Source organism: Ziziphus jujuba, chromosome 9, assembly GCF_031755915.1.
Source record: "Ziziphus jujuba cultivar Dongzao chromosome 9, ASM3175591v1".
Classification (NCBI taxonomy): domain Eukaryota; kingdom Viridiplantae; phylum Streptophyta; class Magnoliopsida; order Rosales; family Rhamnaceae; genus Ziziphus; species Ziziphus jujuba.
In genome coordinates, this window is record NC_083387.1 from 4,957,597 (window position 1) to 5,163,444 (window position 205,848).

Genomic DNA, 205,848 nt, shown 5'->3' on the forward strand with positions numbered 1-205,848 from the left:
ATATGACTCTATGTTATAATAAACAAATTTAGAAAGATAATTAAACTCAAATTAGACATAAGTTGATATCACACAAACTTTTGGGAATATGGGTTTGGGAAAGCAGGAGGTTCCGATTCAATAGTCATAGTTTTTATCAGGATTTATCAGCGCGCATCTCATCTTGATGAAGGTTTGATGTTTTAGAGGTTCAGCCATTCACTAAAGACTGCCACACTTTGGATCATCCATTAACCTTTTTCAATCATATTTATTTTTCAATCTGCAAAATAAATTGTTCATATGTAATTAATTGAGAAGTTTGTTTAGTCACTTAATTAAAGAAAATCTTAACTGAAATAGTTCTATCACCTATTAAGTAATGGTGTCAGCAATGTCATTGTGGCTAAATCTATATAACTACAAAATGGTCCAACATAATCAAATTTATAAAATCATTATTGGCGCGCAAGTTGTGCATATATATATATATATATATATATAGTGTGTGTGTGTGTGTGTGTGTGTTTTAATATCTTTTTTATGCATGCCAATTCATCTTCCCTACCAAAAAAATGTTAAAAGTGGAGATAGATTAGCTAGGTTGAGCTAGGCTTTTAGTTTGTACAGATTGTTATTTACCATTAACCGATCACCATCATTATCATGCAAAGCTATACATAAAAAGTGAGGTAGCCGACAATAACTTCTAGAAAGGACACGTTTTTGAAGGGATTGTAACCAAACGAATCTTTTTGAATGACAGGAAGATTGATAATCTTCTGGTCAATATCAGACCAATTTACCAATAATGAAATCATTGGCTTCTGTTAATATTTAGTGAATTCAATTGCGTGTCCACCAATATTATGCATATAAAAGTTCACAATTACCTGTCTCCATGAGGAACCTATTGTGATTTACCAAAATAAAAAGGGAACGTATTGTGGTTTTTACCACAAAAATAAAATAAAGGAACCTAATGTGGTGCTTGAAATGATGGGTAAAAAGTGTAGAGACAAATATGATGAACAAGACTCTCCAATGACGTCCGTTGTGTCTGTTTGTTTCTAAAGCAAAGTCCAATAAATTAAATCTAAATATGTAGTGATATATTATTAATTTTTTTTTTTTGTCATTTACTAGTAAACCAATAAAGCTAAACTTATTTGATAAATGTATATATGAATTTGATGTAAGGATTTTATATGAAACTTATAGAGGAAGAATTCTATGTGGCAATCCATTTCAACTAAATAATAACATATGATTTTTAAACTTTTTTAAAAATAAAGCCTAAATATTCCAAGAATAAAGCCTATATGGGGCTCCACAAATTCCTCATGATGTCCTTATTACGATACTAAAATTTTGTATATAATTCCAAATATGACCATGTGCACGGAAAGAAAGATAATAAATTAGATAAAAGCAACCTATGAGGTTTATGCATGCCATCAATCTTAAAGAAGCTTCGCACAAGAAAATTAGCGAAAGAGATCATATTTCAGGATTATTTTTGTTACAAAAGGAGTTATATATATGTTTGTAAAAAAGAAAAAAGAAAAGAAGTTATATATATGGAAAATAAGGTACATTAACTAAGCGTCTTCATGTTTATTACCTTACTTTTATGTAATAAAATTACTACCGCCTTAATTTTGCGTATATTAAAGTAGTGATCGAACACAGTCAATGGTTTTCTCAAATTTCATCAACTAATTACATATGATGAACATAAATTTTGAACAATCGAAAACTGACCTTTCCACTGTATAATTAACCATGCTAAATCTTTATATTGATGCAGCAAGTCTTGTCATATATTATTTGGGGTGGTAGGACCAAGCTGCAAAAATCAATCTGTTTCCTTATTGGTTACTTGTTGGAATATTTCCAGATATCAATTTCACAAATGTCATAATTCCCTACGGGCCCCTCCCTCCATCTCTAAACCATCCCAGCTGTCAAAACAGCAAAGCACTATGTATAGCCATGAAATCAAACAAAATTATATACATAGGCCTGCAAATTAATCATAACTGAAATAAACATTTTTTACAATATTAATGCATACACACACATACGTACCTAATATTATGTAAATATATATGTTATATGAACCCCTTTATGTGCACGAATTCTTCCATACAAAAAAATCTTGACGATCTACAACTTATTTTTAACCAAAATCTTTTTTTTATTTTTATTTTTTTGGTGTGTGTGTGTTAACAACAGGTCAGAAAAAAAAAATTGGGGGGGGGGGGGGGGGGGGGGAGGGGGAAGAAAAAAACATGTATGTACTTGTTGCTTTTAAACTACGCTGCAGCGTCTTAAAAAAGAAAAAAACAAAATTACATGAACCAATTTTAAAATGAAATTTCATTGTCAATATCTGCTATTGGATGCAGTCAACGAGAAGAGCAATTAATAACACTAGGATAACAAAAAGTAGAAATAAATAAATTGATCATGTACAGAGGCGTAAAGGTGAGCTAATCATCTCTGTTCTGTTTAATTATTAATTTTATGGCTTTGTTGTAAAAAGAAAAAAATTCCATCAAAATTTCCCATCCCCATTATTCTGTGGCTTCTTCTTGTTTTTTTTTTTACCTGTTATGTGACTGTGCAGTATTAGAGAGCAGTGGGAACAGAACAAATCGGGCAAAAGAAGCCAAAACTGGCAGTAAGACTGCACAAGATTTACCTTCCCAATAAGTGCATGATTTAAGCCTCTGCCTGCAATTTCTCTGCTGAAAAGCTTCCCTCTTACTCCTTACCACTTCTTACTCTTCCCCATTCCACCGCTCTTTTTCCCACGTTGTCTACAGTACTACTTCTTCTTAAAGCTGTATAAATTCCTCACCTCCACCTTCCCAAAAATTCTTCAGCCACATTCACCAAAAATAATTCATCAACCACACAAATTTAATTAATCGAAAGTAATTAATTTTTTTAAAATTGTATATTATTTGCTTTACTTTAATAGTTTATGAATATTAATTTATGATTCTTAGGCATCTTTATTGGTTATAAATATATTAAAAAAATTATTTAAAATTATAATTGTTTTTAATTTTTAATTTTTAATTATTTATAACTATTAAAAATACACGTTAACAAATCATTGAAATAAATAAATTATGCATAATTTTAAAAAAATAAAAAGATAAAATTGTTAACAAGGCTTAAAATTCACATCCCTCCTATAATGGGTGTTCTCCATTATGGTAGGAGTCCCCACTTAAATATAATTTATAAAAATATTACATGTACTTTACATTTGGAATTTTATTTTCATGGTAATATTTTACTCTTGAATTATATATATTTGGGTGTTTATTCTCGCCATAATATAGACATAGTAGCAAAATTTTATTCATACATATAATATGTATATATAGGCTTTTAATTATTCTTTAAATTCTTTCTCTTGGTGCTATTCTTTTATTCATATATTAAAACATTTAAATTATGATAATATACTTTTTTTTCTTTTCTCTCTCTCTCTCTCTCTCTTGTTTTTTTAATCTTCATATTGGGGTTCAAACTCAACTTTAAAATAAATAAAAAAAAAACAGCTAATATGAGGTGGCCATCATGACAACCTATAATGCATACTCAAAAATTAAAATAAAGAAATTCTATTGAAAAAAAAAAAGAAAAAAAGGGAAAAGATAAATTGGAAGGATAGAAGTTGGCATGCCCTATCAACTCCTGAATGGTGAATCGATCTACATCTACCCAGTCAATTTCTTTACATATTTTTCTAAAGTTGCACATGTATAATTGTATTTCCATTAATCCAGGCGATGGTGAGAAAAGGAAGAAATTGAAAAAATATTAAGAAAGACGCAATTTTTAACAAAAAAAATCTCTATATATATATATATATATATATGCAAATGAAGGAATGTAGAGGATCTGGTAACGAATAATAAAATAATAGCCAATTGCCAAACACGGTGACGTACAACACAGAGACCAGGAAGGAAGTGGAAGCCTTGCGGAGTAGTTTGATACGTAAAAGATCGTACAAGAATCCCGCATTCTACGGTCAATTCGACGAGACGTTCGATTTTTTGACGAAAATTTTTGAAAACGATCACTCCCTCCCCAGTCCCCACCCAACCTGGGCCCCATCCTCCAATCCCCACGTGCAACTCTGTCACCCATGTCGGCTACAGTCTCTTCCACCACTCTATCTTTATCCTTCCCTCCCCTTTCATCCTGCCACGTGTCTTCTTTCTTTCGCTCTATTTTGGGAATACGATGGCTTGTTCACTGTGATAACCCGTACACCATTCTTGTCGCGTCCCTATCCAAACACACCCCCCCTTATATATATATATATATATATATTTTATTATTTTTTTTTTTGTACTCCTCCTCCGTAATCAATTTTTTTTTTTTATATAATTTGTTTTTTGTATTATTCGGATTTGGAATTCAGAATGTAAAATTCGAACCGTCGGATGACTCGGCTCTCCACCAACACAACTCTTTAACGTTGGGGGTCTGTAGGTCCCACATATTCTCTCTTTTAGCGGTTCGATTAGACATTTCTCCGTACATACACTCATCGTCTTGGATCCAAGAGGAATTTTCTTATATTTTAAATTTTAAATTTTGTGAATTCTAAAGTTAAGAAAAATAAATAAATAATAATCAGGAGTGACATGTCATGTCGCCTTGAAATAACTGCAGTCTTGTAGAAAGGGCAGAGAGAGAGAGATTCTGTTATGGGTCCCATCATCCAGGTAAATTTCGTATGTCTGACCTTAGCTATATGGTAACTCACAACATGGTGATCTAAGATCAAGCAATCGCAGCCCTTGACTCTTAAAAAGTACGGCTTCCAAGACATCGCAGCCCTCGATACCACAACAGTGGTTTTATTATTTTAGTGACGTTAAAGGGACCCAAAAACAAAAAAGAAAAAAAAAAGAAAAAGAGCAATTAAAATGTCCCTTAAAGTAATATCACATCTAAATTAGCCAAAAACGGAAATCAATACAAAGGAATCGCATTCACAACTGTATTTTTGCTTCTCCAGCTTTGGCGTGTTGATGTTTATGATAATCCTCACGAACCTTGCCATAAATAAATCAATCTCCCACTTCATTTGGTTAAAAGCTAATAATATTTTGATGTTTTTATAAATTAAAAATAAATTACGTATTCCATGGTCAATGTCTCTGGGTTTTTATTTATTTATTTTTAAAAATAACATGCTTATTCCGCTTCTTGCAATGTATTTCTGATCTTTATATATGTTACTTTCCCCACACACACACACACACACTATACATATATATATATATTTTTTTAAAAAAATTATTGAACTAAGAATTGATGAGGTAATAAAGTGAGAGAAAGAAAAAAAATATTGAGCTTATAATTATTGAGGACCATTAATGTACCAATATTTCGGACAAATTGTTTTAGCTATGGGAATTATATAAATGCGTTGATGTGTAGGTATAGAAGGTTAACACCTATATTTTTTACATCTTGGATGAGATCATTTCAATGGTTAGGACACTTTGTCAAAATTTTTGGTAAAAATCGTCGTTGTTTATTTATTTATTTTTTTTAAAGAAAGGTAACCCAAAAAAATAAAATAAAAAATAACGTTGTTATATATATAAAACACCTTACATAATTATTTTTGCTTTATTACAACGAGTTTGGCTTTTTTTAAGGCAGCTGGACCTTTTTTTTTTCTTTTTTTTTTTTGAATCACATGCAGCTGGACTTGATTTATAAATTAATGTCACATGCACGCTGCCCGCATACATAATTTATAATAAGGCAAAATATTATGCAAATTAAATAACTAAATATTCATGATGTATGCAAATCCAAAAGGCATATATATGAATATATACGAAATGCCTAAAAATCAATCATTTGCATCCAAAAGTTTAGGAAAAGTCAGGAGGATTATATTTTATTCGACTTGAAACAGCATTAATTTTCTCCTCAATAATTCATCGTGAGTTATTCATATTTTTATTCTGTTACATAATATTAATTTCCACGTTGGGTGGGGTCTATTAATTTATTGCTAGAAAATCCTGAAAAATAGACTTCACTGCGAACCTAATGCATAAACTTGTTCGATATATTGGTGTAGACTGTAAGATATATATGCGTGGAAAACGAATATTTTGTGAAAAAAACAAATAGAGAAGAAACGACATTTAAGTATTGAATGTATGAATCTGTCGTTATGTATTTATTTTTGGGATTGGAATTCAATGTTTTTGAGTGACAGGCTAAAAACAAGGGCAAGAAGTAGGGGCCTCCCCTACTACCAATTCCTTTTTAATAAAAATTCTTGCAGCAGTTTCTCAATATGCGTGATTGTCTATATATGAAACTCAAAATGGCGGGGGCCGACCAAAGCTTCTCTAGCCACGTGTTGATCTAGTACGGAAATTATTTTGGCCGTACCCTGAAGTCATTTAATTACCTCACATGTAAAAAAAAAAAAAAAAAAACTAAGATTATTCGTCTAATTAAAAAAATATAAATAATTATTATTAAAAAGTTAAATTTTAAAATAAATAATAAAAAAATAAATAATTTACTATATAAAATATGGAGGATCAATGACGATAAATAACAAAATTGAAAAAAAAATAAAATTGCAAGCTATCTTCCGTTTTGACCCTTTCTGTTGCAAAATTAAAGGAGACGATTTCGTTTTTTCATATTGAACACTACTTTGTAGAGCTAAATATATTAGAATGATTTTGAAATGATTTACATTATTTTTAAAAGATGAAAATGTATTCTTAATTTCTTTTATAAGAGTGTTGATATTTGTCACCCCAATATATTCATTATTCATTGGGTCATTTATTTTTAAAAAATTTTTAATTGATATTAAAAAATAATTTTTTTGAATAAAAATTGTATATCACATGTAGAATTTACTAATACTCCATTAGTAATAGAGATAAATAACATTCTTTTTTTTTTTTTCAAAAGAATATGAAATCGATTTTTTTTTTATTTGTTTGTAAATATCATCTATTTAGATACTTTATAAGTAAAACATTAATTAGGTGATTCTTTGAAAATAAAATTTTAGAAAAGAAGTGATTTTTCTGAAATTATTCACAAATGGACTCTTACTACTCCCACAGCCTTACCTGAAAAGGAAAAAAAAAAAAAAAATCAAAAACCCAAATTTCAGTTCTTTTTTTTTTTTTTCAAAAAAAAAAATTTCTAAAAGTTGGCAGATTTTGAAGTAAAATTAGGTACACATGAACTATAAATACTTGTAAAATTAGGTACATTAATTCAATGTAGTTGCCTCCTACCAAACGATAAACGCGGCTGTATTGTATGGCTACGTAGAAAGTGGGGCATTAGACTGAACTCTGAAAAGCTCTCGCACTGAATTTATCATTATATCATGAAAGCAACGTAGTACACATTACCAATTTATAAATCGTAGCTTTTCCACCATCTACTGTTTGACAAAGACTTTTCTGGGGATAACTTAATGTAGTACTGTGTACTATATTTTATGTTTGTAATTTTGAAACCAATTTTGACTACTTTTAACTGGATTGTCTTCAACTCTGTCTTCGTTGGTAACTTTCGTTTCTTCCAAATTGAACATACCAAATTTCAATCCGTTTACCTAGCTTGTTGGCCTTAATCCCATTCTGTCTGAATTGGGAAAAAAAGGAACCCCGGCCTTTCTCTATTTTCATTCAACTTGTCATTGTTGTTTAAAATAAAATTCAATTGAACTCTTTAATATAGAATTCTGTTGAGACAATCAAATGGCAAATTTACTGTTTTTTTGGATAAGGACCATAAGGTTAAGATTTTGAGCATACCTCTAATATTAAAAAAATAAAAATAAAAAATTGTATTTTAGTATAGACATGAGAATAAAGAGAATGATAATTATGTAAGAAAACATTGAAGAAGACAAATATTCTAATTTCCGCCAACATAAATATGCTGAGCTCCCGACCTCTGAACTTCAATGAGGGAGACCCTGCATAAGGTGTGTCAGAAACTCCCCCCCAAAAAAAAGAAAAAGGGGCTGAGACATGGGCCTCCATATGAATAATGACAGGCCGAAAAAGTGGGCAAAACTGTAAAACCAGATCCACATGAAGTGAAAGATTCCATATCAAAACATAATTGGGCCACTGAAATTCCTTTTACCAAGTAGGCCTTAACGCTTCGTCCAAAGGGGTCCCAAAAAAAAAAGTATTGCTTTAAATATTAAAATGTTGATAAAATTTATTTATTAAGTAATATATATATATATATTATTAATCGATATATTTATATAATTTAAATAGAATAATATTTAAATGGATAAATAAATAAATTAAATATTATTACTTTATCAAATTATTTAATAAATAAATTTGTTAAATATTTTAATTATTTTAGTATTATTGAAATAAAAATAATAATTTCTTTAACCAACAAAAGATGCCAATTTTCTCTCTCTTAAAAAAGAGAAAAAAGAAACCCGGTTCTTTTTGTATCTGATGCTTTTTTTTTTTGAAGAATGTTTTGTTTTTTGAAAATTTTACGTATACGTATCATTTTACTTGGCAAAAAACAAAACAAAGTATTTTAATTTTTTTAATTGAAGGATCAATATTATATTTTTCAAATCAATGATTGCACAAATATTATATGTATACTTAAGAATGATTAATATGAGGCTAAATGACGTATCAAGATCAACTAATATTCATAAACTAAACAACCAGACAAATAACAAATAGCAACATTAGTAATATTAAATAAAATAATCAGTAGGCGCCACTATGTTCCTAACATCACTCAAAGTCCGGCTTGAAATCAAAAATTTTTCTTGAAAACAATTTTTTTTAATTTCTAAATTTTTTATTCATTATTGTTAAAACCAATCATAAAAAAGTAAATTTTTTTAGCTGTTTACTTTATAATTTTGTTAATATTTTAAATTGGAGTGATATCATGTGAATAAAGGATATTAATATTAATTATAAGTGGAGACATTTAACAGTTTATTTTACCATGTTCATAAAGGTAGCAATTAGTTTTTTTTTTTTTAATAAATTACATAAATACAAATTATTCATTTTCTCTACTTTTCATATAATTTAAATTCGTATTTTTATACACACAAATATGTATGCTCTAGTATTAGAATTAATCTATTTTGTAAAGATAGCAATTAGTTTGAACATTTTTAATTTGAACATTTTTATTTATGTTTAGAAAAACATAAATTCGAATAATAAGAATACAAAAATTAGTATAAATTTGTAATATTAAAAATATAAAAAAAGGTAACCATTAGTATGTCAATATATTTATCAAAATAATATAAAATAGTGATATATTTTTATTTTGTTAATTAAATTTTAATATAAATAAATAAAAAATTTTAAAAATAAATATAATTAAATATAAGCTAATAATAAAATAATTCTTATTATTTTTGTGAAGCTTTGTCTGTCATTCTGCCACCCAAGAAAGTTTACTCGACCTATTCTCCAGTTTCCAACACTGCTAAAAAAACGTGTGCATGAGGAACCTCCTTCCCTTCTGCCTACTCTTTGTTCACAGGGTTCTAAAAAACCAAGGAGAAAGGGTGGGCAACAGGTACCAACATCTATGGTGAATTTTTAATAAATTAGTTGATACCTATAACACCAAGCAAAATTGTAAAGCATATTTGATTAGCCATAAAAACAGGAATCAAATTATGTCATAAATTTGTTCTACTACTAAACATAGTCTTCGTGGATTATCATGATTTTCATAAGGAAAAAAAGAAAAAGAAAAGGGGTTTCCAATTCAGGTGTAGATTTATTTATTTATTTTTATTTTTCCAATTGGCAAAGAATCACCGACACTACTTCGAAAGGGACTAATAATATTTTCTTTTTTGACAACAATACCAATCAAACAGCTCAGAAAAAGAAACACTGCGATGATAATTTAATAACAAAAAGAAAAAAGAAAAAAAAAAAAGTAATACCGCCAAAGACAACGGCAATTAGACCCCGCGTTTTTTCCCCAAACTTGAAACTTGGAAATTATAATATATATATATATATATATATTCACCACCGTTTCAGAAGGCGAACGAGTAGAGAAAAAGTAGATCTTCAATCTCTCTCTGTTTTCCCTGTTTTGTCTTCGTGAATCTGATTCTGAAAAGCAGTCAAAACGACGAACGACAATGGGGTCTCTGCCACCATCCTCATCGCCGCTCCTTTTTCCGCATTCTCCTCCAAAACAATCTCCAATCCAATCCTCCTTCATTGACGAAAATACCCTCCTCGATCTCTTCAAGGCCCAGCAAAACCACCTCAACTTCTTCTTCCAGCACCTCGACCTTTCCCAAACCCTAGCCTTCACCACCACCCTCCTCCACTCCTCCGGCACCATTTTCTTCACCGGAGTCGGCAAGTCCGGCTTCGTCGCCCGCAAAATCTCTCAGACTCTCGTTTCCCTCGGCATCCAATCCGGTTTCCTATCTCCCGTCGACGCTCTCCATGGCGATATTGGCATTCTCACCAAGCGCGATATATTGGTCCTTTTTAGCAAGTCTGGGAATACCGAAGAGCTTCTCAAGCTCGTTCCTTGCGCGAAGGCCAAAGGGGCTTATCTCATCGCGGTTACCTCCGTGGAGAACAATGCTCTGGCTGGGGTTTGCGATATGAATGTGCATTTGCCATTGGAGAGGGAGCTCTGTCCCTTCGATTTGGCGCCCGTGACATCGACCGCCATCCAGATGGTTTTTGGGGACACGGTTGCGATCGCGCTCATGAGCGCCAGGAATTTGACCAGAGAAGAGTATGCCACTAATCATCCCGCTGGACGAATCGGAAAGAGTCTCATTTTCAAGGTATTATTTTCTCCTCCCATTTTTTCTCCGCTGGACGAAATGTAGATTCAGAGTTTTGATAATTTCGTGAATTTCGTGTGTTTTAATTTTAATTATGATTAGAATTTTGGTTTTCTCTGTATTTCGTCTAATGCTGTTTTTAAATTATTTGTATCAATATAAGTGTTTGTTTTTTTTTTTTTTTTTTTTTTTTTTTTTTTTTGGGTCAGAAACGAAGGGGAATGGAATTATTTATTTTGATGAATGCAGTTTACAATTGGCTAGACTAGGTTTTGGTGTCCTTGAACTGTTGTCTAGACTCACAAACCTGCTATCTGTTGTATGTGCTTTTTTGAACTAATTGTTCTTATCAAGATGATTTTTTTTTTTCCCCCTCGAAATTCTGTTTAATTGTTGATTCCGATTGAAATGTCGCTGTGGGATAATCTAGTCACATTTAAAATGCTGGTTTATACTCATTTATTTATTTAATTCATTATGTTTCTGAGTTTGGGATTGGAATCCCTATATATTCTTCCAAAACTTTCATCTTGGTTAAATAGTTTAGTATTTTTTTTTTTCTTTTTCCATTTTTATGGTCAATAATAAATGGTTTAGTTTGCTGGATCCAAAACGTGAAAATAATGGTATCGGCAGATAGACAATGAGTGTTTTTGTGGTTTGCGTTAGCATTTTAGGGGGACCTGGTAGGAATCAGGTTACTGATACAGCCGACGAGTTGGCCTCCAATTATTTCTACTAAGATTCCTATAAAAATGGATTTTGCTTATCTGTTATTTGTTTTGTTGCAAAACCAAGTGTCATTTTGTCTGTTTGCGTAGATCAGAGAAAATTGGCTTCAACTGGAAATGAGGAAATAAGAATTTGCAGATTAATGGGTATTTGACATACATAAATGACTTGCAGGTTAAAGATGTAATGAAGAAGCAAGAAGAGCTACCGGTTTGCAGGGAAAATGATTTGATAATGGATCAGCTGGTGGAGTTAACAAGTAAAGGATGTGGGTGCCTGCTTGTTATAGATGAAGAGTTTCACCTGGTTGGCACATTCACTGATGGTGATCTGCGCCGTACACTCAAGGCTAGTGAGGAAGGCATCTTTAAGCTTACCGTGGGGGAAATGTGCAACAGGTAACAGAAATCAAAGAAATTTTCTTGAATCAGCTAGAAATTTATCAACTTTTGTTTTTCTTTCTCCTTATTAGTACTCATTTGACAGCATGTTGGCTTTACTTTTTTAAAATCCAAGGAAGATTGAATTATAAGATTTCTAGGGCCCATGTAAAGTTATATAATATTGATGTGGTTACCAACTTCCGAAAAATGGCTGGCTTAAAATTCCTGTGGAATCTAAAATATTATGTAACTTTCCAAATCACCACTTTACAAAACATTTGGAATCTCAAATAATTCATTTCCTCTGCAAGAAGGAACTAGATACTGAGCAAATTTTTTATTTTATTTTATTTTATTTTTGGGTAAAAAGAAGAGAAAAGCACTGCTGTATGCCAGCACACAAACACATGTTCCGAGAAATGTGACTGATTGTGGTGATTAGCTAGCAAGTGACTAACAGCCATTATTTTATTTTATATATATATATTTTTTTATATTAAGGAAACCAAGAACCATTGGCCCAGATGCTATGGCGGTAGAGGCCATGAAAAAGATGGAAGCACCTCCGTCGCCTGTACAATTCTTGCCGGTTATTGATCATCAAAGCGTATTGATTGGCATTGTTACGTTGCATGGATTAGTTTCAGCTGGGCTTTAGTTTTTTTGCATAAATATGTTCATTTTTATTTTTTGATGAATATAAATGTGTTAATTTTGTTGTATTCATTTGATGATATTTTTTGTGCCCTGGTATTAGGAATAGTCCCATAAGGCAGGGTTGTCATTTCATTTGTACTACTATTATTCTGGTGTGATGAATATGTTTGTTTACAGTTGTAAATATATGACCGTCCCTTTCGAGTTTACTTGCTCTTCGCATTCGGTGAAACCATCGAGTATGGCCCCCAAAAAAAAAAAAAAAAATCGAAAAATCTGAATTTGGATTTTTTTCATTTGATTGGTCATTGCTATAAAACAAACGTGGGAATTTTGGATTTATCTAGAGGGTAAATGTCAAGGAAGAAGATGGATATTCATCCATTGGAAAAACTAGAACTATATGCATTAATAGAGGTCCTTCAATTCCTCGTTTTATTCTTTTTTATGTACTTTTTATTCTTGTTACTATTTGTCATTTTCTGTATTCAACGGTGGAACTAAATTTTCTCTTTTTTTCTTGATCGTGTAGCAATCGGTCAGTCACATTCATAGCCATGTGGTGCCTAAGAAACTAATTACTTGTGGACCTTATTACCAAAAAAATAATTAATTACTTGTGGACCTGCAGTGTCCCATGCCTATACTGTTTCTTATCAAACTATCAACAAAAATCATTTTCGGGTCCACCAGTTTATCCTTCGACACCCTTTCCAATGGGCAAAGTATCTAACACGAAAAGCAAAATTCCTCAAATCGAGAAAATAATTCATGGGAAAGTGGGCCATACAAGGCCTTGACGACTAATGAATTGGACGAAATCCTGTTGATAGGTTGCCGGGGAAATGTGACCTTAACTCGAAAAGAAAGAACAGAAAAAGAAAACCACTAAAGGTTGAAAATTTTCTCTTGGATTTTGTAGCAAGTAATATACCAGGGAAGAGAAAAGGTAATTAAAATTTTTAATTTTCATTTTTCATCTAGAAGAAACAAATTTAGTTGTTACTATATAACTCGAGCTTGAACATCTATGATCTACATGTCTCACCTTGAACATTAAGATTGGGTTGGCAGTATGATTCTTATAATCAGAACTATCTGGAGAATTTATCACCCATTTTTTTGTTTTTTTTGGTCATCGGTAAGGAGTGGAATATTGAATGCTCTACGATTGCTGCTTTAGGAGACGAATTAGAGCAGTAGGCTTTACTCAATTCATGCTCAGTGGACAACATCTGCTTCTGCTTAATCCTCAGATTCTGAGGAGCTGGTTTCACTTGAACTTGCAGAAACTTCAGATATAAGCTCCATTGGTAGAACAGATTTGCCCTTGGCTGTGCTAGAGATATCTTTAGGTTCTACTGTGTTCACTTTTGCTTTCAGGTCGTTCAAGATTGGTAATTGAGGGATACGTGCTTTCATTTCTTCTCTGAAGCCAGAAGTGGAACTCCTACCGATAGCACTGCATGTAGCAGCAGCAGCGGATTCCTTTGCATTATCTTTTGCTTTCTTCGAGATCGTCGTTTTGAGTAAACGAGCCTTTATTTCTGCCTTGTATTGAGAGACTGACCTACTGCTTTTGGGTCTTGCTGTATGTTCAAAGCCATACACTTCCTTTTCTGATTTATCTTCACGAGAGGTTGGATTAACTGTATTCCTGGTTGGTTGTAAACTGTTTTTAGAGACATGGGAGCTCACAGCCAGTCCCAGATACTCTTTGGCCCATTTGTAGACACAACTTAGTTTTCCTTCCAGAGCTTCAACAAGAATATTCAAGTCGCTAATTTCATAACGGAAGAGGAAAAACTTTTCAGTCCAAGCACAAGAGCAGAGCTGCTTTGCATGATTTAGACATGAATATCTGTCTGAAGAACAAGGACAGCCTGCTGCAGCCATATGAAGATCAAAGAAACAAATGCAGCATTCCCTTTTTATGGTTGCATCAAAACTTAAATCCATCTTCATCAACTGCGATGAGCTACATAGATATTCTCTCCTGAGGCTTTCACTCTTGACACGTGACTACACAAGAAAGATACAACCATATAAAAGCATTATAGATCAGGTCATTTGCTTTGACCAATATAAATTGCAGAACTAATCGATGCTACATGCAAGATGGCAGAGGAAGGGACAAAGAAATTTTCAAAATACTATTACTATCTGTTCATTAGTGTTCTCAGGGCTCACGGTTTCCAATCCATGGAAAATGGCAATTAGCATCTGGAGTTCAATACGATACAAGACCCGTGGGATTTATACCATTACCTTAAACGCCTTTGTCAAGATTCCTTCCTTTCCGCAGGCATCTTTCCAACGTAGATTATCTAAGGTGTTCTTCCTACACAGCAGTGAGAGTTCCCACTGTGCCCTGACAGCTTCCTGAGCTGCTCCAAGCAACAGTTTATCGTGGGATATAGATGTCTTCCTCTCCAGCATTTGATAATTTTCTACAGCAAGCTGTCCATGAGGCAACCAGTCAAGGGGAGCAAACTTTGCTGCCTCAGAATGATTAAAGCCACAATCAAATCCTGAATGATATGCTCCTGGGAGAACAAGTACAAACTCCCCAGGATTCTGAACGCAACGAAAAACAGGTATTCCCTCTGACTTCAATATGGAGGGGGAGAATTGTTTGGCCTGCATGAGAAATTCATTACCTGAAAGATGAGTATAAGATGATAAACTACAAATGACGTTTATCCTAGAAAATCTTGATTTCCAACCAAAAGTTAGAAACTTTCTTTTGCTGGAAAGTAATAAGATCTCAGAATAGATTCTTTATATCTGATGTACAAGATTTTGGAAGACCAATAGTGTAATTATTATAAAACAAACTATCAACTTAAAAGAAGCAATGATAAGCATAAAGATGAAGTTTTCAGGCATATATCCTAAATAGCACAATATTAGAAACCGAGGATAATAGGTGGATTCAGAAAAAAACAAAAAGGTAACCACCTATTTAACCCAGAATACAAGATGTTTCATACAAACAAGTACATGAACAAAAACTAAAGCTATATTTATCCCATGCCAGTATTTTTGAAGCAACTACATGATAAGAATACTAGGACTCACCAGCCTATAACGTAACTCTGGCTCTGATATATTTGCAACGAAATTCTTCATAGTCTCCTCAAACTTAATACTGCATTTCCCAGGAACAGAATACCATATTCTAGGAGCGCCCATATGCATGTAACATAGTGAGTATAATCTATGTTCTTCAACTCTCTGTTTCCATAGAAGGGAAAGAATTCAAAAAACTTAAAATGCAGATGAGAGAAGCAAACCAAGCCAACCATGTACATCGGTGAAAAGCATAAGGAATTAAATTTCGCAGTGATAGACATGTAAAGAACTCAACATCCAGGCGATGCAAGAGGGCAAACATGGACAACTATCAAGAAACAGACAATTGATTCCCACATAAAAATAGTCCTCAAATCTTACCCAATGAAGAGACGAAAAGCACATTCCTATTCGAGCACGAGGCATTAAAATAGGACAAGTGTAATGGCTTTCAAAAGAAAGAAGAGAACCAGGTAGTCTAGGTAAATTATTCAAGTTCCATCCAGAATTTACGTTTTCAGGATAACCTGATGCATCTAAAGGATCGGTTACTGCTGGGTATTCACCACCAAAAACATTAGGATCCAAATTGTCACCACAAAGCACCTAAAATACGTAGTAAAATAACATTATAATCAATCCGAAAAAACAGATATTAAGATAAGTCAATCAATTGCTCATTACTTTGAAACAACAAACCTCAATTTCTTCAGTTGGGTTAACAACAATACGGTTATATTCACCTTCAATATTCTCTACTGATGGCTCCCATTGCTTTTGAAATGCAGTTGAACATACGTCTGAATTTCTAACTTTACTTTTGCAGAAATACTGACCCTTGAAATCATCTGCATACTTCTTAAAAGTTTTGAAAGTGAATTCTGGGCCAGGCTTTAGAGCAACTTCACCAAGATATGTGGCATGTCCATTAACAACTTCCAAATCCATTTTCAAGCTTCTTTTCCTCTTATGTTTCTGGCCTTCAACAGGACTAGATATTTTGTTCTCCAAATATGGAGTTTTAACCCCATCAATCCGCTGAATATGGGTAACAAACATATTATTTTCACATATTTTATTTTCTGGATGTTTCCAGGAAGAAGGTGGAACAATACGGCACATTCCATAAGCCTCAACTGTTGAACGAATCTTTGCAATATACTGAACAATGTCTTTGAATTCCTGCAGAAACGCCTAACTTTTAACAAATTATCCTCTGAAATGGAGAAATGTTATTTACGGAGTCACAAAAGTAGACACCTCTCCTGTTGGATGGAAAACAGGAGCCTCTTCAAGGACATTAGCTATTGCATCAACAGGACGCCACCTAGCTGTTACCTATTTGAAGGATTCAATTAGAAAGCAGAAACTTCAAAAAAAAGGAAACCTGAAATGTTAATGCTATTAAAAGTTTCAAGACCAATGGAAATCAGAGAACCAAATTAATTGAATCTATATAGTGAAATTTAAAGGAAGGGAAAAAAAAGAAAAGAAAAAAAAAAGCAATCTGGACATCCACAGGAAGGCAAATTCTTTAAGGAAAATCCTGCAACATGATAAAAAATAATATATGGCAATAAGTTTTCCACTTGTAAATCCTATGGTAACTCTCAACAGAGAGGCAACAAAGAAAGTGCTGCCCAAATAAATAAAATAAAAAATAAAAAATAAAATCCAGAGAAGTGGATGTTTGTGAATGTCTAACAACAAATGTTTTCACTACAACTTCTAAAGATAATAATAGAAGTATGTTGACCATGCCTTCAATGACAAAAACGATACAGATGAGCTGTAACAACAACCCTGCCACCCTCACGCACACAGATGTACAAAGAAAATGCAAACACTCAGACGAGGAGAGAAGAAAGCCCCGAAAACTCCAATGCCCTCAAATTTTCATTTTTGATACGTTGGTTGCCCAAATTCCATTTAGTAAGTTGGCCAACTTAATAAAGGAGGTGCACATGAAGAATTCCCTATAATAAAACCCATGAACCGATGAAAGAATTAACAAGAGTACAAGTTTCGTTTACATCCTTGCTAGATTCTAAACTATTGAATCATCAACTCAATCCTACCTAAGAACATTAGTTAAAAATTTTCCGTTACTTCCATCTATGTCAATAGTAACAAAATCTTGTTAATGATAATATCAATTTTATTTCCAATGGCCAAATTAACTGCACCAGCTTCCTCTCAGCATTTCCTTGCTAATGTATTCATCCTATATATCAACTCATACATCCTCTTACACTATGACTTGGTTATACAACAAAGAAATATTGGCATGCAGTCTACAATTCCATCTCATTCATCATCCTCAACAAATCTTAAACTGGCAGATATATAAAAAGGCTGAGAATAAACACCATGTAGCAAACCTAGCAGACTAGTCCATATTGCAATAGTGGTATTTTGGCAGTGGAAAATAAATAATGCTGCATCCTAAATAAAATATTAGGCATTAACAAGAGAATGACCATATGACAATGTTCAGAGTCGGATACCTCTGAGTTGTGATTCGCTGGGTCAATGATAATCCTTGGTATTTGCCTAAGAGTCTTTTTCAGCATAGCATTGTCATTCACACCAGACATGCTGTCCAAATAGGTTGGCTTTCGTGTAGATGAATCCAGAAATTCCTTGGAATTATTGGCTTCTTCAATCTTTCCTACCCTCTTCAGGATGAAAGACGTAAGAGACACAAAACCTGGAGGAGCTGAAAGATCGTCCATATTCTCATTATTGAGATGAGATGTTTGGTGTTTTTTGCTCATTGTTTACTGCAAGGGTAAAGAGTGAAAAAGAAAAGAAAATATAAAATTAGAAAAACCACAACGGTGCAATTGATGGGTAGATTAATTGAACAGTCTTAAGTAGCACATATAGAAGATAAAGATTGTGTTCAATGACCAACTTCACAGCTGAAATTTGCTTAACAGTTCACACAAGTCCACTTCTGAAAGTAGAGGGCATAAATTAATTGTCTTCAGAAAGCATTGAATGCTCACATACTTCCCTCTCTTCTCTTCACCTTCGCAGCAAGAACAAATCCCTCATATAGGTAAAATACTAAAAGCTCAACTTCCACTGAGTAAACAGGAAAAAGAAAAACATGGAGAACTAGAACTTTCCCATAATGTTGGCTGCATCAAATGCAAGTGTAATAAAAAGTCATTCATTATTTCCATTTAAAAGAGAGAGAAAAAGAGAGATAGAGGAAGCAAGGTGATAAAATCACAGCATTAAGAAAATTGAAAAAGGGCAACACAAAAGGAGTGCATATTTCAGTAATTAACATAGAAGAGCGGTATGACACAGCGCAACAAAGGAAGGAGCTTGCAAAACTAAGCAAGGGATGCCATTAAGCACGAAAGAAAGGGGCAGGACCAGCAAGTAAGAATCCTACCAAGACCGTGCATACCCATAAGTCAATGTAATAAGAAGTCCCAACCCAGTTAACCAATCAGCGCGTCAAGACATGGGTTTTCTCCCAATTCGATCACAAACACCAAAAAGACTAAGAAACCACTAACGTAAAAAACCAACTTCGCTCAACGACTCCATGAAGTAGAAGCTTTCCAAATATGTTTTCAAAATAAAAAATAAAAATTCCAACTTTATAAAGGAAACGAAATTCGTGGTGGCTAAAATCACGTACCCGAAATGTAATCCGAGAAAAGAAGCGTTTGCAAAAGCTTGAACGAAGATCCACAGTATCAAAAGCCATGGCCACTAACTCCACGAACAGCAGTTTTCGGACAAAGTAAGAATACAAACGAAGGAAAAACAGAAAGGCTAAAGACGAAAACCCATCAGTATTTTGAACAAAGAAGATTCACCATTTCCAAGACAAATAATAATAATAATAATAATTAAAAACCGAAAAAACAAAATCAAATAATTGGAAATTACATTGGGGTTTTCATCCTCGCACTGTGTCTAATCCTCGATTTGCCGCTTGTTCCCCTTCCCTCCAATTTTACACATTTTTGTTTTTGCCTTTTTAAGTTGATAACTATGAAAAAGTATATATTTAACAAAAACTATGAAAAAGTATATTCTTAAAATATTTCTTAAAACTAAAAGAAATTTCTCTTTTTATTAACTTTATGAAAGAAAGGTTGTAGTTGAACAGCGTTAACTTACACTACATAATATTGGGCTGATTTCGGGACAAAAAATATATTGGGCTGATTTTGGAAAGTTTTTATTAATTATTTTTTGTTTCTGTTTACATTTCAAATTTATTTTTTTTTTTTCATAAAACCAATTCAAATCACCAGCGCTAGGAAGGACAAGGGTGAGTCTGGAAGTTTCAAAATGCTTATCAATAGAAAAAATAATAATAATAATAATAATAACTTTATTTTTGGGTATATGTGTGTGTGTGTGTTTGTATGTATCATTTAATGCGGTGTATATAATAATCAAGCAAAGCGCATGTAGGCATGGATTGGGCTTTAGACCCATACACGGGTCACCGGACGTCCGGGTTCTAAAATAAGATTCTACAAAATTTCATCTATTTATATCATGAACATTATCTTTGTAACTTTTATTATCAAAAAGATTATCTTTGTTTCTTGTTTTGTTTTTGTTTTTATTTTTATTTTTGGTAAATATATGCCGTATCTTTGTTGTAAGCATATAAGATAATCATCAAGACTCAGGAATTGTATATTCCGAAAGAATTGTATTAATAGTCCAATTTTTTAAAACCATTATTATCTCGTGTACAAGATAAGAATATATTTATTTTATATTTTGCATTAAAAAAGATGAAATACTATCAAAAGTACTCTTTTGTAATTATATGTTTTGATGCATATGAGTATATTTTTTTTATTTCCTTATTATATGTTTTATTTTATTGTTTATCCAGATGATAATTATAAAGCATTATTTATTTATTTATTTTTGCTTCAATAATTGCGATCTTAATTTATTCTCTTGAATCATGTTCTTTTGACAAAAACCAGATTCGTTAAATTAAACAAATGATCCAATAATTTAAAGTACACTCATCATATATCCATAGAATTCTTGTCATTAGTTTTCCATATTTTTTTAATTTTATATTTTTATATAAAATTTAGTATTTATATATATTTTTTAAAAAATTTGTTTTAATTATAAGTGTCCCCTCCTCGGCTGATATTAAAGGCACACTTCTCCATATCTGGATGGTGCATTTTTTAAGAGGTGTATTCAATTTAAAGTTTAATGGATTTAAAATAAGTTATAAACTTTGAAAGATTTGATTGCTTGTTATGGAATTTCATATATTCTATAAATAATTCAGAAGAATCGAACAAAATCTTTAAGATTAAGGTTGGATTTCATATTAACAATTTTTTTGACAATTTTACTTTTAAAATCCTTTTAAATTCATTAAAATCCATTATTTTTTAAAATCTTTTAAAATCAATGATTTTTTGAATACCTGTAGATTTTAAAAGAATTTTACAAAATTCTAATTGAATACAACTGAATTTTAATAGATTTTTATAAAATTTATTAAAATCTGAATTGAATATTATCGAACTTTTATGGACTTCTTTAAAATCTAAATTGAATACTTCTAAATTTCTATATACTTTAAAATCTTTCAAATTCTAAATTGAATACATCCTCTTAAAGTTTTATAAAAAAAGAACTATGGTCAAGAAGGAAAGCGAACATCTCCCCTTACCTGATCGAGCCTTTTGTAGAGATGTATACAATTATAACTAGTCTAATAAAATCAATGAATTTTATCCAGTTTAATTTTATTGGATGGTTCCAATTACATTTTGAATTGAAAAACTTTAAATATAAATGGATTGAGTTGGTTATCGGATTAGATATTTTAAAATAATTAATTCAAAATCGATACAATTCAAAGAAGTATATAAAATATTAAATATCCGTCAACTGGATGAGCTTTTTTTTTTTTTTTTTTTTTTTGGAAGCTTGAATTTAATTATTGGTTATCTATGTTTTAACCCAGTTGGACCTTTTTTTAATTTATTTTCATATTATTACTTTCTATTTTCAGCTTTGGTATTGTAGCATGTGTTTGCTATTTGATTATACATTGACTTAGAAAGTAATATAATCTTTTTTTTATGCATATCGTTGATATATTATTTAATTAGTAGTTCTTTTTAATCATTTATAAAAATTAAAATATAGGTTTATGTCTAATAAAGTTTTTGTATAAAATTTGTTTCAGTTAAACATTTGAAAATTAAATTGGATCGGATAAAAATTAAATCCGATCGAATATGAGAGAAATAACGAATCCAATTGGATTGGATCTTTTTTCATTTGTCTAGTACTTGAGCAATCCAAAAATCAATCTACATTGGATCAGTTTGAATATTGGCTAAATTCATTGATTGAAATGGATGTAATAAATATTTTAAACTAAAGGATAGAGATTTTATCCATATCTAGTAGTTGAATTAGAATCTGAACGTACTTTTGCCATTTGGCCAAACTTACAAATTTTATATCATATATGTAATGGGAAAATAATAATAATAAGGAAAAATAATAATAATAAAGAAAAAAAAATTCGATGAAGCAGCTGCAAGCGATCCATCATAGGTTGATGCTTGTAGCCAGTGTGAATGCTTGCATGTGATTGAAAAAAGCAACAAAGATAGTATGCCACAATTCACAATGTAAAGAATTTACATAGTATATATATTCATTCCAATGCCAAATTGTATACAAAAAATAAATAAATAAAAGTTGAAAAAAAAAAAGACCTAAAACATAGACTAACCACAACCTTTTTGACTAATTTCCAATCAAATTGCACAAGTTGACCCTAGAATCCAAATATACAACACAAAAGGCATCGCAAATTAAGCGCAAAGAAATTTTTCAGTTTTTGTGTCTTGACATCTGAACCATGTAACAACAATATTTTTGCAGAAATAATATTCAGAGGAAAACCATACTATTATCATCCATTTCGAATCTCATTTCCTCCAAATCCGAAGCCACTTCATTTTCCATGTTATTTTCATGGAAAGTCATGTCCCATAGAAACCCATATTCATCATGATGATCATTTCTTGAGCTAATCTCGGTTACGGTGGGATTGGTACCGTCTTTTTCATGGGAAAATTGAAGGAGATTGAGCAGAGAATTAGCATTGCTACGATTGTGGCCCTGATGAGGTGGGGCTGAGGAGGAAAATGAAGTGACCTGGTTATACCCACAAGCCAAATTGGATTGGTAATCAGTTGGAGGTGATATTGGAGCTAAATTTAGAGAAGGTGCACATGATGTGGTCTCCAACATGTGTTGTGGACTAAGTTTGTTGGTGTCATCTGCTTTGCTTTTGTGAAACACTCTACATAAAACCCAGTCCTCCTGTCATAAACCAATATTGTATAGCTTTAACTTGGTTAGCCAAAAAAAATAAAATAAAATAAAATGAATATTTTAAAGTTTCAAAAAGTAAATTTAACATGATGCTAAAGTTGTGAAAGCATCAATTCTCACCTCCCGCCTTCTTTACTTTTTTTTTTTAAAGTGAAAAGAAAAATGAGTGATAATAAATGTGTAACAAAGTCAATGCACAATACTTTGCACAATACTTTATTGGTTCCATTTTCACTATATGCTTTCACTGAAATGATGGCTAGTTTCTAGGATTAAATAAAGAAACTCTAATTTTAATTATTTGGTTAATAAAGATGGTTAATATTGATACAAATCAATGTTTTTCTCGAATAATAATTTTGAGTTCGAATATGAACGTGTGGTGATGTGGATTGTAAATAATCATTAATGGATAATAATTAGAGCTGAAAATAGTGCCACTAAAAATCAAAATAATTAATGAGTACCTTAGGAGGCATATGTGGGGTCTCCAAACGAAATTCATGCATGATCCAACCAGTTTTGATTCCATTAGGAGCTCTGTTCCGATAAAACACCAAAGTCTTTCTCATGCCTATGATTTCCCTTGTTACTGGGTCAAGCACCGTGCGATCTTTCCCTGTGGCTTTCCAGTAACCAGTTGTCGTGGCACGATTGGTTCGGTAGCCTGTGGCGTATTTGCGGTCTCTGAAGCTGAAGAAGTACCACTCGCTCGCGTTCAGCTTTGCAACCTCTTCAATCCCCCAAAAAAAGGAAAAAAAAAACAAAAAATGTATGACTTGGCAAAGTTAATTAGAAATAACTAGATTAAAAGAACTAATTTTTCTCTAAAAAATAAATCACATAATTAAGCCATGCATGGTCTAAGATGTAAAATATCTATATATATATATATATATATATATATCAAGAGGCTGACACTCTAACTAGGTCATCAAAAGTTAAAAGGAAATCATGTAATTATTTATTTGCTTTCGTTGTAATTAATGTGAGTCCAATCATTCTTCCTTATGTTACTTGAATTACAAGAAAGTTGACAGGTCAAATCAGTAATACCCTATATGTATATTTACATGAGTAATGTGTAAGGAAAATAAGAGTGGGTTTAAGGAAACACTAATAAAAATTGATAAGATCGACTTTGAATAATTGTATTTTCCTTCACTTTCCTTCTTCTATTTTCTGCTTGGAAAAAAAAATAGCTTCTTGCTTTTGTATAAGTTAGTTGTTAGATGTTTGTAAGTCTGACTCTAAATCGTATAATTCAAAAATAATTACTGTTTAATAAACTTTGGGTCTTTGAACTTAAAGGAAATACGTCATATCCTTCATATTCAGGGAACCTAATTACCACCCAATAATATATCAATTCTATCAACATCTTTTTACCATCAATATCAAAAGAGGAGGGCAAAAAAGTCAAACCAAAATAAGCAAAAAATAAATAATTTGCCAATACGTACAAAGTACAAATATATATATATTAACAGAGCAAACGTATGGGTGAATTTAGGATCATTGCTATATTGTGTTAACAAAACCAGCAATATAGTTTTATTACACGGTGGGGAAAGTTTGGACTGTTTGTAGATAACTTGTCCAGTTCAAACTACAATCTAGCTAGGTAATTATATATCAAGCAATAAATTAAAAAGAAAAAAGAAAAAGAAAACCTTGGTTGCTGATAAGGGATTTAAATATTTATAAATATCATCTTCTAGACCATTTGGTCCCATTAATGAATATTATTCACACACGGTTTTGACGTGGTGAAAAAATTCTGTATGTCAGTGCACAGTGACTGTTATGGCGCATGACAGGGAGCAGTAATATATATATATATATATATAGACGATCAAATAATGTCAAGCTGACTATATAAATACAGCTCACACACAGAGAGAAAAAGAGAGATAAAGAGGAATATTTTGAAAGACATGGAACTTACGTATGAGCAGAATTTTGGCAATCAAAATTTATATATGTAAGTCCAAATATTAATTGATTATTTAATCAATTAATTGAAAGAAAAGGAAGCTTAATTAATATTTTCGGTTAATTAATTAAGTTTTTACTATTGGAATTCGGAAGTCATATACTTCCTTTATAAAGTAGCTTCCAATTAAAATAAAAGTTTCGCTGAGAGATAATATATGTATAAAATATATTTACGCGTAAACATTAACAATGTGAAAGGATAAATTAGAGAATTATATGTGTTAAGTCTCTGTTAGCTTGTCTATGAGAATGTCTTTCTTTATAAAGATTTTATACAATATTTGCTCCACAAAGCCATGAATAATCTAAGTATATATGTAAGAATGAAGAAATTAATTAAGTAGAAAAAATACTTTGAGACACCGAGGGGATAGATAATCCTGCTTTTTTTTTTTTCATTTTAATTACAAAAAAACTATATACATGTTTTTTCAAAAATGAGAAAAGAAAAAAAGAAGAAGAAAACTATATATGTATATGTTAGTAGGGATTTTACCATTAAAGAAGTCGGCAGCGACTACCATTCAAAGAATTGAATAAAATAACTAAAAATAGCCTGAAACAGGTTTGATTCTCTCTCTCTTTCTCAATGGGAACATGTTTGAGTTTGTCTCCTCTTTCACATAGCTCTTATAACAAACATGTCTGCTTGCTTCTGAACCCAAAAAACTCAATCAATTTTTGCAAATACCCTACCAGCTAGACCAGTTCGCTCAAACTTCCAATCACAAAACTTTCCTGTCTTTGTTTCCGATGTTAAAATTGTACGTGAAAAAACAAGAACAATCTTCATCATGAAAGATATACAAACAAAAGATCAATTAAGATCAGGAAAAATCAAGGAAAAAAAAAAAAAGACAAGGGATTTAACAACCCAAAAAAAGAAAGAAAAAAAAATGAAAGGAAAGAAAGTAAATTAAGTAAATATTTTATGGAGAGGAAAGAAGACTACGATATGAAAGACCTACCAGGAAGCTGCCATGGCTCGCATGTATGCAAGTCAATTTCAACCAAAGTACCCTTAAGAACCTCCTCATTGGTGATCTTTTTGTATAGATAATGGCAGACCAATTCCTCATCACTTGGATAAAACCTAAACCCAGGAGGCAGTGTGGCTCCAATGTCTCTCAGACCCATATGTTCTTTTTTATTTTTTGCTGTTCTACCGAGAAAACAAAGAAGGGTTTTGGTCGGCACAAAAAGAAAAAGAAAATAAAAAGATTATTTTCTTTCAAAGATTTTGTTTTGGAAGTGAAATATAAGATTAATATGGCAGGAGATGATATCGGATGGAATGTGGGTATGATTTAAAAAAAAAAAAAAAAAAAGCTTTGGTTTCGTTTGTTTTGGGATTTTGAAATATTGTATAGAGGGAATAAACTGGTTGGTATTATATATATTTATATATATATCTGTGTGTGTATATATAATACACACATATATATATATATAGTTAGGATGTGTGATAAAGGCCTATCTATGCCAGTTAGAATTTCTTACAATATTCTATCAAGGGCCATGCTTGTGTAACTAGTTAGTTATTAGTAGGAAGTTTCAAGAAAAACCAAATTTACAAGAAACCCTCTCAAAGGGAGGTCTATGTAGTAGATGCATGATATATGGACAAAATGCCAAACGATTTTATAGAGAAAACCTCCAAAATACCCCTTTTTATTTTATTATTTAATTGTATTTACATTAATTTACATTTTATCCATCCCCAAATTATTTTTTAAGTATCTTTTTACCGCTAATACATAAAACAAAGTTTAAAAAGTATATACATACATATATCTATATATTTATGTATATATGTATCAATATTATGGAAGAATCACGTGCCGTACACATAATATATAAACAAGTAGTTAATCATACCAATTATATCTATAAATGACTCATGCTTCTCAGTTTCTTTTCTTTACCGATCTTTCTATTTTTACATTCACAAAGTACTTCAAGAACAATATTATAGTGAGATAGAATATATATATATATATATACATATATTATTAAAATAATATAGGGTAATCTATAATTGATCGTTTAACTTTATCATATTGTGGTAAAGTTGAGAGGATTCAATGGATCCTACTAAATATTAATTCAATAAATCATTAACCCACAGTCAACAGGGAAAAGAAAAGATTCGAATATAAAGTTCTCACAAGGATGATTCGGAGGATGCTTAATTATTCTATAGCTTAAAAATGTTTACTTTATGTTAATTAAAGTACTGTATGTTTTTCTTTCCTCTTTGCATTATATTATGCAGCCAATTATATGTTTAACAATTATATGAAGCTAATTTATTATCCAAAAAAAAAAATTATATGAAGCTAATCGAACATAGTTTGAATTTAATTCTATTTTCAATAATAAGATCATTTATTATTAAACTTAAGATTTCTAATACGGGTATAATAAGTAATTGGTCAGACAACTCTGTCAGTGGGACATCCATCCTTATGATGAAAAAAAAAAAGAAGAAGAAAAACCCAAAATCAGATTATCCAAAATCACGTGAACCGTTTGATCAATTGGGCCTGGAACATGGACAGCTAAATAAATAAATAAATAAATGGGACAAATAATTACTTAAAATAGCTGGAAAATTAGAAAAAATAAATGTTGATCATAAACTTAGAAGAGTCCCATCTGTTCAAATTTGGATCACAGAAGAATATTTGGATGGATGTGATTGTGGGCCAGTAGGGATTGTCTTTGATATGGGGTCCACTAATGATCGACGAAGGACGTGTAGCCCATCATACATACTGTACACTTATCTAAATTAATTTTTTGATATTTGTTTTTGGGTGAGTTATGTTTGAAGGGCAATAATAATAGAAATGAAGACAAAATGAAATTTGTCACAACATGTATCATCCTACTAATAATTATTTGGGCATGTCAATTGTAGCTAGCCAGATGATGACTGGATTGGGGTCACCTACCATAGTTTAGCACAAAACATACGGAAAATTTTTTGAATTATTATTAGTAATGTAACTAATCAATGTCTCACTTTTTTCTTTTTTTTTGGTGTAATTTAGAGAAAATTATAGTTCAGTCTAAATCGGTGAGATTTTATTTTTCAAAGTTAGACAACATTTTTTTTACCACCTAAAATATATATAACAAAAAGAAATTTAAAAAAAAAAAATAGTTAGACATGATCCTACATTTAAGATACCAAATAATGTACCACAAAATTATCCAACTAATGAAACTGTGAATCTTTATATATAATTTAATATTTATCTGACTATGAAACAAATATCTAATTGAGAATTTATGGTATCGAAAAAGGACATTTATACCCTGTGAGTACCAAAAACAGGATTACTTCAGCAATTGGGACCCCTAAAGATGATAGGTCACATTCACCCTTTGTGGCATGCAAGAATCACAAAGAGATGTTGACCTTTACCAAAGGGATAGAGAGTTTATTGTGAATCCTGTCGGAGTAAACAGTAATTAAACCAAAACTGCGAGGGCATAGCAGGATAAAATTTAAATTTTTTATTAATTAATTAATTTATTTGAAGTGACAATTAAAACAAAAGGCTTACCATAAATAATTACAGCAAAAATGAGATTGGTATTGAAAAATAATTAATAATTAAAAATAAACATCTAGAAAGAAAGAAAAAGAGGGGGGGGGGGGGGGGGGGGGGGTCCTTCATTGATAATGGCCTTGGGTCAATATAGGTTATTGACAAGTTGTGCAGACTAATTAATCAATTAACTAAATCCAACACTGAATTAGAAAATTGACTCAGAGCTTTATATATATAATTGTGATTAAATTTCATTAACTTTGATAAAACAAACTTATCACAAAACCCTAAATTTAAGGAATCCAACGCGCAGCGAAAGATATGCAAAACCATAGAGCAAGGTACACGTCAAAAGGGATGGATGACGTGTAAGATTATTCTAAATAATATGATGAGCATGGTAGCTAAGGAAAGAAAAATACAAATGATTGTGAATTCTAGGGTTAGGGTTTTTTTCCAATGAGGGAATTTTTGTTAGGTGGGGAATGAAGATGATGTTGGAGAATGAGTGACGGCTTCATATTCCTCTCTCTCTAAACCAATAATTTTCTGGCCCCTCTCTCTCTCTCTCTCTCTCTCTCTCTCTCTCTTTCTCTCTCTCTCCCCCTCCCCCTTTCAAACTGTCCTTTTACTCAAATTCACTTCCATAAGTTATGTTATATATTTTTATATATTCATTTGGTATTAATTAAACACATAATACGTATTTTTATATAAATTTATATATTATTCATCCATCATCCTCTTCTGTAAGTGACCTCTAAATTCTGAATTTATTTGTATTTTTTTTTCTTTTTGTCTTGAAAATAAATCTTTGGTGTTATGAGTATTTAACAGTTCCAATCACATCCTACCAGATCAGCATCCAGTGTGTTGATGCACACGTGGTTTTTGTAATAATGATATTTATTAATACAAATAAATGTCAATTTGGCCTACGATAATAATTAAACTATATATTAATACTCGTACGCATACAAATTATATCATCTCAATGATTATCCTAAGTTTTGCAATCCAATCAAAATTAAAAAAATAACTATTTAATTATATTTGATGTAATGTATATTATCATTCATTCTTTCCCCAACTGTACTACAATACATGCAATAATATTATGACTACTAAGAATAATTTCTCTCTCTGTCTCTCTTGACGATCCTTTCATATCTCTCTTTTATAATTTGAAATATTATCCGAGATTGAATTTGAATCCCCATATACCCAAAAATTAAAAAAGAAAAGGAAAACTAAATTCTTGACCACTTGTAAATTTTTGTGGAAACCTAGTTGTTAAAGAGCAGCCTTGGAAAACATAATTGATTTTCTATTTCAGAGAATAAAGAAAAGGAGAAAGAGAGATAATAATAATAATATCTTTTGATGTTCTTGAGCTGCAGCTTCCATGTAAAGTTGGTATAGTGTATTGAGAATCTTTTTTTACTTAAATCCAAAATAATCCAGGGTTTTTTTTTTGAAAAATCTGATCTAACGACAAAGCTTCTTTCCTTTAATAAAAATTTCGACAACTTTTTATACTTTACATCCAAAACCACCTTTTAGAAAAGATAAGTTTCCCATACACTTTATACACTTTTTTGAAAAATCGAAACATGGATGAGATCACAATCTTATATAGTACTATAAACCAAATTTATTTTTCATCAGTTTTAAAAATTTATTTATCGTGAAATTATTTTGCTTTTTGAAATATTATATATATATATATATATATATTTTAATTTTTAAAGTTAAATTACAAGAAAAGGACTTCACTATCTTTGATATATGCTTTTTGAAACATATTTCTTGAACCAACGGTATAGCAGTTATTTCTGTTTGCAATATATATGATATATATTTATATATTAAAGTGCTTTTGATATAGATATATATTTATATAATCATGGTTACTTTCTATATATCGAAAGGGGTCCTCAACTAAAATTATCAATCTAAAGCAGAATGTCCACGATTTACAGCGTAGAAACGACTTTCTATGGATGTTTATCTATATTTGCTCAGTGTTTTATACCATTCAGAAACACTTTTGCTAACAATATTGAAGGCGAAAAAAAAAAAAAAAAACTTGTGCATTTCAAATCCCAAAAGCTATTTGTCTTAGCCATTATTATAAAAAAAGTTGCTTTCCAAGAGCTTTCGTAAGGAATTGCTCCTTTAACTAAAAATATATATACCATAGCCCTGCAGCAGCAGCTTTAATACTAAGCTTGAAGCACAAGGTTTTTCGGCAGTAGTACACACTGAAAGAAAGAAGGAACAACTAGACTAGATCGATACCTCTTTGTCAATAAAGCTGACACATATACACCTTACTGTTTGATCTAAATGATAATAAATATTGTTGGCAAAGTAATCATAAGAAAAAAAATTTTGAACACTGTTTCTATGCAATCGATCTCAAGGGTTTTTGAAGCTCATCGTCTCTGGAAACTTTCAAAGGATATACTATTGGTCAGATACGTCTATTTAAAACTTTAAGTCTTTTTCAAAAGACAATTTGTTTGTTGAAAAAAAAATTAGTGAAAATGATATTAATTTAACTCCATCAAAAAAGATTCGGATGATAGCTTGAAAACGCGGGAAGTTGTTTTCTACAAGTATAAGCATCGTTGATCACGCAGGCTCTTGGATGTGATCGATTTTAGAACCATGTATGGAGATATAAAGAAAGTGGGAACCCCCAGCAATTTTATTTATATATGTAATTAATTACCAAACATAGATAACAATAGTAGCTGATACATGTTTTCATAGCATCTCTTCACTTGTAAAATTTATATAAACAACAAGAAAAATATGTTTGATTTTTGTGAATATATCCTATTAATTATGGCCAGTTTTCAATCTAAGATGAGAACGTACATGTGTTAAATATTAAAGGTATTATTTTAATTGATGAAATGATAATTTTTGATATTTATCATATTATTAATTATCCAATATAAATAAAAATTATCATATAGGATAATAGATTAATTAGTGGAATGAAATTAATCAATTATCACAATTGCGAATTCAGAAATTGTGGTTCGAATTTTTCCATATGAAATCCCCTATTATTGACTCAAAAGATCTTATGTTGCGATACCGGATGACACAAGGCCTTTGGCGTGAGTTTATTATACTACCATCAATATGATATTGGTTAACATCAACGCAATGTGAATATTAATGTAAATATATAAGAAATACAGTAGATATTATATATATGAACTGTCCCTTCTTCATGTGACCATTAGTGTTGATTAACACTCAACATTCCATGAAAATGGCTTCAATTAATATGAAAATATGGAGGTAACAAAAACAAACGTCGGCGATGGGAGAAGCTGACAACACAACACTGAAACAAAAGGGTAGTCTTAAAATCATAATTATTAGTAAATATGGAAATAAAATTAAGTAATTTAGAAAGAAGAGAGAAAATAAATGTGGGGAGGAGGAGACACAACAATAATTTTGGTTTGCTTGGATGTGATGTGAAGCCTGTATCTAGCACGCGTCTTGTAACAGGTGGCAAAGATTGGTTTTGTTAGACAATGAGTTTTTATTTTATTTTATTTTATTTTTTTTGCGATGAGAGAAAGCGTGTATTGGGAGGTTCAGGAGGTAAGGGTTTTACATGTCGCTTGTTGATTTGCGCCGCAAATGCAAACTCAGACCCACAAAGACACAGACAGAAAGACACAGAACATAAAGAAGAAGAAAAAGAAAAAGAAAAAGAAGAAGCAGAAGAAGAGAAGAAAAGTGAGGAAATATAATATAAAAATAACATATATTTCACAAAATCCATGCATAACTATCACATGAGGGATTTGTGATTAGAGAAAAATTAATTGAAATTATTTTTAAAGAAGATAGAGAGAGGACCCACATCTCCTGTCAATGACAATATCAAAAATCAAAACCATACCACACATTTTGGCTTTTCTCTTATGAATAAATGTAAATATAATTTTATATTATATATATATATATATATGTACGTGGATGCTGATAGCTCCATGCATATAATTTTTTACTTATTTATTATTATTTTTTTTTTGGGGTTTTGGGGGAATCAGGATTTTTAGTTGCCGCTTGTTTCAAACCCTAATTAAAAGCTTATTTAGAGGGTATAGGGTGGGGGGCCTTTAGTACTACCTACTAGCGTTTGAAAGCTGTATTTCAACTACACTTTCATAAACTTAGCCAAAAATTATACTTTTTCATTTAGACATGCACTTCTTCAATTTGCTTTCTGCCTCTAGTTATTTATACCATGTTAATTCTAAACATTTTTGTACCTTTTTCATTTTCAGCTTTCAATAATGGAGAGAGTGACCAATTAATCCGTGACTTCTAAGCTAATGTCTGATACTTAAATAATCAAGTACTAATGTCTGACCAATTAGTCCACCTTTCAATAATCAATACTAATGTCTTTTAATTCATTATTCTATTCATTTTATATACAAATTAATTAAATTCATTTTATAACCATTAATTAAGTTTTGAGACATTCAGAACTTAAAATGATGATGATAATTAACAGTGTAAGAGATACACATCCCATACATATAAATAGATAATAGAAAAAAAGGAAAAATTTGATCCTGCAGCACATTTAACAGACAATAAAATGTTTAAAGAGAGACAATTATGTTTTGGTGATTACATGTCATGAGACAGAAGGACGCGTGTAGGACAGTGTTTGGGTCGAGCAAAAATTAATGTTGACAAAAGAACAACTTATCAGAGAGGCTATTAATTGGTTATCAACATCCACCTTCCTCTCTATCAATCTAAGATTCTAAATTTTAGTGGTCCACCACCCCCATCGCTAACATAATAATTTAACCCCGCCATATAATTTGGCTCCTAGGCACCCACACTCTGATTGGTTTTTTGAATTGGCTTTGGGATCCATATGCCCTAGATAATAAGCTTCATCAAACCTTCTTAGTTGTTGCTATTTCCAAACAAGTTTTTGTGGGGGGTAGTATTAGGATCATCTTTGCCTCTATCCAATATTCCATCTTCACATGACTTACAATACATTTTTTTTTTCAATAAAAAATAATAAGATATAAAGATCTTAAATCAGAATTATTGACTGAGAAAATAATAATAATATTACTAGATTGTTTTCAAAATGCACTGAAATAACCTCATTCATATATATATATATATAACCAATATCTTAGAAATTATTTTTCATTTTATTTTGAAAAATATTGACATGACATTTGTTATATTGATCATATTTAAACTAGAAACTTAATTTTCTAATTGAGATATATATATATATATATATATATATATATTGTATCCTATTCCAAGGAATCTTTTTTATTGTTTATCTTTTCCCTTTTGTCATATCAAATAGGTTAATGAAGTGGCGATTGAAAGATGAATTGGATCAGTACTTCAAAAAAGCAAAAACCAATATATCTAGGATGGTCCCCTCCATGGCCATGAAACTTGAGAGCATGGATTGGATGGCAACTTAAAACTGACCCTAGCAGCAGTTACCATGTTTGATTGATCGCAGTTATTTAGTATAAAACATTGGCAGTTTTAATTAATTTCAACGTAACAATCCAATATCTACATGAAGAAGGCAGCTTTTGCTGAGCTTGACACTATATATATATATACACCAACAAAATAATAGCTGTTGCAACATCAAACAAAACAAAAATCTCTGGCTGACTAGTTTTTCATGAAAATATCCAAAAAGAAACAGAGATAAAAAATAACTAAACCCATATATAGATCTCCTTCTAAAAAGAAAGAAAAAGTTTGTACTACCTCAAATAATGCTATATATAAAATCCCCCATTCCATGCCACCAACTTCATGGTACTGGGAAAACATGAAAACAAAAACAAAAATTTTAAAGTTAACTATCTTGGTCAGTTATTTCAGATCATCATCTAGTTCGGTGCCTTGTCCATGTGGATAAAGTTAATTTGTCTTTTGATGTGCAAGGCATTTTTATGAAAACAACTCAAGTGGGGTAGTCCATGGCCCTTTTTTTTATTTTTTTATTTTTATTTTTGTTGCTAACTCCATCAACTTGTCGTTGAATAATCAGCAGCTATACGGAAAACCTATAAACCCCACACCATCATAATTAATCAAAAAAGTGATTATGTAATTAATTTAATTTTAATTAGTCTTAAATGCCTAACCTAAATATAAGTTAGCACATAACTTTCAAGAAAAGGTTTGGATAACACTAATAAATCAAGTTTTTCTATGGACAATTCTCTTTCTGTATATTTTGTTGACCGCTAATTTTGTCTATAAAATCGGTATAAAATTATATAAGGTAATTTTAAGATTTGCTAATGTTAATAAAGTTCTCCTCGGAAAAATAAACATAATGTGTTTTAATTAGGCATATTCGGTTTGCCCCTATGAAAGGTGCATATGCCGGCTTTTAACTTATAGTCCATTAATTTTTAGCTACTGTATTATTATCAAAAATCAACATCAGCATCAAATATTGATCCAAAATTACCGTCTAAATATATAATTAGCAAAAAGGAAGCAAAAAAAAAAGTTACAATCTAATTAAGTAAATCTAAAGTAATTTTAATTAGAGTATTTTCTAATTATTTTTTATATATATTTTTCGGTTTAAAATAAAACAATCTATTTTTTATTTTAACTTTTTAAAATAAAAAATGGATTGACTCTTAAAATGTAGAGAACTAAATTCACTTTGTATATTGAATATTATATAAATTAATTTAATATTGAAATAAATTTCTAAGCCATTTTCATGCTTTAATTATTAATTATTATTTTTTATCTTTTAATTATTAATAATTGATAGAAAATTCAAGCAAACAATGAGGGATGTAAACACAAAAATAAATGTTTATACCAAAAATAAAAATAAAGAGCATCATATGAAAAGCATTATCAGAAGAGTTTTTAAAATTCTACTATTTATGTTAAAAAAATATTTTTTATTATTAAAAAAATACTCTTTATTTTAAAGATCCCCTTTGAATATGCTCCTAAAATATTAATTCACTGAGTATTCGTGATTCATTAATTAGACTCAAATCTTCACTTTTCCTATAACACAATTTTTTGCAATTGTAATTTTAATGTAGAATGTTAGCATGTTCATATTTAAGTAGTTATAACCCAACTCAACCAAATAGATACATTTTTAATTTACTAGGACACAGCACCCATTTTATATTAGAAATTTAATAATGTAATAAGGGTTAAATATCGCATTTTGTGAAATAAAAAATTTAATATTAAATTATTAATTAATGCAACACCTTTAGCATTTGATATATTAATATGTTTCCGCTCAATAGATCATATTATTATACATGTATATATATATATATATATATATATATACATGTTGGATAACTTTCTAAATTACCAAAGTTGAAGACCAAGATCCTAGAGGATATCAGTAAAGTACAAACGCTAAAAACAATAATAATATTACCAATACCAACCATATATCCTTGTGAAGGTTGCAGACAGAAGCCAAAACTTAATGACAGTTATAGTGTATTATATTCCTACATAATTAAATGAAGTATTATATATTTTTCCCTTTCGTTTAAGAAAAAGGGTCATCCAAACAATGGTTTCTTCGTTTTGTCCTCAGTTTACAAATTACAATTATATAAAACATCAGATAATAATAAAATACACGAATCACACATATGTTTACAGTATTCTTAATCTACAAGAAATCTAAAATATAACTAATAGATGTCACTAACAAGTCAAAGATCTTCCATAAGATAAAGTATCCCATCGGATTTTTTCTTATATATTAAAAAACAAATTGAGAAAGTTTTACTTGCATGTATGACTAGATTTTCAATTAAATAAAATAGAATGAGATTTAGAGACAGAATCAAGATTACATGGGCATGCCTACGACACACTATATAAACACCATGCCAAAAAGATAGCTAGCGAAATTGCTGTTACAATGAATTTATCACAAATTCTGATTGATAAAGAGACAAATATTTCAGATAATTATTTTTGTTATTATATATATATTTTAAAGTACCCCTTATGTTCTGAATTTGCCAATTTGACACTGATTTCAAGGCTTTATTTTTCTCTTTTTCTTTTTAATTTCGTTTCATGTTTTCTTATTAGTTGTCTCTAATTTGAGAGAAAAAAGGTTCCCGGGTCCTGTCACTGGCATATTCCTCTATGCTTTGTTGAAATATCCATAGAAAAGATTCCTTTCTAACACCTATTTTCAGATAGTTTTGGCTTTAAGAAAAAGCATAAACTATTTTTCCCCAAAGGACATATGTGTTGGTGCTTAGAAAGTCTACAGACTTTCACATGACTAACATTAGCTTGAGTTATATTCTTATAAACTAACATCTTTGCAGTTTAATCTAATAATTAATAAATTAATTTTCTTTTGAATGGTTTACAGAAAAGAGCCCCAAGTCCCCACTAGATGATACGCAAGTTTATTTTAATTCATCAGAGATCCTAGACACGCCATCTATATTATCTATATCATTAAAGAAAACCATATATAAAACTTCATTTTCACCATCCAAAATTTTCTACTACGTGTGCTTATTTGGAAGTTTGGTATATATGGGACTTGGTTTATGTGGAAAGAAAGAAAAAGAAAAGCTATACACCTGCAAACGAAATACATCAACCTGTTGTATGGACATGAAGTATCATGAGGAACTTTCACGTCATCCATGTAATAATTTCTATAATGGAACGAGTCTGGAACAGGGATTGTTCATAATGTACCTAAATAAAATCTAAAAACATCATCTTCTTTCTATATTTTTTCTTTTTGTACCTAAAAAAATTATAAAAATTATGCAACATATGTAACACAGCATTGAGATCCGCATATTTATTAAAATTTCAACAAGAATGTACATGTTACAAAATTTAAGAGGACAACAACTCAATTCATCACGATTAAGCATTTAAAAAATGTCCATCAATTCTGACAGATTAAGGCCTAAACCTTTTAATCTCTATGCTTATTCTAAAACTGTTTAAGCAAGGACCTTAAAGCAGAGTGTACTACCCATGTCATGCTCACTGCGCCAGCTAATCAATCAATTGTGCACCAAAACTATTCATCTCAATTTTAAACCCCACTGAGTGTTTGATTTTTAACCCTGAGTTATTTCTTTGATAGCAACTAAGAGAATTGTACAGGGGATCAAGAGGAATATCAAACCCTCTCCTCACTGGCCGTCTGTATTTTGAACGAGCACTAGCCAAATGTTAGGTAATGCCTATTTTCTATGTAGATGTCATCAGATAGTACGTTCCCATCTTATATTATTCCCAACATAACATAACTTTGTGTGTGTATATATATCCTCTCAATTATGGCTATAGAATATCTGTGGTTGAAGGCAAAGCAGTAAGCAATCAAAAATCCTATATAAAAAGATGGATTACTAACAATAATACCATACATGGCTATGTCGCCATCAGCATTGGAACACGGAGGCCAACCTTTCTTTCGCCAACATTAGGAGAGATTGGTCCAGTTCCTGCAAAGTGTCCAATCAAATTCCATCTTGGTCAGGTATTTGGGCCATCATTTTGGATGTATGAAGAATTTTAATGTGCTAACAAACACGTAAAATAATTAACTAGAATAAGTACAAAACAAATATCTATCACTTAATAAATAATTTGACAAGCTTCTCTCTCTCTCTCTCTCTCTCTCTCCAAACAAAGCTCCCCATCACAGTTCAACTTCACCTTCTGTTCCCCCATGTTTTTCATGAGCATTCAACATCAATGTTCCTGCATTTTTTTTAGGGCAAAATAAATTATACAGGACACAGATTTCAGAAATGGATGTTTGGTCTCACTATCTTATAGGGTGCCAATAGGAGCCTGGGGCAGCAACAAACACAACCTAGCACTGTTGTGAGGGATAATTCAATGCAGAATGAGAATCAAAGGTGACATCTGCAAAAAAAAATAATGGTGTCCACAATGCATAAAAATAATTGAGACATAAACCAACAAGATCCAAAAATCATAAAAATCCCAATCATGAAATGAAAAGGTAATTTTGAAATGGACCAGCTCCTCTTGTTTAGTTTCTAGCCATAGGGGTGTAATAACTATATACCAATCACAACTTTGAAAAACAATCATTATGACTCAGAGTTAACTTGAAGATTCCCCTGCTCCCCATCTCAACCTATCAAAGCCGTAAATCAAGTATTTTACTCATCAAGATATTCCCAAGTAGTCCAGTTTGGCAAGTCATGTAATTTAACACAATGAAATCAATGATGATATAAAACTTTGGAATCACGGACCCAGCCTATAGAAAAATTTGGGCCAATGGATGGATTAGTAGGGCCAGTGGGGTCAAGATAGTCCTGATTTGTAAGTTCAAGATCTTTCTTTAAACGTGTCAACCAGTCTTCCCATTTCTTCAAGAAAATAAAGGAAAATCAAAGCCATCAGTGTTCTCTTTCACAGTCACGGCTTCCCATTTGATCTTCCTCACTGTTATTGCACAGTTTTGAGTCTCTTTTAGCCACCCAATAATTTCATCCTAGCTACTCAAAATGCAGCATTTGTCTCTGCTACATCCTCTATGTATTATTATTACTATTTTTTTTCTCAAAAAACTTCAAAGAATCAAAAGAGATAAATAAGTTCAGAAGAATTTGAGATTCCTATCTCTCTCAACTATTTTTAAAAAAAAAAGAAAAAAAAGAAAAAAGAAAAAAGAAACTCAGATAGAAAATCAGTTTGTAGACCCCGGGCCAATGAGTATAGTGATATCATAATACAAATCAATTTATAATTTGACAACGCTGATTTCAATAACATCAACCAATATTCTGGCGTCCTCTAATTCGTGAATTAAATACCAATCATGTGTTTTATACTCAAAGTTCCAGTAAATATCCAATATTGCTCATCAGTGCAATCATACAGTCTTCATTGCACATGCATCAACAAGTCTTGTCATTTCTCATGTACTCAATGATTTTACCTTCTCAAAAATAAATTTGCTTTGCTAATCTTATTATATATTTTTCTTCACCAACCTCATCGCTTCCAGTCACGCAAATTCGTTTCCTATGTCGGCCATACTGCCACGCTTCACAATGATTTTTGTCTTAATATTCTTCGGCAACTTGGATTTTAACATATTAAATTATGAATTTCACTCGTGTTAATTTCCACATTAATTAATTCTATGTCGACAGCTCACAATAACAGTGGACGACCAACAATCCCCTTGCATTTCAATTTAGTTAGGACTCCGAGCACGGGCAGTTTGAATTGTATGAAAGTTATTATTACCACCATAAAACCCACTGCTAGAAAATGTAAGACAGATTTAAAAGTTTAACGTCTAGAAAATTAGGCTTTAGCCTATATCTTTAGCAAATAACTTTGACACCAAGGTCTTCAATACATCAAAAAGAGGCCAACTGTAATTCATTTTAGCATACACATCAATCAGACATCATATATATATAAGTATTATAATTCTAGGAAGACACAGAAAATAAATGAGAAATGGAAAACCCAGATAGAAATTCTAGGACGCATAAAAGCCTGATGAATGCAATTAATTTGAAAAAAAGTTCAGCTGTATCTCACAATAATTATACAGTAAAAAATTTTAAAAAATCAAGAAGAAAATTTCTATCAGAAAACCTAGAAGCGAATGCTCACATCATCTTGCATTAATTTAAGAGGAGGCACAGGATCAGCTGATATCTTTGTTTCATTCCCAGCCTGAAGAAGAGCGCTATGTAATTTGTTGGGGGAAAATTTGGCCATCACCAAAGGATCAGCTACCGCTACTATTACCTATTCTGAACGTGCAACTAAGTGGTGTAATGTTATCATTGAATGGATCCGTTGGGAGATGGCAACCTCCCTAGATTTCAATCTTTTGATACCCGAACAACTAAACCAGTTGGTGTCTGGATAGTTTTGAGGTGGCCTGAGCCAATCAGATCACGAAGATGGAATCTCATATCAAGTGGTGAAAACCGAAGACGCTTCTTCTCCAAAGGAGCAAGCATCATTTCTTTGTATCTCCTGCGGTTCAGAAGAGAAAGAATTTCCTTTCTTCCCTGAACAAGAAGCAAATAAAAATTGCTCATCTACAAATGTTAAGATTCAAAACTTCGATATTTAATCTGTTGAAAATTTTGAGTACGTGCGACGCTATTGAGTTTCTTTATTAGTTATATTCCAATAGGATATAGGTATGGTAAGAAAAATAAAATAAACTTAGTTAATAAGCTAATTACCACCACCTGCCATGAGAAGAGAAGAAAAAGAAATTTCCATGAATTCACTCAGATAGATTTTAACATAATTTAAAGAAACAATATTACTGGGGGGAGAGAGAGAGAGAGAGAGTGATTTGCACTTTAAATGTCAAATTGCTAAGTTCACGGACTGTCTACTAAAATGTCTGAACACCAATCCATTTTCCCCTGCTTAAATAAGAGGAATCTAAGCACGATGAATTCCAATACCCATGTCTAGCCCTAGAACCATAAAAGTTTAAAGCATTGACCTTGTGTTAGTTTAAGCACCTAACAGTCAGATAATTGGCTTCTGCCATTCGTACAAAAGTATCAAATGAAGAAAGTACACTTAGACTTTCACAATCTGGACAGACCATATACCTGATAGAGGCCCTTGAGTACTGAACCAATATTTGGAATTGCAAACCAGTACATGTTTGGATCGATAAGCTGCCGAGTCTGGTAGTAATGTCAGTGTAAGCAAAATTAAAGGAAAACAATCACAAAGAAAAGAATAGAATATATTGACATTCAAAACAATCATGAGGACTGAAAAGGCTGACACATGACTAATGAATCATGATGTCTTGAGTTCACTTACAAGAAGGCCAGCATTGATTAAGAGGGAGACATGTTCATCCTTCACCTTTCCTCCAAGTGATAAGAGTGCACACTGCAGTAAATATACCTTTCAGAAAAACTCTCTTGCCAAACTCCAATAAATCGCAAAGAATAAAAAGATGATAGAAGTACATTGATGTTTAAAATTTTGAATTACTCATGTTCAAGATGTTAAAAGCTAGGTTCTATCTTAAAATTAATGACATGTAATAAATCACTAACAACTTCAAAATTGTGCCATTTATAGTAATATTTTAGTAGGTAAAAGCATACTAGCGATTATATAGGTATCAAAAGACATCATAACAGTAAATAGACTATACAAGCAGATTGATACTTGAAATTTCAATTCACTCACCAGCTCTTGATGTTCAATGCTTGGTTCCAACTTGATACCAATTACGTGTGTTTTAAACCACTCAAAAACTTCCAGATTGCCCTGTTTCTTTTCTTCCAATCTTTTCACAACACGTTCCATCTACACATAAGTATTTGTAGAAGGGTTAGTGAATATATTGTTGTGGACCTTAAAAAAGTCCATATTGCATCAGTTTATAGCCATATGAAGAAACAAAGCATACTGTACTCGTACAAGGGTTACTTTTGACTGAACCTTAAATATCAAACTAGTTTTCCTTTTGAAAACAAATCTAGTAATTCATCCAATCATCCCTCTAAATGGGCACAAAAAAAAAATACAGGAAACCTGATTTAGATAGTCGTCTGAAAACATTATTGCATGATCATCCTGTCCGGTATTTAACTTGAAAATCCTCAGTACTTTCTCCCTTCTCATAGACTGCATGAAAAAAAATACTATAGCCTATGTAAACGAGAATATTCCAGAAGATTAAATTGAACAAAAAGAGGGAAAAAAAAAAAAAAAAGCACATACAAATTATAAAAATCAACTTAAAGTATCTCAACACATAAAATCAAACAGAAACCTTCGTCTACCTTCCTGAGGTCAGCTGCAGGAATCATTTCTCATTATTATCCATCACAGACCATATCTTGCAAAAAAGTGTAATAATTAAAAATAATCAATACACAGACCCAAAAAAAAAAAAAAAAAGGTTTTAAGATAAAAAGTGAATATAATGCAATAATGCATGCAAAGTACATTTATTTTGTCTTTTTCTTGATCAACAAAAATAGAATAGAATGTACCCTGCTCTTTCAAAGGACATGTACAAGTCTCAAACAAGTTCTGTACAAAATCAGTCATTCATAATATGATTAACTCATAAGATCTAGTTCTATCAACACACTGTCAAGCAAGCACTGAACTTCTGAAGTAAAGCTGGTGGTGTTGCTCGGAAAAAATAAAAAGTATGAAATAAGCGTATTCTTATTTCTCTTTTCTTTGCCCTGAGTCACCAAGTCCAAATGAAATCACACAAAGTAATATATATATATATATATATATATAGAAATGCCTTCATTTTGGATTGCATGAGAATATGCACTGCCTCACTCCAAAGCCAAGAAATCTGCATGCACTTTTTCTTTTTCCTCCTTCAAATGAATATCCATCAAGTATGCTATAACCTATAATATCTTCAATACCTATACATCACTATGTCAAAGGGCTGAAAGTAGGAGATAAAAAAACACACAGACCTCTAATTCCCTATCCACTTGCGTTCTGTCCTTTACACTGCTATATAATTGCGACCGCAGAATAAAAGGCTGAATGGAAACCTGGAAACATGCATAACATGCATCAACAAACTATAATTATAAGAAAGAAAGAACTTCACTATTTTTTTTTTCAAAAAAAAAAAAAAAAACACAATATGGCCATTCAAGGAAGTGCACAGCTTTTGCAGGTTGAATAAGAAGCCTGCATAACTTGTTGACTAATTTAGCCAATCTGAAATGGAACTAAGGGACCAGGTTCATCGCTCAGCTCCAACAAAGCCAAGCTTTACAAACACCAGCTCCACAAGGCAATGCAAAAAACATAATCTTTTCTACAAATTGATTTCTAATTTAATTGGGAAAAAAAAAAAAAATCCTCCTGACCTTGTCAATGTGGGGAAACTGAGCACGCATTATTTGAAGCGCCACCATTGTATCGCTGAAAGTAAGATTGTGCTCTGCATTTGCAATAAATTACGACAATCGATATAAACACTCACATAATGATATTAACGATAAAATATGTATGCATATATATATATATATATATATATTTTCTAAAACAAAGAAAAGGTCAGGGAAATAACAGAGAGAATATACCTAGGGATAGAATCTGATCGATATCGCTGCTTTCAGCTACAGAGTCTGCCTCTCGCTGGCGTTTTTTCCCTTTCGAAGATTCTGAGCTGCTCTTCTCCATCTTTTTCAATATAATTATGAATTTCTGCAACAGCTAAATAGCGTATCGAGTTAAGATTCAACATATTTGAGTTTCGCAAATTCAGGAAATAAAATAAAATACCGAACCTCTTTGTGCTTAACGAGGCAAAAGTAAAACTGAAAATTTTCCTCCTCACTCTCAGAGCAATTTCTGGCTTTTCGCCAAACGCGAACCTCTCTTTAAACTCTCTAGTCGCTTACCCTAACCAACAGATTTCTTTGCAAAAACCCCATCCTTTCGAAAACGACAGGTCAGAGTTCCAAACAACGTGTCCCTTACTCACTCTCCGAAAAACGACAGGTCGTAAGAAGATCGATTAGCGGGCTGGCGAAGTTCTTCGTTAACCATGGCAAATGTCGTTTTCCAAATTCTTCTTCCCACAGCAGATTGACAAATTACAGGCTTACATGCATAAACACATGACGACATGCCGTTTAGTAGCTAAGCTGGTCAACGGACAACACAAAAGTCAACACCCACGAGTCTCCATTGCCGTATTTATATGAGAATGAGAAAGAAAGAAAGAAACCGACGGATTTTGTGTAAGTAGGCGAATACGCATTTTTTTCCAGTTTTCCCGACCAGAATGAATCAGACGAAGACTTAATAAAAATTAAATAAACAAATAAGAATTCTGGTACAAATGCAATTAACGAGGAGACTATATAGTGCGACGTTCGGTAGCATTGCATTCCGATTCTGAATCCCAAAAAACAACAACAAAAACGACAACTGTAATTTGTCGTGTTGTCTGTGGAATGCATATGTGACAGTCACAGACGAAGGCATGGAATTGGAATGTGGAATGAAAGTGAAAGAGGTGAGCTTCCACTATAACAAAAACTCTCTAACTAATTTTATGAGGTAGATTTTGTCGTACTATATATATATATATATATATAGAGTATAGTTTTTTCCTACGAATTCTCTGCTCACCGCATTTACTCTTTCTTTTTCTATCTCTCCCCTTCAAAATTCTCTCTCATCCACCCAGGTATATACGCTTCAGATCCATTGCCATTTTTGATTTCTTTGAAATTCGCCTCATCAAGTTAAAGTGCAAAACTTGTTGATGGGTCTCCGATAAAGTTTTGAAATTTTCACTGTCAGTGTCATGCTGGGAATAACCCAAGTTTTCATATTTCTGAGAGTTCACATTGCCGACGTTCTTTTTTTTCTTTTTCTTTTTTGTTTTTTTGGAATTCAGGAGCTGAGTCTAATCAATCTCTTTCATTCTAGTTTGTGAAAAGTGTTATATTTATAGCTGGCAAAAATTGGCGATTGTCGGTGATCTCCGCGTATTAACTTTTTGTTGTTTCCCTTTTATGCCCTCGTTCACTCTCATTCTTGCGCTTTCATAATTTACGCTCCTTAGTAGTTAGTGGTGCAGTTAATACTTATTCAGAGTTTCAGACATTTATGGTTATTTTGTAACCTCGGGTACTTTTCAGATTGGATCTTGTTTCAATGGATTTGGGTTAGATTTGATTTGTTTTGACGCTGGTATGGTTGAATTTTTTATGTTGTCCTAATTGTTTGTTTGTTAGATAGGGCGTTGTCTTTTACGTTAATAAGATCCTTTTCGTTTTCTGGTTTCTACTTGTTAGAAATTAATTGAGGATAGTTAATTGCATCTTACTGGTCTAGCAATGAGAAATCTTGTTTTCTTTTTTCAATTATAAGAGATCTATATTTTGTCTTTTCTCTATTCTCTTAGTGATTCTAAATCAGCTTGTTATGCCTGAATTCTTCAAAGGAAGTTACAGTAGGATGGGATAGAATAAACTTTCATTGTTCTGATTTCACCAGACTAGTTATTTACCATGCATGATTATATCTTTTGGGTTTATATAGGGAAAAACAATGTGATTATGTATTAAATTTTGTTGGTTGGCTTGTTTCAGTATCGTGGATCATTCATTTATCTCTACTGACATTACACAAACAACGGATCCGAATTTGATAAGTTGGAACTAGTTCAAGCTTGTGATGGTGAAAAGACTCAGGAAATTCTGAATCAAACTAGTGGCTTAAGCTTGACAACTTTAAGTCAATCATTTTTTTTTTTTTTTTTTTGGTTGCTGTATAAATTTTATTTTTGAACTCTGCATGCTGAAGTCAGAGTAGAAGAGTAATTGTCAGTTACAAAAATGTCAAGAGGAAGACCTGATGGGAGCCAAAAGAAAAAGGTGCTCACCTCAGTTTTAGTTTTGATGCTCATCTTTGGCTGTGTATACCTATATTCTCGGAAAAGTGGTTCATCTCCTCTGGAGTATGGCAGTAAATCATTAAGAAAGTTTGGTTCGTATTTGGGTTCGGATGAAGATACCGATGAGCCTTCTTCCAAACTTGATGAAGATGGAGATGACGGTATTGTATTAAAGAGTTTCCCTGTGAGTGAGCCTTTGCTGAGCTAACTTAGACCTCTTTCCCCCAACCTTGTTTCTGTTTTCACAAGATAGCATTTTTTTTTTTTTTTTTTTAAATCTCTATATGCTTGTCCGTATTTTTGGTCTAAAATATGATTGTGTCTGTTTCCTTTGAAGGTTTGTGATGATCGTCTTTCAGAACTTATTCCATGCCTAGACAGAAACCTTATTTACCAGACAAGGTTGAAGCTGGATCTGTCTTTGATGGAGCATTATGAGAGACATTGCCCACTTGCTGAAAGGCGATATAATTGTTTGATTCCTCCTCCACCAGGATATAAGGTAAGTCCTATTTCATGGAAGAATGGAAACTTATACTGCGCTTCAATTTTTTAGTATTTATTACTAGTTTCTCTTCTGTTTGAATGGAAACAGATCCCAGTCAAGTGGCCTAAAAGCAGAGATGAGGTATGGAAAGCTAATATTCCACATACCCACCTTGCAACTGAGAAATCTGACCAGAACTGGATGGTTGTCAAAGGTGAAAAGATTGTATTCCCTGGAGGAGGAACTCACTTCCATTATGGAGCTGATAAGTACATTGCATCAATTGCGAAAGTAAGTAAAAACAGCCATTTCATAATGAGTTTAAATAGAAGATTAACAGTGTAAATTCTTAATTCTTTTTTTGGATAAAGCCATTGATATTCATGGTTTGAACGGGCAGATGCTTGACTTTCCAAACAGTATTATAAATAATGGAGGCAAGCTCCGGACCGTACTTGATGTTGGTTGTGGAGTTGCTAGTTTTGGAGCTTACCTGCTTTCTTCAGATGTTATTGCAATGTCCTTAGCACCCAATGATGTTCATCAAAACCAGATCCAGTTTGCCTTAGAGCGAGGAATTCCAGCATATCTTGGTGTTCTAGGGACAAAAAGACTCCCCTACCCAAGTAGGTCTTTTGAACTAGCACATTGTTCTCGCTGTAGGATTGACTGGCTTCAAAGGGATGGGATCCTTCTTCTTGAGCTTGATAGGTTACTCAGACCAGGAGGCTATTTTGCCTACTCATCACCTGAAGCCTATGCACAGGATGAAGAAGATCTGAGAATATGGAGAGAAATGAGTGCCCTTGTAGAACGAATGTGTTGGAAAATAGCTTCTAAAAGGAACCAGACTGTTATTTGGGTTAAGCCCTTGACTAATGATTGTTACATGGAAAGAGAGCCTGGTACACTTCCTCCCTTATGCAAATCTGATGATGATCCAGATGCTGTTGCAGGTGTGAATATGGAGATTTGCATCACACCATACTCTGACCGTGAGTAACATTACCCTTCAATTTCAAATTTTCCGTCGAGTTTAAAATTTGACTAATAGAGGCACAATCTAAGATTTTACCCAAATTAATTTCATAACAAATATAAAGTTTAAAGGTTAAAAGATCTTATAAGAAGAGGATTTCAATGTAATTTTTACCATAAACATTAGAGATCTTGTATAACACTAAATATAGGTTTTAAATTTAATGGTGGGATATTTATGTTTAATAGGGAAGGAAGATTTATTGAGGGTAAATAGAATATTCTGTTTTGAAAATCTAAGTATATTCTACTGAATATGCTCCATCCAGTGCACAAGTTTTTAGAAATTGGACTACAACCTTGTAGGTTATGTTTGGCATTTGTATATCAATTATCATGATTAATCTTCCAGTACTGAATGGCCCTAACGAGGTTTAAAGGTGTCTAATGTGACCATGATTGTGGTGAAGCAATTCCTATCAAAGCCACAATTGTAATGTTTAATTGTTCTTCTATCATGTTGCGATGCATTCTTAAACAAGCTATGACTAAAGACCAAATATTTCGCTTATTTTCTTTTTCAGAAAATCATAAAGCAAGGGGAAGTGGTTTGGCTCCTTGGCCTGCTCGATTAACTACTCCACCTCCCCGTCTAGCTGACTTTGGCTATTCTAATGAAATGTTTGAAAGGGACACGGTAATCCCTCACAAAACTCCATCTGTTTACGTGTCCAAATGCTCAACTTGTCTGGGTAAATATGCATGTGAAACTATATAAAACACTAGAATTTGGTTTGTGATGGATGTATATGGTGCAGGATGTCTGGCAGCAAAGGGTTGAGAACTATTGGAATCTGTTGAACCCGCACATGAAATCTGATTCATTGAGGAACTTGATGGACATGAAGGCGAACATGGGTTCTTTTGCAGCTGCTTTGAAGGACAGAGATGTTTGGGTTATGAATGTGGTTCCAGAGGATGGACCCAACACCCTAAAGATTATATATGATAGAGGTCTCATAGGCACAGTTCACAACTGGTATGTTTTACAACCTTGTTAAAGAGAAATCATAGACTTGGTGAGTTTGAGAAAATGGGACCTTTTTTCTTTTTTCTTCCCTATAATGGTACAATTTTGCAAAATGGTGGAATAAGATGAACAGATAACAAACTTAATAAATCATGGAACCATTAATGCATTGATAAATCATGTGGGGATATACAGAAGGAAAATACATTTATATATATATATATATATATTTGTAAATATATGTATGCAAGTGTGTGTGTGTGTGTTTGTAATGATGCAGAAACTACCATCACATACACTGATGCCATCATTTCTGCCAAATATGAGAACTGGTTTTCAGGCTTCTGTTTATTGAGCCTCTCATTTCTTACTATTGGGAAGTGAAAAACCTTTTTGTGGACACATAACATGCTAAACATGATAACTAGTTTCTTGCTTTTTGACAGATTATTTAATATTGATTGCTCAGTCATCTTTTTGCGTGCATTTTTGGTAGGTGTGAAGCGTTCTCAACCTATCCACGAACTTACGATTTGATTCATGCCTGGACCGTGTTCTCTGATATTGAAAAGAAAAGATGTAGTGCTGTGGATCTGTTGCTTGAGATGGACCGCATTCTGAGGCCTAAAGGTTTCATTATTATTCGTGACAAGCGGTCAGTTGTTGAGTTCGTAAAGAAATATTTGCAAGCATTACACTGGGAGGGAGTGGCTACGGCTGATGCATCTCAAGACTCGGAACAAGACGAGGATGATACAGTGTTCATCATCCAAAAGAAGATGTGGCTTACAAGCGAGAGCTTCAGGGACTCGGAATAATAATAAAAAAAATTAATAATAACCCTATTCTTCAAGGTTCATGCACTTCATATGATGCTGGCATTGCTAAAGCTGAAGGTGGCTTAGGCGATGCTGGTTATTTATATAATTTTGTAGCATTTGGATTTGTTTTCTTATTTTAGTTTTCTTGCTCCTGAGTTAACACAGAAAGCATACCCGCATATTATTGATTTTGGAAACTGTAAGAAAAACATTTCCTAGCGCTGAAATGGCAAAAGTCTTGAGGCTGCTGAAGAAATAAGGATTTTGATATTAATTAAAATGGGTTGACCGGTTTGCCTTATAACTGTGTTTATTTGCCTTTTTTCAATGTTATTTCTCCCACCTGGGGAGCTGATCTGCTCCTAAGTCGTGCATGTCAAGTGGATTGTACTCGTCACTCGTATATTTTATGTTTCATATACATATGGTACTTGAGCTTAACAAAATTTGATGTTTCACTAGGTCTTGCGAGTAGCATGGAAATTCATGTTCCGGACTAATTGAAGGACATTGTAGCTGTATGTTTTTCATGCACAATTAGCGGATCTAGAAAAGCATATCATAACATGCTTTGAGCTTGTTTACTCTCTGTACTGTCATAGATTAAATTTTGAAAACTTATTTAGCCCATAAAACAGTAATTTGTGGTTAATTTAAATGCAAACAAAAGCTACCAGATAGAGGAAACCAATTTAACTAATAGTAATATGATTCCTTCCATTTCCAAAATCCAATTTACATTCAGGTGCTTTGCACCTTCGAATCAGCAAATGGCATTAATATAAACGCCTTAAAAACTGTTGAGGAACTGCAAAACCATTCATTCATTTGTTTGCCCAACGAACAATTTTAGGAGCCTTTACGCTCAACAAAAAAATTCAGACCACGAGAGATGTAAGCAGAGAGTTTTTCAGCTTTTAAACATGTCAGCTTTATCAAAAATATGGAAAGATTGTTTTGCAAAAATAATCTATGTATAATAAAACTCTATAAGTAACAGGTATAACATAATTAGTCCTACAAAATTGGTAAAAACATAAGAAGTCCCCTCATCGTTCCTTTAGGAAATAAGAGTACTTAACAATCTCTAAGCAGATTTCAACTTGGCTGATGCAGAGGCTAAGTGGGAAAGAATTCTATGTCCCACAAAGAGCAAGAAAGTTCCCAATAAACCAAGTGCTTTCAAAGTTGTAAACAGATCCAACTGCAACCAAAAAAAGCATAAGCAAGTGAGATATAAGCCCTTTGGGAGACAAATCAAATGAAATAGTCTGAAAAGGATAAACTGGGATTACAACTTTATACCTTACTTCAATTAAGGTACTAGAGAACTGCCTTAATTATCTAACCACACAAGGAGATGCATAAATTCGGCTATGTATTTGGTTGGAATTTGAACTTTATTGGAAAATGTTGCTGCTATAGGACTTGATATATATGTAAATGTACACCCTTATATAATTATAATTTAAGATTTTGTTACTAAAAGGAATCACTTAAAAGTTATACTTATGATTTGACAAAATCTTCCAAGCTATATTTTATTGCATTCTAATTATTTTTTCAGGGGCCTACTATTTTGAAAATGTCCCACCTAGAACAGGGATTATTCTGATCACAGTGCATTAAAAAAAAAAAAAAAAAAAAAAAAAGGGAAAGTGACCTGACTGGAAGTTCCAATTTATTGAAAGCCGAGTATGTGGCATACCTTCACCCAGAAGAGCACATAAAGCAAGAGAACCGCTGCAATGCCAAGGTGGAAAAGGAAGGCAAATGTGGCTGGTATTGTAGAGGAAGGGAAGTTCTTGAGATTTACCCCTAAGCGTAATAGCTGCCAAAGAAATACAAGGTTGATAAATATCTAGAAAGAAATTATATAATTCTGTATTTATTGGACTCATTGTGACAGAAAATAAACATTATCAGGAAACGAGAAAAGTATCATTTGATGCACTTGAGATGTCAGTACATAAAAATACAGCAGTTACACTAACTTTCCAGCCTAACAGAAGCCTAAAAATTTACCAAGAGCCCAAACATCAACTTTGTACAAATAAAGTGTGGGAAGCTTTCATCTTGAAAGAATAAAAGCCCTTACACCTGAAGAACAGAGGTAACAAGCAGTTTTAATCTAGAGTGCTTAAGCCTTTTTTCAAATCTTTAGGTAGAGGGAGGAGAGTAACAGAATTGACGAATAACTTTTGGAGTTACAACCAAACTATCCACCAAGGGACAGCTTGAGTAGTTAATTAGTTCTCTAAATAACTGACAGATAATACAGGAAGAAGTTCTAATTATGGCCTTTGGCATCCAACAACCCAATTCTACTTTATTACTCTTAATACCAACTTAGAAGAACAAGCAGATGAGCATGGAAAATAGTTATTTTCTAGGTCAATTAAAAACAGGCAATACCACAGGTTAAACGAGACTCACCCCGACCAAAAATCCAATGAATGGTACAACAGTAAGACCCAAGAAAGTAAGAGAGAGCTCCTTAGGTGGCAGTTTTTCTGGAGCTCTGAAGATGTGGCTTATCTCTGCCTTGGGCCCATATTTTGAGTAAGGATCAATGGGCTGCAGAGGGGGGCGTGCAGCCTTTTCAGGTGCTTCTGGTAGATCCAAGTCAATAAGGCCAATGGCCTTCAAGAAAGAGTTCTCCTGGAAGAGAAATAATAAATTTGTTCAGGCACCAATAATATAAATACTGTTAGGAAAGCTGGAGTCAAAATGATGCTTACCATTACAGAATCACCAACAGTTAACTGAATGTCATAACTACCTGAAAGATAGTAAAGCTTCTCAACAAGCCCAAGAAAATCCTACAAGAAAAACCAGAAAATATGAGAAATCTATATGTGCATATAATAACTTATTGCATAGGATTCAATTAAAACAAGCTTCAAATAAATAGAAATAAGAATTGAATTGAAGAAACTTAACTAGAACTATCTCAAACTTGCCGGAGTTCCCCACCACAAAGATATGTTCAACCTTGGTCTCATGTCTCAATTTAAGAAATGCCTGCAGCCCAACAAACTTCTCAACCAACCAAACAGAGAAAAGGTATTCATACAGAAGTAGAAAGAAAGAACTACAAACCTGATGCGGCTTAAAAACCTGCCCAAGAGGAGTAGTCAATTGAAAGGATAGCCGCAACTTTTGGAGGTGGTTTGCTGACAGAGAAACAACATTGTGTCCAGCTAAATCTAACCTGGTAGTTCCATGATGAAGAATGAAGAAAGATTAAAGTTATATGCTTAAAAATGTTTTAGAATAGAATAAAGTAATAAGTACACATCCTAGCACACAAAGAAAAGTGTTTATATCAACTAGCATCCAACTACTTGGTAATTAATAGCATAAAAGATGCAACACATTTTAGAGCAAAAAGCCAATAAAAATTTGGATAAAAGATGTAAATGCTAACTTTTTTTGGGTTTCTTGGCCAATAAAACTTTGGATAAAAGATGTAAATGCTAACTTTTTTTGGGTTTCTATACTCCCAAGGTCACTATCAAGTATGGCAATTTCTGTGTTGTCAATTTTGATAACTCCTGTGACAAATATCGGTACTTGAGTTCGCCCTCCAGTAGCGTAAACTTTCTCATGTTCAGAGTCATGAAAGACCACCTATAAGTAATTTAAGAATTACAGGTGGAAATTTAGACATATGTAATTCCAAAATCAAATTATTTAATATATTAAAAAGAAGATAATATACCTCAAAAACAAACAAATATTTTCCAACATCAACAGTCTTAGGCAAAACATCCAAGAAATGAGATGCACTTTCTTTGTCAAACTTGAGATCCTATAATTGCACAAATAAGAGGGAATTCAACAAAAATAAAATTGACCAAATCACAAGTTAGAAGAGGATATAAAAAACAAAGAAGGGATAAAAGAATGACTACTCCATTAGAAAAGAATGGTAAAAACAAGTGACCAACTAACCAGGTTCTCAATGGAAACATCCTTTGAACCAGAGACAGAAGCTCGCACCAACTTCACTGTCAGCGGAGGTGCATCCGAACCAAGCACAGTATTTACTTTAACCTGTTCACAATCATAAAGCACAAAAGATCATAATTAAATTTGAAAAATGAACTCCTCAGATTCAGTAACTCTGACATCTGTTGAACCAATACTTAATGATAAAGGGGACAACAGAAACAAACTCCACTGCCAAGTCAACCAGATAAATGTAAAACGATAAATTCATCATCATCCAGAACATACAAGAAAGGAAAAGCACACCAAAAATTCCAAGTATATTTTGTAACCAAATTAAGGATTAAAAGAACGCCTTATTTTCCATTGTGTACAAAGGTTGGTTAAAGACAAACCTTAAGTTGATCTTTCTTTGTCAAGGAAAGCACAGTAGCAGGAAGTGATAAAATCAATGGGACAGAAATCCTGGGCAGCAGAAAAAACCACAAAGTCAAACTACTAATTCAGCAAGTAATACCACATACCCCAATCGAAAAGGAGAAGAGGAGGGGGGGACCCTTTAAATGGTTAAATCATAGCAATTCAACTCCAAAAGCTTCATCACATGATTGAAAAAGGTAATAATGTTCAAATGAAGGAATATGCAAAAAGTACTTGCCTATTGTTTTCCAAACAAGCTAAAGAGTCTATTTGATTAAAGAAATCTTTGGCATCACCAGGGATGCCTATGCCAAGAAAGAATTTAGCCAAACCCAATATCTTGTCCCCAGGAAGCTGTAAACTCAAAACCAAAAAAATCAGAAAACATTTGTAAAAAGGTACAAAAACATCTCCTACAACATTAAGTAAGCTTCAGCTCACATTTAAGTTTCCGGAAGTCACAGATGCAAAGGCTGTGAGTCCTCGAACAACAGAAGAGGTAGTTGAAAGAGGACCATGATGCTGACGTGCACCAACAACTTTTTCATCAAAATAAAAGGCCCCATCATCTATGGCATATAATTAACTAAGTTAGCTACAATCTACATCAGATTATGTAATATCAGCTTCAAATGCAACTCAAATCAACATGATCTTCATTGACCACTGACAGCACCAGCAATTTTATACCAGAGCAGTGGTAAAAACTTAAAAGGATGAAGTTTTCAATCACTATTGTGAAAAGGAAGTGATAAATCAAAACATAATATATTAGGCAATTATAATTTGAAGATGCAGATCCTGAAAGACACCTAAAACATCAAAAGTCGAACGCATACCATATTTCTCAATACTGTCAAAAAGCTTTAATATATCACTTTTTAATGTACCAATCTGCACCAGAAAACAATTGTCCAATAGGGAATATTAATATAGCTGAAAAAAAAACAAACTATATAGAACCAGAAACAAGCAAATACACTAATACAGTTAATATATAAGATCCGATAACACATAGCAATACATGGATATTCCCACTAAAGACAACAGGACACAGAAAATTAGACGCAGATGCTTTGCACAAACTTCGTTTCTCATTTGAAGATACTCTTATTATAGTTAATTAGGTACTGCAGTAGCAGGGCAAAAAAAAGATAAAAATTAAAAAATTAAAAAAAAAAAAGAAAAAGAAATAGGGCATAACTTTGATTCATTCCACTGCACACCATCAATAATTTGTAGTGCAATAAAAGCAACATAGCATAACTACTTATGAGCATAAATTCACATTACCGCCGATTGATCAATTTCAGAAGATGCCAATGACACAACTCCAGCAAGTGCTTCAAGTGCCAACCCTGCAAAGGGCATGAAAAAGTATCAAGTGGTGAATATAAGTGGATTTAAATTAATAGTAAGCTATAATGTTGTATCTAGGACATGTCTATGAGTTATCAAAAAACATAAATAAATATCCCCATGACCTATGCCACCTATACCCCTTCGATAAGAAAGAGCTCTTTTGGGAAGGAAAGAATAGGACTGCCCCATGGTCTATCAAGTATATCATACTCAATGAAAAAATAAGATTTCAACAGGCATAGGCACAAAGGCACATAAATTATTACCAGCTGCATAGGTACTAGATTCAGGATTGTTAGAACTATAGCGCCACCTTCCATCACTCTGGCTCAAAGCCTACACAATGTATTGGAGTCAACTTACTCAACAAAGCAACTTTATAGTAAGCAGGAAAGAAAGTTGAAATGAAAAACGTGAAAAGAAATGAAAGAATAAGAGTAAGGATATTCTCTGGCACTCAGAATATAATAACAGAATCTATTCCTAATTCAGAATTACCAGTAACTGCTATGGATACCAACCTTGATAGAATGAAAAATTCCATCAGCATCGTCAAGAAGTAGATCAGCATCAGAACTCTGTTCCTGTGCCACAAAAAATAAAAAAATATTAAGCTAAAGAATCTTATAAAATATAAACATTACTCTACCACTAACAAGGGGCAATTTAAAGGTTATGTAAGCTCCAAAATTATAATTTGTCCACTCAACACCATTACAACAATAAAAGAATGTCATAAACATAAATATTATTTCCAATTCATAAGGAGTTCGAAGAGAGAATTATTTGATTCTACCTCCTAAATGAAATATGCAGAAACTGCAAATCTAGAATTATAAAGTAAATATAAATCTAAATTGAGTGGGGAATCAAGAACATATTTGCAATGTTACCTTAATGAGTACCAAGCTTCCAACTGAGTAGTAAAAATCAAGCAATGAACTAGCATCATTGACTGCAGCTTTAAGCATTGAAACAATACCCTGTACAATGGTAAGAAAAATAAGCATCAAAGAGTAAAGGCCAGATATTGCCATCGTTAGAAATTGTTTTGAAGCTGTAGACAAGACATCAGTGCAAGGGCTCAACAATACCTTAAAATTTTCCTCATTAACCTTGCATTTCAATATTCTGTTAACCCTTAAAGCATATAATAAATCCTTTGGAGTAGAGGATGATGACCCGACAGTTTCCTCAACAGAATGACACGTAGTGCTGCTTCCGTCAGGTTTTTTATCAATTCCAAGAATCTCAAACGTTCTTAGGGCTTCATATGTCTCTTCTAAACTGGCAAGAGATTATATCAAATCAAATGGTTAATCTTCTCTACAACTAAATCGTAAAAAATAAAAGAGATTTTTTTTTTTTTTCTTTTTCAAGATACATTGCAGCACAACTTTCAATTATAGACCATCAAATAAAAGAAGCATATAAAAGTATCATGTTTACTGGGGAAAAAAAAAATGTTAAACATTGTCACTGCAACCATAAGCAAATAAATTATCAAACAGATATTGAAGCTACTCTATTCTTAAACTCGATATATCCATGTTGCCGTTTCAACACATTTTGAAAATGAAATAAGATAAATGATTAGCAAAATCTGTAAGAAATTATCGGAATTTCAGAAACCTGTCAAAGTCAATGAGATCTCTAAAACAACATGATTAGCTCAGAAACCAGACGGGGCCAGACATCCAAATCATAAAAATAATAAAAATATAAACCAAAGTCAACTGCAATAGAACATTTCTTAACAAATGCATGAAAATTAAGATTTCTCGATATTTCTGGAAAATAAACACCCAGCATAATACAGAATCAAAATAATGCCGTTTTCTCTAGAATCAAACAGACAACGAAAAGAAATGGAAAGGAACCCGTTATATATCTATCATGAAAGGGGGTTTAATCAGGGTTTTAATTCACCTCCCGAAAGATCCACTAACTGGAGCGAAAAGCTCTAAAGCCGCGGATAGGTGAGAATCCGAGATCGGCTGAAACACCGACGCAGCTTCGCAGATCGTAAACGCAAGAACCAGCACCAGAAATCCTCCTAGGTTTCTGGTAGCCATTCCTGCAACAATACCGCCAAAATCAACAGCCTTAGATACACATACACAAACACAAACACAATTTTCCCCCCATATATATATATATACGCATATATGAAAGATGTAATAGAATTACGAATCGCGGACAAATCTAGGGCTTCAGATCGAGGATCGTACGGAAAATGTGACACAGAGTTGGTCAGTGCTGTGAAGTCTCTTAGGACGCGACGACTACTGAGGGGAGTGTGAAGAAGACTGCTGCGAACTAAAGATAGGAGGACTGAGACTTTAAATTTGGAATTCCTAAAATGTACACGCTATTTTTATGAAATACCGATCATATCCGATTTCTCCAGCAGGTTTTAACATCTCGGGCCCGTTAACGTTTCAATTTGGGCCTGTATCATTTGAATGGGCCACGTTCACAAAATGTGAATAAATTAAATAATTAATTTAAGAAAAATTAAAGCAACCTTAAACATAAACATTTTTTTTTTTTTTTTGGCAATAGGACGAGCATAGAAAGCTATGTTTTCCTTAAATATGTATTATATAATTTAGGATTTATTTAAAATTTAATTTATATATATATATTAGAATAGTTTGTCTTCTTTTATTATTCATTTCTTTCATATATATTTTTTTAAATCTATATAATAATTTATAAATTTAAGTTAATGATATATATCAGATTCGTATTAGTAAAATCCAATATGGTTGTATAAAAGCATTAATAGGTAAAACACAATAAAATATAATAGATCTATTAAACCCATTAATGAAGTCATTTATGTAATTGTATAAATATCATAATTTTAAAAATTATATAGGTTTCTATTCACACATGTATTGATTTGCGTTTTCTTAATTTAATTTTTTTAAGAAATATGAAAAGAAGTTCATTTTGCAAAATAAAAAAAGCATTTTATCATTTAAAAATAAATTAAGTTTGAATTTTCAAATTTATATATGTTTTGAACAAATAAACAAGTTAGATGATAAATTATATGATAATTTAACAAACTAATTTGTTTTTTATTTTTATTTTAAGACAATAGCTCAGCGGGTCATATTCGAATGAAATAAATTTTACAAAAATATATTTGTTAGGATAATTTACATAATCTCTATTAGTAATCCTTTGCGTATCTTTGTCTTTTTACCTATTCATTCGTTTTTGTTTAATCGCCATTTATTATAGGCAATACATATATAAAAATACATAAAAATATAGTGAAAATTCAATATGGTTGATCTTTTAAGCCCATTTCAAGTTAGGATGACCAATTAACCAATCTTGAAATGAATGGTATCTTTTTGTTTTGTTTATGCAACATAGTAATTAAGTCTAATTAAAACAATTATCTTTGTCATAATTATATAATATATTTAATTTAGAATTTAATGGATTTAAAATTAGTTATAGATTTAGAAGGATTTGATAGATTATTATGGAATTCCATAAACTCCAAAGAAAATTCATAAGAATCCAATAAAATCTTTGAGGTCAATGTTGAATTTTATGTTGGCAATTTTCTTCACAATTTTACTTTTAAAATCATTTTAAATCTATTAAAATTTATTATTTTTTTAAATATTTTAAAATTAATAACTTTTTGAATACCTGTATATTTTAAAAGAATTTTATAAAATCTTAATTGAATACATCTAGATTTGAATGGATTTTAATATTAAAATCTAAATTGAATATTATTGGACTTGTATGGACTCTTTTAAAATATAAATCGAATACCTTTAAACTTCTAAATATTTTAAAAATATTTTAAATTTTAAATTGAAAATACCTCCTACCATTTAAGTAACTTTTAAACAAAAGAGGCTGGTAACAAAATGTACTTATTTAAGAAAAAGTAAAGTTGGACTTGCATGGTTTACAAACTCTACTGGAGGAGTTCAGAATCAGTTACTTTTTGACCGTGTAGAACATAGTGATGATATCAATAAATGGCCCGAATTTGCTGCCAAAAAAGGAACTTATGAAGAGGTTAGTATTTATTTTACATTCATTTTCTTCCTTTTGAATCATGTATATTGATATGGATGATTAAATCTATAATTATTTTGCCGAGGCTGTTTAAAGCATTTGGAAATTGCAATGCCTGGCAAGTTACACGACCTCCAGCCCTGTGCTATGATAAAAACACCTCCTTTCTTGCATAGTTTGTCGATCAAGCTGGTTAGTTCCCTAATTATTTTATCTTTTATATATTAAAATTAATAAGCATCCATTAATTAAATACGTTGTTGGTAAAAAAAAAAATGTTTTTGCTATACTTATGATTATAATTTATACAATGTTTCTTGTAATTCTTAACAAATGTGGTTTGTTACTAACTTTATAAGATAATGCCAACTATATATATTAAGAAAAGCTCTTTGTACTTTTAAATTGAAATTTTCTATTATTAATTATGAGAAAATTCTGATATGAATGCCTTTAATGTACTTGTGGCAGCTCAACACAGGTCGTGGATATGAAGAAATTGTCTTCAAGGTATTGTATGGTATAGTTTAGTACTAATAATAATTTAGAAATAATCTTTTAGCAATTTAATTATAAGTTATTGGACAATATATAATTGTTATTATGTGTATATATATATATATATTTGTTATTACAGTGATTGATGAAGATCTTCCTAAAAAAGTGAGGGCCAATAGTAGTCTTTTACATCATGAGTATGTGGAATTGGTTCATTTTATTGGTAGCTGAAAGGACGTGGAGTTGGTATTGCATTTGGTTGAGATTGTTGTGATAATAATTGATGTTGCTCACCTTCCACGCCATATTAGAATGGAATACGGTTACAGTTTTAGTATATAAGATGGTGAAGAAAATATAGATCAAGAAATTAGTGAAGAATGTCCCGGCCACTGAAAACTCAAATACGTCCTCAGATAAATGTAGTTATCAACACTCAAAAAAATAAAATAAAATAAATAAAAATAAAAATAGAGTTGATGTTCCATGGTACATTCATGGGTAGCAACATGTATCAGCATTTTAAAGTTGTTTATTATACCACAAATCAGTTTCTATCATAGGTTATAACTCTCAGGCTACAAATTATAGATTTCCTCCTTAATGCCAGTTTACTTCCTTTTTGCTTTTAGCTTTTTTTTTTTTAACTGGATATAAGAATATAATTCTCCATAGGCCTCGATTGAATTTTCACAACATAATATGTCACGTAGAGTGGTACATAGTTTAAAAGGGTTGTATTGTAGAAATTGGGTGACATGATTCATTAATTGGGTTATATGGTTCATAGAATAGATAACACTATAACATTCTAAAAAAAACGGTAATATTGTCCGCAAATTAGGTAAAACGTTATATAAAATATGTAACATTATTCCTTCATAAATTGATAACATTTTCTATAAATTGGATATTTTCAGACCACTCCCTTTTAAAATGGTTGTTGAAATTGCATCATCCACCGACTCTTGAGGAATTTACAATTAGTTTTCATTGAATTCCTAGTATTCTGAAGAAATAAATAAATGGATTGGGTTTGCTGACCAAAACTGAGTCACAATGTTGAGGTTGAAGTTTCGCTATGTTTTTAATGGACAAGGATTCTTTGCTGTGTTTTATGGGTGCTTGATTGTGTTTGTTTTGAAATCTTAATCATTTGTTTCAACTTCATTATAATTTAATAGTTATTATTGATACCACATCATTTAAATGACATATGGTTTCTACATGATTTCTAACAATTCACTTCACTTTTTTGTTTGTGTTAACCTAAATTACATCACGCCTATTACCAAAAATAAAATGATTAAAAAAAAAATAAAAAAATCAAATCCACGCCCTTCTCACCAACAGGATGTTCATCTCTATTCCTTCTGGGCTTCTTATACCGCTCACGAACTTGCAAAAATTGAGTTTTGAGCAAGAACTCAGAACTTAAAACCATGGAGTATTCCCACAGATCTTAATCTTCTAGCTTGGTTACTCTAGCTGGTGGGAATGCTAATATTATTGGGTCTTTACCGAATATTTTCGATTCGTTCCCAAATTTGCAGAATCTGAGGTTTTCTCACAATAATCTTACAGGGTATTTGCCTTCTAGTTTTAATGGATCTGGTTTGTGGCTTAAAAATCAGTTAATGTGGTTGTCTAGACTCTAGAATCAATGATGTGTTATCGAAGATGACCCAGTTGTACAAGGTTTGGCCCTATGAGAATCAATCGCCGAGTATACTATGATCCCTGACCCATCCAAATGTGAGACTCGGTTTGATCTTACCCTCTTTTTCCTCTCTACTGGTTTTGATTTTAAGGAGTTACTTGTATTGTACATGGTTGGATTTTAATGGTCTTGTGAATACGATGTTCTATTAAGTGATGCAACATCAACAGTTGCTATTGGATTAAATGAAATTGAAATAAATGGTTTAAAGTTTAAAAACAAGCTTAATCAAGTACCTATAAAAACATAGCAGACGATCCTATTCCATTTTTGATATCCAATGGTCTTATTATTTGTTAATTTCTGGATCTATTTTTGATATCCAATGGTCTTATCATTTGCTAATTTTCCAATGTATTTTCTGAAGGTACATGAAGTAAATGCGAGTGATAAGGTTATTGATTTCATATTCTCCAACTCTTCATTTTTTGGACACACCTTCAATGTCAAAGAAATATATATATATATATATATATATATAAATTTCTTGAAAATGTATCAGAAATTGATTTCTTATTCTCCACATCTTCGTTTGACTAAGTTTATATTGAATTATACTAAATTTTTATTGAATAAAAATTTGTAATGTATAAAAAAAAAAAAAAAAACAAATTGTAATGCTAAAATAAACAATTAAAATATCAAACTATCATATTCTTTGTAAAAATAAATAGTTAACTTATGTATGAACTTATCAAAGGAATAATTACAATTATATATATATATAAATTTAACGGTGTAGATTTTAGTATTGATGATAATTTTTTTAAAAATTATTTTTAATATTGAAATTAAAATGATAAAAATATATGGACTTTCACGAAATTCTCAGTTTTTGGGTTGCACGAAATTCTCGCCCATTCTGTATAATGAGATGCCCAATATTACTATATAAGAATTAAAAAAAAAAATGTTTAATCCAATGCGTGTTTATGGAGAAAATATCTCTGGAAAAAAATAGTAAAAAAATATTCATAAGCTGAAAAATATGATACAATTATTATCACTATTGAAGAGTATAAAAATTTAGAAAAATTAATGGACTCCTAAAAATATAAGAAAATAAACTGAGTATGTGAACTTAAAGTCATTTGGAGAATGCTTTTAGTCTAAAACAAACATGCCATCTCAAAAATCTACTGATGGTTTTAAGAAATTTTAAAAAATTTCTAGAAACAAGGAAAACAAGATAAAAAAAGAAGTGCACATATCCTCCTTATGGTATTTGCCAACCAAAAAAACAAAAAAGAGATCATTTGGAAAAAGATTGTTAGTTTTAAAGAAAATCATAATATAAAGTCTATAGTAAATTTGGACATGCAAAAAAAAATTGTTACTTAATGAAGACTTGTCAAGCAAACTTCACTGAAAATGAGGATATAGAAAATCTTTTTTTTTTTTTTTTTTTTTTTTATGTAGCACAAGGAGAAGATAAAAAAAGATAAATGGTATTTAGATATATAAAGGCTACAATAGAAGGAACTATTGCTATAAAGACAAGAAAGGGTAAATGTTACATAACTGATTTACTATTATTCTATTCCACAAATCAAAAACTACTCAGCGTAGGACAAATAATGGAAAAAAGTATGTTCTTTTTGCTTCAAAAGAGACTCATGTATAATCTATGATAAGATAAATAAAACGATGAAAAAAGCAAAAAGAAAGATGAAAGGAAAGAGATTATTTGTAACATCCCGTCTCAAAGTACGTTGGAATTTTTGCACATTAATCGAGGTTGATCGTTGATCGAAATGATCAAAATTTTGACTTTTTATTCTGGAAGGAATTTTGTGTTGACCGATGCATCATTTCAAAGTACGTATCGTCCCGAGTTCGTAGACTAGTAGCACATAAAAAACAAAGTTACCATTTGAAAGTTACAAGCAAGACAAGTTGAGGTCCAAATTGTTCAAGGGGTGTCGGAGTTGACTTTTTGTTCGTGCAAAGTTGAGCTTTGACTCATGCATGGTTGTAAAGTACTTATAGATATAAGTTAATAGACTAGCGGCACGCCCGATTTGGACATGTGACTTGAAAGTTATAGACATGTAAAGTTTTTCGAATACCGTAATATTTTAATATATTTTTACTTGAGTGAACAGTATATGCCATGTGTCGTGTTTTCAACCAATCACGTGAGTGAACAGTGTCACCCATGGGTGGTTTTATTTGGGCTAAAACACATGTGGGCCGGTGGGAAGAGAGAGAGAGAGAGAGGTGAGGAGAGACCACCACCGGCCACCACCGATTTGCCATTTTCCGGCCACCATTTCCGTACATGCATCACCCCACCTTGACGCCCACCTGAAAATCGGCCGGCCAACCGACCGTCGATGTGCCCGGATCGAGACTTTTTCCGGCGGCAGCGCCGACTGCTTTAAACCCAGATTTCTCTCTATTCTGGCCTCCGTTTGCCTCACCGTCAGTCCCATCCGTTTACCCATCCTCCGATCTACCTTCCCACCAAAAATCACGATCAGTGGCCACCAGACGCACCGCCGGCGGTGACGGGTTCCAGTGACCACGGTAGCTCGTTGGGAAATCGACTTTCCGGTGAGTTTCTAGTTGTACCGCCCATCCTTTCCTACTAATTCCGACCCCCTGAACCCAAATCCGGTGTCCACTTTCCTCAATTCTTAACGGATTGTGAGAATCAAAGGCCTAAAATTTGATAGCTTTCTGGAGAGATTTCGGCCACCACGGGTCCAATCTCTGGAAAATAAGACCATATTTGTAATCCTCGCTTCACAAGCTTTGATTCAGTATATCATCCGTAAATTTTGGTTGCCGTTTGTGTTTGTTCTCCCAGGTACCCGTTTGGAATTACCTGATTAAAATATTAATATATTTAATTTTATGTAACGTTGATATTTTAGGTGCATGTGTAGGTAGTGGATTTAATCCTGTGGAGGATCTTGATTGATACGGGTACTCGAGATGAGTGACCCACCTTCAAAATTATTTTGGGTGATTAATTATATATTTTGTGTTAATTGATTATTTGGAAATTATGTTTTATGTGTTAGTGATTTGGAAATTATATTGTTAATTTATGATAATTTTAATGCGTATTTTGGTGCCAAAAATATATTTGTAAATTAAAGAAATTGTGGTTTTAATACCTTTAATTTATTGTTATGTTTATTATTAGATTTATTGTGCATAATTATATGATTTTAATACTTTATGAATTTATGTGATTTAATATTACTTTGGTATGGATTGATTGTATGGATTTGAAGGAAATTATTTATTTTAAATTTATTATATATTGAGGAATTGTGGAATTTAATTATTTATGAAGTTTATGTGGGTTTAAAGGATATGTTGATTTAAATTAATTTTTGAGAATTTGAGAAAGATATGGGTTTGAATTATTATGTTTAAAAATATTTATAAGTTGGAATATTAAAGATTTGACTTTATGTCATTGGGAAAATTCTTATATTTGAATTGATGAAATTGAGAGTTGATGAATTTGAAATTTATGCAATGGATTTATGATGATGATTTTAAAAAGAAATGTGAAAAATTTATGGGTTTAAATGGATAGAATAAACCCGGTGATATTTTATACAAATATTGATTTTATGATTTAAGAGTTTTTAGATGCACCACACACGTACTGGTGTTCTGTATATGTGGATATGATTAGTGCGCAGGTGGGTGTGAGTAGCGCACAGGTGATTTATGGGTTGTCTTGTGGTTGCCATCGGACCAAGGGTCGGCAAGTTGATATCGGCCGTAGCCACCCCCCGCCATGGCCAGGACGCCTATTTGCAGTGGCGCTGTGGGACGCCACGAGACCGTATGCTGCTTTCTCTCTTTAATCTCTTGTCTGGCGGTGCTCGAGACGTTGGGTACCGTTGGCGTCACTGATGTATAGTGTGTGCATCAAATGGTTTACACGACATGATTTTTAATAAAAATATATTTAACAGTGTTTTATTAATTATTTAAATTTAAAAGTTATGTAATTTTTGTAAAAATGATTTTACGAATTTATTATTCAAATTGTTTTGATATTTTGAAATCGATTCTAATATATTATATTTTATTTTATTCTTACCATTTATTTTAAATGGGTGTTTTATTTTGATTAAATTGTTCCTTTACTTAATTGTTCAATTAATTGAGTTGTTCTAATTATTTGATTATTTTCTGAATTGTTTTAATATGAGTTTCATTGATATCTTTGTATTATCTATTGATGATATGTTATTAATCTTTTAGTAATTGATATAAAAGTTTATTTTCATTTCTATTATTATTCTCATTCTAATTTTGGATTCTTAATTTGTTGTGTTTTATTTGTAAATTATTTGATTAATTATTTTCTGAATCTTGGGGCATAAAACATCGGGTTTTGTGAAAACGTTTTAAAAAGAGAACATTTCCAACTGAGTGACCGTGAGGGCTTTGAGAGAAAAATTATTTTCAATCATTATTATTAAACCATTCATGTATTTATTTATTTAATAATTATTTATTCATTTACTTATTACTAAATTATTTAATTATTAGTAGTTAGTAGACTGGATCGCTCACTGAGATGATTAGCATCTCATATTTTTAAATTTCGTTCCCTTTGGCTCAGGTCGTAGACATTGTTCGATCAGGGCGAGCTCGACAGTTTGATCGTTCCCGGAACTTCGAGAAGTCTTCTTTTCTTCATTTCTTATTATTTAATTTTCTTTATACTCTGTTGTATTAATTATCATACTTAGAACTTTATTAATGCTCTGTATACTATGTTGGATGTATTATTTAATTTATTATACACTGATTCCCTATTATTCATTTGAAGTGCTACAAATTTGTGGAATTAAATTGTAGTAAGGTGGGAGGAATAAGGTGGTGTATATAGGAGTATATTTTCAGTACAGGAAAATTGTGGTAAGTCCAACTCTTAGAGGAGATTCTGCCGACTTTTCTATTGGAGGATCTGGTAGGGTTTTCCTGGGATCAGGATTTGTCTGGGGTTCTAGTGAGGGATCTTGGATGGGTCCTGACATCATTTCCAATGGAATGTCAATATGCCAATGAAATAGCTATGAATGCATAAATAGACAACTCATGGATCTTGCACAAGATGTTTAGTCATTTCCATTTCTAAGGCCTAAAGATTCTTCATCAAAAGAATATGATGCATGCTTATCAACTATAAAGGAGGTTAACGGTACCTATGAAGCATGTTTGCAAGGAAAATAAAATCGACAACTATTTCCAACAAGCAAAACAGGGACAGCAAAGGAGCTGCAAAAACTAATCCACACTGATGTTTGCAAACTGATGTGAACTCCATCACTAGAGCAAAACAAGTACTTCATCCTCTTCATTGATGACTCCACTCAAATGACTTGGGTTTATTTTCTTCAAGAAAAATCACAATTCTTCGAGATTTTTGAAAAGTTCAAAAACCTAGTCAAAAACAAAATGGCTACTACATAAAAACTTGTTGAAGCAACCGTGGAAGAGAGTATACCCCTAAGGAATTCAACAAATTCTTTGACGATAAAGGCATAAAGTACCAAAATACTGTCGAATATACTTCAAAAAAAAAAAAAAAAGAGTATCCGAAAGGAAAAACAAGATTGTCATGTAGATGGCTTAAACTATGCTAATGAAGAAAGGGCTTTCCGAAAGCCTTTGGTCAAAAGTAGTTTATACATTGGTGTATTTACTCAACAAATATTCAACAAAAACAGTATAAGATATGACGCCTATTGAAGCTTAGAGTGGACAAAAACCATTTGTAGAACATCTAGTCTTCAACAGCATTTGCTATGCATATATTATAAAAGAAAAGAGAAGCAAATTGGATGAGAATACAAAAACGGATATTTCTCAGCTATAGTGCTCAATCCAAAGACAAAAGACAAAGAAGATTATTATTAGCCAAGATGTAGAGTTTGACAAATATGCTGCATACAATTGGAAAGCAAAAGAAGTTAAAAGAAAAATAATTCATGTGCCAGCAATACGACAACAGAGAGAGGAGGAGACATATCAAATTGAACACTCTATATCAAATTCAAAGACTTCCAAATCAAATTCAAGGATCTCCAACTTCCCAAACTTACTAGCCTCTAGAGCAGGATGATTCATTGTTAGAATCAATACCGAATAGAAGTTGACTGGTAATAGAGATCTATGAATCATGCAATAGAGCAACAATAGAGCAATAATAGAGCATGAAGCTTTAAAGATGTTTCACAATATAAGGTGTCAGGACCCGTCCAAAATTCCTTCCCCGGAACCCTAGACAAGCCCTGATCCCAGGAATACCCTACCGAACCCTCCAACGGAAAATCCGGCAGAGCCTCCCCTAAGGGATTTACTTACCACAAATTACCTGCACTGGAAACACACTTCTAACAACATCCCCTTATTCCTCCCATAGACTACAAATTGATTCCACAAATTTCAGCACTTCAATAAAAATACAGTAATCCAGTGCAAAATAAATACAACAAGAGTGAAAGAAATAGTACAACTGCAATAAAGAAGAACAGGGTACTTCACGAACTAAAACAGCGAGGAAGATCGAGTCCGCTCCGAATGAACAACGACAACCTGGTACCTAGAGGAACGGAATTTAAGAGTGTGAGATGCTAATCATCTCAGTGAGTGACCCTATCTACTATACAATATAATACCACGGTAATAAGGTAGATAAATAGTAATTATTTGGAAATAATATTTTCTCTCAAAACCCTTACAATTCTCTCAGTTGGAAAGGTTCCCCTTTTAAAACATTTTCACAAAACCCTTTATTCATATTCCCCGAAAACCAAGACATCAAATAAATTCCAGAAACAGTGATAATTATTTTTAATTCCAATACAGTTTTAAAACATTTTATTTTTAAAACACAGTTCTGAAAATCAGTTGATGCACCCACTATATACCAGTGGCGCCAACAGTACCCAGCGTCCTGAGGTACCGCCAGACAGGAGGTTATAGAAAGAAACCGGCATACGGTCGTGTGGCGTCCCACTGCGCCGCTGCTAACCTGGTGTCCCGGCCATGGGGGGTGGCCTACCCTCATCCGATGGCAACCACAGGACAACCTCATAATATTAACCGCGCACTACTCACACCCACCTGCGCGCTAATCACACCCACCTGCGCGCTAATCACAACCGTGTGCACACTAACCATATCACATATAAACAGAACACCAGTACGTGTACGGTGCATCCAAAAATCATAAAATTCACAAATTTAAATTATATAATAAATTCCACATTTTTGCATAAATATAGCGGGTATTTTCCATCCGCTTGAACCAGGGAAATTCTCCACAATTTCTTTATAATCAATGCCATAAATTCCATGATTTTCAAATCCACCAACTCCCAAATCCATCAATTCAAATATCCACATTTTTCCAAGTATAAATAATTTTTCGAAATATAATAATCAAATCTCATAATATTCCATGGGCATATTTTATAAAAATTGAAATCACCAACATAACCAAATATTTTCCTTGAAATATTTGAAAATCAAATCGTGCCCGATTTAATATTAAAACCACACGAATTTCAAAATCCTCAAAACCATAAAATAATTTCACATGGCATAAATTTGTAAAATACACATTTTCTTAAATCCAATAAATTCACAAATAATTCCACAATAAATTGAATAAATATTTGGCATATAGAATTTAAATTCCAAATATTTAAATCACACATATTATATTCACAAATTAAATTCCCCAAAATTAATTTGAAGGTGGGTCACTCACCTGGAGCACGCAATTAACCCACGATCCACTACGGGATCAATTCTACGACTCACCGGTGCTCCTAGAACAAAATTCACAGACAGTCAAATAAATTAATATTTTAATCGGGTAAATAATACCCAGTACCCGGGGGGTCAAACACAAACTTTAACCAAAATGGTCGAATGATATACCGAATCGAAGCTCATGGGACGAGGATCACCAATCCGGTCTCCATCGACCCCAATTCCTCCGGAGGTGGCCGGAATTTGGTCGGGAAGCTTCGGCCGATTTTGATCTTGAGGGATCTTTCAAACGGTGGGGATTTTGGGCAATCTAACCTCAGAAATGGACTCACAGGGGTCGAAAATAGTGGGATAGGGGTATGGGACGGGTTGGTTTGGTCGGAAACGGCGAGAATCGCCGGAAAATTTCTCCTCGCCGCCGTGACTTCGCCGGCCCGATCTGGGTGCGTCTGGCGGCGGCTGGCCAGGAAATTTGGTGGCCGAGGTCGCGAGGTGGCGGGCTTGGACGGTGGCCAGCGCGTGTACTGTATGGGTGGCCGGAAAAAGAAAACACGGTGAGAGAGAGGGACGGCCGATGGGAGAAAAAACTGTGTTGTTTTTGTGTTTTTGGTCTCTCGGGCTCGGGGAAGAAGAAAGGAAAAAAAAAGAAAAAAAAGAAAAAGAAGGGTGTTTTCCCACGTGGGGAAAAGAAAAAGAAAAAGAAAAAGGAAAAATAAAAAGAATAAATTAAAAATAATCAATTAATATTAATAATGATATTATTATTTAAAATAATAATAAAAATAATTTGATTTTTAAACATGGTTGACATGTGGCTTCTCAACATGGTGACACATGGTCACCTTCATTAAGTCACACGTGGCACATCGTTATAGGTTTAAAAATAATATTAAAATAATACAGTATTTGAAAAACTTTACAGGTCCATAACTTTCAAACCACATGTCCAAATCGGACGTGCCGCTAGTCTACAGACTCGTATCGACGAGCACTTCAAAACCATGCATGAGTCAAAGCTCAACCTTGCATGAATAAAAAGTCAACTCCGGCACCCCTTAGACAGTTTGGACCTCAACTTGTTTTGTTCATAACTTTCAAACTGTAGCTCCGTTTTCAACGTGCTACCAGTCTACGAACTCGTGCCAACGTGTACTTCGTAACGGTACCTCAGTCAACCTAGAATTCCAACCGGATCAAAAAGTCAACTTTTGACCCCTTCGGTCAACGGTCAACGGTCAACCTCGATCAACGTGCAAAAATTCCGATATGGTTCGGGACGGAGTGTTACATAAGGTATGGAGCACACTACTACAAGATAAAATAAGTTATTATGAAATGAGTTTGAAGTAATGAAATGTGCACCAAAGGAAAAGTGATAAAATAGGTGCTTGTTAGTAGGAAGTATGCGTTGGAACTAATGGAAGAAGAATCTAGAATTGTTAATGTACGTATATTGGAGAAGTCTAGAAAACATGAGGGTTAGCCACTTAACTATTAATTCATCCTATTAACCAAGAGTCTTCCTCCTACCAATTATTTATATCCCTAGCTTGGATTTTTGCAAGGCCAGTAAATGTGCTAAAAATTGCCTAATGATAATGCAATGTACGAGCACATGGAAAGGGGGAACAAATCTATGAAATTGCGTCAGCTACCGACTTTTGAGGAGTAGACAATTGGTTTCCCTTTGAATTCCAAATATTCTAATGATATAAATAAATGGGTTGAATTTGCTTCCGAAAAAGGAGTCAAAAAGCTTGAGTTCAATTTTGATATTGGTACTTGTATACCGCTGCTTGTAGTATCTAAGTATGAAGCTAATATTGGTCTTGCTAATTTCCTAATGCGATTGCTGAGGGATTTGCATTTAAATAGGCTAAATATGATTGATAAGGCTCCTGAGTTCTTGTGCTTCAACTCTCCATTTCTTGAAAGCCTATTTGTGCAAGTTCAGTTTGGTATTATTTTCCTAGTGATTTATGATTCTTTACCTTCATATTTAGACATATTATTTCATATAGGAGGACTTACCGATGATTACATTAGGAGTATGACTTACACCTTCAAGTATGAGTGCTTGTTTTTATTAAAATTTATATTTTTCCACTTATTATGTGCCTCAGATGCGAGTTGATACGAATTACCGACGGGTAAAATTATGTTATTCCAAGTCTTACTAAGTAATTAACAATTAGAGTTGTTCTTTTTAGATCTCATACATTTTATATGAAAATTCTATTTATACTGTTATAAAGATTATTTTTTTGATATTTATTTGTTATCATTTTAAATACTTTTTTATTTTTATATTTATCAAAAATCCAATAACTTGCTGGGTTTTTTATATTCATTATTTATTGTTATGGTTTCGGATATACCATAATTTTAGGGTAGCTGGATTTGGTATATATTAATGGTGTTTTAGGTGTTTTCATTTTATATTAGTTAGCTTGGAGGACTTTTTTAGGTGTTGGAGTTTATTTGTTCATTTATTGAGATATTTTTTTTAGATATTATTTATTAATGATGTTTTGGAGAACTTTTATGTTCCTCATGATAAAATCTATTAAGTATTATTAATATAACATTTATTACATTTTAAGTATTTAGACTTGGAGTGTGATAGAGCAAATTCTCATCGAGGCCTTGTTTCTTGCCTGGAAGTCACGAATGTAGTCCCTCATTGACTCATGCACGCCCTCTTCATTTCCTCCACAACTGCCCTTAGACGTTCGTGCTCCTATAATCGCTTTCCAACCTCACAATGGCCGCTAGAGTTTTTGGAGTATAGGCACCACAGGATGCCCTTATAAGAGGCTCATTCTTGAACAAATAGCTCCAACCTAGACAAGGGTTTTTTTCTGGTTGGGTTGCGATGATCTCTATCGATTTTTCACCCAGTTTATCATATTGGCAGTGATAAATGGCATAGTGTTTGCAAAGAATATGAAAACCTGAGTCGTTGCTTTGCGTTTGATAGCCATGGCAGATAATGAGAGAAATTTTTGGGAATTAGGGTTTCTAGAAAGTGAAGTGGAATGGAAGAGATTTTTGGAATGCATTCAAAAGAGTGGTGAAAGAAATAGTGGCTGTAGGTGGAAAGGGGGGGCTTTTATAGTATGGGGAATACAATTCGGAGGTCGGTATTATCCCCTCCGTTGGTTCGCCTTCCTTCATCATTGCCCTTGTATCTAGATTTTCTACTTTTGTTTTGTAGTTCTAAATTCAAAGCCAACAAGATACATCTAGTTTTCATTTTTTATTTTTTTACAAAAAATTTAAAAAATTAAATTATAATGAGAAAATGTTAATTAATTTTATCTTATTAACTTCATCTCATACGAAATAAAACTATCAAAGTATTATGCAACTATTTATAACCCAAACACATATTTAGACAAATGTAGTTGTTATTTAGTAATCAACTTTGTTTGTTTGCTTTACCAAACTAAATCAATTTGGTAAATTAAGTTTGTCCTACTGGTCTTCAATACTGCTGAAATATTTAGTTGAGGATTTCATATTCTTATGCCTCCTCTTTTAAAATATTTAACGCAAAATGTATTTTGACACCTTCTATTTTCATTGAGATTTAAGTAGGCATATATTTTGTTATTAGAACCATACATTTTAACATTTTTAATTATTCTAAAATATTTAAACTAAAATGTACTTTGATATATTTTATTTTCATTGAGATTTACCTATGTGTACCTTTTAAATTTTAACATTTTTAATTATCCTAAATTATTTATACTAAAATGTATTTTGATATATTTTATTTTCTCTGAGATTTAACTAGGTGTACCTTTTATTTTCACAACCGTTAAATTTTAACATTTTCAGTTTAGAATTGGTCACTTGTAGCACATGACTAATAAGTGGATTTATTTGAATTTTTTTTTTTTTTTGGTTTAATTTCTGAAATTGAGTTGAGAAAAAGAAAATTATAAAAACTAAAAAACCCAAAACTCACCGTTTTCTTCTTATTCTTCTATCTTTCTCTCTACAATTTGATTATCCATGGAGAATAATCCACGAAATAACACACCACAATCTCTTCTTCTATCTGAATTTCGAGCAGTAACTCAGAGCCAAATCTCAAAGAACAAAACTATGAGAAGTATCAGCAAAGGTCAAGTCGTGAAAATAGAAATTCCATAAAACAATGAAACTTTTTGCTGTTTTTCTGAAAAAGAAAATAAGCAGATGAGAAATTCCCATTGCCAATTGCTTTGAAACGCATAAAAGGAAACTGAGATTGACTTCAATTATATACATAATTACATACCACGTCCAGCAACTAGAAATCAAACAAACCATTTAATATTGGTTGCTATGCTGCCATTAGACATCTATAATAAAAGATACAAATAATAGATAAACAGATACAAATAATACGACATTGTTACTAAAGCAGCCAAAAATTAAGTGCTTAATATATATATATATATATACCTGGATGTGCTGATTCTGTGGCCAACCCCAGCAGTGATTCTTTCTGCATTTGGAAACGCGGTTAGAAGATCAATCATTACATAGATGAAAGGGGAAGAAAATATCAAAGTACCAAAAAAAATTGGTTAACACATATACTAGCAGTCAATATGGTTTGACTAAAAAAATTTTTCACTTGGCCAGCAAATCACTAAACAAAACTCAATACCCAGTTGTTATTTGATATTTTTCATTCTCTTATTTATGAATCCAACCAAAAGATGCATTAAGCGAGAAATAACTCGTTGCTAGTTCCAGGATATGAGTTTTGAAACTGCAAAAAAATAATAATAAAAAAAACCCACACTTTTTTTTTTTTTTTTGAAATAATGCATCTAATTTACAAACTACCCAAAATCTTTCCTTCTCATAATTCGAACTCGTGATCTCATATGCACAAATAAAAATGCTCTATCAGAACTACCTACTTCGTCAAAAAAAAGAAAAAAAAAAACCCACACTTGTGCGTATAAATTTCAGAAATGCATTTGGGATATAAGAATTTAGTGGACACACCCCTTGGTGGTGTAGATTTTAGGGTTTTTGTCAAAAATAACCACCGTATAAAAGCACACTTGAAAAATAGCAAAAAAATTTTTTTTTTTAAAATATAGCCAACTTTTTACTTATTTGGACGAAGATACCCTTAATGAAGATTTTGTTTTTTTTTTTTTTTCTCTATCAAAAAGCATGTTTTTCTTTTGTTTTGTTTTGTGGTTTTTGGTTGCTTCTTACTTTCCCTTTCGAAGCTTTCCCTTTCAACAGCTTTCCCTTTCAACAGCTAGGGTTTCTTTGCATACTTCGGATCACCTTAAACCTTATTCTTTCTGTGTATTTGGCTTTTCACCCAGTTTAGTTCTTGCATATATCCTTTCATGTGATGCTTGAAGTTTGCATCATGGTGAAAAATTTCTAGACTCAGTTTCTCAGCGTTCTTTGTTGCTGTTTTTTTCTGCAATTAAATGTTTTAACTAATATTGAAGTCTCTGCAGGGGAAAATCTTAGGTGTAGTATTAAAGTGTTAACAACTTAAACATCTAACTCTATCTTTCTCTTTCTCTTTGATATCTTATGATTCAGGCATTATCTCCTTGACTTGATGAGAGTCACTCCTCGTGATGCAAACTACATTGGACCTGGGTCTCGATTTTGTATCTTGAGACCAGAATTAATTACAGCTTTTTGCCAGGTAAAATTCTGATATATATATATATATATATATTCTCTATTTGGATTAGATCAGTATGTACATTTACGATGTAAATTTTACAATTGGAGAAGGCCAAAGCTACAGAGAGATCCAAAACTAAGTCCACGTCTCAAGGAGATGCTCATATTGCCAGTAATTCTCCAAATGTTGATGGTGAAATACAGGTGAGTACAAGGCAAATTCAATTACAGCTATGATGATGTAAATTGTGTTATTTTTTAATTACTTTTTGCACCCGTATGTGATCTCTGTAGATACTCTATATGGATGGTTGGATTTAAGTTTTTCCTTGTGCTCAAAATGACCCACCGGTAACCTCAATTGCATGCTTAAAGCATTTGTTGCAACATGACTAGGGAATAGTTATGATGTGTGCTTCTCTTTATACCTCAAGTTCTATTGTCTTGCATTTCAACATAATACTCTGTCCTTGGTCTAATCACTAATTGGATAGAAATTTTTATTTTTTATGCATCACCTATAGCATGAGTACAACCAAAATAGTTGTAGGCTTGCAGTAACAATTATCTTCAGTTATTGGGGCAAAAGTTACAGTTTTCCATTGTTTGAAATTTGTTCTTTGTGAATTAGCATTATTCTTCCTAATATTCACCATTGTGGACATTTAATCTTTGTATTGTTCTCTTCGTCCTGCTGTAAGGATGCCTATTGAACTGATTCCTTTTGCATGTGTATACTCCTTGTTCATTTTGTATGTTCAGAAACATGAAAAGGCAAATAATTTCTCGTTGCTGATTCCTTAGTTTTGTTATTTTTAATTTTATTTATTGTTATTATTTTTTTATTTACTAGTAGATTTCTGTCAATTGTTTGTTATTCTTATTTTTCTTTCTTGCAAGGCTATTGATTCACTTGTATCTAGGCTGCATTATTGTGATACTGATAGGTCATATTTAGGCAACCAGAACAGAGATTTTAACTGGAGTGTTAGTTGTTTTTCTTGGTGTTCATGTTGAGATCTGGCTTATGACTGGTTAGACATAACTAATTGTATGGATTATATTTGTTTAAAAGGGTTTATGCTTCTTGTGGTTTTTTTCTGTTGGTGGAAAATTTCCAAATTTCTCATATGCTCTTGTTCATATGCACATCTTACACATATAATATGCTAAATTTGATTGCTGCATGGTTACTAATATTGTGAAGTTGTGTTTTTGTTTGAATATAATGGGAGGTTTGAATGTGAAACCATAATATATCTATAGGTTATCTTTACGAAGCAATGTATAATGTACACTACTAATGTATAATGTATTATGCGCTGGTTTGAAAATCCCGTTAGGTTTATGTTATTTTGGTTCTGGAAAATTTTCCACCCCGAGGAAAATATTTTCTCTTTTTTTCCTCCTGGTGGGAATTTTTTTACTTCTAGAGGAAAAAATTTCCTCCAGGCGGAAAATGTTTTCCTCCTGGAGGAAATTTTTTCCGCCAGGCGAATTTCCTCCAGGAGGAAAACATTTTCCTCCTGGATGAAATTTTTTCCTCCAGGCGGAAAACCTTTTCCTCCTGGAGGAAATGTTTTCCTCCAGGCGGAAAACCTTTTCCTCCAGGCGGAAAATTTTTTCCTCCAGGCGGAAAAATTGTCCTTCAGGCTTTTCTCGTGTCGGAAAAAACGTTTCCTCCATCTGTTATGTTTTGTTGTATTTGATTTGCAGATAAATGGATTCAGATTACCAACGAAGGTTTTGGGACTCGGAGATATCGAGGGCAAAGGTTAATTGTAGATCGAACTTCTGGAAAGCCGTGTCGGATATTAAGTTCAAACTGACTCCAGCCCAAATAAAGAAGTTTGAGGATAGCTGTTTTGGCCACTTTTTGAAGGCCAACGAGATACAATTTAGTGGCCACATCGTCAACAGCATGCTGTATAGGCAATGTGTTTGCGACGATAAGGACTCTATGGTATTCAATTTTGGAGGGCGTGGTGCTAGATTTACACAGAGGGACTTCACCATAATTACAGGTCTACGGTTTGGTTACGAACCCAATAGGCAGGTTAACATCTCTACTCGTATTAGTGACACGTATTTTGGCGGAAAGCGAAAGGTCACTAATTCGGAGATAACCGAAGCTTTCCTGAATGCACAGTGTCAAGACAATAATGAAGCCGACGATGATAGATTGAAGTTGGCTTTATTATATTTCCTAGAGACGGTTCTTCTAGGCAAAGAAAGCATGGCCACCGCACCTCATAATCAATCAATTTCCTGATATTTTTTATCCTAGTTTTGAGGTGCTAGATGGAGGATTTTGGGTAAGTAACGGCCAGGTGTCCTATATGTGGCTATTGTGATTTTAGATAACTAATAAATTATTTTGTTGTAGGTATACATTGAGCAATGTCATGGAAAGTTCATCGACAATCCATCTAAGTTCCAATTCTCATACGCAATGCAAGAATATGTGCTGGGGATTCGAATGAAGGAGTCCAAGCCATGGAAATACGTAAATCATGTAATATATACATGTCCAAATTGTGTAATGTTAACTATTCATTTATTCATGTGCCTTCCTTTATTTATTGTGCTAACTGAAATTCTGTAATGTATTGACAGTTGTTGATTCCACTAAACAAGCGCAACATACATTGGGTGGTAGGGCACGTGGACTTAAAAGAGCGTCGCATGACTGTATATGATTCAGATAAGGCTGGTAACCGATACAAGGGACAAATTTATTTCCAGAAATTATGCATAATGTTACCATATTTACTGCGGTCTGCATCCTTTTATGAGCAGCGGCCGGATCTTGTAGACTCCGTTGACGAGTTTACATGTGAATTGGCACAAAATACCCCTCAGCAAAGTAACGGGTAAAACCTCTTAATACTTACATGATAGTTGAATAAATATTAACTATTGAATATGGTTCTAATAATACTAATATATGTTATAATAATTGTTTGTTTTTGTAGTGGTGACTGTGGCATATTTACACTCAAGACCATCGAATTCTTACATGCTAGATTACCATTGACATTCACACAAGATAACATGGAGTTCTTTAGGAAGAAGTATGCATATGAGGTTTACAACAAAGAACTTAGCATATGAGCTGCGTGGTGATGCTTTTTTCTTTCATTTTTTCATGTTTATAGATGCATATTATTTATTATATTTGACTTTTAATTGTAAATATAATGGTGGCTTATAATGTTCATTTAACAAAGATAACAATGTGGTATTGATGTAATGATAAGTAATTGACCTTATAGGAAATGTGCCATGTTTATTTATTAGAATTCCGTTATGCACAAACGCCTTAAGAGCTCAATTTCAAATTTTAAAAAATTTTCTGCTTGTCGGAAATATTTCCTATAGGCCGAAAAATTTTCCTACTGGAGGAAAAATGGAGGAAAAACATTCCTCCAGTCGGAAATCCCATATGAAGAAAAATTGAAGCCTCTTGATAAATTTTCGCCAGGTGGAAAAATTTTCCTCCAAGCGGAAATAGTTTTCCTCCTGTTGGAAAACATTTCCTCCAAGCGGAAATCGTTGAATAATTTTTACTCCTATTAGAAACTAATTTCCTTCACTTGGAAAATCAATTTCTAATAGATTATATAAGTTAATAGTAGGGTAAAAAAAATTGGGAGTGGAGACAAATATTATATAAGATGAAGATGGAATTAACAAAAAATGTAGTGACATTTAAAATCAATAACCATTTTAAATAAAAATAAAATTGATATATGTTTGTTTTTATTTTCAAAATCATTTGGACATTTCATAAAATGATATGTAAACTAAAGATTGAAAATCAATTCCAGAAAGCATCTTTTCATTTAGGATTAAATTCAAAAAAAAAAAAAAAGATATGAAATAATTATCAAAACATATTAAACCATAACATTAAATTAAAACTTTCTAATTCGAAGCATAAGACAATGGATTCGTACATCTCTGCCTATAATGTCCAACACCACCGCATCGGCTACATCTACGTCCAATAACATCTTCACCTTCGGATGGTATGCGTTGCATCCTCGGTCTACCGGCTCGCCTACGTGTCCATCTTGGTGGAAGAACAATGCGACTTGCCACGTCATCCGGGACATGCCACTGTTTTTCATCTAACAAAGGATAAATGGACTCAGCATAAGCTGCACGATATGCATCCGCGGTGTAGTAATGAGAACACATGCCATAAGGAGCAATTTTTCGGTCTCTGCAAGCGGCAATACAATGATCACAAGGATATTGATCAAGATCGAAGACTTTGCATGAGCATGTTTTTGATTGGAGATTAACTGTACCCCTCAAACTCCCACCTTCCACAAGAAATTCATGCATATTAATGGCTTTCACACGTAGTCCGATGGACTCCAAATTTCGTAGTGTGAGTTGCTCTTCCATATGGTCAGTCACAGGCTTTGTCAATTTTGCACCTGCAGTACGTCGCTCATAAAACCACCTTTGCAGTAAATCCCGTATGTGCTCTATTAATGCTACTATTGGCATCTCTCTAGCATCTAGCAGAATGCCATTCAAGCTTTCTGCAATATTGGTGGTCATGATAGTGTACCTTCTACATGGACAAAGAGAACGTGCCCACCTTGTAGGGTCACATGATCGAATGTACTGGGCAGCCCTACTGTTTTTTGCCTCAATTTGCCCCATATAAAACTCAAAATCTTCAACCAAATATGCACTAGCTGCGAGCATGAAACATTGTATTATTGATTCATCTTTCGCATGTCCATTTGCTTTAATATTTCTGCTTATATGGTACGTGCACAACGCATGGTATGCATTGGGAAAAACTTTGCGTAATGCCCTTTCAATAGCGGGGTGTCTATCACTCACAAACACCAAATCTGGAAAATCTCCGATGGCATCCTTCAGGTTTTGGAAAAACCATGTATATGCTTGCTCGTTCTCTCCATCTCCAATGCCGAAAGCCAAAGGATATATTTGCTTATTGCCATCCATGCCCGATGCAATATACATGTACCCTTTGTATTTCCCTTTCAATGTAGTTGCATCAACAGCCAATACGGGTCTTATGTGGGATTTAAATCCCCTAATGCTTGCTCCAATCGCCATAAAGAAATATACAAAATTGTTATTATCGTCTGTTTTGATACGTGTAACAGTCCCAGGGTTCTTCGACACTAACTCAAAACAGTAGGCAGGTAACTTAGCAAAATTCTCCTCTGGAGATCCCCTAACACTGTTAAGTGCATACTCTTTACCTCTCCATGCTTTGTTGTAGCTTATATTCACCCCATATTTCTGCAAAAAATCATGTTGAATTTCTTTGGGTTTGTAAACACGTGCAATACCTTCATATTTAGATTTGATACATTGCCCGATAACCCGGCTACTGGCTTGCTTGTGTTCTCGATGCACGATATCTAACGAGCAACTGTGTACATTATCAAAAATTCTCACAACAAATATTTCTCCATTTTTAAATGTGGTTGCACGTAGTCGCCATTTACAAGTATTTTCCAAGCATACAACCTCATACCGTTGTGTAGTTGATCGTGTCACCTTGAACTCCTTATTTTCTCGCATGCAATAGATACTCAGTTTATTCTGTAGGTCACGTTTGTTGCGAAATAATTGTCCAACTACTATGCTCTCACAGCCAGTGAACTTTGACGAAAATATGGCCATAGAACCACTTCTGTTGCTCGATGATATGTGGTCACTTGTAGCACGATGAACCCTAACATCATCAACTCCTTCATTGTTCATTTCAGGATGCATATCATTATCATTATCCGGTAACTCATGATCAAAATCTACATCATTATGACCAACATCATCCCCTGCTGCATTGTAATTCTCATCATGATCAATATGATGCAACTGCTCATACTCCTCGTCGTTAGGAAACCGTTCAGCATAGTCACCTCCAACATCAACTCCTTCGTGAATGTTAAATGATGTCCAGGCCCCCCCACGAACATCAACTTGATCTCTAAACTGAGTTTCTTGAACCATAATTTCCTGAGATGTAGCCTGAATTGGTTCAATACAGGAAGCTTGTGGTAGACGACCGCCAATTGGAGGACAAGAAAAAGAATGAAGATTACTCCCACTATCCGAAGCAAATGCTGTTTGATGAACATTTCTACATACATGTTCAACTTTTGAAATCACCTCAACATACAATGGAGGTCGCATCATTGTCATCCCTCCATTCCTCACTTCTTGAAGAAAGCATTTCACATCCCTATCACATCGTATTTCTGTAGGATCCAACTTTTCTGCACATCGTCCATATATCCATTTTAGCTTTAGCAAATATTCATTTCGATCTATCTCAATACAATTGAAAATCTCATCCTCTAACTCTGATTTTGTGCATCTCTTGCCGACGGAAACCATTACATTTTTACCATTTCGATATTCCCAATCACCACTATCATTTTGTACCAATGTTCCATTGTATAAAACCGCAATTACAATGTCATCATCTTCCATTTGACTACAAAATTAAATGAATAACGTTAAACTAAATCAATAAATATATAAAATTTTGAATAATATTAAACAAACATATTAACTGTATTAAAAAAGTTGATTCTGTTTTTTTTTTCGGGCCAAATATAGCTTTTTCCTACTGGCGGAAAACTGGCGGAAAATTGGCGGAAAACTGGCGGAAAACTGGCGGAAAAATGGCGGAAAACTGGCGGAAAATTGGCGGAAATTTGCGAAAACTGACAAACTGGAGGAAATTGGCGGAAATTCATCTTTTTCGCCAAATTTCCTCCGTTTTTACTGTTTTTCGCGATTTTTCAGTTTTACACAAAATTTCTCCCATTTTCAAACCATATGCCACCTAAAGTATCTTTAAAATCACATAGAACATCTCATAAATCAATTTCTTGCATACCCATATCAAATAAAAAGCTTAAAAAACCCTAAACTAATAAAATTTACAAGAAAAAATAGAAAGAGAAAAAACAAAAAAAACACATATTTCCTTACTTTCATCTAATAAGAAAAAAGATAAAATTTTTACCTGATTTTAGTTTGAGATATGAGAAAATACAAAAAAATGAGAGTGAGAGGCGATGAGATGCAAAGAGTTTAGAGAAACCCCACGAACAGTTTTGTATAAACCCCACCCCCACGAACGAACGGCTGTGTAGAAGAAAGGAAAGCTTTTGTGTAATTTTCAATTTTATCAAGGGTATTTTTGTCCCAAAGTGGCTAGTTTTTAAAAAAAAAAAAAATTTTGCTATTTTTCTAAAATGGAATTGTAAGGTGGCTATTCATGGGAAATTCTCATTTATGTAAAATTGAAGATACATTGCAGCCTACTCTGCCTTTCAAACTCTAGAAATTACAATAAAAATTAATATGTCCCCCCCCCCAAAAAAAAAAAAAAGTTTTAAAATATAAACCTAGCCCATGCTATTTGCGCTAGATATATACCCTCTTAGGTTCGCCATTAAAAAAAAAAAAAAAAAAAAAAACTGACCTTTCCATTTTTTGATGGGCCAACGATGTGGGCTTTGAAAACCAATGGTCAATGGTATCATTAGCAGTTTTGGGCTTCAACAAATGGTCCATCAAACTTTGAACTAGTACCCATTTGATTTATTTTAAATAAATTAAATTATTAATTATTGAAATAATGAAAAAAAAAAAAACTAGGTGGAATAAATAATGTAACTTTCCGATCCAACCTTTTTTTTTTTTTTTTTTCCCTAATTTCTTACAGTGGAAGGTACTCAATTAGCCATATAGGTTGGTCTGTTAAAATCTTTATTTAGTCTAATGTCCTATCTAAATATCTTATCTTAAAAACAAAATATCCGATTCCGAGGAATTTAATTTTCTGGTCGAATGGCAATTGTGTTGTTCGGGCTATATATAATTCAATGTCGTAGGCCCAATTAAAAGAATAAGGAAGAAAGATAGAGCAAGGGCAAATTGGGGAAATAGTGAATTAGACCGCTGGTTTTTTTATTTTATTTTATTTATATTTATATTTTTTATTTTTTATTTTTCACAATGTCCCAGTTTGACCATTGAAGAGCAGTCTTCGAACCCACGTCTCTGCAACTCTCTCTCTCTCTCTCTCGCTCTCTCTCTCTCTTTCATTGATGCTTTCACTTCATCTTCTTTCTTTCATTCCCACCTCTCTCTCTTCCTCTTCACGCTAAAAAATTCCTCTCTGATTCACATCAAATTCAATTACCCATTTTTTCCTATCTATAAACCACACAACAAAAACGTAGCCCCAAAAAAAAAAATTCATCTTTCTCGCGTTTCATCTGCATTTTCATTTCTTTCAGATAAAGTTTGTATTTTTATATAAAAGCGAATTCTGAAACTTTGCCCACCAATCGATCCTTGAGAAACGATGTCGTTTGAGGAGGAGGAGGCGTTCGAGCACACACTCCTGGTAGTCCGAGAGGTCTCGGTTTACAAAATCCCTCCCCGAACCACCTCAGGCGGGTACAAGTGTGGCGAATGGCTCCAATCCGATAAGATCTGGTCGGGTCGGCTCCGGGTCGTGTCGTGCAAGGACCGGTGTGAGATCCGCCTCGAGGATCCGAACTCCGGCGATCTATTCGCTGCCTGCTTCGTTCACCCTGGTCAGCGTGAGAACGCCGTTGAGACCGTCCTCGACTCGTCGCGTTACTTCGTGTTGAAGATCGAGGACGGTACGGGAAAACATGCGTTCATCGGTTTAGGGTTCTCGGAGCGGAACGAAGCGTTCGATTTCAATGTGGCTCTGTCGGACCACGAGAAGTACGTGCGGAGAGAGCACGAGAAGGAAACCACCGGCGGCGAAGCCAGCGACGACACGCACATCGATATCCACCCGGCCGTCAATCATAGATTGAAGGTAAAAGATACAATTTTTACAATTTTTTTTTTTTCCTTATCAGCGTAAAAAAGATAACTTTCTTTTTATGTATCTATATATATGTATATATATATATATATATATATTTTTTTTTTTTTAATTTATTTGGGTTTTTGATTTGGAATCGTAGGAAGGTGAAACTATACGGATAAATGTGAAGCCGAAGCCGAGTTCGAGTGGGACTGGGATGCTTTCAGCGGCTGGGCTTTCTGGGACGGGAAAGCCCAAAGCAGTGGCACTTGCTCCACCACCTGGGTCTGGGAAAATAAGGTCTCCATTGCCACCCCCTCCTAATGATCCTATTGCTGCTCGGATGACATCTTCTTCTGATCACAGTGTTAGCGCTGGCCTTAGAGTTCCTAAGGAAAAATCCAGTGATTCTTTATCAGATCTTTCTCCTCTTGAGGTATGTTTCTTATTGCCCTGCTACAAAACTTGTTTTACCATAAGAAAATGGCGTGAAAAGATATTAACTTTATTGGGATTGGACTGTAATATTCTAAATTTGTTGCTTTATTTCGGTTTGGCCTGCTGTTTGGTTCTCTTGCTTTTGTTTTGCTTTACCAAAATTTATGTTACATAGATCGATTACTTCTGCATTTTTGCTGTTAGTGCTACTGAGGAAGGGTTGGTTTGGAATTTAGATGACCATTGTCTTTGTGTTACAGGTTTTCGTTACTAGCAGCATTAGATGCCAATTGCCAAGAATATAAAAGCATTGTTGTTAGAACGGAGTTGGGAATTACTGATTGGTTTGTTGAAGATTTGGACTGGGGCAAAACTTGGTCGTCTGTCTATGATGTTACTGCATTTAGATCTTTACTACCAGATGAATAGTATATTTGGAATAATTTTTCTTTGTATTTAATTGATGATTATATAAATTTCTACTTTGATATCCTTATCTGTATTATTGGGGCCTAGTCCCTAAGGTTGACATTGACGTTGTCTTGCTAGATGTTAGTTTATTCTTAGATCCCATTTGGAGAAAAGGCAAGCCGAGTATTTTTAAACAGCATGGTTTTTAATGTGTTTAGGTGGAACAGTTACATGTGTTGCCCGACTGCTTTATTATAATTCTACTGATCACTGAGGAACCTTTGTTTTCAATGTTGTAAATACTATCATTGCTGGTCATAGGAAGAATATGCTTACTTTGTTGCCTAAATATGGGATACTATCCCTAACATGATGTTTGAAAATGTGAAATATTGTTGTTAGAAAGTGATTAGGGAGTTTCTACTGTCTGATCTCAATTTGAAAGCTTTTTATTAAGTTTACTTATATTTATTATGAGGCATTTTGTTTTCTACTTGGTGAAGTTATATGTTTGAATGCTTGCGGTCCCAATTCTTCCTTAAAGCAGGGATTATTCTGCCAAGACACTGAAAATCCCTGTTTGTCATTTTTCCTTTTGATGGGATTTAAATGTCATACTCTTGCTAATTTTGCAGAGGAATCTTCCTTCAGCAGCTGGATCAGGGACAGCAAAGACAACTGCATCAGGATGGGCAGCGTTTTGATTGTGTGAGCATTTGTTCATTATGATTGAGATCTCTTCTTTGTTTTGTTTTGTTTTCTCTCTCCTTTTTTTTTTTTTTTTTTTTTTTTTTTTGGGTGAAAGGGAAAAGAAAATGAAAGAAAACATGAGAAAAAGTGAGAAAGCACAAGTATCAAAATACTGTCATATCCGAAAATAATGTTTCCTGCAATATATTTATAAATTTGATATGCCTCTTTTATCCACATTGGAGAAACTTGTCTTCTTCTTTATCTTTTATGTTACCCTCTTTGTTCTTGGTTGGCAACAAATCATTTGTCCTTAAACGGCATGCGTTACTTATAACAGAGGAGAAATAGGATTGTATCATTGGGGACAAAGGATTGTGGTGTATTCTTTTAAGTTGCACTAATGAAGGACTTATGCTATTGAATAGTCTATATTTCAGTTTTACTTATCCAAACATGTTCATAAGCGAATTAAAATAAAAATATGCCAAATTAAAACTAAACGGTAAATAAATAATTCATCCTCTACTCTGACTAAGAATATTTAAGTTGAGAGTAGTCTCTCAATCCAGTAGCTCTCTCATTAATATTATCAAATAATATTAAAATTTTAGATACTAGAGATAATAATGGCAAAACACGAGAGGGAAATAAAAGTCCGAAGTTCAAAATTTGTGAAACTTTAATAAGTAAAAGATTTTTTTTTTTTTCAAAAAAGAAAACAAATAATTGAAAGAAATCCGTAAATAAAATATTTTTATTTGTAGTTGTAGCCCCTTAGTTCCTTCGTCACTTTGAATAATTCTTTTTATATCTGTTTACAATATTCATACCAGGTTTCAATACCATTGAAGAAAGGATATAAAAAATGGAACTATTAATCTTATATATTAAAATCAATTCAAGTCCATAGCATTTCGTTTTCGACGGGAGCGCCCCCCCCCCCCCCCCCAAAAAAAAAAAAAAAAAAAAAATTCAAATGGTCCATAGCATTTCATTTTGTGAGAACAAAATATTTATTCTAATTGATGACAGTGTAATAACTCATTGAACAGTCGACTGGGTCTACAACACTTGTGTACCTACCTTCTGTAGTTACCGTTGATGCTCGTGTTTCAGGAGAAATACGTTACCAATGGCTCATTTTTATCGTAAATAAAATTTTATATAAAATAAAATAAATTAAATGGTAATTGGCATTTTCTAATCCTAGAAAACCAACCCGCCCCCACAACCCCCCACCAAAAAAAAAAAAAAAAAAAAAAAAAAAAGAAAAGGGAAGAAGAAAAAACTAATTACATGAAACTGATTGAGAATTTAAATTTTGGATTTTCTTTTCAGGCCCACTGATTTACTGTCAAAAAGAATAGGAAATTTGTTTCTTACACAATCTTTTTTTTTTTTTCCAAAAAAAAAAAAAAAATACAAATTTTACGCTGTACAGATCCTGTGGTTTAAATCAAAACGGTGGCAGAAGAACCATGTGATTTAAGTACTTTTCCATCCCGTCACCTTCGACATGGGAAAAGCATTAATTCAAAAAAACGTGACAGTTATATGACAACCTGAAAAGGAAAGCACATTCCAAGCAATCAGAACCGTCAATGGACAAAATCAGAGATTTGTGGGTTAATTTTGATACTCTGGCTTTAGAACCCAAACCGATCCATTTGGGCTTTTCTCCAATACTGCTATTTCCTTCAAAAGATTCTTAAACAAGGCTAGATCCTCTGTAGGTATTCTGTCTTTAAAATGTTGCACTATGCTGGCAGAATTGGTGCTTCCACCTCTTTGCTGTATAAATGTACATATTTGACGAATCAATACTTCAGGCTGCACTCCACCTAACTTGTGAGATGATCTAGAGGGACCAGCTTCGACAGATTTTCCTCTGTTAGCACTTGGAGTCGTCAATAACTGATGCTCCATTCCAGCATCTGCGGCTTTTTCTTGGTTTCCTCGGATTCTTGCCAGTAATTCAGCTGAAGATAATGTCTTCCCAGCTAACGCACCAGCTGCAATTGTTCCATTATTGGAACCATTCACCAACTGGGTATTGACAGTTGATCCGAATTTCCGGCGAACTGCCGATGGTGCACCAGCAGCTCCTGATTTCCCAGTCCATGTTGGTGTAGATATACTTTCACGCCTCCGTAGCATTCGTGATTGGCGCAACGCTTCTGCTGCTCTTTGAGCAACTCGAGAAGCCTGCTCCTCGAGCCTGATCTTTTCTTCATCATGGGCATTCATGATTACATCGTGGTTCATTGCACTCTGGAAAGAAATATTTGAATCTAGATTAACCAATGAAACGAAAAGAGACTGCACAAGGGTGGTGCATTGTCAATGGGGCATAAATTGTCTGAAAATATGCTAAAAGCATCAATTCAATTAAATGGTCTGAAAACACACAAAAACACTAAATGGTTTTCCCCAGTGAATAAAATTAAATTCCGGAGAGTGGCCAAGATAGTTCCTTTCCACAAAACTCTGAAATATGTTTTCAATCAGCTCTTGCAAATGCAATCAAACAACTTACTGAAGTAAGAAAAAAGAAGTTTCACTTAAATTAATTACTAATTTTTATTGCTATACTACAAGTGATGAAACACAATTAAGGACAAACAAGATGAGGAAACTTACATGTATCCCATGAGCATCAAAAAGACTTCTCAAGATATTTGTTTCCTCATCTACCTCACCATTACTATCATCGGTTTTTTCTTTTCCTTTTCTTCTGAAAGATCCGGTGTCTAAATTGTTTCTTTTGTCAGTCATAGCTCCATCAGCAGATGGCATGGCCACTCTGAGATGCCCTTGATTAGCCTGCTCATCCTTCTGAACCCCAACAACATTGGCATCTTCAGATAAATGGCCGAATATATTAGATGTTTCAGTAGTCCGAGACTCCCCATCATCATTTAGAGTAAAAAGATCCTTCATGTCTCGAGCTTTAAAGAACCTTCTCTGTTGTGGGTTCTTTAATATCTTATTGGTGAGAAAATGTTTGTAAATCTGCCGATGATACACTTTCTCCTCTATTGTTCCCCGGGTAATCAATCTGTAAACTGTTACATCCCGCTTCTGACCAATACGCCAAGCACGTTCTCTTGCCTGTTACAAGCAATGATCTTCAAAGTTTCCATGAGCATGTTTTTGCAATATAGCATGCAATATTGCAAGGTTTCAAGATAACCAAACATGAAGTTTAGAAAATCTTGTATTAAAGATAGCATACTCCTTGGGTTCTAAACAAAACATCAAGTACATTAAAACCTAGAATAGTGCAAGTTGCCAGTTCAGGAATCCAAACAAACACATCTAAGAAATCCATTAAAAAAGTAGCAAGCACAAAATACCTGCATGTCAGTTGAAGGATTCCAATCAGGATCAAAAATGATCACCCTGTTTGCACCCGTCAGATTGGTCCCTAAACCACCAACCTTTGTTGTTAGGATGAAGACAAACACATCATTTGTGTTGTTAAACTCGTCTATTAAGGCCATTCTCTGCTTTATGGGAGTAAGGCCATCCATTCTCCGGTAGTTATAACCTCCAGAAATCAAAAAAATTTCTAAGATGTCAAGCATTTGTTGAGTTTGTGTAAAAAGAAGAACACGATGACCTTGCTCCTTCCATACTTTGAGCACTTGGGCAACAACTTTCATTTTTCCACTGCGTTCGGTATTCCCATAGTCTGGATTCTGACAGGAGTGTTCCCTTTCAAGGAGATCTGGATGGTTGCAGATCTTGCGCATCACATCAATTCCATAAAGAGAATTCTTATTGCCATCAAAAATCTGTTCCACCTCAGAACTAGCAAGAAATGCTCTATATACAGATCGTTGCTCAGCAGTGAGGCTGCAAAAAAGGACATGTTCAGTCTTCTTAGGAAGATGGGCATTCACATCAGCCTTCATACGCCTAAGAAGATATGGCATGATCAAATCATGCAGAACCACTGCACACCTGCACAACTGCAAATGTAAGACTCAAAACTGTACAGTATTGGGAACAATTTGGAAAAATAGAGTTATCTGGAATTTCTAACTCATGAATGTGTGATACATTATGGACTAAACCAAAGGGCAGAGTTCGTTGAATTCAAAGTCTTTTATTAATTTCTTCTCATTCTCTCACACCCACAAATCTTGGGAGGGAATATCATAAAAAAATTGTTCACTCACAATAAGCGATGTTATTCACAATATTTTTCATGCACATAAAAAATTTATTAGTAATTATAACCCCAGATGCATATGGCGCTATCAACACTGTAAGTTCGCATATGAAATGGATCTTTTTAATTTGGAGAGATCATAGTGCTTTACCTGTATGCTGTGGATACTTGCAAAGGTGAAGCATTTGCATAACCACCTACAGATATGGGAACTGCAAACTCAGCCTCAAAGACAGGCAAAACCCCCAACTTTCCAGGGAAAACGAAATCGAACAAAGACCACAGTTCAGTCAGCTTATTCTGAATTGGTGCACCTGTCATTATTATGCGATGAACTGTCTGCAGCTGCTTACATACTAGAGTAATTTCAGCATTTGGATTTCGTATACGGTGACCTTCATCCAAAACTGCATAACCCCATTCGATGTCAAGTAATTTTTCCCCTAATATACGGAGTTGCTCATATGTGGTTATAAGCAATCCAGATTCTGACCTCAAAACACGGATTATCAAAGAAGCCCATTTGTCGGTGCTTTTAGATGGTAATTCTTCCTCGTAATCACTGTCCAGTGAACTTTCACTGTCATAATCACTTTCATGAGATTTGGATCGCTTCTTCCTATTGTCAGGATCCTGTGCAGAATCATGAAGTAACTCAACATGAAAGCTTGGATACCATTTCCGAACCTCCCTTTTCCACTGCCTCAAAAGTGTAACTGGGCAGACAATAATGCTTGGTTTATACAAACCACTGAAATGCAATGCACCGAGAAAAGATAAGACCTGGATGGTCTTGCCAAGACCCATCTCGTCTCCAATAATTCCACCTGCTTTTTGGCAATGCAATTCCCATAGCCACTGTACCCCTACTTTCTGGTAGTCAAAAAGCTGGTCAAATATGTAACTTGGAATTTTCAGTCCACCTTCGAGGATTACATGAGGAAGTTCATCATCATCTTCATCCTCAACAGTCCCTTGCCTTCTTTCTTCTTCACCATCTGAATGCTCAAAATTTTCTCTTATATCTTCTGCAAGACAAAGACACATGTCTCACAGAGAGATAGGAAGTTCTATAATGAAGAAAGATAGGAACATCTAAAACAACATTCTAAAAATTGGTTTGTGTCAACAGTCTTGAGTTAAAAAAAGAATATCAAATATAAATGATAAAAAGGTACTTCCAAAAATAGCTCTCTGGCAAATATTTGCAAAAAGGAAAAAGCAAATTATTACTGAGATTAAAATGACAAGAACTTAACAAACATGCTATGAAGATATCTACGCATTAGCTCTTGTAGAGGAACCATACAACTACTTAATACAATAAACAGAGAAAAATGCACATACTATTTCCTTCCAAATCATTCTCCTCAGTAGAAATGTGCTTTCTCCACTTCTTGTCAGGCAATGGCCGTTTGGTTTTTCTTTTTGAACTCTTTTTCCTCTCTGCCTCATCCTCTAGGGATCTAGGAATCTTAAGAGGCTTTTTTAGCCTGTGAAAAGGGCGAGTGGGTGCATCAAGTTCAGGCACAGCGTCTGAATCCAGCAGCTTTATTGTTCGGCGAGCTTTTGCAGCCTCTTCTATTAACTGGGCTGTCCTATCAACACTGGCTGAAGCAAAATCATAATTTCTGTCTTCCTCTCCATGTAAATTGGAACTCTGAGATGAACTTGATTCCTGAAGACGACGCTCAAAGCCCTTCAGCTTATGAAAAGGAGTTAAAATTCCTTTCCGAACCAATTCATCCCTTTCCTATCAACCAGAAATGTAAAGTTAGTTCCTCCCTGTTCCATTTTTCAAATAGACAAAGTTAACATCTTTATAAACATGAAAATTGGTCTGATTGGGTTAAGTATTTTAAACTCACTGTTTCAACAAAGCCAGTAGAAGCAGCATCCAACACTGCATCGAAATCACCATCCTCATCAAACGAGACTGCTTTGAATCGCTTCTTTAACTTCTTGCTAGATTTCTGAACTTCTTTCGACTTCCTCTTTGGTCTTGACTCCTCCTTGACGATATCTAATATCAACTTATCATTCTCAATATCTTTTGTAGGTTTGTTCTTGCACAAGTCTGAAAGGTCCTTCTCAATTTGAGCCCTTGTTTTCTTCAGACTTCTAAGCCGATCAGCAGCCAGGGCATGCTGAAGGTTTAAACTATTAGGGGAACCCTGATAGCCATCCTCTCTATCCGCTTGCTCCCCATTTTCATTACCATCACAAGTGTGGTCTTCATTGCTTGTAATATTTCTTGCTTGTTCGACAGAAGATGCAACAGCATCTATTTCAAATTCCACAGCCCTCAACTTATTATAGAGTTTTGCATGACTAGCAGACGATGGATCTGTGCTTTCTGACCTATCAAGAGATTCCTCCTCAGTGTCTGCTCCACCTTCACTACTATTCCCCGCATTATTTCTTGCCTGCCATTAAATAACATTGGCCATTATCACATTGAACGTTTTGCATCAAAAAATTTATAGCAGGAATACAATACAGCTCGTAACAAACTACAACTTTAACAATTACAAAAAATGCCCGCTTTACATGCGATTAACCATAACCTGAGGCAGTGGTTCTTAACTCACTCATCATTTAACGTCAGCACTTGCAAAAACTGGAACACGGTAATTAAAATGCACATCCCAAAATCCAACCCATGAGCTAAAACCCATTATATTGACATTAGCACTGAGAGGGAAGCTAATTTCTTATTTTCTATTTAGTAATTAATATATGAAAAATATATGTAAAAAAATAAAAATAAAAATCAATACGAAGCCAATACCTCGGATAATATGTTACGTTCAATTTCTTCAGGATTCGCAGACGTGATCCCCAAACTACTAAGCAAAACCCTATCCTCGTCTTCCTCCATGGAATTCTGCCAACCGCACCACTCGAACTCTGCAATTTTCTCCACAATAACGACGATTAGCCGCCACCAATCTTGAACTTTAAAAATAAATAAAAATTAAAAACAATGAACATTCAGATTCTCGCTGGCTAAAACATAACATTCTTCAAATCCCTAGATAATCCGTGCAAAATTTAGACTCAAAGCTATGAAATTATTCACATTATCCTTGCGCATTTAGAAATTTTCTATATTAATCGATGGCGTACCGATCAATTTTGGAGATTCGGAAACACCCTGTTTCGAAATTAATTTCCCGTCTAGTTTTGCTTCGGGGTCTATAGAAACATTTATAACCTCGGAAATCAAATAGAAACAGAGCTGAATCAGTACTGCACACAGCTCCTTATTCGCGTATTCGACAATTTTCGCACTTTCTTTTCGCGGGCTGCGTTTTGCTTTTTCTATACTACGTCTCCATTTTTTTTCCTTGTGCCAACCGTCGTAGAGAGACTGAAATTACCGGGAAGGGTTGTGGCTTTTATGTGGTGAGCAAGTGGTTGAGGATTACTAACCTGCCCACCTCCTCTAGCAATTCGCGTGTTGCGCAAGTTTGGCAGTCTGTGACTTTGGGCGCTTGGAATTTTCAATAACCTCAAGAACACATAAAAGGGAAAACTATAATTATCATTTGTAAAAATATTAACTAAATTGATTTGTATTTTACATATGCAATTATTACGTTAATGTAATATATGAGATAACTATTTCGGTGTTAAAAAAAAAAAATCTCAATTATCAATTATCAATTTCAATTAAATTGATAAAAGAAATTAGATGAAAAATGTTTTAAAATCACAAACCAAGCTTGAGTTGTAGATATATTGTTTTAGTGATTATATAACTACTTGTTTATTACAATTTTAAATTTTTTTTATAATCCATTATCATTTTATTCTAATTTTGTTCCTTTTATAATATATCTGAATTTTGTTCTTTTTTCTTTTTCCTTTTTTGTTTTTGGTAATTATGTTTTCTTAAAAATTGAACTCCAAGTCCAACTGAAAATTATTTTCCGTTTACTTTACCTTTTATTGCCTTATCTATTAAATTAGAGCATTTGTAATTTTGTCAGTAATTTACATAGAAAAAAAAAATATATATATATATATATATTTTTTTTTGATAAATAATATATATATATATATATATATTTGTTTCTGTCACTCGTGAACGATTTGTGTATGAGATGGGTTCGACGTCGAGAGCCATGTCACTGCTTTTAGGCCATAAACAAATAAATGCGACCAACATCTGAGTCCTGGCTTTCTTCGGGAAAAAAAAAAAAAAAACTGAGTCGTGGCCGCTTAAACACCAAAATCTTAACCGTCTACCCTAAATGACAACGTGGCCTGCTCAATCTAAGCCACGTGTAATTTACTGTCTGCCCCGGCAGCACAACTACCAAACCCCGAGACGTGTCCACTTCTCTTTGGCTGCGCATCCGATTTCCTCCGTAAGTACATAAAACGAACGAAGACAATACGTTGAGCTTCGTATTGTCGAATTTGCAGAGCAAAAATGGAGGATAGAGGAAGCTTGAAGCCTGAGGAAGAAGGCTCCAAGTATGAGAGCTCGAGCAGTATCAAAGTGTATGGCATGCAATTCTCTTACGATGGACAAACCCCACTATTTGCCGACTTCAATCTCGATATCTCCCCTGGATCTCGATGTCTTCTCGTCGGCGCAAACGGATCTGGTAACCAAATTGCAATTCTTCTTCTTTTTTTCCCACCAATTTGAACCTTTTTTTCTTTATTGTGAATTCAATTATCTAGGATTTGGGAATGCTATTTTTTTTCCCCTGTTTCTTTTACTCTGTACTGAATAATGAAATGATATCTAATGCAGGGAAAACCACACTGTTGAAGATCCTAGCAGGAAAGCATATGGTTGGCGAAAGAGATGTTGTGAGGGTGTTGAATTATTCGGCTTTTCATGACACCCATCTGGTTTGTAGCGGTGATTTGGCCTATTTGGGAGGATCTTGGAGTAAAACTGTTGGTTCTGCTGTGAGTTTCAATATTCATCTCTTTCTTATATTTGTTTTCTTGCAGTTTATTAGGTTTTGATGTGATATATTCGAAAAGGCCATTCGTTTTTTGTTTGCGATTTCCTTTATCTCTATTTTTATTTATCACACACAGTTTATATTTTATAAAAGGCATGGTCATGGATACTAAATATTTATATCATTGGGACATAGATTGATATACACTAATAATATACACGCAGCACATTATGGTTACCGGTATTTATTTACCTTTCAACATTATTTATTCTTATGTTCTTGGCACATGGGCAATCTGAATATAATTTTTGTTTTTTTTTGGTTTTTTTTTTTTAATTTATTTTTTATTTTTTATATATATTACTACACATTCAGGGAGAGATTCCGCTCCAGGGGGATTTCTCTGCTGAGCATATGATATTTGGAGGTGGGTAATTAACTCATATACTGTTGTTTCATTCTTTTGATAGATTTCGCAATTTTAGTATAATATTTTAACGATATTGAGATAAATCAGTCGGGGCAGCTTTTTACAGCAATATAAGAGAAACTTAAGTCAGTCTTATGTGGATTTAACTCTTAAGTCATTGTTTACATGCTTACATTGTTAAGTACAGGTTGCACTCTAGAGTTACCTTCTTCGGTTTGCAGTTTTCTATAATATTTGGATACTATTTAATTTATTAATCTTCATTATATCATTTCCCCATCACCTAGCCTCCTGAAACTCAATCATTTCATTCTATTTTATTTTAACTTTTGGCAGTGGAAGGGGCTGATCCTGTTAGAAGAGATAAGTTGATTGAGTTACTTGATATTGACCTCCAGTGGCGAATGCATAAAGTATCAGATGGGCAGAGGCGTCGAGTCCAAATCTGCATGGGACTTCTTCACCCGTTTAAGGTATCGCGATTTCATGATCATGGGGTACTGTGTTATTACAATTGGAGATGGTTGTTAACTTTCACCTTCAGGCACATCCAACAAGATCACAATGGGAATCCTACTCTTTTTGTTTTATTGGGAGATTTTAAAATCACCAAGGAAACGGTCTTGGGTCCTGGAAGTGTTTAAAATTCTTTATGTTTCATCTCAAAGATCAGACCTTGGACCAAAGTTCTGAACATTATATGCTAACTAAACTTTCCTTTAGAATGCTGTGTCAGTATATTTGGAATTTTTGTCTGAAGGAAAAATAAAAATTTCAGTTGGTCTACCCAAGCAAACTATTTGGTAATGTTGCATTTTCAACTTTTTATAATCTGAAACCATCTCATTAACATCACAGGTTCTTTTGCTTGATGAGGTAACAGTCGACTTAGATGTTGTTGCTAGGATGGACTTACTTGAATTCTTCAAGGAAGAATGTGATCAGGTACTGACCTTGCTTTATTTGTAAAATTCACATGCAACACAAACATAAGATCTGAGACTGGAAAGCTTATAAAAATAGTTACACTACATATGCTGGTAGTGGATCTGGACATTTTATCTGATGCTTCTATCCAGGACAAAACCATTATGATAGTGGAGTTGTGCCACAATCTTACTTTTTTTTTCTTTCCCTGATAGTATATGAAGTGCTTAAGTAGGTCCCAGAATTTAAATTGATTGTTTCTGCATTGCTGTTGTTATTAATGTGTCAATATTTATTACAGAGAGGAGCAACAATTGTATATGCAACCCACATCTTTGATGGGTTGGAAACATGGGCAACACATCTGGCATACATCCAAGATGGTGATCTGAGGAGAGCGGAGAAGTTATCAGAGGTTAATGAGTTAAAGAACTCGGCCAATCTGCTGTCTGTTGTTGAGTCCTGGCTTCGTTCTGAAATCAAGCACGAAAAAAAGAAACCCATCAACCCTCCTTCTCAAATCCGAAAGACATCTCCTTTTGGTACTTCTCCTTTTGTCTCATCTAGACACATGGCGTACTACCGATAGTTTCTCCAAAGCTATTTTTGATAAAACTCAAAATTGAAGTCAAATACGAAAGTGAGAAAGCTTTTTTACTGATGAATAATTTATTGTATAATTTATAGTTGATTCAAGAATGGTGTAATGTTCATTTATGTGTGTAGCAGTAAATCGGCTCATAGGTCCTGGCTCCATGAGGAAGCCCCAATTTCAGCTTTTGAGTTTCTTGGCGACAGAGATGCCAAATGTAACGAATATGTTGTACTGAATTACACTGTTATCAATGAAATAATCATGTTTGTTGACAACTAGTCTGCGATTCTTTCCTGATTTCCTATGGTTGATTGTGGTGACAAATAAATTGCATCTTTTGGTGATACATGTAACAGGATCATCTACATATGAATGGCCAAGTTAGTCATTGTATGATTTGTTACAATGAAGGCGTACTAGTTGTAAATCTATTAGTGAGTTTAATGTCAGGCTTATCTTCACATCCCATGGTCTTTGATATTTATTTGTCGGTATGTATTTTTTTAGTTTTCAATCGTTTTACTGCCCTCAGCATGGATGCTCATTCCATCTTGTTATTATAACTCACTCACTCTCTGAATGGTTTTAATATGCCATATACGAACTGAATTAGAAACTTAATTCTTATGCAATTGATTCAATTTCATAGTTTCTTATAACCTATAACATCTTCAGATCTTGACTTTGACAGATATGGTTTACCTAGATTTTGACTTCATTCCTGGAATAATATAATTTCTCTGCAGAATGATAACCATAGTAACTTGGTCTGAACTTCTGCTTCTCCCTTTTTTTTATTTTTTTTTTCAATCACGTTATGTAATTTCATTCTATGTTATAAGATTTATTTTTTTGGTTAATTCTAAGTTATTTGATTTGGTTTATAGAACCTGGACAATTTATTGAGTTTGGTAGAGTTGTTTATGCTCAACTGTCATGACAACAGAGCCTGAAAATAGAAGATGCTTTATGAGACAGTGAGTGGTTACTCAAATTAGAAGGACACAGGCACCAAGCTTATCATTGCAAGGTCACAAGCTGACATATTTTGTGACAAACTTAAGGCTGTTGGTTAATATTTGCCCAACCACTTGATTCTGTCTCTTTCTGACGGTAATACTTCTCCAACTTTTCCCCTTCAACCACCCAGGGAAAAGCAGCAATTTCAGTTGAACTCGAGTTTATAAAGTAATCCAATTTCCAATTCATGCTTTTTGCCTTGCTTCACCATAAATGGTACTACTTAATGTCCCTTCAATGCTAAAGCTAATATGAATAAAACTGTTGGCTAGTTCGGGTCCGAAAACCTATAGTGTAAGACCTCTATCCCACATTGCCAGGAAATATGAACGAGCTGTCCAACTCAATTCTAAATTCACATTTATAAAATCCATTTTTGCTGTACCTTATTTGTTTTTTCTGTTGGTTTTAATTAGGTGTTTCGATTCATAAATGAATTGAAAATTGGGTGTGATAATTGCCAATTTGATGATCAAATTTTTATGATTTGAGTTTGTGGTGTTATATTGTTTTGTGGATCTTTGCTTTTTGTGTCTTCTTTCTGTTGACACATATAGATATTTTGGTTTTGCGGATGGTCCCATAATGCCCTTAAATGCAAGGAACCTTTCAACAAGGAACTCCCAACTTTTTTTAGTTGGTTTTGTCTTCTCAATTGGTCCTCATGAGCCTTGGAAAAGGGTTGATAGCTCAGCATACGAGATCGTGAAGAAGAATACAAATGAAGTGGATTAGAGATCAAACCAACTCATTATGTTTTTTCATACCCAAAAAAAAAAAAAAAAATGGTAACTAAAAAATAATAATAATAAATATGAATAAGAAAACCAATATATTTTGTCATTCACCAAGCTGTATTCACAAAAAAGAAAAACATATTCAACAGAAAAAGAAAAACTAATACCAATAAAGAAAAGAAAAAAGAGAAATAACTCAACTTAAAACTAGAATATCCGATATTTGTTTACATTACAATATAATTGTAATTAGAACACCAAAAAATCCTTGTTACTTTATATTAATTCATTCCAACGTCAAATACTCGGTTATCTAACTTAAATTATTAGTCCCTGAGTTAATATGTTCTTTGGAAATGATTCCAATTTTGAATTTTCCATTGAAAAGGAAAAAAAAAAAAAAAACTTAAATTTATATTATGATATTTGGAGTGCATGTCTTACTCTAAAAGAGGATTTAAGTTATAATAATAATAATAATAAGTAGAAGAAGAAGAACAATAATAAAGAAAAATAAAAGAGGATTCAAACATGCCTGCAAGGGATGGGCATGGGTATGGTGGGTTTTTGGACAGATGTTATATTTTGGATTTAGAGAAAATATTATTTTCTGTTATTATTTTAAGAAACAAACCATCCAGAAAATTCTTATAGAATCAAAAACAATTTATCTAAAGAAAAAAAAAAAGAATTTTTTTGTTGGACAGGAAAAAAAGGAGTGTTTCTTTTTATATTGCAGCATCTTTTCATCAATTTATTTTTTCAATTTCAAATATATCACGTTAATATAAATAATATATTTTCTAATTTGATTTTTTTTAAGCTTAAAAAAAATACATAATCTGATCTTATATCATATATTATAATATTATTTCATAATTACCTTTTCGTTTGAATATAAACGTAATACAATTATCGGGAAAACACTAATGGGGTGTTTATATAATATATTTATAAAAAATTTATGTAAAAAAATTATATATATATATATATATATAAAAATATAGTCGATAATAATGCATAATATAATTTATATATAGATAACAGAGAATGGGATAGAATATAAAAAAAGATAGATCAGAGGGGGTGCGCAATACGCACCGTGATGGAGAACGTGAAAGGTGCCGGCCAAGCGAATCTTCTCGGATCAATTTATCGTGAGATCCAAGGTATAAAACCCCAATAAAAAGGATTTTTAAAAGTAAATTTGAAAAAAAAAAAAAGAAGAAAAAAGCGAAAAAAGGAAAATAGGAGGGAAGAAAGGAAAAGGGATGTAAAATATAAAAATGGGAGGGAGAGAGGGAGGGGAGGGTGGTTGTGTCGTTGGAAATGAGCGAATAGCACGGACGACAAGAAAAGTGAGTCATCGGAGTTTATAACCAACTCTATTCTCCAAAACGCTAAGCCCAAAGCTTAACCGAAAATGCCGTTGTGACTATCAATCTTTCTCTCTCTAGGGTTTCGCGGGTCGTATTCTCGTTATTCTTTTCTTTCTTTCTCATAATTATTTACGCGGTAATCCGAATTCTCAGCCCCCGCCCTATCTGTTTGTTTCGTTTTGTTTTGTTTTTTTTTTTTTGTTTTTTTTTTTTATGTTTTTCCTAATCCAAAATTCTTTAGCATTTTGGATTTCGTTTGTTATGTATCTTACTGTTTCTCTTTGGATTAAGCAAGGTTTTGAGCTCTTGATTTTTTTTTTCTTTTTTTTTTTTTTTCCCTGAAATGTGTAAAACTGGGATTTATTTGTGATACTGCTTGGATTTTTCGGATTAAGTTTAAACATCCCGAAACGATTTTGGATTTTTAGTCTGGTAAAAATATTATCTGAATTTTTGAATATATAATGTGCATGCAAATGTGAGAATTTGTTTGCAGATTCAAAATTTTGAATTCGGAGGAGATCGTTAACATGGAAATAATGGAATGGATGCAGAATTTGGGGAAGATAAAATTTGGAACGTTTTGAGGGATGGAGTTTATTTGTTGAAAGTACCCATTAGTGGGGAAAAAAAAAATGGATTCGGCGAGAAGTTGGTTGCAGAAGCTTCAACCGAGGGATAAATTGAGGAGTTCTACAAGGAAGAAGGATCCATCTGGTGCTGAAGAAAATGATGAATTGGATCCGCAAACTGACGAGGAAGCGCTTTCTAATATCACCAAGCAGAAGGTTGCGGCGGCCAAGCAGTATATCGAGAACCATTACAAGGAGCAAATGAAGAACCTGCAGGAGAGGAGGGAGAGGTAAGATTGTACCTTAATCTTTTCCTTTCTGGAAATTGAAATCTATGATTTCTTTAATTAATAGGCACCAATTAGGCTTTAAATTTATCCATCAATGCTAATTATTTGCCAAATCTATGAGCTGCGTATATATCTTTTTTTTTCCTTTTTTTTTTTTCTTTTTTAAATTGGGGGATGGGGATTTTGAAACTCAGACTTGATTTGTAACTTTTGCTCCTTTTGTTCTCGCCACTGGGATATAAGGCACTTTTTGTGGCTTTGGTCGACCACTGTTTTTATGATTATTGCCAGCCTCATATGCTTTGTTATCTAATTTGTGTTTTTAATATTATAGAAGCATCTTTTATCTGGTAGCTAGTAGGTTACTACCTTTGATTCTTTTCTTTGCATTTTGTATTCCCTCCACCCGTTGTTGTTACACTGTGTCAAATGTCTTTTTTGTAAATACTAAAACTTAGACTTTAATTAGGTATATACTGAATTGTTCTTTTTAAATAATATTATAGCAAGAATTGTTATGTAAAAGTACTTATCTAGAAAAATGTTATGGTAAATGCGGATATTATCAATTTGAATATGTGATTTTAATATTCAGTGTAATAAGATTTTTTGTTGACTTTTCCTTAAACAGACGAAATATATTGGAAAAGAAGCTGGCTGATGCTGATGTGTCCGAGGAAGATCAAAATAACCTTCTTAAGTTCTTGGAGAAGAAGGAAACTGAATACATGCGCCTTCAGAGGCATAAAATGGGAGTTGATGATTTTGAGCTGTTAACAATGATTGGAAAGGGTGCATTTGGGGAGGTATATTTTTCTTACAAGATATTATATTATCTCTTTTCTCTCTTGTTTGGTTTTCAGAATTTGATTTGCTTTCCTAATTTCTTGTAGAAAATGATAGATGGTATGATCATGTAATTGTTTTTGATGGTGGGGTTAGGGATGTTGCATGTTAGCGTAGTGGCTTTTGAATGCATGGTTTGCATTTGCCACTTGAAGAAAAAATATTTTACAATTGGAAGTGGATTGGTTGTAGCTGAAATTTGAAAAGAAGTTAGTTAATACAATTACTAGCTGAAATGGTTATGCAGCTTCTACCCGACCTTGTCCCTGCAGAAATTTTGTCCCATTTGGCTGCTAGCCTTTTTAAACTAAATAACCAGTATTAACTTTGCTTTATGGTGCAGGTTCGTATCTGTAGGGAAAAGGCCACAAGTAATGTGTATGCTATGAAAAAGCTCAAGAAATCAGAGATGCTTCGTAGGGGCCAGGTATACATTTAAACTGGTTCATATTTGCTATTCTTGAGGTTTTATACAGTGTGATCATTGTAAGTTGGCATTTGGTCTATCAGGTTGAGCATGTGAGAGCTGAAAGGAATCTGCTTGCAGAAGTTGATAGCAATTGCATTGTCAAACTCTATTGTTCTTTCCAAGATGATGAATTTCTTTATCTTATCATGGAATATCTACCTGGAGGAGATATGATGACTCTACTTATGAGAAAGGATACTTTGACTGAAGATGAAGCCCGATTTTATGTTGCAGAAACGGTTCTGGCTATTGAGTCTATCCATAAACTCAATTACATTCATAGGTTTGTGGTAATTTTTGACACCAAGTCATTGAGTCTTCCAGAGCTGAAAATTATAGACTAATCATGGAGGTGTTACTTGTTACAGGGACATTAAGCCTGACAATTTGCTACTTGATAAATATGGACACTTGAAACTCTCTGATTTTGGGCTATGTAAACCGTTAGACTGCAGCAAACTCCAGGAAGAGGATTTTTCAGTAGCGAGTAATGGTAATGGGGCTGCACAAAATGATCCTTCTGCTCCAAAACGCACACAACAAGAGCAACTGCAACATTGGCAGAAGAATAGGAGAATGCTGGTATGTTGTCTACCACTGATGCGTTTCAAATCTCTTTTTTTTTTTTCTTTATGCATGGAATCATTTTCGGAAACCCTAAACCCTAAACAAGAAGAAATTCCTCTTTTATTCATTTATTTATTTTTGTTTATTTAAATTGCCTTCCACAATCATGTGGTATAATATTGTTGTCAATGTTATTATTATCTTTTATTTTCTGTTTCTGCGACTGTAAATATTTGGTTATTGCAGGCTTATTCTACAGTTGGTACTCCTGACTATATTGCTCCAGAGGTTCTGCTGAAAAAAGGTTATGGAATGGAGTGTGATTGGTGAGTATTTATGGATTTCAGATCAGGATGATTTGGGATTTGAGTGAGTGTTAATTAATTCCAGTTGTCTTTGTACTCATACAATGCATGATTTTTCGGATGGAACTCTTTGTGTGGCTATATGCATTTTTCATATTACTTTAGGCTTTTAAGTTTGCTTTTCATTTTTTTCTCCCTTCTATATTATGATGGTAATAACTGGCTTTATGGTTTTTGTTGTTATGCAGGTGGTCACTTGGTGCTATTATGTATGAAATGCTTGTGGGTTACCCACCTTTCTACTCTGATGATCCAATGTCAACCTGCAGGAAGGTAGACTTGGAAAATATTCAAAATAATTCTAACTGTATCGGATGTAATTTTTTTTTTTTTTTTTTTTAAATTTTTAGAAGCTAAATTCTGTGATACATTTCTAATATTGGGAGCCTTTTGAGCTCAAATCTTTTTGAAATTTCAGTATGTCTCTCTGCATATTTCTCCCTTAGATTATGATGCACATGATTTTTCAAAACCTTGCTTTCATGTGGGTGTCTATACGACTATAATAGCCAACTTCACTATGAATTCTAAATTTACCTGTAAATTTCTGGGCATGTTCTTCTAAATAACAATCCTTATATGCTACTTCCAGATCACATATACCCTTCAGCTTGATAAACATTCCTAAACTGAAACTAATATGACTTTTTGGAAGTTTGAAAATTTGGTCATGTCCTTTAATTTGAACCTTTATTCAGAACGCAGATTTGACATTTGATATGGATCTCCACTTTCACTTACACACGACACATTTGTCTTTGTCCATTGTAGATAGTGAATTGGAGAACTCACTTGAAGTTTCCTGAAGAAGCAAAGCTATCTGCAGAGGCAAAAGATCTTATTACAAAACTCTTGTGTAATGTCAACCAGAGGCTGGGATCAAAAGGCGCAGATGAAATAAAGGTGTTGTATGGTGTGTTCTATTCTAAATTCTTAGGTTTAATTTATAAACTAATTCTGTATGATGGAATTACCTTGCTGCTGATTACCCTATCAGGAACATGCTTGGTTTGAAGGTATTGAGTGGGACAAGCTCTATCTGATGGAAGCTGCATTTATACCCGAGGTCAATGACGAATTGGATACTCAAAATTTTGAAAAGTTTGAAGAAGTATGGATCTCCTTCATTTTTTGTTAGCTCTGTTAAACTATCAGTGTTGAGGGAATTCATCTTTCTCATGATTCTCTTTTTGCTTATATTTGGGCTTACAGTCTGACAGTCAAACTCACACTTCGTCTAAAACCGGTCCTTGGAGAAAGGTAAGCTTATGAGTGTTATTATTTTAGCTGTTCGCCATTGGTTCATATTACCATCGCTATTGTTGAATGAAAACTATGAGGTGATGTTGTTTCATTGGTTATGTTTCTTTCCTTAATGATGAATATTCTTATATCTACAAAGACATCATAGTGGGAGGAACTACTCTTTGATTAAGGGTCTGGCTCCATTTTGGTTGCTGTTTATTTGTGTGCTAGCATGTGGTTTACTTATAATACTATTTTGGACTCCTGACATTCTGGTTAGAACTACCAAGGTATTTTTTGGATTTTTTTTAAATATATTTTTAAATGGATGGCTGGAAACAATGTAATTGGTGGGTAAGGGTCGTTTTTGCTTTTTGATTTTAGTTTATAGTTCATTTTTTTTTTCCCCTCCTCTTTCTTAAATCATATTAATGCATGCATTGGCTTTTGTTAAAATGAGATGGTATGCTAAACATGATGACGAGATTATTATGATATCATAGCCTTAGTGTTAACCATTATCTTATTGATTTGAAGAGCTTCTTATTTGAGGAATTCCTATATGAACTACTTATCTCTAGCCAGTATGCCATTTTTGTAGTGTTTTATAAGATAACGGCCATAACCTTTTTAATTTTCAAGTTTCTTTGTAAGTAATCTTGCCTCTCTCATTTTTCACCTCAAATTTGCAGATGCTTTCCTCTAAGGACATCAATTTTGTGGGGTACACATATAAAAATTTTGAAATCATCAATGATTATCAAGTGCCTGGAATGGGTATATCTCTTTCCCATATGCTCAATGATACCTTTTTTTTTCCCCCTTACTGAGTCTTTGTTACTTGTAAAATAGCTAGGAAATGCAGGTATAATCTGTTAAATATTTTATTTTAAGCTGTTATTGGAAGCCATTGGATAGGCTATTCATCCATCATATAACACCCTCGCGACAACAACACGTGTCACTCTACTTAGCTTGCAGTGTTCCATGTATGAGTTATCTTTAGTATGACAATTGTTATGGGGACTGATTTTTGACACTCTTTCTCCTTCTCTAGCTGAGCTGAAAAAGAAAACCAACAAACCTAAGAGGCCATCTGTTAAGTCACTCTTCGGTAGGCCAATTACATTTTTTCCTTCTTTCTTTACTGTGTTTGATTTTGTTATAGATACAGCTGACTGGACATTAAAGTATATCTTATGCTCCTTTAATGGTTTTGGTTCACTTTGAACAGATAGTGAATCAGAGACATCGGAGACATCGGAGGTGCCTGCAAGTAATCCGCCTGTGGAAGGGAGTTTTTTGAACCTTTTGCCTCCGCGATTAGAAGTTTCTCCAGAACAGAATGACTCCTAAGCCGGCCAATGAATTTGATGGAGTGAGAGCTTGTTTTCAATCCATCTGCATTTTGACACTAAAGTGACTAGATGTTGTTCTTGATGCATTCTTCTGCGCCTCAATTTTTAAGTGGCTATGTCAGCAGGAGCTTTGTGGTTTGACTAAATTACTAGAAAGGCTCTTAAAGGCCCGAACGAAGGTTTTGAAAGCAACTTAATCAGCATCTGAGTCTTCTTGTGGAAGGGGTAGTTTGAGATTTTATATTTTTAAGAATGTAAGATAGAAAAGTGGAAAAGTAAATACCAATTCATTTACTCTACTAATTTGTAACTTCATTTTTTCTTTTCTTTTGGGTTGTCAATCTGCAAATGCTGTACAAAGATGCTGTAACTCTTAATACCACCATGTATACTTTTCTTTTATTTGTACTAAAAACATTTTGCCCAAAATATCAGTAAGGCATCGATTTATGCCATTGTATTATACTTATTTTTATTATATATATATATATATATATATATGGATGGTAACCAGTAAACATTTGTGAATTGTTACGTGTAGCCAAGAATTTTTCCAAAAATAAACCAATGGATGGTATTATTTTGCTGAAAAATTGGGGATTGGAAATCACTACATGATTAATATATGATAATGACAACATGTTGTCTACGTGGGTGGTCGTTACATCATCATTAGCAGGATATTATTTTATTTATTTATTTTTGCTTCAGCCTTCAATTGCGTTTCTTTCTTTATTGGTTTGGTGGAAAACAAAAAATGCAAAAAGATATAGGAAATAGGTGACAACTGGGGATCTTTGATGAAAATAAAATAAAATAAAATTGAAACAGTCATAATTCCTAGAGATATTCCCCTGTCCATGGATCACCTGCATAATCCCAGTGGGTCCATGTTGTATAATTGACTGCCACATGTCGTAGGATTATGGCAATGGAGTGTCACCATCATGTATTTATGCTTGTGTAACCATGTTTTAAATGAATTTCTATCGCTAATCATTGAATTAATTACTTACATTTTTAATTGGCCGGATTTAGTGGCAGGTAAATACTGAGTTTTTCAAACAATAAAAATCATCAAATTTCAGCCCCCAAAAAAAAAAAAAAAAAGAGAAAAAAAGAGAAGGGAAAATCGAGGTCATCGAATTAAAAGGGGCATATGTATCTAGAGAAACAAAATTAGTGTTAAAAGACGTACTCACCCTCATAGCACCAAATATTTTCCATTGAAGAATTCAGAACAGGCAGGATTCAGGACTAATTGACCAAGCACTAATTGACCTAGCTTTCTTTAAACCCTTGTGGCAAAGTTTGATGACGGTCATCCTTCTATTTTGTTGGATCATGAATGTGAAAGCTAGTTTGATTATTTGAACCCCAATCAAAGACGGTTTTATCTCTTACTCTCAGTATTTGGCTTCCATGCCCATATGGAATAAAAAATCTTTGCTGGCCAAACCCAAGGCTCATCTTGTCCAATAGTAAACTTAGATCATAAGAAAAATATTTGTCATTTTTTATTTATTAAATATATACTTAAACGGAAAAGTTCTAAATATTTAAGTGGTTAGTTTAATTCAAATCTAAATTGAAAACTTCCTATCTTGTTAGATTAGAATATATAGTGGGTTAGTTTTTCTTTCCACATCTTGGTAATATTATTTATTATTTCTCTTTCTGGGTAAATTCAAAACCATGTTGATTTTGCTTGCACTTCAAATACTCAAAAACCCTGTTTAAACTTTTTGAGTCCCTTTCATGATCTTAAAATATAGTTCCAGTGAGCATCATATATGTATTTTTGTAGGTCTAGTCCCAGACAATAATAAGAACGTCACTACCAAACTGACGTGGTGTATTTTGATTTTTAGCTTATTGCATCTATCTCTATGTCTCAGCTATGCCGGCGATCCTTAGTTGTTAATTAAACAAGTGGCCAAATTTTTTTTATACCGCAGACCTTCTCTTGTTCATTTCTTTGGCCATTATTATGCATCTCCACCAAAACCCCACCTTTAAATATGCCCTTCAACTCTCTATAACACCCTCTCTCCCACCAATTAATCTTAATTTTCCGAGTAAAAAAGCTATCTTTTCTCTATCCTGAATTGTTTTTTTTTTTTTTTTTTCTTTTGTTTTCCTTTTTTTTTTTTTTTTTTACTACTTATGAAAGCAGGATTCGAAATGGTTCATGGGACTACTTTGGATACTATCCAACCCCATGAATCCTGGAACTCATATCCCACTGTTGGGTTCCAAAATCCAATCTCCATTCCCTTTCCCAAACCGCCTGTAACTGAAAACCGTTGCGTAAACTTGGACCGCAACGAGCTCTCAGAGTGGGTGGAGCATATCACCAAACAACTCATCGACGACTTACCAGAAAGCACTGCAGCTGCAGCTGCATCCCCAGCTGATGCTGCTTTTCACACTGCGACAACATCATCTGATGATAACAATTTTCATCAATCGATTCCAGGCGGAGAACTCAGGCCCAAAAAAATGCTGAGAAGCTATTTAGAAACCGATGGCGATGATGAATCGGTCCAATGGAATAACAACAACGAAATTTTTCAAAATGGAAGGGATGGTACTGGTTTAGGGTTGAGCAAAGTAGATGAGCATGGTTTAAGCCTCATTACTCTGCTCTTAGAATGCGCGGTGGCGATCTCCGTGGACAACCTCGGCGAGGCTCGTCGAATGCTGCTTGAGCTATCTCAATTGGCTTCACCATACGCGGAGTCATGTGGAGAGCGAGTGGTGGCTTATTTCGCCAAAGCCATGTCCAGCAGGGTTATAAACTCCTGGCTCGGAATTTCCTCTCCCTTTCTGAATCACAGGACCGTTCACTCCACTTTCCAACTCTTCAACAACATCTCTCCTTTCATCAAATTCGCCCATTTCACTTCCAACCAAGCCATCCTCGAAGCTTTCCACCGTCGTGACCGCGTTCACATTGTCGACCTCGATATCATGCAAGGCCTTCAATGGCCCGCTCTCTTCCACATCCTCGCCACGCGCATCGAAGGTCCACCGCACGTGCGATTGACCGGACTAGGAACCTCCATGGAGATTCTCATGGAGACCGGAAAACAGCTCTCCAACTTCGCGAAGAGGCTCGGAATCTCCTTCGAGTTCCAGCCGATCGCGAGTAAGTTCGGAGACATCGACGTTTCGGCTTTTCAATTAAGAAGAGGAGAAACGCTGGCCGTGCATTGGCTTCAGCATTCTCTCTACGACGCCACCGGACCGGATTGGAAAACTATAAGACTGTTGGAGGAATTAGCACCGAGGATCGTGACGGTGGTAGAGCAAGACGTGTCGAAAGGAGGGTCGTTTTTGGATCGTTTCGTTGGGGCTCTTCACTATTATTCCACGGTGTTTGATTCTCTAGGAGCTTATTTGGGGAGTGAGGACCCAAGCAGGCATCGAGTAGAGCATTGTCTGGTTTACAAGGAAATCAATAACATATTGGCGATAGGAGGGCCGGCGAGAAGTGGAGAGGACAAGTTCAGGCATTGGAGGAGTGAGATTGGGAAGCGTTTTTTGCAAGTTCCGATGAGTGCAAACTCAATGGCTCAAGCACAGTTGATATTGAACATGTTCCCTCCTGCTCATGGATATAGCTTGGTTCAAGGAGATGGGGTTCTTAGACTTGGCTGGAAAGAAACTAGCTTGTACACTGCTTCTGCATGGACTAGTTGCACTTCCAATATTGTTCCAAGATATAGTTGCTAATATTAGTATACGTGTGTGCATGCTTTTATCTGGTACATGACCTTGTTAATTGCAAAATTATGAGCTTACTAATCACTTTGGCAATCGAGTTAAAATAGTTATTTTAATATTATCATATGGTTTTTTAATCTTGAATTTTACTCTATATATATATATATTGAGTTCTAGAGTTGCTCCCCGACATATATAGTTAATTATGGGAAATTAGACTAGTTGTGCTCTCAATATTGTTCCAAGATAGTTGCTAATATTAAAGCCAAATTTGGTAATGTATGTTATGTGTGTTCTTTTATTTTATGGATACATGTATAACCTTGCAAAATTGCAAAATTACGAGCTTACTCACGTTGGCAACGAATTAAAATAGTTATTTTAATATATATTATCATATGATTTTAATCTATAATTTTTTACTATTGGTAGTGAAGTGAAATTTACAGGCTACATCATTTGAGCTTAGGATTCTCACACTCCGTCATAAGTAGGTTTCCTATCAAAGGGGGCAAAAAGGATCTAAGTGAATCCTAGGGAGGCCCACGTATACGTACCACTAATAAAGGATTAATGTAGAAGAAGAAATTGTAATAGTATTCTGTTTTTAGCATTATTGGATTGAATTTGAATGAAACTGAATTTCCATTCGAATTTTACAGTCTATTTACAAAGTGCGATGAAAGTTGTGAATGGCTTCCAAGGGGTATGTATGTTTAGTTGAATTCAGCCATTAAATATCAATTGTAATAATTGAATATATAGTTTATTTTTCTCATATTTTCATATAAATCGATCCCGGCTCTTCATTAGAACATAACCACGGGTTACTTTTACCTTTGGGGAATTTGGTCTAATGTCCCTTTTAAAAGGGCTATGATGATATATACCCCTTCATTGGTCAATTTTTTTTTTTTTGGCCCTTTAATGTCCATTACATTCTTAAAAAAAATTTAAAAAACCTATATATCCTTTATTTTAGATTTAATATAAGAAAACCTTTTGTGGCTCCTCCGGTTTGGTTTCTAGGTTCTCATCAAAAACCAATGCTGAGATTAGAAAGAGGACCAAATCTAAAGACAACAAGTTTGAGTTCGAAGAAAGCAATGCTCAGATCTTCAGGCTAATGCTCATTTGTGGTTGTTTCTTCTCTACTGCTTCAGAAATACTTGAATGGTGGATCGGAAGAATCTGGATCTTTAGCAAATGGTGGTTTTGTTCCGGTTCTACTAGGATTTGTGGGTGTCTTTAAGTTTCTGACGTTGTTCGCCAAGGTTTCTTTTGAAATATTAGAGTCAAGGAGGCCGGAGAAGCCGTGAATAGAATCACCAAAAATTCTGAAAATGTTATCAAATTGGCAAAAAAATTTGATTACCATAGGGCCTTCGGTAATTACCGATGAAACCTATGGTAGTCAATTTGTCCTTGCTAGAAAATTACCGTAGGTTTTATCGGTAATTACCAAAACCCCTGTGATAATCACATTTTACCAATTTTTTGGCCCCCACAAGTCCCCTAATATGTGTTAAATGCAACAACATGCAAAATATACATTTTTCAATGATCCTAAGGAAAAAAAATCCCAAAAGTTTGAAAAAAGTTCTCAAATTGCCAAAAAAAATTTATTACCGTAGGGTCTTCGATAATTATCGATGCAACCTATGGTAATCAATTTGTCCTTACTGGAAAAATTACCGTAGGTTTCATCGGTAATTACCAAAACCCCTGTGGTAATCATATTTTACCAATTTTTTAGCGCCCACAAGTCCCCTAATGTGTGTTAAATGCAATAACATGCAAAATATACTTTCTTCAATGATCCTAAAGAGAAAAACCGCAAAATTTCTGAAGAAGTTCTCAAATGGGCACAAAAATTTGATTACCGTAGGACCTTCGGTAATTACCAATGAAACCTACGACAATCAATTTGTAGTTGCTGGAAAAATTACCATAGGTTTCCTCGGTAATTACCAAAACTCCTATGGTTATCACATTTTACCAATTTTTTGGCCCCCACAAGTCCCCTAATGTGTGTTAAATGCAACAACATGCAAAATATACATTCTTTAATGATTTTAAGGAGAAAAAATCTCAAAAATTCTAAAAAAGTTCTCAAATTGCCAAAAAAAATTTATTACCGTAGGGTTTTCAATAATTACCGATGCAACCTACAGTAATCAATTAGTCCTTGCTGGAAAAATTACTATAGGTTTCATTGGTAATTACCGAAACCCCTATGGTAATCATATTTTACCAATTTTTTGGCGCCCGCAAGTCCCTTAATGTGTGTTAAATGCAACAACATGTTAAATATACTTCCTTCAATGATTTTAAAGAGAAAAAACCTAAAAAGTTCTCAAATGGGCATAAAAATTTGATTACTGTAGAGCCTTTGGTAATTACCGATGAAACCTATGATACTCAATTTGTAGTTGCTGGAAAAATTACCGTAGGGTAATTACCGAAACCTCTATGGTTATCACATTTTACCAATTTTTTAGCCCCCACAAGTCCCCTAATGTGTGTTAAATGCAAACACATGCAAAATATACTTTTTCAATGATCCTAAGGAGAAAAAATCCCAAAAGTTATGAAAAAAGTTCTCAAATTAGTACAAAAATTTTATTACTGTAGGACCTTTGGTAATTTCCGATGAAAGTTACGGTAATCAATTTGTCCTTACTTGAAAAATTACCGTAGTTTTCATTAATAATTACCGAAATCCCTATGGTAATCATATTTTACCCATTTTTTGGCCCCCCACAAATCCCTAATGTGTGTTCAATGCAACAACATGCAAAATATACATTCTTCAATGATCTTAAAGATAAAAAATCCCAAAAATTCTGAAAAAGTTATCAAATTAGCACAAAAATTTGATTACCGTATGACCTTCGGTAATTATCAATGAAACATATGGTAATCAATTTGTAATTGCTGGAAAAATTACCGTAGATTTCATCGGTAATTACCGAACTCTTATGGTTATCACATTTTACCAATTTTTTGGCCCCCACAAGTCCTCTAATGTGTGTCAAATACAACATGTAAAATATTTTCCACTTTATTCGACAGTTAATGAGAAATGAGGGTAGATGAGAAATGGAAGATGGTTCAATTTATTCGACACTTTCATATCCATTTATTTAAATATTTTCCACAACTACACAATTAATTCCCTCCTGACTACTCTTTTTTAGACATACTACCATGGAGCCGCATTTTAAAAGAGATTGGAAAAAACTTTCAAGCTGGGAATAGTTTCTCATTTAAAACTAACTAAATTTCAATGCATACCATTCAAACAAGTTCAAATGGTCCCAAACTAGAGAGTCAATATTTGAGAACTCAATTACCATCCATTTAAATTCTCATCCTTCTTATTTCTTACTTTTCCACATCTCAAACAATATGGAGAATTTAATAATGAAATTGGGTCTTTACACTTCATCTTGACATGAGAATCATGTAGAAAAACTAAAAATTAAGTCTGATACGGGGACACCTCCACTATAACGGAGACCGATTTGATACCTGGATGAAATTAAACAAAATATCTGCAGTTAGTTATAATATTTAGCATACAAGTTTCAAAGAAAATAATTAAATACCTAGAATATCCATAAAGAAGTATAAAGGTTCAAGTCTAACAATTGAGGCAATAGCTCATACCCAGTAATAATAGAGGAAAGTAGTAAAACACACTTTCCTTCATGAACATTAAGGTAAGATCCAATTCCGTGGCCTGTACTATGCCGATAATCAAGACCATTTTTCTATAGTGGAACTCAAGCAAGAATGTCTAGGGCATTACCTGTAGGAAAGTGAACATGTACCTTCCTATCACACAATCTTACAAGAATATAGTCAATACATTTCACTTAAAATGAAATACATAATGTAAAAAATAAAATAAAATACCGTTGGTTCCATTAGGAAATTGAGCATTCCTAAGTGCAATATGACCCTTAAGGACCTGCAAAATGAAGCAAACAAAATTACTTTGCAAGACTTGAAAAAATATAATAATAATAATGATAATAAAAAGGAAAAATAAAATAGATTAGCACTTATTGCAGTATAGCATGCTTTAAATAGATTAGCACTTACTGTAGTATAGCGTTTTCAACTATATCACTTTTTAACAAGAACATCTGAAAGTAGTTGATAAAGAAGGAATTAACATTTCCATGTCAAAGTTCATTTTAAAAGTGGAAAACCCTTTATTTCTCTTGATATATTGGAATTTGTTATGCATAGAATGTCATGCTAGCTTTTGAAAGTGGTTGCTAAAGTAGGAATTAGCATCTCCATGTCAAAGTTCATTTGAAATTGGAAAACACTTTATTTATCTTTATATGGTGAAATTTGCCATGCTTGCTTCAGAAGCAGGTTGTGCCCATGCAATACAACTTAAGAACCATTACCACTCATGTGCATAAATGACAATGTCAGAGATGCCTCTTTTGAAGTTCACAGATATCATATAGAATTTTCAACCATTACCACTTATTATCATATAGAATTTTCATTTGAAGTTCACAGTATGTTTTTTACTGCACAAAAACTCTCCAGCTTATCGCTTGTAGTCACCTCTGTCAGTTTAAGTGTTTGCCTACAATCATTGCATCATTATTTGATTAGTGTGTATTGAAACTGCACAAGCAGAGCATTGCATGCAGACACATAGGAATATACACAAGCTGTGTACTGACAAGTTGTCTGATACTGTTTATGTCCTTTTACATTCCTCTTTCAGGGAATATTTAGGCCATAATACATCTCAACTAGTATTTCAATCAAATGTTAGATGTTGCATAACAGCCTAAAAAAACAAAAAAAACAAAAAACAAAAAATGAGCTTACAATTGCTTTTTCTTAGTCACTTTGTCTCTCTCCAAGAAGTAACCAGAAACCCCATATATCTCCTGCATCTATATATGCACTAAAAGCTTAGACATCTTTTTATTTATTTATTTATTTTTTAGTTTTATTGTTTTCATAAAAAGCTTTTCCTCCAAAAAGGGTATATTGACTACTTGTCCAAGAAATAAACAGATGCACAAGTTTCACGGACTACCTGCTTATCCAACCAGACAAGATATTGCACCACTGCAACGCCATCTCGAATGTGTGCTTTTTTCAAACCTTCCAACTCCATTGGTTCTAAGTTTTTAAATTATCAGTTGTAAATAAAATAAGGAAAAATCAGAATTCAAACCAAATAAATTGATTGCAAAAAATTTATTCATTCTAAGATATCAAATTGCAAACAGAAAATTAAACGTGACATGTTTTTACTGGAAAATGAACAAAAGTCAAATCCTTGGATAAAATCATAGCTTTAATTATATCAAGTTTTTAAACATTTTAAATTTCCTCGTTATAAAGGGTTGTTTGACTATTTGAGGGCTATCTCTAATTTGCGTTGCCACCTTGTCTTTTAAAAGGCAAGATATAAAGTTCAATAAAGCATCTAGGATAAGAAGTAACCATCCCTTGAAAAGAACAAACTTGTAAGAACTGCCAAATTTAAAAATAACTTCTTGTCTTCTACATATTGTCTAAGAAATATGAAATGGACATTTTACATATTACATCTTGACATATGTCCAACTGTACGCACCAATCAAACTATGTATCTTGAATATGAACAGAAATCCATGACAAGAAATGCACGGTCAAGTTTAACATACCTATCAAATATGCTCTGTAGTATGCACCAATTTAAGGTCCATTCAAGGGTTTTAGTCAATATCAAACGAGGGCGCTTTCCACATATGCTTTTCTGCTTTCCCTGCCGAAGTAGTATTTCTGGTTTCCTAGAAGCCAACTGACTCTCAAGCTGCAAAGAAAACATAATAATCAACATGTTGTTATGTACCTCGGGATACAAGCTTCAGGAAATTATAACTTAAATGAATAATTTAACAATGGTTACTTAAATGTATGTTACCTGTGGTAAGGTATAAAAAGTTGTAGCAATCAATGTCTAGACACCTTTGATCAGGCCTGAGCCTTAAATCTATAGGGGACAACTTTTCCTGCAACTAAAATCAAGATTAAGAAGTTCTCGTCCAGTCACACAATAGTAAAATTAAAAGCACTTGAGTGATTTTATTTTGTTTGCATGTTCTAAAATCTCTTGTCAGCAATTCATGTCCATGCTAAAAATGCAATTGGGAAAAAGAAAAAAAGATAGAAAAAATGTTCCAGTGCAGTGTTTCAAACCAGGGCATTAAGTAATAGTAATGAAGTCATCGAAACTACCTTTAATCCAAGGGTGAGTTCATTCATGGTGATGGCAAAGCGTGGCAAGTTATATATTGTAGGAAACTGGGGTGGCTTGCTCCTTTTCCAAAGCGACTAGGCATCAGGTCAAGACTCCAATCCTTTTCCCTTCCCAGAACAATTTCCATCCACATAATGCATGCTCTCATCCCATTTTCCAAATAGTATTGCTATCATTTTTTCATTTCTATCTTGAACTAAACCATGTACCTGACCGAAAAAGAAAACAGCAATAATTTTAAAAGAACAATCCTTAAGCTTGTTAACAATATTATAGTACTTATTAACAGAATCTATACCCTCAATCCATTCTGTTCACCCAAAAATAGAATCCTTTGGTTTGATGTATTTATTTAAAAAAAAAAAAACGGCTTTCTTCTAAAAGAAAAATAAAACCAAAGGGGTAAGAAAATGATTCATGCTCCGCCTCTCATAATCCATACATATTGTTCTTGCAAACAACTTCAACTCCCATAAAGGATTAACTAATAAAAATTTCTATTGCTGTCAACTCCAACCCCTTTGGAGGATTCGAAGTTGGTATCATCATATTCAGAAACTAAAGGAATTATATATCCAATATAATGGGATTATAGGCTGTCCAGACTTATTATATATTAGGCTTTCAAAACAATAAAATAAAATAAAATAAATCCTTTGTCAACAAATATGGAGAGAGATTTTAGTAATTTGATAGCCGCCACCTAGTATAATTTCAGTCAAATTAAATTAAAGTTATTAAACAACATAATTAAATCTCATTCCACAAAGAAACAAACCAAGCAATTGAAGAAGTTATGCCAAATTACGTTCCTCGAGAAAAAAATTGCCATGCTTTTTTTTCAGTCATCCAAGAAGACCTCCAAATATCCATATAAAACTATATGCAAGTAAAGCATTTGAAAATTAAAAGATAGAGAAAGAATACATGGTGAGGATTTTGGTCAATGATAGATTGCTCCTTGAATTTCAGCTTGCAAGAATAGTTATGATTCCCCTGTATATGCATTGTACCACAGTGGTCACAATAGAGCTTTCCCAATATAAGGTTATTAATTGATGTTGTAACCTGGCAGAAAAAGAGCAGAAACACAACAAAGAATAAATAATATAAAAAATATTTCTTTTTAACCAAAAAAAAAAAAGAAGAACAGAATATTAGTCGAATCATTAGTCATTACCTTACTCCATTGAAAAATTTCTCTGTCGTCAAATTCCACCGTTAAAAGAACAACATGATCAAGCTGGATTAAGTGACCCTAAAATTTACTCTTTAAATTGTTATCACCCCAAAATTTCCATCCTTTACCCTCGCAGTGGCAAGTAACAATCATTGGATGATGACTGACCTGACACCAAAAAGATGAAGAATATTCAGTATGTATGCACAAGGTTTTGAATGTCCAGAGTCTGTTAAAGGAAGTATACAAGATAGATTAAACCTAGGTACCATTTGTTCTTCCTCCTTTCCTCCCTCACAATCTACTACTTACAGGGCTACTTTCTATAGAGGATTACACTAAATTTAGCTATTGCCAGCTATATATTCTACACTATTTTGGCTGAGGTAGTCATCTTTAGGTGAAAATAATTACTGGTCGTAATATCATAAAAATAAGCATGAACTTTCTTTTCTCTCACAATAACTCCTATTGCTCTCTCCAAAATTTATAAAGCTATCCTTTTTATTGTCACTGCAGCACATACCATAATAATGTCATCAATTTTCCTTTTCAAATTATGTATAGTAATGCTTAAGTGCGATATATGAATTTATGTTTAAGATGAAATATGCATACCACATTGTGTCTAGCTTTTAAATACAAATGATTTATATAAAACTAGCCAAAGTGCTCCTAGTATGAAATTTGTTTGAAGCAGAACTATAGGTTAGCGTTTGAAGGCTTACCAAACCTCCTTTTATAAGGAATCCCATTGGACTGAGCTTCAAATCACAGTTTCTCCTATTTCCATGCCCTAAGAAAAAAACAAAAAAATTGCATGGGTTTTGAAAATTTTTTGAAGCAATACCCGATTCAAGTGAGAAATTGATGAGAAATTATAGGAGATACCCGAGGATAATGTAGCTTCAAATTACCATGGTTCAGACAAAATGTCAGAAACAAAAGAGAAAAGAAGAACAGGAAAAAAAAAAAATGGGGAGGGAAACGAAAAGTTATAATGTGTATTTTTTTTTTCTTATGAAATGAAAACTCACTCGAAATGCTTCTTTTGTGTTGGAATTTCGATCGTGCCCTCACTTTGGAAGCACAATGGTGTTCTCCATCAGGTTTTCATCACACAACCATTGCCGATTTTCGAAAAGCGCAAACCTTCTCGAATCCTCAATCGGCGACTTGAGGTGGCTTCTCTCCATCTTCGATTAAAATGGTGCTAACCTCTCTCTGCCTCCGATCGCTAGCAACAACCTGATTCTCTCTCACTTTCTCTTCCTCTTTTCTTCGTGCTCCATCCAAGTTAGAAAAAAAATGGAATACATCTTATTACTTTTTTCCTTTTCTTTTATATTTGAAAACGGTAAGCTAGAAATATTGAAAAATTAAAGGGCAAAACAAAAATATTTTAGATGAAAAGGACAAATATCCTTATAGCCCTTTAAAAAAGGGTATTGGATCAAATTTCCCCTTTACCTCTTGTACTGGGCTAATTAGCTAAAAATTGGGCTCTTGAAACTGATCGACTAATGGGCTACGACCCTCAAGTTTGGTTTGTCTGGACAAAAGTGGACCCTTCTTAACATATTTTCGTTTTCACACATTTTAACTTTTACATTTTTTTCCCCAAAATTAAAGAGAAAAACATAAGTTACATTTGTGAAAATCCTATTTAAGGATATTGTTGGTCTTTTCAATCGTTTTATATAGTTGGATTCTAATGCTGAGCCGTTAAACCTTCTTTGTTTTCATTTCCCTATTATACACCTATAATTGTTCTTCTACAATTTTTAATACTAATATAACTATTTTTATCCATACCTATTTCTTTCTTTCTTGATTATAAAACATAATATAATCAATAAACATTCTTGAATTCTAAAACTCATTTGTCAAAATGTTTTTAGCCGTCATATATACGATGAAACTTATACCACATTAAAAAAATTAGAAGACGAAATTAACCTTTCCATAATAATAAAGAGAATGATAAATGAATAAAAAATATAAATAAATAAATAAAATATGTTTAAAAAATTGTCCAAATAGAAATTTCCCTTTTATTTTTGACAAGTATGGAATGGCAACTAGTTTTATTTATAGATAGAAATAATATACAATAAATAGATGATAGTTGAGAAATTTGAACCAAATTGGTAGTTGGAGGATCCTGAGAATCTAAAAATAAAAATAGAGTGAGAGATAGGAAGGGTAGACACGTTTTGTAATGTAAACAAAGTTTCCAAAGTAAACCTGACACAACCCAAAAACGTGTTAGGCAGCAGACAGAGAAGCTCTCGCATTACCCCTCGTCTTTATGTATTTTTTTACAACTAAAAATTATTATTGTAATTATTTTTTTAATTAATTAATTGATTAATAAATAAAACTACTGGAAACCACAACAAACTAAAACAATTTTACAAACAATATTATATTTATATTTCTTTTTTACGAAAAATAAATTTATTATAATCTCCGACCTGCTTTTCCTTCTTCTCTCTCATCCTCATCCTTTTCCTCTGCTCATTCCTATATTCCGGTTTTGTTTTTTGTTTTTTATTTTATTTTTTTTTTTTCTTCGTCAAAGTTTCTTTTCTTTTCGGTGATTCTAATGCTTGCTAACCCTTAATCTACGCTGATTTTAATAAATTTTTATTTTATTTCTTTTTGCCAGAGTGGTCTTTTGTTTTTGTTCTTTCTTTCTTTCTTTTTTTTTGAGTTTTAGAGGGTCCAAATTCCCACCATTCCTGGTCAATGTAGGTCAATCTTCTTGGGTTTTAATTGTTCCTTTTGAAATTGAAGATTTTTGGGTTTGTTTGATATTAGAACACGGTTGGACAAGTTCTTTCTTGTTTTTGAATGAATTTGCTGCCTTTATTCTGAGGATACCGTGAAATTCGTTGGAAAATTTCGATATTCAATTTGATCTTCTGGGTTTTTGCATTTATTCTTTTTGGTTCTAACGTGCTTGGTTTTGGTTCTTTGGGCGGATTATTGAGCAAAAGCTAAGTGTGTATATATATATATATATATATTTTTTTTTTCCTCCCTTTATATTTTTAATCTGTTAAGATTTGGTGGGTATGAGATTAGTCAAAAAATAAAGTCTGAATTGGACATAAATCTATAGCCCTATTCAGCCTCTTTGTTGAGGTGTATCAAGAATTTGATCATGGAGCATGTGATTGCCGGTAAATTTAAGCTTGGGAGGAAGATTGGGAGCGGCTCTTTTGGAGAGCTCTATTTAGGTTGTCTCCTTATTACTTTGGTACCATTGTTTCTGTTCTTCCACTTTTCTTGCTCTGATTTTGGGCTCAGCATTATGTTTTTTGTTTTGTTTTGTTTTTTTATTATATTTTTTTGGCGCTTTTGTTGCTTAAAATTCTTAACTTTTCTGATGGTAGGCATTAATGTACAAACTGGGGAGGAGGTAGCTGTTAAGCTGGTATGTGATATGTCCGGAGCTTTCTTAATGATGTTTTGGTTGAGGTTTAAGTTATACATTTCTGAGAATTATTTATTCCCCTTGGCACCTCCTTCTTTCCTTGCTGACAAATCTAGGCTGTTTTGGGTTTTCATCATCGTGGTTTGCTTGATCATTTGGATTCTCAAACACGTATAAGTGATCCATTGAAATTTATTATCTCCTTTTTTTTGTGCTTTTAACTTTTTATCTCAAACAAGGTAATGAAATTCTATTGTGGAGCATTCAGAAAAGTCTCCAAGATTCTAGAATGAATAAAGGAACACAAAAAAGAGAGATCGTTTTTCTTTCATGTCTTGTAATTAAGATTTGAGTGGCGATTTAGCCGTTGAATACTTAAACAAGCTCTTTTAGAGTTTTTCTGTTGAATACTTAAACAAGCTCTGTTAGAGTTTTTTTTGAAGTTTGGTGTGAAACTCCCTGTATTCTATTCCAGTTATGTGTAACTCTGTTTTTGGGGTAAAAAGAAAGTGACTAGTGTTTGGTGAATTTTGATTTTTACAGACGCAAAATGCTAAGATACCCTTCTATCTGCCCTCTTTTTTTAATATCTTATAAAAATCCAGACCTAAGCTTGTGTTCCAAATTCCAGGAATCTGTAAAGACCAAGCATCCCCAGCTTCACTATGAGTCAAAATTGTACATGCTTCTTCAAGGAGGAAGTAAGTCTCTTTTCTCTCTCTCACTTTATGTGTGGGTCAGTGTGTTTGCAGACACTTGTGTTGCGACTCTGTATGTGATTATTTGATAGCAATACTGTATGTTGCGGGGAGTAAATTTTTGGGGGTCGGCATTTTTAAAGTCGATAATGGTGAAAAGAATTATCTGGAATACTAAGCAATTTAATTTTGTTTTTTTCAAAATGGCATCGCTCTTTGTTCTTTAATTCATTGGCAGAGCATTTAATAGCTATGCCTCTAGACTTGATTCAACTTATTGAAAAATTGACGAATAGATATACTTGAAAACTTTATTGAAGTTTGGAATTGAGTTGCTCGTTTGTATTGCTGCTATGCTTTAGTAGTACTTTCTCTTCTTATATATTTAAGGAATATTATGTGACAGGTATTTTGAGAAACACATTTTTTCCTGGAAATAATCAAGTAATTTTTCTTTTATAAAGCGGGAGTTCCCCACCTTAAGTGGTTTGGAGTTGAGAGTGACTATAATGTTATGGTCATCGACCTTCTCGGACCAAGTTTGGAAGATCTATTTAACTACTGCAATCGGAAGTTCACATTGAAGTCAGTGTTGATGCTCGCAGATCAATTAGTAAGTATTTCTAATTACCCTTTTCTTAAAATCATTATTGAATTTGCAGGATTGCAGTAATGTTCCTCCTTTTTAGATTAACAGAGTTGAGTACATGCATTCAAGAGGTTTTCTTCACCGTGATATTAAACCTGACAACTTTTTAATGGGCCTAGGGCGTAAAGCCAATCAGGTATTCCTTCACACTTTGTCACTACATTTAGTTTACATGTGTGCTTACCAATTGGATAGTTTTATCAAATCCTGGTAAAAATTCATGCATAATTTAAACATTGAAACATCTTTTGTGGAGAAACTGATGATGCTATCAAGCGTTGAAATAGTATCAGCGGTGTGGTGTTCTATAAATTTATACCTAGTAGTTAGTTTTCAGATCTTGCTGTTGTTGGGAGTTGGTACTAATTGTGCATCTTTTATGTTCATTCCATGTGAGAGTTTAAATAACCTTTGTATCCTGCTCGATATTTGTTACAGGTATATATTATTGATTATGGCCTTGCCAAGAAGTATAGGGATCTCCAGACTCACAAGCACATACCATACAGGTAGATTTGATATATTTCTGTAATAATTCCCCAGTGTATGGAGGGAAAAAAAAAAAAAAAAAATCAGTGTATATAGATACGTAATTCTTGGGTTTGTGCTATTATAAATATTTTAAGGTCAACGAATAAGCGTGGTTGATTTTTTTCTGCCCTTGTGAAATTAGGTTATAAATTAATGCCTAGGTATTTTGTCCATTCTCATGGCTAGTATTATTTTTTAAACTGAACAGTCTGAAGAAGAAAGCAGTGAAAGTTATGTAAGGCATGATTACCGTGTAATGATCTTTTAAATAGCGTGCAGCTTTATCCTTTCCATTTCACTGTGAAATGAAAATGAAAATGAACCTGATCCTTATACTTATCCTGTTGCTTTAAAACTTCATCACGTCATTTCTTTTCTTCTTTCCATGTTCTAGGGAAAACAAGAATCTCACTGGCACAGCTCGCTATGCAAGTGTTAACACTCACCTTGGAATTGGTGAGTTTTGTTATGTACATTTGTGTATTAGGTTTAGTGAATACATAATTGCATATTTAATTTTCTCCATTATTCATTTTTATTCTGTTGTTTTATTATTTTACTGCAGAACAAAGCAGAAGGGATGATCTGGAATCTCTTGGTTACGTACTTATGTATTTCTTAAGGGGAAGGTTGAATCTATTGCATAATACTTTTTATTTGATTTTTTTTTTTTTTTTTCCATGCTGGCTTTGTTTGCTGTTAAGTATTGATGTGGCATATCTCCTCATTTAATTTTATTTTTTGGATCAGCCTTCCCTGGCAGGGACTGAAAGCTGGCACAAAAAAGCAAAAATATGACAAGATTAGTGAAAAGAAGATGTCGACCCCGATAGAGGTATCACCATTATCATATGCTTACTCATTGCGAGTCACTAACCCTCCCTGATTCCTTCACCCTCTCCCCTTTATCCATTAGAATGTTATCTGAGGTCTACAGGCATGGGTTACTTTGCTAAAGCCAAAATATTATACCCTGACCTAGAGAGGCTATTTGGATGGTCCATCAGAGACATGCTGTAGATGTCTTAGGACAAAAAAGACTTGGCTTCATGGCTAACTTTATTTTTTTTACTTGAACTCGTATACAATTCTGACCCACAGATACACGGCATGTGTCCCATGTTGCTAATCTTGGCCTAGGTTTGGACTCATTTTGCTTAGGTGCAGCATTGGTTCTGGGAATATTTGTTCAGTCTTCGGTAATATAGGTAACATATATGTTATACAGGTTCTCTGCAAGTCATATCCATCAGAGTTTGTATCCTATTTTCACTACTGCCGATCATTGCGTTTTGAAGATAAACCAGATTACTCATATTTAAAGAGGCTGTTTCGAGACTTATTTATTCGAGAAGGTAAGATATTTTACTTTTTCCCTGGACATTATTTTCTTTGTGTTATATATTTTTTTCATTTGTATGTAGATTACTGTCTTTTGGGTAAATTTTATATTTCCAACCTCAATTTTGGTACCAGTGTCAATTTGGTTCACAAACTTTTTCTTTGAACAATGTCTATCCAAAACTTTGATCAATATAAGAATTAAGTTAATGTAATACATGTGTCAACGTTATTAGTTCTTTGAACTTTCCTGCTTTAATTCCCTTAAATTATAACTGAATTTGTGAATAAGGGATTTCATTGCAACATATATCAAAATTCAAAGTTGACAAGTACCGAAATAAGTTAATTGATTCAACTAAGTTTCAAAGTTGAGGGAAATTTTTTTTGTTAATTTATCGTTTTATTTATTTATTTTCTCTTGCATAAGGTTGATTTTGACATTTTGTTTGCTGTAGGTTATCAGTTTGACTATGTATTTGACTGGACCATACTGAAGTATCCTCAGATTGGTAGCAACTCAAAGGGACGGGTTAGTGTTGAAGCTTCTAGTGCGTATTTTTATTTTGTATGAACATTACTTAATTAAAATCCTTTGTATGTTTTAGCATGCCAGCGGGAGAGCAGGACCATCTGTGGAAAGACCAGAAAGGATCTCAGGTCTGATATCTCTTGACACAACTACGCATAGCATTTTCTTTAGACTTTGAACTAAGTTTAGTTCTTTATATCAGATTTAAAATTAATGGTATGTTACATGGAATGTTGGGCTAGAAGATGTCTCGTTATTCCTTACAATTCATAAATTAGGTGCCCAAGCAAAATTAACCCTTACTGATTGCATTTACATTGAATTATATATGATAATGATTAGTATTAGTGTTTAGCATTGCAGCTTCCTCATTATTTTGGTTTAAATTTTTATTTTTATTTTTTAAAATTTTATATAAATTTTATTATTCTTCACGTTGCTTTCCAAAATGCTTAGTTGATGTTATGCCATTGCTTGATGTAGTTGGGAAAGAGATTCGAGATAGATTCTCGGGTGCAGTTGAAGCATTTTCCAGGAGACAAGGGTCAGGTTCGAGTCCACGCTATGATCATGCCAGACAGAGGTCTTCTGAGGATGTACCTTCATCCAAGGATGTGGTAAAATTCTATTTTGTCCCAACAAATTTTACTTTTTCTTATATAGCACTGTATTTGGAATGTTGTAATGGAAGATTGTTGCTTCATCTTCAGCAACCTGATTCTGAAAGAGGACGTAATTCTTCTCGATATGGAAGCACTTCAAGAAAAGCTATCATCTCGAACAAGGCAACTTCGTCGGGCGAGCAATTTGAGAGTCGTTTAACCCGAGTAAGCTCCAGCAGTGGCGGTCGGCCTTCTCCTGTGCAGAGAGTTCAACCTGCATTTGAAGCCAAACCTGCCTTTGCTCGTACTTCGGCTGCAAGAGGAACCCGTGATGATCACCCACTCCGGGGCTTTGAGCTCCTTTCAATCAGAAAGTAATGGTCTGGAGGATGCTTTTCTCACTAAAACCACACCGTTTAGAACCTCATTGTTGCTGGATACCCACTCAGGCCTTGGCCCATATAAAAAGAATGGCCAATAGAAAAATGAATGTCACGATAAATATGTGGCACTTTTTATGTTAATTTGTCTTTTAATTTTTTTATTTATCAATTTTTTCTTCTTCTTTTTTTATTTTAATTTTTTTGCTGAAAACTTACGACTTTTTAGCTGCTTTCCGTAAAATTTTATAAAATTATTTTGTTTTACAATTAAAAATTAGCATTTATTCCGTTGTAAAATAATTTTGAGAAAAGATTCATATAAATTTTAATTAAAATTGTGTTCGTAGTTTAAAAAACAAGCTGGAATAAAATGTTGAAAACCCACTGAAAAATTCGTAATAATTTTTGAAAGTGCTAAATTTTATTTCTCAAAGTCTGTTCGCAAGCAACAAATATTTATTCAGTCTGTTTCCAATGGTAGGAGTATAAATTTAAAATTCTACGCCTATAAAATTTCTTATTTTAATTGGAATAAACAACAAATTAAACACTTATAAAATAAATATAAGTAATCCAAAAGGTATGGTATTATCTCATTAAGCTACATATGCGCATGTAACAAACAAATTATTTACAAGTTGGAAAAACCAAAAAAACAATGCTCCTTCCAATCTATGCTCATGGATTTCGAAGAGCTGCCAAACGCTTCTCAAGCTCATCAATGCCGGAACTACAAGGACATGAAAATATACCCTGTTACAACTTTTATATAAAGATATTTCAGATGATAAAGGGTCATTTTCCAGATATAAGCGTCACATTAAAATTCTCCCACTATATTAAGATATCATCTCCCATGATGAGTAACAATAAACTTGCAATTCCTATGGATAAGGAATTTAAATCAATACATTTTAGTATAAAAGTTGTATGCTTTAAGAAATTGTAACAATGGAACCACCATTTCCAAACAAAAAAATAAAAATACATAAAGAAAGGAAGGGTAAGGATACCTGCTAACATCCTCGGATCTCTTTTGTGCAATCCTTCCTTTTGGAGCCGCTGACAACTATCAGGAGTTCAAATATATAAAAGATGGTAATCAGATTCAACTATAACTAATCCAGTACCAGTTACTAACATACTCCAACAGAAATACCTATTAATACGAACCTGTGAGGCAACATCAACACCAATTTCGTCGAGCACCTGCCGAATAACAAATTCACAAGAAATAATGCCATCAGTCCAGGTTGCAAAGTTTTCTACACATGGTTTACATCAAAAAACAACATTTACAAGTTTTCCCCTAGCAATTCATGCACAAACTCTTTTTGATAATCTAAAGCCATTTATTATCAATTATTGACCTTATCTCACCACAGAAACCTAGATAGATCATGTTTTGCCGCTTATGATTTTAGAGTCATTTCAAGCAACAACAAAACAATTCGTCATTTAGTTGTTAAGAAATATTTATGGTCATTTTAGACTGAAGCATGTTTAGATTTCCTTAAGGTCTGTAATGGATGCGGAGGCAGAGGAAAGTATTGATCATTTTTCTTCATATAGCCCACGTTATAAATTATCTTATGGAATACTCTTTCTTGAGGCTGTTTTATCTTGGGTGGCCCCATGTCATTGTATAAGATATAATTTTAAGGACATATGCCGTTTTAGCAGTATTTTGAGCTGTGGGGTTAGAACAGAATGAAGATAAAGAATAAAAAAGTGGAAGGACATAGTTCATTTATTGTCATCATTCAACGATTCGGTAACTCTAACGTCTTCTATTTGTAGTGTTTATATTGATAGGACATCTGGTCTGGTCCTCCATTGCATGCTTTAATTTTATCTTTCAAGTAAAATTTAATTTCTCACCCCAATATAAAAAATCCCGCATGCATACCCCACTTGATGGATATATATATATATATATTTTTTTTCAATTTTTCATTCATTGAAAATATTCATTTTATGATAAAAAAGTAAGTAAGAGAAGCCCCACCTGATTTGTCAGCTCGTCAGTCTCATCTTCAGCCTCATCATTATCCAAGGCATCATCAATTGCGTCAGACATCATTTCAGTCTGCATGTAGGAAAGACCATTATGCTCCACAAAAATGCAATAATGCAACCAAAAAGACAACATGAATTGCTTTCCATGTTGAGAATAGTCTAAAACAAAAATCTTACAGTCATGTCCATTTGTGCAGACTGTTTCTGAAAATTGCTTATGATCTTCGCTTGCTTTGCAGGGGCCATTTGCTGCCCAATGGAACATGTCAGTTGCTAAAAACAACTCCAATATACAAATTTAGCTTTTTCTTCATAATAAAATAATTTTTATAAGAGCTGATATATTGTAAATGAAAATTCAGCAAATATAAAAATTTATTTATTCACTGGTCTAACCTTATTCATGGATGTCATTGCTTTACCAGCACTTTTCATGCCAACAGCAACTGAAGATTGAGCATGCATTGCCTGCAGAGGGAGATAAATATTGCTATGAGAACACTGCAGAAGTGACTTGAACAAATTCATGGAAAAATTGAGGGAAAGATCTGACAATCCACCTGTGTATGAGTCGCAATGCCCCTCATTTGAGCTCGACTTCCTTGTAAATTAGCTATCTGTTGCCTAAGTCTGACAAGTTGCCGGGCAAGAATTTTAGTTGCTGCCTGCCAGATGAAAAGGCAAGGCTATGTCAAAGAGGTTTCTAAGATAAATAATTAACAAGAAGCCAGCCAAACATACAATAAAACATACCTCATTCCCCGTCTTAGCAGTTCTCTTAATCTCAGCAACAAGCTTTTTTTCCTGAGACAAAAGTTAATTGTATTAGAATTTTCTATTATGCAACAAAAATATTCAAAACAGGATTATCATTCTGGAAGTTCCTGACTTACTTCTAATTGCAAGGCTCCAATTTCCTTCTCTATACCTGAAGCAAATGCAAAGAATTCCAACAAAAATACAAATGTAAGCATTTTGATTAGCGTCAGAACCTTCATATCTAACAATTCTAGTAATGCAAGAGTGATATCTGGAGTATAAAACTGAGACAAAAACAGTTTTATTATCTCTCTTTACTTTTAGTGTTCTGATACTTTGGTATTGGGAACACCTTACGATAAAAAGAGCATCGAGGGCAGGTAACAAAACAACAACAAATGGAGCCCATACTCTTGGTCTTACATGTGCATTGACATTGTCAATGTAAAATGCAGAGCTCTGAGCTGAATTCAAATGAAGGACAAAGAAAAAAAATCTGAACAAAAAATTCTCTTTTGGAGATAACTTCCACAAATACTCTAACTTCGCAGCTTCCTAAGATACTACCAAAATTCACCAGTTGACAGATGGTCATTGTTATTGTCTAAATTGATTTGTTCCAAACCAAATGTGTACCCTTAGAACTCACTGCAAGTAATCTGTTCTAAGAATAAGACATGAGATTCTTACCAAGCTACTTTTATATACTTTTACATTCCCAAATGGTCGTCCCCAAACCCAATTAATTTTAATTTCAATCTAAAAAAAAAAATGTTAAAATTTTGATATTAAACTGAAACTAAAATTCAATTAAAATTGGAGATAATACCTCTGGTAGCAATCGTCATCTCTCTTTTACTCTCCCGAAGAGCCTCTGTTACACCAAAAAAGTAAATACTTTAAAACCCATATGCAAATTTGATCCAATTCCGCGGAAAAAACATCAAATCGGATAACAAATACCATAATTCACCAAAAATAAAATAAAAATTTTGTTCATCTGCTTAAATTATACGAAAAGGAAAAATCACAGGGAAGAAGATAAAAAGGAGAAAAAGCACGAACCTTTGGCTGTGGGTTTCTTGGTAAATATGTTCATGATGATCGATGGATTGGTCTCAAACCAGAGCGACAGAGATTTTCTTCGCTCTGTTTGAAACCTTGAAGCCAAATAAATACACAGCAAGGTCGGAGCTTTGGGAGAAAATACCTGGAAACTTTTCAGGATTTTCCCACTTTATATTTTTATTTATAAGTCGGGATCCCGTGGGTAAATATCCAAACTCTTTCCAATATTTTATGAACTTTCAATGATGCCCTTTATATTTTTTGAAATTTCAATCATCAACCTGTAATCTAAAGTGGACGGTGGAGATTTTTAGAATGTCAACTTATAGCCTTCGTGGTTGATTCATCTTGTGGCCAAGTCAATGAGGGATTGCATTATGTAAGATGATTAAGTTTCTTTCTTCTTTTTTTTTTTTTTTTTGATTTATTTTATTTATCCAAAATATTGCAATCATTGAGAACGAATGATTATGAACTATAGGCTAATATTACTTTGAGTAGCCATTCATTTGTCATGTCGTTTGAGACCATCTTAGCTTCTTCTTCTTTTTTTCTTTTGTTTTTTTCCCTTAAAGATACCATCTTAGCTCTTTTAACTACTTTTTTTTGACTCAGCTATGTAATCAAAGGTTAAAATGATTCCAAAGATTTTGCTAATAATGAATAATAATAACAATAATATACTTCCCCAAAAAAAAAATAAAAAAATAATATCCGAATATTATTATAGTATAATATTAGGCAGTAAATAGTAAATAGTAACGGATTGATTTAAATAAAAAAATATGTGGATTTTATAACTATCCTAACAAAAAAAATATTTACACAAACCTAAGCAACAATTTACACAACGAAAACGAATCATCTCTTTCACATTCAAATGTGATATATAAATCCTGTTCAAGAAAAAAAAAATTGACATATAATTGTTTTTTATTTTTTATGGATAACTTGGGAGTCAGAAAGTGGATTAGTATTGCTGAAATTTTTTAACAATGACTAAGACTTTCTTGTGCTCGGCCCTTAATTTAGCCTATATATAAGTTTGTCTTACTCCAAATTTTGGTTTATTTATATGAAACTGTTTTTTTTTTTTTTTTCTCTTGTATTGAAGGAATAGGAAAAATGTAGTCGAATGTATATTTGATAAGTTTAAAAGACAAAGAATATTAATCGATTGTAGTTGTACGCGTACACGCAACATTTTTTTTTTAATCATATATTCTTCTCTTTTTTTTCTTTTTTTTTTCGGCCAACATAATTTTCATTCATATCCTGTAATAAACTTTAAACAAGCAATAATACGCGGTTTCTTTCTTTGGCTAAAAATCCTAAAATGCACTAAAATTATAAATTATGATTAAAAAAATTATAAATAATATATTTTTATTTATCCACTTTTTATTAATATTTGGAAACTTTAGATTTCCGATAGGGTGCATATACTCGTGCACTGACGTGTATTGAGGAAGTCGGTTATCATTACCGTATAAAATACGCTTAATTACAAATTTACAAAATACGAAATACAATAAATAAATAAATACAAAAATACAAAAAAGCAAAAGGCAGTCAGAATCTTGACCAGAAAGTCTCCGTCCGTGGAGTTGCGGTTTCCGTTAGAAAGCGTACGTGGTCTTATACTTGGTTCTCTTCTTTCTTCCACTGTTTTGATGGGTTTGGTTTTCTATGCGGTTCGCACAGTTTCTCTTCCTACCGCAAAAAAATTATAACCCTCCGGTTCCATTTTCTCGGAATCTCCAATTTCCGTTAATCAGCTCTCTTTTATATCTCTTTCTCTCTCTCTCTCTCTCTGCGGGTTCGATATTCCAGTTCTCGAACCGAGAACTTTTTCTTTTTCTTTCTTGAATTTCCGAAGCTTTAGAGAGAGAAAAAAATATTGTTTTTGAGTAGTGTTGCGGATTTTTTTATTTTATTTTTTTCTGGTTTTTGTTGCCGAAAATCATCGGCTTTTACTTTCTGCTTCGTGAGCTTCGACATCTTTTTGGATTTTTCGAGGCTGTAATTTGAGCTCGCGATGATGGTGCACTTCTTCTACTCGCAGTGCGCGAAAATACGAAGTGGTTTGGTTTTTTCTCCTTTTTTCTTATAAGAAAGCATAAGAATTAAGGAGCAGAGCTAAAATTTTCGTAAAGGATCGTGTGTTCTTTTACCGGTGCTTGAACTATTTCTTCGAACCTAGGGTTTCTGGAGCGCTAGGTGTATTATTCTTTCTGGTTCGATTTTGCTTGTATATGGAAAGTTGTTTTTTGAAGAAGCATTCGAAGTGAAACTCGGTGATGGTTATAGATTATTCATTTGAAATTAGAATCTTTCTATGCTTGCAAGTGAGCTAGACGGAAGTTTGGAGTAGCTGGATTTGGATTGCAATAGCCAGGTATGAATTTTTTGCTGATTTTCCTTCGATTGAGGATTTGAGAGATAAACAGTTGCAGTTGAAGAATCGCAGGCTGAGAGTTGGGCGTAATCGTTAATTTGCTGCAGTTGTATGAGATTAAGAGCTTATCTGAACAATGGATATCGATGCTTCTGGGGATGTTACATCTTTGGATCCTGAGCTGTTGCAGCTTCCGGAGTTGTCTCCATTGGCCCTAAAAACGAATCCGCAAATTGCCGAGGATTTGTTCGCTCAGTGGCTTTCCCTTCCTGAAACTGGACGACTGGTAATCTATTTGATTTGCTTAGTGGCATTGCTTTGTTGCAATTGGCCAAAGCTAGCTTAGTTTGGGTTTAACTTGCCTTTTCGATATTTCAGATCATTTTCACTTGATTTAAGAAATATTAGCGTATGATACTTTCTATGGTACCCATTGATATATTCATTACTTTTATATTATCCCGAAAACAAGAAAAATCTGCCTTATATATTACTTTGCATCTTTTGGCATGGACTTAGTTTGAAAATTATCTTATCTGGCTAGTATTTCCTGCTGTCTGATCTGACAGGTGAAATCTTTAATTGAAGATGCAAGAGCGGGCACTCCGTTTAATGCCCTTGGAAACTCAAACAGCGTCAATGTTGCTGGGAGCAATATGTTGCCTTCTATGTTTCCTGCGGCCACCACCCCTCCACTCTCTCCGAGAAGTTCATCTGGTTCTCCACGCGTGTCAAAACAGCGAACCAGTCCTTCTTCACTTGGTTCTCCTCTAAAGTTAGTTACTGAACAAGTTCGAGAAGTCATTCCTCAGGTCGAATGCGTTACTTTCACTTATGTCCTTCTTTGGTTGATATTTGCATGTTGAGTTTACTTGTTGTAATGGGAAATCTGTTCAAGTTTTATAATTTAGAAATTCATGCTGTTGTGGGATATGATGTATTGCAGTTCTATTTCCGAGATGGTCGTCCTCCATCGAATGATATAAAAGAACAATGCCTCTCTAGGATTAATGACATTTTCAACAAAAAAATGGATGGATTGCAAATGCATGGTGAGATGTACACCTCATTTATAACTCTTTCTCCTGGAATCCCTTCCTCTATTCTTCATCTTCCCGTGAATGCCAATCCCAAAAATGAAAAAAAGAAAGAAGAAAAGAATCCCTAAAAAGAATTTTATGTTTGTTTTTTGTTTATGCAGAATTTAAGTCGATTACAAAGGAAATATGCAGGCTTCCTTCTTTTTTCTCCTCTCCGCTTTTCAGGAAGATAGACACTGACGACACTGGGATAGTTACTAGGTACACATTTAATTTTTTGGTTTTATTCAAACCAAATAAAAGTTATGTTTTTCTATACTTTTCTTTTTAATATATATATATATATATATATTGGTGGGAGTTTTTGTTGTTAGTATGTCCCCTCTCTCTCTCTCTCTGGCTCACTATTTGTATATTTACTCAAGTATATGCAGAGGGACACTTGAGATGCAAATATATAGTGTGCATGAACATTTTTTTACTTTCATCTACACATTAATTGTAATCAATAGGGTAGTAAATTTCCTTTTCTCCACTATCTAAATTATTTGCATACCTGTGGTTGGAATTAGTGTTCGATATCCAAATGCCATTCTATCATGCACCTATGTTCTTGTTGAGTTGAAATTTTTTATGAAGATGAGTCTTCCAAGTGCTGCACAACAAACTCTGAGAGTTTAATACATGTATAAAGCCTACTAGAAAATGTGCTTTTGCCGAAAAGTCTGAAATCTTCTAAACTTTGTTTTGTTCAACATGGCTATTAAAGTGCTTATATGTGGAATCTGGTTAAAGACAAATCAAATCTTCTTCTTCTTCTTTCTTCTTCTTCCTTTTTTTTTTTTTTTTTTTTTCCCCTTTTCCCCTCTTCTTCTTTCTCTTTTTGTTTTTTTACACAAACAACTGATCCTCTGAGGGGACTAGAGCTTTCCAACAGAATTTGCAAATTTCTTGTTTTTGTCTCACTAAAGTGGTTCTCTCTCTCTCTATCTCTCTCTCTCTCTCTCTCTCCCTCTCTCTCTCCCGTTTATTGGAATTGAACCCATTATCTCAAGTCAAGAAAGCTACTGATAGAAAATGAAGTAAGAAAGCCCTAGAAGAGAGAGGGAACAAGAAGCATCCATAGATACGGACAGCAAAGAGCGAGAGTCCTAATTAAAGCTGATCCTCTATCTGTATATTTTTGTACTTGACTGCTTGGTAATATCATTAATTTGTAGGGATGCATTCATTAAATATTGGGTTGATGGAAATATGCTGACAATGGATACAGCGACTCAGATGTTTAAAATTTTAAAGCAGCCTGCTTGCAATTACCTTTCCAAGGTTTGCTTTTCGATTATGTTCAGTGTTAATGGTTGATGGAATTCCATTTTAAGTAGTGCTCTTGTTGCTCTATTTACGATTGTTTTTGTTGGTTATTGACAATTAATTTCACCTTCTTTTTTTGTACTCTACTTTTCTCTCTTGGACTAAAATTTAGGTAGACTTCAAACCTCTTCTTCTAGAGCTTTTGGCAACACATCCAGGGTTGGAATTCTTACAGAGCACACCAGAATTTCAAGAGCGATATGGTATCTATTTTACTATTTTAACAATTGGTTTTGGCATGCATGTCTCAATACTGGTATTGGCTAACATATACATCTTTCATATTTGCCCAGCTGAAACAGTCATATATAGAATATTTTACTACATCAATAAATCAGGAAATGGTCGTCTTACCCTCAGGGAGCTAAAACGAGGAAATCTAATTGCTGCCATACAACATGCAGATGAGGAAGAAGACATTAACAAAGTACTAAGGTCTGTGCCTTTTTTTTTTTTTTTTTTTGGGGTGTGGGACATAGAAGTTCCAGGTTGTTTGCCAGTGTATTAGAATGCATAATTATGTTTATTGACAAGTGATGGTTGTAAGCATCTGATAGCCGAATGGGAGAAATTGCAACTTCAGGATTTCCATTTAAATATATATCCAACTTTTATTTACAAATGCTATTATAATGAAATACATGAATCTCCAGTTTTGTTCAAATAATTTGACTATTACGTTTCCTAGATTACCTTAACATAATAGATTGTAAATAACATTGTGACAGTTGTGGCATGAGAGATGTTTCAAAAGAATGTGGAAGTTGGAACTTGTCATTTGGATTTTCTTTGATCTTCCAGATTTAAAAGTAGGAAAATATTTCCCAAAAAAAAAAAAAAAAAAGGAGGAAAATTTTTGTTTCAATTATCATATACAGATAATGTTCAATAAAGTCAATTGTTCTGTCAAATTTCAGATACTTCTCATATGAACATTTTTATGTTATATACTGCAAATTTTGGGAGCTGGATACAGACCATGATTTCTTGATTGACAAGGAGAACCTCATCAGATATGGCAACCATGCTCTTACCTACAGAATTGTTGAGAGAATATTTTCACAGGTTTGTTTGGATTGTCCAGTAGTTTCCTCTTCAAGGTATCAGGTCTATTAAGTTCTAAGTTGAAGTAATAGGAGGGATTATTTTATGAGTTACCTCCAATTTTTTGCCAGACTCCAAGGAAGTTTACTAGCAAGGTTGAAGGTAAGATGGGTTATGAAGACTTTGTTTACTTCATGCTGTCAGAGGAGGATAAGTCAGCTGACCCTAGCCTTGAATATTGGTATATACTGTTCTATATACCTATTCTTTTCCACTTTTTCATGTAGGTGATACTGATTCATATAGAGCCATATAAATTTTAACTGATTCATTAGAGCCATATAAATTGGAGATAATTAATCATACGATCAACCATTCATTTAGACTATTTAAGTTATCCATTGGGATTATTCAATACTTGTACCATTACATTTATGAATAATGTGAACACAAAATCAATTTTAGCTCGGATTAATTACTTTAGGTGTGCTACTTGTTATACCATGTGGTTTGTGTCTACTACAGAGCTTTATTGTTGGAAACTTAAATATGAAGAAGTTTATTATTTACTATTTATGAACTGTTAGACAGTTTTATGTATAGTTTATAGTTTCTATAAACATTGTTTCTGGCTCATATATAATGTGTGTCAATTTTTGTGCAATTAATCTTGTTTCATCTGCTTTAAACCAGTTTTGTCTCAGCAAGTTATATTTTATAGGTTCAAATGCATAGATTTGGATGGAAATGGAGTCCTTACACCCAGTGAGTTGCAGTTCTTTTATGAGGAGCAGCTTCATCGTATGGAATGCTTGGCCCAAGAACCTGTGCTTTTTGAGGATATTTTGTGTCAAATAATTGATATGGTTGCGCCAAAGGTGAACAATAGCTTTTAAGTGTTAGATCTTCTTTTCATTTGCTTGTCAGAAAAGAGTATAATATCAGTTACCATATTTTTCTTTCAGAGGGAAGAATATATCACACTGAACGATTTGAAAGGATGCAAACTCTCAGGAAACGTTTTCAATATCCTTTTCAATCTTAATAAGTTTATGGCTTTTGAAAGCCGTGATCCATTTCTTATTCGTCAGGTAAAACATATTATAACTGGTGTTCTTAATCATTGGATGATCAAGTATTCAAATAATACTGTTATGTTAATTTGGAATCCTAATAGTGGCACTTGCTTTTTGGTGTATGCAGGAACGTGAAGATCCCACTATGACAGAGTGGGACCGCTTTGCTCATAGAGAATATATTAGGCTTTCAATGGAAGAAGATGGCGAAGATGCCTCCAATGGAAGTATAGAAGTGTGGGATGAATCATTTGAAGCTCCATTTTAAGTTCAATGAGGTCAGTTTTTAACACTGAGGTTATGAAAAATAGGGCTTATACTGTTTAAAAATGAAATGATAAATGAGCTTATTGTGGAAGAAGCACTATTCGTTCCTTTTTATTTGTGCTTTCTTCTTTGGTTGGCAAGATGAATGTTACTTGTTGGAATTGTTAATGCTTAGTTAATTGGCAATACAAGATCATGTTCCATTGTTATGTAATTTATTGAAATGTCTGAATACTATGAGCTTTTCTGTTTCTACAGCTGATTGTTACAGAATTCGCTAGTCTTTCTTTGAAGTTGGTTGTTTAGTGAAGAAACATTTCACTTTGGCAATGCGCTGCGAAACACAAATCAGGTGCTCCCTTTTGTCCAGTCAGCGTTGGCCTTGTGGAGCTGAAACTGAAGGTGAGCTATAGAATGGAGTTTACAGTGGCATATTTCCTGTCTGGTGAGTAATCATTGGCCAGGTAAGCCAAGTAACATTAGCTCACACGAATTTGCTATCATAGCTTGTTCAAAAAGCAGTTCACTTGCTTGTTGCTTTAAATCTTTTTCCCCTGTTCTTGTAGAGAGCCGGCTGGCATGTCTACCATGTAAAAAAACTTCTCTCGCTCTGATTATATTTGTTGGATGCTCTAAATCAACCCCCACCCATGATTTGTTCTTTCTATTACACTAATTTACGCCCATGGAAAAAAAAAAAAAAAAAAAAAATTGAAGCGGAAGGAAAGATTTTGTGGTTTTATATAAGGCTCAGAAATAATGTACTCTTCCTGTTTCAATATGAAGGAGGGAGGATAATGCCTTGTGCAGCGACCACTCAGCGGTGACCATCGCAGTCTTGCCAGTGGTGTTCCCTTATATTTGTAACTAATTAAACATTAAACATAGTGGGGTTGCCTATTAATTGTAAATAATTAAATATGGTCTTTTGAAATAAGGCTAATAGATTGAACTTAAAAGATTTACGAAAACCAAGCAACTATATGAAATGAAAAAGAGACGGAAGGAAAAATAAGCATCACCCACTAGTGGCGTGGCCTCAATTAAATATCGGGTTTTTGAGAATATTATGTCTTGATCACATATGAAATTTGAGTGATATTGAAGCAATAGATTACAGAAGCTTAACCCTTCATAATTGATTTGCACGGTTATGGCTATGGTAGACTACAGGACTATTAGTTCGGGGCATATACAGTGTGTACATGTGTTTATATGTACATATTTAGAACCTTTTTTTGGCTGAAAAAAAAGGGCACGACGGTAACCATATATGATAAATCAATCTTCTTATTAACACGAAATTCCTATAACTTGAAAAAGCAGATACCATGAGAATAGCAGACGAATTAACGGACATTATAAAACCATTATACATCAGACAAGATGCATGGAGCAAGCTACGTCATATGTATCAGGCAAAATGCAGGCTATGAAAACCTTTAAAAGATATCCTTTGTAGAACTAAACTGTCAAAATAATGATTTAAATAGAAGTCCCAAGAATCAATGGTTCCTTCTACCTATCAGTACAATATAGAAAACTATCCAGAACTGAGAACCACTTGAAAAAAAAGCTGGAATAACAAAAAAGTACAAACTCATGCTGCACTCCCCTTTTTGAGCTTTGCCAGCTCCTGCCTGATGATTCCACCCCTCTGCAAAACCACGATATAGAACATGATTAAAACTTGATTGAAATAATCCATTAAATTCAAGTATGATACACAAAGCATGGCTCTTAGAGAGCTTAGCTCCCTTGTACGATTGACCGTCTGATCAGAAAAATACAAGAAGTTTGATCGTCATGAATAAAGCATAAACCCTATATAGGATTGTCGCATTGACCATTATTTGCAGGGAGAGAGTATGGGATAGATCCTTTTAAAGGATCATCTTAACTTTATGGTAGCTGATACCACTCTAAAAACTATGCAAGCAGAAGGCATTCAAGATTGATATGAAGAACAGAGCCCGAAACTTAAAAAATTGCAAACCTTTATCTTTGCCAGCATGAGCTTAAACCTGTCGAAGTCGGTCAGCGAAGCTCTTCTTTTTTGCACAATCAGCTTTCTGCCCCAGGAACTGCTCTCCCATTTGTTCTTCACATCTGGTATTGTCATACAAGAAACCTCAATTTCAGGAAAAGACCAATATACAAGGAAACAATATTGGAGTAAGTTTGCTCGAAGCTCACCAGCTGCCTCCATGGCCTGAACCAGAGTTTTCTTCTTAGGAACCCTGTTGATATCAATTTTGATATCTGTGAGAGAAAGCCTTTTGAAGTTCATTTGGGTCCTTACAATATCAGGGGCATCAACAAGAGCCTGAACAAAATTAGATGAAAAAGTCAGGTTACCAATAATTTGTCATTATGTAGAAGACCAAATAATCAAATACCAAGCAACATAAATTCACTCCTTTTCTATCTACATTCCCCTCTATTACAAAATACAAACAAAACAGTATACTTAGCATGTGAACTCCATAAAATCTAAAACTGAATCCTGCTGTTATTTCAGTGGGCAAGCAAGCAGAGTTAGTTTATGTTCCAAGCAAGCAAGAAACAAAATTATATCACTGGAATGGACAAAATGTAGGGAAAAATCTATGAACTATGAACTATTAAAATAAGAGAACTTTGAACTAAACAGATTGTAAATAAAAATACCCTATTTTGATCGATAACGTCGACGATAACAACAAGCCTCCCATAATCTTTTCCGTAGTTTACGAGAGCAACTCGTCCGATCTCCACATACCTCTTGAACGGCTGCAAATCGGACCCAATATTAGAAATGCATTCGTAAGAAATTTGAAAAAAAAAAAAAAAAAGTTTTCAGAATCGGAATCTTTAACTCAGTGTAGATTCTTGGAAGCCAAACAGAGAGTTGGAGTGCACACTCACCATTTTCGGGGGATCTCAGTAGCCGGGATAAAAGAGGAGGTGGCAGACAGCGAATTGAGAAGGAGGTAAGATCTAGGGTTTGCAAGGGTTAGATAAAGGGTTTTCTCTTGCCGGCGAGGTGATCAGATGCGCTCAAGACTATGCCAACTTGATGACGTGTGAACTTTATATTATACAATTCTCCTTTTTTTTTTTTTTTTTTTTTAATATGAATAGATAACTTTCATGCCTTAAAAATTATACTACCATAAAAATAAAAATTTACGATTTTAATTTTACAATTTTTATTATATTATATCTCGTTTAATATTAAAAAATTACAAGTGACCTCCAGATTCTTGGTATCTACTGAATGAGTATTTTCTTTCTGAGTTGGAAAATTTGAAATCTGAGAGAAAACTTTTTTCACCGGGAATCTGTGAGAAAATTCTGCAAAAAAATAGGATCGAATGAAGGAAAATTTAGAGTAAAATTGGAAGTGGATTAAATAGACGGAGATTGTGATTTGGGAACTCAAAGCCTTGTCAAAATTGGGCTTTTTGCCGATTTGAGATAGTCCAAAAATAAGCCCATCGACAAAAGAAATACAAAGAAAAAACATCTCGACGATTGTCTAACCCATTAACCGTTAAAAATATATATGATTTATTCGTTGCGACTTTCTTCCTTCTATCTCTCTCGCTCTCTGAATTTTGACCAAAATCTTCAGTTATGGGATTATAGCATCTGGGATTGTTGTTTGGATTCCTTCTTGTTAAGGTAGAGTAGATTTTATTATGTATGAATATTGGGCTTGCATATGTCTGAATATGATAATATTCAGGCTATTGTGATTTAATGGATTTTGGTTTTTCTTGTCATGGGATGTTCTTTTATGCCATGGTTGATTTTTCAAATGCTTATGGGGTGTTATCAATATGGAGCAATCTGGATTTCCTTGTTTTCTTTTTTAGCACCAACAGCTTGTAATGGATTTTATTATCAGATTGTTAGATTTTGGTATTGAAATGTAAAAATCTTGCACTTGGAAAAGGATGTAGAGAAGGCTTGTTTTTCAGAAAAGGTTGGGGATTTTTTATATTTGGTGGATGATATTATGAAGTTTTGGTAGTTATATATGATGATGAATCATGGGTGTTTAATCTTCTTAGCTCTTTCGTTTTCATTTGGTGGCTGATTTAATTTGGGTTTCTATCCAAAGAAAAATTTGAGAGTGATTATTTGGGTGATTATTTTTGAATACTCAGTTCAGAGAATGGCATTGTATTTTACGAAGAAAGCTTCGACAGCAGAATTGGATGCCTACTATCCAATTAGACCAGAATGCCAGGACAGTGTCCCAAAGACACGTTTTAAGCTTAGGGTACGGAAATTTGCTTCTTCATTTTCTTGTTCCTATCAATGAATAGATCTCTTTACTTGTATGACTTAGATGTCTCGTATTTCTCGAAAAAGCGATTCGATTGAAATCCATATTTGTATTAAACCATCAATGATTAAAAAACTAGATAGCTAAAAAAGGGTTATTGATGCTAACATAATATTCCATAAATATCTGTAATTCCATCTACACGCTAGTGCCATGTACTACCTCTCTTTCTTCCTCTACTACCTTGCATACTGCTGTTATGATAGTGTTGTTTTGCTATTGGAAAAGTTGGGTTCTTTTTCCTGGCTATGCAATTATGGTACTTTTTCCCCTTATCGTGATTATGTTTAAACAAGTGCAAGGACTTTTCAACGGAACAATATCCATTTTCAAAATTATTCTGTTTAATTGTATAGGCAGGGAAAACTCTTAGTGCAAGGAGATGGCATGCTGCCTTCTCTGAAGATGGTCATTTGGATATAGAAAGTGTGCTGAGACGGATACAAAAAGGGGTAATTTTCTTCAACTTATATTACTGAAGGGGAATTAAGTGTGCATGAGTGTGTGTGTGTTTTTTGCATGAGTCTTTATTCAGTTGCATTCTGTATGTAAGAATGTATTTAATTAAGAATACAAATTTGAGCTTAAAGATGTCGCCTAAAATTTTACTTTAGTTTATTTACAAAAGGCTGCTTATGAACAATAATGACTATATGCAGGTACTTTCTTTTGCAAACCATTTTTTCTTCATATTATGTGGTTGTATACCATTTGCTTATGTAGTGCATCTAGAAATACCCTTGATAGAAGTGTTTTAAGTTAATCACATGAAACAATCTCATGTAGTCATTTAAGCTTATAAGTGGCTTACAAGTACATCTACGTTTTTAGAACTTTCATTTTGTTTTATTTTAGAAGGAGAAGGTATAGAGCTTATACGTTTATTGAGGGGTGTGTTCTCATTTTGTTTAGCATATCAATGTAGTTTATTTTAATTTTGTTCTTTTTTTTTTTTTTTTTAATTAAAGGTAAAAGAAAGTTGGTATCCTTTTTCAGGGTGTTCACCCTTCAATCAAAGGGGTTGTCTTGGAATTCTTGTTAGGCTGCTTTGATCCAGACAGCACCTTTGAAGAACGAAATACTCTCAGGCAGCGCCGGAGGTATGATAGTATTTTAAATTGTGGTTTGATCTAGAAAAATAGGCGCTAGGCTCTAAGGGCACAGCAATATATTATCAGTGATTCTCTTTTCTCCTTTTAGTTTGTACCTCATACTCATAATTTCTAGTAGTTTCTTTTTTATCTGAATCAAACTAGAATCTTATCCATATGGAGCTATAATTCACCCAAAAAAAAAAAAAAAAAAAAATTATTCAGATGTTACTATAGCTGACTCTAGCCCCATGTTTTTTAATATTGTTGATAAAATTGGGATCAAATATACTGTATGTGATAAGGATTCTTTGGTTTTTTCTTTGTTGGGTATCTCAGTTATGCCTAATATTAGGCTGGAATTGTTTAGAGGTTGAAGAAGGGTGCAGGTGAAATGTAAAGGTGCTGTATCTCAGAGGGCAATGCTGTAACTATTGATGTGGTGTATTTGGGATATTCAGCTTTCTTGTTCAATTATTTCTTAGATGCTCTTCATTCTAAAACTGACTTTCTTACATGGGTGGGGGGTTTTTATGTACTCCCTATGAACTTGGATCTAATGACTTCTCTTTCACTGTTAGAATACAAAAAGCTTAATGTCATCAAAGGTCCATTGGATTCTTTTTGTTTGTTTCAAACTCAGATCTCTATTTGACATTTTTGTTAATAAAAATCTCCCTGTTAATACATTCTTTTAATTAATTAAATAATGTATTTCTTATATGTCATAACTCAGCATTGCGAACTAGGTCACTAATGAAACAGTTTCTATTTTGGTTCAGTCTATCTCCAATCATATATAAGTGCCTTTCCATGTTCCCAATTTGATCTTATTAAGAGTTTCTATTTTGGTTCAGTTTATCTCCACTCACGTATAAGTGCCTTTCCATGTTCCCAATTTGATCTTATTGAGAGCTGCAGCGTATACTCTCCATCCTGCAGAAACCACTGTTTATTTCTCTTCATCCTTTAAAAACAAACAAAACAAAATTAATAGTATTTTACACTGAGACATGTTATATTATGTTGACCACTTTAGGGAGCAGTATGAAACATGGAAAGCTGAATGCCAAAAGATGGTCCCAGTTATTGGTACTGGAAAGTTTATTTCATCTCCTATCATTACTGATGATGGCCACCCTATAGAAGATACAGCAAATTGCAATGTGAGAGATGGTGGAGTTATGTCTGCATCCTCTCAAGATTCGGAAAAAAAAGTGATACAGTGGAAGCTTTTGTTGCATCAAATTGGTATGTATATATAGTATACATACTAAATGTATATATATTATATAAATCCGTTCCCTTTTTTTTACTTTAGCTAGTTTTGAAATCAAAACCTACCCTAACATCACCTCAAGCCATACCAATTGATTAACTTCTTTCCTCTGTTGTGTTCTTACTCATTTTCACTCTTGCATTCCATGGTAATTGGCAACAAATGTCCTTTGGTTCGCAATATGCAAGCAATCAATATGGATGATACAGAGTACGATCCTGACATAGATGACTCTACATTGTAAGACTTTTTACTGGCATAAGATGAATGTCCTACATGGATACCTAATGAAAAAATAAGCGCATTAAGGACATTATAGTGATGGTGCCTTAAACCCTCTTCCTTATGGCTTGAATGCTAAACTGAATGCACTTATGTACCTTATGGTTACTTTTTCCTTTTCTTATCTGTTTATGGTGGTAAACTCAACTGGTGAAGTTTGGGCTGTAGGTTTGGATGTTCTCCGTACAGATCGATCACTTGTCTTTTATGAGAGTGAATCCAATCAGGCCAAACTTTGGACTGTTCTTTCAATATATGCTTGGGTGGACACTGACATTGGTTATGTTCAAGGTGAGTTGCTTATGAATCTCATAGTAGTTGTGTAAAACTGAAACAATTATTAGAAACAGTTGTAATTGTTTATTTTTGTTGAAACAGGAATGAATGATATATGCTCACCCATGATAATTCTTCTGGAAAATGAATCAGATGCCTTTTGGTGCTTTGAATGTGCAATGCGAAGGCTGGTATTTAGTTGCTATCTTATCTTGTTAATTATTTTAACATTAAGTTGAGATGGCAATTCTATTATAGCAGCCATGCTTTCTTGCTCTTTTGGCAATATGTTTCCTTCCATTGTCAACTTTCTTTCTTCTTCTCTTTTTTTTTTTTATTTCTCCCCCCCCCCCCCCCCCCCGGCTTTTGTTGTGTTATGATTGGCAGGACAAAAAAGAATGTTAAAAAGAAGTAAATAAAAGCATAGTGGAAATGGATTTTTTAGTGAGAAATCAGCACTAGAGCTCTAGTTGGTCAGATATGAAGATGTTTGGTTAGATTATTAGGTAATTTTCTGCATAAGCAAGTTGAGGGGCAATAGGTTCAGTTGGAGCACTAAAAACACCAAAGGAGGCTAGATTTTACACATTTTTATTGTCAGATAAAGCTATAGTCAACTTAATTCATTTCACCTGTGATATGATAGGAAGTGTAAGTGCTGGAGTAGGTTCCCTTTAGTCAAAATGAGAGAGTTCAAATTGCATTGTATCTGTGTAGAGGTACTGCTATTACTATAAATAATCATTTGGTTTCATATGTTTTGCTACTTTCTGTTTCGCTTTCAATAATGATATTTACAACTAGAAATGGTAAATTCATTCTGGTGGTTTTTAGGTTGTAAGAATTCGTTTTCTTCTCCTTGCTTCCCCCCCGCGCGCCCCCCGCGGCCCCCCCCCCCCCCCCCCCCCCCGGGTTTTTTTCTCTTTCCATTTTGGTTTTGATTTCATCGTATTCTTGATAAACATGTTTAAATAGTTTTGAAATGTATCAGATGTTCTGGTTTTTCTTTTTGTGCCCTTGTATAAATGAAACTGTTATAGTAATGTTGAAATTATAGACATATGTGGAGAAAAGTGGTGAAAACATTTTGACTTATTTTAACTTCCTAATGGTTCAAACCTTTTGGATTAGTGCCCACTCCACATAGTAACAAAACCAATATGATGTTATCAGCTCCTAGTTATGGGGTTTGAGCATGGAGAAAAGAGTTTGCAGTAATTTGCATGATTATCTGGATTTAGTTTTTCAAATGGTTTTCATATTAGAATTAATTTACCTGCTATTGTTGCTTAACTTTGATACTGTCTTAGTCTTGTGCCTCAAATAATTTCTTACATGATGATGCTTTTATATGCTTCTTTTAGAGTATAGTTTAGATCCTTGCTTCTGTTTTATGCAGAGAGATAATTTTAGGTGTAGTGCAAACTCGATGGGCGTGCAGACTCAGTTGGGTACGCTTGCACAAATAGTCAGAGCTATTAATCCCAAGCTTCATCAACACCTTGGTGTGTGTTCTCGTTTGCATTTTCTTGTTACAGCATGCCTATAGTTATTTCTTAATTGTCTTTTATTTCCATCAGATTTTATTTTCTTGGCATCTTAAACCTCGTGTTTCTTTCTTTTTTACTTTTTTTTGGTTTTTTTCTCTGGTATAATATAATCATGCCCCATCCTAAAAAGTTAGCTAAAGAACCAGTTTGGTCATTTTGAAAATTTTTTGCCTTGTGTTTCCTAGAATCACAATACCTTACATGAACTAGGGCTATCCCTGAATTAATATATGCTATGGATCATAAAAAAATGGTTACCATTCAAATGGAATATTTGACTTGCAGAAAAATATATCATTTAAGGATTAAGTACAGGAAGCCCGCCTGTAATGGGTGATTTGATTTTCTTATTCATCCTTATCTTCCATTTAATCCTGAACCTATATGGATCTTATTAAAAGGATCTTTCGAAGAAATATTTTTAATGATATAAAGTACAAGCAAAAATAGAATAACAAAGCGTGCATGATTTTCCTTGTACATGTCCATTGATATACAAGGCTTTATTGGTTGAATAAACTTTTATTTCACAGAGGAAATGGATGGTGGAGAGTATTTGTTTGCATTTCGTATGCTGATGGTGCTTTTCCGGAGAGAGTTCTCCTTTGTGGATTCATTGTATCTTTGGGAAGTAAGAAGCAACTCTGTGCTAATTCTAGTTCTCCTCCAGAATGGATTCCTTTATTCTTAATTAATGGCACACCTTATAGATCGTTGAAATAACTTTTTTTTCTTGTGAATTGTGGTTTAATTAAGTCATTAGAATCTCTAGTTTTGGTTTCCTTTAGTAACGTTATTTTAAGACAGTAATATAGATTTATTTCAGATGATGTGGGCAATGGAGTACAACCCAAAAATTTTCTCAACATATGAAGAGACCGCAGATGCTACATATCCCAGTGCTGCGCCCAAACTAAATGACAAATTGCTTAAGCAATGTGGCAAATTCGAGAAGAATAATGTAAAGAGTGGATCCGGCGGTCCGCTCGCTGTTTTTCTTGTTGCAAGTGTTCTCGAGACTAAAAATAAGCAACTATTAAAGGAGGCAAAGGGATTGGATGATGTTATCAAGGTTTCTATCTTTCTCCTTTGCATGTATAGCTTCTGTGCATCTCAGTATATCTTATAGTTTTAACTTTGTCTTCCAGATCATAGGTGACACAACTGGAAATCTGGATGCTAAAAAAGCATGCACCGAGGCTTTGAGGATTCACAAAAAGTACATGAACAAGGTTTGTCATTTTATATGATTTTAATCATCTCTTCTCTGTTTACTTATCCTGATCATAATAGAGCAATTATATCAATAGATAAACAATATTCTTTATTTTTTTTATTTTTTTATTTTTTTCCTCCAAAAACAATGGTTTTGCTTTTATCGTTTTATGTGAGTTCCTTTTCTGGGGTTGAGTTACTCAAATGGTTTTGATATCTATAATGACTTGCCGGCTCTTAATGTGTGCAGGCCCATAAGTCGTAGACAAATTTCTTTCTTCAAGTTTTGCAGCCAAATTACCCACTTCTTTTATGTTGATCTGCTATTTAGTTACTGGTCTATCAGTCCCTACCACATATGCTAGTTATTGACGATCCAACCAATACAAGTAGTGATGTATTATGTGTAAATAATTTATATTAAGAATTCAGGAGCTGTATCATTTTTGTATGTAAACATTTTCTATGTTCGGCTCTGAAATGACCTTTCTATCGACTATAATTTCTGACCTAATCTTATCTTCTGCTTAGGCTTGTATACTTAATCTAAAGGCAAACCAAGCATTACTACCTTGTTTAATTGGTCTTCCATTGTGTTTTTGAACCTTTAAAATGGTCTTAGTTAATTTCTAATTGCACTAAAAACAAAATACAATTAAGATGGTAATTTTTCCAAATTAAATAGTGTTTTGGTCTGCTTGAGTTGATTACGACACAAGATGTTGAACCTAAAATATTTCAGATCTGCGTTGCAGTCGGATTTTAACGTGTGTATATATATATATATATATATATACACGCAAATTCTTTATGTTCCACCAGAATTTTGAAGATTGTGTTTGTAACATTTAAGATTCTTTGAAAGTGTTTTGATGCTTTGAAAATTCTAAAATACTCATGATCCATCTACTCAATACCCATATCCTTCTCAACCCATTCACCAAAAAAAATATATATCCTGGACAACCCAAAGAATAATAATAATAATAAAATAAAAATAAAAATCTAAGACCTGATGGTAAGGAGCATATTCTGAAACTCGGAATTCGGAAATACTACTGCCTGAACTCCTCTCCACTTGATGAATAAAACCATAAAATAAATCTATAAACATTGGAAATTTTAGATGAAATAGACATATATCGAATTGTCTTTAAATTTAATTTATTACACTTCAATAATTATTCCTACATACACTCTGGCGGTGGTGGTGCATGATTCGAGATCCCAAGAGCTCAATATTGAATCTCCATAAAATGGACCAAAAAAAAAAATAATAATAATAATAATTATTATTATTTTAATGTGCCATAGAAAGTTAAAAAGAGTATTGCCTTATAATTTTATTTTTTTCAAATCCCAATATAAGAAATATATTATATATATACATAAACCAAAATACTGATGAAGAAGGAACAAACAGTGGCTCATGATTTTGTTAGAGCTTCGTAACCTTTCCCCAGTGCATTGATAGGTGTCTCTTACGATTAATCTTAACATTAGGACGAGTGGTACTAGAAAAGACAAAATAGGTAGATTGAGAGGAATGTAATATGGGAATCAATAAACTCATTATAATTTAATCAATTAAAATTAAAGTGTAAATTAACTGTTTTTGAAGCACATTAATACTTTGAATTGCATTATTTTTTTTTTTCCCTTGATTTTCACATATCAACCTAGAGTCTATACCTTATATTAATTATATACATTTCAAGTTGCGATTAATAGATAAGATTAGTTATAATTATAATTTCCCTATCCGAGGAAGTAGTAGCTAGCCAGGAAGGGGCTTTCAAAGATACAAACTAACCATGGGAAAACAATTACCAATTCAAAACAGCTATATAAGATTATTGGTTTCAACCTCAAAAAAATGACCGTTAAACACTTTTTCCTAATTTTGGCTTTTAAATTTTTATTTATTTTTTTCTTTTTTCCTTTGCATTCTCAAACCCGAAAAGTTCGATGCACTTCTGGTTTTGGTTAATTGGGTAAGACCAAAAAAATCAAAGCACTACCATCAAATTTACGAAATAAACGATGATTTTCTTTAAACAGCATTTCGTGTTTGTTTGTTCAATTTTCCTTTTCCCATTCTTGCCTCCCTCTTTCTCACATTTGTCAAAAACTGTTGCATGTTTTTGAACCCTTTTTTCTCTCTTTTCTAAACATTTTCTTTTTCACTTTCTTCCAATTTCCAAAAAACAAAAAAGAAAAAGGAAAAAAAACAAAATCAAAAACCAAAAACCCCAAAAAAAAAAAAATAAATAACAAAAACAAACTGAAATGTCCATCCAGTTGGGTTTATGGCATTTCTAATGAAAAAAATTACCTTGTCCTCTCTGAATCTTAGGTTGCAGCAGCAAGTTTGCAATTAGAGGTTTGTGATAAATCAATGGTTTTCACTTTTAAGGAAGGATATTAGAATTAATGCTTTTGTACGGATATTCAATTTTCAATTGGTTCTCACAAATTACTAGTTTTCTTCTTGTATTCTCTGTTCTCAGGCTGCCCAAAGAGTAATACTAGCTAGCTAGATCAATATCCTTGTTCCTAGACTGAATCTGTATATACATATTTATCATAGAAATGTCAAACAATAAGATGAAGGGGCTTTTAAAAGGACTAAGATACATCTCCCAAATATTTGGTAATTAATTATTACTTTTCTTTTATATGTAGTTTCTAATTTTTGTTTATTGGAAATTGATATGCATATATGTATATATATATATCCTATTTTGGCAGATAATGAGAAAGAACAAGAAATGCAGATTGGTTTTCCCACAGATGTAAAGCATGTAGCTCATATAGGATGGGATGGTCCTTCTGTAAATTCTCCGAGCTGGGTAAATTTTGTTTTTCTTATTTGAATATGATGGAGCACAAACGATATCATTTTAAATATTTAGTTATATATTTAGGTATGCTGATGCATTTCAAAAGAAATTAATCTGCCATTTCCATATCTAGCTAATTAAGTTAAACACTTGACACAAAAAAAATAATAATAATAATATTTATTTAATTGGTCATAATTTTGCAGATGAACGAATTTAAATCTCCACAGGGATTTTCATCGGCACCGTTGGGTCTCACCGGAGATATGAAAGACGATGCAAACAGCGGTCAAAAGATCTCCGAAGGTAAAACATTATAAATGATTAATTCAACTTTTCCTAATTAAACATGAAAATTATTTTACAAATGATTACATTTTAGCCATATTATATAAACAAGTTTGCATGGTTAGTTACGTACTATGCAAGCAACCTTATTATTATTATTAATTTTCTGAGGACGCTAAAAATTTTGCATTTCTTTTAAATTTTCTGAAAATTTCGTGATATGTACAGACCCTAATCGGAGAAGTGCACGGAACAATTCGGGGTCAAGAGACTTGCCGGAATTGCCGAAATCGTCGAGACGCCATTCGGCAGGTGGTTCGGTGGATTCCCCAACGAAGGAAAAAACTGAGAGAACAAGGCAAAGAAGGTCTTCTAAAAATTCAAACAGAGACTCCACTGATAGTCCAAAAGCACCAAAACCCACCAGGCTTTCTTTGGATTCAAGCTTAGGGAGCGAATCTCCGTCGCGACACAGCGGGCCGGATATCCCCAAGAAAACCCGTCGGAAGAAATCCAAAGACACTACCGGTGGAGGTGGATCCTCATCAAGATCAAGATCAACAAAACCCCCAATTTCCGATAATCAACAACAATATCAATCAGCCTACTCAGATCCCGGGCCAAATCCCGAATCCGAATTCGGCTCTAAATCCCATGGCAATGAATTATATCGACAACGACAATCATTTGAAGGGGAGGAGAAGGGACTTACATGAAAAGGTCATGACAACCTTTGGATATATGTTAAATTATTTGTTAGCTAGAAATCTTCTTTAGTTTGAAAACCATATTTTTTTTATTATTTTTTAATGGACCCTTGTATGATCCATCCATGGTATATGCATTATTTTCAAACCATTTGTTGAACTTACCATTGCTTTAACCTGGCTTTCTCCCTATGTCTAATTGGAAGGAAGGAGAATTTAGTAAGAAGCTGGATTTAAATGGTTTTTTTTTTTTTTTTTTATGCATATCTATTCAAATTTATCTCTTAGTTCAACCTTTATTTCCTCCCCAGTTTTTGCCTTCATTTCTAGTTTGGTTTCAATATGCATTTTAAAAAATTTTCAATTAATAGGCCCTTGATTCTGATTTTGATTTTAGTGTAGGTCACAAGATTATGGACAATACCAAGACAAGCAAAATGATCCATGACCAATTATGAAATGTAAAGAAAATGGAGAGAGTTCAAAATTATATTCATTCATTTTTTTCCCCCCTTTATGTATTTATATTATTTTCTAAATTTACACATCCACAAACATGTATTGAACTAACCAACTCAAATTATTAACTTTTGCATATAGTGAAATTTTTCAGTATAAGTTTAATAATCAATATTCATTTCTTTTAATTTCGTTTCTTAATTTTTTAAATTAGTTATATTTTTTTGGATCTCTATTTGAACTCATGTGACCTCTTTTCTAACCAAAATTAAATCGAAGGTTTCGATTAAAAAAAATTAACAATATAGTGGGAAATTAAAAGATCCAAAAGGTATGGTTATCATCCTTATTCTGTTATAAGGTAAGAAAAAAAGAGGCAATTTTCGTTCAAAAAATTTATCTTGTAGCTCCAATTGGAAAGGACAGAAAGTAGGCAAGTCCAACCCTTTGATGGTTAACTTTTGATGCAAGTTTGCCCATGTCCCTAATATCGAACTCCAATGCACTTTTTTATATATAGCCCAACCTAGTCTAAACCCTATCCTAGTACAAAGGCTGATGCTTTTGTCCTTGTCCTTCAGCCCTTAAAATCACACAAAACGACAAAGGATATTTGTGATTGGAAGCGGCAAGCTTTTCTTAGCAACTAATCCCTAGTCTCAAAAATAACTAAAAACAATATGGAATTTCGTGGGGGGAAGGGGGGAATAATAAAAATAAGAATAGGTTAAAAAGAAAAAGTATCGGAAAATGTAACTAATGCACTAAAGTAAACCCAAGTGGAAAAAGCAATCCTATTCTAATACTTTGTATGATCTTTTTCATCAAAAATAGACTAATTACATATTTTCCCTGGAACAACACCAGAGGCACAGAGCATTCAAAGTAAACAACCCATTTCTAAGTCTGTATAACCTGTTCATTTCTTTTGTTTTTCTGTTTGATTAGAGCTATAATAGCTTCCTTTTTTTTTTTTTTTTTTTTTTTGACAGTCTAAAACCCAGACGAAAAGGGAGAAGAGAAAAAAAAAAAAAAAAAAGTCTCAAGTCTAATCCTAGAAATCAAGCTGGCACATGAAAATAAACAGTAACCCTATAATCATAAACATGGAAGGTAGAGTCCGAGGCTTTGGTTGAGCTTGAGCCGAAGAATCCCCACAGAAAATGACAGGATTTGGCAAATATGGCTTCTTGCAGACCTTCAATTTTCCCAAACTGCTACTATTCTTCAGAGACCTCAAACCCTCATCAACACAAAGTTCTGGGTTTCCTGCCAACTTGAGCTTCTGACCCATTTTAACGGACAACTTTGCAGAAAATGGGACTCTACCACTCAACCTGTTGTTCTCCAAGTTGATTTCATTAATGAACTCCAATAGCCCAAACTCCTCAGGAACTGTCCCTTCAAGCTTGTTATTGTCAATCCCCAAAAAACATAGATTTCTCAGATGCAAACCCATCGTTGCCGGGATACTCCCCACCAATCCCATGTCTGAAAATCCTATTCCGGTAACACCTCCGAGATTGTTCCACAAATTTTCAGGGATTTTCCCACCCAATTGATTCCCACTCAGATACACTTCTCTCAGTCTCAGCATCTCCGATAAAAACAGAGGAACTCCGAAATTTCCAAAACGATTAAAGCTCAAGTCCAAGAACTCCAACTTCTGCATGGCTTTTAAACTCTCTGGGATCTTACCTGATAACTCATTGTAGCTCAAATCGAGCTTCAGAAGCTCCGTGAGATTACCCATTGATTCAGGGACGTTGCCATCGAGATAGTTGTGACTCAGATCAAGAACCTTCAGTTTCTTCAACTTGGATAAACCCAAAGGCATTTCACCGCTCAGTCGGTTCCTTGATAGCGTAAACTCTGCCAGATTGACTAGCCCACCAATCCCATCTGGGATTTTCCCATCGACCCCATTTCCAGTCACAATCGCTCTCCTTATATTCGTCAGATTGCAGAGCAACCAGCCGATAGGACCCACCAAAGATGGGTTATCCACCAAAACAAGCTCTTCCAAAGTCGACACGAAACTCGGAGTAATATCGGGAACCGAAACGACGCGCGTATCGGTGAAGCATTTGTAGAAGAAGAGCTTCCGGAGATACTTAAAGGAAGTGAAGAGAAGGGGACTGAGCGTGGAGTTGGGAGAGCAAGGTGGGTTAGGAGTGTAGTCCGAGACGTACCCGAAGTTGAGCTCGACGACGTGAACAGTATCGACCGAGGAGGAATCGTTGCTTGTGGTCTCGGAGAAGTAGTCGCAAACGACGCCGTGAGGAGCGGAAGAGCAGAGGTCGCCGGGGAATAAGGAGCGCCAGGGGATGTCGGAGTTGATCGAGTCGAGGACCTGGTAGACCGAGTCTTGCTCGGCCGAGTTGAGGACGGGTTGCTGATATGAAATGGAGAAAAGAGTGACGAAGAAGAAGAAGAGAAGGGAAAAGGAAGAAAATGAATGGAACAGAGCCATCGGAGGAGGATGAAGTTGGGTTTGGAAGAGGTTTTTTGGAGAAAGTGATGTATTTTAAGGTCTAAAAAGCTGAGTGAGGAGAGAGAGAGAGAGAGAGAGAGAGAGAGAGAGAGAGAGAGAGAGAGAGAAGATGGAGTTAATGGGGCAATGTGATATTGGGTAATGGGGAAAAGAGTGAAAAAAGAGTGGCAAGGAGATGCTAGGCTCAAATGGTGAAAGCTGTCTCTACTCTCTCTCTCTCTCTCTCTCTCTCTCAGAGTCTCAGACTGTAACCAAATACAGTGTGGTCTAGGGTAGTTGGGTCCTCTCTGGTAAACCTGTGACCCCCAATTTTTGTAGCATCTGTTTCTGCATTTTTTTTGTAATTACTAATTTGCCCTTTATCGTATATGACCTATTGCATTGCATCCTTTTTTGTTTATGGGTTAAATATGTGCTCCTTATTTTAAAATATTTATTTACTATTATTATTATTATGTTTTTTTATAAATAGCGCAAACAGAGAGTCCATAGAGTGCGTTACAAAGAAGCTATAGAATCAGCATTATCCAACCATAAGCAATTAGCTAAAAGGAAAGGCATAATCTGCATAAGAAAATTCACGGGAATTAAAAGTCTTCTCTTGAGCGTGAATGGAAAGTTTTGCAGCCAAATCTGCTTTGCCAGTGATCCAGCAAATGTTCCTAGACGACTTTGGAAATCTCTTTCTGAGAATTAGAAACTCATTTTTTTTTTTTAAGTACATAATTCATTCAATTCCCCATTTGATTAATTAGACTTTGCACATAATTATGCCATTCAAAATTATGCCAATCTTTTATCCCAAAAAAAAAAAAAAAAAAAAAAAGAAAGAAAGAAAGAAAAGCAAACATTATGTCAATTTGGTTCAGCAGCATACTCTAAAGACCCTTAATCTTATCTCTGCCATTTCCGTGACAAGCAAGAAAACTTCCTTATCAGCAATACGCTATACCCACTCCTTAAAACCCTTGATCTTATCTCTGTCATCTCCGTGACAAGCAAGAAAACTTCCTCAAATTCAAACAACAAAGGTTGAAAGCACATTCAGAATTTTCAAAAATAATAGCATACTTTGGTTAATTTTAACTCTACTGATATGTATATGCCATGTCTTTTTAATCCTGCTAAAAACTTTTGAGCGCTGGACCAAAAAGTATACATGAAATTAAAAATAAAATAAAATATTACAATCTTTTAAAAATTTCGAAATATGTGCATTCTCATCTTATGATAGAACTTAAACTATCCCTTACGAAATTATGTCATTCAAATCATTTCAAAAACTATTATAGTGTTGCCAAAACATATACAATTACAAACAGATTCTTCAAAAGGACAGACAGAATCAAAAAAAAAAAAAAAGAAAAAAAAAAGAAAAAGAAAAAGGCAACATTGACAAGGGCAACAAAGTCTTTAAATAGTGACAGTTTAACCTAAGCACTCCGCAGGTAAAAGAAGCACAGATTGTCGGGAGCAGAAATTGTTATGGGGCAATCAGAGATGGTGGACCAAAGTTAAATGGCTTGTCTAAACATCGAACATGTAAATCCACCGTTAAAAAGTTAAAACCCTCCAATTTTCCAGGTGGATTCCATCGTGGTTGTCAAAGCCGTTCGATGTTTAATCCCCAAAAGGAACTCAGGCTGGCTTAGCGCTTAGGGAACTGAAAAAGTAGCAGCCGGAGGAGCCGACAAGAACCTGCGGAAAGAGTAGCCGCGGAGCCGACAAGTACGCGCCGCTGCCGCCGATTTGCTGTCTGAGTAAGCGTCCAGGGAAAGCGACTCATAACTGCTTTAGGAGGACACACGTCGAGAAATTAATGTGAGGAAGGGAGTATAAAGTAGGTTCTGTGTACGGAAGATCGTTTCCGGAAATGACAGAGCATGCGAATTCCATTTCCAGGTGGATCGTTTACATCCTGGTGGGACTATTGGTGGGTGGGACCCACCTGTTCTGCACCAACCCCCCCTCCATAACGCGAAAAATGTCATTCTCCTTTTGACCTTTCGTCCTTTTTGTAATTGGTTCTTTCAAGTAACTTCCGCAGACTCTTTTCTTTCGATTCAATTTGATTTGGGTTTAGTTTATTTAACAAATATAAAAATTGATATGACTTAGGTTTCTTTTTTTTTAATAATTTTATATCTGGACATAAATATCGAATATATATGAACAAAAAAATATCTTAACCATAATTTTTTTCATAATTACCTTCAATAAATAGCTTTCTTCGAATGTGTATTAATTTGGTATTGTTTAATTTGACATACTTGTCTTCATTTGAGATAAAGGGTGTGTTTGGTTGATGGGATCGGCCATGACAGAATGGGATTGTGTTCCAAGTGTGATGTTTGGTTTACAATTTTAAATTTGGGACAAATTAACCCAAACAGTGTTTTAATACCAAATGACTGGGACTCAATTGACCCGTCCCCCTCTGGGCCATATTTGTCCTAAGCTCATCGAAGGTCTCTCTCGCTGGCAACTCCCTCCCAGTGGTGTCTTTGGCTAGATCATTTTTGCTGGACTGTTCGCGTCTCTCGTAGGAGTGGAAACTCCCGGTGAGTACAGTTCTTCTTCTACATTCCGTTCGTTTTACTTCTTCTTCTTCATCTTCTTCTCAGTCTTCAATCTATTCTTCTTCGATCTTCCATCCCTTTCTTCTGCGTTTTTCTTTGATCTTCCATCTTCTACTTTCTTCTTCTTCTTCTTCTTCTTCTTCTTCTGCTTCTTCAATCTTCCATCATCATCCTCTTCTTCATTTTTTAAAGTCATTTTTTTACCTGCAAAATTAGGGCTTATATTTTATTTTCATGTCATTTGTTGATCTGCAAAATTAGGGCTTATATTTTGTTTTCATGTCATTTGTTGATCTGCGAAATTAGGGCTTGATATTCACGAGGAAGAAGGCTTAATTTTGGAGGCTTAAACTAGAGCTAAAGCATCAGATTTGGAAGGTAAGTGTTCTGTTTTTGCCTATTGTTGATGTGTTGCTTATGATGTGTTGGCTAGATTAATATAAACCATTTTTTACTTGCTTGTGTCGGTTTCAGATGATACTTTGAGAATTAGCATATCTAATTCTGTTTGTGATGTTGGTTTGAGAATTATATCTAATTTGGTTAATGTCGTTGTGCAAAGAATTAGATCTTCAATCTGTTTGTGATAATACTTTGAAAATATGTATTGCTAGTAGCAGTGGTAACATATCTGTATGAAAATATGCATAAACTGGTGTTGGTATTCTAGCTACTAAGTATATGGCTATTTGGAGGCAACCAAATTTTGGATTTCAAGGCCAGCAGTGCTAACATATCTGTTTTGTTCTTCGATTTAGAGATAGAAGAAGAAAATGATGAACCAATTGATGCACATGATTGGAATATGAAAATATGTTTTGTTAGTAGCAGTTTAATAACAACATAGATTTCCATTCTTCGTTGTGTCTATGTTTTAGGCTTCTAATAGATAGATAAACATATGGTGTTGAAAACACTGGTACTAAGCTTTCACAAATTTATATCCAGTATCATGGAATAGTCATGCTGTTATTATTATTAAATGTAAACGTACCCCAACAATGTCTAACATGTCAAAAAGCCGTGTGGGAAACAATTTTGTGCCATTAGATATATATATATATATATATATAGTTGCGGATTGAGGAAATTTTTGCAGGGGCGCCATCATGTAGTATCACTTGGAGTGTAAAAATGATTCCATTTGTTGTATATTTGGGTCACATGAGGTTGAGTATGTGAATTTTGAAAAAGCATAATTGTAATATCTGTCTGTCGTGTAGCTATTCAGAACTCAATTATATTTTTTGTGAATTTTAATTCGTTTGCGTTGCAGTTTCATTTATAGATAATAAAATAATGTATCTGATACTGAATTTTTTTTTTTTTTTGTTGTATGTGTTGTATACTTTCGGGTTGTACTCGATATATTTCACACAGATGCTATATCAATATCTATTCATATAAATTACCGTATTCATGACACATTGTCGCACAATATCATGTCTTTCATTTATGCACCTTTAAATCATATTAATATTATAGTGTTAACATTTAAAATCTATTCCAAAAAAAAAAACCAGTGATAATGCTTGCCAAAAAAAAAAAGGGAAGAAAGAAACATTTTTATTAATCATGGCCCCCAAAAATATAATTATTAGCTAATGATAAAAGTATTTAAAACAAAAAACCAAAAAAGAAAACAAAAGAAAACTAATTTTAATGAGTAAATGTAAGAATTTCAAAGGCAACACAATCTAATTCCATGAGTTCCACATTCTATTTGGGACAAATTTCTAGTGTTGCATAGGACCTTGACAAATTTCTAGTGTTGCATAGGACATTTCTCTTTTGTGTACTTTAGACTTTATCTGTTATTAATAATGCCTTTCTTTTTCTGTAGTTTAGACTTATCTTGTGATTTGGATCGGTTGGATAACGAGGCAGTGCAACTTACGAGTGGTTGAGAAACTTCGGTCCCTGACAGCCAAAAAAGCTTGGTTAGCCGAAAAGTGCATATTTAAAGTGGTGTTGATCAAATGTTTTAATTTTCTCTTTGTTGGTTTTCTGCTAAGTCTTTTTTCTTTGTATTTGATTGAAGAAAATCTATCTAGTGTTCTTGGATGTAGAAAATAATTCCGTTTATACGTTTCATTGAGATGATGTTTGACTACAGTTTATGTTTAGGAAAATCTCTAATGTTTGCTCATTTGGTATTTTCCCTTGGATTGCTATTGATGATGTTTGGCTACAGTTGAAGTTTTCCATTGGCATGCTACCCGAGCCATTGATTTGAAATTGCATTTAGTTGTTTGTACCTTGTACAACACTCTTATTAAATTCCTTATATATTAATATACTATCTATATATATTGCCATAATAAAACTAATTGCATGTCACCTAAAAATATATCTCTGGCACAATCAAACACACCCTATTGAGCCGATCCATTTTATTGAAATGAGGTTATGAAATTGATGCCTTATTTATTTAAAACATGTTATAAACAAATAAAAATATATAAGATACGTATTAAATATAACAATTATGAAGTATATTATTTGATTACAAATTAACAAATGTTAAAAAAGTATATTAGTAGAACATAAATGTAAATAAATATTAAATATGCAGTTCATATATATTTTTTTTAATCTTTAATCCTACCTCATTGCTATAATCAATTAAACAAAAAAGTTTAGGAATGATTATGTTTTTTTCATCTTTTCTTAGTTCCATAAATAATTGTTTCTATTTCATCCAAAATAAATTATGTGTCTCAAATATAATGTGCTTTTGATATATATATATATATATATATATATTTGTAGTATATATGGATCAAAGAAAAGTCGCTGCATTCTTTTTGCTTCCAAATGATTCACAATTAGAGTCTTTTTGTACAACATTTATGTTGTTTTTGTTTATGTATATGTACTGGGCGTATATAAGGCAACATGCTAGAGGTTATAGGAATCAACTACCTAGAAATGCAGAATTACGTATGTCATTTCTAAATAGTCTGTTAGACAATGATGTTAATTGTATTAGTCAGCTTAGGATGGATAGGAGAACATTTGATACTTTGTGTCAGTTATTACGCGAGGATGGATATGTTAAAAGTGATGGCATTATTACATTGGAAGAGCAAGTGTGTATATTTCTACACATAATTGCTTATCATACAAAGAATCGTACAATTATCACTAGACTTTTTAGATCGGGAGAGACGATTAGCAGATATTTCAATTTTGTGTTGCATGGAGTACTGCGCTTACATAAGACTTTATTGAGACAACCAGAACCTGTATCAAATAATTGTTTGGATGATAGATGGAAAGTATTTACGGTACGTTTGTAGAATTGTTTGGTTATTTATATTATAGTTTAATTATTTGTAACATTATCTGATATTCATAACTTTATTAATGACGTAGAATTGTTTGGGAGCTTTAGATGGAACATATATTAAGGTGAATGTCCCAGAAAACGATAAACCAAGATATCGAACAAAAAAGGGTGAGATAGCCACAAATGTTTTAGATGTATGTAATCCAAATATGGAATTTATATTTGTATTACCTAGTTGGGAAGGTTCTACTTCGGATTCAAGTGTACTCCAAGATGCATTAAGTAGGCCAAATGGGTTAAGGGTACAAACTAGTAAGACTAATTCTCAAGTTTTACATTGTAGTAGTCAACATTGCATACACTAATAGGAGATATGTTTTTTCTTTTTTTAGGTTGTTATTACTTAGTGGATGCTGGTTACACTTATGGTGAAGGGTTTCTTGCACCATATAGAGGAACAAGATATCACCTTTCTGAGTGGAGAGATGGTTGTGCATCCATAAATCATGAAGAGTATTTCAACATGAAACATGCATCTGCTAGGAATGTCATTGAAAGATGTTTTGGGGTTCTTAAAAAGTGGTGGGCAATTTTAAGAAGTCCATCTTTCTATCCTATTGCAACACAAATCAAGATAATTACCGCATGTTGCCTTATACATAATTTTATTAGAAGAGAAATGATAATTGATCCTGGGGAAGTCGAGTTTGATAGGAGTAATGATGTTGATGTTAGTATCGAGGATGACTTTATAGGATCGATTTCTTCATCGGACCAATGGACCCATTGGAGAGATGATTTAGCTAAGCAAATGTTTGATGAGTGGAGAGGTCGTCGTGGTCATTAGTGGTCGATTATTGTCTTTAATGCTTCTCTAACTGTTGTATTTTATATTGTTTGTTAAACATCTTGGATCATTTGTATGAAAACCAATATATATTTTGTGTCATTGTTGTCAACCGTGAATGATTGTTGTTTATTTGCTTGCTATTATTGTATTGTTGAAATCATAAAAATGTGAATTTTCGATAGAAATGGAGGTTGGAGGTAGCAGTCATGATATCCGAGGGGTCGAATCTAGACGAATATGGAGTAAAATGGAGGAAGATGCTTTGCTGCTTATTTTAGATGAGGTTGTAGTTAGTGGGCAGCGGTGTGACACAGGATCATTCAAGCCTGGCACAAGTGCTATGATTGAGAGGCGATTAGCTGAGATATGTCCTAATTCGGGGTTGCGAGCAAATCCACATATTTAGTCAAAATTGAAAAAGTGGAAGAAGCAATACGGTATAATATACGATATGCTAAACAAAAGTGGATTTGGATGGAATGACTCTCTTAAATGTGTGGAAGTTGATAGTGACGAAGTTTGGAAAGCATATATGCAGGTTTCGAAACATTGGACATCTTTTTTCATTGAATTTTTTAACTTGAAGTATGTTTTTCTATTGTTTACAATTAAAAGTTTGTTTGTTTTTATTTTTTTATTTTTTATTTTAGAGTAATCCAAGTGCAAAGGCATGGAGAGATAAATCGTTTCCGATGTATGAGAGGCTTGCTACAATTTTTGGAAAGGATCGGGCAACAAGACATGGAGCACAAACTTTGATTGATATGGTCAATGATTTGAATTTGGATAGTGGGAATGAACAATTTAATGATGTGTGTTCTCCTATGTCTATGAATGAAATACATAGTGAACCGTCCACCCGATCTAAATCAAGAGGTAAGAGAAAATCTGGATTGAAGGATGATGATATTATGAGCGGGTTTAGCAATGTAGCAGAGAAATTGTTTGATAAATTGGCTGCAAAGTTAGATAAATCTGAAGCCAATTATCCACAATACTTAGCTATGGAGCTTGACAGGTTAGGCTTCTCTGCTGATGACAATCTCGATATCTCTAAGGCATTAAGATTGGATCCATCGAATGATGAGGTGTTTAAGATTATTAGGACGGATGCGGGCAAGATTGATTTTGCTAGGAAATTTTTAAATTACTAAGTATCTTTGTGGATCATATATTTAAGCCTATATATGAAGGGATGATAATTAGGAACACTTATATTTGAACTTTATGGACATATGTTGTATGATTGTTTATGGACATATGTGGTATGGTAATGGATATTGGTATCTAATTATGCATGTAAAGACACTTTTATGAAGCATGTGTTATGTTTTAGTGTATTAATATGCACTTGATTGATTTAATGCATTGTCATTTTGTTTAATTATATTATTATATTATGTTATAATTTAATATAATATGCAGGAATATTCAATGGCAAGGAGAAGAATTTATGTTGTATTTAAAGGTAGACAACCAGAGATATATAATTCTTGGCCTGAATGTCATCAATAAGTCCAAGGATTTAAGGATAATTTATATCAAGCCTATAATACAACCGAAGAAGCTGAAATAGCACATGCTGAGTATGTAGAACAAATGATGAGGAATCTAAATGAGGCAAATCCAATACAACATATCACCACACATACACGTGCCAACTTGAACAATGAGTGACGTAATTGTTGTATAATCGGCTATTTGTTTGGATTATTATCAATGGGTGTTTTTATTTATTTCGCATATAACTAGTTATCGGTGTAAACTCAAATATATACATTTGTATGCAGACAAGTATGTGAAATCGTAGTTATTAACAAGTTCTTAATGATGTTATGTTTTTTTATTTGTACATATGATTTAATATATTATAATATCAATTTAATTGGTTTTTAAAACCATATATTAAAAGTAATTTGTGGGTATAAAAAAAATTACAATTTAATTCCAATGTAAATAAAAAATTACAATTACAAAATTTCATTAATTATCTTTATTTTTTATTAATTATTATTTATAAAATATTATGTTATAATTTAATTATAATTTATTCTTAAAATTATAAATTAATATAGTTTGTGGATGTAATAAAAATTGAAATTTTATATGTAAATACAAATATATCAATTTACAATATTAATTAAATATATTATTTTTTATTATAATTATAAATCGAATTTTATGAATTTTTATTAAAAAAAATTATAAAATAGTCCAATCTAATTTAATCATGCACCAAATATGGAACAACCAATCCACCATTTAATTCGGAACTATACCAAATATAAGACTATATTATCCTATCATGTCTAATCCGAATAACAAACGTACCCAAAAATTACTGCATCCAGAAGGTAGGAGGACCCACTTGTTCTGCCCCAACACACAACCCCCCAATAACGCTAAAACTGTCATTCTCCTTTTCACCTTTCGACCTTTTTACAATTGGTTGTTTCATGTAACTTCCGGAGACTCTTTTCTTTCAATTCAATTTGGGTTTAGTTTATTTAACAAATATAAAAATTGATATGACTTAGGTTGTGTTTTTTTATTATTTTATATTGAAATTGATATAAATATTTATTAAAAATAATAAGTGTCAATACAAAAAAAAAAAGAAAAAAAAAAACATAAGATGATATATATATTTTAAAATATAGGTGAACAAAAAATATATTAACAATAAATTTTTACGTAATTACCTTCAATAAAAAACTTTCTTCAAATGTGTCTTAATTTCGTGTTGTTTACATTGACGTATTTGTCTTCATTTGAGATAAAAGTTACTGCATTTAGAAGGTTAAAATTGTAAATCGATTAATATCCATTCTTGCCCCTTTTCATTTTCCAGAATCAGTTTTTATTTTCTAGGAAAATTTCAACAGAAGCGAACCAAACAGAAGGAGAAAGAGTGAGAGGAAGGAAGTGAAAAAGAGAGAGAGAGAAGAAAGAAATAATATTAACATATCCCACTTTCGGTTCCACTGTCTTAATTCCCCACTCTCCAAACCATCCGATCAATTCCCATCTAAAATCGGATGGTCATAAATCCATCTCCTCTCAACAAATCCAAAGAAGAAAACAACTCCATCTCCAATTTGTAATGAGGCTTCTGTTAATTTCTGTGAATGCTTCAACGCCGTCGTCTTCCAATAGAGGCGGTCTGAGTCTGAGCTCGAGGCTTTGCGATTTCCAGTCTTTGGGGAGGAGGATGAGGATGAGAATTTCCAATTTCTAGGTTCCGAAAAGTATCTAGTTTTCTGGAATTTTTTCGTCATCTATATATGATTTTTTTTTCTGGATTTCCTTCCAAAATTTTTCCCGATAGATCTGTGATTGAAGAGAGAAGAGGGTGGATGGAAGAGAGAGAGAGATATTAATAGATGGAAGCGAGGTATAGAGAGTTTTATCGAAAAGACAAAGAGAGAGATTGAAGAGTTTTGGAATTAAAAGTTTGGGAAGGGTAATTTTGGGTAGAACAAACAGCTTTAGGACATTTTAAATTAAAATAAAAGTGAAAAGTTTTGCTTTTTGAAATAAGATTAAAAAAAAAGAGGGTCTTATATTAAGTTAAAAAAAATAGAAATAAAATGTATTACCACTTATAAGTTCAATTAAGATATAAGTGGAAAAAAACAATAAAAAATATACCCTTAAGTTATATTTGGCTTTTTAAGCATCTTTATTTTATTTTCTCATTAAGTTTAAAGAGGAAATGTTTACCAACTCAATGTTAATCCTATGATCTAAATTGCATCAAGTGAACTGATTTATTTCAATTGGTAATGAAAAATAAAATAAAACATTTTTCGATTTATATTGCATGGTATAATATAAAAATTAATGATTAAATGAAGTTATAAGATTCGGGCTATACAATCATGTGCACATTATTTTTCAACTGAATTAAGTTTTATTATTTAAATGAAAATTTACTAGTTATATAAATATAGATCTTATTAAAAAAAAAAATTAATATTATATGGGTCCCCTTTGGTTTATTTTTATTTCAAAAAGTATTTAATGATTTAAAACAATTCAAAAACATTCTTTATCTTTAGTCAATTTTCATTGAATTTAATAAATAGTAAAATAATAATTGAAATTTTTTTTTAAATCTGAAAAAGCTGATATTTTTGTTTTATATATGCTGGAAAAGTGAAATATAATATAAAGAGATAAAAAAGAAAAATATATTTATTTTAAATAAACATACAGTTACTACTTTATACAATGAAAAAAATAAATTAAAAAAAGGGAAAAAGTGTAATCCGTGATTTCTTTTGATTAAGGTGAAAAAGAGGAAGATGAGCACTCTAATGTTTTGAATTCGCATCCTTTTGGTCAATTTCATTTCCATATATATATATATATATATATATTTATATTTTTTTTTTGTAATTGATTTTAAATTATTTTTGCTGTTATTGTTTTTGGAATATATATTCAAATGCAAAACTAGTAACTTTAAAAACGTTATTGGAATCGTATCAATATGTAGATTTACAACCAAGAGATACCAAAATTTTCAGAGGTTATGTTGTTCAACCGAAAAACATTCTTGTAAGTGTGGCATTTTATTTTCCAACTAATTTTCTTCTCTTTTTCTTTTCTTTTCCCAATTCCCCAAGTCCGAACAACAAACAATGCTAGTTGGTAATTGATAATTTGTCGTTTTTATAATCACTATTTAATTTTAGTAATTTTGGTGAGTGGTAATTTGTAATTAATCCTCCTTCACAATTTTTTTTTCCCAGCTACTAAAGAAATTAGTTTCATCTTGGGGGTTTTAAAGCCAAGTTCCCGGGTCTGTATGAAGCTACGTTAGATAACTTTTTTCTTTTTTTTATTTTATTTTCGTCATTTTTACGATTTTGAATTATTCTTTGATGTTTATTCCTGTTCTTCTATACGTTGGATGAAAAATTTAGTGGGATTGTGGATTTGTAATCTAAAGCATGGATAAATGAGGAAACTGTGGCTTATTCTTTTTGGGTATTAAGAACAAATTTCTTCTTTATTTTTGTTTGTGGTTGATCTCTATTTTTTTAGATTTTTTTGATAACCTATCCATTATTATTATTATTATTATTATTAGGTAAAAGATCGTCGTCTCATATATTATCTATTCCCTATTGTTATACACAAATTAGATCAAGAAACAAAATTAAAAAAAAAATGTAATTGAGTTTTTTTGTCAAAAATTGTAATGGAGTTTTCCCCAAAAAAAAAAAAGAAAAAAAAATAATGAAAAGTTTACATGTAAAAAACGCTAGAGGCAAACGAAATGATAACTAGTGAAAAAATAACTTAAAAGAAAATAAAAATAAATTGAAAGAAGGAGAGAAAAAAAAAAGTACAAAAAAAGGAGTTTACAACTGTACAATATTTTTCTCTCCATTTGTATGTGGTAGAAAATGGAAATTATGTATTAAAAATTAAAATAATGTAATAAAATATGAGAATAGTAAATTAATAAAATTAAATAAGTAATATATTTTTTAATAAATAAAATTAAGTTAATTATATTAAATGTATATGTAATTATTAAATGTTATTTTTAAACGATAGGGTAATTAAGTCATTTTATGATGCCGCATAGGATAGAGCAATTTTTTTAGACGGAAATTAACTGTATAAGGAGTGTTTTTAAATTATTTCAAATTACAGAGTACTTTTGAACATAGGAGCAAATTAAAGAGAGTTCATATAACAAGAACCTTTAAAATAATAAAAAATGAGATGCATTTTTATTTGATCTATTACTTGGATTACATACACTATGTGAAAATATGCAGCAAATTAAACTTTATATCTCCAACATGGGCAATTAGATAACAAAAAATATCTTGTTTTATAACTCATATTTGGGGTTTAATTATTTAGCTATATATGTTTCAGTTTGTTAAGTAGTATTATTTATAAAAAGGACAACTACTAATAAACTTATTAATTGAAAAGAGCTATGGTATAAAAGCCAAATTTCTATTTTTTTTTTATTTTTTATTTTTTGGTTAAAAAGCCAAATTTCTAATGTTGGAAGAGGAGGAAGTTGCTTTGTTTATTTATTTATTTTTGCTTTTTAACTTCGTTATCAAATTGGAATTGAAGGGTAGAATTTTCACGCCGATATCAAAAATTCCTAAAGGTGCTGATCTGCCCCATAGTTTATCATTGCGAATTCATTGAACTGTTTGGTTGACTGGAAAATTTGACCATTTTCCTTTCAGCTTCCTAGTCCAACACCTAACGAAAACAAGAAGAGAAAGAAGATTTTTTGAGAACTTTTGTCTTTGTTATTGATGAATCTATGTACTTGTTTGTCTTGCTAACCTTTTATGACTGGTGATCGCTATAATGGGAATTTTCCAATCTCAATCCTTTTTCCTCGTAAGTACATGTCAGACCATTCTATCAAACCAAATTACAATTCTATCCATCCACGTGATGGTTTACCACAACTCAAACTCTATCCAACTTTTATATGCATCCATTACTTTTTTTTATTTAATTTTTTAATTTTTTTTAATTTTTGTTTTTGCTAAGATATTCGACGTAAGCTATCAATCTATATGCTGATTTTTTTATTTACCAAGTTAGGAAATTAATTATTATATTTAATTTGTTAATTCTCTTACGTCGTTTTTTTTGGTAATACAATTCTCTACGTCTTACTTGTTCATAAAACGACCTATATATATATATCTAAATTTGATATTGCAATAATAAAGATATTAGTTTTCTAACTCAAATAGAGGAAAGGAGAAGGTGAAATTAAAGGAACTTTCCTATTTGTTTCGTTTTTTCCGTTTATTTCTTAGCCTTAATTTTGTGAAAATGATATAAATATGTAATGACAAATCTAATTTTATTCAGAATTCTATATTCGGTTCTTTATACCAGCTTCTCAACTCTCAAACCCTTTCTTTCTTCCTCGACCAAATAAAAACCTTGCTTTCTTCAATTTTCGTTGAAGATACTGAAGAAACCAAAAAAAAAAAAAAAAAAATGGATAATGCTGGATTTTACAAACGATCTCTTCCTTGTCCTCCGGCCATTGAGTATGCTTCACCTGAAGGCAAGGTTAGTATATATGCAGCTTTTATATATATATATATATATATATGAGTATTATACATACGTTGAAATTTAGGTTATTAATCTGTAATGTTTTAATGGTGTAGTGTCAGAGGGCATGAGATTGATTTTGTTATATATATAAGTAGATATAGTTTCAAATAGTTTCCTAGTTAATTTTATTTTCGAATGTCGTGCAAGTTAAACTTGTCGAATTTTAGAGCTGAAAGAGTAGTATTAATATACAGTTTTTGAACCGCGAATGTATAAGAATTACAATTAATTAATTCGTATTTTATTTTATTTCGGTATCAAAATAAAATTAATTTTATTTCAAATTATATTTTGTTAAAAAAACAAAACACATAAAATCAGATTAATAGATACGTACTTATCCTTTACGGTTTGACCCCATTTCTCCTCCCCCCCCCCCCCCCCCCCCCCCCCCCCGTTTTTCCCTTTCGGTTGATAGTGGAATAAAGGGATTGGAATTACAACAAAATAGTGAATTTATCATTGGATTTTTCTTACAAAGACTTTTTTTATATTCAATTTTTTAAAATGTTAAAGAGACAAATGTCAAATGTCAATTTTTAATATAATAGATTTTATTTATATGAAAATATGACTTTTCTTGCTTAACTTTCAAAATTTGTTTGAAGGGGGTATATACATATATATTTTTGATAATTTTTTTATAATTAGTTGTTTTTAATATATTTATAAGTAATCTAATTTAAATTATTGATAATTTTAAATTTAAACTAATAAAAAATATAATAGTATTTTAAAAAAATTAAAAAAACACGGGTTTAAACTAATTTTAGACCCATAACTGGGCCAAGCTCAACCTGACCAAACCAAAATAATAATTAATTTGGTTTGATCTGATTTTCTCCTTTGTTTTATTTATTTTTATATGAAAAAAAAATAAAAAAAGCTTCTAAATCAAACCTTTGCCCATTCCTAGCTGCAGTAATAAAACAATGATATTACAAAATCATATAATTTTACAAGACCTTTGCATGTTAGATTAACTACATTATCTTCAAAACTGCTTAAAAATGAACAAAATGAAATTTAAAGCTTAATAATATATATATATATATATATATATGTGTGTGTGTGTGTGCCGGCGTCTTTATTGAAACACAAAAACAAAAATGGTGGGGTATTTGTGTAATCTTACCTGTTTCCTTAGCTTTAAACAAAATTACGTATTTGGGCCTCCGTTACCGTTACACCCAAAATAGAGTCTTGGATTCCCCCGCCACGTCGACTGGTCGCCGGCTTACGGTCAAAGTCTATTTGTTTCTCCTTGGAGTGTAATATGCATTTTTTTGTTCTGAACAGTTATAATTTAGGCGGGCCGTAACGTCGTTTTTTTATTCGAAAGTCGGCGAACGGCAAATTTACCTTAAAACCCTAACGGAAACATTCCGAATCCGATTTTCCGCGCCATATTAGTCCACCACCAAATCGTAGTTTTCTTCTACTTAAATCGATTTTGATTTCTCTGTTAAATAAGAAAATAAAAAAAATTGGGTTAAAAAATGGCTATGGCTGGGTTGTACAGACGACTCCTTCCTTCTCCTCCTGCGATCGATTTCGCTTCCTCAGAAGGAAAGGTAACTCCATCAGTTGCTTTCGATTTCTTCTCTTGCAAGTTCTATTGAGCTCATGCTATTAGGTATTCTTGGTTGTAATTCCTTTTTCCATTTTTGAGATTTTCGTATGCACTTTTCAGCTGGTGACTGGTGTTGAATTAGAGCTGTCGGTGAATCTATATCTTAGTTGTCCTAGTTTTCTATGTTTATAATCAACGGTTATTATTATTATTATTATTATTATTATTATTATTATTATTATTTTTCTGTTAATATGTGAAATTGGAGAATTTTTCTTTTTTGAATATGTCTAGCTGAAAGAATGTAGATAAATGTCGTTGGCTGAGTTGAATGTGGTAGCTTACTAATTGCTGCTAAATATACGTCATTATAAATGCTGATAAATGGTTGAATGTGTATGTGGTGGTTTATGGGAATTGCAGCAAATTTTTGTAGAAGCCATTCACAGTGGAACGATGGAGAACTTCTATAGGTTAATTTCTTACTTTCAAACACAGTCAGAGCCTGCCTATTGTGGACTAGCCAGTCTTTCTATGGTCTTGAATGCCCTTGCTATTGATCCTGGAAGAAAATGGAAAGGTAAGATTTAGTTTTTTGGTTGAATAGAATATTTTTTAAATAGACTTTAAAGAAGATGCATATATATTTTTTTTCTTTGATGCTGTTTTTAAATTCCTTGAATATTGTCAGGAATGGGTGTTTCACATGCATTTTGTTTTGTGGCTTAGGACCCTGGAGATGGTTTGATGAGTCTATGTTAGACTGCTGTGAACCATTGGAAAAAGTTAAGGCAAGAGGCATAACATTTGGGAAGGTTGTATGCTTGGCTCACTGTGCTGGAGCAAAGGTTGAAGCCTTCCGCACAAATCAAAGCACCATTAATGATTTCCGTAGATATGTTATGAAATGCTCAACTTCTGATGATTGCCATGTAATCTCATCGTATAACAGAGCAATTTTCAAGCAGGTTCGATTTGATCTTTGATTACTTACTGCTGTTCATGGATTTAGTGTATGCTATAGTTTTATTTTCTTTAAACCCATCTTTAGACTTTATTTTCAACTATATATTTTGCTACTATACACTTTTAATATGAACTGGGAGTGTGTTCTGTCTAATACATACAAGTTAACCAAGCATATAGGTTATTGGTAATGATATTGGATCTAACTATGGAAGACTTATCGTGTTCTGGCCTTTCTATGTGCATGTCAATCTTTGGTGTATTTGCCTGTACTATTTTCGGCTTTCTTAAAAGTTTTATGTAAAGACCTGATTTTCTCACTTATCAGAATGCTGATAGAGAATATCAGACCAAGTCACTTTTAGGTATTTATTTTTTGTCATGTGCTAAAAGCTTTTCTACAGAGTATACTCCCTTAAAAGCAAGTTTAATCGGTCATTGTTTAAAACATTTTTGTGTGGTTAAGATGTCTTGAAGAAAGTGCCAGAAGTTTTTGTTAGCTACACCTGACATTTTGTTAGAGAATTCATATGTCAATTAAATTTTAATTACAGACGGGGACGGGTCATTTTTCACCTATTGGTGGTTATCATGCTGGAAAGGACATGGCACTTATCTTGGATGTTGCACGTTTTAAATATCCTCCGCACTGGGTTCCTTTGAAACTTTTGTGGGAGGCAATGGATGATGTTGATGAAACAACTGGACAGCACAGAGGGTAAGGGTCCTTGTATGATTCTTTGGTGAATATTTCCTAAACATGGTGATATTGGACATATATGTTTGAAGCTTTTTTTATGTTTTTGCATTTCTCTCCTGAAGAATCTGCATTTCTTCTCCTGGGGCGATAATATGATATCTGCCTTTACTGATGTTAATAATTGCTCATGCTGCAATAAATTGCATGTCAATCTTCAATGAAAAATTTACTTCATCATGGGTATGAATTTATTTCTTGATAATATTTTGTTCTCAGGTTCATGCTCATATCTAGGCCTCACAGGGAGCCAGGATTGCTTTATACACTGGTATGATTGAATTTGGTACTTTTCCAAGTTCACACTCTCATATGTCAGTGCTGTTCATTGGGATAGTAAAATAAAAGATGTTATTTGCTCAAGAAGAATTTTATTTTGAATTTATGGCAGAGCTGTAAACATGAGAGTTGGGTTGGTATTGCGAAATACTTGATGGATGATGTGCCTCTTCTATTGAAATCAGAGGATATGAAGGACATCCAGAAAGTTCTCTCTGTAGTTTGCACATCACTTCCATCCAATTTTGAGGAGTTCATCAAGTGGGTTGCAGAAGTTCGGATACGAGAGGATGGTGGCCAAAGTTTAAGCTCAGAGGAGAAAGCTAGGGTTGTTATCAAGGTGTTTAGAGCCTGACATTTATGTTTACTTCCAGATTTAGCTTTTATGTGAAGGGATTCCCCCTTTACTTTTACTGCCTACCAAAAGTTTAGTGCCCAAGTTGTTTTGCAGGAGGAGGTATTGAAACAGGTACAGAACACTGGTCTTTTCCAGCATGTGGCAGCATTTTTATCTTCAGCAAATTCATGCTGCAAAAACCTTACAGCTTCTGGTGATGGGGAAAATTTGCCTAAGATTGCTGCAAGTGTTTGTTGCCAAGGGGCACAAATTTTGGCTGGGAAGTTTGGCTTCTCAGAGTCAGAGTGTTATTGCTGTCGGGAAACATGTGTAAAATGCTTGCAAGCTAATGGTGACAAGCCGATTACAGTAGTTTGTGGAACAGTTGTAAATGGTAATACTGAGCAGGGGGTTGATATGCTAGTCCCTTCCTCCCAGACAACTCATAGTTGCTGTTGCACTGGCTCAAGAAATTACATTGGGATGCACCCAGCTGGAAATGATGTTCTTACAGCACTCCTACTGGCCTTGCCTCCAGAGACATGGTCAGGAATCAAAGAGGAGAAGCTTTTGCAGGAAATACTTAGCCTTGTTTCAACCGAAAAGCTTCCTATTTTGCTTCAAGAAGAGGTAAGCTGGTAACCTTTATACTACTAATCAATTTACATTAAATTAGTATTTTTATTTGTCGATGGTAGTTTTTGAGAAGATGAATTGGAAATTGAGTGCCCAAGTAGGTAGGTAATTGAAGCCCTGTTTACAAAATCTAATTGTCAACATTTATCTTTTTTGTGAATATGGGACCTAATAGAAACATGTTTATCTCCAGTAGATGATATTGTGAGCATGATTACACGAAAAGTTAGGATCAGACAAAACTAGTTGTCTACATTTATTCTTTTTGTGAATGTGAGACTGGGACCTAGTAGAAACATGTTTATCCCGAGGAGATAATTGTGTGGGCATGATCACACAAAAAACTTGGATATTTATTTCATTGATTGGAGAAACAAGAAGTTATGCCCTATTAAAAAGCTACCTTTATTACTTTGATGACATACTAATTGAACAATCGCCATATGATTGCCAATACGTTGTGCAGTGCCTAATTACTATTTCGCTCTGTTAAAGTGATGCCCGTCTTAGTTTTCAATTTTTATTTTTTTATTTCTTTTAATGGTTAAATATGGTTTGGCAGGTCTTGCATTTACGACGTCAGCTCCACCTTCTTAAGAGATGCCAAGAGAACAAGGTCGATGAGGTTCTTGGTGCACCTCTATTTTCGTAGTTAAGCCCCTTTTTGTCATTTGCCCTATTATCTGTTTCCTTCTTCTTCTTTTTTTTTTTTTTTTTTTTTTTTTTTTTGGGTTACTTACCAAAGAGGGTATGTCAATTGGCTACCCCATCCTCAGATTCTCGAGTATTAGAAACTACAGAAAAGGCTCTTTATTGACTTCGTTTAGGTTGTCTACATTGAAAAGAAGATCATCTCTCACTGTGATCATAAGCGTGGTAAAGAGCCAAAGCAATTTTCCTGGAGATTAAAAAGTGCTGCTAAATATTATTAATCACCGATTCACCAATATATATATATATATATATATATATATTTTTTTTTTTTATTTATCACCCATTTTTTTTTTTTTCACTTTTAAATTATTTGTTAAGTGCATGATTGTATTTTTGAACCGGAGAGGTTTCTAGTAAACCATTTTAACTAAGCTCTGGATTGTGAAATTAAATTATTTGTTAAGTGCATGATTGTATTTTTGAACCGGAGAGGTTTCTAGTAAACCATTTTAACTAAGCTCTGGATTGTGAAACCGAAAAAGAAAAGTAAGTAGGGAAAAAAAAAAAAAAAAAAAAAAGGAAGGAACTGCGCGTGCTTATGTATAAGCCTTTTAAGATTTTAAATAAACAGACCCGAAAAGGGCAAAAATAGTAGAAGCTTGCGAACCACAAATACAAAACAATGAAAATCTTTTCACATGGAAATAAATCAAGAAATCAGTAAAAAAGTGATTCCAAATATATATATATATATACTTGTTTTTGGTAAATAAAATAATTCCAGATATATGTCGAAAGAAAACCGTATTTGTCTAACGTATGGACAGCAGCACTCGATGGAGAACTATTCGAGAATTTGTATGCAAGTATAAAACGTGACTAAGATGTATGGATGTTGTACGGCGTCGTTATTGCGTCGCAGCGTTGTTATTCCCTCGCGGCATGGTTTTCACTCCCGCTACAATTCGTGTGTACTATTTTCTCGTGTACCGTTAGCTTTCCAAAATCCTTTTAAACTTATATACATTATTAATCTCTTCTGCCCCATAGCCACCCAAAAAAAAAAAAAATTTAAATAATAATAATAAAAAGAAAAGAAAAGAAAAATCAAATCAGAGCTACGGACATTTGTAACCGAGTGCCAACCTACTCTATGAAGAGAGTGGCAAATGGAAAAGGTTAGCGCAATCATGAAGCTATGATGTGTATGGTCACCAGCTTTGGCTTAGGGAACCAATTAACAAAGAGGAGGAGTTAGATGAATTTTCAGCTTACAATTTTTTGGAAGCATTTTGTTTGTGCCACAAATATCAAAGGTAAGGCTGGTCTTGAAATTTGAAATACCCTATATAAAATCAAAAGATTGCCTTTTTTTTTCTTATATATTTTCATTTATTTATAAATATAAATATAGAGGAAATAACAATAAAACTATTATAATAATCATTAAATATAAAACTATTGCATAACCAAAAAAAAAAAAGAAAAAGAAAAAAAAGCATTTCAATTTCTTTTTTCATATACCATGAAAAAAAAAAAGTACAAGTAAAGCACTTAATTTATGCTTGAAAGCATTCAAAATTCTCATCCAAGCCAATCCACTAACATTTTTTAGTAATTCCATATGAATAAACCTTTAACCAAAAAAGAAAAAAAATAGCAATTACCTTAAGAAATACTACTGGTAAACTTCGAAAATGCAACAAATCTTATAAAAATAATTCTTCTTGCATCTCTAGAAGCAAAATTACTAAATAAAATCCTATAATCAATACTCATCTAGAAAATTTATTTTTAGAAGTGTTTTCCAATAAAAAAATCTCTTATAGGACCATTTCCCACTAAAAAATCTCTAGATTTTATATTAAGATTATCTCAAATTCTTGGACCACAAATATTAGAGGGAATGGACCTATTATCAATTAAATCATTTAAGTTTTCAATTTTATTATTTTCGTTATGCACTTCATCATCAACATCAACATCTTTATCTTTATCATTTTAATGAAGTCTTAATTTTTTTTTTTCATAATCTAGTTGATGGTCATTATTAAATCTTCTATTGGATTTTCAGCTATATAGACTAAATTTTAGGTTCCTTAACAATAAATCTATTAAAAACAATTTTTTAAAATTATATTAACTCTTCAATATCCAGATACTCATTTTCTAGCATGCATTAATTTTTGATAGCAAAAAAGGGGGGAAAAAAAAGCAATAGGAAAACAAAATAAAATAAAACAAATAGAAAAGTGATTAAAGAAGATTAGAAAAATAAAACCTAAATTATGGTAAAACAAAGACAAAGAAGCATATTGACCATAAAAAATGAATGCTTTTTTTTTTTCCTTATTTTGTTTCTTTTAATAAGAGAAATGTTTTTCAAAAAGTTATTAATTTTAGTCTTAAACTAATTAAGTTTGAATAAAATAACATATAAATATATTTTTATTAATTAATTTTGCATATGGTAATATTTACTATTCATTATTATATAGGTTACCTTAATTATATTCATCTATATTTAACTATGATATGGGTTGCAAGAATAATAATAATAATAAAATCTTGTCAATTAATATGCTATATTTTTTTCCAAAAAAATATATATTCATCTAATAGTTATATACTTTTTGAATCTTTCTATCTCCAAATTTTGTGCCCATTACTTTTGACAAAAATATTTTTTTCGAAATTTTTTTTAAATAAAAACTATATATAATTTATTATATATCTATGGTTATAGTATCCTTATAATTATGGAATCCTATGTAATCGGACATCTTGTACACTTTCAAAGCTGACTTTGTCAAAGGCCACATTTTTCTAATCACTTGAGAAAGGCACTGCTACTGCCAAAGTACATGTGATTGATCGAACGAGGCTCTATAACAATGTCTAATTTCAAGCTTTTAAGTCACACAGTTCTTATCCCTTCTCTGTTAGTAATTTTCATGAGTTGGTTCGGCCTTTGTTTCGTGATAGTGAAGAAGTCGTACGTTTTGTTTTCAATCATACAAAAGAAATTAAAAATTCAGATGTAACAGTTCTTTGTCTATGCAATCAGACAGTTAATATCTACATACAATTCAAACTAAATAATTTTATATTCTGATTAGGACAATTTTTGTTTACGTTTTTTCAAAGTCTCACCTTTTCTAGAACAGTTTCTTTGGTTTTTTGTTAGAAGTTTTTCCAAACCTAACAATTGTTGAATATTCCATGTTACATATTAAATTTTTTCTCCCAGATAATATATTGGCAGTAATACAAGTAGTTATATATTTATGGATTAATTACTCATTAGTATCTTTAAGTTTCAAGATTGTGCAAATTGAAATTTAAAGTTTAAAATTATTTAAATTGAATTTTGAAATTTTAAATTTGTTGCAAACCAATCTAATTGACTAATTGTGTTAATTTTACCTTTAGATGACATTAGCATAATGTTAATATGTTGATGTCATAATTCATTTTTCAATAAAAATAAAAAATCTATCTTTTTTGAAAAAAATGATTTTTTTATTTTTTATTTTATATTTATGATTTTTTTATTTGAAAAATTGTATCTAATTCTATTTTGTTTAAATCAAAATTCCAAAGAAATTAAATGTTTTTGATCTAAAATTAGACTAAAAAATAAAAATAAAAATAAAAATAAAAATAAAACTGGAATTTTTGTTCAAGTAAAAAAATTTTATTAGACCAAAAATTAAATAAAATAATTTTATTAGACCAAAAAATTAATTATAATTTGTTGCACCTAAACCATAAAAAAAAATTAGACCAAAATTACAAAAAGAAAAAATAAGACCCTAAGTTAAACAACAATAAAAAATAAAATAAAATTGGAATTTTCCTCTACTAAAAATATTTTTATTAGATAAAAAATTAAATAAAATAATTTTATTAGACCAAAAATTTATAATAATTTTTTTACCTTTAAAACATAAAAAATATATACCACAAATAAAAAATAAAAATAAATTTGAATTTTTATGCTTTTCTCAATTTTGGTCTAATATAAAAAAAAATAAATTTATTGTTATTGATTTTATTTTTATTTTTATTTGGTCTAATAATTTATTTTTCTTATTTTTAGATCCTTATCTTTTTAAACCATAGTGGTTTATTCTATTTCTAATCTTTCAATGGTTATTTATTCCTTATAGAATCAAGTAAGTTGCGAGTGAGTATAGGTAGATTTACTGCGCCTTTTTTTCCTAGACCAAAATAAAATACTCATAAAAATTAAAATTTATTTTTATTTTTATCTATTTTTTAAACCATAGTGGTTTATTCTATTTCTAATCTTTCAATGGTTATTTATTCCTTATAGAATCAAGTAAGTTGCAAGTGAGTATAGGTAGATTTACCGCGCCTTTTTTTCCTAGACCAAAATAAAATACTCATAAAAATTAAAATTTATTTTTATTTTTATCTATTTTTTATTTTTTCAATTTTGGACTCTTTTTTATGATTTGGGCATAAAAGTTATTATTAATTTTGATCTATTAAAATCATTTTATTTAATTTTTGATCTAATAAAAATATTTTTATTTGACCAAAATTTCAATTTTATTTAAAATTTATATTTTGGTCTAATTTTAGGTTCAAAAATATTTTATTTCTTTAGAATTTTAGTTTAAATAAAATATTATTGGATACAATTTTTTAAATAAAAAAGCCATAAATATAAAATGGAAAAATAAAAAATTTATTTTTTAAGGAAATGCATTTTAATTTTTTATGAAAAAAAATTATGATATTAACATGCGAATGTCATTTATGGTAAAACCAACAAAGTTAGTTAATTAATTTGATTTACAATAAATTTAAAATTTTAAAATCTAATTTAAACAATTTCAATCTTCAGAATTCAATTCGCATAATTTTGAAACTTCAAATACTTATAAGCAATTAACTTTATATTTATTTGCATTTTCTTTTTTCTACATGAATAGCCCTTATCAACTTACATTTAATATTGACTGTCGGTTGAATTTTTTTATTTTCCTTTTCTATATGAACAATTGATACAACGTTGGAAACTTTTCACAATACATATATATATATATATATATATATACACACACACAACGTTGAAAGAAAATGCCGGCCACAAAAAAATTAAATGTGCTTTGATATCCAAATGGTCTTAGAGATCTGGTACACAAACATTTAGCAATATTGAAAAAAAGATGTTAGACTTGCAAAATAAAATTATATATACAAGAAAAATATTATTTGTTAGCATTGGTGAATAACCATAAGTGAAATTTACATATCAAATAGAAATTTGAATGGTTATTTTTAAAAAATTTTAAATAAAAAATAATAAAATTAAATATTTTATTTAAACTTTATCATATAAGCTAATAATTGTCATCAATAATAACAAATAATAACAATAGCAGAATTTTCTGCATAAAAAGTCAGTCAAAGCAGAAATGGGACAAGATATACCGGTCTTCTGACTCTTCCTTGTTTGTCAAGGGCATCACTGATCAGGAGGATCCTTCTGCATGATCTACTGCATGGTCTACCAGAAATGATCTCATTCTTCTTAGGTCCTTTTTTGCCAAATTCAATTGGTCTATTTCCTGGAATTCTAGGTCGTCTAACAATGCCACAGACTTGCTTGCAAAAAAAGCTTTACATGACAACTTGTTTTTTGACTGTAATGGTAGTTTTGTCTCTCTTCCAAGAGACCTTTTGAATATTCTGGCCACTGACATGCTGGGAGATGGCCACTCGTTGTAATTCCTCCTCTCTGGAGGCTTTTTGTGCCTGTGGCAATGAATCTCTTTTTATTAAAAAAAAAGAAAAAAGAAAAAAAAAAGTCAGTCAAGCTTTTCTTGCGAAAATAAAAATGTAAAGTAGTACTACTAGAAGCTAAGAAAAATAAACTCCACAATAATATGTCGTTTCCTGGTCTTCCCCGCATAGCCCTTCCCTCTCCTCCGGCTATTGCCTTTGCCTCCATTGAAGGCAAGGTAACGTACAAAATAATTATAACGTACAACACACACACACACATATATATATATATATATATATGTAACGTACAAAATAATTATAACGTACAACACACACATATATATATATATATATATATTTCATTTTTTTCCATCCCAACTAAAATTTGTTTTAGCAGCATTGATTTTTGTTGATATGGCTTTCTGTGAATTTATTAATTAATCTTAATTTACAGCGTCTCTTCACTGAGGCTCTTGGAAATGGAAACATGGAAGGTTTTTTCGAGCTCATCTCATATTACCAGTCCCAAACTGAGACAAACTATTGTGGAGTGAGCACCCTTGCCATGGTTCTCAACACGCTTGCTATTGATCCACCCAAAAAATGGAAAGGTATATAAACATTCCTATAAATATGTACTTTTTGAGCTCAAATATGAAATGTTTTTTTTTTTTTTTGGATTAATTAATTAATTAGCTAATTGGTTATTGGATTCTTGTGAGTTTATATAGGGCGTTGGAGTTGGTACGTGGAGTCAATGCTGGATAGTGGTGAACCTTTTTCAAATATTAAAAGTGAAGGGATCTCATTTGGTAGTTTTGTATATTTGGCTCACTGCAATGGAGCACAAATTGAAGCTTTTAGGACCAGTGAAAGCACAGTTGATGATTTCAGAAAATGTGTAATTTTATCTACTTGTAAGCAGGATTGTCATATGATCTCGTCATATCATAGAGCCGGTTTTAAACAGGTGCTGTCACTTTCATTTTTTTTTTTTTTTTTTTTGGTTATATTTCCTTGTATGCTTCACATATGCATTTCCATTTAATATGAAATTATTTTATTCAGGATTAATGATAAAATAGGTTGATCTAGACTTTTGTATCAAAACCATATTTATTAGTCTTTGATTGTTTTAAAAACTAAGATTTCAAAATATATTGATAGTTTTTTCTTTTTTCTTTTTTCGTTTTAATTTTTTAAATCCATATCATTGTTTTTTTTTTTTTGGTATTTATTAAATTCATATATTCCGTACAATATATTTTTAAATGTTAATCCTCAAAGCAATCAAAGAATTGATAAAGGAAATTTGATGATTTTACTATCATCAGGATTGATGTTTTTAATAGGAGATGATAACAAAATTATATATTAAACTTAACCTATTTATAATCATTTCAGAAAGGAGTATGAAATTTGATATTGTTTACTTTGTGTGAGGTTGCAGGAAGGAAAGGGACACTTCTCACCAATTGGGGGGTATCATGCTGGAAGAGACATGGTACTAATTTTGGATGTTGCTCGATATAAATATCCTCCCCATTGGGTTCCTCTTACACTTCTTTGGGGTGCCATGGACACTATTGATGAAGAAACAGGGCAACGTAGGGGGTACCATATCTCGTCCTTTGAACTTCCATTACCAAATTGTACAGATTCCTATATTTTATGAACATATGTATGTATGTGTTTGTCATTTACTCCGTTGTCATCTACAAGCAACATTTTTTTTTTGTTTTGGATAAAAAAAATAGACCTCTTGGTGAGTATTCTTGGTCTAGGTGGTAGAAAACTGTGGTCTATGAGCAGCTGTGTTTTTATAATCTGGAGAGAATCCACGAACTGTCCAGTCCATTACCGTTCGGCTATCTCTATCATCCTCTCTTATAGTGCATAGCATATGGAACCCACACCAAGGCTCAGATAGGGTTGAGGATGGGTCCGTCGGCTTCCTCCAACTTAGTGTTGTTAATTTTAGTCAATTGTATGACTTTTTTTTTCCCCATTAATTAAAGAAAACTATATTAATTAACATGGCTTATATAGATAATAATATTGTTGGTTTTTATTTTTATTTTTCTGTGCTTGTATCTAATTTACTTCAGTTAATATGTAGTTAGAGCTAAACAAATTATACACAACTGGATAGAAAAAAAATAGAAAACTAATCATACTATTAAACGATACATTACTTTTCATTTTTATTTTTATTTATTTATTTATTTACTTATATTTCTTGTCTCTGTTTTGAGTTTCTGACGGATCCTTCAAGCTGAATTATCTGCCACTATGCAACATGACTAAAGTTGTTGGATAAACTTTATATTGGTCATGACCTCGTATATTAAGCAATCCATTTACAACCTGAAATTTAATGTTTATGTTGTCAGGTACATGATTATTTCAAAGCCCAGTCGAGCTCCATCTATTCTCTATACGCTGTACTTCTATTGTTTTCTATTTTGTCCTGATTTCTTTGCCAGATTGTATGAGATTTTTAGTATCAGGATAAATTTCCTCATTTCATCCATGTGGCTCAGTTTTTTACCAATTTAGGACATGTCAGAGAGATAAGAGGACAAAAATATTTGAAGATTAATTTTGAACAAAAGGTGGAGCAATGCATAGCGGTTCACAAAAAATTATATGCCTTAATAACAACATGCAACATCATTTGGTTAAATAAAAATTTTTCGGACAATTTTGGTGGCTCTAGATATATTTATTGATTTATGATATTATTGTTTTCATATGCTTGGAATGGTTCGAAAATATTTGTTTATTTATATAATTTGTATTTGCTGATGGAGAATTTAATGGTCGGAATTGGAGCAGAGCTCTAAACATGTTGGTTGGGTTGGTGTTGCCAAATACTTGGTGGACGATTTGCCTCTTGTCTTGAAATCAGAGGATGTGAAAGACATTCAGAGCCTTCTGCGTGTTGTTTGCAAATCCAGTTCAAGCCCCTCCAATTTTGAGGAGTTCATCAACTGGGTTGTTTTACAAGTTGGAAAAGCAGAGGATGCATATGGTGGTCAAAGTTGTTTAAGCTCAGAGGACAAAGCTAGGCTTGTTCTCAAGGTACGTAGTTTAGACCCCAAACATTTATAGATTCTTTAGCCTTTTTTTTTTTGTTTGGATCGAACCACAGCAGAAATTACAGATTGCCCAGATTTATTTGGCAGGAAAAGGTATTGAAACAGGTACAGGACACTAGTCTTTTCAAGCATGTGACAGAATTTTTATCTTCAGAAAAATCAAAGTCATGGAGCAGAAATCCAACAACATATGGTTTTTGGGAGGCACAAATTTCGGCAGAGAAGTCCGGGAACTCGAAGGGTATAAAAAGGAAAGGGTGGTTAGAGGCCGATGGTGAAAAGGCAATTAAAGTTACAGTGGTAAATGGTAATTCTGAGAATGGGTTTGATCAGGTATTACCATCAAGAAATTGTATTTTAACAGCGCTTGTATTGGCTTTGTCTCCAAAGACATGGTCAGGAATCAGAGAGAAGAAGCTTTCCCAGGATATATACAACCTTGTTTCTACAGAAACAATCCCTACTTCGCTTCAACAGGAGGTAGCTAGCTTGCTTGGTCATCATAATTTATACTGTTTTTGGAAGATCTTCACTCTTTGATATTCGTAGTTTAATTTTTGAGAACTTGAATTGGAAATTTAGTTCCCACTTCCCAATTAGGTGTGTGTCATTAAGGCCTAGCTAGGTTGGTATATAAATCTCTGTTTACTCACATCTTTTTTTTTTCTCAAAATCTAAATATGTCAAAGTTTTTTGCACTTCGAGACTAAAAGAAACATGTTTATTTCATTACAATTATGAGCATGGTTGCAAAAAATTTCAAAAGTCTATTTTGGTGCTAATTTAATGTGGGTCGGTTGAGTTTGATTTTATTTATTTTTTATTTTTTTGTCTTTTTTGGTCAAATATGGTTTGGCAGGTATTGCATTTACGCGGTGAGCTCCAACTTCTCAAGAGATGCCACGAGGACAAGGTAGTGGAGGAGGCTGTCGGTGCATCCATGTTTTAGTGTCACGTATAATAGAAATGTAGGGATGGGTTTATTTTTCAATATAAGTTTTTGGTATCAAATAAATCATATATCAATAGCTAATTGGTATGTGATATTGTGTTATTTTACTATTAAATTAGTTACATGTCAGTACGTAGATATGTGACACCATGTCATATAAATATGAGTATTATATATATAGTACATCAGTACATGATTTGCATTTGCACTGCTAATTAATGTGTTTATTTATTTTTAAGCATAGAGATTGTATTTTAATTTTTGTTAATTGCATCTTTCAACTGAAGAGGTTTCAAGTCCACCATTTTAACCAAGCCCTGGACTCGTGAACTAAAAATTAAAAAGAAAGAAAGAAAGAAATGCATATAGCTAGGCTTTCTAAGGTTTTATGAACAAAGTCCAAAAAGGGGAACAATAATTGAGTTTGCAATCTATCAACCAAAGAAAGACAATCTTATAAAATTAAGAAATCAATAAAGAATTAATTCCAAATGTTTGTCCAAATAAAAGCGCATATATATATATATATATATATATCACTCAAAAAAATAAAATAAAATAAAATAAAATAAAACCATACATATGTATAGCTGTGCTTGTATAGAAAAAAGCTGACAACGCGACTCTTTATTTTAATGCAGGTTGAAAACGTGAATTACCTTTTTTGTTTTTTAACGCTTCATATTTATGCTTATTTCATTATATATACTTTTACATATAAACATAAGCACATGTTTTTTTTTGTTTTTTTTTATTTTTATTTTTTATTTTTTATGAATAACCTTAAATACATGTTTTATTTTCACTGTGAAAGTGATATTTCAATTAAGAATGAGGATTTGATTAGATTCAGGAGAGAGGCATTAAAAAATGTACCAATCAAATATTGCAGCCAGTAAAATGTGCTCTTCCCTTGAATTATTATCCATTTTACTTTTTTAATATTATTATAATGTGAACAATCTGTACACCATTATTGGAATGGAGGACTGTTAATTAGTTTATATATATATATAGAAAGAGAGATGCTGGCTGGGTAGAACCAATTTAAGTGTAGTTAATTTGATCAGAAAGAAAAATTGTATATTATACAGTGGAATAATTAGCTGCTAATTTCTTAATAGAAATAAAAATGTTTGTAGCTTCGAAGTCTAGAATAATTTCGGTTCCTGACCTTTCCCGCATAGTGCTTCCCTCTCCTCCAGCGATTGACTTCACTTGCATTGAAGGCAAGGTACGTACGGAGAATATAAACTAACAATTACATCTCACTTTGTCCCATCCCAACCACAATGTTAATTTTAGCAGCATTGATTTTTGTTCATCTAAGACATACTATATATATATATATATATGGGTCTGAGATTAATATTATTGGGATTTGCAGCATCTATTCACTGAAGCTCTTGGAAATGGAACCATGGAAGGGTTTTTCAAGCTCATCTCTTACTACCAGTGCCAATCTGAGATCAACTACTGTGGCTTGGCCACACTAGCCATGGTCCTCAATACGCTTGCTATTGATCCCCCACAAAAATGGAAAGGTGAACATTCCAATAAATATATGCACCTTTTGAGCTCAAATATGAAATGGGGTCGTGGGTTTTGTTTGACTAATTAGCTATAATTGTTTTTTTTTTTTTTTTTTTTTTTTTGTTTTTTTGGTTGTTGTTGTGGGTTATAGGCCGTTGGAGTTGGTTTGAAGATTCAATGCTGGATTGCGGCGGACCTTTTTCAAATATTAAAAGTGAAGGGGTCTCATTTGGAAAGTTTGGATATTTGGCTCATTGCAATGGAGCACAAGTTGAAGCTTTTAGGACAAGTAAAGCACAGTTGATGATTTCCGCAAATCTGTAATTTCATGTACTAGTACGGAGGATTATCATTTGGTAGCATCATATCACAGAGCGGTTTTTAAGCAGGTTTTGGTCGGTTTCATATATTCACTATTTTAGCCAGACTTTTGTATTTTCATTTTATTTTTCTGCCATGTTTGTACAAAGAATATGAAAGTTGATGTTACTTTTTGTCTGGTTGCAGGAAGGAAATGGGCATTTCTCACCAATTGGTGGGTATCATGCTGGAAGAGACATGGTACTAATTTTGGATGTTGCTCGATTTAAATATCCTCCTCATTGGGTTCCTCTTATACTTCTTTGGGATGCCATGGACACCAGTGACAAAGCAACAGGACACCATAGGGGGTAATTTTTTTACCTTTTTTTGTTTAACTGAAGCGTGTCCAAGCTAAAAAAGATAATATTCATCATCATCCATCATCATTGTTACAATTTTGTACTTATCTATCAACTAATTCAATACTAAAGTTCATTTTTCAATTTCAAATTTTAATTTTAAAAAATCAAAATTAATTTAAACGCAATCAATTAACCACTAATTAATATGTTAGTGTGGGTTTTATTGGTGGTGATAAATAACGATGCTCTTTACTCAAAATGCAAATGAACTAAAGTTGTGGAATGAACTTTATATTATTAATCATGACCTTGTATGGATATTTTTTTGCAACCCTCAAATTTAACATGTTGTCAGGTACATGATTATTTCAAAGCCCAGTCGATCTCCAACTATTCTCTGTGCACCGGTACTGTTTTTATATGCCTAGAATGAAATATTTGTTTTATTTATATTTTATTTGGTTGTGTGGTATTTAGCTGTGGGAATTATTTTGGGCAGAGCTCTAAAAATGTGGGTTGGGTTGGTGTTGCAAAATACTTGGTGGATGATTTGCCTCTTCTATTAAAATCCGAGGATGTGAGCAACATTCAAAGCCTTCTTTGTGTTGTTTTCACATCAAACCCATACGATTTTGAGGCGTTCGTCAATTGGTTTGTACAAGTTCGAAAACAAGAGAATGCATGTAGTGGCCAAACTTCAAGCTCAGAAGAGAAAGCTAGGCTTGTTATCAAGGTGTTTAGAAAGCTTCCCCTTTTTTTTTTTTTTTAAGTATATTTCCTCCTTAGCTATTTAAGCATTGGTTTAAATTTCCTATAATCTTATTATTTTTGCAGGAGAAAGTATTGAAACAGGTACAGGACACTAGTCTTTTCAAGCATGTGAAAATATTTTTATATTCAAAGAAATCAAAATCATGCTGCAGAAACCCAAAAACATCATGTGGGTCCTCAGAGGGTGTGAAAAAGCCAATAAAAGTGAGAGTAGCAAATGGCAATACCTTAAATGGATTTGCTATGCTGGTAACATCTACTTCAAGTTGCTGCTACACTAGTGCCCCAAGAAATTGCCTTCTAACAGCACTTTGTATTGGCCTTGTCACCTCAGACATGGTCAGGGATTAGAAAGGAGAAGCTTTTGAAGGAAATACATAACCTTGTTTCAACAGAAACTCTTCCTGCTTTGCTTCAACAGGAGGTAGGCTAGCCTTGGTCATCTTTATAGTACTGTTTTCTAAAATTTTCACTTGTTATTTTTGAGAAAATGAATTGGAAATTGAGTTCCCATCTGAACTAGGTGTAGGTTATTGAAGCCTAGCTAGGTCGGTACATGAATCCCATTTTACTCACATCTTTTTTATAAAAAATGTAAAGATGCCAATTTTTTTATTTTTTATTTTTATTTTTGAAATATGCACTTTTTGAGTCTAAAAACATGTTTAACTATTTCAAGCAAATGATTGCGAGCATGGTTAGAATAATAATAATAATATTAATAATAACAATAATAGTCTATTTTGGTGCTAATTTATGTATATTTTTGGTCAAGTACGGTTTGGCAGGTCTTGTATTTACGCAGTCAGTTACGCCGTCTTAAGAGATGCCACGAGTTTTAGCCAAAAAAAAAAAAAAGAAAAAGAAAAAAAGAGATGCCACGAGGACTAGGCAGACAAGGCTTCTTAATGCACCCATATACATTTTAGTATGTATAGCCCCTAATTACAACGTAGATGGTGGATTCATTTTTTATATATGATCTTAGGAATATTAGATAAATCATATATCAATAACTAAATTGGTATATGGTTATGATTTTCAGTACTAAATAAATCGCATATCAATAATTAATTGATATGTGATACCATATGGTATTATTATGGCATTGCATGGGATACCTTCTCATATTTCAGATGTCAAAAACTAAACAGGTGAAGGTCTTGCATCTACATTGTTAATCCGTTTAGTTTTAATTTAGAGATTGTAAAGAATGTTAGATGTAGAGGTCATGCTGATAGCCGAGCAGTCATATAAATATATATATATATATATAAACAAAATGAATGTTAGATGTAGAGGTCTCACTTTTATTCCGGAAATTATTTTTATTTATTTTATTTTTGTGTGTTCGACTCACCCATTTATTTAGACTAGCTCCAAAGCATTAAAATTAAAAAATAAAACAAAATCTGAGTTTTCACAAACCAAAATGAAAACAAAAGAACCTTTGCATGCTTAATGAAATCAAGAAAATCAAATTCCAAAACTAACACAAATTAAGCCATGCTTTTTTTTTTTTTTTTTAAATATTTTTGAATATTGGTACTTGTATCGACTTGTGTGAAAACGTGATTTTGATACTAACCCCATAAATGTGAAAGACGCCAATTTTAAAATTTATACCAATAAAGTGGCTGGTCTAAACTTGTCTAGTTGTTCTTTTTTATTTTTCCTTTCCTTACTAATTTCACTAAATTTTTTGTATTTTTTTATTTGTATTTGTTAATTGTGTTTAGTTTCGATTCATTTTTTTAATTATTTTTTGAATAAATATAAATACAGCATTGGCATGTACTGTTGATAACAATATAAAAAGAAATATAAAATATATTAATTAAGGAAGCCGGTACACATAGTCAAAGCAAAAATAAATAAATAAATAAATAAATAAAAAAAAGACGACGGACTGGATTCAAGAGGGTTGCTTTGGCTACGAAATTATTTTATTTTCTTTTACAAAATATCCAAATATTATGTACAAATCATTAAATAAAAAAAAAATAAAAAAGAAAGAAAAGGAAAGATCAACTGTCTAAAAATCTTATATCTAGTTCAACAATCTATGACCTAAGAACCATAACTTTGTCTTTAGCCCAATAAAAAAAAAAAAAAAAAAAGGGAACCATAACATTGTCTTTTTTTTATTCATTTATTTACAATAAAAGAGCGAAATTTTCCATTAACGCTATAAAAATTCAAAAAGCCGAGTGGAATATGGTTGACCAAACCCCGCCACTGTATGTATAAAAGAAACAAAACGGTGACAGCTTGGAGATTGAGCATGGTAGCGGCTGGTCGTTATCGCAGAGTGCTTCCTTCTCCTCCGGCGGTTGAGTTCACTTCCTCTGAAACCAAAGTACAAAATAAATAAATAAATAAAGCCCCCAACTTTATCTCCCTCTCTCTCTCTCTCTCTCTCTCTCTCTCTCTCTCTCCCCCCGTTTCAAGTATTAAGCTTTTTTCTGAGTCTGAGAGATAACCATGGCTCTGTTAATATGGGATTTTCAGCCTCTTTTCACTGAAGCTCTTGCAGATGGAACCATGGAAGGGTTTTTCAAGCTCATCTCTTACTAGCAGACACAACCGGAGTCTGCCTATTGTGGGCTTGCCACACTTGCTGTGGTTCTCGACGCTCTTGCTATTGATCCCGGAAGGAAATGGAAATTTAATTCCTGAATTGGGTTATGTTCTTTGGGCTTCATTAGGAAATGGGTTGTGGGTAAATTTTGATAAAAAAAAGATAAAATAAGTAGTTTTGTGATGTGCTGATTTGTTGGCTTGTGGTTGTGTCTTGCCCTCTTGTGAGTTTAGGACCTTGGAGATGGCTTGATGATTCAGTGCTTGATTGCTGGGAGCCTTTCGCAAAGATCAAAGCTGAAGGGATTACATTTGGCAAAGTTGCTTGTTTGGCGCTTTGCAATGGAGCTAAAGTCGATACTTTCAGGACCAGTGAAAGACAGTTGATAATTTCCGCAAAGTTGCAATTTCGTGTGCTTCTACTGACGATTGTCACGTAATTACATCGTACCATGGAGGTGTTTTTAAGCAGGCTCTGTCAGTTCATTCATTTTACTATTTAGCCACTTGCTATGATTTTATTTATTTATTTTTTGGTTCCTATTTCAATATGCTTTTTAATTAGCAATATAAATTCACGCAAGCCACAAATATGTTATACATGTATAGATGTATGTATATATATATCACTAAGCTTCTGAGAATTCTTTGTAAAGCTTTATACTTTGGAAGGATTTATTCTCTAGTAGGTTATTGCTAAAATGGTTCAAACGAAGTTAATCGGTAACATCTTGCTATGTACATGTGTTACAAACTTTCACTTTTAATGGCCTATAACATTTAATACCGACTTGTAAGGATAGGTCTTGTCCGACGCCTCAATTATATAACTTATGAGGATTCCATATCTACCTTTGTCTTAAGTTTATAGGTTATCTGTGTGATTTTTGTAGAAATCTACTCATACTGATTATCTGATATATACGAAATTTTGGTTTTTAACATATAGAACTTTTTTATGGTTATGGTAAACTTAACCAATTTTTAATTCTGGAAAGATCATGGAATCCATGTTACTGTCTGGTTGCAGACTGGAACTGGACATTTTTCACAAATTGGGGGCTATCATGCTGTAAGAGATATGGTTCTCATTTTGGATGTTGCCTGATTTAAATATCCTCCTCATTGGGTTCCTCTTACACTTCTTTGGGATGCCATGGACAACATTGATGAAGCAACAGGGCACTTTAGGGGGTACAGTCTTGTTTCTTCTGTTCTTCCTTGTGATAACAAAGTATAAGGCCTAAGGTCCAGTTAATATCATGTAGATTAGTTAAATGCATAAACAGTTTTCGCGTTTTGAATGGTACTTATGTTTTCTACATCTTTCTCTGTATAATCTGCCATTATGCATGGTTTCTAGTTGTTGGAAAATTTTATAGTTGTTATGACCTAATATTAGAGTCATTATGAAGCTTTTACATTGGCTGTTAATTAAAACTGCATTATTCCGATCCATTTACCTCCTGAAATTTGTTTTGTTCGGTACATGATTATATCAAAGCTGCATCGAGCTCCCTCTATTCTCTATACAGTGGTACTGCTTTTGTTAGCTGATCTGCATAATTCATCCGGGTCTCTTTGCTAGTTTTATGAGATTTCAGCGTCAGATAAATTTGCTTTTGGGTCACCTTGAAACATGATCAAATTTTGATGGCCATAGACTTGAAAGAGTGCCTAAACTTTGAGACTGTGACCATGGTTAGATTATTTGAGGTAGTAATTTTCTGCATTCCCCCACCTCCACCCTCTTAAGCATTCATATTTGGAATAAATATTGCAGAGCTTTATCTGGTTTTGGTCTAAGTTAGCGCTTATTTGGAAACAACATAGTATATTTCAACTAGATGCTGGAAAGTAAAAGTAAGACTCAGATCTGTGACAGCATAGGTATTTCCACTATCATTAGAATTTTCTGAAAGGTAACTAACTCGGGTTCATATACAAGTTTATATTGAATCTTTCAAAAAGACTTTCTTCAACAGAAGGAAAAGACTTACTATAGTTGGGATCTGATGCTACACTGCTGCCCAATACCTTAGGGGATTATCTCTATTACATAAGTGGATTCCTAACTTTTATCTCATATCATGACATAACTGAGCAGTTCTTATTGTATCAGCCATTTCATAGTGGGCAAAGGAGAAAAGGAGGGGTGGAGGGTGAAGGAAGGAATTAAGATTAAGATAGCAATATTATGTATATTTCTGGTATCTTTTGTTATTCATTTTTTTTAGGTTTGTGGTTGCAGACTGTTGTATTTCTGCTTGCAACAAGCTTTAGCACCATACGTGACTGTAGATTCTCTGCAGAGTTGTAGACACAAAGCTTGGAACAGTGTCGCAAAGTACTTAGGAGAAGACGTCCCTCTCAATTTGAAGCTAGAGGATGTAAAAGATGTTTGAGAAGTACTTTCTTTAGTTTTTAGACCACCACCTGCTGATTTAAAAGATGTCATTGGCCGAGTTGAATGTGGTAGCTTACTACTGCTGCTAAAGATTCGTGACTATAAATGCTGATAAATAGTTGAATGTGTATGTGGTGGTTTTATGGGAATTGCAGCAAATTTTTGTAGAAGCTATTCACAGTGGAATGATGGAGAACTTCTATAGGTTAATTTCTTGCTTTCAAACACAGTCAGAGCCTGCCTGCCTATTGTGGTTTAGCCAGTCTTTTTATGGTCTTGAATGCCCTTGCTTTTGATCCTGGAAGAAAATGGAAAGGTAAGATATAGTTTTCTTTATTGAATAGAATATTTTTTAAATTGACTGTAAAAAAGATACATGTTTTTTCTTTGATGCTATTTTTAAATTCCTCGAATATCTTCAGGAATGGGTGTTTCATATGCATTTTGATTTGTGGCTTAGGGCCCTGGAGATGGTTTGATGAGTCTATGTTAGACTGCTGTGAACCTTTGGAAAAAGTTAAAGCTAGAGACATCTTACTTGGGAAGCTTGTATGCTTAGCTCACTGTGCTGGAGCAAAAGTTGAAGCCTTCCACACAAATCAAAGCACCATTAATGATTTCCATAGATATGTTATGAAATGCTCAACTTGATGATTGACATGTAATCTCATCGTATAACAGAGCAACTTTCAAGCAGGTTCGTTTTGGTCTTTGATTACTTACTGCTGTTCATGGATTTTGTGTTGGCTGTAGTTTTATTTTCTTTAAACCCATCCTTTATTTTTCAACTATTTATTTTTGCTACTAGACCCTTTTAATATGAACTGGGAGTGTATTCTGTATAATACATACAAGTTAACCAAGCATATAGGTTATTGGTAATGATATTGGATATAAATATGGAAGACTTATAATGTTCTGGCCTTTTTATGTGCATATCAAACCGTGATGTATTGGCCTGTACTATTTTCGGCTTTCTTAAATGTTAAAATTTCTATGTAAAGACCTGGTTTCTCACTTATCAGTAGGCTGGTAGAGAATATCAGACGAAGTCACTTTTAGGTATTTATTTTTTGTCATGTGCTAAAAGATTCTCTACAGGGTATACAACCTTAAAAGCAAGTTTAACCCGTCATTGTTTAAAACATTTTTGTGTTATTAAGATGTCTTTAGGAAAGTGCCAGAAGTTTTTGTTGCTACACCTGACATTTTGTTGGAGAATTCATATGTCAATTAAATTTTAATTGCAGAAGGGGACTGGTCATTTTTCACCTATTGGTGGTTATCATGCCAGGAAGGACATGGCACTCATCTTGGATGTTGCACATTTTAAATATCCTCTGCCCTGGGTTCCTTTAAAACTTTTTGTGGGAGGCAATGGATGATGTTGACGAAAAAACTGGATAGCCCAGCGGGTAAGAGTTCATGTATGCTTCTTTTGGTGAATATTTCTTAAACATGGTGATATTGGATATACATGTTTGAAGCTGTTTCTATGTTTTGCATGTCTCTCCTAAAGAAATCTGATTTCTTCTTCTGAGGCGATAATAAAGTGCCTTTACTGATATTAATCATTGCTCATGCTGCAATTAGTTGCATGTCAATCTTCAATGAAAAATTTACTTCATCATGGTTATGAATTTATTTCTTGATTATATTTTGTTCTCAGGTTCATGCTTATATCTACGCCTCACACTCTCTCATATGTTAGTGCTGTTCATTGGGATAGTAAAATAGAAGATGTTATTTGCTCGTGAAGAATTTTATTTTGAATTTATGGCAGAGCTGTAAACATGGGAGTTGGTTTGGTATCGCGAAATATTTGATGAATGATGTGTCTCTTCTATTGAAATCAGAGGATTTGAAGGACATTCAGAAAGTTCTCTCTGTAGTATGCACATCACTTCCATCCAGCTTTGAGGAGTTTATTAAGTGGATTGCAGAAGTTCAGATACGAAAGGATGGTGACCAAAGTTTAAGCTTAGAGGAAAAAGCTAGGCTTGTTATCAAGGTGTTTAGAGCTTCAAATTTATGTTCACTTCCATCTTTAGCTTTTATGTGAAGGGGTTCCCCTTCACTACTTTTACTGCCTACCAGAAGTACAGTTCCCAACTTATTTTGCGGGAGGAAGTATTGAAACAGGTACAGGTCACTGGTCTTTTCAAGCATGTGGCAGCATTTTTATCTTCAGCAAATTCATGCTGCAAAAACCTAACAGCTTATGGTGATGGGTAAAATTTGCCTAACATTGCTGCAAGTGTTTGTTGTCAAGAGGCACGAATTTTGGCTGGAAAGTTTGGCTTCTTAGAGAGGTATTGCTGTCAATGAACATGCTTGAAATGCTTGGAAGCTAATGGTGACAAGCCAATCACCGTAGTTTGTGGAACAGTAGTAAATGATAAGACTGGGCAGGGGGTTGATATTCTAGTCCCTTCATCCCGGGCAACTCATAGTTGCTGTTGCACTGTTCAAGAAATTATATTCGGATGCATCCAGCTGGAAACGATGTTCTAATACCACGTCTACTGGCCTTGCCACCAGAGACATGGTCAGGAATCAAAGAGGAGAAGCTTTTGTAGGAAATACATAGCCTTGTTTCAACAGAAAAGCTTCCTACTTTGCTTCAGGAAGGGGCAAGTCAGTCATCTTTATAGTACCAATCAATTTACATTAGTATTTTTATTTGTCATTGATAGTTTTTGAGAAGATGAATTGGAAATTGAGTGCCCAAGTAGGTAGGCAATTGAAGCCCTATTTACAAAATCTAATTTCTCAACACTTAACATTTTTGTTGATATGGGACCTAATAAAAAACATGAATATCTCAAGTAGATGATATTGTGAGCAAGATTACACAACATTTATCTTTTTTTTGTGAATGCGCTGTGGGACCTAATAGAAACATGTTTATCCCCAGGAAATAAATGTGTGAGCATGATCACAGAAAAAGTTCGGATATTTATTTCACTGATTAGGGAAACAAGAAGTTATGCCCTTTTAAAATGCTCCTTTATTACTTTGATGGAATACTGATTGAACAATCACCATGTGATTGCCAATGTGTTGTGCAGCGCCTAATTACTATTTTGCCCTGTTAGACTAATACCCGTCTTAATTTCAATTTATTTTTTTATTATTATTTTTTTAATGGTTAAATATGGTTTGGCAGGTCTTGCATTTACGACGTCAGCTCCACCTTCTTAGGAGATGCCAAAAGAACAAGGTCGATGAGGTTCTTTGTGCACCTCTATTTTAGTAGTTAAACCCCTTTTTCTCATTTGCTCTATTATCTGTTTTTTTCTAACCAAAGAGTGTTTGTCTATTGGCTACCCCATCTTGAGATTGTAGAGCGTTGGTAATTACAGAAAAAGGCTATTAATTGACTTCGTTTAGGTTGTCTACATTGAGAAGAAGAGCATGTCTCACTGTGATTATAAGCGTGGTAAAGACGCAAAGCACTTTTCCTGGAGATTGAAAAATGGTGCTAATTAACTAACTGAACCAGAATGCTACAGTGTTTAAGTTAAAATATTATTTATCACCGATTTTTTTTTTTTTTTGGGAACTTTTAAATTATTTGTCATTTTGCATGAGTGTATCTTTGAACTGGAGAGGTTTCTATTAAACCATTTGATAACTAGGCTCTGGACTCTCACAGAAACCCAAAAACATAATTATAATAAGTAATTGTATATAAGCCTTTTAAGATTTAAGATTTAGTAAATAGACCGGAAAGGGGAAAAATAATAGATCTCGCAAACCACCCAAATGAAACAATGGAAATATTTTCACATGGAAATAAATTAAGAAATCAAAAAAAATTAATTCCAAATATAATATATATATATATATATATATTAGAATTTCTCTACCGAGGGAAGTCCCAGTGATCTGGGATTGTGGTAAGACGACGGTTTTATAAAAATTGTTCTTTACCATTGTTCTGTACGAAAATTGTCTGAAATTTTCTGAAGAGAATTATTATATGTATGTGTATATCTTTTTGGTACATAAAATGTAATTCCAAATATATGTCCAAATAAATCCGTACTTTTTATACACAGGACAGCAGTGATTGATAGAAAACCTTGTACGAAAAGTTGTATGCTAGTAACGTGGACTACAACGTAGGACCACTTTCTTTCGTCTCGTCTGGCGTTGTTATTGCCTGGCAGCACTGTTTGCCCTACCACTATAATTCACGTGTATAACGTTAGCTTTTCAAATATCTTTCTAAACCTTTTTTTTTTAAAAAAAAATTAATATATAAAAATTATTTTGTTTTCTATATTATTTTTATTATCTTCTGCATCATTGCCACAAAAAAAAAAAAAAAAATCAAATCAGAGCTACGGGCATTTGTGTGCCAACCTACCATGTGAAGGGAGTGGCAAATAGAATGGCTCGCTCAATCATGAAGCTTTATTGTATATTAATCTCCAACTTTGGCCTAGGGAACCATAAATTAATCAAATTAATATAGTAGCTCGTAATTTTGAGGACGCATTTTGTTTGTTCAACAAATATCAAAAGGCCACATCTTTTTAATCACTTGAGAAAGACATTGCTACCGCCAAAGTGTGCTGATTGGTTATATCAATGTCTGCCTTCAAGCTTTTAAATCACCCTTCGTTTTCCTTCCCTTTAATTTGTAATTTTCCATGAGTTGGTTCGGCTTTCATTCCGTAATAATGAAGTTGTATGTTGTGTTTGCAATCAGACAAAAGAAATTGAAACCTTAGATGTAACAGATAGACATACCACGTTATCCGTCCAACTACACAGTCAAATAATTTTAGAGTCTGTTTATTGTGTTAACTTTTGCTTTACGTTCTTTGCTAGTTTCAGCTTTTCTAGAAGAGATTTTTTAGTTTTGGTTAAAAGTTTTTCCATGAAACCTAAAGTTCATTTAAAAAATTGTATAAATATTTTTAAAAAGCATTTTAGACACCATGTCAAATAAGATTTCATTTTGTAGATCTACTAATCTACAAAATAATTGTTGAATATTCGATATTATATAATTAGTTTTTTCTCCTAGATTAGTGGGGTGACCACATTAAAAAATTGGAACAATAAAATGGTTTGACAATAACGAAAGGTGGATCTAGAAACTTTGGTAAGAGAGACCAATTTATAATGCTAATGTTTTGAGCGGAATAAAGTTTCTGCACGCTCTACTATTAGTGAGGTAGGTTTAGGGGACAATTTACAAGAAAAATATTGTAATAGAAGAGGAAGATTTTACTCTACATATTTATTATTAGTTATCATTATTTGAGGTTAGGGTTGGGATTCATTCTGGTTGTGCAAGTAGATAATGGTTTTGTTAATGGTTGCCCCCAGTTTTTATGCGTCAAATTTAAACTTTAAATTTTAAGTTTATTATGTATAATAAGTGAAAAATTCATTGACTAATTTTTTTTTTTAATAAAACAAAACTTAAATTAACATATTGCAAATTTGATTAAGATGATCATTGATGTTAATAGAAAAATTAAAAAAAGAAAAATAAAAGACAACCTCAAATTCTATTAAGAGTACTATGGGATTATATTCCACATTGGCGATTTGTGCTTGTGGGGTAGGTAGGGCGAATGGTGCAGGCCAACGGATCTGGTGGTCGACATTGGTTTGGACTTGGCAAAGGTTGTGGGAACACCAATAATAGTACAGAGGACTTATCATGATGCCTGTGGACCAATTTACAGTGTATTCGTCATTGACGTTGGTTAAGCAGGCCACATGGATTGGTCAGTGTCTTCTTCGACTGATGATGTCTTGATCCCAAAGCTTTCAGAATATCTTTTTTATAGGCACCTCTTTTTGTATAAAAATATAATAATGTTAATTTAAATTTAACCAACAAAAAAATTTATACGAAATGTATTGTCAAAAGTTTGATGCTTATATCTATAAACATATATATATTTATTATATATTATATTTATCAAATATCATAATATTTTTGCATTATATTTGTGATAAATAGGTGATCTAAATGTCTAAACATTAAATTTAGGGGGTCAGTATATAACATTTTAGAATTTGTGGTTATTTTTTAGTCACTTTTATCCGCCCATGGCATTAACACACGTGATTATTTTCTATAGGAATAGCCCTTATTAACTTACATTTAATATTTTATATTTTTTGTTCGTTGAATTCTTATATATATATATATATATAGTTTTGATATGGTAAGGAATTTATAAGGAATAACAATGAAGAACAATCATTTACAATTGTCAGATCATAAAAATCATATAAATTTGATAATTATAGATGTTGGCTCTCATAATCCCTCGTCATAATTTTTTTGTTAGCCATATTTTTTTGTTAGATGTTGGCTCTCATAATCCCTTGTCATAATTTTTTTGTTATATCATTTCTATGTATATGTAAATGACATTCAATATATTGTGTGTGTATGACATTCAATAACGTTGAAAACTTTTCATCAAAATTTATGTGTATCTACACATATATACAACTTTGAAACAAAATTCTGGCCACAAAACAATTAATGTATTTTGCATCCAATCGTAGTAAATATCTGGTGCACCAACTTTTAGCAATATTTAAAAAAAAAAAAAAGAAAAAAAAAAGCTGGTAGGCCTGCAAATTAAATAAAACTATATAAACAGTCAAGCAAATAAAAATGTTCTAGTACTATAGCTTTCTAAGCATTTTTTTTGGCTAAAACTATAGCTTTCTAAGGTTGAAGCTAAGATAAATAACTCCAGAATAATGTCGTTTCCTGGTCTTCCCCGCATAGCCCTTCCCTCTCCTCCGGCGATTGACTTTGCCTCCATTGAAGGCAAGGTAACTTACAAAATAATTATAACGGATAACACATGATATATTTCACCTTTTCCCATCCCAACTTGAATTTGTCTTATCAGCTTTAATTTTTGTTGATATGGCTTTCTGTGAATTAATTGATTAATATTAATTTTAATATGGGATTAATTTGCAGCGTCTCTTCACTGAAGCTCTTGGAAATGGAACCATGGAAGGTTTTTTCAAGCTTATCTCATATTATCAGTCCCAAACTGAGATCAACTATTGTGGAGTGGGCACCCTTGCTATGGTTCTCAACACGCTTGCTATTGATCCACCCAAAAAATGGAAAGGTATGTAAGCATTCCTATAAATATGTACTTTTTGAGCTCAAATATGAATTTTTTTTTTTTTTTTTTTTTTTGATAGCTAATTGGTTATTGGCTTCTTGTGGGTTTATATAGGGCGTTGGAGTTGGTACGTGGACTCAATGTTGGATTGTGGTGAACCCTTTTCAAATATTAAAAGTGAAGGGATCTCATTTGGCAATTTTGTATATTTGGCTCACTGCAATGGGGCACAAATTGAAGCTTTTAGGACAAGTGAAAGCACAGTTGATGATTTCCGAAAATCTGTAATTTTATCTACCTGTAAACAGGATTGTCATGTAGTCTCGTTATATCATAGAACCGGTTTCAAGCAGGTGTTGTCACTTCACTCATTCTACTTTTTTTAGCGACTATTTTTGTTTCTATTTCCATCTATGCTCCACATATGTATTTCGATATACGGTGAAACTATTTTATCCAGGATTATGGACAAAATAGGTTGATCTGGACTTTTCTATCAAGGCCACATTTGTTAGTCTTTAAAGGTTGATATTCGAATATATATTAGTAATTTTTTTTTTAATTTAATCCATATAAAAGTTTTATTTTTATTTTTTTTGAATTTTGGAATTTTGTTAAATTTATAATATTGTCGGTACAAATATATTTTTAAATTTTAATCTTTAAAATAATCAAAGAATTGGAAAAGAAGGGTCGATGATTTTACTATGAGGATGTTTTGATAGAAGAATGATAATACAATTATTAAACTTAACCAATGTATGATAATTTCAGGAATATGAAAGTTGACATTGTTTACTTTGTGTGAGGTTGCAGGAAGGAAATGGACACTTCTCACCGATTGGGGGGTATCATGCTGGAAGAGACATGGTACTAATTTTGGATGTTGCTCGATTTAAATATCCTCCCCATTGGGTTCCTCTTACACTTCTGTGGGATGCCATGGACACTACTGATGAACAAACAGGGCAACGTAGAGGGTACAATACCTCGTCATTTGAATTTCCATGTGTCTTTACCAAATTGTACAGGGTTTTTGATTTTATGAACATATATATATATATACGTATATATGTTAGTCGTTTATTCCTTTACCATCTAATGACTACTTAGTGTGGTTAATTTTAGTCAATTATATGATTTTTTTTAATTTAAATTATCATGGTTTATTTAGTTTTCGTTTGATAATATTGTTTGTTTTAAATTTTTCCCTAATATGATTGTATGTAATTTGATTCCCTCAAGAATTTATTAGTGTTAGTTAATAAGTAGTCAGAGATGAGCAAATTACACACAATTAGATAGAAAAAATAATAATCAAAACTAAAAAACTGACCATATCATCAAACAATACCTTACTCAACTTTTTTTATTTTCATTTTTTTTATTTATTTTTATATTTGTTGTCTCCGTTTCGAGTTTTTCATGGATTTCGCAAGTTGAATTATCTGCCACCATGCAACATGACCAAAGATGTTGGATGAACTTTATATTAGTCATGACCTTGTATTTTATGCAATCCATTTACACCCTGAAATTTAATGTTTATGTTGTCAGGTACATGATTATTTCAAAGCCTGGTCGAGCTCCATCTATTCTCTATTCACTGGTACTGCTTTTATTTGCTATTTTATCCTGATTTATTTGCTAATTTGTATGAGATATTAGTATCAGGATAAATTTCCTTATTTCATCCATTTGGCTCAGTTTTTTACCATTTAAGACATATCAGAGACGTAAGAGGACAAAAATATTTGAAGATTAATTTTGAACAGCAATAGTCGTTGACAAAAAATTATGTACCTTAATATCAGCATGCGAAATCATTTGGTTAAATAAAAAATTTTCGGACAATTTTGGTGGCTCTAGTTATATTTATTGATTTATAATATTACTGTTTCATATGATTGGAATGGTTCTAAAATATTTGTTTATTCATATAATTTGCATTTGCTGATGGAGAATTTAATGGTGGAAAATGGAGCAGAGCTCTAAACATGTGGGTTGGATTGGTGTTGCCAAATACGTGGTGGACGATTTGCCTCTTGTATTGAAATCAGAGGATGTGAAAGACATTCAGAGCCTTCTGGGTGTTGTTTTCACATCCAGTTCAAGCCCATCTAATTTTGAGGAGTTCATCAACTGGGTTGTTGTACAAATTGGAAAACCAGAGGATGCATATGGTGGTCAAAGTTGTTTAAGCTCAGAGGACAAAGCTAGGCTTGTTCTCAAGGTACGTAGTTTAGAGCTTTAAACATTTATAGATTCTTTAGCCTTTTTTCTTCTCCTTTTTTTTTTTTTTAATTTTTTTATTTTATTTTTTTGGATTGAACCACAGCAGAAATTACAGATTGCCCAGATTTATTTGGCAGGAAAAGGTATTGAAACAGGTACAGGACACTAGTCTTTTCAAGCATGTGACAGAATTTTTATCGTCAGAAAAATCAAAGTCATGGAGGAGAAGCCCAACAACATATGGTTTTTGGGAGGCACGTATTTTGGCAGAGAAGTCCGGGAACTCAGAGAGTATAAAGAAGAAATGGTGGTTAAGAGCTGATGGTGAAAAGGCAAATAAAGTTACAGTGGTAAATGGTAATTCTGAGAATGGGTTTGATCAGGTATTACCATCAAGAAATTGTATTTTTACAGCCCTTGTACTGGCCATGTCTCCAAAGACATGGTCAGGAATCAGAGAGAAGAAGCTTTGCCAGGAAATATATAACCTTGTTTCTATAGAAACACTTCCTACTTTGCTTCAACAAGAGGTAGCTAGCTAACTTGGTCATCTTAATTTATACTGTTTTTGAAAGATCTTCACTCGTTGATGCTCGTAGTTTAATTTCTGAGTAGTTGAATTAGAAATTTAGTTCCCACTTCCCAACTAGGTGTGGGTCATTAAGGCTTAGCTAGGCTGGTATATAAATCACTGTTTACTCACATCTTTTTTCTCAAAATCTAAATATGTCAAAAAGTTTTTTGCACTTTGAGACTAAAAGAAACACGTTTATTTCATTATGATTATGAGCATGGTTGCAAAAAATTTTAAAAGTATATTTTGGTGCTAATTAATGTGGGTCGGTTGAGTTTGATTTTTTTTATTTTTTATTTTTTTGTCTTTTTTGGTCAAATATGGTTTGGCAGGTGTTGCATTTACGCGGTGAGCTCCAACTTCTTAAGAGATGCCACGAGAACAAAGTAGAGGACGCGGTCGTCGGTGCACCCATGATTTAGTTTCACTTATAATAGATATGTGGGATGGGTTTATTTTTCCATATAAATTTTTGGTATCAAATAAATCACATATCAATAACTAATTGGTATGTGATATTGTATTATTTTGGTATTAAATTAGTTACATATCAATATCAATATGACAGTATGTCATAAATATGTGTATTATGTATTGTACATCAGGACATGATTGCATCTACACTGCTAATTAATATGTTTATTTATTTTTAAGCATAAAGATTTTGAATTGGAGAGGTTTCACGTCCACCATTTTAGCTAAGCCCGGATTCCTGAGCTAAAATATATATATATATATATATATGTATTGCTTATAGCTAGGCTTGTATTTTATGAACAAAGTCAACAGATTAACCAAAGAAAGAAAATCTTTGCAAATGGAAATAAAATTAAGAAATCAATATATAATTAATTCCAAATGTTTGTCCAAATAAAAGCACACATATCACTCGAAAAAATAAAAGCATACATATGTATTGCTGTGCTCGCATAGAGAAACGCTGAAAACGCGACTCTTTATTTTAATGCAAGTTGAAAACGTTAATTACCTTTTTTTGTTTCTTAGCTTCATATTTATACTTATTTTATTATATACTTTTACATATAAACATTAGCACATTTTTTTTTTTTTGATGAATAACTTTAAATACATGTCTTATTTTCACTATGCATGAAAGTGATATTTCAATTAAGAATGAGGATTTGATTAGATTCAGGAGAGAGGCATTAAAAAATGTACCAATCAAATATTGCAGCCAGTAAAACGTGCTCTTGAATTATTATCCATTTTACTTTTTTAATATTATAATATTGTGAACAATCTGTACACCATTATTGGAATGGAGGACTGTTAATTAGTATATATATATATAGAGAGAGAGACAGAGATGCTGGCAGGGTAGAACCAATTATAAGTGTAGTTTGATCAGAAAGAAAAATTGTATATTATACAGTGGAATTAGCTGCTAATTTCTTAATAGAAATAAAAATGGTTGTAGCTTCTAAGTCTAGAATAATTTCGGTTCCTGATCTTTCCCGCATAGTGCTTCCCTCTCCTCCAGCGATTGACTTCACTTCCATTGAAGGCAAGGTACGTACGGAGAATATAAACTAATAATTACATTTCACTTTGTCCCATCCCAACCACAATGTTAATTTTAGCAGCATTGATTTTTGTTCATCTAAGATATACTATATATATATATATGGGTCTAAGATTAATATTATTGTGGGATTTGCAGCATCTATTCACTGAAGCTCTGGGAAATGGAACCATGGAAGGGTTTTTCAAGCTCATCTCTTACTACCAGTGCCAATCTGAGATCAACTACTGTGGCTTGGCCACACTAGCCATGGTCCTCAATACGCTTGCTATTGATCCCCCACAAAAATGGAAAGGTGAACATTCCAATAAATATATGTACCTTTTGAGCTCAAATATGAAATGGGGTCGTGGGTTTTGTTTGACTAATTAGCTATAATTGTTTTTTTTTTTTTTTTGGTTGTTGATGTGGGTTATAGGCCGTTGGAGTTGGTTTGAAGATTCAATGCTGGATTGCGGCGGACCTTTTTCAAATATTAAAAGTGAAGGGGTCTCATTTGAAAAGTTTGGATATTTGGCTCATTGCAATGGAGCACAAGTTGAAGCTTTTAGGACAAGTGAAAGCACAGTAGATGATTTCCGTAAATCTGTAATTTCATGTGCTAGTACGGATGATTGTCATTTGGTAGCATCGTATCACAGAGCGGTTTTTAAGCAGGTTTTTGTCGGTTTCATAAAATTCACTACTTCAGCGAGATTTTTTATTTTTATTTTATTTTTCTGCCATGTTTGTACAAAGAATATGAAAGTTGATGTTACTTTTTGTCTGGCTGCAGGAAGGAAATGGGCATTTCTCACCAATTAGTGGGTATCATGCTGGAAGAGACATGGTACTAATTTTGGATGTTGCTAGATTTAAATATCCTCCTCATTGGGTTCCTCTTACACTTCTTTGGGAGGCCATGGACACCCATGATGAAGCAACAGGGCACCATAGGGGGTAATTTTTTTATTTTTTATTTTATTTTTGTGTCCAAGTTAAAAAAAATTAATATTTATCACCATTGATAAAGATCACTATTGCAATTTATATTTATATGCTAGCTAAGTTAATTCTAAGATTTATTTTTCAATTTAAAACTTTAATTTTCAAAAGTCAAAATTAATTTAAATACAACCAACTACTAATTAACATGTAAGTAGCAATTCTATTGTTAGTGAGAAATAATAATGCTCTTAATGCAAATTGACTAAAGTTGTTGTATGAACTTTATATTATTAGTCATGACCTTGTATGTATATATATATATATAATTTTTTTTTTTGCAATCCATTTTCACTCTGAAATTTGACATGCTGTCAGGTACATGATAATTTCAAAGCCAAGTCAAGATCCATCTATTATCTATGTACCGGTACCCTTTTTATACATGCTTGGAAAGCTATGAAATATTTGTTTTATTTATATTTTATTTGCTAGGGTAGTATTTAACTGTGGGAATTAATTTGGGCAGAGCTATACACATGTGGGTTGGGTTGGTGTTGCAAAATACTTGGTGGATGATTTGCCTCTTCTATTAAAATCCGAGGATGTTACAGACATTCAAAGCCTTCTTTGTGTTGTTTTCACATCAAACCCATCCGAGTTTGAGGAGTTCATCAATTGTTTTGTACAAGTTCGAAAACAAGAGGATGCATATGGTGGCTAAATTTTATGCTCAGAAGAGAAAGCTAGGCTTGTTATCAAGGTGTTTAGAGAGCTTCCCATTTTTTCTTTTCTGTCTTTTTAGTTTGTTTCCTCCTTAGCTATTTAAGCATAGGTTTAATTCCCTATAATCTTATTATTCTTGCAGGAGAAAGTATTGAAACAGGTGCAGGACACTAGACTTTTCAAGCATGTGCAAACATTTTTATATTCAATGAAATCAAAATCATGCTGCAGAAACCCAAAAACATCATGTGGGTCCTCAGAGGGTGTGAAAAAGCCAATAAAAATGAGAGTGGCAAATGGTGATGCTGAGAATGGGTTAGATATGCTGGTAACATCTACTTCAAGTTGCAGCTACACCAGTGCCTCAAGAAATTGTCTTCTAACAGCACTTGTATTGGCCTTGTCACCACAGACATGGTCAGGGATTAGAAAGGAGAAGCTTTTGAAGGAAATATATAACCTCGTTTCAACAGAAACTCTTCCTTCCTTGCTTCAAAAGGAGGTAGGCTAGCCTTGGTCATAAGCACTGTTTTCTAAAATTTTCACTAGTTATTTTTGAGAAAATGAATTGGAAATTGAGTTCCCATCTGAATTAGGTGTAGGTTACTGAACCCTAGCTAGGTTGGTACATGAATCCCTTTTTACTCACATCTTTTTTTATCAAAAATCAAAATATGTCTTTTTTTTTTTTTTTTTTTTTTGAAATATGCACTTTTTGAGACTAAAAGAAACATTTTTAACTATTTCAAGCAAATGATTATGAGATGGTTGGAATAATAATAATAATAGTCTATCTTGGTGCTAATTTATGTATATTTTGGTCAAATATGGTTTGGCAGGTCTTGTATTTACGCAGTCAGCTCCACCTTCTCAAGAGATGCCACGAGGACTAGACAGACAACGTTTCTTGGTGTACCCATATACATTTTTGTACCATCTCTGCAATTACAGCGTGGATGGTGGATTCAATTTTTGATATATGATTTTAGTATTAAATAAATCACATATCAATAACTAATTGGTATGTGATTATAGTTTTTAGTATCAAATAAATCGTAGATCAATAATCAATTGATATGTGAAACCAGATGGTATTGTATTGGTATTAGATGGGATATCTTCTCCTATTTCAGATGCCGAGAACAAGATATAAGTGAAGGTCTTGCATCTACACAGTTAATCTGTTTAGCTTTAAGTTTATTTATTTATTTTTTTTTTTTGGTGAATAATAATTTCGTTGCAAAAAGTACAAAAAGCCTCCAAGAAAGGAGGAGATTACAAAGAAAGGTCACTGCCAAGTATATCAGCGGCCACAATGTCCAGAATATCTCCGGGAATGGAGTCTAAAGTACAATTATTTAAATCAAGAATCAAATCAGCATGAAAAGCTTTTTTGGCTAACAAATCTGCCAAACTATTTGAGCTTTTCTATGACAATTTCCAGTTGCTCTTTGCAAACAAGGATCGGAGGCAGATAAAAAATCATACCTGATCTCCCAATCTAAAGGGTTCTCATACTATGCAAAAATTGATATCTAGCGACACTCACTTAGCGACGCTACGAAATAAATACGTCTGAAAAAACAAAATCGCGATTCTGAGGTTAATGCATTAGTAAAAATTCAATAAATATACGACGCATCCAAAAACTGTAGACCTCAAAAAGTTGCTAAAAACAAAAAACTTGTGACACATCCATTAAGGGTCGCTGAATGTGTGGCTGACCAGAGTCGCCATTAATACTGCGTATATATTTTATCTGAATTGTATTGTACATTTAACTGCTACTCATGAAAAATGAATATCAACCACTAATCTATGTTTACATGATAATAAAATTTAATTATATAAGATTGTTGTTCAATTATATAATTTTTCTTGTATAGCTTAGTTTTGCAAATCTCTTAAATAGTATTCTTTTATTTCAACTACAAATAACCAGTAAAAATATTAGAGTAACATAACTGAACTGATTTTTTATTTTTTGTTTTTTTAATAGAGGTAACAGCGATGCACTATTTAGATTGTGCGTCGCCTGTTACCTTCCCTTTACTTTTTAATTTTTTTTTTAAGTTCTTTTAAACAATTTAATTTTATTTCAATAATAAATAACCAGTAAAAATATTAGAGTAACAAAACTGAGATTTTTTTTTTTAATTTATAGTTAATAGGCGACGCACTATTTAGATTGTGCATCGCCTGTTCACTCCTACTTTTTCTTTTTAATTTTTTTAATCAATCTAATTTTATTTCAACAACAAATAAGCAGTAAAAATATTAAAATAACATAACCGAGCTGTTTTTTATTTATTTTTTATTATATATGTTACAGGAGATGCACTAATTAGATTGTGCGTCGCCTGTTCTCTTCCATTTACTTTCTAATTTTTTTAAACAATCTAATTTTTTTTCAATAAGAAATAACCAGTAAAAATATTAGACTGATAAAAATGAGCTTTTTTTTATATATATATAGTTAACAGGCGAAGCACTATATAGATTCTACGTTGCCTGCTCTCTCCTCCCCTTTTTTTTTTTAGTTTTGTTTAAATAATCTAATTTTAATTCAACAACAAATAACCCATAAAAATATTAGAATAATATAACTGAGCTAATTTTTTTTTTTTTTTTTTGGTTATATGTGTAACAGCCGACGCACCAATAAGATTATGTGTCGCCTGTTTTCTCTTCAATTTTTTTTTTTAGATCTTTTAATCAATCTAATTTTATTTCAATATTAAATAATCAGTAAAAATATTAGTGCATCAAAACTGAGCTCTTTTTATTGTATTTTTTTTTATATATAGTTAACAGGAGATGTATCAATAACATTGTGCATCGCCTATTCTCTCTTCACTTTTGTTTTTTAGATGTTTTAATCAATCTAATTTTATTTAAATAATAAATAACCAGTAAAAATATTAGTGCACTAAAATTGAGTTTTTTTTTTTTTTTTTTAATATAGTTAACAGGCGACGTACTATTTAGATTGTGCGTCGCCTGTTCTCTCCTCACCTTTTTTTTTTTTTAGTTTTTTTAATAAATCTAATTTTATTCTAACAACAAATAATCAATAAAAATATTAGAGTGCCAAAACTGAACCTTTTTTTTTATATATATATAATTAACAGGCGACGTACTATTTAGATTGTACGTCATCTGTTCTCTTCTCACCTTTTTTTTTAAGCTTTTTTAATCAATCTAATTTTATTTTAACAATAAATAACCAGTAAAAATATTAGAGCGTCAAAACTGAGTTTTTTTTATTTTTTTTATATAGTTAACAAAGGATGCACTATTTAGATTGTTCATCGCCTGTTATCTTTTTAAATTTTTTTTTGTTTTGTTTTTTTATATAGTTAACAAGTGATGCACTATTTAGAATTTGCATCGC

At 32.9% G+C, this 205,848-nt stretch overlaps 25 protein-coding genes, 1 long non-coding RNA gene and 3 pseudogenes across 78 annotated transcripts; 20 read left to right on the forward strand and 9 right to left on the reverse strand.

Annotated features, from left to right (window-relative positions):
* The first annotated feature begins 10,032 nt into the window (after nucleotides 1-10,032).
* Nucleotides 10,033-12,854, forward strand: LOC107425757 (probable arabinose 5-phosphate isomerase). The gene is made up of 3 exons (XM_048480661.2): nucleotides 10,033-10,873; nucleotides 11,780-12,003; nucleotides 12,490-12,854. Exons 1-3 carry the CDS (start codon nucleotides 10,205-10,207, stop codon nucleotides 12,644-12,646), a joined length of 1,050 nt encoding a protein of 349 aa, XP_048336618.1. The 5' UTR covers nucleotides 10,033-10,204; the 3' UTR covers nucleotides 12,647-12,854.
* A 741-nt stretch (nucleotides 12,855-13,595) lies between these two features.
* LOC107425744 (putative lysine-specific demethylase JMJ16) lies at nucleotides 13,596-19,981 on the reverse strand. 7 transcript variants are annotated; one of them, XM_048480658.2, is made up of 10 exons: nucleotides 19,636-19,981; nucleotides 19,382-19,518; nucleotides 18,661-18,866; nucleotides 18,228-18,503; nucleotides 16,981-17,058; nucleotides 16,420-16,902; nucleotides 16,102-16,326; nucleotides 15,727-15,882; nucleotides 14,914-15,285; nucleotides 13,596-14,667 (listed from the first exon to the last, which is right to left on the reverse strand). In XM_048480658.2, exons 4-10 carry the CDS (start codon nucleotides 18,495-18,497, stop codon nucleotides 13,891-13,893), a joined length of 2,361 nt encoding a protein of 786 aa, XP_048336615.2. In that variant the 5' UTR covers nucleotides 18,498-18,503; nucleotides 18,661-18,866; nucleotides 19,382-19,518; nucleotides 19,636-19,981; the 3' UTR covers nucleotides 13,596-13,890. The 7 variants fall into 7 exon arrangements, with proteins under 7 accessions (XP_048336615.2, XP_048336616.2, XP_048336614.2 ...); XM_048480659.2 differs by having other exon boundaries at nucleotides 18,736-18,866; nucleotides 19,636-19,980; XM_048480657.2 differs by having other exon boundaries at nucleotides 18,732-18,866; nucleotides 19,636-19,980.
* A 2,411-nt stretch (nucleotides 19,982-22,392) lies between these two features.
* On the reverse strand, nucleotides 22,393-26,491 carry LOC107425748 (NAC domain-containing protein 21/22). Its single transcript, XM_016035771.4, has 3 exons — nucleotides 26,070-26,491; nucleotides 23,571-23,836; nucleotides 22,393-23,091 (listed from the first exon to the last, which is right to left on the reverse strand). Exons 1-3 carry the CDS (start codon nucleotides 26,236-26,238, stop codon nucleotides 22,657-22,659), a joined length of 870 nt encoding a protein of 289 aa, XP_015891257.2. The 5' UTR covers nucleotides 26,239-26,491; the 3' UTR covers nucleotides 22,393-22,656.
* Nucleotides 26,492-40,249: 13,758 nt separating this feature from the next.
* Nucleotides 40,250-44,324, reverse strand: LOC107425768 (uncharacterized). Of its 3 annotated transcripts, none has more exons than XM_016035799.4 (9): nucleotides 44,057-44,324; nucleotides 43,850-43,973; nucleotides 43,634-43,707; nucleotides 43,229-43,309; nucleotides 42,312-42,404; nucleotides 41,964-42,083; nucleotides 41,586-41,657; nucleotides 41,366-41,443; nucleotides 40,250-40,801 (listed from the first exon to the last, which is right to left on the reverse strand). In XM_016035799.4, exons 2-9 carry the CDS (start codon nucleotides 43,947-43,949, stop codon nucleotides 40,610-40,612), a joined length of 810 nt encoding a protein of 269 aa, XP_015891285.1. In that variant the 5' UTR covers nucleotides 43,950-43,973; nucleotides 44,057-44,324; the 3' UTR covers nucleotides 40,250-40,609. The 3 variants fall into 3 exon arrangements, with proteins under 3 accessions (XP_015891285.1, XP_015891287.1, XP_048337518.1); XM_016035801.4 differs by having other exon boundaries at nucleotides 43,850-43,982; XM_048481561.2 differs by lacking the exon at nucleotides 43,229-43,309.
* A 317-nt stretch (nucleotides 44,325-44,641) lies between these two features.
* LOC107425767 (probable methyltransferase PMT3) lies at nucleotides 44,642-49,799 on the forward strand. Of its 4 annotated transcripts, none has more exons than XM_048481560.2 (8): nucleotides 44,642-44,790; nucleotides 45,875-46,363; nucleotides 46,517-46,681; nucleotides 46,775-46,957; nucleotides 47,067-47,661; nucleotides 48,229-48,341; nucleotides 48,463-48,683; nucleotides 49,171-49,799. In XM_048481560.2, the coding sequence occupies exons 2-8, from the start codon at nucleotides 46,121-46,123 to the stop codon at nucleotides 49,490-49,492; spliced, it is 1,842 nt and encodes a 613-aa protein (XP_048337517.2). In that variant the 5' UTR covers nucleotides 44,642-44,790; nucleotides 45,875-46,120; the 3' UTR covers nucleotides 49,493-49,799. The 4 variants fall into 4 exon arrangements, with proteins under 4 accessions (XP_048337517.2, XP_048337516.2, XP_048337514.2 ...); XM_048481559.2 differs by lacking the exon at nucleotides 44,642-44,790 and adding an exon at nucleotides 44,839-44,964; XM_048481557.2 differs by lacking the exon at nucleotides 44,642-44,790 and adding an exon at nucleotides 45,002-45,473.
* A 648-nt stretch (nucleotides 49,800-50,447) lies between these two features.
* Nucleotides 50,448-57,618, reverse strand: LOC107425765 (dolichyl-diphosphooligosaccharide--protein glycosyltransferase subunit 2). Of its 2 annotated transcripts, none has more exons than XM_060811498.1 (20): nucleotides 57,463-57,618; nucleotides 57,161-57,308; nucleotides 56,326-56,518; nucleotides 56,125-56,214; nucleotides 55,753-55,815; nucleotides 55,498-55,567; nucleotides 55,163-55,227; nucleotides 54,709-54,763; nucleotides 54,311-54,438; nucleotides 54,108-54,223; nucleotides 53,845-53,914; nucleotides 53,453-53,554; nucleotides 53,220-53,309; nucleotides 52,980-53,128; nucleotides 52,598-52,709; nucleotides 52,439-52,519; nucleotides 52,237-52,317; nucleotides 51,932-52,156; nucleotides 51,204-51,326; nucleotides 50,448-50,699 (listed from the first exon to the last, which is right to left on the reverse strand). In XM_060811498.1, exons 2-20 carry the CDS (start codon nucleotides 57,304-57,306, stop codon nucleotides 50,583-50,585), a joined length of 2,076 nt encoding a protein of 691 aa, XP_060667481.1. In that variant the 5' UTR covers nucleotides 57,307-57,308; nucleotides 57,463-57,618; the 3' UTR covers nucleotides 50,448-50,582. The 2 variants fall into 2 exon arrangements, with proteins under 2 accessions (XP_060667481.1, XP_015891282.3); XM_016035796.4 differs by having other exon boundaries at nucleotides 52,926-53,128.
* Nucleotides 57,619-74,648: 17,030 nt separating this feature from the next.
* LOC112492737 (clustered mitochondria protein-like) lies at nucleotides 74,649-77,086 on the forward strand. The gene is made up of 3 exons (XM_060811569.1): nucleotides 74,649-74,958; nucleotides 75,051-75,143; nucleotides 76,656-77,086. The coding sequence occupies exons 1-3, from the start codon at nucleotides 74,869-74,871 to the stop codon at nucleotides 76,716-76,718; spliced, it is 246 nt and encodes an 81-aa protein (XP_060667552.1). The 5' UTR covers nucleotides 74,649-74,868; the 3' UTR covers nucleotides 76,719-77,086.
* Nucleotides 77,087-77,208: 122 nt separating this feature from the next.
* Nucleotides 77,209-78,226, forward strand: LOC132799530 (uncharacterized). The gene is made up of 4 exons (XM_060811592.1): nucleotides 77,209-77,254; nucleotides 77,326-77,454; nucleotides 77,556-77,812; nucleotides 77,915-78,226. The coding sequence occupies exons 2-4, from the start codon at nucleotides 77,392-77,394 to the stop codon at nucleotides 78,051-78,053; spliced, it is 459 nt and encodes a 152-aa protein (XP_060667575.1). The 5' UTR covers nucleotides 77,209-77,254; nucleotides 77,326-77,391; the 3' UTR covers nucleotides 78,054-78,226.
* A 4,744-nt stretch (nucleotides 78,227-82,970) lies between these two features.
* On the forward strand, nucleotides 82,971-85,583 carry LOC107425780 (uncharacterized protein At1g03900). 2 transcript variants are annotated; one of them, XM_016035820.4, is made up of 3 exons: nucleotides 82,971-83,814; nucleotides 83,966-84,241; nucleotides 84,504-84,932. In XM_016035820.4, the coding sequence occupies exons 1-3, from the start codon at nucleotides 83,326-83,328 to the stop codon at nucleotides 84,546-84,548; spliced, it is 810 nt and encodes a 269-aa protein (XP_015891306.1). In that variant the 5' UTR covers nucleotides 82,971-83,325; the 3' UTR covers nucleotides 84,549-84,932. The 2 variants fall into 2 exon arrangements, with proteins under 2 accessions (XP_015891306.1, XP_015891305.1); XM_016035819.4 differs by lacking the exon at nucleotides 84,504-84,932 and adding an exon at nucleotides 85,290-85,583 and having other exon boundaries at nucleotides 82,972-83,814.
* Nucleotides 85,584-86,639: 1,056 nt separating this feature from the next.
* LOC107425777 (protein CHROMATIN REMODELING 8) lies at nucleotides 86,640-93,065 on the reverse strand. 2 transcript variants are annotated; one of them, XM_048480814.2, is made up of 8 exons: nucleotides 92,654-93,065; nucleotides 92,316-92,434; nucleotides 91,393-91,950; nucleotides 90,872-91,277; nucleotides 89,676-90,552; nucleotides 88,704-89,313; nucleotides 87,988-88,458; nucleotides 86,640-87,618 (listed from the first exon to the last, which is right to left on the reverse strand). In XM_048480814.2, exons 2-8 carry the CDS (start codon nucleotides 92,403-92,405, stop codon nucleotides 86,974-86,976), a joined length of 3,657 nt encoding a protein of 1,218 aa, XP_048336771.2. In that variant the 5' UTR covers nucleotides 92,406-92,434; nucleotides 92,654-93,065; the 3' UTR covers nucleotides 86,640-86,973. The 2 variants fall into 2 exon arrangements, with proteins under 2 accessions (XP_048336771.2, XP_048336773.2); XM_048480816.2 differs by having other exon boundaries at nucleotides 92,316-92,482.
* A 592-nt stretch (nucleotides 93,066-93,657) lies between these two features.
* LOC107425756 (ABC transporter I family member 19) lies at nucleotides 93,658-96,682 on the forward strand. Its single transcript, XM_016035784.4, has 6 exons — nucleotides 93,658-94,143; nucleotides 94,296-94,456; nucleotides 94,831-94,882; nucleotides 95,222-95,358; nucleotides 95,744-95,830; nucleotides 96,114-96,682. Exons 1-6 carry the CDS (start codon nucleotides 93,966-93,968, stop codon nucleotides 96,399-96,401), a joined length of 903 nt encoding a protein of 300 aa, XP_015891270.3. The 5' UTR covers nucleotides 93,658-93,965; the 3' UTR covers nucleotides 96,402-96,682.
* A 2,567-nt stretch (nucleotides 96,683-99,249) lies between these two features.
* On the forward strand, nucleotides 99,250-105,718 carry LOC107425774 (uncharacterized). 3 transcript variants are annotated; one of them, XM_048480818.2, is made up of 14 exons: nucleotides 99,253-99,679; nucleotides 100,040-100,405; nucleotides 101,037-101,211; nucleotides 101,595-101,678; nucleotides 101,762-102,003; nucleotides 102,089-102,302; nucleotides 102,534-102,613; nucleotides 102,841-102,925; nucleotides 103,424-103,555; nucleotides 103,650-103,763; nucleotides 103,865-103,912; nucleotides 104,590-104,674; nucleotides 104,955-105,011; nucleotides 105,132-105,718. In XM_048480818.2, the coding sequence occupies exons 2-14, from the start codon at nucleotides 100,179-100,181 to the stop codon at nucleotides 105,251-105,253; spliced, it is 1,665 nt and encodes a 554-aa protein (XP_048336775.1). In that variant the 5' UTR covers nucleotides 99,253-99,679; nucleotides 100,040-100,178; the 3' UTR covers nucleotides 105,254-105,718. The 3 variants fall into 3 exon arrangements, with proteins under 3 accessions (XP_048336776.1, XP_048336775.1, XP_048336774.1); XM_048480817.2 differs by having other exon boundaries at nucleotides 100,098-100,405; XM_048480819.2 differs by lacking the exons at nucleotides 104,955-105,011; nucleotides 105,132-105,718 and adding an exon at nucleotides 104,750-104,943 and having other exon boundaries at nucleotides 99,250-99,679; nucleotides 100,098-100,405.
* A 1,503-nt stretch (nucleotides 105,719-107,221) lies between these two features.
* On the forward strand, nucleotides 107,222-109,166 carry LOC107425750 (protein SCARECROW). Its single transcript, XM_016035774.4, has one exon. It carries the CDS (start codon nucleotides 107,422-107,424, stop codon nucleotides 108,991-108,993), a length of 1,572 nt encoding a protein of 523 aa, XP_015891260.3. The 5' UTR covers nucleotides 107,222-107,421; the 3' UTR covers nucleotides 108,994-109,166.
* Nucleotides 109,167-112,245: 3,079 nt separating this feature from the next.
* Nucleotides 112,246-118,141, reverse strand: LOC112492835 (uncharacterized). 22 transcript variants are annotated; one of them, XR_007242858.2, is made up of 12 exons: nucleotides 117,494-118,008; nucleotides 117,185-117,252; nucleotides 116,457-116,624; nucleotides 116,204-116,344; nucleotides 115,255-115,485; nucleotides 114,941-115,028; nucleotides 114,681-114,829; nucleotides 114,065-114,150; nucleotides 113,851-113,918; nucleotides 112,906-112,960; nucleotides 112,657-112,824; nucleotides 112,246-112,518 (listed from the first exon to the last, which is right to left on the reverse strand). It is a non-coding gene; the product is annotated as an uncharacterized LOC112492835 (long non-coding RNA). The 22 variants fall into 22 exon arrangements; XR_007242854.2 differs by having other exon boundaries at nucleotides 112,657-112,798; nucleotides 113,851-113,912; nucleotides 117,494-118,003; XR_007242845.2 differs by having other exon boundaries at nucleotides 112,657-112,798; nucleotides 117,494-117,855.
* A 658-nt stretch (nucleotides 118,142-118,799) lies between these two features.
* Nucleotides 118,800-124,824, forward strand: LOC107425779 (casein kinase 1-like protein 6). Of its 2 annotated transcripts, XM_016035818.4 has the most exons (14): nucleotides 118,800-119,701; nucleotides 119,858-119,898; nucleotides 120,530-120,599; nucleotides 121,061-121,209; nucleotides 121,286-121,381; nucleotides 121,684-121,754; nucleotides 122,171-122,232; nucleotides 122,342-122,405; nucleotides 122,527-122,611; nucleotides 123,005-123,131; nucleotides 123,576-123,649; nucleotides 123,726-123,777; nucleotides 124,133-124,266; nucleotides 124,360-124,824. In XM_016035818.4, exons 1-14 carry the CDS (start codon nucleotides 119,626-119,628, stop codon nucleotides 124,627-124,629), a joined length of 1,371 nt encoding a protein of 456 aa, XP_015891304.3. In that variant the 5' UTR covers nucleotides 118,800-119,625; the 3' UTR covers nucleotides 124,630-124,824. The 2 variants fall into 2 exon arrangements, with proteins under 2 accessions (XP_015891304.3, XP_060676312.1); XM_060820329.1 differs by lacking the exon at nucleotides 119,858-119,898 and having other exon boundaries at nucleotides 118,805-119,701.
* A 316-nt stretch (nucleotides 124,825-125,140) lies between these two features.
* Nucleotides 125,141-128,688, reverse strand: LOC107425758 (vacuolar protein sorting-associated protein 2 homolog 3). The gene is made up of 11 exons (XM_016035786.4): nucleotides 128,478-128,688; nucleotides 128,242-128,286; nucleotides 127,547-127,581; nucleotides 127,407-127,457; nucleotides 127,214-127,318; nucleotides 127,050-127,121; nucleotides 126,831-126,902; nucleotides 126,643-126,723; nucleotides 125,808-125,843; nucleotides 125,648-125,703; nucleotides 125,141-125,364 (listed from the first exon to the last, which is right to left on the reverse strand). The coding sequence occupies exons 1-11, from the start codon at nucleotides 128,509-128,511 to the stop codon at nucleotides 125,313-125,315; spliced, it is 639 nt and encodes a 212-aa protein (XP_015891272.3). The 5' UTR covers nucleotides 128,512-128,688; the 3' UTR covers nucleotides 125,141-125,312.
* Nucleotides 128,689-130,040: 1,352 nt separating this feature from the next.
* Nucleotides 130,041-137,325, forward strand: LOC107425769 (serine/threonine protein phosphatase 2A regulatory subunit B''alpha). 6 transcript variants are annotated; one of them, XR_009634234.1, is made up of 15 exons: nucleotides 130,042-130,878; nucleotides 130,986-131,164; nucleotides 131,448-131,690; nucleotides 131,825-131,930; nucleotides 132,080-132,179; nucleotides 133,139-133,244; nucleotides 133,402-133,492; nucleotides 133,583-133,724; nucleotides 134,207-134,354; nucleotides 134,465-134,574; nucleotides 135,055-135,211; nucleotides 135,299-135,424; nucleotides 135,537-135,687; nucleotides 135,935-136,140; nucleotides 136,463-137,325. XR_009634234.1 is itself a non-coding variant. In XM_048481493.2 (14 exons), exons 2-13 carry the CDS (start codon nucleotides 131,015-131,017, stop codon nucleotides 135,675-135,677), a joined length of 1,620 nt encoding a protein of 539 aa, XP_048337450.2. In that variant the 5' UTR covers nucleotides 130,041-130,878; nucleotides 130,951-131,014; the 3' UTR covers nucleotides 135,678-135,687; nucleotides 135,935-136,313. The 6 variants fall into 6 exon arrangements, 2 of the variants coding, with proteins under 2 accessions (XP_048337450.2, XP_048337449.2); XR_009634235.1 differs by having other exon boundaries at nucleotides 135,935-136,121; XR_007243172.2 differs by lacking the exon at nucleotides 136,463-137,325 and adding an exon at nucleotides 136,243-136,313.
* Nucleotides 137,054-138,725, reverse strand: LOC107425771 (large ribosomal subunit protein eL14z). Its single transcript, XM_016035805.4, has 5 exons — nucleotides 138,584-138,725; nucleotides 138,347-138,448; nucleotides 137,873-138,002; nucleotides 137,673-137,785; nucleotides 137,054-137,333 (listed from the first exon to the last, which is right to left on the reverse strand). The coding sequence occupies exons 1-5, from the start codon at nucleotides 138,584-138,586 to the stop codon at nucleotides 137,277-137,279; spliced, it is 405 nt and encodes a 134-aa protein (XP_015891291.3). The 5' UTR covers nucleotides 138,587-138,725; the 3' UTR covers nucleotides 137,054-137,276.
* Nucleotides 138,726-138,874: 149 nt separating this feature from the next.
* On the forward strand, nucleotides 138,875-146,224 carry LOC107425770 (uncharacterized). 5 transcript variants are annotated; one of them, XM_016035804.4, is made up of 12 exons: nucleotides 138,875-139,342; nucleotides 139,831-139,946; nucleotides 140,369-140,464; nucleotides 141,009-141,112; nucleotides 142,143-142,354; nucleotides 142,833-142,955; nucleotides 143,043-143,131; nucleotides 144,340-144,445; nucleotides 145,024-145,121; nucleotides 145,317-145,562; nucleotides 145,639-145,722; nucleotides 145,956-146,224. In XM_016035804.4, exons 2-12 carry the CDS (start codon nucleotides 139,839-139,841, stop codon nucleotides 145,968-145,970), a joined length of 1,281 nt encoding a protein of 426 aa, XP_015891290.3. In that variant the 5' UTR covers nucleotides 138,875-139,342; nucleotides 139,831-139,838; the 3' UTR covers nucleotides 145,971-146,224. The 5 variants fall into 5 exon arrangements, with proteins under 5 accessions (XP_015891290.3, XP_024933119.3, XP_048337452.2 ...); XM_025077351.3 differs by lacking the exon at nucleotides 139,831-139,946 and adding an exon at nucleotides 141,443-141,505; XM_048481495.2 differs by lacking the exon at nucleotides 139,831-139,946 and having other exon boundaries at nucleotides 140,981-141,112.
* A 1,588-nt stretch (nucleotides 146,225-147,812) lies between these two features.
* LOC107425751 (CRIB domain-containing protein RIC6) lies at nucleotides 147,813-150,988 on the forward strand. The gene is made up of 5 exons (XM_060820158.1): nucleotides 147,813-148,088; nucleotides 148,216-148,358; nucleotides 148,457-148,557; nucleotides 148,755-148,854; nucleotides 149,065-150,988. Exons 2-5 carry the CDS (start codon nucleotides 148,298-148,300, stop codon nucleotides 149,550-149,552), a joined length of 750 nt encoding a protein of 249 aa, XP_060676141.1. The 5' UTR covers nucleotides 147,813-148,088; nucleotides 148,216-148,297; the 3' UTR covers nucleotides 149,553-150,988.
* LOC107410103 (piriformospora indica-insensitive protein 2) lies at nucleotides 150,798-152,899 on the reverse strand. Its single transcript, XM_016017510.4, has one exon. It carries the CDS (start codon nucleotides 152,473-152,475, stop codon nucleotides 151,057-151,059), a length of 1,419 nt encoding a protein of 472 aa, XP_015872996.3. The 5' UTR covers nucleotides 152,476-152,899; the 3' UTR covers nucleotides 150,798-151,056.
* A 756-nt stretch (nucleotides 152,900-153,655) lies between these two features.
* Nucleotides 153,656-161,003, forward strand: LOC112491032 (uncharacterized). Of its 4 annotated transcripts, none has more exons than XR_009640837.1 (5): nucleotides 153,664-155,057; nucleotides 155,382-155,453; nucleotides 156,919-157,015; nucleotides 159,400-159,755; nucleotides 159,868-160,620. XR_009640837.1 is itself a non-coding variant. In XM_060820300.1 (2 exons), exons 1-2 carry the CDS (start codon nucleotides 159,669-159,671, stop codon nucleotides 160,369-160,371), a joined length of 591 nt encoding a protein of 196 aa, XP_060676283.1. In that variant the 5' UTR covers nucleotides 157,933-159,668; the 3' UTR covers nucleotides 160,372-160,620. The 4 variants fall into 4 exon arrangements, 1 of the variants encoding a protein (XP_060676283.1); XR_009640836.1 differs by having other exon boundaries at nucleotides 153,670-155,057; nucleotides 156,924-157,015; nucleotides 159,868-160,619; XR_009640838.1 differs by lacking the exons at nucleotides 159,400-159,755; nucleotides 159,868-160,620 and adding an exon at nucleotides 160,643-161,003 and having other exon boundaries at nucleotides 153,656-155,057; nucleotides 156,924-157,015.
* A 4,963-nt stretch (nucleotides 161,004-165,966) lies between these two features.
* Nucleotides 165,967-171,875, forward strand: LOC107425778 (glutathione gamma-glutamylcysteinyltransferase 1). Of its 3 annotated transcripts, XM_016035815.4 has the most exons (9): nucleotides 165,967-166,300; nucleotides 167,648-167,922; nucleotides 168,345-168,501; nucleotides 168,651-168,889; nucleotides 169,442-169,605; nucleotides 169,864-169,915; nucleotides 170,036-170,263; nucleotides 170,375-170,890; nucleotides 171,459-171,875. In XM_016035815.4, exons 2-9 carry the CDS (start codon nucleotides 167,848-167,850, stop codon nucleotides 171,546-171,548), a joined length of 1,521 nt encoding a protein of 506 aa, XP_015891301.1. In that variant the 5' UTR covers nucleotides 165,967-166,300; nucleotides 167,648-167,847; the 3' UTR covers nucleotides 171,549-171,875. The 3 variants fall into 3 exon arrangements, with proteins under 3 accessions (XP_015891301.1, XP_015891302.1, XP_024933116.1); XM_016035816.4 differs by lacking the exon at nucleotides 167,648-167,922 and having other exon boundaries at nucleotides 165,968-166,300; XM_025077348.3 differs by lacking the exons at nucleotides 165,967-166,300; nucleotides 167,648-167,922 and having other exon boundaries at nucleotides 168,361-168,501; nucleotides 168,613-168,889.
* A 5,517-nt stretch (nucleotides 171,876-177,392) lies between these two features.
* On the forward strand, nucleotides 177,393-181,539 carry LOC107425786 (glutathione gamma-glutamylcysteinyltransferase 1-like). Its single transcript, XM_048480865.2, has 8 exons — nucleotides 177,393-177,546; nucleotides 177,765-177,921; nucleotides 178,042-178,280; nucleotides 178,761-178,924; nucleotides 179,704-179,754; nucleotides 180,151-180,394; nucleotides 180,499-180,891; nucleotides 181,271-181,539. The coding sequence occupies exons 1-8, from the start codon at nucleotides 177,472-177,474 to the stop codon at nucleotides 181,358-181,360; spliced, it is 1,413 nt and encodes a 470-aa protein (XP_048336822.2). The 5' UTR covers nucleotides 177,393-177,471; the 3' UTR covers nucleotides 181,361-181,539.
* An 862-nt stretch (nucleotides 181,540-182,401) lies between these two features.
* LOC107425746 (glutathione gamma-glutamylcysteinyltransferase 2-like) lies at nucleotides 182,402-185,155 on the forward strand (annotated as a pseudogene).
* A 1,295-nt stretch (nucleotides 185,156-186,450) lies between these two features.
* LOC132799308 (uncharacterized) lies at nucleotides 186,451-187,556 on the forward strand. The gene is made up of 2 exons (XM_060811546.1): nucleotides 186,451-187,016; nucleotides 187,147-187,556. Exons 1-2 carry the CDS (start codon nucleotides 186,869-186,871, stop codon nucleotides 187,350-187,352), a joined length of 354 nt encoding a protein of 117 aa, XP_060667529.1. The 5' UTR covers nucleotides 186,451-186,868; the 3' UTR covers nucleotides 187,353-187,556.
* Nucleotides 187,557-189,480: 1,924 nt separating this feature from the next.
* On the forward strand, nucleotides 189,481-192,860 carry LOC107425785 (glutathione gamma-glutamylcysteinyltransferase 1-like; annotated as a pseudogene).
* A 3,116-nt stretch (nucleotides 192,861-195,976) lies between these two features.
* LOC107425745 (glutathione gamma-glutamylcysteinyltransferase 2-like) lies at nucleotides 195,977-199,914 on the forward strand. The gene is made up of 8 exons (XM_060820193.1): nucleotides 195,977-196,144; nucleotides 196,299-196,455; nucleotides 196,567-196,805; nucleotides 197,269-197,432; nucleotides 198,010-198,061; nucleotides 198,440-198,685; nucleotides 198,825-199,217; nucleotides 199,594-199,914. Exons 1-8 carry the CDS (start codon nucleotides 196,070-196,072, stop codon nucleotides 199,681-199,683), a joined length of 1,416 nt encoding a protein of 471 aa, XP_060676176.1. The 5' UTR covers nucleotides 195,977-196,069; the 3' UTR covers nucleotides 199,684-199,914.
* A 651-nt stretch (nucleotides 199,915-200,565) lies between these two features.
* Nucleotides 200,566-203,642, forward strand: LOC107425810 (glutathione gamma-glutamylcysteinyltransferase 1-like; annotated as a pseudogene).
* Nucleotides 203,643-205,848: the final 2,206 nt, after the last annotated feature.

Excerpts from the sequence above, each read along its gene's own strand:
- LOC107425757 (XM_048480661.2), top strand. The coding sequence starts at position 10,205 with ATGGGGTCTCTGCCACCATCCTCATCGCCGCTCCTTTTTCCGCATTCT. Across the intron at positions 10,874-11,779 it reads GAAAGAGTCTCATTTTCAAG|GTTAAAGATGTAATGAAGAA; the intron begins GTATTATTTTCT and ends AATGACTTGCAG. Across the intron at positions 12,004-12,489 it reads GTGGGGGAAATGTGCAACAG|GAAACCAAGAACCATTGGCC; the intron begins GTAACAGAAATC and ends TTTTATATTAAG.
- LOC107425744 (XM_048480658.2), bottom strand. The coding sequence starts at position 18,497 with ATGAGCAAAAAACACCAAACATCTCATCTCAATAATGAGAATATGGAC. Across the intron at positions 15,883-16,101 it reads GCTTTTCGTCTCTTCATTGG|AGAGTTGAAGAACATAGATT; the intron begins GTAAGATTTGAG and ends CTATGGAAACAG. Across the intron at positions 15,286-15,726 it reads CAGAGTTACGTTATAGGCTG|GCCAAACAATTCTCCCCCTC; the intron begins GTGAGTCCTAGT and ends TTTCTCATGCAG.
- LOC107425748 (XM_016035771.4), bottom strand. The coding sequence starts at position 26,238 with ATGGGTCTGAGAGACATTGGAGCCACACTGCCTCCTGGGTTTAGGTTT. Across the intron at positions 23,837-26,069 it reads CGAGCCATGGCAGCTTCCTG|AGGTTGCAAAGCTGAACGCG; the intron begins GTAGGTCTTTCA and ends GGGGGATTGAAG. Across the intron at positions 23,092-23,570 it reads CCCCACATATGCCTCCTAAG|GAGGACTGGGTTTTATGTAG; the intron begins GTACTCATTAAT and ends GGTTTATGACAG.
- LOC107425768 (XM_016035799.4), bottom strand. The coding sequence starts at position 43,949 with ATGGAGAAGAGCAGCTCAGAATCTTCGAAAGGGAAAAAACGCCAGCGA. Across the intron at positions 41,444-41,585 it reads TAATCAATGCTGGCCTTCTT|ACTCGGCAGCTTATCGATCC; the intron begins GTAAGTGAACTC and ends CATTACTACCAG. Across the intron at positions 40,802-41,365 it reads TACTCAAGGGCCTCTATCAG|GGAAGAAAGGAAATTCTTTC; the intron begins GTATATGGTCTG and ends CTTCTTGTTCAG.
- LOC107425767 (XM_048481560.2), top strand. The coding sequence starts at position 46,121 with ATGTCAAGAGGAAGACCTGATGGGAGCCAAAAGAAAAAGGTGCTCACC. Across the intron at positions 46,682-46,774 it reads CTCCTCCACCAGGATATAAG|ATCCCAGTCAAGTGGCCTAA; the intron begins GTAAGTCCTATT and ends GAATGGAAACAG. Across the intron at positions 48,684-49,170 it reads ATAGGCACAGTTCACAACTG|GTGTGAAGCGTTCTCAACCT; the intron begins GTATGTTTTACA and ends CATTTTTGGTAG.
- LOC107425765 (XM_016035796.4), bottom strand. The coding sequence starts at position 57,306 with ATGGCTACCAGAAACCTAGGAGGATTTCTGGTGCTGGTTCTTGCGTTT. Across the intron at positions 54,439-54,708 it reads TGACAGTATTGAGAAATATG|ATGATGGGGCCTTTTATTTT; the intron begins GTATGCGTTCGA and ends TATATGCCATAG. Across the intron at positions 52,157-52,236 it reads CTGTTGGTGATTCTGTAATG|GAGAACTCTTTCTTGAAGGC; the intron begins GTAAGCATCATT and ends TTTCTCTTCCAG.
- LOC112492737 (XM_060811569.1), top strand. The coding sequence starts at position 74,869 with ATGAGAGTCACTCCTCGTGATGCAAACTACATTGGACCTGGGTCTCGA. Across the intron at positions 74,959-75,050 it reads TAATTACAGCTTTTTGCCAG|GCCAAAGCTACAGAGAGATC; the intron begins GTAAAATTCTGA and ends CAATTGGAGAAG. Across the intron at positions 75,144-76,655 it reads ATGTTGATGGTGAAATACAG|ATAAATGGATTCAGATTACC; the intron begins GTGAGTACAAGG and ends TTTGATTTGCAG.
- LOC132799530 (XM_060811592.1), top strand. The coding sequence starts at position 77,392 with ATGCAAGAATATGTGCTGGGGATTCGAATGAAGGAGTCCAAGCCATGG. Across the intron at positions 77,455-77,555 it reads CATGGAAATACGTAAATCAT|TTGTTGATTCCACTAAACAA; the intron begins GTAATATATACA and ends ATGTATTGACAG. Across the intron at positions 77,813-77,914 it reads ACCCCTCAGCAAAGTAACGG|TGGTGACTGTGGCATATTTA; the intron begins GTAAAACCTCTT and ends TTGTTTTTGTAG.
- LOC107425780 (XM_016035819.4), top strand. The coding sequence starts at position 83,326 with ATGTCGTTTGAGGAGGAGGAGGCGTTCGAGCACACACTCCTGGTAGTC. Across the intron at positions 83,815-83,965 it reads CCGTCAATCATAGATTGAAG|GAAGGTGAAACTATACGGAT; the intron begins GTAAAAGATACA and ends TTGGAATCGTAG. Across the intron at positions 84,242-85,289 it reads CAGATCTTTCTCCTCTTGAG|AGGAATCTTCCTTCAGCAGC; the intron begins GTATGTTTCTTA and ends CTAATTTTGCAG.
- LOC107425777 (XM_048480814.2), bottom strand. The coding sequence starts at position 92,405 with ATGGAGGAAGACGAGGATAGGGTTTTGCTTAGTAGTTTGGGGATCACG. Across the intron at positions 88,459-88,703 it reads ATCCTTCAACTGACATGCAG|GCAAGAGAACGTGCTTGGCG; the intron begins GTATTTTGTGCT and ends TGCTTGTAACAG. Across the intron at positions 87,619-87,987 it reads TTGATGCTCATGGGATACAT|AGTGCAATGAACCACGATGT; the intron begins GTAAGTTTCCTC and ends ATTTCTTTCCAG.
- LOC107425756 (XM_016035784.4), top strand. The coding sequence starts at position 93,966 with ATGGAGGATAGAGGAAGCTTGAAGCCTGAGGAAGAAGGCTCCAAGTAT. Across the intron at positions 94,144-94,295 it reads CGTCGGCGCAAACGGATCTG|GGAAAACCACACTGTTGAAG; the intron begins GTAACCAAATTG and ends TATCTAATGCAG. Across the intron at positions 94,457-94,830 it reads GTAAAACTGTTGGTTCTGCT|GGAGAGATTCCGCTCCAGGG; the intron begins GTGAGTTTCAAT and ends CTACACATTCAG.
- LOC107425774 (XM_048480818.2), top strand. The coding sequence starts at position 100,179 with ATGGATTCGGCGAGAAGTTGGTTGCAGAAGCTTCAACCGAGGGATAAA. Across the intron at positions 102,614-102,840 it reads TATGGAATGGAGTGTGATTG|GTGGTCACTTGGTGCTATTA; the intron begins GTGAGTATTTAT and ends GTTGTTATGCAG. Across the intron at positions 104,675-104,954 it reads TTATCAAGTGCCTGGAATGG|CTGAGCTGAAAAAGAAAACC; the intron begins GTATATCTCTTT and ends CTCCTTCTCTAG.
- LOC107425750 (XM_016035774.4), top strand. The coding sequence starts at position 107,422 with ATGAAAGCAGGATTCGAAATGGTTCATGGGACTACTTTGGATACTATC.
- LOC107425779 (XM_016035818.4), top strand. The coding sequence starts at position 119,626 with ATGGAGCATGTGATTGCCGGTAAATTTAAGCTTGGGAGGAAGATTGGG. Across the intron at positions 121,382-121,683 it reads TAGGGCGTAAAGCCAATCAG|GTATATATTATTGATTATGG; the intron begins GTATTCCTTCAC and ends TATTTGTTACAG. Across the intron at positions 122,233-122,341 it reads TAACACTCACCTTGGAATTG|AACAAAGCAGAAGGGATGAT; the intron begins GTGAGTTTTGTT and ends ATTTTACTGCAG.
- LOC107425758 (XM_016035786.4), bottom strand. The coding sequence starts at position 128,511 with ATGAACATATTTACCAAGAAACCCACAGCCAAAG. Across the intron at positions 128,287-128,477 it reads CAAGAAACCCACAGCCAAAG|AGGCTCTTCGGGAGAGTAAA; the intron begins GTTCGTGCTTTT and ends TTGGTGTAACAG. Across the intron at positions 127,319-127,406 it reads CTGCTAAGACGGGGAATGAG|GCAGCAACTAAAATTCTTGC; the intron begins GTATGTTTTATT and ends TTCATCTGGCAG.
- LOC107425769 (XM_048481493.2), top strand. The coding sequence starts at position 131,015 with ATGGATATCGATGCTTCTGGGGATGTTACATCTTTGGATCCTGAGCTG. Across the intron at positions 133,245-133,401 it reads CTTGCAATTACCTTTCCAAG|GTAGACTTCAAACCTCTTCT; the intron begins GTTTGCTTTTCG and ends ACTAAAATTTAG. Across the intron at positions 133,493-133,582 it reads AGAATTTCAAGAGCGATATG|CTGAAACAGTCATATATAGA; the intron begins GTATCTATTTTA and ends ATATTTGCCCAG.
- LOC107425771 (XM_016035805.4), bottom strand. Across the intron at positions 138,003-138,346 it reads ACGTTATCGATCAAAATAGG|GCTCTTGTTGATGCCCCTGA; the intron begins GTATTTTTATTT and ends AATTTTGTTCAG. Across the intron at positions 137,786-137,872 it reads TCAGGCCATGGAGGCAGCTG|ATGTGAAGAACAAATGGGAG; the intron begins GTGAGCTTCGAG and ends TGACAATACCAG.
- LOC107425770 (XM_016035804.4), top strand. The coding sequence starts at position 139,839 with ATGGCATTGTATTTTACGAAGAAAGCTTCGACAGCAGAATTGGATGCC. Across the intron at positions 139,947-140,368 it reads AGACACGTTTTAAGCTTAGG|GCAGGGAAAACTCTTAGTGC; the intron begins GTACGGAAATTT and ends TTAATTGTATAG. Across the intron at positions 140,465-141,008 it reads TGAGACGGATACAAAAAGGG|GGTGTTCACCCTTCAATCAA; the intron begins GTAATTTTCTTC and ends ATCCTTTTTCAG.
- LOC107425751 (XM_060820158.1), top strand. The coding sequence starts at position 148,298 with ATGTCAAACAATAAGATGAAGGGGCTTTTAAAAGGACTAAGATACATC. Across the intron at positions 148,558-148,754 it reads CTGTAAATTCTCCGAGCTGG|ATGAACGAATTTAAATCTCC; the intron begins GTAAATTTTGTT and ends ATAATTTTGCAG. Across the intron at positions 148,855-149,064 it reads CGGTCAAAAGATCTCCGAAG|ACCCTAATCGGAGAAGTGCA; the intron begins GTAAAACATTAT and ends TGATATGTACAG.
- LOC107410103 (XM_016017510.4), bottom strand. The coding sequence starts at position 152,475 with ATGGCTCTGTTCCATTCATTTTCTTCCTTTTCCCTTCTCTTCTTCTTC.
- LOC112491032 (XM_060820300.1), top strand. The coding sequence starts at position 159,669 with ATGCTAAACAAAAGTGGATTTGGATGGAATGACTCTCTTAAATGTGTG. Across the intron at positions 159,756-159,867 it reads TTTGGAAAGCATATATGCAG|AGTAATCCAAGTGCAAAGGC; the intron begins GTTTCGAAACAT and ends TTTTTATTTTAG.
- LOC107425778 (XM_016035815.4), top strand. The coding sequence starts at position 167,848 with ATGGCTATGGCTGGGTTGTACAGACGACTCCTTCCTTCTCCTCCTGCG. Across the intron at positions 167,923-168,344 it reads TCGCTTCCTCAGAAGGAAAG|CAAATTTTTGTAGAAGCCAT; the intron begins GTAACTCCATCA and ends TGGGAATTGCAG. Across the intron at positions 170,891-171,458 it reads CTATTTTGCTTCAAGAAGAG|GTCTTGCATTTACGACGTCA; the intron begins GTAAGCTGGTAA and ends ATGGTTTGGCAG.
- LOC107425786 (XM_048480865.2), top strand. The coding sequence starts at position 177,472 with ATGTCGTTTCCTGGTCTTCCCCGCATAGCCCTTCCCTCTCCTCCGGCT. Across the intron at positions 178,925-179,703 it reads GAAACAGGGCAACGTAGGGG|GTACATGATTATTTCAAAGC; the intron begins GTACCATATCTC and ends TTATGTTGTCAG. Across the intron at positions 180,892-181,270 it reads CTACTTCGCTTCAACAGGAG|GTATTGCATTTACGCGGTGA; the intron begins GTAGCTAGCTTG and ends ATGGTTTGGCAG.
- LOC132799308 (XM_060811546.1), top strand. The coding sequence starts at position 186,869 with ATGGAACCATGGAAGGGTTTTTCAAGCTCATCTCTTACTAGCAGACAC. Across the intron at positions 187,017-187,146 it reads AAATTTAATTCCTGAATTGG|GACCTTGGAGATGGCTTGAT; the intron begins GTTATGTTCTTT and ends TTGTGAGTTTAG.
- LOC107425745 (XM_060820193.1), top strand. The coding sequence starts at position 196,070 with ATGTCGTTTCCTGGTCTTCCCCGCATAGCCCTTCCCTCTCCTCCGGCG. Across the intron at positions 196,145-196,298 it reads TTGCCTCCATTGAAGGCAAG|CGTCTCTTCACTGAAGCTCT; the intron begins GTAACTTACAAA and ends ATTAATTTGCAG. Across the intron at positions 197,433-198,009 it reads CAAACAGGGCAACGTAGAGG|GTACATGATTATTTCAAAGC; the intron begins GTACAATACCTC and ends TTATGTTGTCAG.